Source organism: Crotalus tigris, unplaced genomic scaffold, assembly GCF_016545835.1.
Source record: "Crotalus tigris isolate CLP2741 ecotype Arizona unplaced genomic scaffold, ASM1654583v1 scf7180000024298.760630, whole genome shotgun sequence".
NCBI classification, from domain to species: Eukaryota; Metazoa; Chordata; class Lepidosauria; order Squamata; family Viperidae; genus Crotalus; species Crotalus tigris.
In genome coordinates this window covers 355,321-599,676 of record NW_024100471.1, presented here as the reverse complement: position 1 = coordinate 599,676, position 244,356 = coordinate 355,321, and the positions used below count along the sequence as shown (strand labels likewise).

Sequence of the window (244,356 nt, the reverse complement as noted above, 5' to 3'; positions counted from 1 at the left end):
GGAGGGTCCCCGGCAGATTCTGCCGTGCCTGGAGAGACGGCCTGGGCAGCAGGGAAGGGGCCAGCCGGGATGCAGAGAGGAGGGAGGGAGGGGGGCACAGCTCCTTTCGCCTGGACGCAGCTCAGCCACTGAGGCAACAGCAGAGATTTAAAAGGCAAGCCGCAGATTCCCCCCCCCGTTGGAGAGGCTCTCCCCCCCCCCGTTTGGAAACAGAACCACCAGCGCCGCCTTCATCTTGGGGGGGGGGGCAATCTGGGCTTGTACTTTCGAGCTCCGCCTCGGACTCCCCCGGCAGTAGTCTTTCCCCGCCGCTTTTGAGGGGCCTCGGCTGCGAGGCTTCCACGTGGCCCACGAGCAAGGCAGCTGCTGCCTCCTGTCCCCAGGGCGGCGGCGGGGGGGGGGAGAGCGGGACAGCAGGTGCCGGAGCCCCAGCAGAGCGCTGCGAATTTGGACGCTGCTATTTAAATCGCAGACAGTCCGAAGCGAGACAGGAGGAACCGGCCCGGCGTGCTAAATGCTGCTCGGTCGGTGGGGGGGGGGGCTCGCAATCGGTTAGAGCAGCCCCCTCCCCGCTCTCTTCCAGACCAGGCGGGGAATGCCGGAGTTCCCGCCAGATCGTCCAACCTCCTGCCCCGGCCCCCCACGTCCTGGGCTGGCACATGCGTCCGGCGGGTCAGCATCCATCCTCCCCCAGAACTGCGCAGCGCACCGTCGCAGCAGGGGGAGGAAAGCCCGGGGCGCGGCTGTGAATCGCACCTGCCTGCCTGCCTTCGCCGGACCCGCGGGCGGGGGGTTGGTCCCCGCAGGGCGGGGAGGCGCTGGGCTGGCCCCGGCCCAGACGCCTGGCTAGCCCGAGGCTCAGCCCTTCCTTCGGCTAGAGAGATTCGCGGGGGGGCGAGGGGGGGCGAGGAGACTGCCCTCCCCCCTCGACGGCGCCGCCGCTCTTCAGGCCGGGCCCGCGCCAAGTTGCGCTTCGAGCGCCGCCGATGGAGCCGCGCCTGGCTGTCCCGGGGCTGCCGACGGCCGAGGCCGCGATCTCCTTCGGGCCCCGAAGACCAGACGGGGCGCTGCAGCCCAAACAGAACTTAATCTAGGCCGATGCACCCCGAAAATAAACGACCTGAAATTAGCCCGAGCTAAAATTAGCCCGGCCTCTCGCCCTGCAGCGGCGGCTCCCGGATCCCTCTGCAGGGGCCGGCGGCGGGGAGGAGCAGCCGGTCCCAGCGGAGGCCCGCAGACCCCCTCCGCCCCTCGAAGCAAGCCTTGCATAAAAGGCGCCGGGTGGTGGAAATGGAGCCGTTATATAGGATCGCTGTGAAAACCCCATCCAACAGTATTGCAGCGAAACAGAGGATCTCAGCGTGGATGTTCCCGATCGGCTTCCTTCACACGGGACCCCCATCAGAGCCTGGCTGCTCTCACAATGACAAGTGGCCGCTGGAGGTCACCGGGCTGCAGACTCGTTCCTCTGACCCACGTTTACATGGCCCCCCCCAAAAAATATGCCCAGTGAGCTGCCCCAGGAACGCCCCCAAAACTGACACAGTTGTTGGATGGAATCTGGTACAGCATAGCACAGTTGGAAGGGACCCTGGAGGTCTTCTAGTCCAGTGGTTCTTCACCTTTTTGAACGAATCCCCCCCTTGAGCCAATGAGGAAGTTGTCATCGCCCCCCTCCCCCAACATAACCTCTCAATCACAACAAAGGAAATAATTCTTCCATTTATGCAAACACTTTTTATGTTTTCTTTAAAATTGTCATCAGGACATATCGATGCAAATAATTTATTTCCAGTCTTTTTCCCATATCTCCCCTATTCTGGCCAATGGCGCGCCACTGTATGGGTAGACGCTGCTGCGCAATGCGCATGAAGATAAGCGATGCATATTCACATACGTACGGCGTTCTGTACTGAAGCTAGCTGGAGGAACATTTGAAAACACAATTCAATCCACTAATAGCGAGTGATCTGATGTTTTTGTACGACAGATATACTGTACGAAAAAGTCTCAAAAGTGTCCCCAAAACTTCTCGCTCCATCGCCCCATATCACCTCCTTTTCGTTCCTTCGCCCCCGCATCGCCCCTTTTCATTCCATCGCCCCCCTGAAAAATGAAATCGCCCCCTGGGGGGCAATATTGCCCAGGTTAAGAACCACTGTTCTAGTCCAACCCCCCTCCCCCGGCCAAGCAGAGAACCCCGTATCATTCTGGGCAAATGGTTGTCCAGTCTCTTCTTAAAACGTTCCAGTAATGGAGCACCTACAACTTCTGGAGGGAAGACAAATTATTACTTGTTCTCCCTGGCAGGAAATTTCTCCTTAGTTCCAGGTTGCTTCTCTCCTTGATTAGTTTCCATCCTTGCTTCTTGTCCTGCCCAGGGGGCTTTGGAGAACAGCTTGACCCCCTCTTCTTTGGGGCAGCCCCAGAGATATTGGAACACTGCTGTCATGCCTCCCCCCACCCCTGGCCCTTCTCCATGTGAGACTAGACTAGACGTACCCAGTTCCTGCAATTGTTCCTCATGTATTTTAGCTTCTCAGCATCTTTGTAAAGTCTCAACCTCTTTTCTGTATCACGGTGACCAAAACAACATACAGAATTCCAAGTGTGGACGGATCAGTGCAGTATAAAACAACACAAACACTTCACCTGATCTTGGTACCTTAATTTTCCTCCTTGCTGCTCTGCACGATACTCACAACCTTAGAGGCGCAAAAATACCATAGGCACCAGCAGCATAACTGATTCTGCACATGTGTTACCCGAATCGTGTCCATCTCCGCGGTAGAGATCCACAAAGGTCTGTTGCGTGTGGCTGGCAAAAACGGATCCTGAGGGACGCCGTGCAGCTTTAAAGGCAACGTTTTATATCAGTCCCTGCAACACTGCAGGGTACGCCTGTTGTGTGTTACCACAATACCTTTGTAGTGCAAAATCAGACACAAGGATTGCACATTGAGTCAGAAGGCTCTTTAGAGGCCATCTAGATCTACTCTCTGCATAGTGTAGGGTCTCTAGAGCAACTGTGAGCGAGGCCCAAACAGCGTCCGCTTAAAAACCTTGGCCCAAGAAGAGCTCGCTGCTTCACCCAGCAGCCTACTCTGCAGGCGTATCATTTAACAGAACAACAGAGTGGGAAGGGGCCTCGGAGGTCTTCTAGTCAACCCCCTGCTCAAGTGGGAGACCCTGTACCATCCTAGGCGAGTGGCTGTCCAGCCTCTTCTTAAAAAGACTCCAGGGTTGGAGCACCCACAACTTCTGGTGGCAAGCAGCTCCAATGGTTAATCGCTTGCCCAACCTGGAAGACATTGGGACTCAAAGACCCCAAAACCTGCACCTCAGCCAGGGGTGCAAGGGGGGTCATGGAGCGATCAGACCCTCACGGGTGTTCCCGATGAGGCCACCACAGAAGAGGCCGGGGTGGGGGTCACCTCCTGGCAGACTCCTCACCCGTTCAGGGGTGGGCTCCACAAAAGTCCAGTTCGCTGGGATTAGTGTGGGGACAACACACAGCTACTACGTGTGAACCTGAGAAGCCAGGTTCAAAATAACCATGTTGCCATTTAAGACCTCTGGAGCTGGCAGGACAAAACACTCCAGTGTTGTTGATGCAGTTGGAAATCCGACACTTTGTGAAAGTCATTTGGCTGCCTTACAACCCCATTGGCTGCACATGGCCTTGTGGGGGGGAGGGGCCCACACTCCCCACATAGAATACCCCAGGGGTCACCTGGCGGGACCTGCCACTGCAGCCCCTTCTGAGCACCAGTTAGATTAACCAGAGCCCCCCCCTGCAAGGGGGGAGGCAAGCTCTGCAAAGCCTTAAAGGTCTGGTGGCTGCCTCGGGTGGGGGCCTGGGGGGGGGGTTGAATGGATTTGCTGATCTGTCCACCCTCAGCGGCACTTCCTGTATGTTCTCTGGGGTTGATACTTTTGTTGTGTCAGCCACCCAGAATCACATTCACAAAATGGCAGGCCTTGTGAACTCACTGGATCCCTTGCCAGATGTTTCCCCCCACCCCCAGCCACTGAGAAAGATGCCATCTGGGGCAAGATGTAACTCAGGCAAGCCCTTTGAGCGCCTCTGCCCCATATTCAAGTCCAACGGCTGCTCTGGGGAGGTCACCATCCTGTACTGGACGCAGGGTGGCTGGGGAGACACTGGGTCTTGTGGAAAATCGGGTGGATCCAGTCCTCATGAGGGCGGGTGGGCCGACTGGGCGCAGGCCCCTCATGTGACCTGAGGGAGGCCCAGGGAAAACCAGGCAGAGGGGAAGGGGAAGAGCAAATGAGCTGAGCAGCCCTGGGCTCCCCCCCAGGGTCCCAGCAGCTGGCCCATCCCTCTCCTCACCCTGCCTTCTTCTGGCAGCTGAGCTGCTCCCAGGCAGGGCCGATCCCTTGGGAAGCCCCCACTGCCCAAACGGACCCTCCTGCCCCAGCCCCAAGAGGAGGGGAGGGGAGCGGACAGCCCAGCGACCAGCCAAGCCTTGAATCTGCAGGGCAGGCAGCCCCGCTGGCAACAGGAAGAGGCCGGCTCTGCCCCAGGCAAGAGAGGCCGGGAGGGAGGCAAAGGCAGGCAGGCAGGGCGGGAGGGCAGCGGGCCTGCAGGAGGCCCAGGGCAGGCCTGGCGCTGGGGCCTCTCTAGGCCTCCAGCCTGACCAGACAAGCGTCTCTGCCCGGATCGGGCAACTTGTTGCGGGACAATTCAAGCAACCTATTTAATTATTTAAAGCAATTAAAACATTACTTTTTGTCATTCACATTTCGTTCTGTCCCTCCTTTGGCATCCTTTCTTTAATGATTCTGTTCCACTGCTTCTTTGATATTAGTGTAATTCTTGCAGCCAGTTGTCCTAGACCAGCCTCTGCCGGCCCACACACACACACACACACCCCGGGACCGGCTCCTGCAACAGTCCCCCAAGATGGGCCCCCTTCCCCCCCAGAGCCTGGCTTCACACGGCCCCCAGGGCCCAGCAGGAGGGGGCCCAGCGTGTCCGAGGCAGGAGCCCCGGGGGACCAATCGGTCCTAGTAAGGAAAGCCCAGAAGCTGGACCACGGCCTCATGCCGGGCACCCTGGCCAGGATCTGCCCTGCGGCCAATGGACAGATGGGAACTGCTGGACTCAGCCAGAGGAGCTCCGGGCAGGAGGAAAAGGCCAGCCCTGCGGACCTCCCCTCGCCCCCCCTGCCCACATCGGCTCTTCCCTCCAGCTCCCGGAAGGCCCTCTGCCCCTCGGGAGAGGCTCCCTCCCACCGGTGGACCCACAGAGCCTCCTTGGGAAGCCGCGTCGCAGCTGCGCTGGGGTGGGGGCAGACCCCTGGCTCAGAGGGGCACGATCCCCGGGCACCGCACCTGCGGCCCTCTCCTTCCCCCGCCTCCGGTCTCCCCTGGGCAGAGCAGACGCTCTCCCCGGAAGGGGCTCGTCTGAGATGGGACTCCCTCCGTCCAGGCCTCGCCCATGACATCTCCCCACCGCCCTTCCCAGCACCGCCAGCACAGAGTGAAGGTGAGTAAGCAGTTTAATAATGCCGCCCCCCCACCCTGTAAAAGAGCGGGGGGGGCAGCTTCAATCCAAGCACACCACTAAATCTACCACGGCAGCACCACGGGGGAGGGCCAGGCCCACAACGGTCTGGCGGAGGGGCAGCAGGCGCTCAGCACGCCGAGGGCAGGGAGCTGGGGGCCACGGCCAGCCCCTTGCTCTCCAGGAAGGCGTCCTGGTTGGGGGCCCTTCCCAGGAACCGTAGCAGCATCTCCGCAGCGTCCACCGACCCGCCTGGCCGGAGGATGCAGTTCCGGTAGTCCAGCCCCACCTGCAAAGGGTGAGACAGATTCTTTCTGGGGGGGGTCCTCCTTCTTGGCAAAGGGGGCCCACTGCTGTGGGGGGGAGGGCCCGTACCTTGGAGCTCATGACCCCCTCCTGCTTGAAGCGGGTGTAGAACATGTCCATCGAGTAGACCTCACTCCAGAGGTAGCCATAGTACTGGGCGTCGTAGCCTCCTGCTAAGTGGCCGAAGGTGGCCGGCATGTTGGTGCCTGAGAGAGAGGAGGCATCAGGAGAGGGGGGCATTGGGTCCGGCTGCGGCTTGGGGGAGGGAAGGCGGCCGATCCCGCCACCTGAGGCTGCGCGCTTGGGGGCTCCCTTAAAGGCCTTCCAGGGCCCACTCCGAGCAACTTCCTCCCCCTAGCTCTCCCCCAAGGAACCCAAGGGGTTGGCTTTGGTGGTGGTGGGGCACAGAGTGAGATCCCTCACAAACTGGACCTCCTGGCCGAAAATGCGCCCCCCCATGGATGTGCCTCCGTGAGGAGAGAACGGGACATCCTCAGAAAACTCTGGCCCGGTCCATGAAGGAAGGTGGCTGCTCCCTGCGTGGATTTTGGGGTACCCTGACGAGCGCCCCGTCTTCCATCTCCAGTCCTTAGAGGCCGGCAAGGCCTTGGCTGAAGGCAACCAGGCCTCAAGCAGGCGCTTTGCTTCCCAGGGCCAAATTCCCCTCTTGGGCAGGGCCGATGCTTCGTGCTGGCCATCCACCTGCCACCCGCCCTGCTTCCCAGGCCCCCAAAGCGGGGGTCGAGTGGATGCTCTCGGGAGGCCAGGCTGCCCCCGCAGCCTCCCTGCCCATCACCTGGGGTGGCTGGGATGCCCAGGATCTCCGCGCTGAGCCGGGCGTATTCCTGGGCAGGATCTGCTTGCGTCTGCGTGTGCAGGGCCTGGTCGAGCTTGGCCAACACGACCTGACGCAGGTTGAAGAGCCCTGAGGAGCCCAGGGGAGAGACGGGCGTCGGCCGAGGGCTCCCCTCCGAGGCTCCCCAGCCGGTCCCTGTGCCGCCTTTGGGCCAGCAGGGGGGGTTCACTCCCTGCTGGGGAGGCCGTGCACCGTGGGACAGGCAGACCCCAGAGGGGCCCTGACACCTCGCCTGGCTCCGGGAGAACCATCCCTGCAGGAGGGCTGGGGAGGAGAGGTCTTTGCGGACCCTCTCAGGCAGTGTACTGGCTGGACAGGACACGGGCTCAAGTCGGGGTCTCTCGGCCCGGACTGCCTCCCAGCCTGGGAGGGGTGGGGCCCCATTCAGCCCCCCTGCTGCTATCTGTCCCTCCCTCCAAAGCAGCATTGCCCGTGGCCCCGGGGCCAAGGGGAGAGAGCTGCCCAAGCAGAGAGCAGGCTCCCCGGTGGGAGTGGGCTCCTTCCCCCGGAGACCCACCTCGTCTCCACTCCCTCCGGCTGCCAGGGCGCTGCTCACCTGTGTTGGCCTGGCGGGAGCGGATCAGCTTCTCCAGCAGCTCGGAGGGGATCCGCTCGCCCGTCTTGTAGTGCCTGGACATGCGCTGCAGGGGCCCCTTCTCCCACACCCAGTTCTCCAGCATCTGGGAGGGGGCCTCCACGAAGTCTCGCTCCACGTGGGTCCCGCTGAACATGGCGAAGTCGGCCTGTGGGGGGAGGGGTCAGGACGGGACTGGCAGCCCCTCCGCAAGGGCGCTCCCTGCCTCCCCTCCTTCCTCGTGGCCGGGGGACTCTCCCCTCCGGCTCCCACCTCACCTGGGAGCACAGCTGGTGCATGACGTGGCCGAACTCGTGGAAGTAGGTCTCCACCTCATCGTGCTGCAGCAGGGAAGGGGCCTCCTGCGTCGGCTTGGTGAAGTTGGCCACCATGGCAGCCACGGCCATCTGGCGGCTGCCATCCGGCAACAGGCAGCCAGGCTGCAGCCCGAAGCAGGCCGCGTGCCCGTATTTGCCCTCCCTGGTGCAGAGACAGGAGTCAAAGGGCGAGGTCAGAGTGACCCAAAGCGGGCGATGGGCACTGCCGAAGGCTCGGAGCGGCCCCTTTTGCCCCCCCCCAGACGCTCCAAGGGGCAGGCCTCAATGAGGTCCAGCCTGCTCCCCTTCGGTCAACGACCCAGAGGGAGGAAACCTCGCTGGAGGCTTTCCAGAAGAGGCTGGACAGGTGTAGGGTCTCCTGCCTGAGCAGGGGGTGGACTAGAAGACCTCTGAGGTCCCTTCCAGCTCTGACAGTTTGTTATGAGCCTGGTGGTGCTGTGGTTAAGAGTGCAGTACTGCAGGCTGCTTCTGCTGGCTGCCAGCAGGAGAGAAGAAGAAGGAGGGGATGGGCAACAGCCACGGGGAAGACTTGGCCACGGGGACAACGGAGACCCCATTGGGAGACCTGAAAGATCGAGGCGGGGTCTGGCCCTCCTGACAAAAAATCCATGCGGTTGTTAAGAGAAAGACTGTCAATTCTGTCAATTTCTCTTTCATTTTTCAATTTTTACATTCGAACCCAGGAGCCCTGCAGCAAAGTCACAGAGGCTCTGCAGGATATTTTAAACTCACAAGAGAAACGCAATATTCACTGTCTGCCGGATTCCACGCAAACCACCACCCTAGACGTGCCACAACACAATTGCCGAGATGTTGGGGGTGCCACAAGTCGAGAGAGTCAGGAAATCTCTGCCCCATGTGGCCACCATGCCCCCCCAACCCCCCCCCCCGGCCTCTGTATTTCAAGAAAAGTGCTGCAGGGACCCCCAACGGCCTCTGCACGGAGGGCAGCCCAGCAGCCCGGCCTTCCCAGAGCGGCCCACGTCCCACCGCCCGGCCCCTCCCAGGCTCACCGCGGGTAAAGGTCCAGGTAGAACTGGCCAAGGGTCTCTCCGGAGGCCAGGTCCTGCACGGTGTAGAGCTGGACATCCTCGTGCCAGGCCTGGGCGTCCTCCTCCCGGTGGAAGGCCAGCCCCAGCAGCTCCTGGTAGATGCCCAGCAAGCCGGCCGTCACCACTTGCATGGGGAAGAACTCCTTCAGCAGGTTCTGGTCCACGCTGTACTGGGTCTCCTCCACCTGGTTCATGTAGTAGCGCATGTCCCAGGCGTTGATGCGCCCGTCAAAGGGCAGCGCCCGCTGCTCGCACTCCCTCTGCTTCAGGCTCAGGACCACCGCCCGCTCCGTTTCGCCCAGCGGCTTCAGCTTGGCTGCCAGCTCATCTGCAGGGAGCCCGGGAAGTGAGCAGGGACCGCCCGCGAATGCCCAGGCTTGGCCCCTCCAGCTGGCATAGAAGGGGAGCCCCTGCCATGGCCTCTTGGGGGGGGGCGCTTTCTGGCCACTGCAGCCGAGTCTCCTTTCTGCTCAGATGACCCTCCAACCTGCAGTCACAGCCCCTTCTGAGTTTCAACCTATGAGCCATTTCCCCTTTATCCCCCCCCCCAGCAGACGCGACCCCCAGAGTTGCCGTGAGGTAGGAGCTCAACGCCTCCCTGGAGAAAGGAGTCCTCAACCCCTGAGCAGCCAGAAGATGCCGAGGCAGGCAAGGCGCCTTGTTGCCTCACCCCCCGCGTTCTCTCTGCTGACCGCTCCTCGTTGGCCCCCTGCAGCCCTCATCACACTGTCCCTCGCCTCACCCAGGAAGGCTGCCACTGTCTTGCAGTCCTTGGCCATGTTCATCTCCAGCACGAAGGCCGCGTGGGTCTCGAACCCCAGGAGCGCCGACTTCTGGGCCCGCAGCTCCACCAGCTGCTGGAGGATCCGGCAGTTCTCCTGTGCCGTTGGGGGGGGGAGGGGAAGCGAGCTCAGCCTCCAGGTGGTGGAACTCTGCCCCTTCCCAGCACGTGTGTGTGGGGAAGGGGACCCGCTGCCCCCTCCCCCATACCTCTTTGCAGCGGGAGTTGAAGCGCTCCTCCATCCGCTTCCGGGTCTCGGGCACGTGGCACTTCTTCATCAGGGGAAAGTAATGGGGGTACTTGAGGCTGACCTTCAGCTTGCCGTCCTCCGCCTTCTCCAGGGAGCTTAGGAAATCCTCGGGGAGCCCCCCTGGACGGGAGAAGAGGGAGCCCTGCTAGGCGGGCCAAGCTCTGCGCAGCGCCTCCAGGCCGGGTAAGAGCAGCCGCCTGCCCGGAGAAAGCCGAGAGCCGGGCCCTGGTGCGCCTCCGTGATTCATGACGAGGACCAACTTTTTCTCACCAGGCCCGCTGAAGGCCGTGGGCGCAGTTCTTCTATAAGCTCCCCCTCAGCCCCCCAGCCATGTGACTTTGGGTCCCGACCTTTACAGCTGGGTCAGGAGAAGCGCTCTGAACAGGGGCTGCCAGCACTCCAGGGCTGGAGGAGGGGGAGGAGGACCCCCCACCAAGGCAGCCCAGCTGCACTGCTCCAAGCGTCCCAGGAGGGGCTCCTCACAGGCAGAGGGGATGAGGAGCGCCCGGAGAGCCTCCCGCTACAGCAGAGACGCTACAGCAGAGACGCCAGGCAACCTCCTGGGCCTCCTGGCACCACCTGCCTTTGGCTGCTTGAGCAGGGAAAAGCAGCAGGGGGGGGGGACAGGAGGAAGAGATTCCAGGCCCAACCTCCCATCGGAAGCCAGAGGGGAAAGGAAGGAAGGGAGAGGAATCAGGGGAGGGTCACAGAAGAGAATCTCTGTAGCTCGGGGTTCAACTGGGGGAGGGGGTCCTTGCTGCTCTCTGAGCTTGGCTGTTTTCTTGAAAATGTTTCATTACCAAACCAGGGAACACCATGAGGGCTAGACTGTTGAAATTTAAAAGATGCTCAGCTGACATCGACAGACACGTTATGCTAAACCTGCAAGAAACCTTCCTTGCACTAATCCTTCTCCTTGACAGGGCCGCAATGTGGCTCTCAGCCCTCCTTTGAGGGGAAAACGTGGCACCACAGAGGCCACGGCCGAGGGCCAGATTCCCCCCCACGATGGCTGTCAGGCCTCTCCCGCCGCAGCCTCACCCAGCTCCTCCCTGGTAAAAGCCAGGAAAGTGGCGTCTTCATTGAGGTTTTTGCTGAAGTCAATGCACAGCACGCTCAGCTTCTTCTTAATCTCCTTGATTTTCTGAGAAAGCGAGGAAACGACGTGAACAACCCGGAGACCGCCAGCAGAGATCCAGCCCTCCCCCCTGCCAGACTCCGAAGCAGCCGCCCTTCCTTAAAAGCTGCCTGGGCAGCCTCCCGGCCAGGGATCAAAGCCACAGGCTGTCCCTTGGTCTGCGTGCACAGGGCAGCCTGCTCACCTCCTGCACCTCCCCGGCCAGGTGGAGGCCGCTCCGTTGGCCCAGCTTGACCAGCCTTTCCAAGTAGCGCTTGGCTTCTGGCTTTAGGGAAACACCGTCCAGCTTCTCCTGGGGAAGGAAAGGGGTCTCTGACAGGGCAGGCAGCCTCGCCTGCCGGGGCAACCGGGGGCTCTTCCTAGTGGCTGCCAGTCTCTGGCCCCAAGGTGGCCGGGTCCACAGTGCCCACGGACATGCTGGGCGTGAAAAAGCTGAGTAGGAAGCAGCTGAGGGAGCCATGAGGGCCAGAGACGGGGGGGGCGCGCGCTGGGGGCGGAGTTTGGAGCAGGGGGGCCCTCGGAGGCTCCTGCAGATCTGGGTGCGAGGCGGGCCCTATCGCTAGAGCAGTATTTCTCAACCTTGACATTTTTAAGGCATGTGGACTTCAACTCCCAGAATTCCGCAGCCAGCAATGCTGGCTGTGGAATTCTGGGAGTTGAAGTCCACATGCCTTAAAATTGTCAAGGTTGAGAAACACTGCGCTAGAGCCTTCTCCACTGGCCGAGGGCTCTTGACTCAGCCTTGGGGCCACACAAACCGCCCCGTCCGGTCTCGGCAGGGCAGGTCTGGGCTCCTCCCTGGTTCTGCCAGAAGCCAGGGAGGGCCAAGCGGGGCACGGAACCGGCAGAGCCGGCCAGCTGACCTGCAGCCAGGTGATCCGCTGGTAGACGTCCTGCCGCATGCTGGTCTCCACGTCGAACTCCGAGAGCTGCTTGTCTGCCTCGGTGCTGGCGGTGCGGACCTCCCGGCTGGGGGAGACGTGTTGCGGGAAATCCAGCATATTCCGCTGCACTGTAGGGCGGGAAGCGCTCAGGCTGGGACGGGGGATTCCCCTGCGCCCCCTGCCCACCTGGCTGCGCGCTCCCCGGCGCCCCCTGCCCGCCCCCCCCGCTCCCCTGGGTGCGCGCCCCCGGCTCCTCCCCCCGCCCACCTGTGTACTCGCGCTCGGCGGCGGCCAGGGCGTGCAGCGTGTTCTCGCAAGAGACCTCCCGTCGATCGAGGGCGCCCACGGCGTCGTACACCTGCCGGGTGCGGGCCACCAGCTGGGCGGCGGCGCTGCGGATCTGCTGGGCGCCCAAATCCCATCGCAGGCGGCTGCCGCGGGGCGTCGGGCTCTCCGGGGCGCTTCCTGGGCGGGGGACGAAGAGGGCGGCGCCGTCAGACCCTTCCCCGCGCCCCCTCTCCCCCGGGCGACGGAGAGGGCCCCGCGCCCCACGGAGACCCCGGCCCGCAGTTACCCATCGGGGGAACCATGCCGCGTGTTCGCTCTCGGTCGAGGGGAGCCGGAGAGAGCAGGACCGCCCTCCAGGAGGGTGGAGCTCTCCTCCGCCCCGCCCCGCCCCGCCCCCCAGCCCAGTGGCAGGAAGTTCCGTGGGCCCGGCACTCGGAGGGGAGCGGCGGATGCTCCGCCCGTGTTCTAGACCCCACGCTCGCGGGCGCCGGCCAGGCCACCGGGAGCCCCGGCCCCTCCCCTCCTGCAGGCGAAAGGCGGGTCCCGCGTGTTCGCGGTCCACGAGCGAAGCGGACCTGGGTGGGCCGAGCGCATCGCGCTCCCTGCGCGCGAGACTCGGAAACGGGCTCTGTCAAACAGAGGCGGCCCCTCTGTCCTTTCCTAGCTCTGGCGAAGGGAGAAGGGGACCTGGAGACCGGCGACGGGCGAAACGTCGCCCGCCGCGCAGGCGCGGCGCCCTGACCCGGCGTGCCCCGTTCGCGCCTGCGCAGTCGGCCGGAGGGCGGACAAGGGGCCGATCACGCCCGCTCCTGCGCTGGGGTCGCCGCCGTCGGGGGTGAGCCGGGCCGGGAACGGGGGCGGGAGGGCCTGTCCCGATCGGGGCCGGGAGCCGCGCATGGCCCCGCCGGCGAGGGGGGCGAGGAGAGGGGAGCCCGTGCCCATCGGTGGGGGGAGGAGGGGGGAGGGGCGGGCCCTTCCGGGTGGCCTCCCCCCCAGCTGGACACCTCCCGTGTCCGCCCCCCGCAGGAAGCTCCGCCTCCGCGAGGGACGCCGGGCCAGCATGGCGGAGCCGCAGAAGCGCCTGGCCTTCGCCATCATCGAGTTCCTGCAGGAGCAGCTGCAGCACGGCGGGCTCTCCCCGGACGCCCAGGAGAGCCTGGAAGGTGGGCGGGGGGCGGGGGAGGGCGGGCGCGGCGGCGACACCCCCACCTACGCACCCCCTCCTCTCCCCCTCCCCTGCAGGGGACCCGGGGGTGCTGCTGCTGCGAGCGACGCGCCCCCCTCCACTCTCTCTCTGTCTCCCCCTCCCCTTCCCCCCTCCCGCAGTGGCCATCCAGTGCCTGGAGACGGCCTTCGGGGTGTCCGTGGAGGACCGGGGCCTGGCCATCTCGCAGAAGCTCCCGGACATTTTTGAAGCTGCTGCCGCCAAAGTGAGCGTCCTGGGGAGGCTCTTCGGGGTACGGGAGGGGGAAACCTTTTTCTTCTTCGCTCCCCTCCCCCTCCCCCCACTGAGTGAGGGAAGACCCCGGGTGGGGCCGAGGGTATGCGGGGGGGGGCAGGGCTATCTCTGGGGCCAAACCCTGGAAAGGGCCACTTGGCGAAACACACCAGCGGGGGTGAAGCCGGCATCCCTGAGCAGGAAACTTTCCCTCCGTTCCTTGTTAGTTTCCAAGTTTGGGACTGGCACTCCGATTCCCCATTCCCCTTTTATCCCCTGTCAGCTTTCCCCAAAAGAGTTTATTGGCAATTCTCAAGCAACGACTGTCCATGAGGGTCTGTTTCCGACAGACCTAGGGATTAAGGATTAAGTCCCAGTTTCCTTCTCTGTACAATCCTCATCGATCTTGGGGCTTTAATGCAGGATCAGCAGCTGCTTTGAGTAAAACTGGAACCACCCCCAGCCCTGTGATCCAATGGCAATTATGCTGACTTTCAAGTTGCATCTGGAAAACAAACTCCAGAAAGACAGGTCAAAACTCAAGGCCTGGAAGATCACACACCCAGGCGGCCTTATTGATTAGAGAGCTGTAATTGCTGGGTGTCTCTCCTCATACCAGTCTTTTAAAGTCTCTCGCAGGGATTGGGATGAAGCCACTTCAGAGAGCGTTTACCTGGGCCAAGTTGCTCTTTGCAATGCCTTCCGGGGTCCTGAAGATCCTAGAAAGGCAGCTGAGACCCGGGCTCTGCTCCCACCATCCCGGGAGGAAGAGGGCAGTGCAGGGCTGGGGCCTCTGGAAGGGGCTGGGCAGCCATCAGCTGCTGAGTTAGGCCCACCCTTTCCTAACTCCGTGCCCTCCAGGGCAATAGGCAGCCGTTCCCATAATCCCCGGCCAGCCTTTGCCTTTGAAGGAGACTCGTGCAGTAGGGTGACTACCAGGGGAGGCCATCCCAAGCCCTTCTGGCCAGCCACTCTGACCTTGCAAGTCCTGGGCTATCCAGAGCATCCCTGACGCCCCCCTGCTCCCCCCGCTGGGCCTTCCCTTCTTCCCAACAGGAGCCCTTGCAGAGCTGCCCCATTGCTGAGCCCGCCTCTCCCACCGAAGAGGATGTGGTTGAGGCTGAAAGACTGAAAACTGAAGGTGAGCCTTTGGGTGGGTGGGGGTCTCCTGCTTGTTCTTGGCACCCAGGGAGGGTGGTGTGGGCAGCAGGGCACTCCCTCCAAGCATCCCCAGCATCTGGACAGGGAACATTGGGGGGGGGGCTGGGAGGACGTCTTTGTCGGGCTCCAAAGAACAAGAAAGACACGCTGAGTGGCTTCAGAGCCGTTCCCTGCACTGCTCCTTGCCCAGAGGCAGAAGCCTCGCCCGACTCCAGCGACTGTTTGCAGAGAAGCCACCATCCCTGGGGGAGGCTTGTCATCCGGCCCAGGCTGGGCTCCCTAGCAATGTCCTCTGCCTCCCGCAATGAGGAGGGGGGCTTTCCTGCGGTGTCCCCGACTGCCCAGCCAGGACAAGCAAGGTCGCCAATGGAAAGGGGCCTTCGGAGGAAGAAAGCTGAGGGCTGGCAGCCCTGGCCCAGGTGGGTGGGGAAGGGAGGAGGCCAGGCTTCCCAGCAGTGGCCCTTTGGGCGAGACCCGGGCGAGGGACCCCCAGAGCGACCACCAGGCAATGTTGGAAGTGCGACGGGAGGGGGGGGAGGATTGCCCTCTGGTGAAATTTAAGGCAGCTCCCCCCTCGTTTCTTCTTTCCAGGCAACGAGCAGATGAAAGTGGAGAACTTCCAAAGTGCCGTCTCGTTCTACGGAAGAGCCATCGAACTCAACCCGGCCAACGCTGTGTACTACTGCAACCGGTGAGAGGGCTCCTGTCTCAGTTCTCCAGCTGCACTTGCTCCGGGAGCCCGAAATGGGGGAGGGGGTGAGAGCGCCCAGGGGAAAAAAGAAAAAAAGCCCCACCCTTGCTCATGGGGTCCGAAGTGGAGAGCCTCTCCCAAGGAGCCCCCTCTCCCCCCTCAGGGCTGCTGCTTACAGCAAACTCGGAAACTACGCTGGGGCAGTGAGGGACTGCGAGAGAGCCATCAACATCGACCCCAAGTACAGCAAGGCCTACGGCCGGATGGGGTGCGTGGGTCCCAGCGCTGCCCTCGGGCCTGGTGGGGGAGGGGCTGCTGACCCCAGGGGTGGGGGTGGGGAGAACCTGGGGCTTCAGAGGAAGAAGAAAGGCGCCTGCCCCTCCCGGGAGACCCCCCCCCTTCAGAGGCCGTGGGGAGCCCTTCCCGCCCCCTCCTTTCGTGCTATCCCGTGCGTGGGGGAAGGGTGGGCTATGGCTCCACGGGCGAAAGAGCGAAGACGGCCCCGGATGAATCGGGCGCAGAGAGTTTCTTTCTGGCTTCCCGGAAGAGGCGTCGTGTGGCTCGGTGTCCCTTTCCTCAGGAGTGGCCGCCCCTCCCCTCACTCCCCTCTCCCGTGTCCTCTGCAGGTTGGCCCTGTCCAGCCTCAACAAGCTCTCGGAGGCCGTCTTCTACTACCGGAAGGCGCTGGAGCTGGACCCAGAGAACGAGACCTACAAGTCCAACCTGAAAGTCACCGAGCAGAAGATGAAGGAGGCCCCGAGCCCGGTGAGTGGCCGGTTGGCTGGCTGGCTGGCTGGAGAAGACCCTGGGGGAGCAGGGAGGCCCAGCCTCTCTGCCCTCAGGCGCCTGGCGGGGGCTGTGCTGACGCCACTTTCCCACGTTTCCCCACAGACGGGGGGCGCCGGAGGGTTTGACCTGGCTGGGTTGCTCAACAACCCCGGCTTCATGAGCATGGTGAGTGCGGGGCCGGAGGGGCTCTGCTTTGCTGGGGGAGGGGTGTCCATGCGTGCGCTTGTTGGTCTGCGAGGGTCAGTCCACCGGCCTCTCTGTGACACTGGTTGTCTCCAAGGGCCCCTTCCCCCAGGCGCTTCTTGCCTTGGCAGAGGGTTATGGGAAGGGCAGTTCCCCTCATCTCGGGGGGGGGGGGCAGCCTAGAAAGGCCGGCCAGGCTCCTGGGCTGACCGGCTGGTTCAGCTTCGCCCAGCCAGCCACATCCTTTCTCTCCCTCCACAGGCCTCCAACCTGATGAACAACCCACAGGTGCAGCAGCTGTGAGTGTGCAGGGGGATGGTGGGCCTTCCCGCCCTTCCGGAAGGATCTGCTCTGGGGAGGGGCGGTCTGAGGGCTGCGGTTGAACAGGCGGCCCCAAAGGCTCGGGCGGAGCTGGGGAAAGAGGCCCTGGCTGAAATCCACAAGGACACCTTTTAATGTAGTGCTTTCTCTGTAAAGGAAATGTTTCCTTAAAAAGCCTGGAATCTTGGTTAAGTTGGGGTGTGATTTTGGTTTAGTGTGTCCTATGGACCCCTTTGCTCTGCTGTGCCAACCTTGGTTTCCTGGCAGGCCAGCCAAAACCGAGCTTTCATTAAAATGGCAGCTTTCACTGAAGAAGGAGCACTCCCCAAAATGGAGAGGCCAGGAGCCAATAACTGCGGCCTTGGCAGGGTGGGAGGGAGGGGAGGGTCCGCCCCAGGTGTCCGTGGGGTGGGAGGTAGCCGTTCCTGGGTGAGATTTGGCTTGAGCACTCCAGCCTGGGGCTTCCGGTTGGGAGATGGGTGGGTTCTTGGGAATCTTCTGGTAAAATTGTGTCCCCCCCCCCAGCTTTCCCAGAGGCCCTGTGGCAGATGAAAGCACTTCCCACTCCGGGGTGGGATTGTTTAGCGACCCTTCAGAGCCGTGGCTGGGGCCTTGCTGGGGCGCCTCTCCCTGCCCATGTGACCCGCATGGAGGGTCACGCATCCCCCCTCCCCTTTGCAGGATGTCCGGGATGATCTCCAGCAGCCAGAGCCCCGTGGCCGCCCCAGGAGCCAGCACGGCCCCCCACGATCTCGCCAGTCTCATCCAAGCGTGAGTAGACGGGGCGCTCCCTTCCCCCCAATCCCCCCGTCCACGATCTCGCCAGTCTCATCCAAGCGTGAGTAGACGGGGCGCTCCCTTCCCCCCAATCCCCCCCCCCCGTCTGTTCCTTCAGACGCAGGAAAGCAGCAGCCGGCTCGGCCCCCCCTTGTGACCCCTCCTCACCAAGCCCCGTGGGGGATTTCCCCACAAGCCACTCCTGGCCTGCTGGTCAGTACGGGTCATCCTTTCGAAATGACCCCTCGGCCCATTCCTCTCCTAGCTGGTGTCCTAAAAAGTGGGGGGAGGGGCACAGCAGAGCCCTCCCTCCCTGGCAAGTCCTGAAGAAGCTGGGAAAGCCTCCCGGCCCTCCGGTGGGACACGGGTCCTCTTGTCCTTCGGCTCCGACTCTCATGGGCCTCTCGCCCTTCCCGCAAGCGCAGTCCACATCCAGCTTTCCGGGAGGGGCGGATCTTCTGTTATGCCCCCCCTTCCACACACACACACACACACACACACACGGTCTTTTGATCCCAAAGCTGAACAGCTCTTCTGCTGCTCCTCATAGGACTTCGTTTCCCGTCCCTGGGTCTCGGTTCTTGCCCTTTGCTGAGCCAGCCTCTTGTTGGCTTGACTCCTGAACGCGGCCCGATTCTTGAGGTGGGGTCCGAGCAAGGACCGGTAGAGCAGAACGGTGGCTTCCTGCTATGATGACTTAGCACAGGGGAGGCAACTATGCTGGCTCAGGAATTCTGGGAATTGAAGTCCACGAGTCGTAAAAGAGCCAAGGTTGCCTACCCCTGACTTAGCAGTTATACTCCCACCGCAGCTGCGGCCGGACACCCTGCTTGCCTCATTTACGGCCACGTTGCTCTGCTGGCTCCTGCGCCATTTGTGACTGGAGTAGCTCCCTCTGTCAGAGCCCCCCCCCCAGGCCTCCGAGGCCTCCTGTGCACCCGATCCGTCTCTTAGGCGGAGGCTCTCCCCTTCTCCCCGATCAGTTTCTTTCTCTACCTTTTGCCCGATTTATCTTGTCTCTCGAGGTAGCTTTGCGTTTCATTCCTGCCTTCTGCAGCTGCCCACCGTTTGTGTGTCATCAGCAGATCTATGAAGGACTGGATTTTGTTACTCCTCCTGCCTCCTGCTTGAAGGGAAGAGGAGCGATTGCAAAGTAGCTTCTGAGTAGCTTTTGAGCCGCCTCTGTATCCACCTGGTCACTGTGCTGTCCAGTAGGACTGTCCCCTGGATCACACCCACAATCGATGGTTAACCTGACCGTTTTCTCTCCTGTGGCGGTCCAGGGGCCAGCAGTTCGCTCAGCAGATGCAGCAGCAGAATCCGGAGCTGATAGAGCAGCTGCGCAGCCAGATCCGGAGCCGGACGCCCAGCGCCAGCAACGAAGAGCAGCAGGAATGAGGCAGCTGCCGGTGAGCTGGGGGGGGCATCTGTGTCTCTCTGCCAGGGACCGTCTGGATGACCTTGAGAAAAGGAAGCTTGGCAAACTCAGGAAGGACTCACGCTAATTGATCCCAAGTGGTTAAAAGGTCCAGCAAGAGATTTTACACTTGCTAGATTCAGGTCAGGAACTCCCCACCCCCACCCCCCCGGGTACATCAGACAGGAATCACGACTAGCTGAATCTGCTTGACTTGTGGGCTGCGTTAACAAAATCCTGCGTGTCTGAAGGCACAAACGTCTCCCTGCATCTTTTGACTGCACGACCCACTAGGGCTCGTCTCTCCTGCGTTTCTTCTGACTGATGCTAGATTTTGGGCACTCCTGCTTCTTTTATCAGCTGATTTCTTCCTAGGCAGCATCTCTCCCCCCACCCCCAATATCTAAGGTCATTCCCACGTTATACTTGCTTCCCCCCCCCGTGGCATTTTGTGGGTGATTTGCAGAAGACCCAAAGGGCGGGGGGGGGAGCGCAGGGATCCAGAGAGGGCCAGCAGCTACAGTGCATCCCTCACGGAAGAACTCTGGGGAGAGACCCCCAGTCTGCCCCATGGAGTTGAAGACCGTCCGGAGTGGAGAGGCTGGCAGGAAGGCCCTGATCAGAGGCTCCATAGCTGCAGTGGCCGGTGGTCTTCCTGGGCCCGTTTGCAGAGCTCCTGGCAAGTGAATGGAGGCCAGGAGCAGGGGGGCTGCTAAAGGCCCCGTTGCCAGACTCAGTGCAGGAAGGCAAAGGGAAGCCTCCTTGGCGCATGGCAGTCTGTCCGAGATGGCGGAGCCCACCCTTGTCCTCGGGAGAAGCACCAAGGCAGGGAAGCCATCCGCTCCTGCCCGGGATGTGCTTATGTTCATCTCCTTCTTTCAGGACTCTGCTCCTGGCCAGGAAGACCCCCTTTGCCCCAGGGAAGGACCAGCTGAAGAGCCTCCGAGCTGCTGCTGCTGCCAGCCATTCCTCCCTTGGAAAAGCCCACAAGGAACGGGGCGGGGGGGGGCACCGAGCCTGATCCGATCTGCATGTTAGAGACTGTTTTGCATAGCCTCCCTGCCTGCTTCCTCCCCGCCTCGCCCCTGCGTGGACTTTGCCAGGGGGAGCGGAGAGTTACTGACTGCAGACCAGCATCTCCCGCCATCCCGGACCCTCGAAGGCAAGCTGTGGGCAAGCACTGGGGCCGTCAATGCCACGCCTTTCCTGTTGCTCAGAAGAACACACACATCCCGAGACTGTGCCATCCTCCAGCAGGGAGAGTCTTCTTTTCCAAACTGGGATTTCCTTCTCGTCAGCATTGCTGGATCCTGGCACTCCGAGGCTGGATGGCCCCCGTCTTGGGGAGAGGCCCAGTTGACTGGCTGGGAGGGGCAACTGGTGGAACTGGCACCGGTGCCTGGGGAAGATGGGAGGACGTCTCCGTGCTTTTCAGTAGGACGTTTTTAAGGATCGTGGCTAGTCTGGTGTGAGTTTTCTGGGGGCGGGGGGGACGACAACGTGGCTTTCTTTCTTTCTTTCTTTCTTTCTTTCTTTCTTTCTTTCTTTCTTTCTTTCTTTCTTTCTTTCTTTCTTTCTTTTTCTTTCTTTGGGTCGGGGTCTGGGGAACTTGCCTGGCTGGACTGGCTAATGGCACTCTCTGCCCAGCATGAAGGGTGGCAGGGGGACTCGGCTGCCTACCCGGGACTGGGCCAAACCAGGCAGCTCCTTCCTCAAGTCTCTCCTTTTGGCCGGGGGTCCCCTCGGCCTCTGGTGTCCAGAGCGTGGCTCTCGCCCCTTGAGGTGCCACCCGGAGGGTTAGTTGAACCTGTTGAATCTCCCGGATCCTCTCCAGCCAGTAGGATGGACCGGATGGCAGCCCAAGGACCTTGGGGGAGGAGGGTCACCTGCCAGAAGCCCCCTGGAGACTGGCCTCCCCTGCGTTAGCCAGGGAGGGGGCCCCTTTCCTGGCTGGCCAGGGCACTGGAGAGAAGAGCAAAGTGGTCAGCCTGGGTCTGCCTGCCTCAAGGGCTGAACCTTGCAGGGTGCCTCTGTCTGATTTCTCATCCTGGCCCTTGCCAGGGGCAGCTGGGCAAAAGCCATCTTGGGGGGTGGGGTGGGGGTTGCAGATGCAGATTTTAGGGCAGCAAAGCAGGTAGAGGGGTGGGGTGGAGTCCTATCCATGGCCCCTTCCGGCATGGTGGGTGGGTGCCAGGAGGGGGGAGCTGCCAGGCTAGAATGGTAAGTAATTTGGGGGGGGGACGCTGGGGTGCTTCCAGTAAGCAAGGGTGGGGCTGAGGAATCACCATCTTGTCTCCAACAGTGGCTTTTCTTTGATGTAGGAAATAAACTTATTTGGACACTGGCTGGCTGGTGCCTGGAGGGGAAAAGGGGAGGGCGGGTGGGGCAGGGAGGCCTTCGAAGGAGAGGGCGGGCGTCTCTGCCTGAAAACGGGGGGGGGGCGGAATGGGAGCGGCCCTCGGCGCCCTTCCACGGCGGACGGGCGGTGTGTTGGGGGGGGGGGCGCTTCGTGTCACGTTTTCGGCTTGGCGACCGGAGGGCTCCAACTGGGGCCGGAGGAGCGTTTTCCGCAGGGGGGGCAGTGCGGTCGGTCAGCCGGATCCTCCGTTGCCCGGAGAAGCGATCGCTGAGCGACGGGGACCGGCCAGCCTTCCCTCCCACGCGCACAGCAGGCTCGGCGGCGCCCCGGAACCTCCGCGCGGGGCCTCGTTCCGCCCGGGAGCCTCTTCCGGCGCGCACCGGGGGCGGAGCCTCCTCTCCGGCCAGCGTCACCGGGCAGGGGAGTCGCCGGGAGCGGAAGGCGCGCGCTGGGCCGGGCGGGGGCGTCCCGGGACCCCCTCCCCTTCGGCAGAGCCTCCTCGGGGGGGCTCGCCCCTCCCTCTCCCCTCTTTCCCCCGGGCGGGCGGGGCGGCCATGGAGGCGGCGGCGGCGAAGGCGCTGTGCCTGGTGGGGACGCTGGCGCTGATGCTGGCGGGCGCCCTGTTGCCGGTGAAGGTGCTGGAGGGGGACCCCGAGCGAGCGCAGCGCTCCCGGCGGACCCTCGGCCTCTGCAACGCCCTGGGCGGCGGCGTCTTCCTGGCCACCTGCTTCAACGCGCTGCTCCCCGCCGTGCGCGAGAAGGTAGGCGAGGGGGGAGGGACGGGGGTCATCTGGCCCACCCCGCTCGGCCTTTCCCCTCCCCCCCAACCGGCAGGGAAGGGAGGCGGGGGCGTCTCGGCTGGCCCTCCCTCCTTCCGGTGCGGTGCAGCATCGACGGGCGGTTGGAGGCTGCGGCGGCTTCTCGGGCTTCTCTCCGGTCGCCTTTGCCGGGCTTGGCCCGCGTGTGGCCCAGCTGGCCAGGATCGCCTGGCGCCTCCCTATCACCGTCCCCGGGGGCGCTTCCCCTCCCGGGACGGCCTGGCTCGGGCCCCCTCTTGGCCCCCGCCGCGAGCCTGGGCGCATTGGGCTCCTCGCCCCCCCCACCCTTCGCGGGCTTCCCTCCCCCCCGCGCTCCCCCTTCGGCTCCTTCGTACTTGGGAGACGCCCCCCCCGACCCCTCCCCTCCCGTCCGTGGCGCTTCGTGCCCTGCTGTCTCCGCTCGCATCGCCTCGGCGCCTGTTTTGGGAAACTTCCCAGGCTCCCTTAAAAGGGTTTCTGGCTCCGGGGATCACCAGGAGATCCCTTTTCTCCGCTTGTGCAAATGGGCTCTCCCGGGACGACCCGCTTTGCGTCTCCTTCTGCCTGGTCCTGATCCCCGGGGTCACCTCTCCCCTCCGTGCCTTCAACGGCCTGGCCCGGTCTCTAGGGTCAGAGCCAGGAGACCCCCGCTCGCTTCGCCGCCTCTTCTGGTAACGGTCATAGGGCCTGGGGGGGGGGACTTGGAGGGTCTCTGCCGCCCCAGCTGAGTAGCTTTTCCACCTGGTGCCCCCCCCTCCGCTTCTCCCCTCCATTGTGTTGGCCCTTGGGGGCCTGCAACCCAGCTCCCCCCCCCGCAGAGCTTCCCCCTTCAACCAGGACATCCCAGCAGGTTAAGACCAGACCCAGGGGGACAGAGCCCTTCAGCCTTGTAGAGAATGAATTGGGGCCCCTGAGAAATTCAGGGAACTGTTATGAGTGATCACACCCATCTTCCTCCCCTTTCAGTTCTTTGTGTTCAAAGTTGTTTCTGAGAAGTCCTTGGCCTCCGCCCCCCCCTCCTCCTCAAGGTTTCTGCAGAGCCCAAAATGTGGAGAGGGAGGGGTCAGGAGCAGTTCTGAATGCAGGAACCCCCCCACACCCCTTCCCCCCCAAGAGGGCTGTGGAGGTCTCGGCAGGCAAACAGAGTTCAGATCCTCGGCTCCTTCTGTCTTGCAGCTCCAGGAGGTTTTGAAACTTGGGAACGTGACCACAGACTACCCTCTGGCCGAGACCATCATGATGGTGGGCTTCTTCATGACCGTGTTTGTGGAGCAGGTGGTCTTGACCTTCCGGAAGGAGAAGCCGTCCTTCATTGACCTGGAGACCTTCAACGCCGGCTCGGACGTGGGCAGTGACTCCGAGTACGAGAGCCCCTTCATCGAGCCTTCCTGGGGCCACGGCCACCGGCCCGACCACCGCGGCCGCCACAGCCACGGGCTGGCCGTCTGCGAGCTCTCGCGCTCCAGCCCCCTGCGGCTCTTCAGCCTGGTCTTTGCCTTGTCCGCCCACTCCGTTTTCGAAGGGCTGGCCCTGGGCCTGCAGGAGGAGGGCGACAGGGTCCTGAGCCTCTTCCTGGGCGTGGCCATCCACGAGACGCTTGTGGCCGTGGCCCTGGGGGTCAACATGGCCAAAGCTGGGCTGAGGATCAAGGAGGCGTCCAAGCTGGCTGCCGCCGTCAGCCTGATGATCCCCCTGGGCATCGGCATTGGCATGGGCATCGAGAGCGCCCAAAACGTGGCCAGCAGCGTGGCCTCGGTGATCCTGCAGGGGATGGCCGGGGGCACCTTCCTTTTCGTCACCTTCTTTGAGATCCTGGCCAAGGAGCTGGAGGACAAGAGCGACCGGCTGCTCAAAGTGCTCTTCCTGGTCCTGGGTTACGCGGTCCTGGCAGGGCTGGTGTTCTTCAAGTGGTGAGGGGCTTCCGTTCTGTTGGGGATGGGTCAGGACCCTCCCACGCAGGGCAGGAGGAGAGCCGGACGGCGGTGGCACCCAGAGGCCCTCTGCCCCGAGGGCTGGGCTCTTCCCCAGCCACTTCCTCACACCATCCATGGGCGGGAGGGGGGACGAGGGGGGGCTGGGACAGTTGGGAAGGCGGTGTCCTTTTCAGCCAGGCTAGCCCCCAGGAGACGGAAGACAAGCGGGCACTGCACCTGGCGGACCCACCTTGCCCTCAGGCGCAAGCAGTGGATTGGGGGGAGGCTCCCAGGCTCTGCCCTGTAACTGAAGGATAGGTCAGGTCTCCTGCCCCCACCCCACGTCTCTCCTCTTCTCTCGGGGGAGCCTCTGTCTTGACTGTCCTTTTGGGAGCCTAGGCGCTGCCGGTTCTTTCCTGAAAGTTGCTCTCCTCCCACCAGGAGGTTATTTTACGCCTGGAGATGTCCAGGCTTCGGCCACCTGCTGGGGGTTTTCTTGTGTTTTTGGTCTGGACCAGCCCTGGGAATCCAGAGAGGGGCTGTGCGTCTTGCCGCCCCCCCAGGCCAGGTGTCCAAGCAGAGGCCCTGCCCTTCGGCACCGGCTGCTTCTTGGCTGAACCGCGACGGTCTCGGGTCTTCCAAGGGGGCCCTCAGCTCCGGAACGGCTGTCTGCTAATCCACTCCAGGACTCTTTTCTTTTATGCCCCTTGAAGTTCCTCCTCTGACGCTTGGGTGAATGTGAGATTGAGAGAGTCTTCTCCACTGGGCCGGATCCGAGCAACGTGCTTGAGAAGCAAAGATTTCCAGGTGCATCCGGGCAGCTTTGCGGTCTTCGGGATGTGGCAGGGCTGAAATACCTGCCGGCAGAGTGGTTGCTCCCCGCCCCAGGCCCATCGGCAGCAGAGCCCTCAAGAACCGCCTGCCTCGATGGGTCCATCTCCTCCGCGGGCAGACAGCCAAGGCCAGGCGGGTCCCCTCAGGGTGGCAGCTTCTGCTGGCAGAAAGTTGGCCCTGCTGCCTTCTCTGTCAAGCAAGGCAAGGCAGAACGGGTGCCTGGCCTGCCTCTCCTGCTTCCCCAGCGAAGAGGCACTCCTGACGCCTGCGGGGGCTTCAGCTCAGGGACCTCCTGTCCTGCCCCACCCCAGCCACTGTCACCCCAAGGACGGGCCTCCCTCCCCCCCTCGGGCTCCAGAGAGCGGGTCCCATCCTGATCAAGGCAGAGTTGGGCCTTCTGCCCGGCAGACGGAGGGTCCCTGCACCAGGAGGTTGTATGAGCGTGGGGGGAGGGGGCGATGGAGGACCACCCATCACTCTCCTGCCGATCGTTTGGCTGAGAGGAGGCAGTGGGGGGGGAGGCAGCTGGGACCCAAAATAGCACTGCTGGCCGGCTGGGAACAAGCGGGCATCTTCCTCCCCAATTGTGGCATCAGCCTGGCTGCCGGCAAGGCTTCCTAGGAGAAGCGGTCTGCTTGTGGGCTTGTGTGCGCGCACGCATTATTTATTGCATTCCTGCTCTGGGACAGGATCAGACCCATCTCGGTGGGTTGTTTTGTTACCCTTACGTTAACCTCCCTTGTGCTAAGATAGCCAGCCTTTGCGGGCTGAAATAAACCTCCTTTATTGCCCCTTTTGTGACTCCGTCTATTTGTAGGCAAACCGAGCCACTCGGAGGCAGTGCCCTCCATTCTGTGGGCAAAATGCCATCCAGAGCCTCACCAGCTTCTCGCCTGGGCAGGAAGTGGCGATCGATTGTGAGGGACGGGCAGAGAGAAGCACAGCTTCTTGGAAGAGGCTGCTCTCTCCTGCCTTGTCCCTCACGCTTAAGATGGAGGTCCCACTTCCTGGACGGAGCTGTGGGCTAGCCCTGCCCAGCCTTATGGGGCCTCGGTTCCTGGCCTGGCATTGCCACCCTTTGCAGCTTTGCTCTCTGGGGAGCTGCTTCCTGTGTCCCCCGCCCTCGCCTCTTGCCCCTCTGTCTGCTGCTGGCCCTTTCGAATGGCCTCGTCCAAGCTTCGGAGCCTCTTCCTGGGCTGTGTGATGAAGCGTTGGGAGAGGATTCAGCCCTCTCCCCCTGGCCACTGGCAAGGCTTGGGGTGACGGGGCATTTTGCAGGCAAGAGCCTGGCTGACCTCTCCTCCTTGAAGAGGCCCCGAGGAGTGTGGGGCACTGGTGGAGTTTCCTTGCAGAGGTCCCCCACGTTCCTTCCCTTCCTCTGCCTTAGCTGGGCTGGCCTGATCCGAGTCTCTTCCTGTCTCTGCCAGAGGCCGCCCTGCCCTGGAGCCTTGTGTGGGTCCAAGGGAGCCTCACTAGGGGAGCCTGCAGGAAAAGGGGCCTCAGACAATCCGGGGGGGGGAGTGCAAGCAAGGGGCCCCAGGAGACCCCTGCAAGGGAGAAAGCCAAGTGCCCTCTGGACCGGGCTTCGCACTGGCATCCCAGTTATGGCAGCACCTCCCCATTCGAGGCTGCACCTTGATCTGGGGGTTGCTGGTGGCAGCTGCGGCCAGCGAGGTCTTTGCACAGCTCCAATATATGTGCCAGCTGTGCCGCTTTCTGGGTCGGGGCCCTCCGCACAATCTGACAATAGTCAACTCGCAACTCGACTACTGCAGGGTGCTGTATTTGGGGCTGCCTTGAAGACCACTTGAAAGCTGTAGCAGGTCCGGAATGTGTGGTGCAGGTGGAAATGGGCTCCGGCTGTGACATGCTCAGGAACTGGACCGGTTGCCCTTTGGCCTCTGGGCACAGTTTAAGGTACTGCAGGGAGGAGGGGGTGGAAGGGCACTTCAGTTCTGTGGGCAGGCTTTTGTTCCATCTGAGATGGAGGCAGAAGTGGGTCCTATTAACCAGCCCAGTGGTGGCGAGCCTATGGCACGGGTGCCAGAGCTGGCACTCAGAGCCCTCTCTGTGGGCACACGCGCCATCGCCCCAGTCCTAGGCCTTCAGCTGGGTTTTATTTATTTATTTATGAGACTTATATACCGCTTTAAGTGCAAGCACTCTCTAAGCGGTGTACACCAGTAAGCAATGTATATATATATATATATATTTACATTGCCCCCAACAATCTGGGTCCTCATTTGACCTACCCCGGAAGGATGGAAGGCTGAGTCAACCTTGAGCCGGTGAGATTTGAACCGCTGACCTGCTGAACACAGTCAGCTAAAGTGGCCTGCAGTACTGCACTCTAACTGCTGCGCCACCTTTTCATTTTAGGCCTCCGCTGCCATGTGCAAAAAAAAAAAAAGGTTCAATCAGTCAATTTCAACTTCTGGGAAATGCCCACCCAATGGGCCGCACTCCCCCCAATTGGCCACACCCAGCCAGCACCTGACAATGCATGTGGGTTTGGGGTTGCAGTTTGGGCACTCGGTCTCTAAAAGGTTCGCCATCACTGAACCAGCCCTTTCACCTGGGCTCCTGTTGCCCAGTTTCTCTCCTTCAGCAGTAGGTGAGAGCTGAAGCGAGGCAGCTGGGGCGGGGGTGGGTTGTCGCTACCACTGCCACCGAAGCACAAGGGAGCCGCCCCCCCCCCCAGTTCCTGACAATGCAGCCCTCTTCCCAGTCCCTCCTGCTGCCCCCTGTGCTGGGGCTGGTCAGCAGGCAGCCTGCCTGCCCTGGACCCATCACCCTGCCAGGGTGCCTCCTTATGGCTCCTGTCTGTTCTTAAAAGGGTTCCATAATGGAGCTGTCTGCCCGGCTCTGCTCCTGGGGGGGGGGGGGAGGAATTATTCTCCAGGTTCTGCTCTCCAGGGGCAACTGGGAGAAGCCAGGATCCCCTCCAAGCACAAGATAGTGGATCTCATCCGCAGGTGGGTGGTGGAGCTGCAGGCAAGTCAGTGGGGGGGGAGGCATAAAGTGGGCAACGGAAGGAAGACTTCTGCACTGAGACGCCCCCCCCCCTCTGGCCATCAGTCAAAGAGACAAGGGGGGCAGGGGTGAGAAGAGGAGGAGGGTCAAGATCTGTGCCCACCCTGTGAAGGAAGTGGGTCTCTCTGCTAACTGGGTTGGGGGTGAAAGCAAACATGGAGACATTGGCGTCAAATCTTCTTTCCAGCTCTCCTGGCATCCAGCTTTGCCTGCCCCAGAAGCCCCCTTCCCCCCCCCTGGGAAGAGCCTGCCTGGGTAGAGGCCACTTCCAAGAGGGGAGACTTTTTTATATTGTGGTAGCCAAAACTGGACGCAATAAGTGTGACCTTACCTTACTGCAATAAAGCAGTGTTTCTCAACCTTGACCATTTTAAGGCATGTGGACTTCAACTCCCAGAATTCCACAGCCAGCAATGCTGGCTGTGGAATTCTGGGAGTTGAAGTCCACATGCCTTAAAATGGTCAAGGTTGAGAAACACTGCAATAAAGTGATACTAATACCTAATGTGATCTTGATTCTGTCCCTCTGTTAATGTACCCAAGGATTGAATTGGCTTTTTTGGCTGCTGCCACACACGGCTGGCTTGTATTTAAGGGTTTCCCCCTAGGCTCCAAGATCCCTCCCACAGTTACTACGATTGAGCCAGATACAACCTCTTCTATACCTGTACATTTGGTTTTTCTTGCCTAGGTGTTAAACCTTTTCTTACTATTGATTTCCATTTTTTTAAAATAGGGCCCATTGTTCAGGTCTGTTGAGATCCTTCTGGATCTTGAGCCTATCCTCCAGGGTGTTGGCTATTCCTGCCGGCTTGGTATCGTCTGCAAATGTGATGAGTTTCCCTTCTATTCCCTTATTTAATTGGTTTATGAAGATACTGAAGAGTTCTGGACCTGAAACGGAACCTTGTGGCACCCCCCCCCCCCACTTCCCTCCTTTGAGGACCACACGGATTGAGTGTGGTTGGTCAGCCAGCTACAGATCCATCTAGTGGTGATCCTGTCTACCATTTTGTTAGTTTGGCATGATCTGTTTTTGACAAACCCGTGTTGGCTTCTGGTTGCAACTTTGTTTGCTTCTAGACTAATCAATCTGTTGCTTGATTATCTTTTCCAGGATCTTCCCACGTATTGAGGTCAGGCTGATTGGTATGTAGTTTCCTGGGTCCATTTTTCCCCTTTTTTAAAGATGGGAATCACATCAGCTCTTTTCCAGTCCTCAGGTAGTTCCACCTCTGTAAGCAGACCTCTGGATGTAATCTCTCACGTCCCGGTGATTTGACTCATCTAGGGTGGACAGGTGTTCTCTTACTATTTACCTGCCTATTTTAATTTGCATTCCTATTCTGTCTTTTACGATTCTAGTTTTTGGTAGGTTAGGCTATTTTTTTCCTTTTGCACAAAGACAGATGCAAAGAATAGTGAAGTAGCTCTGGTCATCTCTTCCTTGCCATCTTCTCCCGTTAGTGAACCAATTATTTCCTTGACTTTTTTTCTTGTTTTTTACACATTGAAACTTATTATTTACATTTGTTGCAAGTTTTAGTTCATTCTCAACCTTACTTCGATAAACAAGGGGACCGCATGCACCCCCCCCCCCTTTCCAGTTCCACACCATCCCATTGTGTGACAGAACCATCCTGTTCTCTCCCAGGTGTCACTTCCCGATCACCTTGCAGATTCTTCAACAATCAGAATGGGTGGTCTGGCACACCCCAGATTTTAGAGATCGTTCAGTACTTGTGGGTCAACAGGAAGCTCCCCCTTTCCACCAGATGCCAGCAATGGGATCTCAGATGGCCTCTTCTGCAGGGTTTGGGCGCCTGGCGGATCTGCCCCGCAATACCCGGAGGGGGAGGCCTGGCACGTCGAGTAAGGCAGCGCTTGCCGGCTGGAGCTGCTCTCCGGTGTCTCTGCCCGGCAGTCTGGCGAAAAGGCAGGAGAAGAAGCTTCTCCGGGCTTCGGCGGGGGGAGGTCGCTGTCTCCCGGCCACCGTCTGCTCTCTTCCACCGGCCTTTCTGGCGGGCGCCTGGTTGCTGTCATGGGAAAGTCCCGGCCTTCTCGGGGCAACGCGGGGGGAGGGGCACGCAGGGCAGAGCATCGCCGCAGGGGGTCGCTGCCTTCCTCAAGGGCGGAGTGCCCGGCTGAGCGCCCGACTCTGGCCAGGCTAAGGCGGGAAGGCGCAGCTGGAGTCTTCAGTTGCTGGGTAAAACAGCCCAGGCCAGCGAGGCAGCCACTCCGGCGGTTGGGCGGTCCGGCCCTTTCTGCCCGGGGCTCTCTCTCCGCTGGCCCCGGGGGGGGGGGGCTTTCGGCAAGGGAGGCGCTTCTCCGGGGCTCAACCGCCGCTGCTCCAGACCTCGCCCAAGCCGGGAAGGAGCCCCGCCCGCGCCTCGCTCCCAACCGGCCGCCGCAGCGTGGAGCCGCAAGAGCCGGCGGCAGAGCCCCTCCGAGGAGCGGGGCGGGGGCGGCGGCAGAAGAAAGCGGGGCGCGGGCAGAGGGACCGCCGCGGACTCGCCGGCCGAGGGAGCGCTGCAGAAGCCGCGGCCGCGCCAGCAAGCGCCTCCCCGTTCTGCCGTGTGTCAGAGACGTTCACACGTGACGCGCACCCCTCCTGCCCTCCCCGACGCAGCAGCAGCAGCATCCCTGCCGCCGCCGCCGCCGCCACCGCCGCCGCGACCCTCTTCCCGCGCCCGCCCGGAGCGCGGTCCCCGGATGGCTGCTTGTCGTCCCGGTCGACTCCGCGGTCCCAGGGCAAGCTGAGCTCCTTTCCGCGCCAGGTAAGACCCGGGAAGACGACGGGGGCCGCGGCGGGGAGGGGGCTGCGGTGCGGCGAGGCTGGGCGTCGTGACCCCCGAGGGGCCGCAGATCTTTCGCTGCGGCGGCGGGGGGGAGACTCAGCGCACGGGACCCTCTCCTGCCGGAGCTCCAGCCGGAATCTGCGGCGGCACTTCTGGACCCCCGGACGGCCCCGCTCCCCCCCCTCCCCTCCCCGCGCCCAGCGCAGCGGACGGCCCGACAGACGAGCGAAGCGCTGGGGAGGAAGGGAGGGCAGGGCAGGGGCGGAGGGGCTCGGTGATCCCCGGCGGGAAGCGCGAAAGCCGCCGCCTCCCCTGCTCGGCCTCCCGCTGCTCCGCACTCCGTCCCCGGTTTCCCGCGGAAGGTTGCAAGCGGGCGGCGAGGCGCGGGGCTCCGGGATGCTTTGCCGCGGCGCCCAGCGCCTCGTCAGTCCTTGCGCGCTGCAGTTTGCCGGCCGAGCCGCGACCCTCCGCTCCTTCGCCAGCCCGGGAAGTAGCGCCTTTCCGCCACCGTGTTGCTGCCGTCGTCGCCTCCTCACCGGCAACCAGGTAGGGCCCGGCCTGCGTCAGTGGCCCCGTGGTAGAGTCCGAGCGGAGGGAGGCGGCGCGGCCCTGGCGCGATCTTGCCAGCTCCGGAATCCGGGGTCTTCTGGGGGAGGAGGAAGCCCGGGGGGGGGGGAACCAGTTGAGTTCCACCATTGCGGGGACGTCGCCCTCGGTGACCCGCTGGGCGGCCGAAGAGGGGGAGGCCGTTTTGCCTACTCACTCCCACACTGTATCCCCCCCCCCGCCACTCCGCTGGGCTGGGACTACAACTCCCAGACTTCTCTCCCAAGCAGAAAACTGCCTTGCCACTCCGGTCCCCACCCTGCCTGTTCTGCCCATCCCCAGCCTCTGGGAACACCCCTAGGTCAGCAAAGTTATCTATGCCCCCCCCCTCTTCCCTGCCCCGTTGGTGTCAAGAGAAGGGAAGATGAGGTAGCCTCCCTGTGTCTGGGGGGCCCCTGGGGGTTGCCTCACCAGGGGCTGTGTGCTGGCCCATCCTCCACCCCCTGGTGCTTGGCAGCCATCTCCCTGGCTTGGGGGGGGGGGTGAAAGATGGGGTTTCTTACCTGATCCCCTCTGGGAGGGAGGGAGGGCTTGTTATTGTGGGCTGGATCCCAAAGTTCTTCCTCATTTGTTTATTTGTCACCACTCATCTGGCATCAAGTGACTGGTGTTCAATAAACGTATTGCAAAAACAAGAGCAATTAAAACAATAAACATAGATAAAAACAAGATTGTGAAACCATCCACTTCTTCCTCTTCTCACCCTCCCCACCCCCTTTGTTTAATCCATCCGTTGGAGTTCTCTCCAGCTGCCTTTCGAGAAAGCTGAGAGGGCCCCGCTGTTTGGAAACAGTTTCTGCAGAAAAGAGTTTGAGAGCCCCCCAAACCCTCCATCTGGCTCACTGCCCCCCTCCCTGAGTCCCAAGTTGTGATGATGGGGTGAAGCCTGACTGGATCTAGAAACTGACCGGCAGAAGCCAGTCCCAGGCGTGGCGGGGGGGGGGGGTCCAGCCGAGGCTGCTAGGTGCCAATGCTTGGATGTGGCTGGGGGGTCACAGAGGCTGCCTGGCTCTCTGTGTTCCCCCTCCCCAATTCGGGTCCCAGCACTGAGTCCGGCTGCTTCTGTCTTCCTCCCAGGATTCCAGGGTGCCCATAGCCCCCCTCGGTCCACGCTTTTGGCTGGTGAGAGCTGGTTCTTCTTTGGGGAGTAGCAGCTGAACAGGAGGCCAGCCGGAGGCTTGTATGGGCTGCAGGGTGCTTCTCTCCCCCCCCCCCAGCACACGGCAGCCTCCAGAGATTCTGCTCCCCACTTCCAGGCCCAGCCCTGCTCCAGGGAGGTTGAGCTTTGCTGAGCAGAGCGAAATTCCTAAGGGAGCCGTTAGTTACACAACAGAACCTCTCTGGAAAATGTCAGCTTCTGCCTCCTGCCTTCTTACAAATGCCCCGAATTAGCAGGGGGCTGACCCCCTTGGCTGGCCAGGCCAGCCAACCCACATTGGCTGGAGAGTCACAATGGGCTAACTCGGAAAGGGGGTCCTGGGTTGAGCTTGAGGGCATTGTGGCCTAGTGCCAGGTTGAGGTCTTGGGGGGGGGGGTCCTCTGGGGTTTCTGCCAAGGCAGGAGCAGCTCCCAACATCTCAGAGCCATCTGGCTCCGATAAGGGATAGCCTAGTCCCCCCCCCTCCCTGGGAGGAGGCTGGCTCGATCGTTTGTGTGTGTATAGTGGGGAGGGGGTGTATCCTTTTCTGTTTGGTTGCCACAGCTGAATGCGGACTTTCCCCTCCCTGTTCTGCCATGGTTTCTGGAAGTGGGGCTTCCATTTGCTGGTGAGGAGACTACAACGTCCCTGTCGAGCAGCCGGTCAGGCTGACGTGGGCTTCTCTGGCGCCCTATAGAGCCCGTCTGTGGGAAAGAGGGGCGGTTAAGAAGTTTGATAGGTTAAACAAACAAACAAACCAATCAATAATTTCCCCACCCATTTGTCCTGAAGAAGAAGGCCTCCCCCGAAGGCCCGGGGGGGGGGAGCGCCTGTTAAGCCAGGACGTAGTAACAACGCTCACTCTGTCTGGGACCACTCCACAATTAGCCAATGACCAGTTCAGAGAGCACAAATTGGTCCGGTCCAGCCTTGGTAGCTTCGGTGCTCTCGGCTGGCTTGCGGGGCGGTCACCTCCCACGCTTGGGGGGGGGGCAGCAGGAGGCCCTCTTTTCCCCGTTCCCGGGTGGAAGCCCCCGCGTCGCCTTTCTTTCAGACGCCCCTCCCTCCTACCGGCCGCTTTCGGAGAACAGGCGCGAGTGTGGCGGGGGCCCGCTGGGGAGGCGGCGAGGGCGGGGGGGGGGCGCCACTCACAGGAGGAAGACCCTGGACGGGGGGGGGCTCCGTCGCTCTGGCCCGGGCAACGCTGCTCGGCTTGACTCCCGAGGGCGGGGGTCGTGGGGTTTGCCGCGGACATTTCTGGGCCGGGGGGTGTCGGTGCGGCGGTGACCATCGGGTGACGGTTAGGGGGCCAGCCGCGCCTCGGGCTCCGACTCCCGGGCCAGCTGCTCGCCCCGCAGCCTCTTCCGATCTGGAGCCCCGCCCTGGTCGGCCTGGTCCTCGAGCAGAGCTCGCGAGGGTCTCCGAGGCGGCTTCGTCTCGCCTGCGGCGACCGTGGAAGGCCGCCCTGTCGCACGCCTCGTCCCCCGCAAAGGCCGGCCCTTCTCCGACGCTGCTTCCCGCTGCGCTGCGAGGACCGCCGCGGGCGGGAGGGGGAGGCCGAGCGGGGAAGGGGCTTTGGGGAGAGGCTAGCTCCAAGACTCCCTGCTCTGCGCCGGCTTCCCGAAGCAGCCTCGCTGGGGGACCAGCAGGCCACGGGCCGCCTCACCTGGAGGCAGAAATAGAACTGCTGATCCCATTAAGAAGGGATGTCCCCCCCCCCACGGCAAGGGCAGCCTGCCTCCTGCTTAGCCGTGGCCAGGCTGCCTGTGGGCCGACCCCGACCCCTCTCCAGCTGCCCCACCAGAGGACTTTGGGAGCCAGGGGGGCAAGTGGAGGACAATTGGGCAGGAATGAGGGCTGCCGTTTGGGGGGGGGGGCAGGTGAAACCCTCCCAGGAGGAAATTCTTTTCCCCACAACTTCGTCCCTCCCAGGCGGGAGTTTGGGGTGCTCAAGAAGGATTCCTGCAGAAGTCCCTGAGACAGTTGGATATTTAGCCATGAATGGGAAAATCAAGGATTTGGAAGGGCAGCTTGAGGACATCCAGATCAACCCTCTGCTCAGTGACAGAACTCAGATGAAAGCCGCCTGGCACATTTCCGGTTGCTGGTTCTCTTGCCAAACAGCTCCTCTGGCTGGGAACATTTTTCAGTCCTTCCTTCCGAGTCTGCCTTCTGGTGGCTTGGAGCCCGGATTCTCCCCTCCAGCGGGGGTGGGGGGAAGGGTCTCGGTCTGGGCTGAGGGGTTTGAAGGGAGCTGCTTCTCTCCAGCCCTGAGAACCCCCTGCAGCTCCTCGCTCTCTACTCCCGGGATCTGGCTTCTAGTCCAGGTTGACCTTTGGCATTTTTCTCTGGATTTTGCAGGATGACCCACTGCCTGTAGTTTGGAAATTACTCTTCCATTGATGTAAGCTAAAACTGCCTCTGCGGGTTTTTTGCAGCTCACATCATGCTGCTGGCTCCTTTTAGCTGGCCATCAGCTCCTATTCAGAGATCTGTTTGCCATTATTATTGCCAAGCCAGGAATCCCTTCTGTACTCTATAGCCCAACATACAAAAAAAAAAAAAAAACATAAAAAAACCACTGCAAAATACAAACTAGAAACAAAAATTAAAATAAGCAAGAAAATGGGAAGAGAACACCTATCCGATCTTGACAAATATAAATCACCAGGACCCAATGGATTATATCCCAGAGTTCTGAAGGAGCTGGCAGGTGTTATCTCAGAACCATTGCACCATATCTTTCATAAATGCTGGACCACCAGGGAAGTACCTGAGGATTGGAAAAGGGCTAATGTGGTTCTCATCTTCAAGAAAGGAAAAAAAAGCAGAGCCAGGAAACTACAGACCAATCAGTTTTACCTCAATACCTGGGAATATCCTAGAAAAGATAATCAAAAAACAGAGCTGCGAACAACTAGAAGCAAACAAAGTTATAACCAGTAGCTAGCATGGGTTTGTCAAAAACAGATCATGCCAAACCAATCTTATTTCATTCTTTGATAAAGGGACTAAACTAGTAGACCAGCGAAATGCTGTGGACGTAGTATACTTAGATTTCAGTAAGGCATTTGATAAAGTAGACCAGAATCTATTCCTTGGTAAGCTAGAAAAAGGTGGTATAGACCAGCTGGCAAACCGTACTCAACGAGTAGTCCTCAATGGCTCTACATCCACACGGAGAGAAGTGAGCAGTGGGGGTCCCACAAGGCTCCATCTTAGGCCCAGGACTCTTCAACATCTTCATCAATGACTTAGATGAGGGAATTGGAGGGGAACTCATCAAATTTGCAGATGACACCAAACCGGCAGGAGTAGCCAACACCCCAGAAGACAAACTCAGAATCCAAAAAGATCTTAAGCTTGAACAATGGGCCTTATCCAACAAAATGAGTTTCAATGTGGAGAAAAGCAAAGTTTTACATTTAGGCAGGAAAAGCCAGAGGTACAAGTACAGACTGGGCGAGACTTGCCTTAAAAACAGTAACCATGAAAGGGACCTTGGAGTCCTAGTGGACGATCCCTTGACCAGGAGCCAGCCGTGTGCAGCAGCAGCCAAAAAAGCTAACACAATCCTGGGTTGTATACGCAAGGTATTGGTACCACTTTATAAAACCCTAGTAAGGCCACACCTGAAATACCGCAGCCAACTTTGGTTACCATATCACAAAAAAGATTTTGAAAGTTTGGAAAAAATTCAGAAAAGGCCAACTAAGATGATCCAAGGCCTGGAGACTAAAATATATGAAGAACGGCTGCCGGACTTGGGTTTGGCTAATCTAAAGAAAAAAAGAAATAGGGGAGACACGATAGCAGCGTTCCAGTATTTGCGGGACTGCCCCCAAAAGAGGGGGTCATGTTATTTACCAGAGCACAATGGTTGGAAACTGATCAAAGAGAGAAGCAACCTGGAATCAAGGAGAAACTTCCTGACAGTGAGGACAATTAACCAGTGGAACAGCTTGCCTCCAGAAATCGTGGGCGCTCCATCACTGGAGGTTTTTAAAAAGAGGCTGGACAGTCACTTGTCTGAGATGGTATAGATTCTTTTGCTTGAGCAGGAGGCTGGACTAGAAGACCTCCAAGGTCCCTTCCAGCTATTCTATTCTAATTACTCAGCTATTTGATTTCTTTGTCCCTAATCTAAAATGCTGCATTTGTCTGCTCAGTGTCATTATTTGTAAGCGCTTCCTAACTTGTCCAGATCCGTTTTGGTTGTCGATGGTCTTCCCCGTCTTGTGCCGCCTCAGGGCTGCTCCAAAGCTGTGGCCGGACTGGGAGTGGCCGAGCTTCGCTAGAATTGCACCTGCCTGTGTTATGGGCCCATCTGGGGCTTAATAAACAACAGCCAAGTTCCCCAGTACTTCTCCCTAAAGGAAAGCCAACAACCAGATGGCTGGACTGCTCTGCCAGATTGTTGCCACCTCACTAATTCAGCTGTACCCTCCAACAAATGACAACACCAGGGTTGCCGTGGTGTGGAATGCTGCCATTTGGATCAGCCTCCTGAGGCGTTTCACCTGCAGGCACCAGCAACTCCGAAGACAGAAGGGAAGATACCATCAGATGCTCAGACAGCCCGCAGAAGACCTGGAGGATTTCCTGGCCACTCACAGCTCACCGAGGCTCCGGCTCCCTCCATGGCTTAAGTCACCACCTGGCCACTGGGGTGGCTGTGAGGAAGAAGCCACGGAAACAGCTGATTGCATCTCCCATGAAGCAGCAGCTCCTTCTGTCCCTGAAGTTTCATTCTGCCTCCCCCTGGCCTGCAGACTTTCCATGCTCTGTTCAGCTGTGGAGCTGTGCAATCAACACGCTTGGCCTCTCATAAGCAACTTAGGGTGACACACAATGAAAACGACAAAACGTTAAAAAAGGATCTGTCATAAGCGGTAATAAAAGACTGAACTATATCCTGCTGAAGCAGTCCAAGAGTCAGACCCATAACACTGGCCTGCTTCCGAGGCCTCCTTCTGCCCCATTGCCTGGGGAGCGCCCAGGACTCTGCAGCTTCCAGAAGGGCAGAGGGGCCCGGTCAGAGCTTCCGCAGAGAGGCCGCTCCATGGGGCCGGGCCCGTCTCCTACCTCCCCCAAGAGCCCCTGGTTGCAGGGACAGCCGAGAGAGAGAGAGAGAGAGAGAGAGAGAGAGAGAGAGAGAGAGAGAGAGAGAGAGAGAGAGAGAGAGAGAGAGAGAGAGAGAGAGAGAGAGAGAGCAGCCAGAAGCTGGACTCCCACACGGGGGGGGCTGCTCCACCCGTGGAGCTCATTGGCCAGGACCAGATGCAGAGGGCTTCCAACACACAAAGAGGCTTTAAAGCACACCTCTTACAAGTGCTTGTTGTCCTTTGGGCCAGACTGATCGTTTAGTTTTGTTTCAATGTACATTTTTATTATTCGCATACGAATTGTTATTGGAAAGCTGGCATTTAGTAAATGGGACTTCTATGATGGGTGGTTTAAAAGCCACAGAAGAAGTACCAGATCTTGAGGATGTCTGCTCAAAAGTTCCTGAATCCACCCGAGGATCAAACCTCTTGAGGAACATCTGGATGGATCTCTTCAAGGGAAATTCTGGGAGTTTCTCTGGAGGGCTGAGCATCCTTTCCACGTCTCAAGCAGCTCTATTTCTAAAAGCCTTGGACAGAGACCCTTGGCAGTGGGGGGGGAGTACGTGTTGGCCCCCAGGAGGATGGGGTGGGGGTAGGGCCTGGGACTTGCTCCTGGCTTAAGTGAGCAACTGAGGTGTGTTGGAAAAAAGCTCCCAGTGTCATATGATGGGGTCCAAGATGCCTGAAGCTCAAAGATCTCAGGGTGAAGATGAGAGCCGTAAAAAGGGCCCAGGCTGTGCCAGAACCGTCAGGAAAGGGTCAGGAATGAGGCCGCCAGGACGCCATGATGCCCTTGCAGAAGTTGCCGCCATCTCCCCTACAGGGCAGGAATCAGCAAACTGAGACAGCAATGTCTGATATTGATGGGGGGGGGGGAACTGAGGTGCGAGTCCAGGATGGCTGAACCATCGCAAGGGGCAGCCGGTGGGTCACCAGGTAAATGTGCACCAACAGCACGACTCAGCTGCAGAAAAGGCAAATGCCATCGTCCGGGGAAGGCAGAGCCTGGAAAAAAGATATGGTTGACTTGCCGTCTTCAAGAAACCGGAGGCAGAATCGCTCTGAGAAACCAGGATTGCAGCTGGATCTTTGAAAAGTTGCTCCAGAGCGGAACTGGCTTTCCAGGAAGATGCCCCCACCTTGTTCAAGGCCTTAACCAGAGGCTGGAGGACCTTCTGTCTGAGAGGCAGTAATGGTGGGTTTTTGCCCTGGGCAGAGGGTTGGGCTAGATGGCCTCAAGCTCCCTTCACATGCTTCCCTTTGAGTTTCCTCTCCCTCCCAAGTGCTTTAGGGCATCTCTTGACAAAATGGAGCCCCCTAAAAAGGGGGCACTGATGCAACCCACAGGAATCATTTCAGAGAAATTAACTCTGACTGAGTGACACTACGCTCCACCCCACCCCTGCTTTTCCCTGCTCCCTCTTGCAAAAAAAAAGAAGAAGAAGAAGAAGAAGAAGAAGGAAAAAAAGGAAGAAAGCAAAAAATGTGAGACCTGTGACTTTTCTACATGCTAGAAAGGGGAACCGGTCAGGATGGGCCGGGCCTGGGTGGGCAGTGCCTGTCCAAAGGGCAGGTGTGGGGGAGGGGCATTGTTGCACACTGAAAGATGGAGGCAATTCCCCCCCTCTTTCCTGATGCGGGGCCCCTGGAGCTGATCTTTCTGGACCTTGGACCTGGCCATCTGTTCCTCCCCCAGGGAAGCCCCATCAGTGAATGCACCAGCCCCTCCCCCCAAGCCCAGACTTGATGCTGCAGGGAACCTAGGGGGTGGAGAGGCCCCCCCCCCAGCCCAGCTGCCCTGTCTAGCTTTGCTCATTTTTGATCAGCCTTTCAGCAACTGGGGGGAGGGGAAGGGAAGGGGTGTGTTTTGTTCTTGCTCCCCAAATGCTTTGTCACCAACCCTGCCGGAGGGGGGGGGCTTTTGCGGTCCCAACAATTCCCTGGAAAAGCTCCTATACGGAGCCCTCCGGCTTCACCCCTGGCTGGTGCCCCTCCCCCCCCGGGTTGATGTATTTGCTCTAAGCCTGTTTAAGTCAAGGGGGGGGGGGAAATAATAAGATATCTGAGTCCCAGATTTGCAAGGGGTGATTGAAGCCGGTGGGGTGGGGACGGCCTCTGCCTGCCTGCCTGCCTGCCTGGGTTGATGGTCCTTCTTCTTTCTCCTCCTCCTCCCCCTCCCCAGGTGGGCAGCCGCTGACCCCTCCCCGCCAGCCACCCGCCCAACAAGATGCCGGAGCAGAGCAACGACTACCGGGTGGTGGTCTTCGGGGCCGGGGGCGTGGGCAGAGCTCGCTGGTGGTGCGCTTCGTCAAGGGCACCTTCCGCGACACCTACATCCCCACCATCGAGGACACCTACCGGCAGGTCATCAGCTGCGACAAGAGCGTCTGCACGCTGCAGATCACCGACACCACCGGCAGCCACCAGTTCCCGGCCATGCAGCGCCTGTCCATCTCCAAGGGCCACGCCTTCATCCTGGTCTTCTCGGTCACCAGCCGGCAGTCGCTGGAGGAGCTGCGGCCCATCCACCAGCAGATCGTGCAGCTGAAGGGCGGCGGGGAGGCCTTCCCCATCATGCTGGTGGGCAACAAGTGCGACGAGACCCAGCGGGAGGTGGAGACGCGGGAGGGGGAGGCCGTGGCCAAGGAGTGGCAGTGCGCCTTCATGGAGACCTCGGCCAAGATGAACTACAACGTCAAGGAGCTGTTCCAGGAGCTGCTGAACCTGGAGAAGCGCCGCAACATGACCCTGAGCATCGACGGGAAGCGCACCGGCAAGCAGAAGCGGACAGAGAAAATCAAGGGCAAGTGCAGCCTTATGTGAGCGGCCGGCCAGCAGGCGCCCCCCACCGCCCTTCCCCCCAGCTCACCGTCCATCGCCTGGTCTCCCTCCGGCCCTCCGCCTCCCCTTCGTCCACTGGCGCCCCCTCCCGGCCTGGCTCTCTCGGTGCTCCCCAGATCCTACCGCCTGCCCGCCTGCCGCTCTGGCCCTGCCCTGGACTCCCTCCCCCCAGCAGAAGCCGACCACTTGGACTCGGGGGGGGGGGCTCAGACGGGGGCGGTCAGGCCTCCCTGCCAAATGACATTCTGGCTGGACTGTGGCCAGCCCCCTCCACTCCCACCCCTGAAGCCGACCTCGGTGGGAAGAGAGGAGAGAGGAGCTGCCTCCACTCAAGGCCCACCGTTCCTGGGATGGGATGGGCTGAAGGTGCCCTGACTGACTTTGGCCTGATGACAGAGAGCCAGTGGTCCAGCCTGCCCTTGGCCGGGAGCTACAGAGGACTCTGGATTCATTCAAGTGGGGCCCTTGGGCGACGATGGCCCTGCCAGGACTGCACAAACTCCTGTGGGGGAGTCAGACCCCCCGTCCCCCTTGCCAGACCCCAGCCCACCTTTGCTTCATCACCCAGGCCCTGCTGGATGCCACTGAGGTGGTGCAGGGCCCCAACGGAGGGGACCACGGGGACAGCCCACCCGCCCCACTCCAGAGAAGGCCTCTGTCTGCCCTGGTGCTCCAGAGCCTGCAGGCCAGATGGGGGGCACCCTACAGGACCCCTGGCCCCATGGAAGCAGGAGCTGCCCACCAGAGCAGGCCCCTTAGGCGGCCCTCCTTCCCACCCTCCCCCCTCTCCCTCCCCCCCATTTGCCATGCCATGCCAGGCTGTGAACACGCAAGCTTATTGTGAGACACCCCCCTCATTATTTACTTTTAATTTACGGGTGTGTTTTTTTTCTGGAACAAAGCAACACAAAGAGCCGCAGCAGCCCATGTCCGGATCAGGAAGGCCAGGAAAGGAAAGCCCTGAATGGGCTGGGGAGCCACAGCTGAGCCAGCCAACCGTGGCTGGCAGACAAGGGCAGCGCTCCCTCTAGGCTGAAGAGCACGGGAGGCAGCGTGCTGGGTGACCGCTCAGAAGCAGGTCCTCTCGGGCAAAGGAGCGGGGGGGGGGCTTGTGCATCCCAGCCTCCATCTACTGGAAACCCCCAACACACTGCCCAAGTGGTGGGCTCCTCCAGAAGCGGGGGGGGGGCTCCTCCCAAGAGGTCAGTTCTTTATTTGCAATCTCAGCAGGGGTTTTTGCAAGATCTTTGGGGGTGGGGCAGTTGTGAAAGACCCAGGGCATTTTCCGTATACTTATGCCAGCTGACAAGACCCACTGCAGGAGGGCTCTGCTTCCTCTGCCTGCCCCTCCATGCAGCTGGTGGCACAGGCCCGGCCCAGCGCCCAGGCAGCAAGATTTTTCTCCTGGCTGCGGTTCCCCCACCCACTCAGGAAGGCTCCCAAAGCACAGGGATGTGGGGGGGGGCAAGTGGGCTGTGCAGAGGGGCTGTATGGGAAAGGGGGCCTGGAGGGCTCTGGGGCTGCCTGCTCCTGCCTTTTGCGCCCCTGCATGCTCCCCCCCCCAGCCTGCCTTCCCTCCCTCCCTCCCCGTGGGGGCACAGAAGGAGATGGATGGTAGCTGCTGCACAGCGCCCTCCTGTCCCCCAGGCTCCGCCCGACTGGGCAGGGCAAGTGAGGCCTCCGTTTGGACGGGAAAGGCCTGACGCCCCTTTGCCTGTCTTCGGTGCTTCGAGTCAGGCACCGGAGCCCTTTAGGTGCATCTTAAGTTGTTTCCGAAGGGATTAAGCAGCCCAGGACCGTTACAGAGGACTTCTGCCCTGGGCCACTTTGGCTGCCAGCTGCCCCCCCCTTCTCTGTCGGCGCCCCAGATCCGTCTCTGGGAGGACGGCTGGGGCCGCCCATCCCCACCAGGTCCAGGCTGAGCCTTCCGCCATGCAAGAACCGAGACTGGGCGCCTGCCGGCTACTCAGAACAGCCGCATCTTGGCATACGAAGGGGAGGGGCTGCTTGACCCCCACCCCAGCCTCAGTTCTCCTGAGATCCCCGGGCCGGGCGGGTCCGAGCGGTACTCGCAGAGGGAGGGGGCCTCCGTCCGGGGGCTGCGGGAGACTGGCTCGGAGGGGGCCCGGGATCGCCCCCGCCAAGCTGCCCGGCAGGGCGGCGCTCGCGTCCCAGCCCTCCGGAGGCGCGGTGGGGGCCTGGGACGGTCTGCCGCGGCCCCCCCCCGGGCGCCGATATTCGTCGGGGGGGGGGAGGGCAGGTCCTTCGGATCCGCGGTCTCTAGCACGTCCCCTTAGCGAAGCCGTCGGGCCGGTCTTGTTGGGGGGGGGGGCTTCTCGTGAGAGGGGGGAAGCCGCCGGGGCGCCGCTGGTGGGTCCGGTGGGGGAGCTGCTTTGGCAGGGGGAATCGCCTCCCCTCTAAACCGGCCACTTGCTCCACGGTCCGACCGGCCACGATGGGGCGCCCTCCGCCGCCCGCGTACGGATCAGCTCCTCTCCCCCCCTCCCTCAGTTCTGTACGCGCGCTCCTTGCAACGCGGTCCGAGGCCCGAGGGCGCCCTCCGGGCCGGCGGAGAGGCTCGGCCGTTCCTCCCGCAGTTTCTCCTGAGCTTGCGGGGCACCCGAATTCGCCGCGACCCCCGCGGAAGCCGTTTACGGCGGCTGCTTTGGGCCGCCGTTCCTTCTCCCGCAACCCGCTTCCCTCCGCCGCTCCCGGCCTCCCAGTGCGTGTGAATGTCCACCCCCCGCCAACTGCTGCCGCCGCCGCCGCCCCGGAGGTCGGGCGCGCGCGGAGCCTCTGCAGCCTTGCGAGGCACCGGCCGGCCGGTCAGAGGGCCCGGCAGGGGCTGCAGTCTTTCCCCAGCCCCGGCGGCGACCTCGACTCATCCACGGAGCTCCTGAAATTCCCAGCCGGCGACCCTTCCTCGCCTTCCCTGTAAATACGACCCCAGCCCGACTAGTTTTCCTCTCGGCGGCCCGCATGGCGATTCGAGCTACTGTGCAAAGGATTTTTTTTTTTAAACGGACGAGAAACTCGCACACCGACACATAAGACAAAACGACAATATTATAATGACAATGTAATAATAAAACGGAAACAAACGAACGGTACAATGTAGCCTTTATTTAGAAATAGTCTTCCTTGGATGAATAAAAACGGATTTATCCCATCCGCCTCCCCGTTGCTGCTCTTATTCTTCCGGGCCTTGGGGCGGGGGGGGAGGAATCTGGCTCGGCCAGGCGCTTGCCTGGACTGGAACCGCTCGCCAGACTCGGACAGCCACCCCCAAATTCGGGCCCGGCCCCCCGGGGGCGTCCCGGGGCTGAACCTCGGGCCCCACACGCAGCCCTGGCTGCTGATGCTCTTCGTGGTATAAGGACAGGGGGGGGGAGGCCGCCCCTCTGCCAAGAGGAGAAATGTAGGGGGGGTTGAGGAACACCCGGGGGCTTCTGCCTGACCCGTAAGGCCATTTCGGAGATCATCATTGTTCCCGCCCCCGCCGCCCCCCAGAGATCGGTCCTCGGCTGCTGCGTCGGCGTGGGGGGCGCTCCTTCCTCCCGCACCAGGGAGACCTTGGCAAACCGCTTCCCGCACCTGCTGCATTCTGCCCAAGCTCCGGAGGGTGGGCGGTTGGTTCCCCCCCTTGCAGTTGTGGTTTTCTCTGCCCTGCCAGCCTCTGATGCGCGTCTGGTGGACCCAAAGTGCGTCACGCCCCCCGTCGCCATGGAGACCGGCCGTTCCTCTGCGTTTGAGAGCTGCTCCTTGGGACGCGCAATGAATGGCGAGGAGGAGGAGGAGAAGAGAGCGGCGGCTGGGGGAGGCACTCTTCCCCCATCACGCACGCACGTGGCGCGATGGGTGACGTTGGTTCCCTGGGGGGGCTGGCATCCCTCCAATCTCTCCAGAGGGGGCTCCTGCCAGCCAGATGAGCCCAACCCAAGAGGAATGGGCGGCACCGGGTCCGGCAAAAGGCTGGCAGCTCCCAGGCATTAGCCGGATCAGCCCTCGGACAGGGCACCACCAGGATATCTCGGAGAAGGGGGGCAACACTGAGGCTCCTCCACTTGAAGGCCTCCTTCCCATTTTCCTCCAGGGAGCCAAGTCTGATCCCTTCATTTCTGCAGGGAGGGGAGAGCTAAGCCCCCCGAGCCCCTCACACACCCTCCGGGGCTATGGTGGGCTGGCACCCAAGGCCTTCATTGCAGCAGCTCCCCTCCTTGGCTGGCTGGAAGTAAAACACCGCCACGTGAAGGGGGGGTTGATTCCCCCTCCCCTGATAAAATCACCGCTGCTCTGAATCTAAAGCACCAGTGGGACTCGGCCAGTCCCAGAGCCAGTCAGAGCCCTGCGCTGCTCATCCTGGGCTGTGAGGGGCTGCTCTCCCCCCCCCCCCGCAGAGGCCTCTGTCAGCTCCCCTGCCTGGCAGCCACTTTGGCCTGCCGAAGGTGCAGCCAGCCTGGTGTCCCCTTCCCCCCAACCCTTGCAAGCTGGAGGTAGAGTCCTTGCGTGTCCCTGTGCATCCACACAGCCCTCTGGGCTTGGCGAGGGTGAGGCCTGCTCGAGGCTGAAGGAAGGCCTGAAAATCCACTTTGGCTGGTCCAAAGCAGACCCTCCGTTCTGGTGTGTCCAGGCACGCATGCAGAGTCTCAGCACCAGAGCTGGTGCGGTGCTGGATGAGGCCAGTGGTGTGATGATCCTGGGACTCCACGGGGAACCGGGGCCTCCGGAGGCAGAAGTGAAGTGCCTGGTGCAGCTAGCCTGCTGGAGCACCAAGGGGTCTAGCAGGAATCCCCACCCAGGGCAGGGAGGACCCTCTGCTTGGCTTGCTCTTCACCTCCCCCACTTCCCAGGCTCTGCAGGCCACCTCTGGCCCTCCCTTCTGGCTCCCAGGTGTGGGCTACTAACCTCCAAGGATGCATGAGGTGTCTGTGGATCCCTCCATTATCCTGAACGGCAATCGGAGGGACCCAGACCAGCCCCCTGCTCAGCGTAGGAGCCCTCAGAACATCTCGAGAAGGTGATCTTCAGGACTTCCAGCATCTAAGCACTCATCCCTTCCTGTGGCTACTGGTTCCACTGGCTCATATATCCAATAGGCTCCTCCTTCCTCCCAGCTGAGCAGGGGCCGTTTGGGCGACTGCATCTCCCTGCTGGCTGCTCTTTAGCTTTTGGCCACTGCAGGTGGTCTCCTGGTTGAGTGACCAGCTCTCTCCCATCCCAGATACTGTCCAGGTAAGGATCTTCTCCTCCACTGCATTCCCTCTTATTCATTTCAGCCTCCCCAACGATCTTTAGGAACCCTCTTTCTTTCATTTCAAGTACTAACAGCAAGTGGCTACTCAACCCTCCCAGCCGCCTCCCGCCTCCCTCCGCCAGCCATGCATCTCACCCCGCCCAGCTTCAGAGATGCCCCACAGGGGCTCCCCAAGTTAAACTGCTCTAATCTGAACAGAATAGAGGAGGAAGGGACCTTGGAAATCTTCTAGACCAGCCCTGCTCAAGCAGGAGAACCTATAGTACCATCTCAGATAGGTGAATTTCTGGTCTTAAAAATCTCCAGTGATGGAGCACCAGTGATTTCTGGAGGCAGGTTGTTCCACTGGTTAATTGTCCTCACTGTCAGGAAGTTTCTCCTTAGTTCCAGGTTGCTTCTCTCTTTGGTCAGTTTCTAAACGTTGTTTCTTGTATTTTGCCTTCTGGGGTTTTGGAGAATAACGTGACCCCCCTCCTCTTCTTTGTGGCAGCTCCTCAAATACTGGAACACTGCTATCATGTCACCCCTATTTCTTCTTTTCTTTAGCCAAACCCAAGTCCTGCAGCCGTTCGTTCTTCGTACGTTTTAGTCTCCAGGCCTTGGATCATCTCCCCCACTCTGGCCCTGGTATCAAACCCTCAGGGAACTGGAGGGAACCCCCCCGGACCTCCCAGCCCTGCTGGATGAGATCCCCCACCCCTCTTATCCAGCGATCTATCCTCCCAGTGGCCCCTCAAGGGTCAACCTGGCCTTTCGTGCCTGACAGGGGCATGGTTATTTGGACAGCTGTCAATCGTCCTCCACTGAGATGGCCTGGCACCCATCCCTGAATTCCACACGTACCCAAGGCCTCCTGGTGGTCTCGCTTCTTTGGGACCTGTCCCTTTTCTCCACCCCCAGTGATGGGTGATGGGTGTTCCCATTGCTTCTGTATCCCTATTCCTCTTATTGGGTGGCAAGAAGGCCCAGATCAGGAGGAAGCCTGGGGGGGGGGGTTGTCACTGCGGGGAGGAAGATCAGGGGGGCATCCGGGTGTCACATTTCCATACATTCAGATTTGCAATGACTCTGATAAAAGCCCGCAACTTTTTAAGGACCTATAAAGGGGGTGGAAATCAAGGGGCGGAAGGATGGAGAGACGCGCTTTTATGATGCAAAAAATGAACGCGGCCAGATCGGAAGGAAGGTCAGCGGATCCCGCTTAGTTCGCTCTCTAGCACGGTTCCTTCCCAGGCCTCCATCCAAGGACTTGGGAATTCGCAGGGGAAAACCGATTGTGGGAACGAAGCGCAAGGCCGGTTCGGTTCGCCCGGGAAGCCTCAGCTCCCTTTCGGTCCAGGCGGCCGCAGGTGCGGACAGCGCTCGGCGGGCATCACCTGCTCGCGCCCCTTCCTAACGGGAGGGCAGACAACCTTGAGACGCTGAATTTCGAAGAGGCCCACCTCGCAGGGCTGTTGTAGCGAAAGGGGAGGGGCTCCTCCATTCCCCCTCCGGCCAAGCGCGGTTTCCCGAGGCCCCTCCCCTCCTACGGACCGCCCCCATAGCCCGCCCCGCCTCCCAAGTGGCCAGCAATTGGCCGTTCGCATCCTCGCCCCGCCCCTCCTGCCGAACCGCCCAGGTCCGCGGCGGCCTCCGAAGCCCCCCTTCCTCGGAGGCGCTCGAGCGGATTGGCCCGGCGAGCTGTCGCTCAGGCGCTCAGGGCCGGCGGCCTCGGCAGGGCAACGTCGCGGGCAGAGCGGGAGGCGGCCGAGCGGCGGCGGCGGCGGAGGAGGAGGAGCCGGTGAGGCGGGCTGCGGGAGGGCGGCGGGGCCGGGAGGAGGGGTCCCCGGGCCCCGTGCAATGGGGGTCCTGCTGCCCGGGCGGGGCCGGTCCCTCTGCCCGCCGCCTCTCAGCGCCGCCCGGCCGAAGGGAGTGGGCAGCTCCCGGCCCAGCGCGGCGACCCCGAGGCAGGCGGACCCGCTTAGCGGCTGCGAGTTACCGGCCGTCTGTCTGTGTCCTCCCCGCCCCAGCCTGCGCTCTTTCCCGGGGATGGCCGGCCCCTCCTAGGCGGCCGCTTGTGGGACCCCGGGGCGCCCCCCGAGTCCTCCCTTCCCCCGGCAGAGCGGCCCGGCCCCTCCCTCGGGGATCCCGCCGAGAGCCTCCGGATGGGCCTCCCCGCCGCCCCGAGCGCGCCTCTCCGAAGGGGGCGCGAAGCTCCAGCCCTGCCCTGCCCCGCAATCCCCCCCCCAAATTGAGAGGCGGCCCCGATGCTGCAGCCCAGGACGGCATCGCCTTTTCTGCAGCCTCGTCCCACGCCGGGGCCCCCCTGGAGCTCCCCGAGACCCCCGGTCCCTTCTGCGTGGAAAGGTTTCCCCCCTCCCCATTTTCCCTACGCCGTTCCCGTTTGCCCTATTAAAATCCCCCTCCCCGAATCCTGCCTCTCCAGGCGACCCCTAAGGCATTTGCTCCCCCCCCCGCCCCCCAAGGACAGAATTAATTGCTCAGTGTCACATTCTGCCTCCCTCTTTAGCCTGTTGAACAGTCTGCCCCCCCCTTGGCCTTTCTCTCCCCCCAGGATCCCTCTCTGGGTAGCATCTTCCTTCTCTAGTAGGACCCCCCCCCAGTGCCTGGTGAAGCCGAGGACCCCTCTTTTGACTGGGCTTCCCTGATCACAAAGGAGGTCCAAAAGGATGGGGCTGGGGGGGGGTGACTTCTACTACTCCTTGTAGTATTGGTAGTGAAACGGACCCCCTCTGGGGGGGAGGTGCCCTACTTGCTCCCATCCTCCAGGTCTAGGACTTTGCCTGCCCTGCCTGGTTTCTCACAAAAAAGGGGTTCCCAGGGGACATCCAGCTGTTCCTCCCAGGCTCTCTGGTGTCTCCTGTCTGCCCCCCCCTCTCTCCCCTCCCTCTCCCTCTTCCTGCCCTTCTCTCCTGGGCCTGTGGGAACCCTCCTTCCTCAGCTGCTCTGAGTGGCAGGGATGCTGATGCTGCCAGCCAAAATGGCAACACCTGCGTGATGTTATCCTCACACAAACCCCACAATTAGGTGCCTCCGCTAGAACACACACACACACACACACACACACACACACACACACACACACACACCCTCTCCTGGATCTGTTTGCTCCAAAGAATCCTGCCCCATGGAGCAGAGGATCCTGCCCAGCTTTTCTGCGATTCTGCTCTCCTCTCTCTCCCTTTCTCCACTCTTGAAGGCCCCTCCCTCCCCCCAAGGCTGCTGCTGCTGCTGCTTCTTCTTCGGACCAGATCTCAGAGCCCGAATCCTCCAGTCATCCTCAAGGGCCCTTTGGGACTCCTGCCTCCAGTTGGCTTTCACAGTGGGGGATGGGCTGGCTTGGTGTCTGTGTGTGTGAAGCCGCCCATTTTCGAGGTTGCTTCCCCCCTCCAGGTCTGGTCAAGTATCTAGTCAAGGAGGGCTTTAGCTGTCTTCTGTGAAATGCGAAGTGGGTCCTTGTGAGTTTGAGGCCAAAGTCCTGTTCATTTTGTGCTCATCCCTCCTACCATTAAGTTTGTCCCAGGCACCCTGAGCCTGGCACCCCGGAAGGGAAGGAAATGTTGCATCCCCCAGGAGGGAAAGTCTCAAGAGCGCCATTCGATCCCTCTCCAGAGAGCCAGGCAGGAAGGGGGGATCCGAAGTGGCCTTGGGTGCTGGGGGGGGGCTCTCTGGAAGCACCTCACCCACCCCTCTGCTCTCCCTTCTCAGTGCTTTAGCTTCCTCCTCCTCCTCCTCCTCCTCTCTGCCTGAAGCCAGGGTCCAGGGATGGGACCAGCCTCTCTCTGGCCAGAGTGGGCAGAAACAAAGGCTCTCCCCTTGCCCCCCCCACTCAGGAACAAAGGCCTCAGCTGTGACTGCACAGAGGAGGACATAAATGGCCCCGGGTCCATTTCTGCTCCACTTTGCTTTTGTGGCTCTCCCCCTCCCCCTCCAGTTAGCCCTCCGAAGCCCCCTCCTCTCAGGCACTGGGTTGAGACCCTCCCTCCATCCCCAACTCTTGAGGGGCTGCTCTGAGCCGCAGCCCAGCCTGGCCAGGGCTCCCCCTGGGGGGCAGAGGCCTGGAATCAGGTCCCCTCACTCTTCACTGCCGTGTTGTCCTGTGTGAACTCAGCCGCCCTGGTTTGTCAGCTGTGTAGGTTATGGCTCCCTTTAATGCAGGGTTCTTCCCTGTTGTCCCGGGTGTTGTGTGAATCCAGCCAAGGGGAGTTTATTCAGGTGACCAGAAACAAATCCACAGGACCATAAATTTAAAGTCAAGCTCAGAATAGGTGGGTGGGGGCTTTTTAAAAACAGTTTTATTACATGAGGCATTTTTTAAATTTGTAAATGTTATAGGCTGCCCGCAATCCCCTGTGGGTGAGTTGGGTGGCTGTATGAATTTGTTTAATAAATTTAATAAAATAAAAATGGGGGCTGCTCTGCTTGTCAGAGAGAGAACGGAGTCTTTTGCTCCCGAAGGAGCCTCTGACGCAGCCAGACGCCGGGAGCAAAGGGCGAATCCTGGCCCTTCCAGACGACTCAGAGGACAGTTCCAGATGGCCTGGCAGGCAGGTATTGATGGGGTTCGTAGTCCCATGTAACAAAGGTCCCCATCCTATGGGCTGTGGCCCACTACCGGCCTGTGGTCTCTTGGCCACTGGGCCGCGTGAGTGGCTGGCCAGGGCACACGTACGTGTGCGCACACTCGCCCCCTGCCCATGCGCTGGCACTAGCTGAGCCACGAGCCTCTCGCTGGGGCCGGCTGGTTCGCAAGCAGGCACTGGCCAAGCTGCAAAAAACGTGTGCCAGCGCTAGCAGCCCCGTTTGCAGAGCACGGTGCTCACGGCCCCGTTCACGCACTCACGCACGCACAGCCACATTTGTGTGTGTGCACATGCGTGCATAAAGGTGCCTGTTCCCCCCCCCTTCCCACCAGGCTGCAACCCAGGAAGGTTGCCGACCCCTGCTGTTTAATACCAGGGAGGTGTATTCCGGTAGGTCTTTTCCAGAAAGATTTCCCTGGGGGGGGGGCTTTCCTCCCTGACCTTAGGCTGCCAGGCAGAGTTTGACCTTATGCCCCCCTCCCAGGCCCCCCAGAGATTGGGGGGGGGACTGATTGTGCTCTGTCCCGGTTGAGTTGGGAGGAGGAGGAGGGGGCCTCTCGCAAGGGGCTTCTGGGGCTGCCCCCGGAGCAGCGTTGGGTTCCTTCCCAGGATGGGGCACCTTGGGAGTAGAGGTGATGGCCCTTCTGAGCAGGTGTGTGTGTGTGTGCGCGCGCGCTTGCTCGCTCTGGAGAGGGTGGGGCAAATGGAGACCCTCCTCCCCCTCCTCCCCCCACTGGGCCACTACAAGTAGGCAAGAGGGTCTGTGTTGCCAGCTTTCCACAGTTTCTGAACTCCTGCGCAGGTGAGTGGCATTCGACCCCCTTCTTTTGGCAAAATAGTTATTTCCAAACTGCTCAGTGGGACACAAGAGGTGACACTTCGCATGGTGGGGGGAGGGTCAGTCCAAGGGCGCCTGTGCCGAGTTAGTGCAAGAAAGGAGCCCCAGGAAGGGATTCCGGCTTCTTGGAGATTCGCCGTGTTGGACTTTCAAAATTCCCTTTTCCTCTTTCTCCCCGACACAATTTCCGTTACACACACCGTTCCCTAAGAAGTAACACGGAGCTGTGTATTAGTATTGTGGATTGAGGCTGTATTGTGGCTGACCTGGTTGGGGGGATCCAGGTTTGGCCTCGGCCAAGAGCCCAGGGGGAGGGGAGGAGGAAGGACTGTTGTCCTCCTCCCAGTCTGAGTCTCCTTGAGACCCTCTCTTGGAGTTGGGGCAGCTGTGATGGGGGATGGGTGAGTTGAGAGGGCAGCTGTGATGGCTGCTCTGGGCCGCCCTCCCTCCCTGCTGTCCAGCTGCTCCCCCGTCTGACTTGCTGGACCGAGGGTGGGAAGGCCAAGGCTCAGGGCTTGAGTCTGGGGCAGCTCGACAGTTCCTGCCCCCTCCCCCCCTGGGCAAGACATGGGAACCTTGACGGGCAACAGTGGTGGCCTCCTAGATCTGGCTTTTGGCTCAGGGCAGCAATGAAGCGATCCAGGGGCGTGAAGAGCGTGGCCACCGGTCCCTTGCCGTGGTCAGATGGTCTCCGGTCCCTCTTCGGCTCGCTGGTGTCCTCCCTGCCACCCGGAAGGCCCCTGCTGGGTACCGGAGAGGCAGGGGCTCTTCCTGAGGGTCTGGTGGGCAACCTGTCAGAGGCCTTTGTGGCAGCAGCAGAGTCCCAGTCCCTAGGCTCCCCTCGGCTTCCTGAGGGGCTCCTGGCAGCTGAAGTGCCACTGGAGGCGACCGGAGGACGACAAAGAGCGAACCTGATCCGAAGCCCCGGTTCTGGACAGACGGGCAGTCTCCATGGACCACGAGATCTTTTTCCGCCGTCTTCTGTTTTCTGTGTTCCTAATAAGAGTGGCAGAGTGGACATTTCTTCCCCATTGGCCTCTTAGGGACCTGTTCCTTGCTGGGACAGGATCAGGCCCAGGAACATCTGCTGAGCTCCCGCGAAGAATATTGCCCCTTCCTGGCAGAGGAGCCCCTGAGCTCCACCTGGAGCTGGGCGAGTCCAGCGGACGTGCCTGGAGGACGGTCTGGGATGGGTTTGAGCCCGGTGGTCCTCCAGGCTGGGGACTCGGCCAGGCCCCTCCTGGGTCACTTCCAGCTCCGTTCTGATTCTAAACCTGCCCGGGGAGCAGCCCGTGGTTGGGTCCATGGGTGGCCTTGGCTCCCTTGGCAGTGCCAGGCGGCACTCGCGGTCCAGAGGGCCTTTATCCGGCTCACCTGTTGCACTGCTCCAGGACCAGGGGGACCCCCAGATAATCCCCTCAGCAGGTGGACTGGGGCAGCGCCCTCTGCAGGGACCGGCCTTCAAGGCCCCTTGGAAGCCACTGCTGGTCCAGAATGTGGCAGCCTGGGCCACGTTAAGTGGCACCGCTGATCGCCAGCTGCATTTCCCTGGCTTCCAGTTGGCCTCCGAGTGCTGCTCGCCTCTCTTAAGACCCCTCCTGGGGTGGGGCGGGTTCCCCGAGGGACCCCTTGTCTCCGAGGGCAGTCTCCCCAGACCTCTGGTGGTCAAGCCAGCCAGAGTCTTCTGGGGCAGGTTGGTCTCTAAACTGAACACAAATAAATAAGAACGGGAGATGCTGAAGACTAATTGCTTCAAAGCATCAGAATGGCATGGCCGAGGCCTGCAGAGGAGCTGCCGAAACGGCCTCTTGACCCCCAGCAAAGTCGGATGGAGCCCTTGGCGTGTGGGAGAGGCTTCCATGGGCTGGCCGGAAAGGGCTGCTCTCGTGGCTGTTTCCATTAATTTGGTCCTGCGGGTCAAGGACAGCCCCCTTGGTCCCCATGCTGCTCTTGCACCCCTCAGTGGGACAGGCCACGGGCAGGGCTGGCACCTGGGGCCCCACTCTGGTCTGCAGCCCAGCTGTGTTGGAGGCCCTGGCCCCACTTGCCCGAAGGGACGATCCAGGCCGTGCCAGAGATTGGTGGTTTGTGTCTTGAGTTTTGCCTGGCCCAGGGGTAGGCCACCTTGGCTCTTTTATGACCCGTGAACTTCAATTCCCAGAATTCCTGAGCCAGCATAGCTCATAAAAGAGCCAAGGTTGCCTACCCCTGGCCTGGCCCCTTTCCACGCCCTTCCTGCTCTTTATTTGGCAGACGTGACAACCTGACAGAATGCCAACTTCTCTCCCAAACTGTAAAATATGATTGTGTCAGGTATTTTTATCCTCCGTCTCTGGGGGAGGTGGGGGGAGAGATCTCTCCGCCTGAGGCTCTTGTCCTCAAACGGGCCGTTGGAAGCCTTTCGCTTCACGGCTTCTCCAGAGCCGCTAACTCAGCCTCAGGGTGGCTGTGGAGCACTCAGGACGGCTTCCAATTAGCGGTCAGTTTTTTTCCAAATCCTCTTCCTGCGTGACCAGAAAAGCTTGGGGTATTCTTTTTTAATCCTTCACCCGGCTTCCAGATTGAGTGAGTCTTTCTGGCAGATTAGGAAAAAAACCCACCCTCCTTTCTGCAAAGGAAGAATGGGGGGGGGTTCCTTCCCCTTCAAAGCTGGCTTCGCTTTTGGACCCGTGCCAGAGCCGATGAACCTCGTCGTCTTAATTAAAAGACCCGCGAGAAAAGGCTGGCGGTCTGGGCCTGGCTGCTGCAGTGGGGAAGGAGACTAGGTGAGAGAGATCCACAGCTGGTTCCCTTTCAGAGAAGTGGCTTACTTTGGGTCTCCGATCCGATCCGTTGATCCTGTTCAAAGCAGGCCTGGCTGGGCGTCTGCTGCGGCCCCCTCTGGAAGCCCCCCTGGTCTTGGCGACTCCTCTCCGGGGTTGGAAACCACGTCAGCCGTGTCTGCCTTCCTTCCGGGCTCACCTCCTGAAGCCCCCAGAGCACCTGGTTGCCATGGGAGCGGAAAGGACAGGACTCCCTGACTGGTTCCCGTTGAGAAAGGGCAGAGGCGGGGGTGGGGAGAGGGGGGCTCCAGAGGCTGGCCTGAGATGTGCCCTTGCCTCGTCTCAAAGGCCTCCGGGAGCCCCTGGGGCCGACGCTGAGCGTGGGAGCAGGTGGGAATTCCGTGCCTGGGAATCTGGCTCCCTCCACCCTCAGCCGGTCTCCAAGGCAAGAAAGGAAGGGGCCAAGGGGTTCTGTGGGCCCAGCCAAGGGGAGGGGAGCAGCCATGGGGCCTGACCCCTGTACGGAGCCTGATGGTCCTTTTTCCCAGAGACAGGGAAGGTGTCTCCTGCGCCCACCTGCCCCTCACTTCTGTGCTGCATGGGGGCCTTGGGGGGGGGGCTTTGGCCTTTTTGGTGGGAATGGGGACCGGCTCTTTCTCTGCCAGGGCAGGCGGAGCTCCTGCGGATTGTTTCGGATGTGTTGCCTTTCCCTAGGCCATTTAGGGGGTTCCGGGCACCTTTCCAGGTGCACCTCAGGGGCTGTCGGGCATTTTCCCCTTGGGGGACCTTGCAGCATGTCTGTGGGAAGGCTTCAAGGGGCCACAGAAAGCAGGATGGTTAGCTTGGAAACCCAGGTGGCTACCAGTTATAACTTTATATCCTTCTAGATGTTCACAGATCTGTTTTTTGATTCTTTTTTCCAGTGTCTTCCCAGGTATTGATTGATGCTAGGCTGATTGGTCTGTAGTTTCCTGGGTCTGTTATTTTTCCTTTCTTGAAGATAGGGACCACATCAGCCCTTTTCCAATCCTCAGGTGCTTCCCTGGCGCTCCAGGATTTATGAAAGATGTGGTGCAAGGGTTCTGAGATCTGCCAGCTCCTTCAGAAATCTGGGATGTAATCTGTCGGGTCCTGGTGATTTCTATTTGTCAAGGTCGGATAGGTGTTTTCTTACCATTTCCTTGCTTATTTTAATTTTTGTTTCTGGTCTTTCTTTTGTTGTTGTTGTTAATTGCGAAGTCGTGTCCGACCCATCGCGACCCCATGGACAACGTTCCTCCAGGTCTTCCTGTCCTCTACCATCTTCTGGAGTCCATTTAAGTTCACACCTACTGCTTCAGTGACTCCATCCAGCCATCTCATTCTCTGTCGTCCCCTTCTTCTATTGCCCTCAATCTTTCCCAGCATTAGGCCCTTCTCCAGTGAGTCCTTCTTTCTCATTAGGTGGCCAAAGTACTTGAGTTTCAACTTCAGGATCTGGCCTTCTAAAGAGCAGTCGGGGTTGATCTCTTCTAGGACTGACCGGTTTGAACGCCTTGCAGTCCAAGGGACTCGCAGGAGTCTTCTCCAGCACCATAGTTCAAAGGCCTCAATTCTTTGGCCTCAGCCTTTCTTATGGTCCAACTTTCACAGCCATATATTGCAACTGGGAAAACCATGGCCTGGACTATACACACTTTTGTTGGCAGGGTGATGTCTCTGCTTTTTAGTATGCTGTCTAGATTTGCCATAGCTTTCCTCCCCAAGAGCAAGTGTCTTTTAATTTCTTAGCTGCAGTCCCCATCTGAGGTGATCTTTGAGCCCAGAAAAATAAAATCTGTCACTACCTCCATTTCTTCCCCATCTATTTGCCAGGAATTGAGAGGGCCGGATGCCATGATTTTGGTTTTCTTAATGTTGAGTTTGAAGCCAACTTTAGCACTCTCCTTCTTCACCCGCATCAAGAGGCTCTTTAGTTCCTCTTCACTTTCTGCCTTTAGAGTGGTATCATCTGCATATCTTAGATTGTTGATATTTCTCCTGGCAATCTTAATTCCAACTTTTGTTTCATCTAGCCCTGCCTTTCTCATGATGTGCTCTGCATATAAGTTAAATAGGCAGGGCGACAGTATACAGCCTTGCCGGACTCCTTTTCCAATTTTGAACCAATCAGTGGTTCCGTGTCCAGTTCTCACTGTTGCTTCTTGACCCGCATATAGGTTTCTCAAGAGACAAATGAGATGGTCTGGTACTCCCATCTCTTTAAGAACTTGCCACAATTTGTTGTGATCCACACAATCAAAGGCTTTAGCATAGTCAATGAAGCAGAAGTAGATGTTTTTCTGGAACTCCCTAGCTTTCTCCATGATCCAGCGTATGTTGGCAATTTGATCTCTAGTTCCTCTGCCTCTTCGAAATCCTGCCTGTACTTCTGATAGTTCTCGATCCACATACTGCTGGAGTCTAACTTGTAGGATTTTAAGCATAACTTTACTAGCATATGAAATGAGTGCAATGGTGCAATAGTTTGAACATTCTTTGGCATTGCCTTTCTTTGGAAATATTCTGCCTTAGTTATGTGTCCCTCTTTCCATTTATCCTTTTTGTTTTTCAGTTTATCAGAGAGATCTTTGTGCAGCCATGCTGGTTTCTTGTTAGACTTCTTGATTTTCTTTTTTGGTGGTATTTTGTTGGACTGGGCTTTTATGATCATATTTTTCAGTGTTTCCCACGCTTCTTGAGTTGTTTTCCCCTTTAGAATTTTTATCCATGGAGTTCCTTAGTCTCTCTCTGAGTTTGTTAAAATCATCTCTTTTAAAGTTTAAGACACTGGTTGGATTATATTCTATTGCTTGTGTTTATATTATATTGAATTCCAGTATGACGTGGTCAGTGTGGTCCAAGGTTCTGGCAACTCCCATTCCCTCTATTACTTCTTCTCTATTAGTAAGAATTAGATCCAGTGTGGCTTTACGTCTAGTTCCCTCCTCCATCTTTTGGGTGACAAAGTTGTTGGCTACGTTGGTTAGGAATCTGTTTGATCTCCCGCTGGCTGCAGAGTTTGTCTCCCAGTTGATATCAGGGTAGTTAAAATCTCCCATTACTACTATGGAGTGTTTCCTACATACATTTGTTAACTGGTTGGCAAAGAGTCCATCTATTTCTTCTGCTTGGTTGGGTGGCCTGTAATACACGCCTATGGCGATGTCATTTCTTTTTCTTTTATATTGACCCATATGGATTCTGGGAGGTTTACATCCTCGGTTTTGTGGATTTCTGTAGAGCTGTAGTGATCTTTTGTATACAATGCAACTCCACCTCTTCTTTTATTAGGCCTGTTTCTTTTGAATAGTTTGCATCCTTCCATCAGTGCATTCCAGCCATGAGTTTCATCCCGCCAGGTTTCTGCAATGGCAACTGCATCATCCCTGCCTTCCTGCACTGTTGCTTCAAGTTCACCCTGCTTGCTCCCTAAACTTTCAGCATTTGAGTCCTTTATGGGTCTGGACCCCATTGTGTTTGGTCCTGCCTGGGGGCTTCTGGGAAGATGCGCTATTTAATGTGAAGACTCCGTTTTTTTGCAGTCCCAATGTGACTTTTGTTTGTTTTAATCCTTGAATTCTTTCCAGAGTTGTTGGTGAGTGGGATAAGGGCTCGTGGCTTGTCTCTTTCAGTTCCCTTGAACATTCCCCTCTGGTGGAGTGAGCCTTCCACCCCCTGCTCCTCCCTTGAGGTGGCCCCGGGCAGCCTCGGCTGCTGCTGGGGGACCCCCCTGTGAGCCCCACCTTCCGTCCAGATTCACCTCTGCCTAAGAGGAGCTCTCCAGGCTGCCTGGCCTCTGTTCCCCCCCACCTTTCCTTGGGCAGCTCCTGGGCTTGATGTGGGCCAGCAGGATGCGACCCATGCAGAGGGAGGCATCGTCCAGAGTGTTTGGGTGCTGCCTCCTTGCCCCGGCCAGGACTGCAAGTGACGGAAGTTGCAGTCCAAACATTTGGAGGCTGCTTCTCTCTAAAAGCCCCTTGGCCACAGATGAAGCCAAATCACTAAGTTGTGTGGCATAGGGTATATAAACAGTGCAGACCCCCCCCCCCCAGCCAGGTAGGTGTGCTGATTCTTGGAACAGGAGACACAGCCCCCCCCCCCCCAATTGATTCGTGTCTGTTTTGCTCCGGTTCTTTTAGGAAGGCAACCTCTGCGGTGCCCTCGGAGTCCGAAGGAGGGGCTTCCCTGACAGGTAAGGCTCTGCCACTCCCCCCCATTGCATGCCCCCCCCCCCCGTTCACCCTCTTGATGGCGCAGAGAGGAGACAGCCAGGCCCCACACCCTCCCCCACCCTGGCTGATGGATCCTGATGAGGTCAGCCCGGAGGAGCCTCGATCAGGAGGCTGTGGGGCCAGTCCCAGAGACGGGGGGGGGGGGAGACCCTCTGGTCTGAGCAGGCGCCTGCTGCTTTGCGTAAGGAATGGGGAGGAAGGAGAGGGGCGTGTATCTTAAATCATAGCCTCTTGGTTCAGGGGCAACGACCACCTGCCAAGGACCTCTTCACTCCCAAAGGGTGAACGGCTGCTCGCTCAGAAGCACTTGGGGGGCCCTAACAGGCCGTGAGAAGAACTTTGGGGGGGGCAGGAGGAAGAGACCGAAGTCTGGGTCCAGCAGAGAGGAGGGGGGGACGAAGAAGCATCTCAGAGGGGACCCTTCCTCAACCTCTGGAAAGTAAAGGTGGGGGGGGGAGAGCGCTTTCAGACTTGTCGAATTCTGTTGTTGTGTAGCCTCACAATAAAGGCAGCGTTGCAGCTCACGGTTCTGGTTTCCTCTCTGGACTACCTCGCAGGGCTGTCAGGCTGCTCTTGGCCAAGCAAGCCAGCGAAGCTCCTTCTAAAACTGGGCCAGACTTTCTGCCCTGCAGTCGGGGCTAAGAAAAGAAGCCCCCTTGAGGCGGGGAGTCTGCAGCCGTATCGATCTGCCATATCGATCCCGATACGTCTTTCATCCTGAGGGCAGAGTTTTTGCAAGGGTTTGACCCCCCCCCCCAGGGCCCTCATTACTTCCTTTATTGCTCTGGTTCCACCTTATCCCAGTTTGTATCAGAGTTCTAGATGGCTCCTGAAAAAGAGAGAGAGAAAGAGAGAGAGGGGGGAGAGAGAGAGAGGAGAGAGAGAGAGGAGAGAGAGGGGAGGGGAGAGACAGAGGAGAGAGAGAGAGGAGGAGAGGGGGAGAGAGGAGAGAGGGGAGAGGGGAGGGGAGAGACAGAGAGAGAGAAGAGGAGAGAGGGGGGAGAGAGAGGAGAGAGAGAGAGGAGAGGGGGAGAGAGAGGAGAGAGGAGAGAGGGGAGGGGAGAGACAGAGAGAGAGAAGAGGAGAGAGGGGGGAGAGAGAGGAGAGAGAGAGAGAGGAGAGGGGGAGAGAGAGGAGAGAGGAGAGAGGGGAGGGGAGAGACAGGAGAGAGAGAGAAGAGGAGAGAGGGGGGAGAGAGGAGACAGAGAGGAGAGAGGGGGGGAGAGAGGAGAGAGAGGGGAGGGGAGAGAGAGCGAGCGCCAGTACAGATGGCGGAAAATCTTTTTTTTTTTTTTTTTTTTGTGGGCTGCTTATAATAGGGACAAGGAGCTGTCATTGGGACTTCCCTTGACCAGCCATGGTTCACATTGTTGGCTGGCAATTTGGTGTTTCTAAAAAAATGGTTGCTGGATTTGTTTAGCAAGGTCGTTTTGAGTCTTGCTTCCCTTCGGTGCTCCCCCCCCCGTCTCCTGCTTTTAAAAAAGCCATGGGGGGGGGGGCTTCAGTGCTTGTGAAGTGCTGGGCATCCTTGTAAAAGTCCTCGCTTTCTTCGGCCTGGCCCTGGTTATCCCAGCTGGTCCCCTCGTGTCTGTCTGACACTCTTCCCCGGAAATTAAAGAAGCATCTTTCTGCATGGGTGTGTGTGTGTGTGTGTGTGTGTGTGTGTGTGTTTGTGTGTTAGTGTCATAGAGGAGCCCTCAAACACAGCTAAATGTTTTCGGCCACCTCTGGGCTGCTTTTCAGATAGTGGCGGGAGAAGCTTTGCTGAGACCGGCAGACCCTTTGGGTGACTCTGTGCTTCTCCTTCTCTTTCGGGCCTGTGAACTGGAGGCGGGCAGAGAGTGTCCAGCCGCTGAAGACGGTGGGCCTTTCCACGGGGCAAGTGACCCCCTGGCTGGGGGTGGGCTTCTGCCCCGGGCAATCTCCCCCACTCTCCGGCCTTTGCAGCCTGCCCCACGTGGGGTTTCCGCTTGTACTTATTTGGTTTGTGCCACGTTCTCTTCTGCCTTCTCCCATGAATGCTGCCTTTTGCCTCGGTTTCTTCTCTTGTAAAAGCACCACCTGCTGTAAAGGAGCCAGTTCCCCTTCAGACGGATCCCATCAGAGCGGGGCTGCCGGGGGGCTGGGAGAGGGGCTGCCAGGGTCTCGTTGAAGTTGAGAGCTGTTGGCTTCCTGGGGGGGGCGTTCACTGGGAAGGTGGTTGCGCTCCTTCAGGGGGCATCTCAGCCCCCAGAAGGAGCCAATTCCAGGCTGGGGGCCGTTGCAAGAGAGTTGTGGGTGTCTGTAAAACCTGTGCCAGCAGGGGGCGCTGCGCTCCCGTGCCTCTCCCGCCAGGTGGCTGTTCCTGCCCTCCTGGTGGTTCTGCCGTGTGGCCGGCTGTGCACCATGGGCCTCTGTGCCCCAGGCCAGACCTCCCAGCTTCTCCCACAGAAGCACGTTGGAGTGGCAGAGTGACCCCTGCGCAGAAGTCGCCCCTCTGAGCACCTGTCAGAAGCAGGAAGAAGTACTCCAGTCCCTTTCTAAGCCTGTTTTTCACCCACACAAGAGTGAAACGAGCAACTCTTGAGAGCAGCTGCCTTATTGGAGGGCTTGGCCATCCGGAGGGAAAGTTCAGTTCTGAAGAGCAGCACTCAAAGCTTGAAAAGAAAATGGAAAAGACATAATTGGCTGATTTGGGGGAAACTAAATTTGCTTCTGGAAAGCAGCAGCACAAGAGGAAAATTTCTGTGTCTGCAAGGAGACCGTTGAAGGCGGGCATGAATGTTGGGGCTGAGCCTGTGAGGAGCCCCTGCAGCAGAAGCCCCCCTGCCCTGTTAGGCTTTGGGGGGGGGACGCAAGTATCCGTCTCCTGCCAGGCAGGAAGGCCGCTCAAGGCCACCCTGATGCTGCGTGGCTGACCTCCAGCCCCCCCCCCAAGCACTGCGCAGGCATGAGGGGGTCTCTCGGAGCCTCTGGGCCATCGGCTGGGCCCACTGGTCCAGAAGCACCACTGGGTCCCCCTGCTTGGGGGGGCTAAGAGGGGTTTCACCGGAAGATCCCACCCCTGGGAAGGCAGGGGCTGTCTCTGCTCTTGGCCGCTCACATGCAGCCTGGAGGGGAAGTTCCTCTCCCCCCTTGGTGGTCTTTGGAGGATGATCCGAGGCCCCCCTTGGCTCCTCCTTTGGGGTGAGAGCTTGCAAGGGCCGTGCGGGGGTGGGGGTGGGGAGGGGGCCCTCAGGCGCTCTCTCCCTCTCCTTCTCTCTGGACTCTGGCTGTGGGCTGGACGGGGGGGGGGGGAAGGGCTCCTCTGCTCTATCTGCTTCCCGGTGAGGGGGCCCCAGGGTGGGCAGGGTGGCAGGGGTGGTCCCGGCAATTAAGAGACTCACACAAGCAGGCAGCTTTTTCGTGAACGGGGGTCTCCTGTTGTTTTGGGTTGAGCTGACCCCGTCAAAGAGGGTGGGGATGACAGGCATAGAAGGAAAATGGGTTGCTGAGGAAAGTTTTGTGGAAAATTCCCCCTGGCAGACTCGGCTGGTTGGCAGGCTGCTTTGTGACGAGAGGGCAGTGTGTGTGTGCGGGGTGTTTGTGTTGTGCCTCGCACCAAAGCAGGAAGCGGGCTCTGTAGGGAGAATTTCCTGCAGGCGGCTTGTTGCGCTCAGGGGCACCGTTGCAGCTTCCGGGGAAGGGCCGGGGCTTCATCAGGTGGCTTCCCTGCAGGGGATCCAGTTGGGCCACGTCTCTGGGGAGGGGGCCACCTGCAAGGGCTGGGCCAGCAGAGCCGGCGGCCCTTCGTGGCCCAGGGAGGTGGGCCTCTGTGCCCGTCCATTGGGCTGGCGGACCTCCGGACTGCAAAGGGGGGAAAGCCCCTGCCCCCTCGACCCCCCCTTGGGCTCTGGCAGCCCCCCCCCCGTGCAGAGCTCAGCAGGGTCCCCGCTGGGAGGGCTGGCCTCCTCCCGCCTCCCTCAAGGGCCCTGGTCCCTGTGCAGCCGGGTCTCCACTGGCTCCTCCTCAGGGGACGGCAGAGCTGCCTGGCACGACGGAGGGCGGTGCCCGGGCTGCTTCTTTCTGCCGGTCTCCACCTGACTCCGCCACAGAAGCCGCGCAGGGCCGGTTTTTGGGGAGAGCCTGCGGTGCCCCCTCCCTCTGCATGCCTGCCTGCCTGCCACGTGCCTGAAGGGTGGCCCATTCCCTGTGCCCAGATGAGCTCTGGGCTCCCCTGCCCCCCCCGTCCCACATGCCCCCGGGCAGCTCTCGGGGCACAGAAGTAGCCCTTGGAGCCTCAGCAGGGAGACTCCGTGGCCGGCGGGCCCATCACGACTCCTGCCCCCTTGGAGCCCCAGGCTCGGAAGCCGCTGCTGCTGCCACCTGGGATCCCCCCCCCGAAGAAATACTGTTCTGCCTCCCCCCCCCCAGCCACCAATGGTGACATCTCAGGATGGAAGCGAGGCCCCCGGAGGTACAGCAGGACTGGATCCCTCGCCTGGGCCCAGATGGGAGCACAAGGCTGGTTCCCCAGAAGGTGCTGGGGTGGTTTGGGGTCAGGAAGGCCGAAGGAGGACCACCTGCCCCCTTCCCCCCCCCCGTGTGAATCGCTTGGCCTCTCAGAAGGGGAAACATTCCCCCCCCCCAGGACCCTGGAAGCCAAGCCTGGCACAGGGCATCAGCTGCCAGCCTCTGGGAGGGCCTGCTCTGCCCTTCGGCCTCTGCCCAGGGAGGGGGTGGGTGGGGGAGCCGGTTTGCCTTCTCTGATCAGAAGAACTCGAGCCCTCTAAGCAAGGGGTCGGGGGGGGGGAGTATTCTGCCTGCTTGACCCCCTTGCCCAGCTCCTCTCCGGCCGGGCTGCTTTTCCCATTTGGGGTGGAAACAGTGGCCGGGGCACACGGGAGGGACGGGGCTGGCACGGCTGTGGTTGAGGGCGGGTGGCAGGTCGAGCCCCTGGCGCCTGGCGAGGTCCTGCCAGCAAGAGAGGGTCCCTCCGCTTCGCCATGGCCGAGTCTGACCCGGCCTGGTTGAGCTGGTTGCTTGGGGGGGGCTTGGGGGGCCTTGGAGAGGCCTGGCTTGCCTGATCTGTAGCTCAGGGCCCCCCCAGCCTCGAGCGATGGCCAGGGAGAAGGCTGACTCCCCCTCCCCCCTTCAGGATCAGGAAAAAGTCCGGAGCCCCCTTGGAATTTCTCTCCATGGCTCTGGATGTCAGCCGGAAGTGCCCCCCCCCCTGGCCTCCCTCCTCCCAGTCCCGAGCCGGGGACTTCTGTGGGAACTCCTGGGCCGGGAGTTTTGGGGCCACCGCAGGAGGGAAGCAGGCAAGGGGAAGGACTGGCCCCCTCATTTTGCGCCAGGGGGCAGAGGGGGCCCCGAGGGGCCCAGAAAGAGGGAGCCTGTGGGGACTGGGGTGGTCTCGGGGAGCTGCCTGCCTCCTGAGGCCTTTTGGGGTGCTGGGCGCAGAGAGAGACCCCGGGCCACAGAGAGACTCTGGAGAAACCCCTTTCTCCGCTCCGGAGATGCCACCAGGAGAAGCCTTGCCCCTTTGGCCTGGCATTGGGCAGGGCCTCTCCGCCGGGGGCCTGATGGAGGATGCCGTGCCAGGGGGGCTGCGGGGGGCTGTCAAGTCGTGACTGGATCCTCCTCCTCCTCTTCCTCCCGTGAAGAGTGCCACCTGCCATGCGCCACACCCTCTTTCCCCAGGCAGCAATGAAAGGGTGAGTTCCCAGCTGCGGCCTGCAGCCTTCCTTGCATGAGGGGGGGGCCGGGGGGGCGGTTCTGAGCCAGTTCCCCTCCTCCCTTTCGGCTGGGGGGCAGAGCTGCATAGCAAGGTGCCCCTTCTTCTCCCGAGTCCCAGGGGGTCCTGCAGCTGGAGATGTTCATGGCCGCCCAAGGCAGGACCCTCCTTGGTGGCTCTGGGAATCCCCCTACTCAGAGCCCCCAGAGAGAGCCTGGGATCCCCCCCTCTCTGCCAGCAACAGAGCAGACTCACTTAGGGCCCCCCCCGGGTGAGGAGGGGCTCCTGACCTACTCTGAGCATTGGAGGGGGCAGGAGAAGCCGCTGCCCCCCATCTGCCTCCCTGGCCTTCCGGCCTCCTCCTCATGAAATGGAGATTCAGGCCGGGAGTTCGGGGGGGGGAGAGACCCTTCCCCACTCCCCAGTGTGTCTTGTGGGGCAGCCACGGGGCCCTTTGCTGAGATCCGTGGCCAGAAATCTTTTGCCAAACCTGGTTTGGTCTTGGTCTGTGTTAAGCTAGGCATAAAGCTGCGGGGGGGGAGGATGTCTGAGGGTCTTTAAACGCCCCCCTTTTCTCAGAAGATGCCCCTTCGTGGCACCCTTGTTGGACGGATGCCAGGGCCCGTCTGGGCACAGGCCGTTTCCTCCACCTGGGCAGGGGGGCCCCCAGGCAGAGGAATGGGGCCAGCTTTCCTTCAGCTGGCTGTGCAGGAGGGGCACCCCAGGATTCTCGTGTTAAGCCCCCCCCTTCCCCAGGGTCACATTCATCCAAGGGTTGTTGAGAGCACAGCATTGTGACGCAAACCTTTATACAGGATACCCAGGAAAGCCATTCTTTTCTTTGAATTGGGGGGGGTTGGGGGGGAGAGATGTTTCCATGAGCGCAGCTAGATTTTGAGGAAGCTAGAAAAAGTGACTCAGGCCTCGGAGCTGCTCTTAGTTCTGCTTCCTTGGGAGGGAGGGAGGGACGCGGGGAGGGGGGAGGGAGGGACGCAGGGAGGGGGGAGGGAGGGACGCAGGGAGGGGGGAGGGAGGGGGGAGGGAGAAACATCCTCCGGGGCTTCTGGTGGGAAGGTGCCAAGGCCACAAAGCGTGGAAGAGCCTTGGAAGCTGCGGGCGCCCCTGAGGGTCCCCGATGGGCAAGTGAGAGGGAGGGGGTGTCTGATTTTCTTGGCGCTTCTGGGGAGGGAGGGAGCCAGCCTTTGCCCCTCCCTGCCCCCTGCAGAATGAACATCTACCCATTTTCCCCAGTTCTGAAAACAGGGCAGCCCTTCAAGTGAAACATTCGTGATTGAATACCCTTCTCTCGTTCTCCCCCCCCCCCCGCGTGGGTGCAGAAGCGAGTCAGCAGGGGCAGAGCGGCCACCTGGGGCTCCAACAGAAGGGATGGGAGTGAGCACCACCCTCCGTCCCTGGCTGCCTGCAGAGGAGCCTTTGGGCACTAGGGGGCGGCAGCGCCTGGCGGCCTCTGCTGGGCCCCCAATCTGGACTGCTTGGCAGAGTTGATTCCTCCTGTCGCTGGGGGGGGGGGTGCTGTTCCTTCCCCAGCAGATCCCTGGGAAGGGCCTGGCACTGCCAATGCTCCTTCCTGGCTGGAGGGGCTGGTGCTGGCGTGGCTCTCCTGTTCGCCAGCCCAGGGGACGGCTTCATTCCCCTCTGCCAGTCGGCAGGCGACCCTAACCCTACCCCCTCCCCGTTTCCTCTTGTCCTTGGCCCTTGCAGGATCCCCGATGCTCTCCCACGGTGGGTGAACGAAGACAGTGATTTGCCCAGACGAAGCCCCGAGAGAGGGCTGGCTTCATTTGGGCAAGTCCTCTGGGATGGGCACCGTTATGGGGTGGGGGTCCCCTTGTTTGCATGGCAGCCCAGCCAGGCAGTTCTTCGCTAGGAGGGGGCCTATCCTGGGACTCCCCCTCTGCTCCAGAGGGAAGGGACGGGGAGAGGCCAGGGGAGGGAGGGAGGGAGGGAGGGGATCGGAGGCAGCTCCCTTCTCTGCCTGCCTGACCTGGACAGCCTGGAGTGAAGCAGCGGCTCTTGGGGGCAGCCCAGCTTTGAACTCCAGAAACAGCTGAGAAATCCGGCCTTAGCCCCCCTCCCTCCCTCCCCGCTCTGCCCGTGCCTTGTCCCTCCTAGCTCAGAGGGGAGAGGGGCACATGGTGCCCGCTGGCTGCCGTGGCTGTTTGGACGGGAGCCTCACTCTGGAGCCCAAAATACCCTCTGATTCAGCCTGGTGTTTGGACGGCTGCGGCTGAGTGTTTGCTTCGTGCTTTCAGGTCTGGGGGTGGGGAGGGCGGGGGGGGGGACGGAGGGCCTCCCTGTGGCCTAGGCAGCCTTGCGGCTCTGGGGCTGGCCAAAGGCCCCCTCCCCCTCCAGCCTCTGCAGCGGAGGACGGTCACCCGGGGACAGCAGGGGAGGGGTGATCCCTGCTGCTGCTTCTTTGGGGAGCCCCTTCCTCCCCCTCTGGGCTTGTGGCGGCTGCGTTCCTCCCCTCCCCCGCCTGGTCTGCCTCTGTCGGCTGTGCGCGGGTCAGACGAGGTCAGCAGCCGCAGCTTCTCTGGGTGAGGAGCTATTTCGGCTTGTCCTGTTCTCCAACGGTCTCCCCGCCTGGCCCAGAGGATGGCCGACTAGGGAAAGGGGCAGAGCTGCTGCTGGACGCAGCGGGCACGGGAGGCTCCCTTGTGGCTGGGCACTGCCTAGTCCTGCCCGTCTGCCCAGCGTTCAGAAGGATTTCTTCTTAAGCTGGCAGCCCCAGGCAGCGTTTTAATGATCTATCTGGTTGGAGTCGCCTCAGTTTCCCCGGGGCTCCTTCAGCCTCGGCCTCTGCACCTGTGCCAAAGGAAAGCAGGGAATTTCGGAGAAAAACTCAGGTGTGGAATAGTGGGTTTCCCTCCCCCCCAGCAGAGAGTTTGTCAGAAGGGGGAGACTCCCAACTCCCCGCCCCCCCCCCGAGCAGCCCAGGGAGAGAAAGCTGAAAGGCAGCAATCCCAGGTGGCTGAGCCCCCCAACTGGTGGGGCTGATGATAGGCAGGCACCCTCCGGACTGCCTGGCCCAGCCTGCCGTTCCCTGCCCCTCCCCCGCAGCCTGGCCGGGCAGAGGTGGGTCTTGAGGGCCACTCCTGCCCAAGGGGGCTGATCCTCTGGCTGCTCAGTGTCCCCTCCAAGTCCTGCCCCTCCCAAATGGGCACGGTGGCCTTGAGGAGCCAGCGAGGTCATCTAAACCCTGAGCAAAGAGAACCTCATCTCTTATAACAATAAGTAGAATATCTAGGAAATATGTTGTTACTCTTATTTCTAGTACAGTTACATAAGATGATTAGGGTTGGTAATACGCCGAATAAAGAAATTAACGTGTGACGACGGGCTGTGTAGATTTTTACTCGCATCTGGCAGCTTCTGACGCAGGGAACGGAGGCCCTTCGCGGGGGGGGGGCTCGTCCCGTCTGCCATCGCTTGGCTTCTTTTCTGCAAGGGAGGTTTTGGCATCTGCTGACCGAAGGCTCCTCTGGATTTATGGCCCTGCAGGATTTTCTGCTCCTTTTGGTGTTTTGCTTCCTCCACATGCAAAAATGGAGAGGCTGCACATTCCTAAGAGTTCAGCAGCTCCTAGTTGTATTTACTGCCCAGATTAAAGACGTTGTGAAGTAAACTCTGCTTGTAAATCACTCCCCCCCCTCCAACTGGGGAGGGGGAGGCGCAGGAGCGTGGGGGGGGGAGAAAATGCAGGGAAGGGACAGGATTGCTGGCATGCAGTGGCTGGGCATCCTCTAGAGCAGGGGTCTGCAACCTTGACCACTTTAAGACTTAAAGTGGTCAAGGTTGCAGACCCCTGTTCTAGGGAAAGTGGGGCCCCGTTTTATGGAGCTCTGCCCCCCTACTTCTGAGCCCCCCTCCCCTCACCTGCCTGCTAGAGGGTGGGTGGCATGGAAGTTGCCTTCCCTCCCGGCCACCTGGGGAGCAAGAGCTTCCCCATAGAAGGGGAAGGGGGGGCTGGGGCAGCTGTGTGGCCCCTGCCTGGTGAGTAGCGCAGAACAGGGGCCAAAGAGCCCCAGTGGAGCCGCTTCACAATGACTCAGCGTGGGAACTCCCGAGTGGAAGCCGGGCCCTGCTGGATGGGGCCCCTGGCTCCACCAGCCCACCTGCCTCCTCTGCCTGGGGCCCACTCGCCACCCAAGAAGGCTCCCTGACCTCCCAACAGCCGGCCTATGGGGTGGTCCCAGCCCCCCCCCCAAGGCTGGCAGCCCTCCATCCTGGCTTCTTGCTTGTAAAAAGGTTTCCCATCATCTGTTTGCACAGTGCAGCGAGGGAGCAGGAAAATTGCATCCCAGGACAATGCGGCAAGCGACAACCACCACACTGGTGGCCACACTCATCCCTTTCTCTGCCCCCAGGCCTCCCCCCCAGCAGGATTGGGGCTCCCGGGGGGGGGGTATCTCCCCACAGCTGGGTCTCAGCAGCAGACTGCCCTGGCTCATGTGGCCTTCCTTCCTCTCCTCCCCACTCAGCCTTCTCTTCAGCTGCCCCTCGGACAGGACAGGGTGTGGGGTGGGAGGGCAGCCCCTTCCGGGCACAGCTGTGTTTCCCTGAAAGACCTTCTCCCTCTCAGTGGACGGAGCCCCCCCCCCTGCCTGGGCTGCCAGGATGGCCCTCCACCGGACTTCCAGAGGAGGCTCTGCGGTCACGGGAAATCTTGTGCTCCCCCTCCCTTGATTGACCCCTGTGTCCCGGCAGAAGTGCAGCAGGTGCACCCTCTGCTCTTCCTGGGAAGGGAGGCAGCCTGGCTTTCTCATGCCCGGGAGCTGGGCCAGGCGTCTTCCAGGCAAGTCTCCTCTTCCTGGGAAAACAGCCGCTGGTTTCTCTGCCAGGGCCGTCTCTCCCTTGCAACACCCCCGCCTTGCTACCCCCCCTCTCTGCCTGGAGCAAGGCTGCCACTGGTGCTCCTGCTGGCAGGGGCTAGAGTGTGTGGGGGGAGATGGGGGGGTGAGGGGAGGTCCCAAGTGCTGTTCTGCCAGAGAGGCTGCTGGCTGGGGGAGGGTAGGGGGGGAGCTGAGGCGTCCAGGCTTCCTGGGCCTTCCCAGTCAGGGGGCAGAGCCCCTGTGCCCCACCCTGGCGGTCTGAGCCAGACGCCGGGCACCCCCCAGGATGCCAGCTTGTTCTGGCAAGGGGAGGCGCCTGGTGGCCTCGGAAATAGATCTCGGAGGGGGAGGACAAGGGGCGGGAAGCCCCCTTTGCCCGGCTGTGTTGGATCCAGGGCTTTTGCCTAGCAAAGCTGCATTTGAACACAGGGCTCTTGGCCGCAGGACCGGTCATCGGAGATGCCCTGGCCGGTCCTCTCCTTGAGCCTGGCCACCTGCCGGCTCTTCTCGTTGGCCTGGGAGGGTGTGAGGAAGCCGCAGGGTCTGCAGGGGTTCCGCAGAGGGACTGAGAAGGAACATCGGGAGATACAGGGAGACACAAGGCTGGCATTCCCACTCCCTGGGGTGCCCCACAGGGGGGCTCTTTGTGTGGAAATGCCCGCAAATCCCTGGGAAGCTGCCCTCCGCCTAGCTGGGCAGGTCAGCAGCAACCCGCAGCTTTGCCAGGCGTGAACTGGCACAATCGGTTGTGCAAGGGGGTGGGGGGTAGAAGCAACGTGGCAGCAAAAGCTCATTTCTTTTTAAAAGCCCCCCCCCCCGTGGGGTCTGGGTGCAAAGCCCGAGGACCCTTGGCTTGGCCCCCTCCTCCCAGGTCTTGGAAGAGGAGACCTCCAGGGTCCCTTCCAGTGTTCTGTTATCCCTGGGCTTCCCGGGGGGGGGGCTGTTTGGAAGCCTGGCGCCTGCTGCAAATACCCCCCCCCCGCTCACTGACTGACACAGGTGGGGGCCGCGGCCTGAGGCTGCTGGTGCGAGAGAGATGCAGCCCCAGAGCCAGGCCACGGCCTTCCTGGGTTGGGCCACAAAGGGAGCAGGCTGTGCTCCCCTCTCTTGGGAGCCCCCTCCTCAGCAAAGAGACTGGCCAAGGGGCCCGTTGGGCCTGAGCAGGCCGATAGCTGTGCCTCAGGGGTTGAGAGGCGGCCTCCGGAGGCAGTTGGGGAAGGGGGCTCCTCTCGTGGAAAGTGACATCCGAATGAAGCCCCCTCTGGCAGCCGCCCCCCCCCCTTTGCAGGCCCTCCGTCCAGCGGGAGGGGCCCCTGGCTTCACCTGCTGAGTCTTCCTGGGGGACAAGGAGGAGAAGCCCCTCCCTGATGAAGCCCACTCCCACAGCACCAGGGAGAGCCGGGCAAGGGGGCTTCCTTCCAGTAGCCACAGGTGGGAGCGGGCTGGTCCTCAGCCTGCTGCTGGGGAAGTCTCTCCAGGGGTTGTGGGGGGCCAGAACCAAAAGTGGGGGCCGCTCTGGAAAGAGCACCCCCGTTTCTGCCTCTGCTGGCTTGTGGCACCCACTTTGTTCAGCAATTCTGTACCAAGGCTGTAATTAGATTGGAAAGAGCCGCCACGCGTGCACACACACACACACACACACCCTGTGAGAAGATGCCGGACTGTCTCTCTCGGTCGCCTCCTTTTATGCTTCTATTCAGCATCAGTCAGGGAGATGTTTTCCAGCAGCCGTTAAAAAATAGATTAATTTAAGTATTAAACGAGCTGGCACCAGTAGCTGGGTTAAGCCTTCAAGTTTCGACTTGATTGCCCCCGGGCGGCAAAACTCTGCTGCCGTTTGGCGGGGAAGGTGAAGGTAGACCTTGCTGTGCCCTGGAGGCTCCCCGCCTAGGGAACCTCTCCCAGGAGGCTGTAGCGCCAGGCCGAAGGACGAGCCCTCCGCAAGCCGGGCCAGAGCCAGCCAAAGCGGTTGCGACTGAGCTGGAAGCAGACTTTTTTTGGGGTGGGCGAGGGTCCCCCAAAGTCAAGCCAGAAGGAAGAATCTTCGGGATGTGCAAAGGGGGGTCCGGGCTGCTTCTGCACTTGCTTTGAGTGGGAAGGGCTGGAAGGAGCAGCCAGTTGGCAGCAAAGGCCCCCCCCCGCTGCATTCCCACAAGGTGGTTTCTGTCCGGTTGCCTTTTAAAAAAGCATCTTTGAAGTCCCCATTAAATCGTTTCCCATGTGTGGGTCACATACCAAGCGTGTGGGGGGGGGAGGCAGGCCCTCCATCCTTGGGGCTGGGGTGCTCCCTCCTGGCTTCTCCTTTGGCCCCTGTGCTGCCCTCCTGTTTGCCAGCTTTGGATGAAGCGAGCATGGCAGGAATCTGCCCCCCCATCCCCCTCCAAAGGCCACAGAGACCCCCTTCTCTCTCCCCCCAGGAAGCAGTACCCGGCTTCTCTCAAGGAGCTCCCCCCCCCAGGTAGGTGAGGGATTACATAGAGCAGGGGTCTCCAACCTTGTCACTTTAAGACTTGTGGACTTCAACTCCCAGAATTCCCCAGCCAGCTTTGCTGGGAGTTGAAGTCCACAAGTCTTAAAGTGACAAGGTTGGAGACCTGTGTCATACAGCCTATTCTGGGCTGAGCTTGGCTTAGAGCCAGTGATTCTCAACCTTTCTAATGCCGTGACCCCATAATACAGTTCCCCATGTTGTAGTGACCCCCAAGTGGGTGTGGCCACCAATAAGAGGGAGTAGGACAGCTAGGGAAAAGGGAAAAAAATGGCGGACAGCATGGTTTGGTGACCCCCGTGAAATGGTCATTGGCCCCCAAATGGGGTCCCGACCCACAGGTTGAGAACCATTGGCTTAGACTGAGAGGCACCCTCGGGGTTGGGGTACCTCGCTGGCTCCAGCGCCCTCCCTGCTGGTGGAGATGATCAGTCAGCTCTGCCGTGAGGGGGGCCTAGAGGCTGCAGGTGATTCGGCTGAGGAACGGGGTGGTGCCTTGAGGAAGGCACTGGTCCCACGGGGGGGGGGGGCAGGAACAGGGGGATTCTGCAGCCAGCCAGAAGAGAAGAGTCGGTGGGCAGCTCTGGATTGGGGGCGACCCCCATTCTGCCGGGAGAGTGAAGCTTGCTGGGAGACGGGGGGGGGCTGTCCCCAGTTTGCTGCTTGGAATCTCTGCCCTTTTGCGCCCCCACCCCTTTCCGGGGCAGCCGTGAGTCCTTGGAGAGGCCAAAGCGGAGTCTCTTCCTGGAAGGGCACCCCAGCAGGAAGAGAGGGCGGCGGGGGGGGGGCTGCTTTGCCAAATGGAAGCGGAGCCGGGAAGGCGCCTGGACGCCTCGCCTCTGCCGCAGGGCTGCCCATCTGACTGGCCCCGGGAGCTTTTGCCAGGCCGCCCCTGCGAGTCTGCGGCCTCTGAGTGGGCGGGAGGGTCGGGCAGAACGGGCTCCGTGAGGCCACTCAATGTGCCCGATCGGAGCTGCTGGGGCCCCGGCTCCGGCCGCGCGTCTGAAGCGGCTGCCGGCGCCGTAGCCGTGGGAAAGGCTCCGCGGAGGGAGCAGCTGCCGGCGCTGCGTCTCTGCCCGTCTGCGCGGAGGCCTCGCCAGGCGCGCACGTGCCCGGGGGCCAGGTTGGAAGTCGGCCCGGTGAGAGCAGCCGCTCGACGTGCTCGCTGGCGTCGGCCGGCTTGTGGGAAAGCAGCGTCGGGGGCTGTGGCAGCGTTTTCCGGAAGGGCCTGGGAGGGAGTCCGGAGCTCCGGGGGTTGCAAGGAGCCGCTTCCCCCGCTGCTGAATCCACCCGGCTGCGGCTCCCGGGCGGGGGGCGTGAGGAGCTCCCGGGAGCGGCTCTCCCATTTACGGCCTCTGCGGTGCCAAGTCAGGCCGAAGGAGCGCCGGATCTGCAGCCGAGGCGGAGGTGGAGGGGCAGCGATCACCTGGAGGGCAGCGTGGAAGCTCGGGAGCAGCTGGACAAGCTAGAACAAGGGGCAGAAAGGAGGGGGGGGGAGGAATCTGGGTGAATCACAAGCTGCACCGGAGCCTGGGGTGCCAGGCTACTTCAGAAGTCGGTGCCATCCTGGGCGGCGTCCGCAGATGCCCAGGGTTAGCGTTCCCCTCTGCTCTTCATTGGGCCCCGGGGGGCTTTAACCCCTTCAGAGCACCGTGTGATAGGAAGGACCTTGCAAAACTGGACGAGGGGGGGCGGAGGAGAGCAAGCAAGGCCATCGGAGGCTGGAAGGAAAGGCCTCGGTGGAGGATTTGGCGGCCATCGCTGCGTTCAACTAATTCAAGGGTTGCCAGTACCCCCCCTCCCCGCAACACAACAGGTTTACTTCCAAGTTCCTTCCAATAGTTTTTTTTTTAGCCCTTTTAGGAATTCCAGCCTTTCTTGCAATCACGTTGAATGGGTGTGGCATTTCCCAGCTGCCAATCATTCCAGGCGCCTCCTACCGGATCAGGAGGAGAGTGGGGAGGGGGCGCCTTCTGTGGGGCTGGGCTGCTTCAAGGACAGCCCCCCCACCAGTCCCTGTGACCGTGAGGGGATCTAGAAGCCGCCCCAGATCTCTGCTCAGCAGGACTCTGGACGAAGCCAAGAGATCAATCCAGCCACAAGGGTGCAGAGCAAAGAGTGCCCCTCTGCCCTCCCCCCCCCGTCTCTAGCTGGGGTTCCCAAAGGGGACCTGGGCACTTGGAAGGGGGTCAGTGCTTCAGAGTCCCCCGAATCTGGGCAGCCCTGCCACTCAGTTGCAAGCCTTTTTGGGAAGTGGGGTTGTTTCATTTACACTTTACGAATCTACAGTATGCCTAAAAATAACAAAAAGTTGGAAGGGACCTTGGAGGTCTTCTAGCCCAACCCCCCTGCTTAAGGAGGAGACCCCATACCATTCCAGACAAGTGGCTGTCCAGTCTCTCTGTGAAAGTCTCCAGAGATGGAGCAGCCACAACTTCTGGAGGCAAAGTCCGTTCCACTGATCAGTTGTTCTCAAAGTCAGGAATATTCTTAGTTCCAGGTTGCTTCTCTCCTGCCTTCAGGTGCTTTGGAGAATAGGTTGACCCCTTTTTCTTTGGGGCAGCCCCTCAGATACTGGAAGACTGCTGTCATGACCCCCCAGTCCTTCTTTTCTCTAGACCGGCCATTCCCAAATCCTGCAACTGTTCATCATTTCAGCCTCCAGTCCCCTAATCATCTTTGCCGCTCTTCTCCACACTCTTTCCAAAGTCTCAGTGTCTTTTTTACATTGTGGTGACCAAAACCGGATGCAGACTCTCAGGACTCAAAACTTTTTAAGAACATTCTTGGAACTAAAATTATGTTCAAGAATTCTCTTAGTGAAAAAGTTATGCTAAGGATAATTTAAGACAATGTAACTTGGAAACACAAGTATTGCTCAAAAATGCCTATACTGGAGCAAGGCAGCCAGCTGAGCATTGAAAGATTCAGCTGGGTTCCTAAAACAAACATCTGGAAGCGACTGGTGTGCATGGCCCACCCATGGCCGAGCAGGTTAAGGTCATATGCTGAGCTCTGTGTGTGTGGGGGGGAGTGTCCTCCTCCCTCCAGTCAAGAGCCGGGAATGCCAAGTCTCAGCCCACTTTTTCTATGGGGCATCTCTGCTGCTTTTCAGAATCAGGAACACTCCATTCATTTGCTACCTTGCCAAACATTACCTTTATTGAAAAATATCTCCGATTGTTTAAAATGCTGTTAAAACCACCCGGGACCCCCATCGGCCTCCTTCCGTGACTGGGGCTGCTGGCCTTGGGGAGGGGGGGCATTGCTGGGGTTCCGGGCCAGGTCACACTGCAGGCTGGCAATGGCCACTGTGGGCCTCAGGCATCCTCTGGGCTTGGCCCCCCCTCGGCTTCCTTCTCCTTGCCTTTGGCCGCCGCTGCCACCTTCTTTCCGGCCTTGGGGGCCTTGGCCTTGGGGGCCCTGGCCTTGGGGGCCTCAGCCTGGCTCTTGGCTTGGCCCCCCTTTGCCTCCTTGACTCCCTCACCCTTGGGGGGCTCAGCCTCGCCTTCCGCTCCAGCCTTGGGACGGCCTCTGCCCTTGGTGGCTGTCTTGGCTTCTCCCTTGGGGGGGGCTTTGGAGGGGGGCTTTGCCAGTTTGACCTGGAGGGTCTTGGGGGCCCTCGGCTTCTTGGGAGCCTTTCCCTCGGTGGCCGTCTTCTCCCTCGGCTTCCGCTTCACCGGGTCTGCAGCCAGGGCCTGCGGGGAGACGGACGGCTCAGCCTTGTACAGGGCTGGGGGGCAACCCTGGCCCTCTTGCTCTGGGGCAGCTCACCGAGGGTAGACACGACCCCCCCTCAAAGGGTCTTTGTGATGGGCAAGGGAGATGCCCCGAGTCAGACTGCCACGTGGGCTTTGGCCAGGGGGCAGAGCCCAGAGGGGGCCACTGGCACAGCTGGGAGGGGGCTGCAACCCTCAGACTTCAGGGGAGTTGCCCCCTCCTGCCCAGAGGCAGACCACCCTCCCAAGGGCGATGAGGGAAGGGCTGAGCTCCCCACTCGGCTTGGGGCCCGGGTATGGGGCTGCCCTCCTGAAGGGCCCGGGAGGACCTACCGGGTCAGATTCAGCCTTGGCTTTCTTGCTGGCGGCGTTCTCCTTGCCCTCGGCATCCGCTGGAAGGGTGGGGGAGAACCTGGATGAGGGCCTTCTCCCCTGGGCAGAAGCCGCAGCCGGGCCCTCGCAGGGCGGACAGCTGGCCCCGAGTCTCTCAGCTGCCCCCTTGCCAGACCCATCAGTGCAGCTCCTGGCAGTGGCAACAGGGACCCCCCCCTTTGGCCAGTCCCCTCTCTGAGGCTGCCGGTGGAGGAGAAGGGGACCCCTTACCCTTCCCTTTGGGGTTCTCGGCCCTCGCCTTGCCCTCCGCTGCTGCCTTCTTCTTCTCCGGTTTTGGGGCAGGGTCTTCCCCCTGGGCAGGCTGGACCCTCTTGGGCTTTACCTTCTTGGGCTTTACGGCCGCCAACTGCAAAATCGGGGCAATGGAGAATTTCAAGGGGGGCACTCAGGTGCACCAATGCTGCCCCCCCCGCCTGCCTCTCCAAAGCCTTTGCAGTTGCAGGCTGGACTCTGCCAGGCCCAAGGCAGGAGACGCTGGCGTGCTGCTGCAGGGCGGAGATGCCCTCGGCTGTGGCACTGGGTGGGCCTGGCAAGGCCAGGCATTTCTCGCTGTTCATTAGCCAACCGGGAAGGGAGTGGGAGAAGGCTCCCTCTAGGAGGCCAAGGGGGCATCCAGGCACGGGGGACGAGGGCTACGAGAAGGGCTCGGAGCCCCCTGGGCCTTGGGCAGAGACGCCCCCCCCACCCCCCTGCAGGTGGCAAGCAGCATGTGAGCAGAGCCCTTTGGCTCCGGGTCCAGGGCGCCCCCCCACCTTGAATCTGCCGGTGGCCCCCTGGGCGGAGGAGTTGAGGGGCCGCACCAGGTAGCCCTTCTCCAGCCCCTTGAGCAGCGCCTTCCGCAGGTAGTACTTGAGCCGGATCGGGTCCACGCCGGGGTAGTTGTGGCGGATGTAGCGCTTGATGGCCGCGGTGGAGGAGCCCTTCCGCTCGTTGAGCACCCCGACGGCCTCGGTGACCATGGTCAGCGTGGGCGGGTAGCGGCACTTGGAGGAGCGGGCTGTCCCCGAGGCCTCTGCGGGGGCAGAGAAAGAGAGCCTGCTGGGGGGAGGCGGGGAGCGGACTCCAGCTCCCGTGGGGCTGAGCGGGGGAGGGCGCGCCCCGCTCGTCCGGCAGCCTCTTACCTGCCGGAGCCGCCATCCCGCTCGGCCGACGCTCTCCGCGGGAGGAGCCGCACCTGGGCCCGCTTTATGGGGGGGAGGAGGAGGAGGAAGGCGCCCGCGGCTCCCCTGCCGGCCTGCAGGCGATTGGGCGGCCGGAGGGCTGCAGGTGGCGGCCCGAAAGCCGCTAACAAGCGCCCGGCCTACCTGCCCTCCAACGGGCGAGGCGTTCGGGCCAGATACTTGCAAGGACGGCGCGCGGGGTGGGGTGGGGTGGGGTGCGCAAAGGAGCAAGCAACCGAGGATACCCCCCCCCCACACACACACACCGGCAATGGCGCAGGCAGCGGCGTGCCTGTGGTGGGACCCAGGCCCGGAGGGCGGCGGCAGCGGCCCCTCGATCCCTGCGTTCTTGGGGGGGGGGGCTGGAGGGGGGCTTCTCAGGGGGTCCCTCCTTTCTCTGCCCTTCCCTCCCCAGAGCTTCCGAGCCTGCCTTGCTTTGGAACCCCCCCTTTCCCCTCGCAGCCCCGCCCAGAAGGGACGGAAGACCCTCGCTCGGGCCGCCCCGGGAGGAAGTGGGTGTCAGCCGGGAGCCCGACGGTTCGCCCGTGTTTTTAACTCTGACCCCCGAAGCAGCCCCTCCAGGGCTTTTCCGGGCGAGGAGCCAGCTTCCCCTCCCCCCCCCGCGGGCTCCGATCCTGCAGACAATCACAGATTCTCTTTGGGGGGGGGAGCGCCACCCAGGTGCCTGGGAATACCTCTCAGTCCCATTTACCCTTTGGTTTCTTCAGATAGACTGCCTCTGCCTGAGCAGGTTCCTCATCTCCACCTGGTGAAGATCTGTGGCCCTGATGCAGCTGCACCCACGGAGGCCCAGGAAGGAGATGGTGGGCCCCTAGAAAGCCGGTCTGGGGTCTTTGGGGCTTTCCCCCAGTTATGCAGGCAGGTCAAGGTGCAGGGTGTCTCCCCTGCTCAGCTGAACCCCCCCTCGGGGCACCTTGTAGGCAGCCATCTTGAGCCTTGCCTGTCTCCGAAGAGAGGAGGGGCAACTCTGCCCGGTGCCACCCCCGGAGAGGGGCAGAGCAGGGCCAGGGGGCAACTGTCCCCCCTCTCTGGTGTTTCTCTCCCCACATCCAGGCGCTGGTGGAGCCCCCTCGCTGGCAGACGATGTCGGCCTCTAACAACATCGCCCAGGCCAGGAAGCTGGTGGAGCAGCTGCGGATCGAGGCCGGGATGGAGCGGATCAAGGTGGGCCCTGGTGAGGGGGGGGGGAAGCCCAGGAGGAGGTGCCGGCAGGTGCTCTGGTCATTGGGGAGGGGGGCAGATGGAAGGCGACCTCCAGCCCAGGGTCGAGGAGCTGGGGGCTCCTGGTGCTTGGAAGGTGGGGGCAGCCAGGGAAGGAAGACTCTGCAGGCAAAGCAGCGCCTCAGGGGGCACCCAGGGCCCCACGGTGGGGGAGGGTCTCCGGGGCCCCACCGAAGAAGGAGAGCATCTTTCAGCACAGAGGCCTGCATGCTTCAGTTATTCCTTGGCCCAAGAACGCCTCTGCACGTGATCAGAGGCTATGAATTCCCTGCGGCTGTGGCAGCTTCCGGGCCTTAATGCCCCCGAGAAGCCAGCCAAGTTCTGGCTCGGGACGGTTGCGAGGGAGGGGCAGTCCTCGCAGCCCCCACCCAGAGCCCCAGCCTTTGGGAGAGATTCAGAGTGTGTGGGGTGGGGGGTGGCGGAAGCTGCATTTAGCCAGAAACAGGCACCACCGTTACTCCCTATGGGCTGATCTCCCCCCCCCCAGGGCTGAGTCCGGTCCTGGCCCACTTCTCCTGAGGTGAAGAGGGTCCACCAAGGGGGGGGGGCAGCCAGGATTGAAACTAGGACAGCCCTTCAAGAGAAGAGGGTCGGCCCTCACCCCCCCCATCAGAATGACAGGTCCCTCTTTCCGGGGGTGGAGGGGCTCCAGCTGCAGGTTGGAAAATGAATTAGTGGGAGCCTTGGCCCTGGGGGGGGTCTCCCTTCCCTGGGGGGGTTCAGCTTTTGTCCCTTGGGTCCCACCAAGGAGCAGGACCTGCCCCCCTCCCGTGCCTGAGCCCCACAGCACTCTCTTGGGGTCTCTCCCTTTTCCTCCGTTTGGGCTAAAATTGGCTGTGGCCAAGCGGGCAGGGCTGGAAAGGGCCGGTCAAGGCCGGCCAGCCCCCCCCCCCCGGTCATTTCCTGGCTCCCTCGGCTGACATGATTGCTTCCCTCCCCAGGTCTCCAAAGCCTCCCTGGAGCTGCTGAACTACTGCGAGCAGCAGGCCAGGAACGACCCCTTGCTGGTTGGCGTCCCCACCTCGGAGAACCCCTTCAAGGACAAGAAACCCTGCACCCTCCTATAGCGCCCCCCCCCGGGCCAGGCACCCCCAGCCCTGATCTCCAGCCAGGTCAAGGAAGGGGGAGCAGGCCTCACCCTGCCCTCTCGTCTGGTCAGCAGATGGCCAAATTATTGGTGGAGGGGGGGAAGAAGGACACAAGGCCGGGCTTGAGGGGTCGTCCTGGCAGGGACCCCATAGGAAGCTGGTCTGTCCAGTGCTGAGGATGCCCCCCAGGTGGAGACCTGGACGGGGTCAGGCAGGCAAAGTCCACTGGCAGCTGCCCGTCCCACCCTGTTGGGGAGGGGGCTTCCCAAGCAGAAATGCCTTCTCTTTCTCAGGCCCTCGTCTTCTCCTTTGGGGTGCTCTCCGTCATACCCGTCTCTCAAGCACCACCTCCCCAGTGCCCCCCTCCACTTGGGCTCCCCAGGGACATTTGCAGGCAGACCCTCCTCCAGGCCAGGAGGGGGGAGGGGTTCTTTCTGGAGGGCCAGTGACCCAAAGGCCACATTCCTCTGTCCCAAGCAGCCATTTTGCTCAAGAAAGCCACTTGAGGGGCAGGGACCCCCGAGTGCCCCAGGCCCTACTCGTGCCAAAGCCAAAGAGGGGGGGAGGGCTGTGCCCTGGCTCTCCCCAAGAGAGGAACCCATGGCACAAAAGCAGAAACACGAGGACGGAGTCCCCTGGGGAGTCTTGGGGATGCCAGCAGCCTGGATGTGGGAATAGGTGGTGGGGCGGGGGGGGGGGCTGTGCCAGCTTCTTTAGTGGAGAATCTGCTGTCCAGAAGGAGCTCCTCCCTCCCAGGAGTGAGAACTACTCTTCTCCAGATTGGAAGACAGGCTCAGGTCTTGCTTCTGAGGCTGGGGGTAGGATGGGATTGGCAGCCCCCCCCCCCGCCAGGCCAGGGCTGCCAGCAGTTTGGTGCTCTTTTTCCCTCGCCCGGAAGTGGTCGGGGCGGCTCCAGGGACCCCCAGCCAGCAGGGCCTCCATCGGCTCCCAGAAGCCCCCCTGCTCTCCTGGAAGGCTCAGCCATTGGACCTCTGGTGCCAAAGTTACCCCCCCCCGTGGTGCCAAAGCAGCCCCTGGCAGTCACTGCAAAAGGATGTGGGGCATCTGCTCTCGGATGGTAAAGCTGAGAACATTTGGCCTTAAAGTGTCGCTTATACCTAAAGTGTTTTTAAAATTATACATAAAAGTTTGCTACACAAGATTTTAAAAAGGACAGCACACACAGAAAGCCGTGCAAAACTCTAGGCAACAGCAACAACAAAGAGTGTGAAATTTTGTGTGACTTGTTTGTCTTATGCTTAAATCCAGCACAGGGCAGTTTCCCTCCCCCCCAACACACATATACACACACGCGTGCGCCGGGGGTATTCCTCTTGTGCCAAACTTGAGCAGTTTGTTTTTTAATTCACCAAAGTGACAAGTGCATTGATTTAGTTTTTCCAAAAAAGGCTGCTGAGCCTCGTTCTTGTTTGCCAAACTCTCTTCCTGTTGCCAAAAAGGGGGGTGTCTATAAAAGGGGGGAGGGAGAGGCCCGGCCTGAGTGGGCGTGGCTAATTTCCCTTTTGTAAAATCGGTCTCTCTCCCGTGTGCCCCGGACTGACTTCCTTGCTAGTACTGAACGTGCTGTGGGGTTCCTGTTTTAAAAAAGTGAAGCGATCACACAAAGAATAAAACCTCACTTTTGCTGGAAACTCTGCTTTCTCTGAGCTTGGGGGGGGCAGCTCCCCTTTGGCCCCGCTCTGTAATCTCTCCTTGGGGGAGGGGCGCTGGTGGGCCCTTGCCGGGGCCTTTGGGACACAGCCTCCTTCGTGGGGAGGGGGGCGATTTGCCTCTGCAGTGCTACAAAGGATCAGAGTAAACGGGGCGGGGTTCCTTCCGGCACCCACCTGCCTGGCTCCCGGGTTCCTCTGAAGGGCCGCCAAGGCGCCATTCCTGGGGAGGCCCCTGCTCGCAACAGGGGCTCACCCGAGGCAGGAGGAGACACTGCCCCCCGCCACAAAACGCCTCTGCCTGCAGAATTTGGACTCCGCCCCTTGGGCCCGGGAGCAGGAAAGGACGAGGGGCGCCTGGTCGACCCTCAGGCGAGCTCACGGCGGCCGCGTGTCCTAAAGGCCTTCAGGGCAAGGCAAACGGGACATGAATACCAAGGGGGGGGGGGTTTACAATGTTTGGAATCGGCCAACGGGGGGCGGGGGCTGAAGTGCCAAGGCCGGGGGTGCTCTCACTCAGGGGAGGGCCACGGATCAAGGGGAGCGAGGACGGAGGGTGCATAGGCTCCCCCCCCCGCTCCAAAAAGAGCCCGGAGTATATCCCCGCCGCCGGGCCCGGCGCTCTTGCAGCCTTTGCGGCCGCCCACCGGCGGTGCCCTTCACACCCTGCCTGCGGTCTCCGGCCCTCCTCGGCCCGGCTGGAGGCAGTGGGCCGCCGGCTGCCGTTCCCGGCCCCTCCCTGGGCGAGCGGCGGCAGCGCCAGCCAGCCAGCCGGGGCGGCAGCAGCAGGAGTAATTATAGCTCTCGGGGAGCTAAAAATAGCTGCGGAGGAACAAGGCGGGCTATTTATAGCGGCGTCTCTGAACTTTGTCCCGCGGCTTTGCCCGGGGCGGAGCAGGCAGGAGGAGGGACGCCGCCGCCCCCCCCCCCGGCAGCCTCCGGAGCGAGGGAAGGCGAGCGCAGAGGTGCCCAAATGCCTTCGCTCCTGCCCAAGCCGGTCTCGGGCAGCTTTGCGGGCGGGCGGGTGGGTAGGTAGAGGGTGGCGTCGCCACGGAGGCCTCTTCTGCAGCCTCAGCCACTGAGCAAGATGCTCGCCCAGAGGGACAAGCCCTCACAGTCCTTTCTCAAGGCTCGGGGAAACAGACACGTGTCTTCGGAGGCCTTCTGAAGATCCCTTTGGTCGCTGGGAGACGCCCAGACCTCTGTACCTCCATGCTCCACCAGGGGGATAGTCCGGCTTTCGACCTCTGCGCTCCAGCAGAGCAGCAGGGCGGGGTGTAGAAGAGAGCCCCCCCCCCCGCTCTGCTCCCCCTTTCCTTCCAACCTGGCGCTGAGCCACCGATGCTCACCTGGGCCCCGTTCCTCCAAGTGGCCCCCTCCCCAGGGAAGGGAGCAGAGTTCAGCCCGCATCGCCACGCATGGAGTCTCATGACAGCCTCTGGGCTGAAGTTCGGAGTTGCCCCCCCCCCACACACACACCTCTTGCCATTGCTCGCCTGACCTGATCCCTCGCCAGTGGCTGGCACGGTTTCTTCCTTCTGCTGGCCTTTGGCCAAACCGTGTGTTCTTTTCCAAAGGCCTCACGCATCAGCTGCGTAGTAATTCTCCCCAGAGTGTTCCTGCTGTTTAGAAAATTAGAACTAAAAGATGTTTGCCTGCTGCCTATGAAAGGATAAGAGTAGCTGGCAACATTTTGACAAATCCGCCTGGTTTTCTAGGTGCTTCTGAGTCAGGGTCTCCAGGCTCATGTTCTCCTAGATAGGAGTATCAGAATGGGCGGGCCCTCTTTCCTTCTTTTTGAACACACACACACACACACACACACACACACACACACACACACACTTCCTCCCTTGTATCGACCTTCACCAATTTTCCAGGATTTATTTTTTATGATCTGACATGACGTAAGGGTTTGTTTCAACCATTGACAAATTCGCTGGAAATTTAAATTTATTCAGAAGGAAGAGACTTTCCCGAAGATTATTTTTGTCCATCCTTTTGTCCATCCTTCGCACTTTCCAGGTGGTACAAATGGAGAGTTTGCTGAAAAGGCTGAACACAAATAATAATTCTGCCTTTGATTTAATCCCGGTTAACCACCCTACAGTTCCGTTCCAGCCACACAGCAGCCAGAGAGCGACCCACTGGCTGGGCTCGCACAACGCCTGCAGCCCCACCACTCCCAGGCCAGGTATGGGGTGCAAAGCCACAGCGGTGTCTGTGTGCCTCTGGGGATCTCCCTGCATGCCGGGCACAGAACCAGCCCAACCTCTGGCTTCCCTGCCCAACGCCCAGGGCCCTTGCTCAGGAGGCGGGTGCCGGCAAAAGACTCGCCCGGGGGAGGCCCAGAGGACGTGCTGGGCAGCCCTGGGGCCTGGTGTGAAGGAAGCCTCTTGGACTCAGCTGACCCTGCCTTGCCTGGCTGGTCCAGAGCCAGGGGTCCTGGGCAGGCAGCCGGTCCTGGCTTAAGCAAACCCAACGGAGCCAGAGGCCTAGGAATGCAGCTGCCGCGGGGGGGGCACTGCAGGCTCCCTCCCTCCTCCGGATCCCCTGCTGAGCCAGGATGCAGGCGGCAGACTGTGGCTTCCATGGGTCTCTCCGAGCGGCTGCGGCCTCTTCTCTCTGCCTCCTTCAGCAGCGGAGGGCAGGGCAGGATGGGCTAGGGTGGGGTGCCAGGGGCGGGGTGAGGGGCACCCAGGACTGGGCTATAGGATCCAGGCCAGAGCTTTAAGCACTGCAGCCTGGCAACCCCAGGGATGCCCCTTTGGAGAAACACGTCTTCTGCCCACCCCCAACCCCACAAATCCCTTTTGCGTGGTGGGTGGTACGTACAGAACTGCATGAGCTGTTGGGAGTATTCCCCCCCCCTCTGAGAAAAGTGCTTGTCCCTCACCCCCCCTTTCCGGAGGGCAGGCCCTTCAGAGACAAAAGAGGGCTGCTCTTGCAGTCTGCGTGGGCTTTGTCTGGAATACCTGCGGGTGCAATTTTAGCCCACTCGGCCTCGGAGGTTCTTTGTCGGCCCCTAGGAAGGGCTTGGAGGACCCTGGAGAGCTCCTGCCCTTTCAGAGGGGGCTCAGCTGGGATCCCACAAGGCCAGATGTGCACAGCTGGCCCTTTATATGGCAGAGGTCTTGGTCGCCTGAGGAAACGGCTTTGCCTCTGCAGAATTCTCCTCTCTCTAGAGCAGGGCTCTCCAAACTTGGCCCTTTTATGACTTGTGGACTTCAACTCCCAGAATCCCCCAGCCAGTTCTAGGCTGCTGGGGGAGACTGCTTGGCCCCCAGCTCAAGAGGAAAGCGAACCTTTATTCCATTTGAATGAACTCATTTCTGGGGAGCAGAGAGGAAGCAATTAAAAGCACCCCTGTATTCCAGAAGTTACTGGGGCAAAATAAATCTAAATAAAAATACTCGGAGGTATCTAACCTAGATCAGAAATGCTGTAAGAATTCTTTTGCAGGGAAACTGGATTTGCAGGAACGGAGATGGAACTCACCCACCACTAACGCCTGACTCGCCCACTCACGGCAGCTGAAAGTGGTGACGCGTTTCAGGGCCCCCTGAACAGAAATAATAACTGCCCGGTTTCTTACGACAATCTCTAATTTCTGTTTAGCAGCGCTCAGCCTCGCAGCCCCCCTGCCAGCCCGGGGCTACACCTCACCCTCCCTCCAGCGCCCCGAGCTACCGTGGGCGGCCCGGGGGTGCCTCATGGCTCTGGACGCTGTCAGCTGCCTCTCCCCTCAGCTCCGCCTTTCCCCCCAAGACGCCGAGCGGCCACTGTACGGTAAGTGGGGAGAGGGGGTTCCTCCTTGCTGGTCCCTGGACTCCGGGGCAGGCAGTCCCCGGGGATCTCTAAGGAGAGGCAGCCGGCCAAGGTGGAGGGCCGAGCTGCTCAATGCAATGGGAGAACAGGGGCGCTCCCAGTGCAAGGGCCTTCCTGGGGGGGGGCTTGCTGTGCTGCAGGATGCCAGGCTGCACCCTTGATTCTGCTGCAGGGCGTGGGGCATCTTTCAGAAAGCAGGGTTTCACCTGTGCCACCGCAAGGGTGTGTCACGGGCAGCCTGTGTGTTGTGTGTAAGAAGGAGGCTAACAGTTCCACCTAGAACAAAGGCGCCCCTCGCAGCCAGGGTGAGTCAGAGAGGAAGCTTCTCCAAGGCCTGCATCATCTCAAAGCACAGGAGACGTGTTTTGTGTTGCAAAACTATTAAGTGTGTCGGACGCGAGTAGGACAGTGTGTTGATGGAGCAAACAAGTTCCACCGATGGATCCCAGACTCTGCACGGTTCTCCTTCCCTGCCAGCGGGGTGAGCAGATGGACGGGGCACTCCTTGCTCCAGCTGGCAAGGATCCCACATCATCGGGACCAACTCACCTGCCTCCACCTGCTGGGCCGGCTCAGCAGCTGGTGGGATGGCGGGCACCGTCCCACCCAAGTCAGCCGGAGGCCTCTGCAGAGAGTGGAGGCGGCCTCACCCGTCAGGTTAGCCGGGGACAAGAGCAGGATGCGCGCACCGGGCCAAAGGAATCCAAGGGAGGCACCGGTCGCGTGAGGCTGAGTTGGCAGATGCCCAAGGCTGAGCCGGCTGTGCCTGCGCGCGACCCGGGCACTGCCTCCGAGAGCATCATCCACAGCCAGAGTGGCCAAGGACACGGCGAGGGGGAGGTGCAGGCCAGCCCCAGACGATGCCCCTGGCAACATCGGAAACATTCCCGAACCTTTATGCTTCTGCTCTGGGATTGCAAAAGCTCACCTCCATTTCCTCCTTGCGCAGAGAGTGTGCTTGTGTGTGTGTGTGTGCTTGTGTGTGTGTGCCAGGCTGTGTGGACATAGCTAGGCAGAAAGGGCACAAAGCCTGTCCCTTCACGGGGAGGAGGTGAAAATGCTGCCAATCCAGCTTGGCCGAAACCTGGCAGGCTGCTGAGTCAGCATCAGTGGGCAGAGCGGGCTGTGAGCACCAGAATGAAGCTGCCTCCCACTGCAGCAGCTGCAGCTACACTGACAGGAAGCAGCAGCAGACAGGCAAGTCGCCAGAAGCCAGCCGGGGTGGCAGGCTGGGCCCCCTGAAAGCAGGGGGCTGCTCCGCCAGCCCTTCTGTGACCTGTGGGGGGGGGGAAGAATGTGAGGAGGGGGGAGTGGTTCTGGATGGCTTGCAGGAGATGCAAATGGGGGGGGGGCTCCCTGAGCTTGGTTGTTTTATTGCAGATGGTTTATGACCCAACTAGGTAACAAACTTGAACAATGGGCCCTATCCAACAAAATGAGTTTCAATGTGGAGAAAAGCAAAGTTTTACATTTAGGCAGGAAAAACCAAAGGTACAAGTACAGACTGGGCGAGACCTGCCTTAAAAACGGCCACTGTGAGAGGGACCTTGGAGTCCTAGTGGACAATCCCTTGACCAGGAGCCAGCCGTGTGCAGCAGCAGCCAAAAAAGCTAACACAATCCTGGGTTGTATAAAAGAGGCATAGAATCAAGATTATGCGAGGTATTGGTGCCACTTTATAAAACCCTAGTAAGGCCACACCTGGAATACTGCAGCCAATTTTGGTCACCTTATCACAGACAAGATGTTGAGAGTTTGGAAAAAATCCAGAGAAGAGCAACTAAGATGATCCAAGGCCTGGAAACTAAAACATACGAAGAACAGCTACAGGACTTGGGTTTGGCCAGTCTAAAGAAAAGAAGAAATCGGGGAGATGTGATAGCAGCATTCTAGTATCTGAGGGGCTGCCCCAAAGAAGAGGGGTCAGGTTATTCATCAAAGCACCAGAGGGCAGGACAAGAAACAAAGGTTGGAAACTGATCAAAGAGAGAAGCAATCTGGAATTAAGGAGAAAATTCCTGACAGTGAAGACAATCAACCAGTGGAACAGCTTGCCACCAGAAATCATGGCACTCCATCACTGGAGATTTTTAAGAAGAGGCCAGACAGTCACTTGTCCGAGATGGTATAGAGCAGTGGTTCTCAACGTTTGTGTGACGGCGACCCCCTATCCTATCCTATCCTATCCTATCCTATCCTATCCTATATTCTATTCCGTTCCGTTCCATTCCGTTCCGTTCCATTCCATTCCATTCTATTCTATTCTATTCTATTCTATTCCCATTGCTAGAAGAGAAGGGGGGGACAACAAAGAAGGAGAGGGACAATGGCGACTGTGGGTCCCTGGTGCTCTCTGAGCCTGGCTTTGTTGCGGATGTTCCATGAAGCATTTAAACACAAGCACTGATGACGTTACCAGACTAGGTAGCACCATCTGTGCTAGTCAGCTTAACTGCAACCAAGAGCAGGATTTCTGGCCCTAGTTCCATGGAAAGGGAGCCTTGACCGGCTCCCCTGAGCCGACTGCTAACCTGAACGTGGCTATCCTGGCGCCCCTGGGCCTTCTGGGTTTTTTTTTTTTTTTTTTTTGTATTTTCTTCTTCCTTTTCCCTCTTCACAGAATTTCCCCCCTTGCAGAGGGGAGAGAGTGTTTGAACAACCTATATCACTTCCTAAACTGCTTTTCTTTGTATTTTCACGCTGTGCTTCCCTGAAAGGTACTAATTGCAAGTTAGCTCAGCTCTCCAACCTTGATTAATTAATTAGCACTCAGGGCCAGCTTGCACTGCTATCTTAAACTGCATGATTCTAATTAATTTCACCTCAAAGTCCTCCTTTTGTATCCCAAGCAGCTGAGAGCAGGGGCTAGGGCCTTCCCATCTATTCCCCAACCCCATTGTGTGTTTGCTTGCTCTCTTGTAATCCCTTTCTCCCCAATGAATGTAAATACATTGAATTTCCTTGCTAATTATTCCTACCCTACCCCCCCTTCCTTGTGGGTTGAGTTCTGGAAGCCATTAGGGCTGATTGGGGTCATAACCCCTGATGGTGTAGGTATTTATTAATTTATTAATTTATTTTCAAAGCTATAAACAAAGGCTGGCTGGCTGGTGAATTCTGGCAGTTGAAATCCATAGGCCTTCAAGTTAGGATGAACATTGAGCAGCAGCGTAAGATCCCTTACCCACAACAGCTGCACATGATGCACCATCCACCTGGCGCAATGAAGCGTTTCAGCAAAAAAAACAAAACTTTGAGGGTCCCTTTAAGCAGCTGGGTCTCCCAGATGCCCCAAAGGCCAAAATTGGCGGCTCTGGAGAGCCCCGCCGGCATCGGAGTCAAAGCAAGGGCGCTTAAGGGAGTTCAGAGGCTGAGGCAGCACGCTGGCCTGCCATAAAGCTAGTGAGGGTTTGCCCAGCTCCTGGCTCGGCTTCCCACGGCCACAGGCAGCAGCAGCAGCAGGAGGAGAAGCGGAAGGTCTGCATGGCAGGGTACAAACTGCTCACCCTCCTGCTTTGCCCTGTGCCAGTTGGGAGGAACCGCGAGGGGGGGGCAACTTGCAGGCATAATGGCAGGAACTTCAAAGGCTCCCGGCTTGGGCACGCCTGCCAGGCTGCAGCTCAGCACCACGCAGTGGGGAGGGTGAGAAGGGGAAGATGAGTTTAAAGCAGCTGGCGGGCATCCCCCACTTCTCGGCTGCCCAGGCGTTTCCTTGCTCAACAGCCTTTTCCAGCTCAAGGTGAAAGTCCTGCTCCCTGGCAATGCAGAAGCAGCTTCTCGCCGGGGACTTCCCGTGCTGAGTCAGAGGGAGCCCACGCGGCTGGAGAGGAGAGGGGAGGGGGCAACCCCGCTGAGCCAGGCTTGCAGTCCCTGAGCCAGCAGTGGCCCATCCTTGGCATTCCCCCAAGCCCTTTTATTGCCAGTTTCCTCAGCCAGCCTCTCCCGTATTCCGTAGGTCAGTTAAATAAACAGGGCGACCTCGGCTGACCCCCGGAGAGGAACCCTCTGTGCCCAGGCAGAAGAGCGCCTGACATCACCAGGAAAACCCTGGCAGGCCTGGAAAGGGGCCCTCGGCCTGGCTCCTCACCAGTGGCGGCCTGGCTCTGCTTTCAGGGGTCAGACGGGGGTCAGACTGTGTGTGTGTGTGGGGGGGGTCTAAAATCTCCCAGGCTGAATCCAAGGAAGCTGCTCCCGTCTCTTCAAGCCCTGGGCTGGATCTGACCCAATGCCAGGATGCTGAATGTGGATTCTGCAGAAGAGTCTCTAACCGGGTCACGGAACAGCTTTGAAGCGAAGCCGAGACAGAAGCCTCAGCCCTGGCGGCCTCTTTGCAGCCCTTCGTCCGGCTGGCCAAAAGCAAGAGGCCCAGCTCTGTCACCGGGCAGTTGCAGACCGCAAGGAGGCCCAGATCAAGGGGAAGACCCTGGGCCAAACAGCTGCAGGGAGGAGGGGGAGCAGGAGAACCCCAGCCAGGAGAAAAGAGGAGCTCGGTGTTATTCAGGCCCAAGCTAGCCCCCCCCCCCGCACCCAGTACTGCAAGCTGTGACGCCCTCCCCTTTTGAGGCTGAGAAAGGGCTTTTGCAGGCCCAAGAACCCCCCCTCCCAACTGGGACACAGACTGCCAGCAGGCTCAGGCGGGCAAGTCACCAATGGGCTGCCCTCCCCGGTTCTGCCAGTCAGAGCTGGGCAAGCCCATCATGGTGCTGGCAGAGGGTCTCTTGTCCTGCTTCACCAGCCTGGCTCAGCCAGCCTGCCATGGGCAAGGGGGGGGAGGGAGCTGCAGGGAGGGAGGGGGAGGCTGGGACGAGGGGAATGGAAACGGCTCCAGTGGGACCCGCTGGCCGTTCCAAGGTCCTGGAAGGGATGGGAGACCATCCAGCTTGCCAGGTCAGGGACTGTTACCAAAACGGTTCGTTTGGATGCAATCCGGCAGTTCAACATAACCCGGAGGAAGGCGGGGAGGAGGAAGAAGGGAAGCAGGTGCTTTGGGTGGGAAACTGCAGATCCAGCCTTGCTTCTCTGCAACTACTTGGCTGGAGCAAAAGTGCACTTTCACTAACCACAGATTGGAGAGTCTTCCTTTTCTAACTGACCCAGTTGGGACGACTGACAGTCTCCAGGGAGGGGCTGAGGGGGAGGGGGGAGTGCAGGGCAGGTGGGTGAGGGGATGAACTCTTCCCCCCCCCTACACAACTCCTCCTCTTAAGACCCACCGGCCAGAGTCCGCCCTCCTCCCCCTGCCAGACCTCTCCTTATGCAAGCTTGGACCGAGGCCCCCCTTCCTGGGGGGGTTGTTCATGGTTCTTTGAGTGGCCGCTGCCTTCCTGGGATGGACAGATGGACTCTTGGCTGGAGCCAGGGCACCTGGGCCCTCCCTCCCTGGGGCTGGAGCAGGAGTGGGGCACCCATCTGCCTGTCTGAGCCAGGACAGACAGCACCCCCCGGGAGTTCTGCCCCCCCGCAGGGCCCCCTTCTCCCCCACGTGGGCTCCCCAGAGAAGAAGGACTGGTGAGGAGGTGCCCCACCTGGGCATCCCTTCCGGGTTGCAAGCAGAGCTCAGGGCGAACTCCTGGATCTTCCATCATCACAGCTGGCCATAAATGGATCCTCCATGGTCAGGGGCAGTCACCTTCAGGCTCTCTTCCCCCTCCCCTGGGGAAGCCAGGGCCCGGCCGTTGCCGGAACGCCCTTCTGTGGTGCCCAGCCGGGCCGAGCGGGGGGGGGGGAACTTCCGATGGGGAAGGCCGCTGGCCGGGTGGAGGGGGCCGGGGAGGCTCCGGCCCTGACCCGCAACGCAGGACGAGAGAGGCCGACCGTGACGTTCGGGGGGTCGCGGGGAGACGGGCGGCTTCGGCGGATACGCGGGAGGGGCGCCGGCCGTGGGGGGGGCTGTTTTCCCAACTTGCTCCCCCCCCATTAGCCAATTGGCTCCTGCTGGTGGGGCGGGTGGGAGAGAGGCTGTCTTGGGGAGGGGGCACGCGGGAGGGGCGGGTCCGGATCCCTCCTGGCCGTGAGCAAAGCCCCTCTCGCTGCTTGCAGCCCCCCAGTGGGAGCGCCCAGCGCGCCTGACGGCGTGAGAGCGAAGAGCCGGCTGACTGACGCGGGGGGCAGGGCAGCCAGGATGGGAGGCTGCCCAGGGAGGGACCCCTCCTCCCCGCTGGGGCTCGGCGGCTGCTCCTGCTGGGAAAAAGGTTCTCTGGGGGAGGGGGAGGCCTTTGGCCTTTTGGTCCCGGTGGGATCCGACCGGTCGGTGTTGTTGCTGACGAAGTTTGTGCTGGCTGGGAAGGTTCCCAGGAAGGAGTCGTGAGTTGAGCCCTTTTTTGCCAACCCCTTCCCACTCTCCCCCGCTGGAGAGAGAAAAACACCCCCCAAGGAAAACACGGGGGGGGGAGAGAGATTGAGAACAGGGGAAGCCTTTCTGCAGGCTGAGATCCTCACTGGCTGCCTGGAGGGGCCTCGCTGCTCCCTTTGAACCCCCTGCAAGTAGAAAGTGGGAGGGGGCGGGGGGGGCTGCTAAAGATTCCCTGGCACACATCTCTGCCTGGCAGGCCATCCTGGGGCTCTGCGGTGGTGCTCCAAAAGCCTCTCCCCCCCCCCCGTTTAGCAGGGAGGTGCAAGGGACACCCTGAAGAAATCCTCTCCCCGATGCTGGGACCCCTCCCTCGGGGTCTCCTCAGCAGATGGGAGGAGAGGCAAGGAGGGGGCCTTCTCCGGGGGGGGGAGGGCTTTGCTCCTGGGCCCGTCCCCAGCCTCTTTGGCATTCGGCCCCTTGCTTGGGGGCACCCTTGTCCTTGCTCTGAGCAGGGGCCACAGCAGAGGCGTGCCCGGGAGTCCATGTGATGCCCCCGGGGGGCCCCTGTAGCCCAGAGAGGCAGATCCAGTTCCCGGTGCTGTGCAGGTGTGGCAGTGGCACCTGCCAGAGAATACCCTGCCCTCGGGCCCTTCCCTGTGTTTTTTTTTCTGGAGTTTACCCCACCCAGCTGGAAATCCGGTAAGTTGCCACAGCTGCTGGCACGGTTGCTTTTGCCATCGGCTTTTGCCCCGGAGAAGCAGCTCTGCCAGGGAAGCTGGCGGCTGGCTGCCCACCACCCGGAGGGACCAGCCTTGGCCCCAGCCCCAGGTCTCCAGCAGCTGCTCGCCCCTCCCCCCAGGACCAGCCTCAGTGCCACCTGTGGCCGCCTCTGTTTGTGGCAACCTGGCAGAGCCCCCAAGGTGCCGCATCCCCTCCTGCCACACGGGACAGGGGGGGCGCTGGGGCTTGCTCCCAGGCAGTCAGGAAGATCCCAGGGCTGGCTTATGAAGGAGCGCCTGGAGGGGAAGGGAGGGGTGCCCAGTCAGGATGGCTCAGTGTTCAAAGGAGTAAACACATTTGCATCCAGCTTCTCTTATCCTAATGAGCAAGTTACATGCAAGCCGGAAAAAAGTCACACCCAAAGAAGAAATTAGTTGCAAAATAGAGGTTATTTATAGCTGGCTGCTGGCCTTGGCATCTGATAGCACTAACTCAGTTTATTTCCCCCCCCCCACTTTTCCACGCAACAAATACAATGGTGCCGCCTGGGCATAGCTTCTTTCATTTGGTTAATGAAAAACAGGCATGTGAAAATGTAAAATAATTTGGCAAGCCGTGCCCAGCAAGCAGGTTCAAACAGGCCCCATCCTTTCCGGATAGTTCGCCTTGCCTCTGCCTCACAACAAGGAACTTATTCAGCCCCCCTCCTGGCTTCTGGAGCTTTGTGTGTCTCCTTCTCTGTCACATACACACACACACACACACACACACACACACACACACACACACGTGACATGCTTTCAAGCCACTTTGGTGCCTTTTAAATAAAATACACTCTGCACTTCAGCCATTCTTGTTTCATCTGGAGGGTCAGGAAAACCTGCCCTGAAGGCTGCTCCAAGGCCAGGCCCCCCTCCCTCCTCTCCAGGACCCCCCAAGGCCCCCCTCGGAGCCCTCCTTCCTGGCCAGGCCTCAGGCCCAGAGGTGGCAGAGCCAAGGTGGGGGGGGGATCTCAGGCAGGAAAGTCTCCCCCATCTGGGTGGCTGGATGAGAATGGCAGGCCCTTCCTGGGGGCTGCATCCCAATGGCAGCCCCCCCAATGGAGGAGGGGGACACACAGCCTCTGGGAAGGCAGGGGCCGCTGGGCCTTTAGCCTGTGTTGGTCTGTTGTGTTGCTGCACTGCTTTGAGAGGGAAAATGGCACAGCTGCACAAACAGGGTGCAGCCTGGTGAGGAAAGTTCCTGCCCCTTGGCGGAGTGCGCCCCCCCTTCCTCTTTTCCGCCAGTCCTGCAGGGCGCCAGGGGGCCACCCATGGGCTCTACTTGGGCTTCTCTCTTGCCTGGCTCAGCCTCTGGCCTAGAGCCACCTCCCCCACCCACAACGGGGGCAGGCTGGATTAATCCAGGGGGGGGATCTCCATGAGGAGGGGGCAGCTGGCGTGTGCCCATTGTAGCTGAGGGTGCCAGTCGTTATGCCATGTCTGCGGCATCGGTTCATCGGGAGATGCTGCCAACTGGAAAATGATTTTCTTGCTCACCAAACTCAGAGATAGAGTATGCCAGTATGTGGAAGTTCTACCAACTCTAAGCAGGCATATGCCTGGATGAATGTCTGTGGAGAGCCAAGCCCGCTCTGCTCCATTCCTTTCATCCAAAAAAACCCGGAGCCAACAGCAGGGGTGAACCCTGGGCAGAGACAGGCAGGGTCACCTCCTTCTGACCCCCACCCAGCCCAGCCTCTCCCTGCCCCAAGTCCATCACCTTCCCCTCAAAAGACTCCGGGGCCTCCCTGCCCCCCCTCCCCTGGCTGAGATTTCTTTCCCTCCTGCAAAGGGCCACTTGGGCCTTTGGGGAAACTCTGGTGTGTGTGTGGGTGTTTTTGGTTGGGGGGGGGAAAGAGGCCCTCAGGAGTGGCCAGGAAGGTGGACAAGAGGCTCCACCCATTGGAAGCCTGTGGGAAGCCCACCCCCATGCAAGACAGAGCCCACTTGGGAGAAAGAGAACTCAGCAGTAGGTTTATGTTTAGGTGATGCCACACAAAGAAATTCCCCCTTTAGGCCCACCCTCCCTGCCCCGTTCCCCACTGGGGCAACCTTGAAAACCAGTGTCTGCTTTTTCTCTCCCCTTACACAGAGAGAGAGGGAGAGGGAGGGAGGGAGGGAGAGGGAGGGAGGAGAGAGAGAGAGAGGAGGAGAGAGGAGGGAAAGAGGGAGGAGAGAGAGGGAAGGAGAGAGGGAGGGAGAGGGAGAGAGGGAGGGAGAGGAGAGATAGAGGGGGAGAGGGAGGAGGGGAGGGAGGAGAGAGAGGAGGGAGAGGGAGGGAGAGAGGGAGAGGGGGAGGGAGGGAGAGAGAGAGAGGGAGGGAGAGAGGGAGGGAGAGAGGGAGGGAGAGGGAGAGAGGGAGGGAGAGAGAGAGAGGGAGGGGGAGGAGAGGGAGGGAGAGGGAGAGAGAGAGAGGGACTTGAAGGGAGCCTGGGATGGCAAAGTCATCCTCGGGGCTTCCTGGGGAAGTGATCAACCTGCTTCCCAGGCTTGCCTCCCCCGTGGCTGGCAGGAAAGCGCCTGTCCAGGACAGAGGAAAATTGCCTTGGGAAAACTGCCGCGTGGCTCCTCTCCGCACACCGGAAGTGGGGAAGCAAGGCTGGCAAAGGAAATGCCAGCCAGGCTGAGCTGCCCTGGAGGATTTCTCCAGGATTGGAGAGGTTGGTTGACCTGTCGCTCTCTTCCCAGCTTCCCAGGTCCTGATTTGCCCTCCCGTCTAGAGCCAGGTGCAGATTCCAGACTCCCAGTGCAAACCGGTGTCGTCCTGGAGCTGGGGAGGCGCCCTGAGCCCCCAAAAGACGCCTCTAATGCAGGGAGCTCCCCTTCTCTGGGTCTTGGGCCCCTCTTAAGCTTTAGGAAGTTCCCAAACCCCACTGGAAGGGCTTTCGACAAAGAGGGGGAGCTTCAGAGGAAGGCAGGGAAGGAAGAACTGGGGGGCTGGGGAGGGGAGGGGGGCTTCTTGAGGCCCCTGGAATTATTCCACCCCCCACCCCCCACCCCGCCGTGCCTCTCCTTCCAGGTGCAGACACCAAATGTGGCCTTCAGAGAGCCTTCTGGGCCCCAGGAAGCACGTGCCCAGCCGTGGTCCGGTGGGCGAAGGGGGCCAGGGTTATGGTGAGCCCGCGGGGACCCTCCGGCATCTCCCCGGGGCCTCTCCTTCCCTGGGCTGGGCAGCCTTCCAGTCAGCAGTCCCTTCAGGAGTCAGCTCTGCCTGGAGGGGCGGGGGGGGGTCAGCTGGCCGTCAGACCCCAAGGGAGGCGAGCGAGCCCTTCACATATTTTGCTCAGAGGGGCAAAGAGTCCTGGCGGCCAAACCAGTCGTGACTTCCCCCAACCCCCCCTCCCTTTCTGGGTTTCCTGCGTCGGCCGGCGAGGGACTTTCTGCAGAAGCGCCTCGGGGTCTTGCGCTGCACGGGGGCTCCCCCCGTAGTTCCGGGGAGGGGAGGGGCAGTTCTTTTCCGCTCTCGGCGAGTCTCTCGGCGCCGGCCAAGCCCAGTCTCGTCTGCGCGGCTCCAGTCCACTCCGGCGGGCGGGCGAGCGCAGAAGAGCGGGGTCTGTCCTGGCCGAGCGCCCCGGAGGCCCAGGGGGACGGCGCCGCCTCCGCAAGGGGCAGCCCCGGGACGTGGGACAGTTGCCCTCCACCAAGCGCGGCAGACGCCCCTTTGGGCCGGACTGTTGCGAGGAGCGCCCGACGTTTTGCTAATCCGGTTGTGCAAGCTGGGTTCGAGTCCCGAGCTTCACCCCTGCAGGGGTGGGCGCAAAGGGGCTCCCCCGGCCGAGCCTCCGCGGCCCAAGCTGTGGGCTTCCACCGGCCGGGCAGGGCGACGCAACGCGATTGCGGCCTGCGCCCCTCGCCTTCCCTCGACTGGACGGCGGCCCTTTCCTAGAAGCTGCGCCGGGGGGAGGAGGAGGAGGAGGAGGGGGCAGCCCATTCCATCTTCGCAGCCCTCGAATTGGCCCCGTTCGAGCGAAGCAAAGCTGGCGGTTGTTCCTGGTTTCCGAAGGAATTCAGACGAGCGGGCAACTGTTCGCGCGCTACGAAGGAGGTCCTGGGTGAATCGAGCTTTGCGGCGGCGCTGAAGGCGGCGTCCGAGGAGCGATGTGGGGAAGCGGTGAAGGCTCCGGGCTGGAAACCAGAGACGGTGAATTCTGGCCCTGCCTGAGGCAGGAAGCCAGCAGGGCGACTTCGGGCCAGTCCCTCCCGCTCAGCCCGGGGAAGGAGGCAACGGCAAACTGCTTCTGGAAAACCTGGCCAGAGCTGGCAGGCTGGGAGACCCAAAGAGGCTGGTTTAGGAATCGGTCGTTCCTAGGCAACCACTGCTTGCAAAAAGGTGGGGAAGTATTTTCCGGAGAGGGTCCTTTCACTCCAGCAGAGAGCAGGAACAGCCGGGAAGCCTCAGTCTGGGCAACAGGGAGGGTTGCGCGATTCTCGTGCTCCGAAGGACCCTGGCAGCCCTCCAGAGCGGGCAATGGCAAGTCCCCCAATCCCTGGCGAATCCCCACGAGCCACGCTGGCCGGGCAGCTCAGTCGCTGCAATGCCAACTGGGGGGGGGGAATGCAGGGAGGGGTGGGGGGGAAGTCCCCCTGCACAGTTCCAGGAAAGGCAACAGACACCTTCAGTCCACAGGAACAATTCAGGGTAACAGCAACAACAACACTTAAACTGCTGAGAGGCCCACAGGATGCCGGTCACCCCCTCGGCAAAGGGAGCCGGTGGCACCTGCTGCTTTGGGGGAGCCCGAGGGCTGAGCCAGCCACCAATTACCAGCTTCCTTCAGCAAAACAAGCCAGAGAGCTGGGCAGAGGCCACCGAGGCTCATGCCCAGAGGGGGGAGCCGCGCCCAGCCCTTCATTTGAGGCCATGGGGCCAGTGCCACTCTTGACCAAGTGGCATCCGGGTGAGGGGAGGTCAGGGAGGAGCGAGGGACCGGCCCGGAGGATGAAGGGAAGGGACCAGGAGACCAAAGGGGCACAGCCAGGTCCCAACACTGCAACCCCGGAGGTTGGGGGGTGGGAGGTTGGGGGGGAGAGTTGGCAGCAGGGCCCTAGAATTTGAGAGGGGGAAACAGCCTATGGCTGCTGTGCAAGAGAGGAGCTGCTCCAGGTGTCCAATTGTCCAGCTGAGACACGATTAAAGAGAAAGGATTTGTTGTATCCCACTGCTCCAAGTTGGTCATTTAGGAGAAAATACTTTTTTTTAAAGATTCCACCCCTCCCCCAACCACTGAGAAATGTGAAACCATCGGCCAAGTGAGGCATCTTCTGGTGGAGAATCCTGTGAGTGGGTTCTGGGCCAGAATAGAGATCCCCCTTCCAGCAAGTGGAGATCAGGATAGACTGGACCTGGTTGTGGAGGTACTATTTTGCCCTTTGGTTTAAGGGATAGCCTGCCAAAAAGCGGCCTCTGCCAGACCATTGTGGCTTCCTCAGCCCCTTCTGGGCTTCCGCACTCAGATCCTCTAGCGTCCCCTCCCCCATTCTCTCAGGGAAAGCCGGGTTGTTCCCCACATCTGGAGAAGCCTCAGACAGTAGCGGTCTTTGCGGATGGCCCAGGAGGCTCCCTGCTCCTCCGGGAACAGGCCTGCCGTCTGCCCAGAGAGCATCAGGCTGGGGTGGGGGATGGGGGGGCCTTTCCCAGGAAGTCCCCACAGGAAGGAGGGGGAGGGGCAACAGAGCCTTGCTCTCCAGGACGCTGCTGGGTGTTGGAATAACAGAATCAAAAAGCTGGAAGGGACCTTGGAAGTCATCTAGTCCAACCCCCTGCTAAGGCAGGAAACCCTAGACCATTTCAGACAAATGGATGTCCAGTCTCTTCTTAAAAACTTCCATTGTTGGAGGCAGGTTGTTCCACTGATCAATTGTTCTGTCAGGAAGTTTTTCCTTAGTTCCAGGTTGCTTCGCTCCTTGATGAGTTTCCATCCGTTGCTTCTTGTCCGGCCTTCAGGCGTTTTGGAGAATAGCTTCACTCCCTCTTCTTTGGGGCAGCCCCTGAGATACTGAAAGATTGCCATCATGTCCCCCCTCGTCCTTCTCTTCCTTAAACTACTAGGCATACCCAATTCCAGCAACCTTTCCTTATATGGTTTAGCCTCCAGTCCCCTGATCATCTTTGCTGCTCTTCTTTGCACTCTTTCCAGAGTCTCAACATTTTTTTTTATATTGTGGTGGTGACCAAAACTGGATGCCATATTACCGTATTACCAGGGTATGGAGTCCACTTCGAGACAGTTGTGTGTGTGTGTGTGTGTGTATGTTGCATCTAGGGTCCACTTTGCAAGAGGCCTCCAGAGGAAGAGCTGGCCGCCAGGTCTCCCTCTTCAAACCTCTTTGGCCATTCCCTGATGCAAGGACAGGTGGTGTTACTGTCTTGCCCCCCCAAAAAAGGGACCCTCAGCTTTCCCTCTTTGCTGGCAGGCTCCCCGCTTTCCCCAAAGTCTGAGGGGGCGTTGCACTGGGGCATCCTCTGCTTGCATGCAGCCCCTCCCCCAGACCACTGCTGGGGGGAGTTGGCCACAAAGGAGGGGGGGGGGCAAAATAATTGGAGGTTTTACAGGCAAGTATTAACAAGACTCTCCTGTGACACTGTGGCTTGGCCAAAGTCCCGGCTAGGCAGGGCTCAGCTGGAGAAAGGTCAGCCTGGCCTTCAGAGAGAAGCAGGCACACCCCAGGCCAGCCCATTGCTGTCGCACTGAATGTTTTGCTGCCTGAAAATCTGGTGGGAGGGGGAAGCTCTGACAGATCCTCCGCTGTGAGGAGCCCACGTGTCCCACTGCATCTGGGGAGAACATTCCCTCCACTTTGGGCAAATCCCTTTCCCTCCTGGGGATCTTTCAGGAGAGGCCTGGCCCAGCATCTGGGAATCAGCCCAGCATGCAGCCCATTTTCTGGGAAGTTAAGAAACAGCTTTGTGGTGGAATCACATTCCTGAGCAAGCCAGCCCAGGGATCCCAGCAGGAGAACTGCACACTCAAAGGCCCCCCTGGCTGTTCCGGGAAATGGGAGCTGCCAATTAGCATAGACAGGGCTGGCTGAAGGGGGGGCGAGGGGGAGGAGTGGGAAGGAAGCTCTCCCCAAACCTTGCAGAAGGAAGGCAGTTGCAGCAATGTCCCCCCCCCCCATGGGAAGCCATCCTGCAGGCCTTCGCTCTGGGGCTTGGTAAGGAGAGGTGGGTTGGGGACCATGCCAGTTTCACTCTGTGGCAAGGGCAACTGCCTGGCACTGCTGCACTTGGCTGGGCTTCCTGTTGGCTCCTCCACCTCAGATCCAACTGAAGGAACAAGTTTAGGAACATTTTGAAACACACGTTTTTTTTTTTTACAGGAGGTCTGTTGCAATCCGGAACCTGCTCCAACTATGCAACTCTGCAACATCTCACAGACACACTTTCCACCGAATGAGGCCCTGGACCAAGTGGTAAAAAGGGGAGAGCATGGATGCCTTTTTGGGTCAAGATCCTTCTGAATTAAGGGAGGCATCCCAAGTAGAGAAGGGAAATCCAGCCCCCCCCCATTGGAAATGCCACAAGGCAACCACTAGTATTGGCACAACAGCTGGGCCTGATCCTGTGCAAAAGGCACGCTTGCCCCCCCCCCTTCATGGCCATGCAAGAAACACAAAGAGGCCCTTGAAAAGGAAAGCAGCCCCTAAGACAGACTCAAGATTTGCTGAAGTGTTACTTTCAGACCATAATATATGTTTATTATTCTTTTAATCCAAGAATAAATTTGCATTTGGCTCCTGCAACTTCAGAATTTCATCTTCGGACAAAAGTCGAAAACAAACATGCAGATCTTCTTCCAAGATAAATAAAAGTCAGTAGAAGGAATTTTTTTAAAACTAGAACAATCCTCCACAGCTGAAGGTTGGAGAGCTCCGTCCTCTTCCCACAAGCTCCCAAGCGGAGGTGACTTTGGGCTGCCTCCTCTCTGCTGCTCCTCCTCCTGGGGAAGAGTCCTGGGAGAGGAGCACGCCTGGCCCCCTCCACTCCCCCCCAAGGCCTAACCTCCTCCCAGCAACTCGGCTTTCCAGCTGATCAGGCAGCGTCTCTCCTGGGCAGGCAGCCCCCCTTGGCACTCTGGCAGAGCAGCGTCTCCGCCCTCGGGGAGCCTGGCGCCCACACGGTCCCACAGCCGCCATCCTGCCGCCTCCTCCTTCCAAGCAGTCAGCTGATGGAGCAGCAGCGCAGCCCTCCTCCTCCTCCTCCTCCGGGCCAAGCCAGACCTTCTGTTGGCGCTGTTCCGCTGGATCACCCGCCGATAGTCAGGCGCTATTGTGATTTTTACAGAACCGACATTCTTCCCTTCGGACGCAACTGCTGCACACGTGACGCTCCGCACCAGAGCCCGGCCGGGGCCTCAGCGCGCCTGCAGAGCCACGTAGGGCACCCACTGGTCGTTGCACCGGCTCTCCTGGCAGAATCTGGCCACCTCCGCCAAGCCCTGGCTGCCCCAGGCGTCCGTGTGCGGGCTCTGCGGGGAGGAAGACAGGGCGCCCTTGAGTTCCAGGCCGGCCTCCGCTCCCGCCCGGTGTCCCCCTTAAGAGCCCCCGCCGCCCGGCTCACCGTCACCAGCAGGCAGTGCAAGTCCCGCGGCTCCGCGCCGCCGCCCGGGGGCTCCTCGCCCAGTACGGCCGCCAGGCGCTCCAAGCCGGAGGCGCGCAGGATGTGGATTTCGTTGGCGCAGCAGAAGGCCTGGATGAGCGTGAAGTGGATCTGCAGCGCGATGTCCTCCCCGTCCGCCTCGTCCGCCGCCAGCAGGCAAAGCACCACGCTGTCCGGGTCCCTGCGGGGAAGGGCGGCGGGGTCAGCGGCGGCGGCCCGCCTTCGCTCGGCTTCCGGGCAGCCGGGACCCGGCGAGTCTCGCGGGGCGGGCGGCTGTTGCCGGCTGCACCCGGGCCCGGCGATCCCCGTCCCTCCTCCCTCCCTCCCCGCCCGCCCTCTCGGGGGACGGCGGAGCTCCTCCACTCACGCGTTCATGAGCTTGGCGGCCTCGTAGACGCCCACCGTCAGGCAGCCCTGCCTCTGCGCCGCCGCCAGCAGCCGCTCCAGCGCCTCGCCCACCGAGCCCATCCTGGAAAGAAAGGCCGGGCCGGGGGTCAGAGGCGGCCCCGGTGCCTCGCCCGCGCGACCCCTCCCCATCCCCATCCCCCCCAGGCGGCCGGGGCGTCGGACTCACCCGTGGGCCGCGCTGTCAGAAGGCACCAGCTCCTCCAGCGTCATGTCGAGGGCGAGCTGCGGTCCACCCGCGGGGCAGAGCGGGGACGCGGCTCCGGCCTTCCCGCAAAGCAGGCCGGCGGAGCAAAGCGGAACCGGGCAAATAATCCACAGGCGGGGAAGCGAAAGCAAGCGCGGCTCCAGGCGGGGCTCACGAGACGGATCCTCCCCGGCTGCCGCGACCGAAACTCTGCGGGGTCTCGCGGTCGACGGCGCCTCATATACCTGACCAGAGGGGCGGGCTTACTCCGTCCGTTCCCGCCTGCGATTGGTCCGCCGGCAAACCAGGCCGGCCCGCGAGCTTCGCCATTGGTCCGCTAAGGAATCCCACGGGGAAAGGCGAGCGTTTGCCTTCGGGGCAGAGAAGCTGCTGAGTTTCGGCCGAGTTTCCCAGCAGCGGCATTTCCTGCCCGGGGAGCGCGCGCGGGGGCGGGGGCTGTTTTGCAGAACTCGAGGAGTTCCTGGGAAGGGAGGGCGAGGACGGAGCGCGGCTCACTCTCCCTCCCCCCGCTCCCCCTCTTGGTGGGGCGGCGAGTCAGCCAGGGGGCTTTTACACTAGAAACTCCCGATGCCCACGTTCTTGGCAGGCAGGAAAAGGCTAAGCGGAGCCCGGGGGGGGGTTAAAGGAGATCGCCCATGCAGACTCGGAAAACGCAACAGGCTGGGGGGGGGAGGCTTCTGCTTGCAGGCGCCCTCTTCCTTCGGCCTTTCTCCCCTTTTGCCCAGGCACAGCGCTCCCCCCCCGCGCAGAAATGTCCAGCTGGACGAACCCGCCTCCCGCCCGTAGTGGGCGAGAGGTCGCGGCGGCCGAGCGACCCTGTTGCAGGGCGGCCGGTCACACGACGCGCGTTGCGTCACCGCTTTCTTTGGTCTTGTGGTTCACGCGCAGCCGGAGAGGAAGGAGGCCCGTTTCTTCCCAGCGCTGGGCTCCCGAGGCGCGTGGACGTCCCGGCTCCCCGTCTGAGCCACGCCGGGAGACTCCGGCTCGCGCGCCCTGTGCGAGGACGTCCACTGAGTCACCGTGCTCCGCGTGGACAGCCCGGCCTTTTCCCAGGGGGATCTGGCGTTCCGGAGGGGGAGAAGCTGGAGAGAAACCGATAACACCCACTCGAGCTTCTGCAGAGGGATCGCACGCAGCGTGTCCTGAGAGGCCGGTGCTGCAGCCAAAGTGCCAGGAGACCTCGTAAACTCTACCGGGAAAGCGACTCTTGAATTGGACGAACACCCGCGCTTCCCTCAGCCCCCCTGGAGGCGAAGTGATCCCAGGGCACGAAGGAGGAACCCGGGTATTTGTCTAGAGACTCTCACAGGGAGTGAGAGGACAAGTGAGGGGGACGCAACCAGGGTCTGTTTGCGGGTCTGCCGGTGCCCAAGTGTGCGCAGCCTCAGCCGAGGGGGCTTCAGTCCCAGAAACCCCTTGGAAGGCCAGACCTGAAACCCCTCAGGGCTCCTGGAGTGCTGAGAAAAAGTCACAAGGTCAACAAAAACAGACATGGGTGGTGCCCGCTGTTGTTGTGACTCTTGTGCCTTTCCCAGCATCTGGGCAGGCAAGACCCAGCTCCCCCCCCCCGCCCCGCTGCAAAAATCTCTGCCCCCAAGTTGGCCCCTTTCTTTGGTGACCCCTCTCTCAGGAGAGCAAATCCACCCCCCCCCCGGCAGCTTTTGCCCCCATCTGAGCTCACAGCCCTGGCATTTCAGTGCTCCCCAACACCTCTCCTTTCACACAGACTGGGTCAATCAGGTGGCAGTGCCCACCGAGGCCTCGTCCTGGAGCTCAGCACCCCCCTTTTGCAGTGGCTCTTGCTCCTGAGTTTTGGGGAGCCCCTTGATCTGCTCCCCCCTTCCTATCAGCTGAGAGGAATCAGTGGGGAGGAGTGGGGGGTGAGGCTGTTGTCATTGTCTTCCGGCCACTCCTTGGCACAGCTCACTGCCACCTCTCTTTTGAAACTGCTGCAGTATCTGCTTTGGCCCTTGTTTGTTTGTGTGCGTGTGTGTTTTGGAGGCAGCTGCCCCAATTCCACAGAAATGGGAGGAGGGAGGCCGAGCTGGCTGGGGAGAAAGCAGGCCAGCCAGATTCTGAAAGGTTGTTTACAGTTCACAGCTGGAGAACAACACAAAGAGCAGCTGGCTGCTGCCGCCTGCAGCCCAGATCTGGACTGGCGGCACCAGAGAGCAGGGGATTTCCATGGGAGACCTCTGCAAAATGTCATGTGAGGCTCTTGTGCCACCTCTGGAGTTTTCCCCAAGCCCATTTGATTCCCCCCCCCCCCGTGCTTGGGGCGGAGACCAACACAGGTCTACCACAATAACACAGAACAGAGACTCTAGCATTCTGTTGGAAAACTAAATGACGCAACCCTCCTGGACACATGCCCTACTCCTAGGAATACTGGGTTCTACCCTGCCTGCTGCCAATTTCTCTCCCCCCCGCCTGGTGTTGTGACCCCTCCAGCCTATCCCTTCCCAAGGGGTCCCTCCTCACTTCCAGCCGTCTAGCGCTTGTGACCGCAGCTGCCCTCGGAGAAAGCAATGCAAAAGAAGCGACAGCAGGATTTCTCCACCCCTGTCTGAAGGCTTTGGGGCGGGGGGAGGAGGAGTATCCTCTCCAGCAAAGCAAGCCCACTAGCTCTCCCAACTCTGCTGTAGCCCCTTCCTCTGGGGAGCAAGACACCCGAGGGGGGCACCAGCTGTGGCCTGAGCAGCATATGGCCTTCTTCCCTCCAGACACCTGGCTTCGATCTTGCTCTCCACCGGGACACCAGGCTGAAGAACCCTTGGGGGGGGGAGTGGAGAGCCACCAGGGGGCCCTTCCTCCTCTTCCTCCCCCTTGCCCTTTGGGCTGCCCCGAATAACAGCTCCTGAATGGGGTGGCTGTGGAGGAAGAGGCAAGCTCAGACGCTCCCCCTCCGGATCCGGACTGAAAACAGACCATCCTATCAATGGTTTTTCTGCTGAAATGTCTTTGAAATACACAGGTGTCATAGTTTTAAGTGGAAGGACCAGTTTATCTTTTATTTCTGGTCCTGTGGGAGGACTTTAAAGTCTGCTAGGAGGAGGAGGGGGAGCAAGAGAGGAGCCTTGGCATCGACCACACAGACCTTCCAGGTTTGGTGGCACTTCTCCACGGCTGAGGAGCCCAGGGGGGTGGGGGTGGCAGGAGGCAGGAGAGCCCGGCCGGGCACCCTGCATGCCCCCTTGCTCTGAACTGGCCCCAGGGCCCCTCGGAGCACCTCCGTTTGGCCAGGGGTTGCCAGACAGCAGCCTTTCAAGTGGGGCCCTTCCTCTCCGTGATCCTCCGTTCGGGCAGGACCGTCCAGGGAACAAGGACGCTCTCCAGAATGGGCCTCTTGTGCCTCTGGCTCTGATTCACGTGGCGTTCCCGGTGACCTGAAGCCCCCTCCCCCCAGGTCTCTGCTGGCGGGAGAGCCGTCCCAATGGAGAAAGAGGGTGCCACGGTGCCAAGCTGCATCCGGAGCCAGCCCAGGAGGGCAGCACCATGGCTGTTGGCCATGATGGGGGAGATGGGCACTAGGGCCCAAAGGCCACAGCCAAACCCTCCCCCCAGCCTCATTGGGGACAAACAGGGGCATTCATCTGTCTGTCTGTCTGTCTGTCTGTCTGTCTATCCATCTATCTATCTAATTAATTTATAGCTGCACATCTCACAAGCAGATTACCTTGTGGAACAAAACTAAAATAAATGTCTAAAATCATGATTACGAACAATTATAAACATTTTAAAAACTATAAAAACGGCTGTTCCTCCTTTGAAGAGAATTCCTCAGGAGTAAGTGAAGGTCGGTCAAGGGGGGGCACCCATTGGCAGTCTTTTGCAGGGGGTGGGGCTGGACTTCCTCTTTCAACCCCCCCCCCCCTTTGGCCACAGCCACTGACCGCCCCCTGCAGCTTCCGGGGTCCCTTCCAGGCAAACAGGCGATTCTTTCGCTCCCGCCCAGGTGGCCGCCACAAGGGGAGAGGGGGGCGCAAGGGGGACAGTTGTCACGGCACACCCCCCCCCCCCCGAAAGCTTCTCCAGCGCGGGGAACAAAGCCTGCCAACTGCGAGATCTTCGGAGTCCGGGGCGGTTTTCAGCGGCTGCGCAATGCCCGGTTTTCCCGTTGCTATAACGCCACCCCCTGCCTCTGGGCTGCGGTACCAGCCGGCTGTAGATGATCTGCCTGCTACTCTTATCATTCTGGGTTCGGGGCTGTTGGCTTTCCTAGGCTTGGGGGGCGGGAGAAGGCAAACTACGTTTCCCAGAGTTCCACGGGACAGTCACAAGGGCGCTTCCTTCCCGCCTCGCTCATTTTCCTGGCTGAAGTCGAGCGCATTGTGCGCGTGCGCTTGCGCGTGCAGGCTCCGGGGAGCGGCTTGCGCGTGCAGCCCTGGCTCCTTCTCGTATCTCCCCCTCCCACATATCTCCCCCCTCCCGGCCCGCCTCCCTCCCCCCCTTGCAGGAGCTCGCCCTCGGAGCTGCCTGCGAAAGAGGGAGGCGCGAGTCCGCTCTGCATCCAAGCCCCTTTGGCCTTTTCCGGAAGGTGGCGTCGCAGCCCTCCAGTACGGGTGGGACGGGGGGGGGCTGCTTTCCACTTAGGAGGCTGACTCCAGAGCCCCCCGCCCAAGACGCTCCCTTTCTTCATCCACGCGGGTGCGAGGTTTTGTAAACCTAAAGCTGCAATGGGGGGGGGGTGCCCTGCAAATCGTGGCTGCGGAAGGGTCGTCGAGGGCAGCCTGGTTGCGCGTGGGTCCCGTGGCGCCTCCCCTCCCACTATCGGGCTTCCTCCTTGCAGTCAGTCTAGTGGCTTCCGAGGGGCGGCGATCCCCCTCCTTGGGAAAGTGGGGGGGTCTCGTTTCCCGGGGCCCCCGGAGGCGGCAGGGACGAGTTTTCCACGGAGTCCGAGGGAGGGGGAGGAGCGGCTTCAGCACCACGGGCTCGCGCGCCTCTCCTACGCCGCTGCCGGGCTCCGGAGGGGTCGCACCGGGCGGGGGCCGCACGGCTGCAGGGTCGCGCAAGGAAGGGCCGGAGGGCCGCCCACGGAGCGTGGCTGGCGGGAGTGACTGGCCGCGCCACCGCTCCCCCTCCGAAGATGGAAAGGCTTTTCCATCCGCCTTTAACGGCGAACCCTTCTCGGCAGCCTTGAAGGAACCGAGCGAATCAGCGCAGTTCTGCTCTCGGGGATGGGAGAGGGGCGCAGTCGCTCCCTCAGGACGGCCGCCCCTCGTTGGCTCCGCTCAGCAGGCCCCTCAGAAGGCAGTTGAGCCCCGGTTCCCTTCTCTGGTCTTCCCTGGTGGGCGGGGGCGGCTGAAGAGAGCCCCAAGAGCTGCTTTCTGCCCCATCCATCTTCTCCTTCAAGAGGAGGCTGGCCTTCTTGGGCACAGGGCCAGGGATAGCAAAGCCACCTTCCAGGGAAGTGGCTGGTGCGGGAGAGAAAGGGAGGAACAAGCAGCCTCTGCACGGGGGCAAAGCAGCCTCTCCTGCAGAGGCACCCAGCGGGAGGCATCTGCTTCCCTTGAAGGGAAGGCCCATAGAGACACGGGCCGGAGACCAAGCCCCTCGCCCCTCTCCCAGCCAAAGAACCAGCGTGGCCACTGGGTTTACAAGAGCGAGTTTATTTCTCTTTCAGGCGTAGGGGGGCTCTCGGCCCTGCGGCATCTGCCCCCCATGCCTTCGGAGCAGCAGCAGCAGCACCAGCAATCCCAGGCCCAGCGCCACAACCAGCCCTGCCGCCAGACACAGCCCGTCCTCCCATCGCAGGGAGCCCTCCAGGGCAAGCGCTCCGGAACCTGTCGGGGAAAGAATGTGCCGGGCAGGGGTCTCAGATAGCCCAAGTTGAGTTGGGGGGATCTTCGCTCTGGGCAGTCTCACGCTTGGGGCACAATCTGCACAATCTGTCCTCCAAAAGGGGCTCCCGATAGGAGGAATTGGTGCTGCTGCTGAAGGTCACCGGCCAGCAGCCCACAGGGTCAAGGGTGGGAGGACACATTGTCTGGGGCCCACGGTGTCCCCCTTCATGGTGCTCGTGTGCGGACGTGTGTGGCAGAGATGTCTGGGATTCGAGACCACACGATGCAGCCAAACACGCGAGGTGACCCCCCCAGGCCTCTCCCCTCAATACCTTCCGGGCGGGAGGCCTGCACGGGGAGGCTGAAGAAGTCCACTGGCCCAGCGGAAGCAAGCATCAGCGCCTGTCCTGCCTCTGATGGAGCTCCTTCCTGGGCATCTCTCCGGCCTGGAAGAAAAGGAGGGGCATGAGCACCGCAGTGCGGTCCCCACAGCTTCTTCCCCCCACCCTCGCAGAGGGTCACCCTCCACAGCAACCAACTCACGTCTGCCCTGCAGGCCAGCCTCACAGCGGGTGGCGCAGAGCTCCTGGGCAGAGGGCACGCAGGTGGAAGCGCTGCAGTGGAAGTAGATCTGTGGGGAAGGGCGCAGAGGTCAGGGGCAGCGGGAGGGCCTTGTGCTCTCCGGGAGAGCCTCACCCCACATGCAAGGCCCACAGCTCATCGGCTGGGGGAAAACGGTCCCCCCAAAGTCTGAACTATCTCCCTTCAGGAGGAGGGGATTACGGTTCTGGGAGGGATAGGCTGTTCAGAATTAGAACTCAGGACAGGAGGAGACCTCGTCCTGCTCTGCTCTGATGTGACAACAGGACCGGAACCCTGCCAGGCAGCCCCCACCCGGGGCAGCCGCCCAAGCCTACCGGGCCGCTGAGCATGCGCCGAGAGTCCGCGCCCACAAAGGCGAAGGTCCTGACCATGAAGCGCTGGTGGTGGGAGGGGAAGGGCAGCCCCGCATCCCACTGGAGGGGCACCAGCTGGGCCTGGTAGTTGTCTCCTTGGGCGGGGCACCTGGAGGGCAGACCGGGGAGCCCGGCGTCACTGGCAGCCCCTGCCTTGGGGAGAGAACCGAGCTTCGAGTTGTGACTGCTGCAGAGGGAAACCGGGCAGAGCTGAGGGGCCGGAATTCCCACTTCCGGGCCAGGGAGGGGTTTGGGCTGCTCCCCACCATGAAGCACTTGGCAACCAGCCAATTCTGTGGGCCCCTCAATTTCTGAACCAGGGTAACGGCCACTCCTCCACCAGCAGATGGGGAGGGGGGGGCGGCAGGCTGCCCCTCCCAGACTCTGGGTCGATTCTCCTCCCAGCAAGGTAGGAAATTGGAAGCTCTGCTTCTGCCCCACTTTGGGAGAGAGATGGGCGGCATATAAATTGAAAGAAATGCTGGGCCCCACAGAATCAAGGGGGCTGGGCGGCCCAGCAGTTCTCACCGGAGGAGGCAGCCAAGCCCTCCATGGGGCCAGGCAAACCGGTTGGTCAAGGCCCATTCCCCCCCAGGCCTGCCCCCCTCCCCCCAGATCCAAGTCACAGACCCATTCTGCAGAAGGGGCCACTGAGGTGCCCGGCGGGGGCTGGTGCCCGGAGTGGCCCAACATTCGTGGAGGAGCAGAACCAGCGCCGGGTCCCTAATTCCGAGGAGCCGGACCTCAAGGTGAATGGGGTCACGCAGGAGCTTCGCCACGGGGAAGTCCAGAGTCCCGTAGAAGGAGGAGTAGGTCTCGTCTGCGGAGGAGGGAGGGAGGGAGGAGGCCTCTGAAGTGGGACTGCCCCAGAGGGACACAGCAGGCAGGCTCTCCTCGGGGGGGGGGCGGCTCCCAAGGCACCCACCTCGAGCGACCCGCATGTCCATGGCGAGGCCCCCCCGCTGGGTGATGGCAGCCGGAGGAGGAGGGGTCGCCACCAGGACACTCACAGGGAGGGGCTCCTGGGCAGAGTAGCTGCAGCGGATGGTCAGTCTGCAAGAGAGCCCGGGGGTGTGTGAGGGGGGGCTTTTCTTAGCTCCTCCTCTGGCTGGGGCTTGTGCGGCCGGTGCTGCCGGATCCCCTGGGGGGCACCAGTGAAACCATGGAGGCAGAAGGTACCCCTGAGGTCATCAAGGCCCACCCCCTTCTCTGCCTGGGGGGAGGCAGCAAGCAGAGGCAGGAGGAGGCCCAGGGCTGCCCAGCCTGCTGGCCTGAGGTCCCGTCCACCTTCCTGGGAGGGGGCCAAGCACCAGGGCTCCGAGGGCCAGGCAGGCAGGCAGGCAGGCAGGGGGCCTCCAGAGGCAGTTGCCTCTTCTCCAGAGCTAGTTTTTGGCGACCTTCCGTAAGTGAAAGACTGGGCCCCCCCTCCATCTCAGGGGTGGGGGTCTTGGCCCTGGCCCTCTGGCTCCCCCCCTTCCTTCCCCTCTCCCAGCCTCCTGCTGGCCAGGAGGGACCTTCACCTGAAGAAGCCGCTGTCCCGGGTGACGGAGCCTGAAGAGGTGTGGAGGGTCCATCTCTCTGCCCAGAGCTCATTCTCGTAAATCTGCTGGCCTCCCGCCTCCTGGCAGAGAAAGGGCTGGCTGAGGGGAGGCCTTCCCTCCCTCCCTCCGTTCCCTCCCTCCCTCCCTCCCTTCCTTCCTTCCCTTCTCCCTCCCTCCCTTTCCTCCCTTTCCTTCCTTCCTTCCTTCCTTCCTTCCTTCCTTCCTTCCTTCCTTCCTTCCTTCCTTCCTTCCTTCCCTTCTCCCTCCCTTCCCTTCCCTTCTCTCCTCCCCCTCCCCTTCCTTCCTTCCTTCCTTCCTTCCTTCCTTCCTTCCTTCCTTCCTTCCTTCCTTCCTTCCTTCCTTCCTTCCTTCCTTCTCTTCCCTTCTCCCTTCCTTCCTTCCCTTCCCTTCCCTTCTCCCTCCCTCCCTTCCCTCCCCTTCTTTCCTTCCTTCCCTTCTCCCTCCCTCCCTTCCCTTCTCCATCCCTCCCTCCCTCCCTCCCTTTCCTCCCCTTCCTTCCTTCCTTCCTTCCTTCCTTCCTTCCTTCCTTCCTTCCTTCCTTCCTTCCTTCCTTCTCTTCCCTTCTCCCTTCCTTCCCTTCCCTTCCCTTCCCTTCTCCCTCCCTCCCCTTCCTTCTCTTCCCTTCCCTTCCCTTCCCTTCTGCTCTAGGGCCTGTTTTTATGGGGGGGGGGCCCTTCAGGCAGACATTTGCAGGTGTGGAAAATGGTTAAACATTTTGGAGCAATGTTAATGGGGGGAGGGGAGCTTCCCTGGCCTGCAAGGAAGGCAGACTAACTATTTTAAACTACAGTATAATTCTTCTTCTCTCTTTGACCCGTCCATTTTAACACTCAAAGAGGAACCGGGGCCCAGCCATCATGGAGAAGCCGCGAGACCCCCGGGGTCCAACCTCTCTCAGCCCCGGGAGTAGGCTTGGTGACCCCCAGCCAGCCAGCCTCTGCCAGGCCCCCCACCTCACAGGGCTGTTGTTGTCACACCCTCCCCACTGACCTTGAAGATCGTCCCACACGCGGAAAGCGGAAAGTTGAACACGACAAATGCTTCGTTCCTGAGCAGGGGGCCACAGGGCCGCCCCCGAGGGCCCAGCAGGTGCAATGAGTCCAAGCGCAGGGGCGGCACAACGGCGTCTCTGGAGACGGCCAGGGAGAAGGAGCCCTCCGGGGTGCAGCGAGCCGTCACTGTGCAGGGGGGGAGGGGTCTGCTGGGTCAAAGTTAAGGGTGCCCCCTTTCCTCCCAACCCTGGCCTAGAAGGGCCGTGGGCAGGACAGAGGCACCCCCCCAAAAGACAGAGGGAAGCCAGCCATGGGGTCTCCCCCCCCAATCACCCGGGTGGGTCAGGTCCTCCCTGCTCGCCCACTCTGCTTCTCTTGGGACGGCTTTGCCTCCTCAGAGCCCCTTCCTCATCCTGGGCATGGCAGGGGGTGATCAGAGGGTGCCTTCCCAGGAGGGGAGTGCCCCCCACCCCCAATGCCGAGGGAATAGAAGCCCACTGACCCCTCCCCTACCTTCAGAAGGAGGGCCCATTCAGCTCTGCTTTCCGCTTACCAGCCACCGTTTGGGGACCCTCAGAACAGCTCAATAGAGGGAAAAAACTGGGGCTGCCAAGCCCCCCCAGACAGACTCGCCTTTTCTTGGAGCAGCCATGCAGAGCAGCCAAGCCCTCCCCAGACGGGTCCAAAGGCGCCAGATGGCAGAACCAGCGGCAGCGGCTCCCATGTGACTCAGACCAGAAGGCGGTGACTCACCCCAAGCCCCCCAAAATAGACGTGGGGGTCCGCAAAGGGACTTGGGGGCACAGAGACTCCCAGGAGCCCTTCTCTGGCCAAGCGAGTCCCCCCGCCTCCCTCCCTCCCTCCCTCCCTCTGGCCCCGGGGGTCTGCCGGCTCACCTGCCTTGCCGTAGTAGCAGGGGATCACCCTGTCCTGGGGGTCGAAGCAGCAGCCCAAGTGGGAGCAGCGGCCATGGCTGAGCCGATGGGAGCTGCAGGGAAGGCGGTCCGCCAGCTGCACCGCTGAGCACCGACTGGGGCTGGGGGGGTCCAGGACTGGGGGGGGGAGAGGGCAGCCGTGGGGCACCCACAGCAAACTCACAACTGCTCAGGAGGACCCCAGGCCCTCTCTGCAGAGGCCAGCCTGAGCTCAGGACAGGCCCCTGGGGACCCCCAAGCAGTCTGGCTGGCTGTTGCCCTCCTCCCAGCTTGGCATCCCACATCTGACAGCTGCTGGTGGGCCTTTTGTAGCCTTCCCCAGTAGACTCCTGAGCCCGCCCCAATGGCTGCACCCCTTGGGGAGGCTGTGCTGCTGAGCCCCCCTCCCAACGTCCCTGGGCTGCGTTGGGAAGTGCTCCTTGGGGGACCCTGCCGGGGGCTCGCCCAGGGCCCCCAACCTTCCTTGCTCAAAGCCAAAAAGGGCCCCTAGCTGAAGGGAACACAGAGGCTGGGTCAGTGAGGCCCCAGAGCCCAGCCCCAGGGGCCCCAGGAAAGAGCAGGGAGACCCCAGAGTGGAGACCGGCCGGGCCAGGAGCAACCAGGCTGAGCCTCTCGGGAACCGCCTCGTTTGTGTCCTGGAGGGACCCTGAGCCAGCACCCTGATTTCTCACGGTGGGTTTGAATTTGGGGTTCCTCGGAGGCGGGAGACCCTCCCAGCACCCCTGGCTGCCTCAGCACCCACCTCCAGGCAGCCCCACTGCAGCCTGCGGCTCCCACCCCATCTCAGCGGGGGCTGGCTTGGCACTAGAAGCCATCAGGAGTGCCAGGAGTGTGAGGGAAGCCATGTCAGCCGCATCTGCCTGGCAGGAGGCAGGGAGGGGTCTGGGCCCCTCCAGTTGCCAGGGCCAGGGTGGGCTTCTCCCACGTCAACAGCACCTCTTTGTGACCTCACCTCCCCTCCTGGCCTGCAGCAGCTTTGGGCACAAGGGCAGTGGGGCAGGAAGCTCCTGGGGGCCCCTTCCACTCAAGAGACCAGGAGGGAGCCCCCCTCCCTCACTGGCTGCAGGCGGGCCATCCCTGGCTTGCATCCACGGGAGCCTGGCCTCTCCCCACGGGGGGGGGGTGTCAGCAGCCCTGGCCTCTGAGGAAGCCAGTCTTCCTCACCACTCTCCCCAGGGGTGACCAGGGCAGAAGTGGGGTCTTCCCCCTTTGGTCTGGGCTTTAAGGGAACAACACGCAACCCCATTGTTGAAGCATTATAAGAGGATTCTGCTTAGAACAGGGGTCTTTAAACTTGGCCCTTTGATGATTTGTGGACTTCATCTCCCAGAATTCCTCAGCCAGGCACAAGTCATCAAAGGGCCAAGTTTGAAGACCCCTGGCTTAGAAACTGCACAGCCCCCTCAAGCGGAGGAACATCCCAGGGGCAGCCCCCACCCCCAAATGCTGTCATTTCAGCTGGTGGCTAATGCACTGGAGCAGCACGTGGCCCTGAAGATGGGGAACTACAGGGGCCCCCACCCCGCAGTCCCCACGGAAAAGCCCCCCCCCTCGACTACCTAAACGTGGCTCTGGGCACCTCAGCTCCTCCTTGTAGGTGGTCTTCCGTCCATCCGGCCTGACGCCTTCGATCTGTACAGTGGTCCGATAGTTCCTGTCCTGGTGGAGGGGGAGGAACCTGCAGTCACCTCAGCCCACCTAAAAACTTCTCCTGCCCCCCCCCGCCTTTGGGGTCACAGCGCTGGCTTGGGGGAGCCTTCCTGGGGCCAATGAGGGGGCCTCACTCTGTCCACCAAGGATGTCCTGGAGTTCTTTCAGATCCTGAAATCTCCTTTCTGGGGGGTCCAGAAGGCATCCTGAGCACCCCAGGCAGAGGTTGCGACAAAGGGCAGCCCAGCAGGTAGTTCCACTGGTTAATTGTCCTCACTGTCAGGAAATTTATCCTTAATTCTTCTCTCCTTGATTAGTTTCCATCCGTTGCTTCTTGTCCTGCCTACCGGTGCATTGGAGAATAGCTTTGACTCCCACTTCTTTGGGGCAGCCCCTGAGATACTAGAAGACTGCTATCCTGTCCCCCCTTGTCCTTCTCTTCATTAAACTAGACATCCCCAATTCCAGCAACCGTTCTTTATATGTTTTAGCCTCCAGTCCCCTGATCATCTTTGTTGCTCTTCTCTGCACTCTTTCCAGAGTCTCAACATCTTTTTTACATCGTGGTGACCAAAACTGGATGCAAGATTCCAGGTGTGGCCTTACCTAGGCCTTGTAAAGTGGTAGTAACAGTTCAGGTGATCTTGATTCTGTCCCTCTGCTAATGAAGCCCAGGATGTTTTGGCGACTGCTGCACACGGCTGGCTCCTATTCAAGGGATCCTCTGCTGGGACTCCGAGATCCCTCTTGCAATCAATGCAGCCCACAGCTCCGTCGGTCTTCCCTGCATCCTGCCCAGCGCCCAAGGTGCCACTTCAATCTCCCCTGGTCAGCAGGTCCAATGGCCAGGGGCCAGGGCTGCCTGGATGGACTGTCTGGGATTCTGGGCTGTGGGGAAGAGCCGTCACAGCAGGCCGGAAGAGTTGGGCGTGGCAGCCCTGCCAAGGTTTCTGCCCTCCCTGGGCAGTGCAGGGTGTAGCTGGGTGGGAAGAGGGGGCCAGCGGAGCCCACTCCCCCCTCTCCCCTCGTGCCACGAGCCTGATTCTTACCTGCACCTGGGTGTAGCATCCATCAAAGGCCGTCTCTACTGCCACGGAGCCATCTGGCTGAGAGGTCACTGATATCCCACAGGCGGAGTCATTCCTCAGCAGGCGGGGGGTCCCGGCGGGATCTGGGGGGTGAAGAGGAGGCAGAGTGGCAGAACTGAGAGCCTGGGCCCCTCCCATCAGCCCTGCAAGGCGGGCCAGGTCAGGAGCAGAGGTGGTCTGGGGACCCCGGCGACAGGGGCAGCAGCTGGAAAGCCCGATCCGTTTTATTTATTTATTTATTTAATTTATGAGACTTATATATCGCTTTAAGTGCAAGCACTCTCTAAGCGGTGTACACCAGTAAGCAATGTATATATATATATTTACATTGCCCCCAACAATCTGGGTCCTCATTTGACCTACCCCGGAAGGATGGAAGGCTGAGCCAACCTTGAGCCGGTGAGATTTGAACCGCTGACCTGCTGAACACAGTCAGCTAAAGTGGCCTGCAGTACTGCACGCTAACTGCTGCGCCACCTCGGCTCAGTTTTCCCTGCCAGCCTCTTAAAGTGCTTTCCCCAACCCTGGGAATATTATCCAAAATTAGGTAAAAGTGGATTTTCTTTGGGCAATGACACATGGCTCCATTATGCATCACAACAGGGACGTTTAAACGGGCTGGCCAGGGGTCCTAAAATATATTCTCCCCATTCTAAGAGTACGAATGCTACTCTCCCAAAGTATTCCCAGGGAAGACAAAAATCCATGGAAATTACTGATGGTTTACTTATTTATTTAGCATACGGCATATCATACGTGGACTTGCAATGACTATTTTGTTACTATTAGTAACAAAAATTAATAATGGTAATTTGTTGAGATGACATAAAGATCATTCAGTCAGATTGTTTCTGCAATACAGGTATAGTCCTCCAGTTACAACTGCGTGTTTGGTGACCATTCCAAGTTACGACGGTGCTGAAGGGAAGCACCCAGCCCTCAATAAGACTTTCTGAAGAGCAGCTGGGGAGCCCCGGCTTAAAGGGTTCGGGGGCATCCCTTGAAGCGTCTTGCTGGCGTCTCTTCCCCCCCAGTTGCGTTTGGGCAGCTGCAGCCCCCAGACTCAGGGCCACCTACACCCCCCTTTGTTTATTTCTATCCACAATGGCCTCTTGCGCCCCCCCAACCCCCTTGACTTGGCAGGAGGGGGGAAATCTCCAGAAGCCTTGGCCCCTTCTCAAGGACAGTGTGGTTGTGGCCAATCTCAGCCAGCTGCATCCGCACCACCGCACCATCTGAAATTGGAAGGAAGGCGAAACCTATCCCGCATTTTGATCTGCCTTAATTTGGAAGACCCCCTCCCGCAAGCCGTTATTTCTGCAAACCATAGTCTAGGGCACGAAGGTTAGCGTGATCAGCACACGGCTGGCAAGAAACAAAAACGGCCCCCGGATTGTGAAGGAGTGGGAGAAAACCTGCCCATCTGGTTTGGGGTGGGGAACCTTGGCCCTGTTGTGACATGTGGACTTGAACTCACAGCATCGCTGGCTGAGGAATTCTGGGAATGGAAGTCCACATGTCATCAAAGGGCCAAGTTTGAAGACCCCTGACCCAGATGGGCAGGTTTTCTCTGGCTGCTGCTGCTGTCCTCGCCATCCCCCCTTTGCTTATAAGTGGGGAGCGGACCCCAGGCCTCCTCAGGCTGCCTGCCCTAGGAAAGCCCAGCTGAGCCTGTGCGCGGGGGGGGGGGAAGCTGCCAAGACCCCCAGCCCTGTTTGGCCTGGGGCTTCCTCAAGCAAGAGCCTCTCCCCCGCCTTACGGGAAAACCAGAGAGAGCAGGCGACTTGTGAGAATACACATGTACAAGCCCCTCCCAACGCATAAGAGAGTCAGATCTGCACAAGCAGACTGTGGTTCCAATAAAGGGGAATCTTGGCAGCTCAGGGCTGAACCGAGGGGTCCCTGGTGCTCTCCCAGTCAGTCTGTTTCCTTGCAGACCTCCCATGACCCAAATTAGATAACATCATCAGTGCAGTCAGGAGTGGAGTTTTTCCGTTATGTAACCCCAAGGACGGACACACACACAAAGGACATCCCCCCCCCCGGGACTTTTTGTCTTCCTTCCGCCCTACTGCTCAGGGACAATCTTCCTGCAAAAATCAGACTTTAAAAAATATCAGCAGAAAAGTTTCAGAATATGCAAAAGCTGCCAGTTAAGAACATTTAAATGATAGATGCCAACAATATTTTTAATGTTTAAAACAGTTGCAAAAGGTCGCCTGGCACCTTGGTTGGTCAACTGCCTTAAAGGAGCAAAAGGCCCCAGTGAGGGAGGGGGCAGAAGAGCAGCTTTGCCCCCAGAAGTGCCCAGGGTGAGCACAGCTACTTGGGCAGAGGAAGCCCCCCCCTCCCACCAGCCCCCTCCTCCCCAAGCTGGCGCAAGGCCAACTTCCCTGCCCACAGCTGGGAGGGCTCAGAAGGCTCCCCCCCACTCAGCCCCCCCTTATTCCTTGGGGCTCAGTCCCGTCTCGAGGCTCTGTGCCACTGACCAAGAAGCCGGATGACCGAGGAAGCCACTCTGGCCCTGGGCGTCAGCAGGATCCGCATGCGGCCCCCCTGGCAGCTCTGCAAAGCAGCCCCCCAGAAGCCTGCCTCCTGGCACAGGCCCACCTGCAAGGCCCAGGAGAGGAGGAGGAGGACGAGCACCGCAAGAGCCATCCGGAGTCAAAAGGGAGGGTGTCACTTCCTCCCCAGCTAGGCTTCCAGGTGCTGACAAGTGGCTAGTCCTCAAAGAGGTTTTTATAGCCCTGGGGGAGATTGGAAGTCCCAAGCACCTGGGAGGGAGGGAGGAGGGGGAGGGCTGTGCTGCAGATCAAGGCTGCAGTCCCTTTGCAGGGAGACTGGGAGTCCGGGAACGGCGAGGGGGGGGGTGAGGAGGAGCTAGGAGGGCCAGCCATCCCCTCTCGCAGCCCCCCTCCCGCGGTTCTTCTCTTGATTGCCTGACGTTGGCTTTATAGCTCGCTTAGTGGCGGGGCGGGATTCTTTTATTGACCGAAAAGTACTCTGTACTAGTCCGAGAGAAAAAAAGCTCCCTGCACGAAAGACAGTCTGTGCGTAGCCAGGAGCAACCTTTCTGCAAACGGTGTTTCGAGTGGGCACAACCTTAGTTGTTCTCGGGGAAAACACTCTGTGCATGTTCAGAGGGAAAAGGCTTTGCACAGGGTCTCCCCATCCCGGGCGGAGACCGGGAGGAGAGGTCTCTCCCTGAGGTTACAATCGCCCCAGGGGACCCAAGCCGGGGCAGGGGGATTTACTGCAGGCCCCAGGGGGAAACTCTGCACATGCACAGAGGGAGCCCTCCGATCCAGATCCCTCCTCCAAACGGGAAAAAGGCACCGCAGACGCGCTCCTTCTTTCGGAATCCGCAGAGAGCCCTCGACAGCGACACCAGCAACTCAGTCCTTTTGTGCGCTTCCCCGCTTCCCCGCCGGGACTCCCCAACATCAGCACCGCGCTCTGCCCGCGCTCAGAGGCGCGCTTCGCTCCCCCCCACCGCGACCTTACACCGCCCTGCCAGTGGCGGCCCCGCCCACTTGCCCCTCTCGCCCGCTGATTGGCGGGCGGCAACGCAGGGGGCGTGGCCCGTGCGAGGGCGCTGGCGGTGTCCGGCGGGTGGGCGTGGCCAACGGACGCCTCGGAGGCGCGAACCAAGATGGCGGCGGCGGTGGCGGCCGGAGGAGGCGGCGGCGGCGTCCGGAGCGCCCTCTCCATGGCCTCCGCCGCGGCTGCTGACCCCGTTCCGCCGGCGCCGCCCCCGGGGCGCTTCTCGCTGGTGGTGATCTTCGGCGCCGGCGTCGGCATCCGGCCGGGGCTGCGCAGGGCGGTGCTGACGGCCGTCAGAGCCGGTGAGGGGGCGCCGGATGAGGGGGGAGGGGGGCTTCGGAGTCGAGGTGCCCTTCCGCCGCCCTCCCGCAACAAACCCCGCCAGGGAGGCCGGAGGAGGAGCGGTCCCGGGGGGAGGGGAGCAGCCGGACCCCCCCACGCGGCCTGGGGGGGCGGAGGCGGGGCGGGGCTGCCCCGGGGGGCCCTTGGGGGGGGTTCAGGAGGAGAGCCTGCCTGGGCTGCGAGGGGTGGGGGCTTCCGGGGGGGTCGGCAGACGGACGCTCTCTTCCCTCCCGGCGACGGGGGGGCCCGACGGGGGAGGAGGCGAGCGTGGAGCGGGGGGGGCTGAGGATCCCGGGGGGGCGCCAGTTCAGCGCTGGGGGTGGGGGCAAGGCCAGAGAAGGACCCCCTCCCCGGCTGCCCCCCCCGCCTCGGTCCCAGGGGGCCTTTGCAGCGGCTGGGAAAAGGGGGAGGGGAGGTTCCTTGCGAGAGGATGTCCCCCCGGAGAAGAGGGGGGCGCCTTGGGGGGCCTTCCGGCGGAGCAGCCGGGGTCACCCGAGGGGAGCCGGGCCGGGGGGGGGCTGCGGGGGGCTGCCAGGCCGGAGGGGGCGCCTGGACGCTGGAGAAGCGCCCGACTTTCAGGCTGGGGCCACCCCGAAGGCGGCGTGATTCGTGTGGCTCTGCTGGTGCTTTTGCCCGGGCGGTCCGGGTATCTGGGGGTCTCTGGGGTCGCTCCTTTCGCGGCCTTTGGGGTGTCTATGACCGTCAGAGCCGGGGCAGGGGCTGTGGCCGATCTAAAGGGTCTCCTGAAGGCAGACCCCAGTGCCGAGCGCCCCAGGATGGCTGCTGCGGGGATGTGGGGTCTGCCCGGTTCCCCCCTCCTTTGGCCAGAGGCAGAGGGGCCGCCAGCATCTCTGGGAAGGAGAGGAGAAGCAGCTTAGAAGGGGGCAGGGGCTCTGGGGGGGGGCTGGGACATGGAGGAGGAGGAGGCCCGGCTGGGTTTCCTGCAAGGGAAGCAAGCTGGACGTGGAGCAGAAAGGGCAGCTGATGCCAGAGGAAGTTGAGGTCAGCACTGCCCTGGCCATTCCTGCCTGATCTCATCCCTGCCTGATGTGTGGATGTCCCAAGGCCTGGGCCTGAGCGGGGGGGGGGGGGGAGAGAATGGAAAGCCCAGCCCTGGCCTTCGACTCCCTTCCGGCCTCGGATGTCCCAACATCCCTGTTTCCTGGGGGGAGAAGGCTGCCGGGGTGGCCTTTCTTGGCCATGGGATGTGTGTGTGTGCTGGAAGCGGTTGCTTTCTCTATTTTTTTTAGAAGAAGAGCCACCTGATTTTGGAGCATTTGGGTGGGGGAAGGAGAGGCCGTGCGTTGTGCAGGACTTCTCCAAGGGAAGGCCCACTGGGCATACGGGGCTCCTCGGCGTGTTGGGGGAGGCTGCTTCTGCTCTTGGGGCTGCCCTGGCCGTTTCTCAACTTTCCCCAGTGGTGGCAGCTCCTTGTCCCGACAGGCCACTCCGCTGCTGTAGCAGTTGGGGAAGTCACACGGGGAAGAGGGGAGCACCAAGGCCTCGGTGTTTGTTGGGATGGCTACTTGGAGTCCCAGCCTCAGCACAAAAGCAGCCCCTTCCTCCCGGGGTCCCAGCCCGGCAGCAGAAAGAGGGGGACGGTCCCAGCTAAGCGAAACCAAAATAAGCGGCAGGGCGGTTCCTGGAGGAGAGCCTGGCAACACCTTTGCTCCTGGGATTGTTTTCAGACGGCAAATTGCTCCCAATTGCTGCTTTCCTGGCCCGAGGAGAAGGTGGTTTCCCTGCGCTGGAAGTTGCTTTTGTTTTCCCCGTGCACCTGAGTCACCTTGGCAAGGTGCGAGTCGGCCGGGAGCCAAGGCCGGGTGCGCACCTGTTGGGGTGCACCTCTTCTGCGGAGGGGATGGGAGCCCCGCTGTCGCCTCTCACCAGGGAGATGCCGCCTGTTGTGGCTCCTCTGTGGCTTCCGGTTCTCCTCTGGACTTGGCAGGACCTTGTTTTCCATTTGCCGAAGAAGAAGCGGGAGGATTGCTCAGAGCGGTGGAAAAGCGAACAGAGGGTGGAAGACGTGCGGCCCCTTTGCTTTGCAGGGAGGGCTTTGTGCGAGTCCTGACTGTATTGTCAGAGCCAGAGCTCCTGGGGCAGGCAGTGCGGGGGAAGGAGGGAGGGTGGGTGAGCTGGGGGTGGGCTAGTGGAAGCTCCCCGACGGAGGAGGAGGCGGGCATTCCTCCCCCTGCCAAGGCGTCTGGTTCCCTCTTTCAGGACAGCAGCTGCTCTTTGATCTTGATCTCCGTGCTGGGCAGCTGCTGCAGGGCTGCCTGGTTCTCTGGCCCTGCTCCTAATCCCGAAGCGAAGCGTCTCTGTCCGGCAGCTCTGTGGTCGGTCGGCTTTAGCTAGCAGCCGCCTCTGCAGGAACGGGAAGCGGATAAACGGCCTGACTCCGAGGCCTGGTGGGTGCTTGGTCTTCCTTCAGGGAGGCTGCTGAGGCTGAGCCACAGGGAGCCCTTCCTGCCCTGTCTTCCCTCTAGCTGAGCCGGGTCAGCTTCTGGAAGGGAAGGGAAGGCCCCAAAGCTGGTGGGATCCCTTGCAGCGGGGCGGTTATCGGGCAGGGAGGCCCCCTTGAAGGGCTCCTCTGTGGCAGCTGCCCCAGACAGGTTCACCTGGGGCTGCATTCCCTTCAGGAAAGCAGCTGAGGCGGGTCTCCTTATGAGAGAGGGGCAACCTTGCTTCCAGCCGGAGTCGATGGCCTCGGTCCACACTTGGAGATCGGTGTTGGGTGGGTGGCCTTTGGGCACGTCTAGGGAGGCGAGGCTCTCCCCCCCCCGTCCAGCCCCACTACTGAGCCAGCTGCTGTGGGGCTGGCCCCATAGCCGAGGAGAAGGCCCAAGGCCTCATCATGGGGTGGGATGCATTCTGCCAAAAGGGGGGTAGGAATAAGTCCTCTAGGGAAGAAGCCCTCTTTGGACCGGGATAAGCAAGCCGAGCTCCCATTGTGTGGGAGGAAAGTTGACCCGCCTTCCAGAGACGGAGGGCTGGAGGATTCTGCACTCCCTGTGGAAAGCGGGGGAAAACGACAGCCTCGCAGAGGGAGCGAGCGACGTTGGCTCTGCCGGGGCTTGTCCCGTACTGGAGGACGGAGACTCTGATCGCCCACGAGGACGGCTGTGGCTGGGCCCTGCGCAGGCCGAGCAGATGAGAAGAGATGCGTTCGAGAGAGGCCCTGGTGGCTCGCAGGCGCTCGTGCCCGGGGGGCCAGCAACGGAATTCCTCCGAAATTCAGAAGGAGCGAAAGAGTCCGTGGCAGCAGCAGCACCACAGCCCCGAGGGAAGCGAGCGCCGCAAGGCTGGAATCGTGGACCTCGTCAGCCTCACTGCCTCCTTTACGTCTCACGGGCAAACCTGCCCACGGGAGGCCCCTGGGAGTGCTAGAGCACCCCGTGGCGCATGCCCCAAAGCGTGGGTCTGGTGTGTAGACCACACCTTTGTCATAGCAAGAAGGGCAACTAGGGGAGACCCACGAAACAGCCAGCAACGTCTTCAAAGGAATAAAAGTCACAAAGGAATAACGGCAAATTAGAAAGACAAGTTGATTGAAAGATGGCCCACAGGAACCCAGTGCTCCCTTGTCAAAGAGCACACGTGACCCACAAACACCCAGAACCTCAGAGAAAGGAAACGGGCCGCCCATTTGGCAGCTTTCAACAAGACGGATGCCTGGGCAACTGTATCCAAAAGCGCCAGGCCACTCAACTCACTACAGCGCAACAAACACAAGTTATTTACTCATTTATAAAATGTGTAGGCAGCCCGTCTTGCCTCAGGATAACAAGTTGTGAGTGTGATCACACAGCTGTACATCAAAAACATCTCAGAAACCACCAAGAGGCTATGGCAACCACACAGCATCAGCACAGCACACAAACCAACTAAAGTCACATCCCCCTCTGAATATCCTAAGCAAAACAAAAGACCCAGCAGCCCCAGAAGGAAACACAGGAGCCATCCACAACGTACAGTGTGAGGACTAACAATCCCTGTGTGGGCCGAACGGGCAGAAGGCTGGCCGAACTCGTCCAGGAACCTCAACTGGCAGTCGGCGGGAGACATGATCAAAACTGCTGAAACTCGCAACCCGTGGACAGACGCAGCCGCAGTTTTAGCTGGGAAACGGTGAGCGTCCTCGGCTGGCTAAATCAAAAAGCGCCAGGGAATTCCTGGAAGCTTGGCATCCAGAGGGATTAGCCATCAACAGACACCCAGAGATAAATCATATTTTCAGGCCATTGAAAAGAGAAAACCAAAAAGGCCGGAACCCCACCCCTCTCCCAGTGCCCAGAGAAGCCGGGATTGCAAAGCGGAAAGCAACTCCACAGTCAAGGAGCTGTGATTCCCGACGAGCCAGATTGTTTTCTTAAAGGTGCAAAAACACTGAAACGTTCCTTCACCGCAGCTTGGTAAACAAGTTTTCAGACGGCCCGGTGGTTACACACCAGGCTTGACTTAAGAGGATGATGACTTAAGGGGATGATGACAACAACAGAGCTGTTTTACACACTGCCACTCTTCCAGGCAGTATTTACTTTGGGTTATGTGCAAAGTACTGGAAAAGCTAGGCAATAAATTGGCTTGTTTTGTACAACGTATTCTGACGTCCTTGTTGAGAGGCAAGAGGCTGCGTGGTGTTGCAGCAACATCTTCCTGTTGTGTTGTCAGCCTCCAGCTTTTTAAAAATTCTATGACCTCTATGCAAACGTCATTTCCTTTGCTTTGTGGATTAGGAGTTTGGCTGGGCTTAAGGAGGGTTATATTAGCACTAAAACGGGCAGGTCTTTTTAGGCTGCCAGAGGCCTAGTTTCTAATAATGCAATAAACTGAGCTTAAGCCAAGTTTCCTCTGGATTTTTTTTTTGTTTCGTTTGTTGTGTAGGCAGGTCCCAGGTCCTTTGTAGGCCCTGCTTTCTGGCTAGGCTGCTGTGTGGGGGAGATTGGCACAATTACGGGCCCTCCTCAAACGTCCCATTTCTGGGAAGGAGGGTGCAGAAAGTGCGGCCTTGCACCTCCAGACTCAGCTGAGCGACCGTGATGTTTCTCTGGGCTCCATTCGTTTGGGCTTCGGTTGCGGTACGATCGTGGCAGCCCCCCCCCTCTAAATCAAGATGGCTTTTCCGTTGTCCGGCTTGACTGCGTTTCGCTACCCTAGGCCGGCCCCCTGTCTGGGTTTGGCCCTGACGGTACCACGTTACAGGGCTTTCTTCCTATGTGCAGGAGATCGTGCTTAGGGGGGCTGCATCCTGTCCAGAGGTTCATGCTTGACGTGGCCAAAACTGCTTCCCCTCCTCCCTTCCAGCTTCTACCCGAGGCCACGAGGGAAGGTCCACGAGGGAAGGTCCGGGACTGGGGCCCTGTCGGCCAATGCCAGGAGCTGCCAGGCTGATTTCCTAGGAAGAGCCTTGGGGGCCTGAAGGTTGCGGGGAAGGGCACCGATGAGCAGCATTGCTTTTAAATTCAATCAAGGGAACCCCTGGAATGAATCCCGAACAGACAGAGGAGCTCTTGGTCAGCATGCAGTGAGGGGCTTCCCCCTGTTCCCAGGGGGGCTTCCCTGTCCCTGAAGGAAGTGCAGACTTCCCGTCCGAGGAGGCCGGGATGGGACGGGGCCGGCTCAGGAGCCCCTTCCCACAGTTACCGCTGGTGCCTCGGCTGCCGCTCACGGGTGTGGCACGATTTGGTTTTTAAAAAATCCGTGCTGGCTGCTAATTATACGTTTATTTGTTTCTAGATGTTCACAGATCTGTGTTTTGATTATCTTTTGCAGTATGTTTCCAGGTATCGATTTTAGGCTGATTGGTCTGTAGTTTCCTGGGTCTTGATTTTTTTCCTTTTCTGAAGATGGAAACCACACAAGGTCTTTTTCAGTCCTCTGGTAGTTCCCCTGATGCACCGGGATTTTTTTTAAAGATATGCTATTGGTACAGCTGTTCTGAGATAACATCTGCCAGCTCCTTCAGAACTCTGGGATGTAATCCGTCAGGTCCCAGTGATTTATATTCGTCAAGGTCGGATAGGTGTTTTCTTACCATTTTCTTGCTGTTTTAATTTTTATTTCTAGTCTGTCTTTTACAGTTATGCTTTTGGTAGGTTGGGCTATAGTTTCTTTTTGCCTGAAGACTGATGCAAAGAATGAGTGAAGCAGCTCTGCTCTCTTTCTGCTGCCTGTTACTTCCTTCCCATCTTCTCTCTTTAGTGGACCCACTCTTTCCTTGGCTTTTTTCTTGTGGTTTATATGTGGAAAGAAACTTTTTGAATTATTTTTGATTTTTGCTTCCTTTGTTCCTCTGAGGCAGGGCTGAAGACGCAGGGAGGGGGCAGCCAGCGGTCATCCTGGCAACATCCCCCCAGGCTTGGTTCACCTCTGAGACAGGATTCACCCTTTCGTCCTGTTCCGCTGGAATGACGGGGCTGAAGTAGGGGGCTCCTGCTCCAATGGACACTCTGGGCAGCCCTGTCAGTGTTTCCACCTGCAGGACTGCAGTGCACAAGAGGGTCATGTGTTCTTTCTGCAGCACTAATATTCGTCCCTTCTCTCCCCCCCGCTTAGATCAGGCCACGTGCCCTTCGTGCTCTCGTTCCAGGCCCTCTCAAGTGGGCAGAAGGCAGGCGACTCTGAAGGGGCATCTGCCTGCCTGCTTTTAGCACGCAGGGCTTTGCCTTCAGGCTGGCTCTGGAGGCCGTGCAGCTCAGCTCCCTCGCTGCAGACCGGCCCCAAAGTCCACGGTTGTGTCGTCAGAGGGCAAAGACCTCCGAGAAGGGTGGGAAACCCCCCCCCCTGCATAGACCTTGACTGAGTGGTGGCTCTGCGGTGGCTCCAGAATCGGCTGGGAGGGGGTGGGGGGGCTCCCGGGGGGGGGCTCCCAGGGCCTGTGCGGGAGCTGCTTGGAGAGGATTGGTGCCTTCTCTGCCCGGCTTCAGCTTCAGCTGCCTGAAGGAGATCGGGCAGAGTGGAGAGACCACCCTTGTCCCTGGGCACCGGGAGTCCCTGCGGCACGCAAAACGCCCCGAAGTCTGCACGCCCCTGTCTGACCTCGCCAGAAGTGTTCAAAACCTGACCCAGGGTTGAAGCAGCTCATGTCAAAGAGAGGTCGGATTTCCCCCACTGGAATCAGAAAAAGTAAATCAATCTGGTTTTCCTCAGGAGAGGCGGCCCTTTTTCTGCTGGACTGCAGCCCAGACGGAGGGACTTTCTGGCCCTGGCCCGTCAGCCGCAGCTTCCCACGGAGGCGGCAGCAAAGGCAGATGCAAACCGAAGAGCGGCTGCTGTCCCGGCTCCAGCTGGAAGCCACCCTTGTCGGAAAACAAGTTCCTTTTCTTCAGAGAGCCCCCCCCCCCCCTTCGTTGGGCTTTCCTGTCCCCGGGCGTCTTCTGCAGGCCCAAGAAGGAAGGGAGTTCAGAACCATGTTGCTCCGGCCCCTCCTCCACTGGGGGTGGCCAAAGAAGCCTCCAAAGCTTCTTTAGCCAGAGGGCCCCCCCCCATCTGCCTGGCCAGAGCGATATTCTAGGTCAGGGGTAGGCAACCTTGGCCCTTTTATGACTCATGGACTTCAACTCCCAGAATTCCTGAGCCAGCTATGCCAAGGTTGCCTACCCCTGTTTTAGGTAGTTAACGGCAGTCGGAAGGCCGTAGGCAGCATCCCACCCCTACCCCCCCCCACCCCAGAGCCTCATTCCGGGGTGCCATGAGGGAAGTGCCCCGGGGGGTGCCCTCTGCGGCCCTGGCCCCACCCAGCAGGCGAGGAGGCCCTTGGGTGGGCGGCCGAGAGAGGTCCGCTGGTCCTCTGAGAAATCCTTCGCTTTTCATTGCAAGCGACACGAAACAAAATCAGGGCGGTTTATTTATTTATTTGTTTATTTTATGAGACTTATATACCGCTTTAAGTGCGAGCACTCTCTAAGCGATGTACACCAGTAAGCAATGTATATATATATTTACATTGCCCCCAACGATCTGGGTCCTCATTTGACCTACCTCGGAAGGATGGAAGGCTGAGTCAACCTTGAGCCGGTGAGATTTGAACCGCTGACCTGCTGAACACAGTCAGCTAAAGTGGCCTGCAGTACTTGCACTCTAACTGCTGCGCCACCTTGCAGGTTTCGTCCTTTTCCTAGAGGTTTCCCAGTTTCCCAGTGGAATGGGCACTGTCCTCTGCAGGTTCATAGAACACAGACTCCTAGGGCTGGAAGGAACCTCAGAGGTCTTCTAGTCCAGCCCCCTGCTCCAGGCAGGAGGAGCCTAATGCCACCCCGGTCAAACGGTTGTCTGGTCTGAGGGCTCCTTGGTGCTTTCTGAACTCGCTTGTTTTCTTGTAGATGTTTTGTTACCCAAACCAGGTAGCCTCACTGTCCTCTGGTCTGTTTCTGAGAACCTCCCTTGAGCTCAGCTCCACTCTTGATTTTGGGGGGCTTCGTTCCAGAGCAGACGTCCAAATTTGCTCCAAGGTGCGGCTCTAGTGAGGTCTGTAGGGCGGGGGGAAGCCCCAAGGAAGCCCCTTAGCTGGAATGGCAAAGGCTGTTTGTTAATTCTGGAGATCAGAATTTATTTATTTGGCTGACTTTGGTCTTCCAAGGAGCACTAGAGTTGAAGTAATCGTAGTCGTTGTCTTTGTTTAAAAGAATTGCAAATATCCTATTTTCTAGTTTTGATTTTTTTTTATTTGTGAAACAACAAAAAATACATACCGTGGACCATGCAGCAAACAATCTACATACGTTACAGCAGTTAAATAGAATAAACAGGAAAAAATATAGCTATCTAGTATCAAAATTATTCCAGTCCTTAAACTTGACCATTATATCTGGCCTAAATCAATCCCGTTGCTCCATTTATTTTAGAATCTAAAGCAGCGGTAATAACAAACACATCTAACATCCTTTCCTTGACTCCAAAAGAATAATTTACATAAAATTATTTCATTTGTCCCTAGAATAATTATGTCAATAAAGCCAAAGCCCTTCATAACATTTCAGATTCCTTCTGCCTCTTTAACTGCTCCATCGTTCCCATGGGAACGTGAACCTGCTCGGATGCAAAACCAAAAGGGAGCCCAGGGCGGACCAGGCCAAATCACAAGGGGTTAAAACAACTTTCAGGTTTCTTGCAATGCGGCACACAAAAAAGAACCTAATAAAAAGCATGATTAAAAAAAATGACAATAAAGGTTATCTTATCCGATAGAGGCAGCCCTTGACTTTGCAGCCCTTCGTTTAGTGACTTTTCTCATAAATTGGCTTATTGCTGGTTGTTTTTCACACAACCGCTGCAGCATTTCCCCCCCCCCCGTGTGATCACAATTTGAGTGCTTAGCAACCGGCCTCTGTGTGTTTGTGACAGATGCAGCGTCCCGTTTCTGTTAAGTCGTGAACCGCCTGTATCTTGAGTTCTTCCTTCCGTAGAAAATTGAACGCTCTGTATCTGTTCCAGCGTTGTGACGTCTCTCTTCGGTCCTGGAGTTCCAGGTGCCTCCAGAGCTGCTGAGGCGCCTGGAGTGTTTTGTGTTGTCCGTGCAGGTTTGAGTTGTGCACGCTGCCAGGCGGGAGCTTTCACAGTAAATGTGGTCGGAGCTTAATCATCTCCAAATCCTTGAAGCCATCCTTGTACATCCGCAGCTGCAAGGAGGGTGTCCCTGGTTTGACTCAGGCTTCCCAGCGCCGCAAAACCTTTTCCCCTTTCCTGTCAGACGTGGGTCATTGCTCAGGATCGGTTTCCCAGGGGATCCTTCGTCAAAGTTTAAGCGTGCTGTGAATGCGAGATCTCCGTTCTCCCTTTCCCAAACCGGTGTGGCCTGCGTGTCTTGTCATTCCCTGGGCGTATTTTGGGGTGCAGCTGGGGTGAAGGGAGCTGTGGGGGGCTGGATAGGCTGCTTCTTTTCCAAGGTGGCTTTGCCGGCAGGGCCCTGGAGGGCTGCCTGCCCTCAGCCCCTGCAGCTTGGGATGCGTGAGCAGTCGAGCCCGGCTGCAGTCGAGGGGCCTCTGAGGCCCAGGGCACCTGCGCACGGTAGCCGCCGTCATGGCCTCCAGTCGGTTTGCAGCGCTGTGTGTGGGCCTGGGTCACGCCCGGGTGGGGCAGGGGGCGGAGGTCTTGGGCCCGGACAAAAGCAGACGTCTCCTCCCCTGGTTCTGTGGCAAAGCGAACGCCCCCACGTGGCCTGGTGTTCTTGGGCTCCAGCCTGTCCTTTGTTCTTCCGTGGCAGGAAGTGCCCGGGGCTTCCCTGAGCTCATAGGATGTTGGTGCCCAGACCCTGGGAGAGGAGCAGCTGGGCAGGTGGATGGATGTCCGGAAGGCCCAGGGAGGGAGCAGAGCGGGAGAGCTTTTGGGAAGGGGGAAGGGGCTGAAGGCTGCCATGGCCCAGAAACACGGTTTGCTCTTTGGTCCTGCCGGTCCTTGGGGATTCCTCTGGTCCCTTCAGCTTAAACTGGTTTCACTGGAGTTGGGGATGGGGTGGGGACAAAGCCATCTGCCAGGCAGGGTTACAAAACCCCCGGCCCACCAAAGGCCGCCTCCATCATTTCAGGGTGAGTTTGTGGGGAAGGAGAGGGCAGCCCCAGTCGGAGGGGCCGGGGGGGGGCTCCCATCTGCATCTCCACAGATGCCCTCTTCGTCCCCAGGTCGCAGCTTCCGGCGGGGAAGGCTGTGCGTGCCGCCCCACAGCGATTCTGATGCTTCTCTGCAATCTCCCTCTCCCCCCCTCTCTTCTCTCTCTCTCTCTCTCTCTCTCTCTCTCTCTCTCTCTCTCTCTCTCTCTCTCTCCCTCCTTCCCTCCCTCCCTCTCTGTCTGTTCTCTCTCTCTCTCTCTCTCTCTCTCTGGCAGGGATCCGCTCGTGGGATATCGACCTCACTGCCTGCAACCTGAATCAGCAGCTCAAGCTCTTCGTCTCCCGCCAGTCCGCGACTTTTTCGGACATCGTGAAAGGTAAGGAAATGGCTGGGCAGCTGCTCCTCGGGCCATCTTGCCAAGCAGCCTCCAGGGGTCCGGCAGAGGTCGCCCTGACCCGGGAATTCAGAATAGCGGAGCTGGAAGGGACCTGGGAGGTCCTCTAGTCCAACCCCCTGCTCAAGGCAGGAGACCTTCCACCACCCCAGACAAACGGCTGCTCACCAGTCTTTTCTCAAAAGCCTCCGGTGATGGAGCCCCCAGGGCTCCCGGAGGGAAGCCAGGAAGTTCCTCCTTAGTTCCAGGTTGCTTCCCTGTTTGGCTAGTTCCCCCCCCCCCCCGGGCGCTTCTTGTCCTGCCCTCTCCTGCCCTGGCACTGGCACGGGGGGGGGGCGGAGGGGGGAGGGTGGCAGTGGTGCAAGCCGGTTATGGGGCAGGGCTTGAAAACCTTCGCTTGGACTAAGTCTGGGGCCTTCTCCTTTCCGCCCTGGCATGGCCCCCGTGGCCCTCTCAGTCCTAGGTTCAGAAAACGGGGGCCTTAGAGTTTGGGGGTGTCCAAGCCAGCTGTCCCGCAGGGTGTCGGTCTGGGGCAGGCAGAAATAGAAGTTGATTTGCTGTCGCTCTTTCTCTAGAGCAGCGGTTCTCAACCTGTGGGTCGGGACTCCATTTGGGGTCGAACGACCATTTCACGGGGGTCGCCAAACAACGCAGTCCGCCATTTTTTTCTCCCTTTTCCTTAGCTGTGCTACTCCCTTTTATTCTATTGGCTTTTGAAAGCCAATAGAATAGACTCTCTTGAATAGAGTCTAATTCTATTGGCTTTCCAAAGCCCATAGGAATTGTCCAGGCTGTCTCTGCCCTGCTGAGCCCGCCAAAAGTCCCATTCTGCAAACGGTGCTGCACCAGTTGAGTAGTCCTCGACTTACGACCGGTTGAGTAGTCCTCGACTTATGACCGGTTGGGGGTCGCGGCATTAAAAAGGTTGAGAACCACTGCTCTAGAGTGCCTACATTTTCATCTCTTTTTTTAAAAAAAAATACATTGAAAAATAATAAAAGATAATAAGCTTCAGAAGAGAGAGAAAAAACTGAAAAAAGGATAGAAAGAGCAAAAGAAGAAAGATTAAAGAAAAGAAATAATAGCTAAGGAGGTGACTTCCTGTTTTCAGCACAGCAAAAAACCTAACACAATCCTGGATTGTATAAACAGAATCAGGATCACGCAAAGTCTTAGTCCTGCTTTATAAAGCCCTAGTCAGGCCACACCTGGAATTCTGCAGCCAGTTTTGGTCACCAGATCACAAAAAAGATGTTGAGAGTTTGGAAAAAATTCAGACAAGATGATCCAAGGAGACTGGAGGCTAAAACATACGAAGAACGGCTGCGGGACTTGGGTCTGGCCAGTCTAAAGAAAAGAAAAAATAGGGGAGACACGATAGCAGTATTCCAGTATCTGGGGGGCTGCCCCAAAGAAGAAGAGGGGGTCATGTTGTTCGCCAAAGCACCAGCTGGAAGGACGAGAAACAACAGTTGGAAACTGACCAAAGGGAGAAGCAACCTGGAATTAAGGAGAAACTTCCTGGCAGTGAGGACAGTTAACCAGTGGAACAGCTTGCCACCAGAAATCACGGGCGCTCTGTCACTGGAGGTTTTTAAGAAGACGCCAGACAGTCACTTGCCTGAGATGGTATAGTTCTCCTGCTTGAGCAGGGAGCTGGACTAGGCCTCCAAGGTCCCTTCCAGCTCTATTCTATTTATCACAGGCAAAGTTAATATTTCTTCCCCCCTTATAAAGTTCCCTGCATATATTTCTTTTCTTTATAGCCCACCCCTGATCCGTTTGCAAAGCTACATATCAAGTAATATTTCAGTCCACTTGCCAGCAAAAATCCTGGAAAGGCCAGAACTGTCACGTTGTGCCTTGTTTTAACCCCGGCTCAGCCAATCGGCTTGAACTTCCCAGCTTTTGCTTCTGTCAGTCTGAGCCTCCGACCCCTCCCCCTGCTGCCTTGGTCTGCCTTCCTTTTGTCTCGCCCATCTCTGAAGTTGCAGCTGTCTGGGGAGGGGTGTTTTGTTCCTGGGGGGGGGGCAGCTGGTCAGCAGAAAAGGCCCGGGAGTGGATCCCCATTTGTTCTCTGGACAGGCCCCGGGGACGGTGGAAGCGCCCATCGTCTCTTCTGCCCTGTCTTACCTTGGCCTTGGCCTTGCCCAGCGGTCAGGGAGGGCTGGAGGTTGTCCAGGGCAGGGTCACTTCCCCCTGGGCACCTGGAGGCAGGGCACATCTTCCCAGAGACAGGTTGGGCGGTGGGTTGGCGTCGTCGGCTGTCCACCCAGTGCGGCTCTCCCGTCTCCCTGGCTTTTTGTCCCTCTCCCTGGCACGTGGATGAGTAACCCGACTTCGCCCTTCCTCACGTTCACAGGTTGGGTCACGTCTGGCCCCAACTGGGGCGGGCATCTGGAAGGTCTCCCTTGAGACAGTACCTCCTCTCCTGGCCTCAGGCCAGCTGCCCATCTGGAAGGGAGAAAATCCTGGCATCGCTTCCAGGGATGGGCACCAGTAGGAGGCCGAGCCCCCCCCCCCGTAGCCTTCGTGTGAATAGGGTGGCCCTTTCCTTGGCTGGAGGGCCTGCAGCTTCTGCTCTGTCTGGGTGGCCCCCGAGGGTAAGAGCCGTTTCCCCCGTCCAGTGCCAGCAGCAGCAGCAGCCGCCACCCCGCCACCCTCTTCTGCCGGACTACCTGGCCCATGTGCCCCAAACTAGGCTGGACAGAGCAGGCAGAGGATGGACCGCATCTGCCAGGCGAGCTCTCGGCTCCAGTGCAAGCCGACTCTGGACGCTCTTGTGGATGGCCGCCTTGTTGTTCGTGGCCTTGAAATCGGGTCCTTGTCTGGCTTTGGCCTGGCAGTGGCCACGTGCCCCAAAGAGCAACTGAATAATAGCTTCCTTCACCCACAGCCCCCCCCCACTCCCCCACCCCCTCAGGGCATGGCGGTGTCTTGCCCCAGAAAGCAAACTTTTCTTTAATGGAGAAACAGAACTGCTCTTTGAGAGCTTTCGGCCACTCCTGGGTCAGCTGCTTTCATTGACACCAGCCAGCTGTTCTTTCTGGGAGAGAGGCCCAAAGCCCTCCCCTGCCCTGCCCTGCCCTGCCCTCCCCTCCCTCCTTTTGATAATACTCTGTTCTGAGTCTCTTGCTGGTCAACTTCCCTGGATAAGCTTGAATTCAAGAAATGGAATAAGGCTTATTTTTCTTTCATACATTTTTAGCACGTTCTTCTAGCGTTTCCCAACTTCGTGTCCCAGGGATAGCTCTGAGAGATCAGCCAGGGACGAAGCGTCCGGTCTGGGTCTGAAGCAGCCGAGCTGGGCCCTTCCGGAAGGGTTTTGAAAGGGCTGCTTTGAGCCCAACAGGCCGAGCGGTGACTGAGACGGTGGGACCCCCCACTCTCAGCATTCGCACCAGGGATCAGTGTAGAACACTTTGCCCCCCCTCCCTCCCACTTGGGGCTTCCTGGGGGGGGGGGCAGCGTTCCCGTCCTGTCTGAGCTGAAGTGCCAAGGCGGGCCCGGCTGCAGAGACGCCTCCTCAGGCTGCACTCGGGGCCATTTGGCCAAAATCGGGACTGGGGGAAACAGCCTGGAGTGGGAGCAGCGGCTGTGTCTCTGGCACACAGCCGTGGGCCTCGGCCAGTCCTGGGGCTCTCAGGGGGAAAGGAAGGGCCGGCTGTGGGGCCAGCCTGCCTGGTGGAGACGGCCTCATTGCCTCGCCAGTCACCTGGTGGGGGGTCCTCTGGGTTATGGGGTCCTTTCAGCTGGCCATCTGCCCCCCCTGAGGAGCCAGGCTCTCGGCTGTCGGGGCTCAGCGCTCTGGGGTGACTCGAGCCAGGAGGGGTCTCGTGTGGAGAAGCCGCTGGCGTTCTGGGGCCTCTGCCCTTCGTTTCAGCCTCCGGGAAGGGATGTGCCAGTTGGGGGGGCTGGAATCGGTCTCCCTCCCCCCCCAGACTGTTGAGTACCAATAGTCCTTGCTTACTGGCCATATTTGGGACCAGGTACTCAATGGCTGCTCTGGTTCCCTTTGCTGGCGGACCCCCGGGGCGCCCCAGACTGGCTGCTGCTGGGGTAGGGGGGCTCTTTGAGCAGAAGGGGAGAACACGTCCCCACGAAAGAAGCCCAGCTGCCCTGGAACTGAGCAGGGGCTCCGTGCCCTGAGCTTTTCTCGGCCTTCCCAGGGCTCCCTCTCACCCGAGTGGCCTCTCCCTCTTAGGACAGCTCCTCCGGCCAAGAATAAATCCATCTGGTGGATGCCTGGCTGCCACCCTTCTGGCTTTCGGAAGGGGCTGGGGGGGGTGGGGCTTTGTGCCGTGGGGCGACTCTCCTGGGCCCAGGGAAGGCTGGTCCCACCTCGCCTCCTCCCCACCTTTCAACCCCACCTCCTGCCCTCCGTAGGTCAGCGTGCCCTCCACCATCGTGGCAATGTGCTGGAAACCTTAGTTCTGCTGAACCCTTCAGACAAATCCATCTGTGACGAGGTGAGCAGCAGGCCGAAGTTCTCCTGGGGCAGAGCACAGGGTGGGATGTGGAAGGAGGCCTGAGCAATTCAGGGGGGCTCTGTGGCTGCCCAAGGGGAAGCAGGCAACCTCCCCAGGAGGGGCTTTGGGAGGACCACCGGCACGGCCTCCCTGGAGCCATTTCCCCCCCTCTCCCTTTCTCCACCCAGACACCTGGTGCCCCTAGCCTGGCAGAATGAGGACGAGAAGGCTGGGTGGCCCCCCCATCCTTCAGCCTGGCCCCTCTAGGCGTCAGGAGGAGCCTGACAGCTCCCCTCCCCACAAGGCCAGCATCCCCCACCACTGTGGACCAAGTGCTTGCTCAAGGCACAGAAACACATACACACCTGTCCAGATGTCCTGGAGTCATTGACCAGCCCAGCCCATGCAATTGGGCCAGTTAATTAAGTGGCCAAATCCAAACTCTGCCTGGGTTCCTCTGGGGCCTCTTGGTTGAGGGGCTGCCAAGGAGAGCCAGGCTGCCCTGGTTCACGTGGGGGAGGGCCCTGCAGCGCTGGGGTCCCCCATTTCCCCTTCCTTTCTCTCCCTCTGCAGCTCCGCAACCTGATCACCGACCCTTCACGCCACAAGCTGCTGGTCTTTGCCGGGCCCTGCATCGAGGAGACGGGGGAGCTGGTGCTGCAGACGGGCGCCTTCTCCTTGCGGGACTTCATCCAGGTCTTTGCGGACAAAGAGGTGCGGCTCCCGCCTCTCCCGGGTGCTGGACGGGGGAGCCGGTTGACCCTGGGGGGAGAGAGCTGGGGGGGGGCAGGGAGCAGGGCTGGCTGGTTCCGGAGCAGAAAGTGGGGCTGGCAAGGAAGGCCTGCTGGGCCAGGGAAGCCAGCGGGGGAGGGGGAACGGGCCCCTCCTAGCCTCCGCATTTACCTCTTGGATGAGACCGCCAAGCATGTCTGCAGAACGGCTGCGAGGGCCTGGGGCAGGCTAGCCCCCCAGGAGAGAAAAAGTAGAGATTAGAACGAGGCTGGTGCTTGGCGAATGGGCCAAAACAGAAATATTAAATGTTAGCAAAAGAAATGGGCAGCTCTTCGTTTAGAGAAAGAAAAATCTGATTCAGAAGCGCAGGGTGGGGCCTCGGTGCCTGGCCTGGTCACAGGACTGGTGGAAAGGCTGGGGGATGCCAGTTGATTGCAGGCGCTCTCTCTCTCTCTCTCTCTCTCTCTCTCTCCCCGTTTTGGTGGCAAAGACACACGCAGTGTCATGGTTCCGACAGACAGAGCTGAATAACGCAGAACTCCGAGGCTTGAAAATCCCTCAAAGAACATGTTTATTAGTTAGAGAGTATCGGCAGGGTCAAAAGGAAACCAAGTCTGAGTACACAAGTAACAATTGCCCAATTACAAAGTTAAATGTGCCACCCACAAAACTAGGCAAGCATCCATGTTCTCCAATTTACTCATTTGGCGGGCTTTTTATGCAACGCCCAGTCCCTAGTCGTGGGAGCAGCCGATGACCTTGGTTCCCACAGGACAGAAGATTATTTTAACTAACGAAGCACCTGGGCAAACCCCCCTCCCTCCGTTCTAGGTGGCAACCTAGAACGAGAAGAGAAAATGGCTGCAGCCAGGCTCATTGTAGAGTTGGCAGTCGGCCCCTCTTAAAAGGAAAGAGCCTCCTGTAGGGGAAACAAGAAGCATGTTAAGTATTTCCTCAAGGCTTGTAAAAAAAAATTATTAACCTTTCTGCTTTCACATTTGTGCATTGCACCCACGTAGCTTCTGAAAGGGGGTAGCCTTTCCACTGAAGGAGGTATTGTAACTTCCCCTTGTACAGCCTAGAACAGTGGTTCTCAACCTTTTTTATACGGCGACCCCCGGTCACACGGACGCAGCGCGCATGCGCGGCGGCGCCCCATGTGCGGCGGCGCCCCTGAGGGGGAAAAATGGCAGATCGCATTGTTTGGTGACCCCCGTAAAATGGTCATTCGACCCCAAATGGGGTTGCGACCCATAGGTTGAGAACCGCTGGCCTAGAATCAAGAATTCGTTTTATCGCATATTCTGTCTCCCCCTTCCACCACTATTGGACCCAGCGGCTTCTTTGGAATGGGTCTTGGAGAGGATTCAGACACAGGTTTCAACAGACTACAGTGGAACACAGGGTGGACTTTCCCCAAAAGCCGTGGAAGCTTTAACTCCCCGGTAACAGGATTTATGATTCTGGTGATAGGAAAAGGACCCAGAAACTTTGGCCCCAATTTTTTGCTGGGTAACCTCAATCTCAAATACTTAGTTGAAAGATAAACCTTTTCCCCAACATAAAATGGTCTTTGAGGGGAGCGTTTCTTATCAGCCTGCTCCTGGTAAACCTTATCGGCTTGGGTTAAGGCTTTTTTCACCTTCGCCCAAACACTTTGGAAGGAGGTCACCCACTGATCCAGAGTTTGGGAGGCAGGTGGCTCCTGGGGGTACTTAGGCATAGGCACAAAACCCCTCCCAGTAACTACCTTAAACGGCGTAAGACCAGTGCTGCTGTGCACAGTATTATTATAGGCTACTTCAGCGAAAGGCAGAAGATCGGCCCAGTTAGTCGTCTGGTAATTAACATAGCATCTGAGGTACTGCTTCACCATTGAGTTCGCACGTTCAGCCGCCCCATTGGTACTCAGATGAAAAGTTAATGAGAGCCCCTGAGTAGACCCAATAAGCTTAGCGAACTCCCTCCAGAACTTTACGGTGAATTGAACCCCCCTGTCCAAAATAATCTGCTTAGGAGCTCCGTGGAGCCGATAGATGTGCTTCAAAAACATCTTGGGCAGTTTCTGTGCAGAGGGGAGCCCTGAACAAGCGATGAAATGAGCTTGTTTGGAAAATAGATCAACCGGAGTCCATATGACAGCACTTCCCTTTCTCTCGGGCAGGTCCACTGTGAAATCCATAGCTATTTCCTCCCAAGGCTGGGAAGGGTCAGCTACTTGCTGCAGGAGCGTTGGAAGCTTCCCAGGGCATTTCTTCATAGCAGCGCAGGTGGCACAGCTTTTCACATAACTCTTAATGTCTTTTTTCATGCCTGGCCACCAGAACTGCCTTCCCACCCAATGTAACGTTTTCAGGAACCCAAAGTGACCGGCTTGCTTTGCATCATGACTGCGCTGAAGGGCTTCGATCCTGAGGGCACTCGGGAGGTTCAGCTTACAACCCTTCCAGGCTGTCTTGTCTGTCGGAACCATGACATTAAACCAAGTCTGAATACACAAGCAATAATTGCCCAATTCTGAAGTTAAATGTCCCACCCACAAAACTAGGCAAGCAACCACGTCCCCCAATATACTCATTTGGTGAGCTTTTTATGCAATGCCCAGTCCCTAGTTGCCGATGACCTTGGTTCCCACAGGACAGAAGGTTATTTTAACTAACAAAGCACCTGGGCCACCCCCCTCCCTCCATTCTGTGTGGCAACCTAGAATGAGAAGGAAAAAATGGCTGCAGCCATGCTCGTTGCAGAGTTGACACGCACAACATTTGACTGGCAGCAAAAATGCAGCTTCTGAATAAAGGGGGGGGGAGTGAGGCTTCCAGCTGACAACACTAAATATTGCACAGTCCCACATTTTAAGGAAGTTTTGGGCAAGCTGGGAAGCATTTAGAAACGGGCAACTAGGAAGATCAGGGCCATAGAGACGAGGCCCCCTGAAGACCGATGGACTGTTTAGCCTTGAGGGGAGAAAATGGGGGGGGACTCCTGGCTGACCCGGGTTGCAGGAGGGTTTGGGCTGAATGTCAGAAGGGGCTTCTTGAGAGAAAGAGCTCTGGGAGCACAACCCCAGGGCGGGAGGGGCTCCCTTCCACCCTTTCTCCGGGAGGCCTGCAGGTGGATCCCCGCCACTGGCCAGGAGCCAGGCACGGTGGCCCCAGGGCTCCTGCCCAGCTCCAGGGTTGGGTGCTGCTCCCGAACTCTTTCCTCAACTCCCCCTGCCCCCCCCGCCCAGCCAGGTGCAGCTGTGAGAACTCAGGGCCGTCTACCCCTTTTGCTTCCGGGGCCACGAGGACTTCCAGTGCCTGCCCTGGAGAATTGCCCTGCTATCCCAAAACAGAACAGCGCACCCCAAAGTGAATGTGGGGTGAAGTGTATGGGGGGGGAGGAGAAGGAGAACCAGGCTCCATTGGCCTCTGAGCTGTAAATGCGACCTTTGGTTTCCCTTCCTCCGTGCATTGCGGGAGGAAGAGGCACCCCACGGATGGGGTGCTGCTCGGGGCTTCCAACTCCCTTCTCTCCTGATGCCACCTCCTCCTCCTAGGTTGGGGAGCTGCTCAGCTCGGCCGACCCCTCGGCCAAAGCCAGCTTGACCGTGGTTTGCCCAGACTTCGGGGAATGGAAGGACTCCAGGCTGAGCCAGCACAACCTGTTGGATTTCATAGACCTGCACTTCAACCCCGGCTGCGTGCTACCACCCATGGAGGGCTTGCAGGAGTTCATGGAGTACCTGTCGGAGTCCCTGGAGCCCCCGTCCCCCTTCGACCTCCTGGAGCCCCCCAGCACAGTCGGCTTCCTGAAGCTTTCCAGGCCCTGCTGCTACGTCTTCCCTGGGGGGCGGGGCGACTCAGCCTTCTTTGCCGTCAACGGCTTCAACATCCTGGTGAACGGGGGTTCCAACCCTCGCTCCTCCTTCTGGAAACTGGTGCGCCACCTGGACCGTATCGACTCCATCCTGGTGACCCACGTGGGGACCGACAGCCTGCCCGGAGTGAACAGCCTGCTCCAGCGGAAGCTGGCCGAAATGGAGGAGGACCCTTCCTCCCAGGGACCCCAGGTGGACGACTGGGTGAAGAACCTCATCTCGCCAGAACTGGGGGTGGTCTTCCTCAACGCCTCAGAGAAGCTGAGGGACATAGAAGGGGATTCCGGCATCTTAAAGAGCTGCGACGAGGCCAGCCTGACTCTGCGGTACCTACGCAAACTGGGCATTAAGCCCAACCCGCTTTCCAGGGAGGCCGGTCCCAAGGCGGAGCCCACCATCCTCTTTCAGAAAATGGGCGTCGGGCGCCTGGAGATGTACGTGCTCCACCCGGCGAAGGGTAGCCGGGAGCTGGAATTCCTGATGCAGCAGTGGTGTGGGAACGGCCACCCCAAAGGGCTGGAGCTGCCCCTGCAGTGCGCAACCTCCATCTGCGCCCTGCTCATCTGGCATCCAGTGAGCCCCACCGAAAAGATCGTCCGGGTCCTGTTCCCCGGCTGCACTCCCCAGGCCAGGATCCTGGAAGGGCTGGAGAAGGTCAAGCATCTGGAGTTCCTCAAGTACCCTGTGGTCACTCGGAAGGACGTGGACTCTTTCTCCGTCCCCCAAGCCAAGCACAAGAGGGCTGAGAGCCAGGAGAGCCTCAAGTCCGGCTCCAGGCTCAGTCTGGTGGAATCCGGCCTGCCCGTCTCCAAGGAGAAGAAGGAGCTGAAGCTGGCTGGTGCCAGGGACCGGCCCAAGGCGCCCAGCGAGGCCTCCAAGGGCAGCGTGGAGGAGGAGGAGCGGGCCAGAGTGGCCCAGCCTAAGGTGGAGCCTTCAGTGGAGAAGACCAAGCAGGACGCCAGGCCGAAGCAGCTGAAGCCGTTGGCCAAGAAGGAGGGGAAGCTGCCCAGAAGGGAGTCGGCAAAGAGAGAGGAGGCCAAGAAGCTGGAGGACAGGGCAGCCAAAGCGCCCACGAGGGAGCTGCGGAGAATGCCAAGCGCCGAGGCCAAAAGGGCTCCCACCAAAATGGGAAGCCTCAAGAAGGCGGTCCCTGCTCCTCTGAAGAAGGAGGGGGAGAGGCCGAAGAGCAGGCTGCTGAAGGAGGCCCCCGGGAGGCCGCCCAGTGGTGCCAAAGGCGGCCCCTCTGAAGGATCCAAGCATCCCTCCTCATCCTCGGAGAACGACACGCAGGAGAAGCTGCACGGGGCCCCCCGCCAGGCAGGGAGGGCAGGGCAGGGGCCAGGGCATGGCATCGCCCTGGCCGAGAGCCAACAGAGGCTGTCCCCGTTGGGCAGCGTGGACTGCCTAGGAAACGGCCTGGAGCCCCCCCAGAATGGCCTGGGCCCAGAGGTGGGGGGCCCAGAGAGCCCTCAGCCTTTCCGGCATCTGGAAGCTGGCTCGCCTTTGAAGTGGATCGGGCCCCCCTCCCCTTTGGTCAAGACTCCCAAGAGCGATCAGAGCATCAACTTGGAACTGTCCCCGACTGACCTGCAGGCCCGGCTCAACCACTGCCCGGACACCGAGGACGGCGGGGGCAGCTCCGAAGAGAAGACCCTGGAGATGATGTCCCCTGCCAGTGCGGGGCGCACCCCCTCCCACCAGTCCCCCCGGGAGGACGTGGCCATGGTGGAGGAGCCCATGGCCCTCGCCAATCCCTGGAGGCCCGATGGCGCCTTCCCCAGCCCCCGGACTTCGCACGACAACTCCAGCTCTTCCCAGGAGAAGCCCTCCGGCTGCCTCTCCCCGAGCCTCTTCCGGGACGACCTCCACGACGTCTCCCCCACGCTCACCACCCCCTCGTTGCCGGCCGAAGTGGGCTCCCCCCACTCCACCGAGGTGGACGAGTCACTCTCCATCTCCTTTGAGCAGCTCCTGCCCCCCGTGAGCGAGTTCCCCCAGGAGGAAGGTGAGGCCATGCAGGCCGGGGGGCTCAGCCCAGACCCCGAGTCCGCGCTGGGGAAGAGTGGGATGTCCCTGCCCATCCTCTCCTGCCACCCCCAGCGCCTGGATGGCCGGGCCCTGCCCAGGTGCGGCCGGCAGTCGGATTCCCCCCACGATGTGGACCTCTGCCTGGTGTCCCCTTGCGAGTTTGAGCACCCCAAGTCGGACAGGTCCCCATTGACCAACTTCAGCCCCCGGGACATGTCCAACAGCAGCGACTTCTCCCAGGAGCTGGCCAAGCCCCCGTCGCACAGGAAGGGCCCCCGCGGCCGCCGGTCCCACCCTCTCTTGGATGAAACCCCGCCGACGTCCTTCAGCGAATCGCTGCCCACCCTCTCTGACTCGGACCCCCCGCCCGCCATGGAAGAATGCCCTTCTCTCACGGCCGACGGTGGGCTGGACTCGGAAGATGACGACGACGACCCGGAGAGCCTAGCCCAGGCCCGCGACCCACTCCCGGCGGTCCTGAAAGACCCCTGCCCTCTCCCTGCCCAGCCGGGCATCTGCATGGTGGACCCCGAGAGAGAAGGGGCCGCCAAGGCCAAGCGAGCCCCATCCCGGGGGGCTTCTGCCCCTCCCAAAACAGACGCCCCCAAGGCCGCCGCTCCCAGTGCCCGGGCGAAGCCTTCCTCGGCCAGCGTGGGCGAGAGACCCCGGCTGCCGGCCCCCGGCAGAAGCGACCCCCCGACCTCTCGTGCCAGCGGGGACAACCGGCTGGCCTTCGCCCAGCGGAACGCAAATGTCCGGCCTCTCACGGCGGGAGGAAGAACTGCCACGGCAGGTAAGGGGGCAGTGTTGCCCTTCCCCATTTGGAGGAGGTGCCCCATGTCAGGAATCGGCCAGGAGCCCCTCTGAGAACCGAATTCGGCAAGTCGGCTTGTGCCGGGCAGCCCCCCACTTTCTTAGGACCAAGTGAATTAAGTGCCTGACCTGTTTCTCCCAGTTCCCGCTGGTTCTGGCCTTTGGCTCCCGTCCCCCTCCTCGCTTTGGCGACAGGCCTGGTCAGCAGCCTCTGCTGGGGTCATTTGCTAGACGTGTTTTCTTTTGGTCTCAATGACCGGTCAGCCAAGGCCAGGGATTGCTTGATTGCCCTCTGAGAAGGCCATTTTTGGGGTTCTCCCCCAAGTTTATCCCTACAGATGCCCAGTGGGGAAGGTGGGCTGAAGAAATCAACGGCCCAAAGTGGGGGGGGGCTCCCTGTGTTGGTTGGGGGTGGGTGGGCTCTGTCCTGAGCCTCAGCTGGGACCGTTTTTTGGCAGCCCCGTCCTTGAGTCTTAGCTGCTGCCCCCCCCCCGTTCCCCTGCTGAAGGTGGCCCCCTCTGCTCTTCTCCCTCCGCAGGGTCCCGGCCCGCCCCACCCCGCTGCCCCGTCTACCTGGAGCTGGCCTACATCCCGGGCTCAGCCAGCGCCCAGAAGGTGGATGAAGACTTCTTCCGCTGCATCCGCTCCCAGTGCTATGTCATCAGCGGGCAGGACCACCTGAAGGAGGGCGCCATGCGGGGCATCCTGGACGCCCTGCTCTCCGGGAAGCAGCACTGGGCCCACGACACCCAGGTAGGGCCCCCCGGGGGAGGGCAGGGGAGGCCCCCCGAGGTGGCCTGGGTGGCCACATGGGCCTCCCGGTGCCAGGCCGGACGGGGCCTCGGGCAGCACTCCTGCTGCCAGGGGGTTGTGGGGGGCGCTGGCGTTCCCGGCCCCCTGCCTCGACTGAGGGAAGCTATTCAGGGATTCCTGCCGAGAACGGGATCCAGTAGGTCACCTCTGAAGGATTCCCATCCTGCCTGTCGGAAACAGCTGCCTCCCCCCCCCCCCCCGTGAAGGAGAGCCCCCTGGTTTCCACAGCCCGGAGGGGGCTCCTGAACCGTTTCCTCCTACCTTTCCCCCCTCTGGCGCATGAGGAAGGAGCCCGCTCTCTCTCTGTGGGGCAGCCCCCCAGATATCGGAAGGGGCCGTGGCCTTTCCCCTCTCCTGCAGACTGCAAGGCCCCAAGTCTTTCTCCCTCCCGGAGTGGGGGGTTAAGTCCCCAGGCTCTCCACCCCCTCCACGGTTGTCCTTGGCCCTTGCTCGTCTTCCCTCTGAGCTGGGCTCTCGGGAGGGAGGGAGGAGGCCAAGAGGGCTGGGCTGGGGTCTCCTCTTAATGTACCTTTGAGGTCCAGCTGGTGGTCACTCAGAGACCCAGGCCCCTTCCCCATCCGCCACGCCTTACAGATTCCCTACCCGAAGGCAGAGCTGCTTGTTTCCCCTGTTGAATTCCTGCCCTGATCATTGGGATTTAGAAACCCCAGAAGACTCTGATCTCCTAGACCCTGGCACACTGGGTCTCCTGCCCAGCGGGAAACCGGAGAGAGACGGGCCGGGCGCCAGAGAGGGGAGCTGGGCTGGGGGTGGGGGTGAAGTGACCATCCGGTCCCTGCCTGCCTGCCGTCCCGTCCCGGAAGGGGGTTGATTCCAAGGCTTTCAAGCCACCTGGAGTCAAAGGATGAGGCTGCTGACCGCTGAGCCGCATTCCTCCATTTCTGACCAAGCTGTGCGCTGTTAAAGGGAGCCTCCGTGGAGAGGGGGGCGCCCTGCCTTTCCTGCTGGGGCTCCCAGGGAAGGCTTCCTTCCTGTCCGAGCCCTCCAGAGGGAGGGGGGTGGAGGGCGACCGCTACTGCCGGCAAAGCCCTCCTTTCCTCGTCTCTGCCCTGCCCAGGTGACCCTCATCCCGACCTTCGACTCGCTGGCCATGCACGAGTGGTACGCGGAGACGCTGGAGCGGCAGCAGGAGCTGGGCGTGACCGTCCTGGGCAGCAACAGCACGGTGGCCATGCAGGACGAGACCTTCCCGGCCTGCAAAGTGGAGTTCTGAACTGAGGCTGAAGGGGGGGTCCCGCTCCCTCCCCCCCTCCCCGATGGGCCAGCCGTCGTGGGAAGGGGCACCTCCCCCCCATGGCTGTGCTTCACGCCAAAAGAGGACAGAGGGGGGGGACACCAGAGGCGCTGGGTGTGTCCCTTTGGGAATTGCAGCCCTTTTGTCTGGTTGGTTTGCATGTTCACTGCCACAGCTTCTCCCCAGCACAGCCCAGGGAGGGAGGGAGGCGGGGGGGGGCGGGAGAGACCCGGCTGTAGCTCCCCCAGGGCACCTTGGGGCAGCTGCTTCTCTCGCCCCCCCCCCCTTTGTGTGGGACTAGGTGGCTTCCCGCCTGCAGAAGCCCTTCCTTTGCCTCTGGGAAGAGCCCAGCGGGTGGGCACAGGGTCCAGCCAGGGCCTCTCGTACTGGCCCATCCTGCCCCCCCCCCGCCAGCCCTGCCATCACACACACACACACACACACACACACACGCGCGCGCGCGCACACACACATGCCTGCTGAGGGATGGCAGACAGCTGTGGGGCCATCGTGGCGCCTTCCAGGCCGATGGTCCTTTTGGGGGCCCTCCCCAGGCGAGAGGCGAGAGCCATTTTGGGGGGCCCTGGCCTTCGTAAAGCTTGCAGGGGAGCGGATTTCCTGGGGAGGCTGGGGGTGTGTGTCAAACATTCCCAGCTGCCCCCCCTTCCCTTCAGCCTGACACTCCAGACTTCTTCTACCTCTTTATGTTCAAAACCTTGGAGGGGGGCTGGGCAGTTTTTCTGGAGGCTCCAGCCACCAAGACCCAAATCCAGCCGATGGATGGATGGCCTCTCCGGGGCCTTTGGGCAGCCCTGCAAAGCCCCCCTCCCCTCTTTTTAACGTTTGAAGGAAAGTTGGGGGGGGAAAGCCCCTTGCAATGTGACACTAACTCTTTTCGTTTTCTAAGGAAGGAAATGAGGTGTTTTTTTTTAATGTGTTTTATATTTTTTTTTCTAAAAAAAACCCCCACCAAAACTGTTACTATAAGGAAGGTTTATAATTTATAGGATTGCCTCCTGCGTGAAGGGAGGTCAGGGGAGGGCCTGCCCCTTTGCTTGTCCTCCCCGCCCCCATTTCCTCCTGTCTTTTGTATCAGCATGATGTGTGTCTAGAAGTATTTTGGGGAGGGGGGGACGCTTTCACCGCCTAGCAGAGGAGGGCGGGGGAAGGGGAGGGCCGGCTGGCCCCCCACCTTGGGGGGGGGGCATCCTCCTCTTCCTGGCCTGAGGTGACCTCCCCCTCCCCTCCCAGCCACAGGGGAAAAGAAGGATGTGGTTGTTGTAGCCATTACAGTTAACCCCGTGATACACAATGTTATGTGTGTACACACACAAATGCACACCTGTGTTGAACTCTATTAAACCATTAAAGAACTACGTAGCTCAGCACGTCTCTTGTGCCATGTGGGAAGTTCTCTCGCCATCCCGGGCGCCCCTTTAGCTGCTGCCAAGCCCCCCAGACCCTTCCCCCCCAGCTGCTCTGGAGGGAAGTCTGGGGGAAGTCTCTGGCCCCCAAGCACCCCCCCGTGAGCTGGGCAGAACGGCTGCCTGTGTAAAAGGGCTTTGACTGTGGCCCCCTCAGCAAAGGCAGCAGGGGTGGGGGAGGAGTGCCCTTCCCACCCTGCCAGGGTGCAAGTGGGGTCACCAATGGGGTCACCGGTCACCGTGGGGAGGGGGCATTTGGAGTATGTGGATGGCCCTGCGGAGGTCAAGCTGTGCTGTGGGGCACCGAGCAATGGAGGCTATGGCCCCGGGCTGGGGCCCCCTTTCCCTGGACAGCCAGAGGGTGTGAAGCAGCCAGCAAGGGGGGTCCAACAGAGATATGTCTAGCCTAAGGAAGAGGGGAGATATGATAGTCTTCCAATATTTGAGGGGCTGCCCCAAAGAAGAGGGAGTCAAGCTCTTGTCCAAAGCCTGAAGGCAGCACAAGAAGCAACTGATGGAAACTCATCAAGGAGAGAAGCAACCTGGGCACTATCTAACAAAATGAAATTCAACGGTGAAAAAAGCAATTTAGGCAAAAAACACCAAACGCACAGGTATAGTATAGGGGGTACCTTGCTCAATAGTAGCAACTGTGAGAGGGACCTCAAGAGTCCTCGTAGACAATCACCTAAATAGGAGCCAGCGTGTGCTGCAGCTGCCAAAAAGACCAACACAGTGCTGGGCTGCATTAACGGATAGAATCAAGATCACGTGGAGTGTTAATACCACTTTACAAGGCCTTGGTAAGGCCACACTTGGAATACGGCATCCAGTTTTGGTCACCACGATGTAAAAAAGATGTTGAGACTCTAGAAAGAGTACAGAGAAGAGCAACAAAGATGATGAGGGTACTGGAGGCTAAAACATACAAGGAACGGTTGCTAGAATTTGGTATGTCTAGTTTAACGAAGAGAAGGACGAGGGGGGACATGATATCTCAGGGGCTGCCCCAAAGAAGAGGGAGTCAAGCTGTTCTCCAAAGCGCCTGAAGCCAGGACAAGAAGCAACGGATGGAAACTCATCAAGGAGAGAAGCAACCTAGAACTAAGGAGAAACTTCCTGACAGAACAATTCACCAGTGGAACAGCCTGCCTCCAGAAGCTGTGAACACTCTAAAGTCTTTAAGAAGAGACTGGACAGCCATTTATCCGAAATGGGTATAGGATTTCCTGCCTGAGCAGGGGGGGGCTGGACTAGAGGACCTCTGAGGTTCCTGTCCAACTCTATTGTTGTTAGGGATGGCCAAAGAGACCTGAGATGGCAAAGGGTGAGGCCAGCCAATGAAGCCAGTTGGGGGGAGGCACCAAGGGTCCTGCATGTGCTGAGGGGGGCAGTGGAGGGAGGCCAGACAGGAGGGATGTCATGGGGGGGGAGCAGGCCCCCTTGTCTTCTTTAACCAGGAAGCCCAGCGGCCCTCCTGAGGGGTGGCCCAGCAAGGTCTGCCTGGAGCCGGCCGGAGATGAGCGTTCCTGCCGGAGTAGCAGGCACTGTCAGGCAGTGGAGACCACCCGGAAGAGTGGGGGAGGGGCTCCCGTTGAGGAGGAACTCTGCTGTGGGACTCCCAGCTGAGGCTGGCACCGTTGCTCCGGGCAGGAGGGCAAATCCCTGATAGATCCCATCTGCACCCCCCCCCCCGGAATCGGCTGGCTCCGTTGTCATTGGTTGCACAACGGGGAAGATCGAAGGACGGAGTAGTGTTGTCATAGCAACTGCCTAGAAAAGATACTGTTTGGGAAGCATCGCTGGTGCACTAAGCCGAAGCCTAGGGGACCCCCTGGGGGAGGGGCGCATCGAAATGAGGATTGGGGGGGGACTCGGACGTTCTGTAAGGGAGCAATGGGAACGGGGCCCCAGGTGAGGGGGGGCTAGGGTGCCGGGTGGGTGAGACTACCCCCTCCCTACGAAGCCCGGCCTGCTTTTCTCCTGGGACCCGTCGCAAATCGATGCCGGGTGGGGCGCCTGGAGAGACTCCCGGCATCCGCGGGTGAGGCTAGCCAGGACAATCGCTCGGGACAGGCTGTCCTTTCCCTGCGGGGACCCCACGGAGGAGCACCCCAGGCAGGGGCGGGCCGCGGCGGGAAGGGCCACTGAGGGCGTCCGGGGAGCCGGCCCCCCTTCCGCAGCCAGCGCTGCTCCCCCGCCCCATCCTGACCCCGGCGAGGGCAGCCGCAGCCCCATCGCGGGACAACGGGGGCCGGGGAGCGGCCGGGCGCGATGCCCCCAAGAGACGGCGCGGATCTCGCGGGGGTCGCAGCAGCCCCTGGAGGGGAGGCTTGCGCGGGGCGATCCGGAGCCCCGTTGCGCGGCTGACCCGGCCGGATCCGCCTGAGAGCCGCTCCGTCCGGCCGGACCTCGGCCGCGCTGCAGGGAAAGTCCCGGGCCGGCTCTCTTGGGGTTGCGCCCCTTCCCGTGCCCGCCCAGCGGCCGCGAGGATCGCGCTGCGCCGCGGCTGCCCGGAGAAAGGCAAGCTCTGCCGCTTTAAAGATGCAAATGAGCCCCGGGGGGGGGGAGAGGAGCCGGAGCTCCGCGGCCCGCGCGCCAACCAATCCGGGCCGAGCCTCTCTTCCTTCTGCCCCCGCCTAGGCCGCGCAAGCCCCGCCCCGCGCCCTCCCCTCCTCCGCGGGGGGGTCTTCGGGCGGCGGAGGCGGGCGAGGCAGGTGCGCGATGCGGAGGAGCGCGGAAGGTCAGTGCGCCCCCCGGCCCCGCCCGCCCCGGCCTCTCCCGGGCAGAGGGGGAGGGGGGATCCTGCGCCCCCCCAAAGCGGGGGGGGGAGGACGGAGGGGGAAGCGCGCGCGGCCGCTCCTGGCCGCCTGTTTATTGCAGCGCCCAGTGCGGGGAGCGCCGGGAGGGGCCGCTCATTCTGGGGAGGCTGGTCCGAGCGGCGGGGGGGCGGCTGTTGCCTCCGGGCGGAGGGCTCCGCTCCTTGACCCCCCCGCAGAGGCTTCCCTACCTGCGCCGCCTGGGGGGGGGGCTGGATCTCGCGCCATCGGGGCTCGGAGCCTTTCCGAGGGGGCTGTTTCTGCCCCCCCCGTGGGCGCCGCTTTTATGCCGATGGCGCTGCAAAGCCTCCTTTGCGGACCTGCTGCCAGCCCGCCTCGCCTTGCGGGGGGGGGGAGGGTTCGGCATCGCGGCCCCGATTCCGGGAGTGGGCTCGGGCGGGAGGGAGCGGTAGGCCCGAGCGGGTGTGGTGGTGCTGCCCGGGGCTGGTTGGTACTGCCGGGAAGCCCGGCTCGGCTCGGCTGGGCTGCCCCTCGGCGGGCGGGGAGGCCTCCGCTGCAGGTGCCTGGGCAGGACTGGGGCGGGGGTCCTGCGCAGAGCTTGGCCCTCCCCCGCCCCTGAGGGAGAAGCCGCCTGGGCGGGGGGGCCGTGCCGAGGGACGGGGGGCTGCCGCGTGTCCAGCCAAAGGTCCGGCCGGGGAGATAAGAGGGGACTTTAGACGCCGGATCGGCCTGCAGAGGAGGCTCGGGGCCGGGCGGTGGGGGGCATCCGGCCCCTCGTTGGCTCCCTCGGAGGGGCCGGGGCCGCAGTCGGCACCGCCAGCTTTGGGGCGCTTGCCGGGGGGGGGGCGGCTGCTGGCCGCCGGGTCGGGCAAGGGAGGGGCCCTTCCCGGTTCTTTCATCTGGAAAGTCCTTCTGCTGCCTTGGAGATGCTTAGTTTAGGAGAGTGGGGGCTTTTTGTGCTGGAAACGGAGTTGTGTGTTGTGGATGCGTAACATGCCACATGTTGGAAACAGGCCCAGAGGGAGGGAGGGAGGGAGGGAAGGAGCTGCCAGACAGGCCAGGCCAGAAAGTGCCCTTTGCACCCTGAAGGACACTTAGGGCTTAGCGAGAGGGGCTGATTAGCAGAGCCTCCATGTGCAGGGACAGTCTGCTCTGGAGGTCTGGCAGGAGGGAGTAGCTGCCCTCAAAAAGCCCCTCTGGGCCTGACTGCTTCTCCTGGAGCCCCCCCCCCTCCTCCTCCGGGGAGCTTGTGAGTTCTCCTCCATCGGAAACTTTGAGCAGCACTGGAGCAGCCCCCCCCCAACTGTCTCTGAGTCAGGTTTTGTGTGTGTGTGTGGGGGGGTGAAACTCCTGCTTGGCCCCATGGATGGAGGTGAAGGGGGGGTGGAGAAGGAGGGCCACCATTGCTTCTGCATTGGAGCATTGCTTAGCTTCTGGGCTCTTCTGGCTGGGTGGAGACGGTGCCCCTCCCATTGCTGCGTCTCCATTGGGGGGGGGTGCTGTGCGGCTGCAAGTGCTGGGCCAGGCTTTTGCCCTCTGCCCCCCCCCACAGCTCTGCCCACCCAGCAATGAGTCCAGTGCATCCCTGGGAGGAAGTGTTGCTTAGAGAGCCTTTGGCCACGGCTGCCTGTCTGGGCGGGGGGGGAAGGCCCAGCTGCACCCAGAGCCACCCTTCAGCCGTCCTCGCCCCCCCCCCACCCGTCCCAGCCTCTGCCTGGTGACAGGAAGAGGTACCCACCGAGAGGGAGCCGGTCGGCAGGACAGAGAGACTGTGGCCCCTGAGCCACGGTTTGTGGCAGCCTCCAGTGGACAAAACCCAGAGGAGCCGTGGCATCAACCCGCTGACCTTCCAGGTTTGGTGGCACTTCTCCTCCACGGCTGAGGAGCCTGGGGGGGTGGGGGTGGCAGGAGGCCCCGGCCAGACACCCTGCATGCCCCCTTGCTCTGAATCGGCCCCGGGGCCCCTCGGAGCGCCTCCGTTTGGCCAGGGGTTGCCAGACAGCAGCCTTTCAAGGGGGCCCTTCCTCTCCGTGGTCCTCCCTTCGGGCAGGACCGTCCAGGGAACAAGGACGCTCTCCAGAATGGGCCTCTTGTGCCGCCGGCCCTGATTCACGTGGCGTTCTCGGTGGCCTGGCCTGACGCCCCCTCCCCTGGCCTCTGCTGCTGGCGGGAGAGCCGTGCCCATGGAGAGCGAGGGGGCTGCGGTGCCAGGCTGCGTCCGGAGGCAGCCCAGGAGGGTGGCATCGTGGCTGTTGGCTGCAGCGTTGCCCCAATGGGCACCGTGGCACAAAGGGCACAACCAGACCCTCCCCCCCCAATTGGGGCGCCTGGTTCCTGCTTGCATGAAGTGGAAAACCCATCCAATCTGGTGAGGGGACTTAAAATCAATCCACGCAAGCTTTAGCCCATTAACACTTTTCTGGCTGAAGGCTGCACAACCTCCCCCTGAAGACCTCCCCCCCACCAGGGAAGGGGGCTGCACCCCTCTGCCCGAGAGCTCTTCTCCTGGCCCCTCCCCCTCCATCCCCGTTTCCCTCTTCTGGGCCTTTGACAAGCGATGGGATGAAGGCCTGGAGGGTATCCTGGAGATCATCTAGTCCAGCCCTCCCCCCCTCAGTGCCCGTCTCTCTGAATTCCTCTTTTCCCAGAATGTAAACACGGGCCTGGTGGCTTGGCAGAGGCATCCCTGGCACCCTCTCTGCCCCCTCCACCCCCTCCTGAGGGCAAGACGAGAAGCCACGGGTGGGTGGGAACTAACCTGACAGGGAGGACAACTAGCCAGTGGAACAGAAGCTGCCTTCAGGGCTTGTGGGTGTTGCAACAGTGGAGGCGTTTAAGCAGAGGCTGGACAGTCGCTTCTCCGCAACGGCATAGGGTCTCCTGCTTGGGGGGGGGTCAGACTAGAAGACCTCCGAGGTCCCTTCCTGCTCTGTTATTCTGTTTTCATGCTCCAGATGTTGGGCGGAGTGGCCTCAGGTGGCCGGCCCTTTGGGGGCCCAGCAAGGGGGCCCGGCTGTCCCTCGGCTTGGCCTCCATTGTCCCTACAGGGCACTTCCGTGGGGCTGCTCCCAGAGTGATGTGGGTGCAGAAAGCCGCCACCTACTGGCTTGGGGGGGGAGAGGGGGTGTTTAAGAGCTGCTACAGCCCCCAGACTCTCCCCCCCCGCAAGTACTGCTTGTCCCCAGGAGGCTTCCGGGCACAATGTGTAGGTCTGCTTGGGGCAGCCTTGCAGGGAGGACGGCTACGTGGACCTACCTACAGGCAGCGCTTTACCTGCTTTGCCAGGGCAGGTGCCCCCCCCGAAGGCAGCCCCCCCTGAGTGGCCTGGTGAAGCTGCCCCCCCCCTCGTGGCTCAGGAAGGCTCCGGACACACCCTTTGGGCTCCCTCGTGCTGTTGTGCTGCTCTTTTAGCGACTTGGATGTGCTGTGGCGTGGCCTTAAGGCAGATCTCTGGGAGTCGGCATAAACAAAGGGGGAGCCACAGAACCCAGTGTGGGCACGCTTTGTGGGGAGGGGACTACGTTTCCAAGAGCAGGGGCTGCCCCCCCAGGGCCTGTGCCCTAGGCAGCCAATGGGAGCGCTGGCTTGGCCCTTTCGGTGGGGGGGAACGGAGGGGCAGAATCCATCTGCAGCTCTGCCTTTGGGGGCCCATGTGCCACGACTCGGGAGCAAGGGGGCAGCTGCCGGTCCGCCCCCCTTTGGGGAACTTGTGGCTGGGAGGATCCCCCGCAGGGCGAAGGGCGACCTCTCCTCCTCTCTGGCCACGGGGGTCCGGCCCCGGAGTGCCCACCGGCAGCCGCCATGGAAAGACCCCCAGCCCCCCTGGATGGACCCAGCTGCCCTCCGTCCATCTGTCTCTCCACATTGATGGGGGTGTATCCAACAGCAGGCATTCTCAGAAGGGCCTCTGAGCCGCCTTCCGCCCCCACCCCCAGGATCCAATGGGGGGCAGTGAAGCTCAGAGGGGGAAGAGAGATTTTTTAAAAAATTAAGGAATGTAAAAATCACAAAACGGGTGGAAAGAGTGGTGGAGTAAATGCAGAGGACGGATCGTTGCCAGGGACCATCTGCCCCTCCCCCACAGGCTTCTGACCTCTTCCCGTAAAATGCCCCTTCCTCGGTCCTGGAATTGCTCTGCTGCTGTGCCCCCCCCCTGCCCTTTGGGGGAAGCAGCAAAGTGACCAGCCCTCATTGTGACAGGGTTCCCCCCCTCAGCTGGGCCACTTGAACCGGAGAAGGAGCCCCCTCCCCATGGGAGACGTGGCGAGACAGGGAGGCCTCCGACCCAACGGAAAGGCATCGCCCTCCCAGAGAGGCCAAAAGAGGCTGGCCACAACTACCCATGTGCCACAGCCTCCAGGGCAGCCCCTCTGCGGAGCCCGTCCAGTCTAGTGGGGAAGGCACCAGGCTAGAAAGTGGGTGGCTGGGAGTTCTAGTCCTGCTTTAGGCATGAAAGCCGGGTCTCTCACTGTTCCTCAGCCCGTCCCACCTGACAGGGTTGTTGTGGTGAGGAAAATAGGAAGGTGCATTCGATGCATTTGCTGCCTTGAGTTGTTTATAAAAATAATAAAGACGGGATAAAAAAACCAAAATAATGAAAAAGAGCTTCTGACAGAGTGCCACCCCAGGCCAGCCTCAGCCCCTCCCAGGGTTGAGCAAAGCCCCCCCCTTCCCCATCCAGGGGCTGGGGGGCTGAGGGGGGGAGCCCACGGGGAGGGGAGCCCACGGGGCAGCTGCAAAGCGGAAGGAGGAAACACCACTCTCAGGAAGTGGCTTTTCAGCCCCCACCTGGCTGCCCCCCCTTTCCTCTCTGCCCCCCCAGGGAGACGGTCCGGTCGGTTTCTGCCAGCTGCCGGCGAGAGCATGACCCAGCCGCAGGCGAGTAGTCAAAGCCCCCTCCCTCGAGGCCGGGGGGGGGCGGAGGGGGCCAAACCAGGATGGCACTGCCAGCCACGCTTGGAAGACACGGGGTGGGGGAGGGGCGGCTGGGGGACACAAAGATGCCACCCCCCATTTAAAGTGGAAAAAAACAAGATGGCGTCTTCCGAGTACTTCCTGTTTTTGCTCCCGCCTGCATTGCCAGGTGGGGGTGCAACCCCAGTAACGGCCCCCCCGACTGTAGGTGGTGGCCCGCTAGGGTGCCCAGGGGGAGCCGGGGGAGGGGTGAGGGAAGGATCGGGCGCTGAGGCCCAACGGGCTGCCTCTGCGCCCTTTCCTGTGGCAGGAGGTGGAACCATGGAAGCGGGGATGCTAGGCCAGCCCCCCCCCCCCGCCCTGCTTCTCCCTGGCCACCGATTGCAGCCATAAGGGCCCTCGGAGGCCTTGAGATGCCCCGGGAGAAGGGGGCCCCAGAGGAGCAAGGACGGGTGCAGGGGGGTGGGTGAGAAGGGGGAGGGGCAGAGTATGGGGGTGGGATGTTGCAGCCCCCTGGACGTAGATGGGTGGGCCTCCTCTGAACCCTCCACCAGCAGCGGTCCCCCTTCAGCGGGTGGGCTCTGGGGAGGGGGCTCTGCCTGGGCGGGGGGGGGGGCAGGAGGCCTGGGGTGATCCTGCAACATCCTAGCAGCAGCCCACTGGGTCTCCCTGCCCTGGCTGCTTTGCCTTGGGGGCCCCGGGGGGGGGCTGGTGCACTTCTGGGCTCCCTCCTTGCAGACCCCCGGCCTCACCCAAGTCTTCCTCCCCCAGGTTCCCAGGAGCTGAGAGAGGCCAGACCGCCCCACCCCCACCATGTCTTACTTTGCGGAGCACTTCTGGGTAAGGAGCCCCCCTCGTCTTTGTGCCCCCCCTGCTTTTCTGCCCTCCCACAGCAGCTGGTGCCCCCGGCTGGCAGTGCCAAGGCCAGTGAAGGGGGGGCAAACTGAGCTGGGGAGGCCATGGGGAGGAAGTTGGGCCCCGGCAGACCCCAAAGCCCTGGCGAGGCTGGCCTGCTGCACTTCAGCAAGTGGGGTTTGGCGTGTCGTGACTGGCACAGACCCCGATTGCTGGCTGGAGGGACTGGGCTGTGCCCCCCCTCCAGCCCTATGCAGGGCTGCGGATCCTCTCGGGGGGCCTGCTCGTGGCTGCCTGGAAAGCTCCCTCTCCTCCCGAGGGGAAAAGGGGGCCCTCGTGGGGGTCTCGTGGAGCCACAGCAGGGCGGCCCCACCCGCCTAGGGCAGCCTCCAGGCCCAGGAAGGCAGCTGTGGGCAGCCCCCGCCCTGAGGGAGGGAGGGCCCTCCATCGCCACGTGGGGTGCCACGCCACGCCCGGAGGCCGCCTGGGCTCCGAAACTCTCCCCACATCCTGTGCCCCACAGAGCCTCGTGCAGGGGCCTCAAGCAAGTTTCTAGTTCTCACTGATGGGAAGAAAACCCTTTTCTGATAATCACGGTGGCCAGTCTGGGACTTTTCAGAAAAAGGAAATAGAAAGAGGCCCCAGAGGAAGGCGAGGGAGGGCGGAGGGGGAGGGGGAAGGTTTTCACTCTCCCTTTGGGAAGGGAGAAGCAAAGGCAGGCAGGGGGGGGAGGGAGGGGGCAGTTGGAACGGCAAAAGTGCCAGGTTGGTCAGCAGCCGAGCCAGTCCTGGGCTGTGTCCGGGGAATCGGGTAGGGGGCTCACCCTCCTGCTCTGCTCTGCCTGGTTGGGGCCCCCCTGTGAGAAAGGACGCCGATCAACTGGAAAGCAAATTGAGTCCACATGGGCTGATTTGCACCCGGAGCCTCATCCTTGGAGCCCCCGTCACCAAAAGTGGCTGGCAGGAAAATGGGAGAGAGGGAGCGGGGCAGGCAGGGCCTGGGAGGGGAGGGCACCTGACTTGGGGCAGGAAGTGAGCCATGTTGGGAGGGGGGGGCATTGCTTGCATGACTTCAGTGGCCCCAGCCCTGAACCCCCCACGTTGGGGGGGTGACCTGGCCTCAACTGAGAGAGTGGGGGGCTCCCTTGCTCTGCCTGCCCCCAGGCTGGGTGGGGGCTTGGATCGGCTGGTGTGCGAGCACCCCCCCACCTGCCAACCTGGGGTGGCTGAGGCCCCTTCCCTCCCGTGGGCGGGGGAGGTCCAGGCTGCGCTGGGAAGCTTTTTTCCATATTCCAAGACGGCATTTTGGCTCCAATTTTCCTTGGGAATTGGGGAATTTGGTGCTCATCTCCGGACTGGGAGTTCTGCTCCTCTTCCTCAGGGAAGCACCCCAAGAACAGCCCTGATGCCCAGCGGGCAGGAGCTGCTCTCGCCCTCCCCCCCCCCGTTGCATGCCTTTCACCTTTAACTGGCCAAAACAGCCCCGATTCGGCCCTTGGCCCCGGAGTCTCCAGGAACCTGGCTGTGCCCACCGCCTGTGCCCGCCCTGCCCACTTCCGGGGCACCCAGCAGGTGCTGCCTGGGCTCCCTGCCCTGTGGTGCCACAGCAGTGACCTTTGCCGAGTGGCTGGAGCTGGCTGGCATGGAGGCCCCAGTCTGGCTGCTCTGGGGAGGGGAAGGCAGGGCTGGGGCCGTGGGGTAGGCCTCTGTGGGGGCTTGGGGGAAGTCACCCCATGCCAGCTCTCTGAATGTGCAGAAGACCCTCCCAGCCCCTCAGCCCCCCCCACCCAGCCTCTTTCTGTTAGGGTGTCCTTGGGAAGTGGCTGATAACAGTGGGGTACCTATTGCGGTGGTCCTGGGCCCCCCCAAATTCTTAAAGAGGAGCAGAAACCCCACGCTCAAGCTCCCTCTTGAAATCTCTGGGGAGGGAGATCCCCCCCTTACTGTTTGGCAGCCCACCCCCAAATCACGCCTTCCCTCTTGGCTAATAGCTGGGGAAGGGGGCACTTGTAGTCACACAGAGCTTGGGGGGTGGGCAGCCCGACCTCTGCATGGGGTCCCTCAGCCTTGGCAGCTGGAAGGTGCACGGACTCTGACTCCCAGAATTCCCCAGCCAGCCGTGCTCCATCAGTGGTCTGGGGGGGGGTTTTCTTCCTGTCCCCCCCCCCGCAGCCCCTGGGCCTGGGCAGCTGCCCCTGTTGCTTGCCTGCAGATTGGTGGAGAGCTCAGCCTTGGGAGGGGCCTGGTGGTGGTGGGGCCACCGGGGCAAGCTGGGAAGACCCCCGATCCCAGTGTGCCCCCCCTCACTTTCTTTTCTGGGTTCCCCCACAGGGAGAGAAGAACCAGGGTTTCGATGTCCTCTATCACAACATGAAACATGGGCAAATCTCGGCCAAGGAGCTGGCGGACTTTGTGCGGGAGAGGTAGGGCAGGCTGCGCCCCTTCGCCCTCTCCCCCTCCCCTTTGCCCCGCCCCCTTCCAGCCCCCGGGAGGGGTGGAGCGTGTCCATCCCACAGCCCTCTGGGTTTTGTACTACATCCCCCAGAATGCTGGCTGCACATTCAGGAGTTGTTCTCCCGCGGACCTGGAGGCTTCTTGGTTTTCCCTGTGCAATTTAGTGGCGGGGTGGGGGCTGACTGCCAAAGGGTCGGGGGGGGGGCACTAATACCAAGAGAGCATCCCTTGTCTGGGTTCCACCCCCTCCCCGACCACAACAACCCCGCCCCCTCCTCTGGATTTCTGTGCAGTGTTTATTTTTTAGAGCCGCTCCAGAATATCTGGGTCTCCCCCCCCTCTCTCCTTTTCATTCTTTTTTTTTAATAATAATGATTTGTCAAAATATAAAACACAAAGAAATATTTAAAAAGTAGTAGAAAAGTAAAAAAAAGAGGGAGGGAAAAGAAAAGAAACAGGCACCAACTCTCTTTAGCACAGTAGAAAACAGCAACGTCCCAATCAGAACTTTTATGCAGCCGTCTGTCGAAGCCGCTTTTGTGAAGCAATAAGCCCAAAGGTGTTTTTCCAAAAGGCAGCTGGGTTTTTCTTCCTTTCTTGAGGAAAACCACAGAGCCCCGTCCATTGTCGGGACGGCCCTGAGCCAAGGGCTGGGAACTCCCTGACAGACATGGGGGTTTTTGAGACCCAAACGGCAGAGGGGGGAAAGGGCTAAATCTGCCCTTGAGCTGTGGGGGGCCCCGGGGACAGAGTGGCCCCACCTCAAATCCCTGAGTCCCGGGAGCTGAGTTCAAGGCTTGCCAGCAGCAGCCCCCGAGTGAGTTCCTGGCAACTGAGAAAACCCCAGGGGGATGGGAGGAGAGCGGCTGGATGAATCCGGAAGAAAAGGGGAGCTGAGCTGCTGAGAGATTTTTTAGGGAGGGGGTGTGTGAACCCCGGCCCTGCTTTCTTGGGGGGGCAGCTTTGCCTGCGTGGGGCTGCCTGTTTTTCCAGCCTCTGGGCCTGCAGGGCTGGGCAGGCTGGGAGGGCAACCGCAGGCGGCAGGGAGGGAAGTGTTTTTAGCCCCGGCTTCCTTCCTCCCTCCTTTGGGGAAGTTTCTTTTCTGCAAAGGGAAGTTGGGTTTTTTCCTAACCTGGTCAGGTGGATGACTGGCGTTTCTCGCTTTGAATGTATTTGGGATCAAAATTTCTGTGGCTAAACAAGGAAGGCGGTTGCCTGATTTCACCATCTTGGTTATTGAAACCTTGCAGTTGTTAAGTGAATCACACAGTCATTAAGCGAATCCAACTTCCCCCGTTGACTTTGCTTGCCTGAAGCCAGTTGGGGAGGCTTCTGGGGGTCACCAGGTGGCCTCGAGGTGCTGCAGCCGCCCGCAAATGCCTGCTGGTTGCCAGGCAGCCCCCTTCGGACCGCCCGATCCCTGGGAGAGCCGCTGCCAGGACCAGCTGCAGATCACTTTTTCCAGTGGCATCGGTGATCATTAAACCAACGGTTTTAAGTCAAGAATTAGCTGTACCCCTTTTTGGCTTATTTCTGGAGAGAGAGCAAAAAATGAGTAGCAGAATCCAGTTGCAAAACCGGAGTCGGGGGCCATAGGCAGCCCCCGACTCATGTGCTTCTGCCCCCTTTGCAAGAGTCTGTAGCTGCAGGTGCAAAAGGAAAGAAAAACCACCTGGCAGCCCAGGAAAGCAGCAGAATTCGCTTCCGGGTGCTGGAGGAAGGCATTGGGCACTGGAGTGTGTGTTTCTCTCTCCCCCCCCCTCTCTCTCTGTGTGTGTGTGTGTGTGTGTGTGTGTGTGTGTGTGTGTCTGGTGGACTTAGGGGCAGCCCAGTTACCTTGTAAACCAGAAGCTCTTCAGAGCGTAACTCACAGAGACACATTGCCAGGCCTCTCTGGATGCCTCCAGCAACTCCTGGATCTGGTGGTCCATGGGGCTGAGGGCCTGGGGGGGAGGGCTGGCTAGGAAGACCACCCCCCAACTCCACCTGGCTGGTTTCCCTCCCCTCCTGAGAGCCAGACCTTACTGGCCGAGGAGTTCCTCTTCTTGCCCACCAGAGGGAGCTGTGGCTCTTTGCTGACCCCATCAGGCCTGGCCGCTCTGCTTGAATCAGTGGCACAGGCTGGGAACTGGGGGACCCGGGTTCAAGTCTCCTCCTGGGAATTCCTGCCGAGTGTCACCCCCCCACCCCACCCCCTGGAGGCTTCTCTGCTGAAATCAGAATGGAGTAACTTTACTTCAGGATGTGGGAGCTGACCGGAGCGTGTGCAAAGTGCAAATCTGCTTGTATAGTGGTTCAAAACAGCAGGGGCCTCTAAGATGTGTGGCTTTAACACATGTGGACCTCACTCCCAGAATTCCCCTGCCAGCGCATGTGGGCTGGGGAATTCTCGGAGTTGTAGTCCACACGTCATAAAGTTCCCAAGGTTGGAGACCCCTGCGAGAGAGGATTTGGGGCTTCCCTGCAGGGCTGCTCTGCACAGGGAGGTCTGGCCTGTTTTTTCCTTCCAAAGTGGAGGAATAACAATATTTTAACTTGCCTTTCCTTCATCCGTGCCAGAGTTCAAACTGCCCCGATGCCCAGGGAAAGGGGGCCCAGCCTCCAATGCCAAGTCATTTGAGCAGAAACCTGCGGAGACGGGGAGGGTAACGGAGCCCATGGGGCTGGTCGATTGGGCAGGAAGGAGAGACGGAGGCGGTTTCAAGTCCTAGGTCCATAGATTGCTTGTGACCAGCCACTCACCCAGCAGGGATATGCTCTAAAATGCGGGTGCCAGGCAGGGGATGCCCGACAGGCTGGTCCAAGGAAGGCCCTGCCCCGTCTGCCAGTGGGAGCGGGGAAGCATGGGCTCTGGGGTGCCTGGAAGATGGGCCAGTCCTTCGGAGAGCCTCTCCTGGGACAGGGGTGACGGTGGGGCCTTTCTGTCTCTCTCCTGGCCAGGGCGGCTGTCGAGGAGGCCTACGCCAAGTCCATGGTCAAGATGTCCAAGATGGCCGGCAACAGCACCCAGCTGGGGTGAGGGCCTGCCGCTTTTGGGGGGAGGGGGCTGCCTGGAGAACAGGTGGGTGGGGAGGCCGTGGGGCTGCGGTGGCCTGTGGGGAGGGAGCCTCTGGCCCCGGGCCCTTTGGGCCCCCCCATGGGCACCGTTGCCCTCCTGGGCAGCCCGCAGGGCGAGGGCCCTGGCGTTTGAGCAGGTGGGTTCTATGGGGGAGTGGGGTGGGGGGCTGAAGACCCCTCTGGAGGATGTCGGGGCTCAGGCGCTGCCCGTGTGCCCCCCAGGACCTTTGCCCCCCTCTGGGAGGTCTTCCGCATCTCCTCGGACAAGCTGGCGCTGTGCCACGCTGAGCTGGTGAAGAAGCTGCAAGATCTCATCAAGGAGATCGGCCGCTATGGGGAAGAGCAGCTGCGAGCCCACAGAAAGGTGACACACAGACCCCCTGGCTGAGTTCCCCAGAGACCGGGGTGGGGGGTGACATATCCCCTTCTGGGCCTCCCCCCCAGGGAATGAGCCCTGGGCTCTCTGGGGTCCCAGCGGGGGCTGGGCGGGGTCCCAAGCCAGAAGTCTGGGGAAGGGCCGTGAGTTCTGCTTCTCTCCTCCGGTCAGTCAAAGGACGAAGTGGCCGGGACGCTGGAGGCCGTCCAGCAGCTCCAGGGGGCCGCCCAGCACCTGCCCAAGGCCAGGGAGGCCTTCCAGAGCCGATGCCAGGAGCTGGAGAGGCTCCGCAGGGAGGGGGCCAGCCAGAAGGAGATGGACAAGGTCAGTGGGAGGGGGGGTCCTGCCCTGCAGCCCTCCTCCTCCTGGGACCCCCGGGGGAACGGTTGCGGACAGCCACGGTGCCTTTGGATCGGCTTCTCTGGCTCCCTGGACGGAGGGAAAGGAGGGCAGGGTGTTGGGGGGGCTCAGAGGGCGGGGCCTTGCCGTGACTATGCCCCCCGTGTGCCCCCCACCAAGGCGGAACTGAAGTCCCGAAAGGCCGTGGACGCCCTGCGACGCACCGTGGAGAAGTACAACGCGGCCCGTGCGGAATTTGAGCAGAAGATGCTGGACTCGGCCGTGGTGAGGGAGGGTGCCGGGCCGGGGGATGCAGGATGCCCCCAGCTGGGTGGGCTTCGCACCAAGTCCAGTCCACTCTTGGCAGAGGTGGTTGACCAGTGCCATCTCCATTCAGAGGGGCTTCTGGGAGACCTGGCACTTACTTGCCCCCTCCCCCAAGTCTGTTCTGTTTATGCTGTTCAGGAAAGGCCCTGGGGGGGGGTTCCTGGTTGCTCCCCGCCCCCCATCGTTGGGGGTTGGGAGAGATGGGGAGGCTGGGCCCACCTGGCCGGGGCCTGGGGAAAGCTCCAGGTGCAGGGAAGGGCCCCCCCGAGGAGTTTGGGGGTGCAACCGCGCCCCAGAGCAGGGGTAGGCAACCTTGGCTCTTTTATGACTCGTGGGCTTCAACTCCCAGAATTCCTGAGCCAGCCATGCTGAGGGGAAAGGGAGGTTTCCAAGCTGAGCCATGCTGGCTGAGGAATTCTGGGAGTTGAAGTCCATGAGCCATGAGGGGGGCCATAGTTCCCCCATGCTGGCTGAGGAATTCTGGGAGTTGAAGTCCACAAGTCATAAAGCGGCCTAGGCCTAGGCCAGAGATAGGCCACCTTGGCTCTTTTATGACTGGTGGACTTCAACTCCCAGAATTCCTGAGGCAGCCACGCTGAGGGGAAAGGGAGACGTTTCCAAGCTGAGCCAGGCTGGCTGAGGAATTCTGGGAGTTGAAGTCCACGAGTCCTAAAAGAGCCAAGGTTGCCTACCCCTGCCCCAGAGCAACCCAGCGTAGACTCGGCCTGGAGGGGGCCTAGCTTGCCCCCCCCCCAGCGCAGACATGGCCGCCTCCTCTCGGCCTGAGGTCTGCCCAACCAATAGCAGGGCGGCTCTGCCCCCCTGCCGGCCCCACACCTCTCCTTCTCCCCCCCAGCGGTTCCAGGAGGTGGAGGAGTCTCACCTGCGGCACATGAAGGGCCTGGTGGGCTCCTACGTCCACTCGGTGGAGGACACCCACGTCCAGATCGGGCAGGTGAGGCCCAGGGCCTGGCTGGGCACATGGATGGGCTCCGAGGGGCTCGCAGGGCAGGGCGGTTCTGGGCAAAGCTTCTCGGTGTGGCCCCTCAGTGCTCAGCAGACCCCCGTCAGGTGGGGGAGGATGCCGTTGCAGTCCACGCCTGCAGAGGGGCCCCTGCCCCCGCTGTGCCAGTCTCCTTTCTTGCCCACCCCTCCGAGCGGTGGCAGGAGGCAGGCAGAGGGACCCCCTCCTCATTGGGGGTCTTCCCAGAATGAGGGAACCGGCGGGGGCAGCTGGAGATGGGCTGGTGGGGGAGGGAGGGGGTTGCTGCCTCCTCCCAAGGGCTCTCTGGAGCCAGCAGAGCAGGGGCCGGACAGGTGAGGGGGGTCCGCGGAATCCTTTTGGGGGCCTCAGGAGGGTCCCCCTGCCTCCCCCCTCCAGGTGCAGGAGGAATTCAAGCAGAACATGGAGAACATCGGGGTGGAGACGCTGCTGCGCAACTTTGCGGAGAGCAAGGGCACCGGCTGCGACCCCCCAGGTGAGGGGCCCTGGCACCCCTTGGCGCCTCTGCGGGTGCTGTGGAGCTGCCCTGCGGGGGAGAGGGGGGGAAAGGAAGGGGGCGGGTGACGATGGGTGGACGGGTAGGTGTGGCCCCCCCCACGGAGGTCCTGCGGGGAGACCAAGGGCCCCCAGGCACCCCGTCTCTCAGAGTGAGGGAGATGAAGCATTTGTGATGATGGGGGGGCTGGAGCCATTTCTCGGGGGTGGGGGTAGGGTGCCTTGGGGGGGTCTGGGCCCCAACCTCACTCCGGGCTTCTCTCTGCCTCCCCCACCCCCGCAGGGCCCCTGGACCTGGAGGAGCTGAGCCTGATGTCCTCCCAGGAAGGCAAGTACGTCTGGCTCGGCTTGGGGGGGGGGCTTCTGCCTTTGGCAGAGTGAGCAGGCTGGCTTGGGGTACCTGTGGGGGGGGCAGCCTGTGGTGCAAGAGACAGATGCGGAGATGGACCCTGAAGACCAACACCCCCCCCCCACGCACTCTGCCAGCCCTGTGAGGTGGGCCAGGGGGGACCGAACCCAAGTTTCTCGGCCTTAGTTGCCCCCCCCCCCGCAATGCACGATGCTGTTACTCCAGGCATCTGGGGGTGTGTGTCAGACTGCTCCTTATTCAGGGATGGTCCTGAGGCAAAGGGAAGCTGGACTGGGGGGGGGCTGCAGCCCACACACTACCTTCCAGCACCCTCTTTGTGCCCCCCCTTGTGGGAAGGGCAAATGCACCATCCTTCCCTCTTTCTCTTGGGGTGGGCATGGCAAAGGCAGGTATGCCCCCCCCATTCCTTCTGCCCACCTCCCACTGAATTTCAACCACCTAATCCTTGGGCTGCCAGGTGCCCCTTCCCTCCCCCTCCCCAAATGGAGACATGGGGCCCAGATGCGGGTTCTGGGGGACCCCCTGGATTGCTCCTCAGGTGTCCCCCCCGGCCAAGGGCCCCATTGTGCCCCTGAAAAGCCCCCCTTTTCTCCCCACAGGGCCCAAACGCAGCCGCAGCAAAGCCTTCCGCATTCCCGGACTCGGGCGCAAGGAACGCGGGAAGGACTCGGGGTGAGTATGGCTGGGGCCCCCCTCCGCCATCGGTCCTGGCTGGCGGCTCCCCCACCCCACTCACTCTTTCTCCCTCTTTCTCCCCAGGGAGTCTCCGGAGGCGGATGTAGGGGTGAGGACGCGCCCCCCCCCCGAGGCAGTGCAGCTGAGCGGTGGACTTTGCCCGGACCCCCGTTCCCAGGGGTGCCCTGCCTCCCCTTGTCTCATGCTGCCCACCCCTCCCTGGGACGTTTGGGGGATGGTCTGTCCCACATCCCCCCCAGCCCTGTTGTCTCTCCGCAGCCTCCCGAGGTGGACGAGGAAGGCTTCACCGTCCGGCCTGAAGTGAACCAGAACGATATCTTTGTGGGGGGCGTGGAGGGGGCTGGGGTGGACCTGGGGAGGGGGGGCTGAGGGCCCGGACACGGGGCCTGGCCTCAGAGCCAACGGAGGGGAGAACCCCAGGAGATGAAGGGGTCACTGCGCAAAAGGCAGAGGGACTCCCATTTCCCTCCTGTCGGGGGGGGGGGCACCAAAGCAACCTTGGAAGCCCCTTGGGGAAGGAAGCCCCCCCAGTGGTTTCCCAAAAAGGCGGCTTGGGCTAGGCAAGGGGCCCGGGGACCCCAGCCTTCCTCCCCCCGGGCCCCACTGCTGGGGGCCTTTCCTTGACTCGGTTCCACGTGAACACAGCAGCCGCTTCTGCTCGTCCAGCGACTCGGATTACGACGATGAAGACCCCCCCAAGTTCTACATCCGGATCAAGCCCATCCAGGCCCCCGAGCGGGTGGGCAGCGCGGCCACCTCGGCCGCCACGGAGCAGCTGAAGGCCTCTGTGGGCAGCCTCATCCTGCCACCCAGCGTGGGGGTGAGCGGGGGGAGCACTGAGGGAGACGAGGATGGCACCCCATTCCTTCCCCCTTCCCTGCTTCTGGAGCAGGGCCCAGAGGGACCCCTGCCCATCTTCCCTGTGCCATGGGGGCAGGGGGGGCGAGGGGCAGTGGCGGCCTTGCGCTCTTGACCCCCCCTTCTCTTCTGCAGGGCACCATGAAGAGGCACTCCTCCCGTAAGTGACCCTCTCCGGGCCCCTGCCGTAGGGTGCCAGTGGGGCCCCTGCCGTGGGGTGGGCTGGGTCCATCTGGTCAAGACCGAGGCCTGACCCTCGTTGCCCGAGGCACACAAAACGCTGGATTTGTGGGGCACCTGCTGTGTTTCCTTGAAAACAAGACGGGGTCTTATAGTTTTTGCTCCCGAAGACGCATCTGGGCTTAATTTGGGGGGAAACTTGGTAGAACCAAGGCACACAGCCAGGGAGGGTCAGCCGGGTGTCGGTGCCTCCCCCAGGTGAGGAGCTGGGACCCTCAGCCAGTCAGGACTTTCCTGCACTGCAGACGGGCCTGGGGGGTGGGCTTGATGCTAGTGCTGGAGGCCACCCCCCCCCCGCATTGTTCTCTCTGTGGCTGCTACCTCTTGGCCCAGTTCCAGCCTCCCCAAAGAGGGGGCTCCTTCTGTGGCCGGGGGAGGTGCTGCCCCTCTCCGCACCCGCTGACCTGCAGCCCAGACTCGGGGTGCCTCTCCAGTTGCCCCCCTTTCCTTCCAGGGCACTTGAAAACCTTCCCTTCGGCTGCTGCGGTGCCCACCCACGCGGGGCCGTCCCCGGGCGCAGGAGAGAGAGGTGAGGCCACAAGAGCAGGGGATGGGGGGGAGGACGGGGGGGCACTTCCGCCTGCTGACCTTTGTCTTTCTGCCCCTTCCTCCCCCTCCCTTGGCAGGTGGAAAGCCGGGAAGCGCTGCGACCCCCAACCTGGTGCCCCGGTTGAGCAGGTATGCCCGGGTCTCGGGTTGCTGCCTCTGGCACGGAGCGTCTGGGGCAGGTGGGGCAGCTTTGTGCCAGCTTCCTTGTTTGCTCTGGGGATTAGGGAGTTGTCATTGTGGGCGGGGGGGAACAGGAGGCTTACATGGAGCAGCTGCCCCCCAGGAAGAAGCTTTGGGCTCACCTGGGGGTTGTTGGGAGAATGATGGGGGGGGGTTGTCAGTGCTAAGTAAGTAGATCCAAAATATTAGGAGCAAAGACCCCCCCCAGCCCTTTAGGGCTCTTCTCCTGCCGGCTGCCTTGAACTCTGCCGGCCAGACCTAGCCCCCTCCCCCACCATCACGGGAAGGGGCTCTCTGGGAATAACGGGGGTCTTTTCTCTGCGGCCCCCTCCCTCCCTCCCGCCCACCCCATCTTCTCTTTCTCCAGCTGCGAGAGCAAAAGCAAGCCAGAGGCCCTTCCCGCCAGCGCCTTGTTTGGGCCTCCCCTGGAGTCGGCCTTTGAGAACGAAGCCTTCACAGGTGACCAAGCCCCCCCTGCCCCCCCCGTTTTCCCCAGAGAGTTTTGGGGGCAGCGGGGGTCTTTGCAAAGTGGGGGAGGGGGCTGGGTCAGGCAGCTGCAGCTTCCCCAAAGCCCAGGAGCATCCCACCCTCCACCCAGCAGGGGCTTAGGGAGGAAATCAGAGAGAGGGGGGGATGCTGGGCGGGCTTAGCCAAAGGCAGGTGGGAGACCCTCCCCCAACACAGGTGGCTCAGGTGGGGCTGCTGTGCTGAGGGCAAAGAGGCAAAAGAGAGGAGAAAGGAGAAAAACTGCAGGAGGTCAGCAGAGGGAAGGGGGGGAAGGACGCGGGGGGGGGGGGTTCCTCAAAATCCGGCTGGACCCTCAGTGACCTGACAGGGCTGGGCTTTGGCCTGAGGCGGCCGGAGGACACCTGGTGCCCCCGGGGAGAGCTCCGGGCAGCTGGTGCAGAGACCCTTCGGCTTCCTGGGCTCTCCCTGGGATTCTCGGGGTCTCCTCGGGCCCCTTCCTCCCCTGCAGGGTCCCACCTTCGCCCCCTTGGAGGGTCAGAGGACAGCCCCCCGGCCTCTCCCACCCGGACCCTCTTCGTAGGGAGAGCGGCCTCCAGGCCTCTTTCCAAGGCCTCCGTGGCTGCTTTGCCTTCAGCCTTTGGCCTGTTTCTTGACCGCTGATTCCAGGGCAGGCAGGCTGAAGGTCAGCAGCTGGGCCTGGATAATCTCCTGGTGCTCCTTCTGCCCGCTGACCCCGCCTCGGTCCTTCACCTGCCTCCCATCTCTCTGGCCCTTCAGCCCCTCTGTCAGAGCCGGCAGGCCCTGGGCATCTTCGGCTGCGAGAGGCCCCAGCCCAGCCCAGGCTCCCGAGGGTCCTCCCTCCGCCTTTCTAGCCCCGCCCCTCTTCTGCCAGTCCAGCGTCCTTCATCTCTATTCCCCGTAGAGGTGGATTCAGATTCAGAACAGCTGGAAGGGACCTTGGAGGTCTTCTAGTCCAGCCCCTTGTTCAAACAGGAGACCCTAGGCCATTCCGGACAAGTGACTGTCCAGTCTCTTCTTAAAAGCCTCCAGTGATGGAGCGCCCACAATGTCTAGTGGCAAGCTGTTCCACTGGTTAATTGTCCTCCCTGTCAGGAACTTCCTCCTTAATTGCAGGTTGCTTCTCTGTTTGGTCAGTTTCCATCCATTGTTTCTTGTCCTGCCTTCTGGTGCTTTGGAGAATAATTTGACCCCCTCTTCTTCTTTGGGGCAGCCCCTCATGCTGCTACCATGCCCCCTCCATCCTTTTTTTCTCTAGACTGGCCATTCCCAATTCCTGCAGCCATTCTTCATATGTTTCAGCCGCCGGGCCTTTAAGCATCTTAGTTGCTCTTTTTGCACTTTTTCCAAAGTCTCATCATCATCATAATGAAGTTGGAAGGGACCTTGGAGGTCATCAGGTCCAACCCCCTGCTCAGGCAGGTAACCTTATATCATCTCAAACAAACAAAGACAAATAGTTGTCCAGTTTCTTCTTAAAAACTTCCAGTATTGGAGCATTCACAGCTTCCGGAAGCAGGTTGTTCCACTGGTTAATTGTTCGAACAGTCAGGAAACATCTTTTTTTGCAACGTGGTGACCAAAACTGGATGCAGGTATTCTAGGTGTGAGCTTACTAAGGCTTTGCAAAGCGGTACTAATACTTCGCGTGATCTTGATTCTATGCCTCTGTTTATACAACCCAGGATTGTGTTAGCTTTTTTGGCTGCTGCTGCTGCACACAGCTGGCTCACGGTCATGTGAACGCCCACCAGGACGCCAAGGTCCCTCTCACAGTGGCTGTTTTTAAGCCGGGTCTCACCCAGTTTGTACTTGTACCTTTGATTTTTCTTGCCCAGGTGTAAAACCTGGCTTTTCTCCACATTGTAATAGTAATAGTAATAGTAGTAAAGTTGGAAGGGACCTTGGAGGTCATCTAGTCCAACCTCCTGCTCAGGCAGGAAACCCTACACCATTTCAGACAAATGGCTGTCCAGTCTCTTCTTAAGAACTTCCAGTGTTGGAGCATTTACTGCTTCTGGAGGCAGGCTGTTCCACTGGTTAATTGTTTTCCCTGTCAGGAAGTTTCTCCGTAGTTCTAGGTTGCTTCTCTCCTTAATTAGTTTCCACCCGTTGCTTCTTGTCCTGCCTTCAGGTGCTTTGGAAAATAGCTTGACTCCCTCTTCTTTATGGCAGCCCCTGAGATACTGGAACACGGCTATCATGTCTCCCCTTGTCCTTCTCTTCGTTAAACTAGACATCCCCAATTCTAGCAACTGTTCCTTACATTGAAACTCATTTTGTTGGATAAGGCCCACTGTTCAAGTTTGTCAAGATCTTTCTGAATGAGTAAGGGGAATGAATGAAAAAAGTTGAGTGGCCTTGTCCCCCCCCCCTGCCCCATTTGCCAGATGCTTCCCCCCTGAGGCTGCCTGGCTGCAGATCAGGTCCTTTATTATGGGTGAAGAACAGATCTCTTTCCTCCTAGTGTTTTTTGGCCTTCCAGTGGGGGGGGGGAGAAGGGGGGAGATGTAACAGGACCTGCCGTGATGCGTTTTGAGAAGGCCTTCCTGACGGCAGGAAGTGTGGCTTTTATGCAGGCAAAAGGGGGGGGGTGTTCCCCCGCATGTGTCTTGCGTGTCTCTTGCGTGGGGAGAGAGACGGGTTGCCTCTGCCAGGTATGTGGAAGAGGTTTTGAAAGCTGGGGGGGGCAGGGAGTGCCCAAGAGGGAGGAGCCCCTCCCTTTGGCCACCCTTCCAGGGGACCCAACCTTGCTGCATGTCATCAGGAAGAGGAAACTGCTGCTGTCCATGGAGGTTCTCCGCCCAGCAATGACGGTGAAAGCAGCATCTGGGCCTGACCCACACGAGGCCCAGATCCGAGAGGCCGGGGGGTGGGCTCTGCCACCAAGGGGAGAAAGCCCACCTCTGGAAGCCTCTCTTGTCTCCGGAGGTCTGGACGCCCCACAGCCTGGGAGTGAATGGCCGGCAGTGCCTCATGGGAGCAGAGTCCTTCCCCAAGCAGAGCCCCGGGGGTCTCCCTCCCCCTTGGCTGAAGAGAGCAGTGATGGGACCAGGGGCAGAAGGCGCTGGCTGGGCACGGGGCCTGCTATGCCGCTTGGTGCCAGCGGCCGGCTCTGCCCTTGAGCCCAGCTGCTCCCGGCCCAGCTGAGCTGCAGAAGGAATCGGCCCCGATGGCCGGAGCTGCTGCTCCTGGCCGCTGACCTGGAGCCCCCTGCTCGCCTGGGACGGGTGCAGGTGCTCAGCTGGCACCCGCCGCAAGCCCACCCCCCTTGATGCCACCCTCCCTTAGCCAAAGGCCGGGGGGGGGGCTGTGAGCTGCCCAGATCTGGCCTGGGAAAGGCTGTGGCTCCTGAGGGACCCCAGCGAGCGAGTCCCGATGACTCCGAGGCTCTTTGGGGAAGGGGCTCGGCTGGGCCCGGCGTGGGTGGCCAAGCCTTTGTGCCCCTCCCTGCTTCCTGCCCCACCGGCCTCACTTATCCCCCAGCTCTTTTTCACAGCGGCCAGTGGGCCAGAGAGAGTCGGCCGAGGGGCAGACCCTCCTGGGGGGGGGGGCATCCCAGCGCTCAGACTGCCCGGCTGGGGAAGGGTCTGTGGGAGAGGCAGGGGGGACCGGCTGCTTTGTCCTGGCTGGGCCTCACTCCGGAGCCGGCCCTGGGGGGGTGCCCATGCCTGATGCCCACTGCAGAGACACCCTGGGTGGGGGGAGCTTTAGGACCGCAAGTGAGGCAGATCAGTGGATTTGAGGGGTAGGTCCAATCTAGGGCTGCCCCCTCAGCCTTTGCGCCCCAGTATCACTGTTCTCTCGACAGCTGGGTGGGCTCTGCAGCCCCCGACTCCGCCTTAACCCTCTGCCCTCTCTCTCCTTCTGTCTCCCCACAGCCCCCCGAGCCTACTTGCTGGCCTCCAGCCCCTCCCCCTTCTCCTCCTCCTCCCCCGAGAACGTGGAAGACTCTGGCCTGGACTCTCCCCCCCACCTGGCCACGGGACCCTCCCCGGATTCCCGCCTGTGGACTTCCCGGCCGGCCACCCCCCTGAGCCCCCCGGGCCAAAGGACCCCCAAAGGCGCCCTCGTCTTCCGGGGCAGCCGCGGGGCGCTTCTTCCCGAGGACAGGCCCAACCCCTGGCTGCCCCAGCCCTCCGCCCCCCAGGACGCCCGCTGCGGAGCAGAACCGGGCTGGGCGGTCTCCGGCGCCTCCTGGCCCCCCGCAGGGGCCCGGGCCTTCTCCGCCTGCTCCCCCGACCTCTTCTCCTCGGAGGCCGGGTTGGGGGGTCGGCGGCTCTGGGTGGCCCGACCTCGGAGCCCAGCGGCCTCGGACGGGGCCCCTCGGACCGGGGAGCGGGACAGCTGCCTGTCCTCCAACTCGGCCTCCTCCTCCTCCTCCTCGCCAGCCCCCCTCAGCAGCGGGGACTCCACCAGCCCCTCCCCCTGGGCCCCCCGGGGCCGCGACCTGGACAGCAGGGGCCCCTCTGCCTCGGATGCCTCCTCTGAGCACGGTGAGTGGTGGGGGGGTGAAGTGGGCTGGGGCTCCTGGTGGCTGAGGAGGGGGTGTGGGTGGCAGCGAGAGAGACAGGAGAGAGTTAACCTTTGGCTCCCCCCCCCTAAGTACCTGCTGGGAAGTGCAGCCAAAGGCCCATTTGCCCCCCCTGAGCCCCCCCTCTGCAGCCCCTGGAATTCTGCCTGGGGTTGCTGGGGGCCACAAGGGAGGCTTGGCAGCTCCGTCTTGGGGGGGGGCTCTTTCCCCTGGAGGGGGCTTTCCCCACCACCTGGATTCAGGCTCCATGCAGAGGGGCAAAGGGAAACAGCAACAGCTCTCTCCCCTCCCCTCGTGCCCTGAGTGCAAATCCTGGCATTTGGGGAAAGAGGAACAGCGCTCAGAAACGGGATTGGTCGGTGGAACTGCCTGCCACCAGGGGAAGCCCGGTGGATGTTGGCCCCACTACTTCTGGGAGGGGCCGTGGGTGGCTCTGCCAGGCTGGGAGGAAGCGGCTTCCACTTTGGGGGGAAAGGGGCACCCCGTTTACTGTGCCCCTCCGGTCACCCCCCTTCTCTTGCCTTTCAGTCCCCTTCCCTCCTTCGGCCCCACATGCCCCCTGGCCCCCCACGACGGCTCCTGTTCGGCGGACCCTCTGCAAGAGGCCCTCGGCCACGTCGGCCACCAGCCTTGGGGCCGAGACGGTGAGTGCTGTGGCCGGCAGGTGGTGGGCCGGGTCCTCGGACGGCCCTGCCCAACCCAGACACGGGTGCCTGACCCAGAAGGGGCAGCCCTGGAAGGGGCAGCCTTACCCCCCCCCGCACCCCAAGCCCAAACGCCCAGCCCTGCGCCCTCCTCAGACCCTCCCGGTGCCCCTTTGCTCCCCGGCCCCCGAGGGCGGCATCTTGGCTGGGGGGGGGGTCCAGCGGCAGAGCCCCAGCGGTTATGGGGCCGGGCACTGGGACCCCGCTGCTAAGCCCCCAACGCTGAGGTTTCCCCACCAGCTGGATGGCCTCCTGCCCTGGCAGAGGAGGGGGGCAGGGGGCTCCTGGTGCCCTGTGGCTGACCTCTCTTTCCCTCCAGCCCCGCTCCTTCAGCCCTGCCCCACTGTCCGCTCTGACCTCCTCCCAAAGCACCTCCGCCCTGACCGAGCGCAGCCTCTTCACCGCCCCCCAGCAGCAGCAGCAGCAGCATCCACCGGCCCTGGGTAGGTGCTCTCCGGCCGGGGGGGGGGGGGGAGAGTGGCCTGGGCTGGGGCCCTCGGAGGTGGCCGGGAGCAGCTGAGGGACCCCGCTCTCCTTCCTTCCCTGCCAGGCGTCTCCCGTGGCCCCTCCCCCGTGGTCCTGGGCTCCCAGGGCGCCCTGCCCGTGGCCATGGCCTTCACGGAATACATCCACGCTTACTTCAAGGGCCAGAAGGCAGACAGGTATGGGGGGGGCATGGGGGCTGTGACCCTGGAGCCCTTCTGCTGGGCGGGGGGCTGCGGGCGCCCGTTCCTGGCCTTGCACAGGTTGCACCTGCTGGACCAGCCAGCCCTTCAGCCAACCGGGCCTCCCACTGGGCCCCCGAAGGCCAGCCCTCCCCACGGCCCCCACCTCTTCCTGCATGTGTGGGCTGAGCACCTCCCCTGGGGTCCTTGGGCAGAGGGGGCCCCTCTCCCGCCCCACTTGCGGGCTGCTGCACTGGTTGGGGCCTCTGCCCGCTTCAGGGCTGTGGGGGGGAGCGACCAGGCCCGGCCCCCGACCGGCCCTCCCTGTCTCCACAGCTGCCTCGTCAAGGTCACCGGGGAGCTGACCATGTCCTTCCCGGCGGGCATCATCCGGGTCTTCAGCAGCGCCCCGGCCCCCCCGGTCCTCAGCTTCCGCCTGCTGCACACAGCGCCCATTGAGCAGTTCCTGCCTAACGCCAGCCTGCTCTTCAGGTGCCAGTGGGGGGGGGCGCTGGGGGGCTGAGGACGGGCGGAGGGCAGCAATGGGGGTAGCAGGGCTCTGGAAGCCCCTGGCAGGTATAGAGGTCGGGTGGGGGCTGGGGAGATGGGAGGGGGGCCTGGCTGCAATCAAAAACTGGCTGGTCCAACCGACCCCTCCCCGTCTCTCCTGCCCCCCCCCCAGTGACTCCTCGCAGAGCGACCCCAGCAGCAGGGATTTCTGGCTCAACATGGCCGCCCTGACCGGGCACCTCCAGAAACAGGCCGAGCAGGCGGGGGGCGCCCCATATTACAACGTGACTCTGCTCAGATACCAGGTGAGGCTGCCTGGGGGGGAGTCAGCCGGTCAGCAGGGCGTCCAAAGCCTTTGACCCTCAGAGCCGCAAGGGCCAGTGTGGCTCTCTGCCCACTGACCTTCCCGAGGGAGGGAGGCCGGAGCAACCGGGAAGATGCTTGAATCCCAGTTGAGGGGTGGGCAGGACCCCCTCCCCAAACCCTGGTGCGTGCAAAGGGGAGGCCTTGGTGGGGCTGGTGTTTCTGGGAGGGGGGCTTTGCCACTTCCTCCTCCTGGGGTGTTTCTCAGCTTCCCAGTCTCCCAGCCCTGGGGTCTCTTGGTGGTCCCCCATCCACAGACTAACCCTGCCTTGCTTAGCTTCAGTGCATCATCCCCAGGGTCCGTTCCAACCTCAGAAAACAATTAACCTTAGTCTAGTTAAGTGTAGTCTGTGTGAGGGTGGGTGGTGTTCTTAATAACGTTCCCTGGTGAAGATTATAGGGGTGGCCATTCTTGGGGGGTTGGCATCTGGGGCATCCAGGCTGGGGGTGACCCGTGGCCCCTTCACTCCTGGTGGCTATCTCAGGTTCTCACAGGGCCTCCTGCATTTGGGACTACGGTTCCAAGAACTCCCAGCTGGTTCCGCTGCTTGCTGGGCAAATGGGGGTTGCAGTCCCTGCTCTCCTGGGGGCTGGCAAGTGGGCTGGGGGGGCAGCCCTCTTTGGTTCCTCTTGGCTGATGTGGGAAACAGACCTGGGTGGGAGGGGGCAGGTGCGTGACGCACAAACACACACACACACATGTAGACCCACACCCTTGCCCGCCCTGCCGCCCCCAGTACTCCAGGCAGGGGCCGGAATGGGCCCCGCTGCAGCTGTCGGTCAGCTGGGAGTGCGCCGCGGAGGCCACCCGGGTGAGCGTGGACTATCGCTACAACGCTGCCGCGTTGGCCTCGGCCGTGGCCCTCACCAACGTGCAAGTGCTGCTGCCCATTGAGGAGCCCGTGGCCAACGTCCAGCCCCAGCCCAAGGCCTGCTGGTAAGTGGGGAGGGGGACGAGGGAAGGGCGTGAAGGGCCCCAGGGGAGGCGGCACCTGGCACCGGAAGGGCCCCCAGAGGCCCCCAGGGGCTCATGACGAACTCAGCTGGAGGAGGCAGGCTGGCATGGTGGGCACGGCTGGCAGCTGGCGGCTGCATCAGATGGCCCACAGTGGGCAAAGGGGTGCCCTTCCCCCTTAGCCAGGCTCCCCTCGCTCCATGGGGCTGGCACTGCAGGCCTGGCCCCCCGCAGGGCTCTCCCCCCAGATCTGCCCTTGGGGCAGGGGCAAAGGCCAGGCCAGAGCCAGCTTTTCATGAAGATGGCTGGGGGGGAGGGGACACCTTCAGGGCAACCCTACCCTGGCTTTCCCTGTGGGCACCTGCCAAAGGGGGGGGAGCTGGGCTTCTGTGGCTGTCTGGGGGTCCCTTGCCCGATGGCCAACCTCCCCCCCCCCGGCTCCCCTTTTGGCAGCAGAAAAAGCCCAATTTTGTTTTATTTCACTCGTTTTATTTTCCTGCTGTGCCCCGAGTGACCCTGAGCGGCATTTGGTCCCTCTTGCCCCATTTGGGCCCCTTCGTCTCCAGAGTGGAGATTTTGGGAGACTTGGAGCCCCGGCATCAAACAGGAACAAAACTGGAATTGGGGGGGGGGCTGTTGCCTCAGTGCCCCGTGTTGCCCCCTCCCCTAACTGAGAGATGGCCAAAGACCTCGCCCAGTCAGGGGGCTGTTCCCAGATGACCGGGACTGGAGTACACGGGCGGGTGTCACAGCCTTGGCGGCTGCACCCAAGAGCGCCCCCTCTGTCGCCCCCTGCAGGAACCTGGAGGAGAAGCGCCTGCTCTGGCGGCTCCTGGACGTGCCCAGCACCCAGGGCCAGGGAGGTGAGCCGGGCGGGGGGCAGGCCAGGCTGCCCTTCCTCAGCCGTGGGAGGGGGGAGCAGCACCCCCTTCACCTTCCTCTCTCTCTCCCCACCCTCAGGCTCCGGCCGCCTCCTGGCCAGTTGGGAGCCCTTGGACGGCCCCAGCAGACCCACCCCGGTGGCCGCCCAGTTCACCAGCGAGGGCAGCACCGTCTCGGGGGCCGACGTGGAGCTGGTGGGCAGCGGCTACCGGATGTCGCTGGTGAAGAAGAGATTTGCCACCGGTGAGGAGGGGGCCGGGCTGCCCCGGGGGGTCCCTCTTGCCCCAGGCAGGCTCCTGCCGTGCTCTCTCTCAGCTGGCAGGCGGGCGTCCTGGGCCTGGCACAGGGTCACCCTTGGGCGCTGGCCACAGTGGGATGTGCTGGTGTGGCAGCAGAATAACCGAGTCCGAAGGGACCTTGGAGGTCATCTAGGCCAACCCCCAGCTCAAGCAGGAGACCCAATACTCTGGGCTGGATCCGGCCATTAGGGATGACGACTCTTTTCTCTGCCCCTGCCAGGGTCATCCGCAAAGATCCCTCCAGCGTGCCCACTGGGATTCCAGACGCGTCACTGTCCCTCCCCTCCCTCAGGCTCATAAACCCTAACAAGCCCCCTCCCACCAATTCCTGGCTGCTCTTAGGACCTCCCCCGCAGCCCCTCCTCCAGCAGGGTGCCCTTGTGCTCCGTGCCAGCCCCTCCCTCCCAGGATCCCAGACCGGGCACGGATTTGCTCTTTTCCCAGCAACCCCCATTTGGACCCCCCAAATCCTCTCAGCCCCGCCTTTTAGGCTGCTTAGGCACTTCACTGACTTCTTGGTCTTGTTGAATTTTGGGGCGGGGAGAGTCTTGGTTCTGAAGGGTTTTTACGCAGTGGTGGAGTGGAAGAAATCTTAAAATTTGGACTTCTCGCCCTTAATTGGAAGAAATAAACGTAGAAAGCCAAGACTTGTGGACTTCAACTCCCAGAATTCCCCAGCCACCCTCTCTGCAGGCACCCGGGCGGGGGGAGGAGGGCACGCCATCCGCTCGCTCCCCAGGACGCCCTGCCGGCTGGGGAATTCTGGGAGTTGCAGTCCAGGAGCCTTAAAGTCACCGAGGTGGGCCAGCCCTGCTTTGAAAGAAGCGAAACCAATAAGAACGGGAGATTGGATTGGTTTGGTTTTATTTTTTCCTTTGACACAAGTCTCTGCAGGTTTCCTGGCAAAATGTCAGGATTGTCCTCCTTCCTGGGGCTGAGAGCAGCCCTCAGACTCCCCGTCTCTCGCCTGGAGCCTCAGGCGGGCGGCCGAGTGGCTCCCTTGGGTGGCGACAGTATCCACAACAGCCTCCTCCGTGCCGGGTGTCTGGGGCATCGTCTCCCCACCCGGCCCGCTTGGAGCTCTCCCCACCCCCCAGGGGAAAACCAACCAGGCCACCAGATGAAACCGAGAACTGGGGGGGGGGCTGTAGCTGCAGTCCCGCCCAAACAAAACTTTCCCCCTCCCACCGATGGACACCCCGCCCCCCCCCCAGATTCTCCATCAGGCCAGGCGTGCCAGGTCCTTCCTTCTCTTGAGTGAGCTGTTCCCAGACACCCCCCCCACTTGGGTGGCCCTCCTGACCTTGGGCTGGCTTGATCGTCCTGTGCAAGGTGGGGCCCAGAGCTGGACCCCCAAGCAGGGCCGAGTGGACAGACCCGCTGGCCTGCCCCCCCCAGGATGGCGAGGGCCTCCGTGGCCGCTGCCTGCTGCTGCGGTCAAGGCGGACCCCCAATCTTCTGGGGGGGGCTGTGACAAGCCTGGCCTCCTTGCTGGGCAGCAGCCTTGGCTGGAGGGGAGAGGGGGGACTCTCCTGCAGAGCCCCCACCGCTGAGTACTGTGTTGGCTGTGACACCCCCCCCTCTTTTTTCCTTCTCCCCCCACCAGGAATTTATCTCGCCGGCTCCTGAACATCAGCGGCCCTGGGAAGTTTCCTCCTGAAGTCTTCTGGGAGACAGAAATAATATATTTGTGTGTTTTAAATTATTCTCCGACTGGATTTTAAACGTTGGGGGGGGGGATATGAAAGCTCGGCTGGAGGCCTGGGAGGCCAGAAGAGGATGTGACTCCTTGAACCCGGACCCCCACACCTGGCCGTGACTTTCCCTCCCTCCCTCCCTCCGCTTTCGTCCGCATTGCCCCCCCCCCGCCTCTTCTAAAGTGGGGCCCGTTGGTCCTGCCCCGTTCTGGAAGCAGCCGAAGGGAATGTCGGCGTTTTAATAAACATGTTTGTTTTTCTAATGAAAACGGATCCCCTGAACTGATTCGCAAAGTTTCGGTGGCCCTCAGCTTGCAGCCATTTGTTTAGCAACCGCTGAAAGTTACAAGGGCACTGAAAAAGGTGACTTGTGACCAGTCCTCGCACTTACGACCATCGCAGCATCCCCACAGCCACGTGATCCTAAGTCTGGGCACTTGGCAACCGGCCTGTATTTTACCAGAGCTGCTGATTCCCAGGGTCACCTGCTCGCCCCTCTGGACCTTCCCAGCCCGCTTCCAACAGGCAAAGTCCATGGGGATTCGCTTAACGACTGCATGATTCACTTAACCACCACCTTGCTTAGCCATGGAAATTCTGTTTCCAGTTGTCATAAGCCGAGGAGTACCTGTGCTTTTATTGGAGGTGGCGTTCATTTAGAAAACAAAGAGAGGTTTAATGTGATGCAGGTGTACTTCGTGGGTGGGGGGTGGGTGGGCAGTTTTTAAGAAGACCCCCCTGAGCCTTCAGTGTTTTGAGGGCGACTCCGTGAATCGGAGCAGCACAACGTGGCTGTTGGTCTTTCGTGTTTCAGCAGTGACCGTCCCGCATCCTACTTGGCTTGACGAGAAAATTTTACAGCAGACTCAGGCTGGAGAAAGCACAAGGCCCTCTGGCTTCCTTTCTGCACACTTTACTTTTGGCATGCCTCGTAAAATACACACCCTGATAAAAGGGCGAGCCATAAAGTCAACAAGCCGTGAAGATAAAGAGGAAATTGCCCAATCGTGGAGGGGGGGGGAAAGGAAGAGGTTAGGGCCCAGACAGCAACTGAGGCCAGTGCCAGGCACCCACCCCAGGCGGGCACGGAGACCTCGGAGCTGGAAGTAGGAAGAAATTCAAACAATGCAGGTATGGATCTCCTTCAACCGCAGCTCTTCTCTCCTTAATCGCATCCGTAAAAAGACGGGGTCCTTTTTTAGGCCGAGAATTTGTTTTTCGTGGAAAGGGAAGGAGGCTCTGCAGAGCTCTGATAAGGAAGCCCCACGTCAGTCCTGAGCCAAGTGGCAGCACCAGCTACGCTTAGATCCAGCCCAGCACCCAGCAGAGATCACCTGAAGTCCTAGTACCGCTTTACAAAGCTGTGGGTGAGGCCACACGTGGAATTACTTCATCCAGTTTTGGTCGCTGTGATGTACGAAAGAAGTTGAAACTCTGGAAAGTGCAGAGAAGAGCGACAAGGATGATCACGGGGCTGGGGGCTAAAACATACGAAGAACGGTTGCTGGAATTGGGTGTCTAAGGAAAGGAAGGACTGGGCGGGGGAAGACATGATAGCAACCTTCCAATATTGGAGGGGCTGCCCCAAAGAAGAGGGGGTCAAACTATGTTCCCAAGTTGCAGGCAGGTCAAGGAAACAACAGATGGAAACCGAGAGAGAGAAGCAGCCTGGAACTAAGGAGAAACTTCCTGACAGGGAGGACAATTAACCAATGGAACAGCTTGCCACTAGAAGTTGTGGGTGCTCCATTACTGGAGGCTTTTTTTTAAGAGACAGGACAACCATTTGCCTGAAATGGTATAGGGCAGGGGTCCCCAACCCCCGGTCCGTGGACTGGTACCGGTCCGCACAAACAATCAAAAGCCCCATCCATGGGATGCAGGCAGCACATAAGCCCACACACTCTCCAGTCTACGGAAAAACTTTTCTCCACGGAACCAGTCCCTGGTGCCCAAAAGGCTGGGGAACCACTGTTATGGGCTCTCCTGCTTGAACAGGGGGTTGGACTAGAAGACCTCTAAGGCCCCTTCCAACTCTTATTCTGTTTGAAGAGGCCCCTGGCCCTTCCAGGAAGCCCTTGGAAGTGATCTCCTGGGTGGGGGAAGAGAAGCGGGATGGGGGTGGGGTCCAAAGAAAAGGAAGGATAGCCTCACTCCCCTGGCGTGCTCTAGTGTGTGTGTGTGTGTGTGTTACACTTGTTCCTTTTTTGGGGTTGAATTAACTTGGAGAAACTTGGAATCAGTTAGGATGGGGGAATCATGGCTTGTTGAGGGCTGCAATGTATTTTATTTATTACATTTATATGTCCCCCATCGCACCAATAAGGCAACTCTAAGTGGCCTATTGATGTCAGAAAATAAATGTGAAGCAACTAAAATGGAGAAGATTTGCTACGTATGGCTAATTCAGGGTGGAGTTTAAGAAATAAGAACGGCTCCTCTCAGCTGCCCCTTCGCTCAGAGAGGCGGGTGGGGCCCCCTCCTCACAGAAACATATCGTTTCTTGGAGCGACTTCTCTCAGGGCACCCTGTTTCTGAAGCCCCCTCCCACCAAGGATGGTGGTTAAGGAAAGGAGCGTGGTCAGTCCTCTTAATCTGCTCTGGAATCTGAACTGCGTGCATTTCCTTTTTTTCTGAATTGCTCTTTTTCTGAATTAAGGACGGCAGATGCTAACAACTTCAAAAAACCATGCCCCAAGGTGTCTAAATAAAGGCAAAAAGTCAGCGAAAGTCTTCAGAAACGAAGCTAATCAAAATAGCTAATCCTACCTAGGCAGATTCACTTCCCCAAAGCCTTAGAAGGGCGCAGTTCTGCAAAACAGGAAGAGGAATTCACTCTTGTGCACGCGCCTGTAAGAAAACCCCTCTTGCACAAGTGAAGAGACACACTCCCCAGGCCAGAAAGCAACCAGCCAGAGCCACGAAGAGGGGCAGACAGGTGGAAGACGGACAGGCCACCCCCAGCCAGGAGACGGGAAACGTGGCAGCGGAAACACCTTAAAGGAAATTGAATCCACCTGTCCCAGGATAATGTTGCAGGATCCAATCTGGGACCAGAAGCTTAGTTCTCCGAGCTTTTGGACTCCTACCAGAACCCAGTGGCTCGGAAGAATCAACCTCTGGTCCTGGTGACCAAACCAGGTGGGATCTTGCAACACTTGAAGTGGTATTTAACCACTAAACGCAACTGCCCTCAGCCTCAGTTCCAGCTGGGAAGGTACTACTCTTTTGATCCAGGAATTCCAGAATTGGTAGTGAATTCCCGGAAGTTTGGCGTCCAGCTGTCAACAGATAACCGGAGAGCCAAAGGGACAAACAGCCAAGGACAGGTCCCGGAGTGATCGGCCGACACCCAGATCAGCAGGAAACAGCCCCAGCCCCTGGGGAGGAAGCTAGACCCTCATGAAGGGGATGCCGGGGGAGGCTGCCCGCCCCCAAAGCAAGGCTGGCAGTATCAACTGCACGCTTCACCCTCCTCGCCCCAGAGAGTCTGGCTGTGCGGTTGCGAAAACGAGTCTTCTGTTCTTCCCTTTGGGTTCTGTCACAGTGTAAGAGAGTTGGAAGGGACCTTGGAGGTCATCTAGTCCAATTCCCTGCTCGAGCAGGAGAGTCTATGCTCATTTTAGACAGAGGGCTGTCCGGTCTCCAGGGATGGAGCACCCACAACTTCCAGAGACAATTTGTTCCACTGGTTCATTTTCCTGGCTGTTAGGAAGTTTCTCCTTAGTTCCAGGTTGCTTCTCTCCTCTACAAAGCCCGCCCAGGGGGTTGAGCCCCCTGTCAAGATGGGGTGAGGCGCAGGGTCTGGGCCACGGCTGAGAGCTGCATTCCTGCCCCGGATAAAACGGGCTGCCAGCAGTGTTAGCATTTCCTACTCGGTTGCAGCCCCCTGGTTAATAGAGTTGGAGGGAATCTTAGAGGTCATCTAGTTTAGCCCATGCTTAGTGCAAGCTCCACTCGGGCCCCTCCGATGGATGGCCCTCCGACCTCTGGGGACAGAGGCCACATCATGTGGCAGCCTGTTCCCCAGGCTGGCAGCTGACACATTATTACTTCCCCTTCCTTGTGCTTTTCACCTCCAGGTTCTGGCCCTGCCTTCTGGAGTGACAAAGGCTGAGCCTCTTCAGCTATTGGCACAGGTGTGACCCTCCCCCTCCCCCTCCTTTCAAGGTCCCTCAGCGTTCCACCTGGGGCCTGGCCCCACTTCCTTCCTTCCACTCCACCTTCAGGCTGGACTGCTGTGTCCACACTGGAGCGACGGGTGCTGTCGGTGCCAAGCAGGCAGTTCTCCACTTTCCTCTTGCTTTCTGAAAGGGGGCAGCCCCTCCCTCTCGCGCTTCCCTTCTGCCTTCACCTTCCTGCCACCCACCCACCTCACCCACCCCCCACCCGTTAACCTTCGCGGCAGCCTCTCCTTTCACAGAATCTCCCGTCCTTCCTGGATTTCCAGGATCTGGATTGGTCCGACGTCCCTTCCTGGCACCCATGCAGGTGAGTTTGGGGGTCAGCGCAAAGGCCAAAAGCTAAGTCCAGAGCAGGGGGGGGACTCTTGTCAGTATCCCAAGGCCAAGACCCATTTCCTGACCTTTCAGAGTGACCAGACAGAGAGTGGAGGATCCTGTCTGCCTTAGAATAGAATAGAGCCGGAAGGGACCTTGGAGATCTTCTAGTCCAGCCCCCTGCTCAAGCAGGAGAACCGATGCCTGTCGAGGGAGGCCGTTAGCTGACCCGTTGCTGAGGTCAAGGGGAACCTCCGGCAGGCAGGGGGTGGACTAGAAGACCTCCTTCTAAACCTAGGATGCTACGATTCTTGCTGGAGGCAATCTAGCCAGCCTTTTATCCAAAGTCCAGGAACAGCCACATCCTTTGCTAACTTTATTTTTCCCGGTCACAGAGCACCACACTCCAAATTCATGCCGGCTTACTCGGTTTAATAGTCCCCCATGATCTGCGGGTACCCCCCCCCCTAGCGCTTGCGAAGTCCAGCCCGCAGGCTGCTTACCGTCTTCTAGACCAGGTGAGGTTTCAGCGGCCACTTCCGTCTCCTCAAATATTCGGGGGACCCCGAACCCGCCAGCTTTAAAGACTCTCCTGCCCCTCGGGAGGCAGCCCGGCTCTTCTTTTCCTGGCCCTCGGCCGCTCCGCCCCCCCCCCGTCCAGGCTCCCGCCCGGCGCCCTCGCTCCAGCCCCGGAGGACGCAGAACGCGGGTGAGGTTCACCGCCGTCGGGTGTTGCCTCACACTAAGGCAACCCGGAGCCCCTCTTCGGCGGGAAGAGCAGCAGGGCAGGCTGGCCGGGCGGCGGCTCGGAGCGACTCAGGGCCGCGGGGGCCACCCGAGTTCTCCGACCGGGGCCCCGAGCGGGCCTGCCGGGGCCAAAGCCCGCCGGCGCCGTCCAAACTGCCGCCCCCCGCCCGGTCCGAGGCCCGCGGGAGAGCCGAGCGCCGGGCGGGGCCGAGCGGGGCCCTTCAGGGGCCCACCAAGAAGGGCCGCCCGCGGCTCCCCCTCGGCCCGCCTGGCCCGCCCGGACGGCTCCCCGCCTCGCCCTGCGCCGCGCTGGGGGCGGGGCCTGGGGCGGGGGGCGGGGCCGCGGGAGGGAACCTGCGAGCGCCTGAGCCCCGCCCCGCCCGCCCGCCCGCCCGCCTGCTTGCCTGCTGCCAGGTGCGAGCTGGGCGGGCGCGGAGCAGCTGCGGCGCCGGCGGGTAAGGCGGCCGCTCCGGCCCCATCATCCCCGGCCGCGAGACGCAAGAGGCGCGCGCCTTCCGAGGGGCTCCGGGCCGGGCGCTCTTCCCCGGGCGGCTGGGCGGGCTTCTGGCCGGGCGGCGGCAGCGCAGCGGAGCCTCCCGGCGGGCGGGCGGAGCGCGGGGGTCTCTCTGGGCGGCCCTCGTCTCGCGCTCGGAGCAGCCGCGGAAGCCCCCTCGGGCCGGCCGCTCTCCCGGCCGCTTGAGCCACCCGGGGCTGGTTGCGGGCGCGGAGTCCCCGGGCGGAACGGCGGACCCGGGGCTCGTCGGAGCTTTGCATCCCCCCCGCCGTCCTTGGTGGCCGGGGGGGGGGGCTGTGGCCGGCCAAACCGCGCTTCCCCGGGGGGGGGGAGGAGGAGGAGGAGGAGGAGGAGGGAGGGGGCGGGGCGCGATGCCCCCCAAGGCGCTCAGCCCAGCGGGACGAGATGGTGGCGGTCGCGACTTCTGCGCGCCCAGCGTTTGTTTGCTTGTATCCCGGCTTTATTGTTGTTGCGCAGAACTCCAGGGGAGCAGACCTATGCGCCGCTTTCGCCCTCCCGTTTTCCCCGAAACAACCGCCCTGTGAGGTGGGACGGTCTGAGAGGGGGACTGACCCCGAGTTACCCAGCTGGCGTGTGGACTGAGAAACTGGTCAGCCTCTCTCTCGTTAGGGAGACCGATTTCATTGGCGTGGACAGTTGTCCCCGCTTCCCCAGGGCTCCTTCCTCTCCCCCCCCCGTTCTTGGCCCCGCTGTTTTATTTCAAGTCCAGCGTTTGGGAGGGCCGGGCTCCCCCCAGATGGGAAGGGAGACGGGTCGCCTTGCCAGGCAGGACCCCCACCCCGGCGCTGGGGCCAGGCAGGAATCGCCAGGGCCACCTCCTGCCTGCTAAAATGTGGAATCGGGGAGTAGATAATCTTGCTGGTCAGTTTTTCTGTCAATTGGAGGGGAGGCAGCCTGGATTAGCTTGTTTCGAGTGCCCAGGAAGGAATAATGGGAAGCTGAAATTACTTTTGATTGTGTTCTTTAGGAAAATAGAACAATTGAAAGGCTCAGATGGGTGGGGCGGTTGTGTTGCAGAGGAAAAAGTTGTTGTGCCTATTATCAGTCATAACAAGTGGTTCTTACTAAGAAGAGCTGGGTGGATTTTGGCCATTTGCACCACTTCCTGTGGCAGTAAGGCTTCCGCTCTTTTGCACCGGTTCATATTTATTCTGCTGAGAAAAGAGCGTGTGTGTGTGGGGGGGGGGATGCCCCACTCTCTGTGTTCTGCAACCTCCCCAGTTTCTGAGTCCCCACTGCGAGGCACGGCCCCCTCCTCTCTGCTGCCATAAGGCGGGGTCTCCTCTCAGCCCCAAGCATGAGGGTCCCTGCAGCCATTGGCACTTGCCCAGGGGGCCCTGCCCACTTCTGGCAGCACAAAGGGGGGGGGCAGCCTAGCCAAATGGCCAAGGAGAACTCCCCAAAGCCCAGTCCCATGGGTGCCCCTGACCAGCTTCCCCTTTGGCTTCTTTCTTTAAATACAGTAGGTTTTGTTTTTTTCCAAAGTAAATGTGCAAATTTCTGCAGCTGGGAAGTGTCTTTGTTTGCTGGCTTTCCATTTGAATCTTTTCATTCAAAAGCTAATTTGAAAACAAAGGTTGACAATAGAGGTTGTATGGGTGGAGTGGTGCGCAAGCTTTGGCTTCCTTCCGCAGCATATACAATAAATAGCTTTAAGCCAGGCTCTGTTTGTTTTGTGGCCAGTGAGTGCAACCAGATGGGCAAGCTGCCTGCATTAATGCTCCCCCACTCCAGATTCAGCCCCCCCCATTCCAACAAGGGGGGGACAGAGAGATGCAAAAGACAGGAAGGAAGGGGTGTTTCTGTGCTTTAGAATGGGGTGTGTGTGTGTGTGTGTGTGTCCAACTTTGGCAACTTGAAGACTTTTGGACTTCAGCTCCCAGAATTGCCATAGTTGGACACCCCTGCTTTAGAAGTTGCTTCCTTTGGGAGAGAGGTCCCATCCCCCCCCCCTTGCAAAGGAGACCTGAGTTCCTCAGCAGCCCCCCCCCCCTGCAGAGTGACTCCGGCTCCCTTGAAGGAGTTGAGAAGTGGCTGCAAAGTTGTTTATTTTGGAGAAGTGAGACAAGGCCCGTCTTTCATCTCCAGAGGAAACACAAATCCGAGAGGGACCTGTGCAGAACAGGTTCTCTCCCTGCTGCCACAGGAACGGGGGCTGCTTTGCACCTGCCCCCCCCCCACTTCAGCAGGAAGCAGATCTTTGCAATTCCAAGATATTCCCCCCCCCTCCTGGATCTGGCTGCAGGGCCCCTGACCTTCAGAGACCCCAAGGATCTTGGAGATCAGCTGCAAAGGGTCTGAGAGCTTTGGTGGGGGTCAGAGAGGGGGGCTTCCTCCCCCCCTCTTCCTTGGGTCTCTCCCGGCTGCAGAGGGGCTGTTGCTTTTTAAGGGGGGGGGCAGCAGGGTTGAGTGGCAGCTGGGGAGTTGGAGGGAGTGAAGGAGGCAGGAAAGCAGCAGAGAAGCAGGGAACCCCCCAGAGGCCCCGGCTGGGCTGGCAGTTGCTACAACAGTGAGGCTTGGAGACGGGGAGGAGGATAACCCATCAGAATGCTGGAGGCATAGGGCCCTCCTGAGGTCAGGGAGCCCACCCTCTGCGAAGGCTCGGCTTCAGCACATCGGGCCGAAGGGAGCCCATTGTAGCCTTCGCTTTTATTTTTGAAAAATATCCAGGTGGAATCTGCAATCTGGATGGCTCTGTTTTTTTGTGTGCGTATGTGTGTGTGTGTACAGAATCCCAAAGAGGTTAACACCTTGCCCCCCTTTCTTTCTCCTCTTTCTTGCTCCCCCCCCCAAGAATTTGGCAGTTTGGCTTTAAAATATGAAGAAAACATTGGAGGAGAAGCCGGGCCCTGCCAGGTGGGGCCCCTGGACCACGTAGTCCATCAGCCTCTCCTCACTTCACCACCAGGTTACTAATTTAATGATTCACTTAATAACTGTGGCAAGAAAGGTCGTAAAATGGAGCAAGACTCACTTAGCAAATGTCTCACTTAGCAACAGAAAGTTGTTGTTAGCAGAGGACTGGCGGCGTCTGTCTCTCATGCCCCCGGGCCAGGCAGCGAGTGAGTGAGGGGTGTATTTGTGTGTGTGCTTGCTTTGTGCACGGCTGCCCTTGGATCAGGCCGGAAACTCATGGGGGGGCATTGGAGGGGGGGAGAAAGATTCACAGCCAGCAGGTGAAAAGTTTCCTGGGCTGCTGCCTCCGGCACCCATCGGCCTCCCTGGCCAGACCGGCTCGGCCACTGCAATTATGGAAACTCAGGGTGGGGCTTTCAGCCATGTGTGTGTGTGTGTGTGCGTGTGTGTGTGTGTGTGCCCACATCTAACTGGTGACACATAGACCCACCGTGACATCTGCCCAGATGACCTCAGGGTACCATGCCTGAGACAGGAGCGCTCTTGAAGCCACCTCGCCTGGCGATGCCACTGGCCCTGAGATGCCCTGCAGGGGGGGGGGAATGTGCATGCACACACACACACACACACACACACACACACACACACGTGGGTTGCATCTGCTCTCCAACTCCCAGGACTTCCCCCTTGCTGCCGCCCAGGAGGCTGGGGGGGGGGGTTGTTCTCTTCCTTCTCTTCAGAGCCCCAGCCACCCAGAGCCCTCCCTGGTGCCCCCCTGCCCCCTCCAGCTGCCCCCCCACCCAGGATTCTGGCCTCCCACACCACTGTGGGGTCCCTGTCTCATTGTGGGTGGGAGGAGAGAGAATCTGGGGAGGGGGGAGCACCCCTGCCTCCTCTGGATCACTGGCCAGCCTCCTCCCTTTAGCCGGGGTCCCTGGCCTTCTACTCTGGCCAGCCCCCCCCCAAAAAAAGCCCCGCTTGACCCCTGCCGCATTGTTTAGCACCGAGACTGCTGCCCTTCTGCAGGGAGCTCCACCTTCGCCCCCACTGCGAGGACGGCCGCTTCGTCCCCAGAACCTCTTTCCTCCCCGGTTCGGCCTCTGGATTAACCCCCCCCCCCCCCGCATGGGCTCTGCTCTGGGCTTCAGGGCATCTTCGCTTCTGGGCCAGTTTTTTTTTTAATTCACAACTTATATTCTATAGAACCATACTACGTGCGTGTGTGTATGCACATTTATTTAGGGATGCACATACATGTTTACACGTGGCATTCTTAGATGTATTGGTCAGCCGCCAAACCAACAGCACCCTCCAAACGTCCGTTTATCGCAAAATGACACACATGGACAGGATTCTGCACTATGGGAGAAACCACCGGATGTCCCATGAAATCAGCTGCATCCAAACACTATTTAGGAGGATAAACACCCATTGCAGCACAAGGGAAGCAAAAACCAGAGAACGGACCCACCTCTATCGCATATGCAAATACAACGACTATCCGGCAGATTTCATCCGGCAACACAGCAGGCATCTAGAGCCCCGTGAAACACAAAACAGACCAACAACAGCTTGGACAACGCTCCCCTACATCAGCGGGGTATCCGAAGCAGCAGCACGGATATTAGCAACCTACAACAGTGTAGCGCCTAAGCGGAGCCAGACGTTGCGTGCTAAAATAATACACCCAAGGAACCGTTGCCAAAGGACGAAAGATCATCGGTGGTGTGTAAGGTCAGGTGCAAAGACTGTTGCTGCAACTACATCGGAGAAACTGCAAAGTGACTCAAGACCAGGGTCCATGAACACAGGTTGGCGGCCAGATGACAGGATCAGCACCCACAGCTGTGGATGCACATGGCTGACAGCAACCATTCATTCGACTTTGCGGGAGCGGAGGCTATTGCCCAAGACCAGTGTGGCGAACCTATGGCACACGCGCCAAAGGTGGCACGCAGAGCCCTCTCTGTGGGCACCCACGCATGCCGTTGCCCCAGACCCACCTGCCTCCTGTGGCCCCGTCCTCACCAGCAACCCTCCTGGAGTAGAGTCACCCTGGGAGCTGCCCATGTGGAGCAGCGCAGCCAAGGGCATGGCAGCTGGGCAGCAGGGACAAGACTCCGCCCTTGTGCCCATTGCATGCAGATGATGCTGCGGGCCGCGGGCGGAGGGCGTGGCCACCATGGTAGTTCAGGGCCTCCTGGGCAATCTGCTGCAGCGGGCTGTGGAGGCGGTAGGTGACCCTGTGGGCGGGAGGGGGGGTGGACAGGGCACAGAGCGGAGCAGGGGGTGGGGCAGTTTTTTGGCACTCAGTGTCTAAAAGGTTCACCATCACTGCCCAAGACCCTATGAAGAGTGTCCACTTGCTCAAAGAAGCCTGGCTATCAGATGACTATTCAATCAACCAAAATATAGATCTTCTGCTGGCGTATCAAACGCTAAGGAAATATGAGCAACGGCATAAAAACTTACAGCGGATGCAACAAATACCACCCAGATATAGGAGGAGGGAGGATAGGAAAGACCCAGGACACCCACCCATGGAGCAGCACGAAACCACAGCGAGCGGAGGGGGGGGGACACCAACACGATCCACCCGGGTGGCAGAAAAGGAGCGACAGACCAGCGAGGGCAAAACAGGATATACGACGGAAGGAACACCACCGGACACAATTGGGCAACAACTTACCGCGACTACAAGATGGGGAAGCCCGGAGGATGATTCGGCAATGACGTTGGGCAGCCACACACGGGCGGGAAGGACGAAGAGAAGGAGGGGGGGGGAAGCGCCAGGACTCAAACACACCCAGGCAGACGCAACGCGATTAGGAGCAATATGGCTGACTGGGGGGGGTGACGACGTCGGCAGAGGACCCACGAAAGCTTAATAATAAAACAGTTTTTTTATATTTATCCTGGAGTTCAGTAACATTCTTTATTGCTAGTTTACACATGTATGCAGACAGTCCGTGACTTAGGACCCCAGTCGAGCCCAACATTTCTGTTACGTGAGACGTTAAGTGAGTTTTGCTCCATTTTATGACCTTGGTCACCACAGTTGTTAAGCGAATTGCTGCAGTTGTTAAGCTAACCACGTGGTTGTTAAGTGAATTCAGCCTCCCCATTGACTCTGCTTGTGAGGCATCGCAAAAGGGGATTATGTGACCCCGGGATGTGGTGACCGTCATAAGTGTGAGTCAGTTGCCAAAGGCCTGGATTTTGATTGCCTGGCTGTGGGGGGGGGTTTTGCTGCTGCAGTGGTCGTAAGTGTGGAAAATGGCCCTGCCTAAGTCACTATTTTCAGGTGCCTTGTCATTTCAAACGGTCACTATACAAGCTGTTGTAATTTGAAGACTACATAAACAGGTGCCAAGGAGCAGACCAGCTGGACCTTCCTTGGCAACAGGTCTCCGAGGAGAGAGGTCGTTCTGGGGGGGCTGTGGTGTGCTTTCCCGACTTTTGGCACCTGCTCCGACTCTTCCCCCAAAAGTCGCTCAAGTCCAGAAGGGGATTATGGGCTCCCCGTTTGCGATTTGGAAACAGCGCAGTCTAATTACCTGAGCTAATTGGCAACAGAGTTCCAGTTATTTGAGTTATTGCAAAATGACTCCGGCAGGATTGCAGTGTCTCCAGTTCAAATCTCTTTCGGTCTTTACGATTTGGCCCCGGGGGGGGGGGCTTAGTAGCGTCTGATTGGGTCTCTGCTTGTGAAGGGGGTTAGTCTAGAAGATCTCCAAGGTCCCTTCCAGCCCTATGCTAACTGGCAGCCTTTTCCTTTTAAGAATAGAATAGAATAGAAATACAGAATAGAAATAAAGAATAAAATAGAAATAGATAGAATAAAAAAACAGAATAGAATAGAAATACAGAATAGAATAGAAATACAGAATAGAATAGAAATAGAATAGAAATACAGAATAGAATTACAGAATAGAGTAGAACAGAAATAGAATAGATATAGAATAGAAATACAGAATAGAATAGAAATAGCAGAAATACAGAATAGAATTACAGAATAGAGTAGAATAGAAATACAGAATAGAATAGAAATAGAACAGAAATACAGAATAGAATAGAAATAGAAATACAACAGAAATAGAATAAAAATACAGAATATAGGAATAGAATACAATAGAATAGAAATACAGAATAGAATAGAAATAGAAATAGAATAGAAATACAGAATAGAGTAGAACAGAAATAAAATAGAAATAAAGAATAAAATAGAAATAGACAGAATAGAAAAACAATAGAATAGAAATAGAATAGAATAGAAATAGAATAGAAATACAGAATAGAATAGAACAGAATAGAATTACAGAATAGAGTAGAATAGAAATACAGAATACAAATAGAATAGAAATACAGAATAGAAATACAGAATAGAAAGAAAGAATAAAATAGAAATAGAATAGAAAAACAGAATAGAATAGAAATAGAATAGAAATACAGAATAGAATATAAATAGAAATAGAATAGAAATACAGAATAGAAATAGAATAGAAATACAGAATAAAATAGAAATAGAATAGAAATATAGAATAGAATAGAATTACAGAACAGAGTAGAATAGAAATACAGAATAGAATAGAAATAGAATAGAAATACAGAATAGAATAGAAATACAGAATAGAATAGAAATAGAATAGAAATACAGAATAGAATAGAATAGAATTACAGAAAAGAACAGAAATACAGAACAGAACAGCTGGAGGGGACCTTGGAGGTCTTGAGGTTGGGATGGTGCTGAATCTGCAGAATTTTTTTACAGACCCCTTCCCCCCCCCCCAAAAAAAACCCATGAGTTAGAAAGAGCCGGAGGGCTCCTGGTAACAAACCAGCCATCCAGATTCCTTCATAATATCATATAACAGGTAACCCTCAACTTACATCCAAAACTGGAACCAGAATCTCCCTTGCTAAGCAAGGCGGTGAGGTGAGTTGCGAGTGACTGTGATTTTTTTTGTCGTTGTTGCCATGATTGTTAAGCAAATCACTGCAGTTGTTAAGTAAATCTTGTGGTCCTTAGGAGCTGGCTGGGAAGGTCGCAAATTACGGGACCCCGGGACGGACGCTAAAGCATTGGCTGGTGCCAAATGCCCAAATTTTGATTGTGTGATTGAGGGTGGTGGTGGTGAGTGCTTTGATGGTCATAAATACGAGGACCAGTCGCAAGTCACTTTTTCCAATGCTGTTGTAACGTTAAACCGTTGCTAAACGAGGACTACCTGTATGGTTTTTTGTTCTCTCAGCCTGAGATGGATGTGACATTTTTTCCAGGGGATTGAGTGCCTTAAAATGACTTCCACCAGCATAGAGCATTGGAAGGGGACCTTGGAGGTCTTCTAGTCCAACCCAAAGTCTTACTTTTTAAGGACTGGCTGCCCTGTTACTCTTCCCTCTTCCCTTCTCCCCATCTCCTCTCCCCCCTCTGCGCCCCTCGAGCTCCCCAAAATTTGCTCCCGTCCCCTGGAGACAGGGGAGCCCCAGCCGGCCAATCCCAGCCAGCCCCTCTGCAGCCCCATGACCGGTTCTGCCCTGGCTCCTTGCCGCAAAATCTGGGAAGGACAAAAGGCGGGACGGCTGCGGGGAGCCCCAGCCTGGGCTGAGGGTTGTGACGCCCAACAGGAACCCCTGGAAGGAGGAGGAAGTGTGGGTGGCTCTCCTGCCCCCTCCTCTCTGGGGCTGCTGCGGACATTTCCCTTCCGGGATGGCGAGGGAGGGACCCCCCCCTGGGCGAGGGAGAGGCGCTCCTGGGAGCTGCCTCGGGTGTGGCTGCATTTCTTTCTCCACACAATAAAAATCTCTCTCTGGGTGGGGAAAACCTGTCAGCTTCCCTAAGCTTTTGTGTTGTCTCCTGTTTGTTAAGGCAATGATAATTCAGTGCGTTAGCAGCTTAATGACACCTTAATTGCATATTTGTGAACTTTTCCGGATACTTTTCCTCACCCAACCGTGCCCTGCGATCTGCGACTCACAGCCGGGCGACGTGAGGCGCCTGGCGGTGAGTTCAACCTCCTTTCTCCTTTCCAAGGTCATGATGCCCCGGCGTTGGAGCTACAAGGTGGAAACCGTCCTCCTCAGCGTAGTCGGCTTCACCTGCCTGCTGTTCCTCCTCCACTCGCACAGGAGAAGCCCCGTCCTCGAGGTGGGAGAGACCCCGCTGCCCCCCACGGCTGCCCCCAGCCCCAGAGCGACAGAGCCCCTGCCCGAGTGCCGGGAGAATGCCTCCGTCACCAACATCTCCGGCTTTGGCGGCCTGCCGGACCACATCAAGGACTTCCTGCGCTTCCGCCACTGCAGGGCCTTCCCGCTGCTGCTCGACCTGCCCGGGAAGTGTGGCCCCCCGGAGGCTTCCCACCAGGTCTTCCTCCTGCTGGCCATCAAGTCCTCCCCGGCCAACTACGAGCGCCGCGAGATCATCCGCAAGACCTGGGGGCAGGAGCGGACCTTTGCCGGCGTCCAGATCCGGCGCGTCTTCCTCTCTGGGGTGGCGGCCAACGCCCGGGAGGCGCGCAAGCTCAACCGGCTGCTGCAGCTGGAGCAGGCCGAGCACGGCGACATCCTGCAGTGGCACTTTGTGGACAGCTTCTTCAACCTGACCCTCAAGCAGGTCCTCTTCTACGCCTGGCTGGAGAGCCGCTGCCCGGCCGTCCGCTTCGTCTTGAACGGGGACGACGACGTCTTCACCAACACCGACAACATGGTCCACTACCTGCTGGGAGTGCCCGGCGCGGGCGACCAGCACCTTTTTGTGGGGCAACTCATCACCAACGTGGGCCCCGTCCGGGAGAAGTGGAGCAAGTACTACGTGCCGGAGCAGGTCACCGCCTCCAACTCCTACCCGTCCTACTGCGGGGGAGGGGGCCTGCTGATGTCCGGCTACACCTGCCACGCCATCTACCGGGAGTCCCTGGGCATCCAGCTCTTCCCCATCGACGACGTCTACCTGGGCATGTGTCTGAAGCGGGCGGGGCTGGCACCCGCCTCCCACATGGGCATCCGGACGGTGGGCGTGAGGGTGCCTTCCTCCAAACTGGAGTCCTTCGACCCCTGCTATTACAAGGAGCTGCTCCTGGTGCACCGGTTTGTGCCCTACGAGATGCTGGTGATGTGGGACGCCATTCACCAGCCGGACCTGGTCTGCGGGAAAAAGGTGGAGATGTACCAGAGTTTGTGACGAAAGGCAGCTCTGCCCGCTGGGGACGGGGGCTGCCCTGGCCTGGGAGAGCCAAAACCACGGCCGGCTGTCACTCTTGCTGCAGGGGGCCTTCGGAAGAACCCCCCCCTCTGGGTATTTTGACAAGGGGTCTGGCTTGAACAGTCTGTCCCACATGCCCCCCCCCTGCAAAATGCAACAGAGGCTTTGCAAGCGCTGGCATCAAGCTGGCACGAAACCTGGGGCTGGGGATGTCTTGGAAATTGGGCAGCCTGGCTTGGTACTCGCTGGGCACGGGATCCGCAGAGGCTGGCTGGTTCCTGTTGCCCAACTCTATTTTGCACAAGGTGTACCCCCCCCAGGGGCAGTTTCTGGAGCGATGGAAGGGCTCCCTTGCTGGATGCTGGACTGGACTGGACTGGCTGGGGGGGTCATGAATCAAGGCCGATGTTTTGGGGGGGCATGAATGTCTGCTAGTTTCCAGGAAGGGGGCATCTGCTGCTGCCCCTCTCATAGCATCCAAACTGCAAGTGGGTGGGAGCATCATGGCCCCCCAAGTTTGACGTGCAATGATTGTGGCACGTAGTTCGCCCCTGTCCCTGAAGGGAATTATAGCCCGGCTCAGCTTCTTCCTGAGGGAGGCTGAGGTGCTGTCCCAGCTGGTTCTGCTCGGGTGTAAGGCAAGCCCTACCCCCTTCACAATCAGATAGCAAAGGGGGCAGCCCACAATGCCCCTCTGGGTGGGTGACCAGACCCAGCTGGGGTCTTTCTCCTCAGCTGCCCTCTCCAATCTCTCGGGTTCCAGAATGTGCCTTCCCTGCTTTCCTTTCTGCCTGGGGGGCAGCTCAGGTGAGCACCCCCCCGCCCTTTGGAGAACAGGCAAAGGCACTTGAGCTGTCAGGAAAGGCCAAGAGGAGCTGTGGGGAGGGGGGCTGCAATACCTGGGGATCAAAGTGCCTCTGGCAGGCTCAGCTACAGGGACACTTCCTCTGCCCCACAGAGCCTCCCCCCCCATATTTCCCTCTACTCTCCCCCCTGGCTCTCTCGCCTTCTGCTGTGAGGTGTGGGGCAGTCCTTCTGGACCCCTACCCCCTTTTGACCCAGAAAGGCTGACCCACCACTGCAGGGTCTTTGCTGATTCCTGCCCCCCCCAGTGGAAAGGGATCTCCACAGCCTTTGCCTTCCTGGCCAGTGGGGGGAGGCGCAGGCCATCCCGGGCAGGGCTCCTCCTGGGCGGTGCTGTGTGTGGCCCCCACCCCAGAGCCAACCTGGCTGGACTTCTGCCCCAGTGCAGGGAGCCTCTTGACCCTCAAGCAGGGAGCCCCTTCCCTGGAGGGGCGACCTTGAGGGGGGAGGTGCCCTCCGCTCTTTTGGGGACTGATGAAAGAATAAAAATGCCTAGAAAGTTATTGAAATCGTGTCTTGTGTGCAAAGGGAGGTTGAAAGCAGATGCCACACTTTTCGGCCTCTGGCCGGATGCAAAACCTTCGGACTGAGGTCAGGGTCCAGGGGAACCGGCCGGGCGGCTGCCTGCCTTGGGGTCAACACCCTCTGCAAGACACACCTGTGCCGCTTGCCCAGCAGGCCTGCCTGTTATCGGTGCTACTGGACTGGGCTGGCTCTGGAAGCCATTGGGACATCTGGGTGTTTCCCAGGTTTGCAGAGTGTCCCTGCCGCCCTTTGCCCAGTTCCTGGGGCTGTGAGAAAGTTGAGCAACTGAACCGGCCAGTTCCTGGTTGCCCTTTACGATGCTGGGCGAAGCGAGGGGCCCTGGGCGGGAGCAGCAGCAAGTGGGCCCTGTGGACCACGGCTCCCTGGACCCAGAGGCCACCTGTGACCTTGGGGTCCCCCAGCTCCCCAATGCCCTCCCTGGCACAGAAGCCGGGCCCAGCTGGGCTGGGGAGTCTCCCTTCAGAGAGCCAGAGATCAACGTGGCAGATTTTTTAATCTGCTTTTATTGACTCTTTTATGACTTTATTCTTATGTACTCTTCCATTGCACGGTATTTATTTTACGAGCTTTCCAGCTTTGGAGGCGGCACTGAAATTTAACAAGCGGGCCAATGACCGGAGAAGCGTCACCCTGGGTTTCTGGGGGAGCAGCAGTGATGCAAATGACCCACTGACCCTGGAGGGTGGCATCCTGCATCCTGGAAGGAGGGCAGAGGGGGCAGCTGTCTCCCTTGGGCAGACGGGCAAGGCGCAGCCCAGGGCCCGGATCCCACTGTTTACTTTCCGGGGCTCCCTCCAGCCTCCATCCGTCCGGGAAAGGGCTGGGCATCCTGGAAGCTGACCTCTGAGAGCGGGTGGGGAGGTGAGCCTGGCGGGCTCAATCTGAAGAAACTCTCCAGACGGTCCCTTTGCCCCCCCCCCCCAGTGACATGGAAATGGCAGAGCAAGGAGGAAGGAAACTTGAAAAGAGACGGAGAGGCTTCTGTGCTCGGCCAGAGCAGCCGTGGGCAACTATGGCAAATTTACGACTTAACAACTTCCACGCCTAGAATTCCTGAGCCAGCAGAGGTCAGGAGTCTAAGTCTGCAGTTTAGCTCCCAGGCCCTTAGGAAAGAGGCTGACAAAAGGAAGGAGAAAAATATTTTTATTTTGTCTGTTTTTTATCCAAGTTGCAAGGCTGCTCTTCTCAAAACAAGCAGGCTGTCGTGACATCAATTAAAAGCAAAATTACTGGGAGATTGCAAGAGAAAGTTAAATAGCAGCCCAGAGAGAATACAACCCATAAATGTGGAGATAACCAGGAAATGGGATCCTTAACACCTCAAGGTCCTGGGTACCTAGCCAGGTGTTCTCCTAGGCCTTATGAAAAAACAGGACCAGGATTGTGTCATCTCCAGATGACAAGTGAGGCCCTTAGCGGACCTGGAATTGCACTGGGAAGGAAACAGAGCTGGTGCAGCTAGCACAGCAGAGGGTCTACGTGGGCGAACTCAGGGGCATTTAAAGCCCCACCTGGCCCAGGGCCAGGCTACCCACGGGAGCCTCTTTCCCCAAGGAGATCCACCCATCCCACCAGATCAGAGAAGGTGGACGTGCTCTCCCCCAAGAATTGCCATCGGATGGGAGCTGGGAAGGGGCCTTTTCTGGGGCAGCCCCTCTGCCCCCCTGATGTTTGGCAGGCCCCCACTTGCGCAGCCTTCCCTTAGGCCAGGGGTAGGCAGCCTTTGCTCTTTTATGACTCGTGGACATCAGCTCCCAGAAGTCCTGAGCCAGCTTTTCTGGGAGCGGAAGTCCACGAGTCATAAAAGAGCCACGGTTGCCTACCCCTGCGTTAGGCCCTAAAGACCTGCTTTTCATGGGGAGACACACAGCGTTGTCTGAAGATGGGCGTCTATATAAATGTTTCAAATAATTAAATAAATAGATCTCGCCAAAAGGTGACTCTGGATGGTGCACAGCAATAGTATAAAAGACAACAAATACGAAAAACATAATAAATATCCTATCCCAGTGGTGGGATTCAGCCCGTTCGCACCACTTCGGCAGAACCTGGAGCTAATTTTTTGTTGCCCAGACCCAGAATGGACTTCCGGAAGGGGCATCCACACAGAGAACCGGTTGTTCACCTATCTGAATCCCACCACTGTCCTATCCCCACCCCAAATGGCTATAAATACAACCATAAACGAACAGTATTAGATGTTCCACATAATAATAAATTCAGTCAGATCTCCTGGAAAGCAGCTACTGGGCTGCACGGGTCTTGCAAATGACAATAGCGCCACCTGCTGGGCGCGTCCAGCACTAACGCAGCTGAGCCAGGCCAAAGTTAGGCATCTTGCCGTGATGTTGGTTCAATTTAAGATGGGCAATCTGTGTCTTCATTAAGATATGCAATTCAATTAAGATATGCACATAGCTGAAATAATCCCCTCTGCATCCAGTTCTATTTCTATTCTACTCCTGTCTGCGATGCACAAATTAATATCTGGTAGCAATTCCTGGGGGAGGGGGTCCCGGGCGGGGGGTGCCCTGGTTCCGAGGGAGGACAAAAGTCGATGTCCGGCAGAGGCTGGTGGGAAAGGGATGCCAAGCTGGCGCTGAGCCAGGCTGGAAGCCCCAGGGTCAGGCCAGCATCAATAAGCAAACCTGTGCTTCAAGGGTAGGGTAGCCCCTCCCCACGGAGAGAGCCCCCTCCTTTGCCTGCAGTCAGTCCCTCCCTCCCAGGGTTCTGAGGAGTGGGGGGGGGGCTGAGTGCAGGAAGCAGTCCTTCATTCAGACCTCGCTTGGCTGGTGCAAGTTGGGGGGGGGAGTTTCCGGAGTCCCGCAGTGAAGCTGGACGCTAGAGCCCCCTGTCGGTGCCCCTTGGTACCTCCTGAACTCTGACGTGATAGCAGCCTTCCAACATTTGAGGGGCTGCCCCAGAGAAGAGAGGGCTGGGTCAACCCATTCTCCAAAGCCCGTGAAGGCAGGACCAGAAGCAACGGAGGGAAACGGATCAAGGAGAGAAGCAACCTGGAACTAAGGAGAAACTTCCTGGCAGTGAGAACAATTAACCAGCGGAACAACCTGCCTCCAGAAGTTGTGGGTGCTCCAACACTGGAGGTTTTTAAGAAGAGCCTGGACAGCCATTTGTCTGGAATGGCTTAGCCTGGGTCTCCTGTTGGAGTAGAGGGTTGTACTAGATGATCTCCAAGGTCTCTTCTGTTATTCTGACATCAGTGAATGGACTGGCTCATCCCAATGCCTTTCAGGCCCGGCTGTAGAACTGGACTGGACATGTCCACCTTCCTCAGGATCTGGATGGGCAATACCAGCCCTGCTGCTCTCCTGATCCTTCACCACCAGATCTATCTGGATCTCCTGCTAGAATGAGGGGTGGGAGGGACCCTTTTAAGGGGGGCTCTGCCGCTTCTTGGATATTGGGGGGGGGGAGAGAGCTGGCTGGGGAACTCTGGGAGTTGAAGTAAGAAAAGAGAAGAGAAGATAACCTTTATTGTCATTTTGATTACTGTGGGCACAACGGCAGACATCAACAATGAAATTTAGTTGCCCGCTCTCAAAGTGAAACACTTACATGACACACACCTAAAACATACTATGTACTACATATGTACAGACCCACACCTCTGCATATACATAACAAATAAATATTAAACATTGTCCATCTTGAGTATATAACAGAAGGAGGAAGCTGGAGAGTTCGCAAGGTTAATAATTCTGCATGGAAGTCCACTCACCTTAAAGTGAGCCAGGTTGAGAAGTACTAGCAGGTAACCCTGGTTAAACGTACCCCTGTTCCTGAAGCCACGGGATTCTCTCCAGGGATACGGAGCCCCCGCCTGCTCTCCTGTCCTGCCTGTTATCTCCCAGCAGTTTCGAGGTAGACTGCTCCTGAACATGGGAGACCCATTCTTGGCCCACAGTCCTGCCCCCTCTCAGCCATTCATTGTGACCCCAGAGAACTGGGACGGCCATCTGCCTCCGTGGCCTTTGCTCTCTCGGGTGGGGTAGACTGCCTTTGACTCTGCAGCTTTTCCACACCTCCTGCAAGACTCACCTGGACTAGAAGGAACTAAACTCAGGATGGCACACGGAGGTTCTTGATTCCCAGCCATGGATGGGCGTCTTTCAGCAAAGGGGGTGTGTGCGTTTGTGTTTGTGCAGCACTGTCATTACTTTAGGGCCTGACTTCCCTCTGTTTTGTTCTTACCTTTTTTTTTCCCCCAACCTGAAGTTCATTTGCATATTCTTGGTGACTGTTTGGAAAATTCCTCCAAGGTTTTCTCAACAGGCTTTTGGGAAGTGGTTGGCCATTTCCTTCTCCTGAGGTCACCCAGCAGGCTCCGTGCCCGAGGCGGAACTGGAACTCCCCACCTCCAGGTTTCTGATCCGGGGCCTGTAACCACAACACCAAACTAGTTCTGTAGTACAGCTTGCATATTAATTAATATTCTGTCCTTTAACTCTAATAATAATAATAATAATAATAATAATAATAATAATAATAATAATAAAGTTGGAAGGGACCTTGGAGGTCATCTAGTCCAACCCCCTGCTCAGGCAGGAAACCCTATACCATTTCGGACAAATGGCTGTCCAGTCTCTTCTTAAAAACTTCCAGTGTTGGAGCATTTACTGCTTCTGGAGGCAGGTTGTTCCACTGGTTAATTGTTCTGTCAGAAAGTTTCTCCTTAGTTCCAGGTTGCTTCTCTCCTTGATTAGTTTCTACCTGTTTTAGAATATGGAATGCTAAGGCTGGAAGGGACCTTGGGGGTCTTTTAGTCCAACCCCCTCTCCAAGGTCAAACAGTTGCCCAGTCTATTTTTTATTTGAAAACCTCCTCTGGTGGAGCCCCCACAATTCCTGGAGACAAGCTGTTGCATTGATCAATTGCTCACTGTCAGGAAATTCCTATTTATTTCTAAGTTGGATCTCTCTTTAACGTTCCTCTATCCGTTACCTCATGACCTGCCTTTTGGTGCTTTGGACAATAAATCAGAATAACAGAATAGAAGGCATGGAAGGGACCTTGGAGGTCTTCTAGTCCAGCCCCTGTTCAAGCAGGAGAGCCTATAACATTACATACAAGTGGCTGACCACTTTTCTTGATGGAGCACCCACAACTTCTGGTGGCAAGTCATTCCACTGGTGAATTGTTCTCACTGTCAGGAAGTTTCTCCTTAGTTTCAGGTTGCTTCTCCCCTTGACCACTTTCCATCCATGTGGCTTCGGAGTATGGAAAGCTGATCAGGTGGGGCAGGCAGCAGGTAATAAATAAACAAAATATGGCCCAGATCCTGGGACGGATACAAATCGACCCTCTGGCACCCCTCCCAGCCCCCCAAAGGCTCCTGGCAGAAAGCCAATTTATAATCCCCACGTATACCCAGAGGACACCCAGAAACCTTTCGGATGGTGGGGGGTGGGGGGGTTTCTTAAATTGTAGAATGCATCTTAAACCCTAAAGCACGGGTGCCCAACCCTGGCAACTTTAAAACTTGTGGACTTGCTAAGACAGTCAAGAACGCCAGTCAGGACGGTCATGTTGAGGCTGTTGTGCATCCTGTCCTCAACAGCCTGTCCGAGAAAGAGGCGATCTCCGTACAGGAGGGTTTGCAGCGCTTGGGACTGGACAGCCATTTGTCCGGAATGGCGTAGGGTTTCCTGCCTGAGCAGGGGGTTGGACTAGATGACCTCCAAGGTCCCTTCCAACTTTACTACTATTATTATTATTATTAACTCAGCTGGACAGGCTGCAGGCTCCCCTGCCCGGAGGTTTTACTCCTGTCACGCTGCCGATCGACGATCCCAACAAAGTAAGCAGCGCTGAGACATTCCAATCTCCAATGCAAAACTTTATTGAGCACAACATACGGGCACTGGTGAGTAGAAAAGCCGCTCTGGTTAAATTGGTGCCAGAGCAGTAAATGGAAAGTATAGCACCTGCCTTCCCCCTTGACAACGCAGGCCACGTTCCCCAATTAAGAGCCAGACTTTTGTTATGAGAAAAGTCTTCAGTTCCCAGACAACGCTCCTCCGATGACCTGGGTTCCCGGGCTGGACCGTTCCACACCTAAAGTGAGCACCCCAAGCATCCCCCCTCCCCCCTGGGTCTGCAGGCAAGCTAAGAAACCACAGTGGCTGAAGCAGAATGGCGTTTCTTTGAAGCTCGGCATTTACCTGGGTGTGAGGAGCCCAAAGGAACAGGCCGATGGGTGGCTAAAAGAGTGGCGTCAAGCGGAAGGTCAGGGTTATGTCAGTCCTGATGTTTGCAGCTGGCCTGATGAAAAGCTGCGTGAAAGAGATGGTTTGCGTCCGTCACAGAAAAGGACCAAGTTTCTTGGCATTAAATTCAGGGGCTTCCCGGAGAAGCATTTAAATGGAATAACAGGGACCGAGAGTTAATTGATACAGAACATTTCTGAAGCCAGCAATCAAAAACTTATAAGAGTTATCAGCACTTCTAACTGAGATGTTTGTGGGGCTGAGAATGTCAAGGAAAATCAGCTTTTGATAATGTGTGCACTAATCAAACAGGAGGTAAGGAAGTAGGCAAACTTGGGCACAATTTGTAGAAAACAAACACAGGGTCAGTCACGAAGGACTCCGATGCCTATACACCAATGCACAAAGTATGAGGAACAAACATAATTGAACCTGAAATCCAAGTATGTGAGGACAGATATGATATCACAGCCAAAAGGGAAAGTGGGTGAGACAAAACCCTGAATGAAACGTCAGCCAGAGGGATTGAAATGGTTTAAAAGAAACAGACATAATAAAAGGAGAGGTGGAGTTGTGCTATATATAAGAAATAACTGTACCTCTTCAGAAACAGAGCAAACAATAATGAAAACCGTTTTGAATGCATTTGGGTCAATATAAACGGGGGGGGGGGGAAGAATGATGTTGCCATAGGAGGTGTATACTACAGGCCGCCCAACCAAACACAGGAAATAGTTGAACTTTTTGCTAGTCAGCTAACTAAGGTACGTAGGAAGCACATCACAATAGTAACGGGGGACTTTTAACTACCCTGACATCAACTGGGAGACAAACTCTGCACCAAGTGGAAGATCAAACAGGTTCCTGGCAAACCTAGCAGACAACTTTGTCTCCCAAAAAGTAGAGAAGGGAACTAGGGGATCAGCCATATTGGATCTAATCCTCACTAACAGAGATGAAATGATAGAAGGCGTTGAAGTCACAGGAACTTTGGGGAGGGGAAAAGATTGATCAGGCAATATTGATTCAACATTATACAAGGACAAGGAATAGAGGGAAAAATCAAACTAGAGCAATGATGGCGAATCTTTTAGAGACCGAGTGCCCAAACTGCAACCCAAAACCCACTTATTTATTGCCGGGTGCCTAGTGGGCATGGCCCACTGGGTGGGTGTGGCTGTGGTGGTCATGGCAGACTGGGTGGGTGTGGCCAAGGTGGGCATAGTCACCTTGATGTTGATCATGGGGAGGGACCCCTGTGGGGACCAGGCAGGGTTGGGGGAGATCCAGGGGGTCTCTGGCAGATAGGGCAGTGGGCAGGAGGCTCGTCCTGTGGGGTGAGACGAGGTAAGGCAAGGCAGGGGCTGGGGCGGCTGCTGTCTGACACCATCAGCCCCCACATACAGAGGCCAGCGAGCACATGGGGGCTGACAGTATCTGTCAGCAGCTCCACAGCCTGCTGACAGCAGTTCAGAGAAGCTGCCTCCGAACTGGCCGGCCGGCCAGCTGACAGCGGGTTGTGCCGGGGGGGAGGGGGAAAGGAGAGCATGCAAGGCCAGGAGGGATGGAACAGGGGGAAGGGGAACCAATCGTGCTGGGATGCATCCGGCCACGTGAAACCTCGGTGAGTTAGCGGGCGGCTGGTTGAAGAGAGACGGTTGCCATCTCCGGGGCATGGCGTGCGTGCCCACAGAGAGGGCTCTGAGTGTCGCCTCTGGCACACGTGCCATAGGTTCACCACTACTGAACTAGAGTCTTGGACTTTAAGACAGAAGACGTAGACCTCGGGGGGGAAACAACCCAAGAAGCTTGAGAAACTTTGAAAAGTGAGATTATAAAAGCCCAATCTAGCACAATTCCAATGAAGAAGAAGAACAACAGCTCTCAAAAGAAACCAACATGGCTGCACAAAGAACTCTCTGATAAACCAAAAGACAAAAAGGACAAGTATAAAAAGTGGAAAGAGGGGCATATAACTAAAGCAGAATATGAGCAAATAGCCTGAACCTACAAAGATGAACACAAGAAAGCTAAGGCTCAAAATGAACTAAGGTTTGCAAAAAAAAGTCAAAAAATAACCAAAAAAAGAGAGCTTCTTTCAACATGTAAAAAACAAGGGGAAAAAAATCAAGGAAATGTTTGGTCCATTAATGGGAAAAAATGACAAGAAAACAGAAAGTGAAACTGCTTAACTCATTATTTTCATGTCTTTACACAAAAGAAAAAAAATAAAGAGTCTAGCTTATTAAAAGAACACATAAAATGTAGATTAGGAATGCAAGTCAAAATGTATAAGAAAATGGTAAGACAACACCCAAGGACACCTGAGAACACCTGAGTTCAAATCACCAGCTGGACTACACCCAAAGCCTCTGAAGGGACTGGCAGACGTGGTCTCAGAACCATTGAACTATATTTTTCAAAGATCCTGGAGCACTGGGAAACTATCAGAGGACTGGAAAAGAGCTGATGTGGTTCCCATCTTCAAAAAAGGGAAAAAAATGGATCCGGGAGACTACAGACCTATCAGCCTGACCTCAATACCTGGGAAGATTCTGGGAAAGATAATCAAGCAACAAATCAGCAAACACCCTAGAGGCAATCACATTTATCACTAGAAGCCAACATGTTTTTTGTCAAAAACAGATCATGTCACACAAATCTTATTGCATTGTTTGACAATGTGACAAAATTAGTGGACCAGCAAAATGCTTGGACTTCAGTAAGTACACTACGTCCTACTACTTGATAAGCTAGAAAAGTGTGGGTTAGACATCACCAAAGTATGGATTTTTAAGTATAGTGAAAAGGAGGACTAGGGGGGATATGAGAGCAGTTTTCCAATATAAAGAAGAGGGGGTCAACCTATTCTCCAAAGCACTTGAGGGGGCAGGACAAGAAGCAACGGATGGAAAGTGATCAAGGAGAGAAGCAACCTGGAACTAAGGAGGAATTTCCTAACAGTGAGAACAATTCACCAGTGGAATGACTTGCCACCAGAAGTTGTGGGTGCTCCATCCAGAAACGTCTGGTCAGCCACTTGTATGTAATGTATGTATAGGCTCTCCTGCTTGAACAGGGGGTTGGACTAGAAGACCTCCAAGGTCCCTTCCATGCCTTCTATTCTGTTATTCTGATTTATTATCCAAAGCACCAAAAGACAGTTCAAGAGGTAATGGATAGAGGAATGTTAAAGAGAGATCCAACGTAGAAATAAATAGGAATTTCCTGACAGTGAGCAACTAATCAATGGAATAGCTTGTCTCCAGGAATTGTGGGGGCTCCACCAGAGGAGGTTTTTTTTTTAAAAAAAGAAGACTGGGCAACCATTTGACCTTGGAGAGGGGGTTGGACTAGAAGACCACCAAGGTCCCTTCCAGCCTTAGGATTCCATATTCTAAAATGGGGCATATTAAAGGACAGAATATTAATTAATATGCAAGCTGTACTACAGAACTAGTTTGGTGTTGTGGTTACAGGCCCCGGATCAGAAACCTGGAGGTGGGGAGTTCCAGTTCTGCCTTGGGCACGGAGCCCGCTGGGCGACCTCAGGAGAAGGAAATGGCCAACCACTTCCCAAAAGCCTGTTGAGAAAACCTTGGAGGAATTTTCCAAACAGTCACCAAGAATATGCAAATGAACTTCAGGTTGGGGGAAAAAAAAAGGTAAGAACAAAACAGAGGGAAGTCAGGCCCTAAAGTAATGACAGTGCTGCACAAACACAAACGCACACACCCCCTTTGCTGAAAGACGCCCATCCATGGCTGGGAATCAAGAACCTCCGTGTGCCATCCTGAGTTTAGTTCCTTCTAGTCCAGGTGAGTCTTGCAGGAGGTGTGGAAAAACTGCAGAGTCAAAGGCAGTCTACCCCACCCGGGAGAGCAAAGGCCACGGAGGCAGATGGCCCTCCCAGCTCTCTCGGGTCACAACGAAAGTGGGCCAAGAATGGGCCTCCCATGTTCAGGAGCAGTCTACCTCTGAACTGCTGGGAGATAACAGGCAGGACAGGAGAGCGGGGGGGGGGCTCCGTGTCCCTGGAGAGAATCCCGTGGCTTCAGGAACAGGGGTACGTTTAACCAGGGTTACCTGCTAGTACTTCTCAACCTGGCCCACTTTAAGGTGGGTGGACTTCCATGCAGCATTATTAACCTTGTGAACTCTCCAGCTTCCTCCTTCCATTATATACTCAAGATGGACAGTGTTTAATATTTGTTTGTTATGTATATGCCGAGGTGTGGGTCTATACATATGTAGTACATAGTATGTTTTAGGTGTTTGTCATGTATGTGTTTCACTTTGAGAGCGGGCAACTAAATTTCATTGTTGATGTCTGCCGTTGTGCCCAGAGTAATAAAAATGACAATAAAGGTTACCTTATCTTCTCTTGTCTTAGTTCAACTCCCAGAATTCCCCAGCCAGCGTTCCAGGAGTTGAAGTCCACGCATCTTAAAGTGACCCAGGTGGAATAACTGGCTGGGAGAGCCACCAGGTAGACAGCACCCTCTCTCATAGATGGGAGCCCACCCGTCCTCTCTCTCCCCCCTTCCTTGAGAAAGAGTCTTAGGGGTCCAGGAGCTGGGCACCCTTCATTCGCATCTGTAGCCTTGGGGCTCCAGATCAGAACTCCCCACTGAAGACCGCAGGAGTCCTGCATCCCCCCCATCACTCCTGGCTCACAGTCGGGAGTTGGAGACCCAGAAACAGGGCATTAATTATGTCTGCCAGTCCCTCCAGAACCTGGGGGTGTAATTTCACTTTGGGGTGTAATCCATCTGGTCCTGGTGATCTGAATCCATCTAGAGCAAGCGTCTTCAAACCTGGCCCTTTTAGGACTTGTGGACTTCAACTCTCAGAATTCCTCATCCAGGCACGTGTGCCTGGCTGAGGAATTCTGGGAGTTGAAGTCCACAAGTCATAAAAGGGCCAAGTTTGAAGACGCCTGCTCTAGAGTGGATAAGTGCTCTCTTACCGTTTTGCAATAGTGGTCAACATCTGTAGCTCGGGTGGAGGATGAGGGTGAAGGTTGCTTCTCCAAGCTTGTGGGGTTGTTTCTGAACGTTTCATTACCAGGCTAGCTAACATCCTCAGCTAAATTTAGGGGGATGTCAACGTCATCGTTTTTCTGTTTAGAAGGGCTTCAGGTGTGGGTGTGTTAAGTGAGGGTCTTGTGACAGTTAACACCACTAGAGAGAAAGCACATGCAACCTGAAGATTCCTCCATACCCAGGTTCTATGGATTCCTCAGAATACACAAGAATGCCTAATTGTGTCTCTACCTGGAACACCGACGTACAAACTAGCAAAAACCCTGCAGAGGAAACTTGACACCTGGTCAACAACTCAACTAAACTCCCCAGAACTATTTCTCCTATGCATCAAACACACCAGGTGTCATGGTTCCGATAGATGAAACTCTTCAAAAGAACTTTGAGGCATTGTTTTCCTTAAAGAATCTTTTATTCGAGAAACAAAGTATCAGCACTACATAGTTGAAACTAGAAACTGAATTCCCCTCCCCTGGATACAAAGTAACAAAGTGCAATTCCCTCTTCCAATGAACAGTCATAAATCACATTCTCCAATTAGCTTGAAGCTCCAGGCTTTCTGCCCAGCTCTCCAGTCCACCAAAACTCTATCAACTCTGGACCCAATGACCTTGGGTTTCCACGGCTGAGTTATTATTGTTATGACTAGCTGGACTCTCATCCACATTCTCCCTCCCAGCATCAACGAACTCTAAAAGCAATGGAGAAAAGATGGCTACATTTCCATCTGTTGTCAAAGCAAGAACGTTCGATGTTAACAGCGTTCACACCAAGGAAGAAATCATAGTCTTCTTCAACGTCACCGCCCTCTTCACCTGACTTCGACCTGGTTGAACAAACCATACACCACCTACTCATGAAACACCATACCCACAAAACGGATGCCACCATGCCCACAGAAACCATGAAACTCTTGGATCTCTGCCTCAACCAACACACTTCAGCTTCAATGGAAAAACGTACAAGCAAGTGCAAGGCACCCCGCTGGGATCCCCCATATCAGGTTTCGTAGCAGCAGTTAATGACTCACACCTGACCCACCACAAGGCCCTCACTTGACACACCCACACCTGAAATAAACAGAAGAACACCAAGACTGACATCTCCTAAACTCCGCTGAAGGCTACCCTTGAAAAGTATTCGGAGACTACAGTTGGTCCAGAATGCAGCCGCACGAGTGATAATGGGTGCTCCTCGGTACACCCACGTTACACCTATCCTCCGTGAGCTGCACTGGTTGCCTATTGGTCTCCGGGTCCAATTCAAGGTGTTGGTCATTACCTTTAAAGCCCTATATGGCTCAGGGCCAGGCTATTTGCGAGACCGCCTACTACCTCATAGTTCCCTACGTCCGGTTAGATCCCACAGGCTGGGCCTCCTTCAGGCCCCGTCGGCCAAGCAGTGCCATTTGGCGGGGCCGCAGAGGAGGGCCTTCTCTGTGATGGCGCCCACGTCTTGGAACCAGCTCCCCCCGGAGATTAGGACTGCTCCCACCCTGTTGGTCTTCCGTAAGCTACTTAAGACCTGGCTTTTCCGGCAGGCCTGGGGTTTATAAAATCTGACCCCGGGATGACTGTTATTGTATTGTTTGTTTTGTTATGTTTTATGTGTTTTTTATTGTTAGCCGCCCAGAGTCCTTCGGGAGTGGGGCGGCTTATAAATTTTAAAAATAAAATAAAATAAAATAAAGGTATTTATCTAGTCTGGTAAGGAAACGTTCCGAAACATGCCCATAGCTCAGAGAACGAACCTTCGCCCTCACCTTACTTTTTTTTTTTGTTGTTTATTTTGTTTTGCATCCTAATCCATTTATTTATGGGGGGGGTTGATTGGTTGGACTTTTTTTGTTAAGCAGTTTCCTGCTTGTCAGCTGCCTCCTTACGCTTGCTTGTGTGCTTCACTGCTATGTGGTGAGAGTCTGCCATGAACTCTGGGGTGGGGGTGGGGATACTTGGGGGAAAGCGAAAGTAGCGCTGTATCTCCCTGAGATGCTGCTTCAAGGTCACCCGGCTGGGAGAAGAAGGCAGCTGCTCGCCAACCTACGCTTGAAGGGACCATCCTGAACACCCCTTGCTTCAACCTGATTGGACACGGGTGGGTGGGGTGGGGGGGTCAGTGATGGGAGGTAATTAAGGGAAGGAAAAGTAGAACTTAGAGATTTTGGCTCAGGATTCTCAGTTCTGGCTACAATACTGTAATATACTTGATCTTTAATCAAACTATACTTTCTCAACAAATGGAGCCAAGAAGTTTAAGTTTGTGACAGGTCCGACAATGCTGCTCGTTACCTTCTTGCCGTTTTCAATAGTTTGATTTTTTTTCTTTTATGGTGTCCATAAGCAGATGCCCCTTCGAAGCAGGAGAAAAGAAAAGCCACTTGGCTGGAACTGGAGACTCTTTCTGGAGCCCCCCCCCGGTGGAAACAGCACCGTATCAGCCTCTCCTTCGGTCACCAGCCGGCCGAAGCATGCCCTGCAGCCCTGGCCTGGCACTGTGGGCACAGGCTCCCTCGGTGCCCAGGTAGCCTCCTTCAAGGAGGGCTTTGATGTACGCAAGAAGGCTTTCTGCTGGGCTGGCCGGTGTGCAGCACACAACAGCAGCAGTGTGTTCTTTCTTTATCCCCTGATGTTTCCCGCAGAGTTCTCACCCCCGGGTCACCAATTTCCACAGAGGTGTAGACATTGTGTACGTGCACTGCAATTCCCCCTCTTGCTTTTCTTCTGGAACAAGCCACAACCTTTTTGTTCCGATCAACAGTTTGGTCCCAGCAGTCTCCAGGAGTGTCCGCCACGTCCTGCATCCCCTGGGGGGGGGCAGGCGTGGGACTGCTCCCCCTTCATTCTGCTTGCTGCCTCCCCTGCTTCTTCCTGGGCACCCCTTCCTTCTCAAAATCCCCAAGGGAGGGGGTCCCCGTTGTGCCTTCCCCCCCCCCAATCCAAAACGCCTTAAGAAAGCCGGTCTTTGGGCAGGCAGCCTCCTCGCCCCAGATGCCCTTCCCACAGGTGGCATAGACGCCAAAGTCCCCAGCTTTCCCCCCAGGTGCCATCTCTCCAGCCGGCAGCTGATCTCAGGATCCTTCCCTTCTCCCCTTCGCCCCCCTGCCTGCTGTTCTGCAGCCCCCTTTTGGGCTTCCCAGCCCCCTCTGGCACTCCTGTTTCTTCCAGGGGGAAGCAGATGAAAGGGGTTGCAGTCCGTGGGGGTCTCTGCCTTTCCACCATGCCCTGAAACTCGGCCATCAGCAGCGTCCCTTGAAAGCCCATCTGATCTGCAGACGGCTGGTTTTGTTCCACTCAGAAGGGAGTCACCCGTCCCCCCTTCTCTTCCGGGCACTGTTCCCCTTCGGGACACCCAAGGGCAGGGGTAGGCAACCTCGGCTCTTTTATGACTCATGGACTTCAACTCCCAGAATTCCTGAGTCAGCTCTGCTGACTCAGGAATTCTGGGAGTTGAAGTCCATGAGTCATAAAAGAGCCGAGGTTGCCTACCCCTGCCCAAGGGACTCCCGGGACATCCAAGCGTCCCCACCCCAGGAAGGCTGCACCCCACCAGCAGAGGCCCCTGGAACGGATCGCGAAGGGAGTGACTCCTGCTCCTCCTTCTTCTTCCTCTCCGCAGCTCTTTCTTGCTGCTCCTTCATTCCCATGTTCCTTCTGGATGGAATGGGACAACTCGCCACGGGACATTGCTGCCAGACAAGTCAACAATCAATTTAATTATGTAAAATAGTTAAAAAAGTTATTTTGGTTTTTGCCATTCCCATTTAATTTAGTCCCTCCTTTGGCGTCCTTCCTTTAACGATGCTGTTCCGCTATTTCTTTGATTTTAGTGTAACTCTCGTCCTGCAGCAGGCTGACTGCGGCAAGTTGTCATAGACGCCCATCTGCCTTGTCCAAGTATCTCTCTCCTTCCCTGGGGAGCCTCAGGGTGGACGGATCCTCTGCGCTGCCTCCAGCGCTGTAGCACCAGCAACAGCACTTAAGACTTATATACCGCTTCACAGTGCTTTACGACCCTCTCAAAGCGATTTACAGAGTCAGCCTATTTGCCCCCGCCAACCATCTGGGTCCTCATTTTACCCACCTCGGAAGGATGGAAGGCTGAGTCAAGCCTGAGCCGGTGAGAATCGAACTGCTGACAGTGGGCAGAGCTTGCCTGCAATGCTGCATTCTAACCACTGGGCCACCATGGCTCCATGCCATCCCAGGGCGCAGAAGTCTGAATGGGACTCTGCCTTCGAAGGCCACCTCCCGCCCGGGTGTTACCTGGTGAGCCTCTCACCCTGTGTGTAGGCCACAGGTCGGCAACCTGCGGCTCCGGAGCCGCATGCGGCTCTTTGAGCCTTGCCCTGTGGCTCCCAGCCTCCTCTGCCTTTGCAGAGAGAGAGAGACAGAGAGAGGCAATTGTGCTTCCCTGCTTCAATCTCTCTCTCTCTCTCTGTGTGTGTGTGTGTTGTGTGTGTGTGTGTGTAAAAGAGAGTGTACTCACATGTTCTCCGAGGAGCTGAAAAGCTTACTGGGCGGAGCCCCTCCCTTTGCTGCATCTCTGCAGGAAGCAGGAAGCAGGAAGGGCAGGAGAGAGCTAGCTAGCCCAGCTAGGCTGACTCAGGAATTCTGGGAGTTGAAGTCCATGAGTCATAAAAGAGACGAGGTTGCCTACCCCTGATTTTGTTGGACAACAGCTTGAAGCTTGCCAGGTGAGCAGCAGATAGGAGACGGGGGGGGGGGAGAAAGAGAGAGAGAGAAAGAGAGGGAGAGAGAGAGAGAGAGAGAGAGAGGAGAGAGAGAGAGAGAGAGAAAGAAAGAGAGTGGGGGAAGAGGAGTGGTAGACCAAGGGCAGATAGAGAGGGAGGGAGAGAGACAGAGAGAGAGACCCTTTTGACATCTAAAATGAAGATAACATTGCATATATCCTTTTTTTTAACCTGTGTGTGTGTGTGTGTGTGTGTGTGTATACACATACATACATACATACATATACATACACACACACACACACACACAAATACCCCCCACACACAAACACACACACCTATAATAAAGGTAAAAAAGGATATATGCAGTGTTATCTTCATTTTAGATATCAAAAGGGTTTTGCGGCTCCCAGTGTTTTGTTTTTGGTGGGAAACAGGTCCAAGTGGCTCTTTAAGTGTTTTGGGTTGCCTACCCCTGGTGTAGGCCAAGCACGGTGGAGGATCCTTTCCCCTCGTGCTGGTGGATTCCAAGGAGCAGGATCAGAGCCCCCAAAAGGTTTTGCTTCCTCAACGGAGATGCTGCATGACTCAGGACGCAAACCTTCCAAGTGAACTAAGAAGGCGACCAGCCCCCCCCCATGACACATTGCCCCTCATTGCTCCTCCCACTTCACAGGAATCCTGACCCACTCCCAAATTAAAAGGAAGCTGTGGCAGGCTGGGGAATCCCCTTCCCCAAGTGCACAAGTGGCCTTGAGCAAGAGGGTGAGGCGCCACGTGTGAAAGAGAAAGGGGAGAGGCAGGGGGGACTCAGGGAAAAGACGGCCCTGGGGTGAATTTTAATGTTGGAAATAGTATTAGAGTAAAAACAGTATATGCACTAAATAATATGAGAATATTTGTATGATCACCATGCTTAGATGGAATTCCGGTCGAGTCTTATAAAAAATATGAGTGTTACTACAATGAATAATGTTGGATTCCTAGTAAGTAGTAGAATATGAAAGAAGGAAAACGTAAATAAGAAACAATGGGGCAATAAGGACAAATATTTCAAAGAAGAAAGAGGAGGGAAATGTAAAGAGTAAAAGAGTACTGTTACAAATTGCTGTTAACAAAAAAGGATGTATTACGTGTGTATGTGTGTAATGTTTGTTGTGTTTTGTTTTGTTTTGTTGGTCTAAAATAAAAAATAATAATAATAAAAAGAAAAAAAAAAAGAAAAGACAGCCCTGGGTCAGGAAATCCACAGGCTTTCCAGAAAGGACTGAGACCCCCCCCCCGCCCACTGCTCTCTCTCACCAAGTTGAGGGTCCTAGGCAAAGAACTACGAAGAGGCCCAAAGCTGGCCCAGTTGATGGCTCACCACCTCCTGGGCCCCACAGCAGCCTCCAAGCAGGGAATAACAAATGGGAAGGGGCCCTGGAGGTCTTCTAGTCTAACCCCCGGCTCAAGCAGGGGACCCTGTACCATCCCAGACAAATGGCTGCCCTGACTCTTCGTAAAAACCTCCAGTGACGGAGCATCCAGCAAAGGGAGGTGCAGGACTGTCATTATTTTAGAGCAGTGTTTCTCAACCTTGACCATTTTAAGGCATGTGGACTTCAACTCCAGAATTCCACAGCCAGCAACGCTGGCTGTGGAATTCTGGGAGTTGAAGTCCACATGCCTTAAAATGGTCAAGGTTGAGAAACACTGTTTAGAGCCTCACTCCCCCCCCTTCCCCGTTTTGCTCTTAGCCTCTTTTTCTCCCAACCTGAAGATTATTTGCACACTTCTGGAGACTTTCTGGAGAACTTTCTGAACACGTTCTTTGGAAGTGGTTTGCCATTTCCGTCTCCTGAGAAGGCCCAGCCTGAGGTCACCCAGTGGGCTTGGTGCCCAAGGCAGAAGTGGAACTCACTGCCTCCCAGTTCCTAATCCAGGACTCTTAATCCCAACACCCAGCTGGTTCTCTGCAGCTCGCATACTAAAGAAAGTTCTGTCAAACTCCGATAAGCCCCATTTTAGAACATAGAATAACAGGGTTAGAAGGGCCCTTGGAATAGGAATAGGATCAAGATCACCTGAAGTCTTAATATGGCTTTATAATGCCTTGGTAAGACCACACTTCGAATACTGTATTCAGTTTTGGTCACCACAATATAAAAAAAGATGCAGAGACTCTGGAAAGAGTACAGAGAAGAGCAACAAAGAGGATTAGGGGACTGGAGGCTAAAGCATATAAGGAAGGGCTGCTGGAATTGGGGATGTTTGGTTTAATGAAGAGAAGGTCGAGGGGGGACATGATAGCAGTGTTCCAGTATCTCAGGGGCTGCCCCAAAGAAGAGGGAGTCAAGCTATTCTCCAAAGCGCCTGAAGGCAGAACAAGAAGCAACGGGTGGAAACCAATCAAGGAGAGAAGCAACCTGAAATTAAGGAGAAATTTCCTCACAGTGAGAACAATTAATCAGTGGAACAACCTGCCTCCAGATGTTGTGGGCGGGTTTTTAAGAAAAGCTTGGACAGTCACTTGCTTGGAATGGTGTAGGGCTCTGCTCTAGGCCAGCGGCATTTAAGTACCCACCCATCCCCTGCCCAGTATGCCGGCTCAGGCATGGAAATCATTGCAAGCTGGGCCTGTGTTTCAGGGGGCTTTCCAGTGGGTCCCAAGACCCCTCCTGTGATTGGTCCACCCCCCAAGCCAGGACAGGCCAGGAGACCAATGAGTGAACAAAGCTGAGCTGAGTCTTAAAGAAGACTCATAAAGAAGAGGGAATGAAGCTATTCTCCAAAGCCCCTGAAGGCAGGACAAGAAGCAATGGGTGGAAACTAATCAAGGAGAGAAGCAACCTGGAACTAAGAAGAAACTTCCTGACAGTGAGAACAATTAACCAGTGGAACAGCCTGCCTCCAGAAGCGGTGAATGCTCCAACACTGGAAGTTTTAAAGAAGAGACTGGACAGCCAATTGTCCAAAATGGTGTAGGGTTTCCTGCCTGAGCAGGGGGTTGGACTAGATGATCTCCAAGGTCCCTTCCAACTTTACTACTATTACTATTACTATTAATCTGCTAATAATTATTTTCTTAGAAGGGAATCACCGGCCAAACCTGGGCTCCTGGCCAGGCCCTCCTTACATTTCCTTGTGGCCTATTTTATCATCTTGACTCATCACAGAGCAGGAAGGGACTCTCCAAAAGGAGGCAAACGACCAGCTGTCTGCAAGGAGTATAAATCTTTCCCTTTCCCACCATCCAGTCAGAGCTGAAGAAACTTCTTGGACGAGGACGAGAAGCAAAACGTCTTCAAAGAAAAGGAAAAGGAAAGAAAGTCCAGTTGCCTCATGGGAAAAAAGCACCTTTGGGTCACGTATGACTGATAACTGAGAATCTCCATAGACGAGGGATCTCAGAGATCATCTAATCCACCCGACTGAGTGCAGGATCCAGTGAAGCCCTTTGCACCAATGGCCATCCAGCCTCTCTTGGAAGACCCCTGAGAGGGGGAACCAAGCCCCTTCGTGGGGGGGAGACAGCCCAGGAGTTTGAGCAGGGGGGAGGGGGGTCCGTCCTTCTGCAGCCTGTAACCTTCTGGAATAGTCCTGCTGTCACGGATGGAGAGCCAAGGGCACCCCACTTCTTGCAGTTCCTCCCCCCCCCCGTGCAGGTTCCTTGGGTGCTCCCCCTGAATCTGGGGGTGGGGTGGGGGCTGTTGTTCAGCCGTCAGAACAAATAAAGCCAGTGGGAAGCATTTATTCAATTTGGGACACTAGTCCTCAAGATTCCATCTTTCCCTGCTTCCTTTCCAACACCAAGAACTCCAGGCCTGAGCTACAAATATTCTCTTCCACGATGCAAAAATTAAAATAATAATAAAAAAGCTGTCAAATCTTCTCCAAATGCTCCCCCCTCCTTTTTTCTTTGCCTCTCCTTTCTGCCCCCCCCTCCCCCACTGCACTCTCTCCCCATTTCCCTCTGCTGTCTCGCCCCCCCCCCCCCGTACCTGAACAGGAGCAGCCCCTGAACAAGGCCCCTCTCAAACACCGCTGTGGTTCCCCCCTGGACCTCCCCCCACTTAAAAAAATTCACCTAGGCGGCCCCAAAGGAGAAACCGCAGATGCGCTTTTAACAACGGAATCCTTAGCAGCATCCCTGCTTTACAGGTAAGTCCTCGAATTACGACCAAAATCGGGCTCCAAATTTATGTTGCTAAGTGAGTCATTTGTTAAGTGAATTTTCTCCCCATTTTATGACCTTTCTTGCCCCAACTGTTAAGTGAATCGCTGCACTTAAGTTGCTCACATGGCTTCCCCGTGGAGTTGGCTTATCAGAAGGTCACAAAAGTGACCCCTTTGGGATGCTGCGACCGTCATAAACGTGGGCCAAGTGGCCGAGCGTCTGAATTTTGATCCCAAAAATGATTCAAAGGTCGTAAGTGTGAAAAATGGTCGTAAGCCACTTTTTTCAGTGCCCTAGTAACTTTGAACGGTCACTAAACGAACCGTTGTAAGTCGGGGACAGCCTGTACTACAAAAATCACATTTTCCTTTGTTGGAACACCGCCTCACTTGCTCAAGCAGCCGCTTCAGATTCCTGCACCCCCCCCGCCCCGAAACCTCCCAGGGTCCCTGCCCGTCCGTTGTCCGGGCTCCCCCTTCCTTGCCAAGCGGCCCCCGAAGACCCCCGTCCGACGTCTGGCCGCTTAACCTCCGCGCCGCGCCCCTCCTCCTTCGGCGACCCCCCCCCATTTCCCTTCGAGCCAGTCCTCGCGAGGCAGCTCCGGGGCTCCGCTTCGCGGGAGGCTCCTCCACCCGGGCGGCCGTCACTGAGCGGGACTCCCCGCGAAGCTCACCTGGCGGGGGGGCTGCGGTCCATCCGCGGGGCGGGGGCGGGACCCGAGTGGCCCCCGGGGGCAGCTGGAGCCGGGCGCGGAGCCCGACGCTGCCCTCGGGCGGGCTGAGCCTGGTGGGGCGGGCCCCTCCCCGCCAGCAGCGCCCGCCTCCCGGCCCCCGCCCGGCCGGCGCCTCCCGCCCTCCCCCCCTCCCTCCGGCCGGCAGCCCGGCTGTTCTTAAGGCGCCGCCGCGCACGGGACGTCCTCAGCCTCCCGTCCGGCGCCCGGCTCGCAGCTCCCGGCTTCTGCCCTCGGGGGGCTCAGAGGGCTCTTGCCTGCTCGCCCGGCCGGCCTCCCCCCCCTCGCCCCTCCGTCGGTTCAGGTGATCAAAAGACGCCCGCCTTTCCTTGAAGGGATCCGGTCAAAAGAGGGCAGGTGCTCCGGGCAGGTCAGCGGGGCAGCCGTGGGAAGCCCCCCCCCGGTTCCTGCCACTCTTTTATCCCCGCCCGGATCAGCCGCTGTCTGTCTGTCTGTCTGTCTGTCTGTCTGTCTATCTATCTATCTATCTATCTATCTATCTATCTATCTATCTATCTATCTATCTATCTATCATCTCTTTCTGTTAACTCTCTCTCTCTCTCTCTCTCTCTCTCTCTCTCTCTCTCTCTCATCTAAATGTCCAGTTCGTTCTGCTGATTGGTCCATCGCTCTTCCTTGTCCTTCCCCAATTCTGGACTTTCTCCCCTCTGCGAGGGGTACCGAGCTGCCCCCTCCTTCCCCCCTGCCCGGAGGTCAGCTGGATTCTTTGCTCCTTTGAGAAGTTTAGCCGTTCGGAAGGGGAAACTTCCGCGGCGCTTCTGTCCATCTTCTGCCCGGGAGCTTCTCTCCCTCTGCCTGACGGAGGAGCAGGAGGAGCAGGAGGAGGAGGAGGAGGGGATCTTCCGAACACCAACATCCCCCCCAAGAGCCGGCCTGAATTCTGACACACACACACACCCCAACCCTCCTCCTCCCGCTTTTTCCCTCCAGGCGAGGCTGCCCTCTGCTCCAGCCGGTCCCGTCCCGCTGTCCCGCCGCTGCCCACCGCCCGCCGCCCGCCGTCCCTCGGGGAGAGGCAGAGGATGGGCGCCGCAGGCGAGCTGGCCGCTTTCCAGCAGGCGCCGCGGGGCTTCGGCCTCTGGGACTACGGCGTCTTCAGCCTGATGCTGCTGGTCTCCACGGGCATCGGCCTCTTCCAGGCGCTGTGCCGGGGCGGCCAGAAGACCCCCGAGGACTTCTTCACGGGCAGCCGGAAAATGTCGGCGCTGCCGGTGGGCCTGTCGCTCTCGGCCAGCTTCATGTCGGCCATCCAGGTGCTGGGCGTCCCGGCCGAGGCCTACCGCTACGGCATGAAGTTCCTCTGGATGTGCCTGGGCCAGCTGCTCAACTCGCTGCTCACCGCCGGCCTCTTCCTGCCCGTCTTCTACCGCCTGGGGGTCACCAGCACCTACGAGGTAGGGGGGGGGCGGGGGGCTCGCCTGGGGGTCCCGCCCCACCTCTGTGGGGACCCCTGGCCCTGGGGAACAGCGGTGTGGGCGTGGTTTCCTTCAAAGAGCAAGGGGGGGGCTTGTGTTTCAAATCTGAGTCCCCTCTCTGAATATTTATTTATTAAATTTATTTGCCCCCCTCTCACTGTCACATTCTGGGGCGCTGACGATATTGTAAAAAAGATGAAAACAGCAAGACATTAAAATTAACAGATAAATGGCGGAGGTAGCGTGGGGCAGCGTGCAGTAGCGTGGAGGTGGGGGGGGGTCTTCTAATTCAGTATCCATATCTCTGGTTAGGACCCCAGGCCAATTTCTCTTACACTTGGGGAGGGAGATTGCTCTGAAGTCAGCTGGATGCTGCCCCCTCCTGTAAATTGAACCCCTACGTCCTCCCCCTTCCCTTTGGACTTCGGCCTCCCTTTCTTTGGGGTGACCCCTGCCTCCTGGGTCCTGGAAACAGCCCCCCCTCTCTTCTGGAGGCTCGGCTCCTTCTCGCTCTGCTTCCTTCCCTCTTCTCCACCCCCCCCACTTCCCCCCCCCACAGACCCGGGTAGGCTGCCTCCGGGCAGTGTCCCCTTAAGCCCTTTTAGGGCCCCTCCCTGGGCCCCCAGGCTGCCAAAGCCACTTCCAGCAGGGCCTGAACGGAGGGAGGCTTCCAGCATCACTGATTTATTCAGCTGGTGCTTAATCCTCTCATCTTTCGAGAGATCGCAGCAAAGAAGCCAAGGTGCCAATTAACACACACACACACACATACACTCTCTCTCTCTCTCTCTCTCTCTCTCTCTCTCTCTCTCTCTCTCTCTCTCTCTCTCTCTCTCTCTCTCTCTCTCTCTCTCTCGCCAAAGCTTCCAAGCAGGTAAATTCTCTGAGTCAACAGGGCCGCTCTGACTGCCCTCCGAAGAGGAGCCTTCAAGGCCAGCTCACCTCTGACCCCAGGAAAAGGGGCTGGGCTCACTGGGGGTGGGCTTCTCCACACTGGAAGAGAACCACCATCAGAACGTGGTTTGATTCCAGGGCCAGTCTGTCAGCTGAGGAGGGCATTCCCAGGAACTGGGCCAGCCCGCTGGGCTCTGCAGAGAGCAGCTGCTGAGGATACCAGATTTCCCGGAGAAGGGGAGGGTGGTGGGCTAGGAGGAGCTGCTTCTTGGGGGGGGGGGCACGAACGCCCTGGAATGGCCTTCCTGCCCTACCAGGCGGGCCCCTCCCTCCCTGCTGGAGTTCAGGAAAATGCTGAAGCGAGTTATTTCTCCTGGCTTCCCTGGGGCATCTCCCCCCCCCTCTTATTTTGTTGTTCCTGCTTGTTGGGTTTGCTGTTTTTCTCAGGGTGTGTGAGTGTGTGATGTTATTGTTCATCAACCATCACACTGTGGATGTTTTCACTTTTTTGTATTGTTTGTCAGCCAGTTTAATGAATAAATTAATAACAAGGAACAAAATGCATCCAGCCAACCCTTTTATTCCAGACATTCAGGAAAGCCTTGGCAAGTCAGAGACCCCCCAGCAGAAAAGTTCTGGAACCAGGGAGGGGGCTTCGGAGGATGGGGGGGGTTGTGCCATCTTCAGCCACAGGGCTCTGAGAGCGGCTGTCTGGAGTAGCTCAATTGGGCTCAGAACTCTGCCTGTTAGCAGGATAGAACCCCCAAACCCCCAGAGATGCAGTGTGGGGCTTCCCCTACCAGGAGCTGTGCCAGCTGTGCCGAGTTTTCGGCAAAGGAACTGATGCAGCCTTTGTGAGAGGGCCACCAGGTCACCCCTTGGACCCCGTCTCTCCTGCAGGTCCCGATTCCTCCGTGGGGACCTCCAGGGGAGGGGCCAAGGGGCAGGAGAAAGGGGAGGGGGGAGAGGCAGGAAAAAGCTGGCCTTGAGCTGATCTCTGCAGGAAAGGTGCCACTTTGAGGTTGACCACTATGACGATTGTCCCGTTGGGCGAGTTCTCTTTCCAAGCGCCCCCCCGGGAGATTCTCCGGGCAAAACCACTTTGCTTCTGCAGAAAGAGCATCACAGAGGGAATTGCATCGTTCCCAAGGGGGCAATTATGGGTGCAGTCAAAGCCCCACATCTCTAAATGCAGCTTCTGTTCAGAGGGGCGTATTTCACATCCAGGTGTGCGCAGGTGTCACTCACAACCGAGAAGGGGAGAAGTCGGAGTAAGGATTAGGAGAGGAAGGTGGGGAGCAGAGCGAGGGGAGGAAAGTGGAGCCGGCTTTATTTATCTTTATTTTCTTTCCTTCTTTCTATCCCGCCTTTGTTACCTTGACAAAATAACTCAAGGCAGTTCAATATATCCAACCCGCCTTTTCCTCACAATAAGAACCCTGTGAGGTGGGCAGAGCTGAGAGGAGGACTGGCCCAAGGTCACCCAGCTGGCTTTCACCCTGAAGGCAGGACTAGAACTCACCGCCTCCTTGTGATTGGTCCAAGGTCACCCAGTCGGCTTTTGTGCCCAAGATATGACACTAGAATTCACGTCTCCTGGTGTTTGGCCAACTTACCCGCCTGGCTGTCATGCCTAAAGCAGAACTTGAACTCATAGCCTCTTGCTTTGTAGCCAGGTGCCTTAACCAGTACACCAAACTGGCTGGACTGTGACCCGTTTTCAGCTGGATGACTTTGGGGTTCTCCGCCCCAGACACGGGCATCCCTGGCTAGCAGGCTGAACTCCGGGGAAACTGGGGGGCCAGGAGCCCCATCCAACTTGCACAACCTCCAGGCTGGCTAACTGGGGGGGGGGCTTCCCTTTGCTGGTGGTGCCAGACAAATACGGAGGTGTGGAGGGTCACGTCTGGCCTTTTGGGGCTCCCCTTGGGGTGGGCTGGCCCAGGGTGGCGTGAACGGAGGAGGGGCTGGAATAGATCGAAGTATTTATTAACTTTTATTGATCTGTAAAACTGATCACTTGCCCATCTTACCACAAGATTTCTCTGGGAGTAATGCTTACAATGCTCCCTTCACCCTCCCAAGTTGCACACTTTGGCTTCGTGCTGACAAAGCAAGACACGCAAATTGTTTTCGGAAACTTGAAAGATCAACACGAGGGTAAATATTGAGCTGGGGAGCAGGAAATGCATGATGGGATCCAGGGGTAAGCTGGGCTATTGGCCTGGCTGCGTAAACAGGTTGCTCGTAGAGTCTGTGCTGGCAAGGCTGGCCTGTTGGTGCCCCGCCCTTCTTAAATCCTGGGGGGTCAGAGTTCATCATTGGGGAGTTCAGAGGAGCCTGGCCTGGGGAGGGGGCTACTGCCCAGCCCCCAAGGACTGGCTGCCTTTCACCCACTGGGGATCCCCCGTCTTGGGCTGAGCCGCTGACAGATAACCCTGGAAGAGCAGAGATGTTTTCCCAGCTTATCTCCCCTCCGAGAGCATTGAAGGCTGCCGGGAGCCTGGAGCCTTTGTGGGTGTGCGATTGTGGGTCTGGAGCAAGGCACACAAAGCACACCAGGAGGTTGGGTGGCTGGCAGCTTTCGCCTTCCCCTGGCAGCCCTGGGCATCTCCCCCCTGCTCAGGCCTTTGTGCCCCCTGGCATCGCCCCTTCGGGCGGCTGGGCTGGAAGCAAGCCAGAGAAGGGGGGGGCTCCTTCTGGCCCTGCTGCCACACACACCACACTTGCACACTCACAACAGCAGAGAGGCCCTGGAAATGAGCTCTTTGAAGGAACCGGCTCCAGACTTCCTTGCAGGAGGGCAATTCTCCCCCCCCCCCGGCTGCAGCCTGGCCCTGGGCACCCCAAGGGGTCTTCTGCCAGGCTGGCACTTTCTCCCCTCCCTCACCCACATTTCGGCTTCTGTGCAAGTAAGGGAGGGTGGGAGAGCTGACCAAGAAGCCTGGAGGTATTTTGCCCAGGTTGGGGGTTTTTTGGGGGGGCGGGAGGAAGAGGCCACCTGTCTGACCCTCCCTGACTCTCCTCCGTTTTAGCCAAGTGGCCCCTCCTGTGCCTCTTTTGGGGTTCACCCAAAAGCAACATCAGCAGTGGGGGAGACCATTCATAATAAGGCACCTCAAAGGATAGCTAGAGGTTGGGGGAATCTTTGAAAGCCCCCCCTGCAATTTCTGGAGCCCCAGCAGGAGACTCTGCAGAGGAGACTTTCCGTAACTTCCAGGGCACCGTTCTCCCCCTCCCCCCCTCCAAGCAATCAGCCCTTTTCCTCCCATCCCCCTTCAGGTTTCAGCCTTGGCCAGCCAAGGTTCTCCCCCCCCATAACCTTTCACCAGCTAGTTTGCTGCCTCCTCTCAGCCCCATCAGGGGGGGGGCTGTTTAAGTGAAGCACTAGAACAGGGGGGGGGCAACCTTGGCTCTTTTATGACTGGTGGACTTGCTGGCTCAGGAATTCTGGGAGTTGAAGTCCACAAGTCATAAAAGAGCCAAGGTTGCCCACCCCTGCACTAGAACAAGGTCTGCAACTGGCACCTTCAGCCACCCCACCCCCTGGTCATCTGGCTCCATTGTGGCTCTGCTGCTCCCCCCAGCACTTGGGCAGCCCCCCCCAGAGGTTGGGCGATGCACTCCCAATTCCAGCCCCAGAGATTTCTGACTGCAGAGACAGGCGGGAGGCAGCCTGTGGGCCCAGCAGCCCAGGGTCCTGGGGGTGGGCGGTGGGCAAAGGGCTCAGGTGTGGTGGGGAGGAGATCTGAAAAAGACCTCCAAGAGCCCCCCAAGACAGCAACCTAGAAAGGGTTCCATCTTGCACCCCCCTGGGCTGCAAAGCTTCTGTCCCTCTGGCTCTGGCTGGCCTCTCACTCCCATGGTGCACAACAGATGGATTGAGGATGATGGGAGCAGAGACCCAGCTCAGGGTGTGTGTGTGTGGGGGGGGGTTGCCATTCGGCTGAACAGGTTTCCTCCCTTCTGCCTGCATTTGGCCTGTCCATTCAGAAGTGCGGCAGACACCTAAGCGAAGGGAGGAAGGGTCTTGACTGCCGTATCCCCATGGGGGGCCCCTGTGCGAGGAAGCCCTGCCAGGGGGCTGGGAAGGGGTGCCCTCCGCCTGCTTTGGGGCTTGGCGTGGTCTGTCCCCTGCCCTTGCCTGGGGCCGCTTCCCCAAACGTGGCTGGAGGCCGGGAAGAGGCTTCCTCAAGGTGGCCAGCAGGGATGCAGAAGGCCTCCAGCCACCTCCCAGGGCTCTCCCCTGCCCCCCTCCCATTGAGGATGGGGCAAGGTGCCCAGAGGGTCCTCAGCTGGGCGCTGGACCTTGTCACGAAGGCCGTCTGCAGAACTTCTCTGCCCGCTGGAGCAGCACTGAGGGGTTTCCTGAAGCAGAGGGCCAGAAGTGGGGGGCTGCGGGGGGGGGAAGAGAGAGCAACCCTGGAGACAAATTGGCCTGCTACTCCTGCCCCCCCCCCAGCCCGAGGGTTTCTGCCCAATTGATTGTTGCCTCCCCGCAAGCCCACTGTCTTCTCTCTGGCCTGCAGCTGCCCTTCCCAGGCCTGGCAGAGAAGCCCCCAAGGCCGCCTGGGGAGGGGGGCATCTTTAAATGAGGAAAGGGGGGGCTCCAAATGCAAATGCAGGCAGGTCCAGGTTTCCTTCTCTGCAGCCCCTCCTGGGCTTTAGGCAGAGCCCCCCCCATCTGCAGCTCAGGGTGCCCTCCTGGGTGGGGCAGAACCCCAGCCCCCCCCCCCCCGTCAGCTGAAGCAATCTGTCTCCACTGACTGAGGGTGACTGGGGCGTGGGGGCTGCCTTCTGCCCTGGGTGGAGGGAGGGGGGCTGGTCTGCAACCACCTTTGAGCCTCTGGGATCAAGTGGGATCAGCTGGGCCAGAGGTGATCAGCGGGGTCCGATTGCCAGAGGCTTATCAGGGAACAAACGTCCAGGGGCAGAGAGAGTCTCTGGGGAAGGGTGGGAAGGGGGCTGCGGGGGGGGGGTGAGGTGCGCGCAGCCTCCTGGCTGCCTTGCAGGCGCGCCCCTTGGCAGATCTCCCCTCCCCTCCCTTCCCTGCAGGGATCCAGCTTGCCCGGCAAACGGGCTCTACTTCCGATGCCTCTGCATGGGGGGGCCGGCACTTCCCGAGGGCGGAGGGAACCGCGGCGAGGGGGCTTCTGGAAACGCAAGTCCGCCGGGAAGCCCGCGAGGTCCGCGCGCGGAGTCCGCGCCTGGGAGGAGAGGCGGCGGCGGGACGGGGCGGCCGCTGGGAGCGAGGCCGCCGCCGAGGCCAGACGAGCGCTCAGCCGGCCGCCGGGGGGCTCGGGCGGCCCCGGCCCAGCGGCAGCCCGCGCGGCGTGGGCGGGGTGTCGGGGGTCCAGCCGGCCCAGCCCCGCATCGCCGGAGCCCCGCGCGCCCCGCCAGCGCTGCGCCCCGGACTCCAGCGCTGCGCCCCGGGGGAGGGAAGGGGCGAATCCTGTTCTGCCCTGCGCGGCTCGGCTGGGCGGGGAGGGGGGCGTCCCGCAAATGCAGGCGTGTGTGTGTGGGGGGGACGTCTTGGCCTTCGCTTCGCCGCCCTTCCCGTCTCGGGCTCTCCGGCCTCCCGGAGCTGCTTCCCTCCGATCGTCGCTTTGTACCTCCTTCGTCCTCTTGCCCTCGGGAGCCTTCCCGCCCCTCCTTCTCCCTCCGCCCAACAACCGCCCTGACAGGTAGGCCTGGCTGAGAGGGAAGCTCAAACACCCCCCACCCCATTGCAGTGATCCGCTTAACGACTGGGATAGGGAAGCTGCTTTAGGACAGCTCCCTTCACGGCTTCCTTAACGGTGGAGATTTTGTGCTCCGTTGCCGTCCAATTTTCTGTTTTAAAAAACGAGGGTTGAAACAATTGCTTTGAAACACATTTGTCCCCCCCCCCAAAAGGGCTGCGGCTTTAACTCTATTTGCCCCCCCCCAATGTAACCATTCATTCCCGCCCCTCGATGAGAGGCCTTAGGGAGCCTTGGGTCTTCTGGACCAGGGCTGCCCCAAAGGTGCTTTTTCCAAGAGGCCCCTGGACTCTTTCCTGTTTTTCCTTGAAGACCTTTCGCCTCTCGTCCAAGAAGCTTCTTCAGCTCCGAGAAGAACTGAAGAAGCTTCTTGGATGAGAAGCGAAACGTCTTCAAGCGAAAAGCAAAAACGCCCAGTTGTCTTTTGAAAAAGCCCCTTTGGGTCTCGGTGGGATGGGTGCCCTGTCCCTGGCAAAGGGGGAGAGGGCAGCGATTCCAGGCCCCAATCTGCACGTGTGCGTGTGTGTATGCGTGTGTGTGTGTGTGTGTCCCTTTTTTCCATGGACATTTATTGGCCGGGGGGGGGGTAATTGTGGACCACCTGCCCTCTATGCCAGTGACTCCACTCCCGGATCCTGAAGCCCCTGGCCGCAAGTTAAGATCTGTCCCATGTTTGGGGCAGCCCAAATGCTTGATCCCAGTTTGGCCAGGATGCCCGGCACCCCCCTGCCCCCCCTCCCCATGGGACCCTCCCTGGAAGGTTTGGCCTTTCTGAAGGTCTCAGCTGCAGGTGTTCTTTCTCCGTCTCGCCCTGGCAGTACCTGGAGCTGCGGTTTTCCAGGAAAGTCCGGCTGTGTGGCACAGTCCAGTACATCATTGCCACGGTAAGTGCCCAGGATTGGGGCTGGCCTGCGGTGGGCGTTCTCCCCTCCCCTCCCTTCCCCAAATCCCTCCCCCCCTTGAGAGGATGGTCTCCCATGCTGCACAGCCTGAAAGATGCGAGGATCATTGCTGGCTGAGGCCGAAGAGAAGAAACTGCCCCTCACCCAGCACGGTCTCCACACTGACCGTGGGTGGCTCCCTTTGGGGTCCCCCCACCCCCACAAGAAAGAAAGATTCGGGGGCAGAAAGAGGAACTTGCTTAGAAAGAGTCCAGCAGGCCAAAAGCCTTGCCTAGCTCGCTGGGTTGAGGTGCTGCCTTCATGGACAAGGCAGTGGGAGGACAGGGGGGGGGAGCAAGGATCACCTCCCCCCTGCCCCTCCCTCTGCAGCTTTGCAGGTTTTAAAAGCCCTGCGCTGTGCATCCCTCCCTCCCTCCCTCCCTCAGGTGCTGTACACGGGAATCGTCATCTACGCCCCGGCCTTGATCCTCAACCAAGGTAGGTCCCACCTGCTCTCCTCTCCTGCAGCCTGAACTAGGCCGGGATTCACACAGCCCCCCCCCCTCCCCGTCCCCCCAGTCAGTCAGCCGAAGACCCAGGGGCTGTCCTGGCCCAGGGCCAGACTCCCCCCCCCCACGCTGATGGGGGTGACAATGTGTGCATGCTGGTCCAGGCCCTGGTGCTTCGGCTTCTCTCTCCATGGATTGTGGGCTGATTGAAGCGGTTGTGTGAAGGCAGTTCCCAGGGTCAGAGAGTGGATTGGGAGGGGAGCTCAACTTCACTAGATCTGACCCACTTTGGAGGAGCTGTGCCCACCCCGGCCCCTCCCTGGGAAGAGGCATCCTCTTTCCTCTGCCTCTCTGCTTCCAGGTGAAGCCAGCGGACTCGCTGGGGGGAAAAGGGAGAATCTCAATAAAGATTCTTTTTCTCTCTTTTTCAGTGACTGGTCTGGACATCTGGGCTTCGCTTCTCTCCACGGGCACCATCTGCACTTTCTACACCACCATTGTGAGTCGAAGGGGAGTCCGGGCCTTGCACCCCCCTCCCTCCAATCCCCCCCAGGAGGCTTGTGGGGAGGGGGTCTGGGCATCTGTGCTCCCTCCCTCACTGTTGCTGGGATCCTTTCGCTCTCCCCCAAAGCCCCAGGGGGTGCCCCAGAGGAGCCGGCTGACCCCCCAGGACCCCCTTCTTTTCCAGGGGGGCATGAAAGCGGTCATCTGGACGGACGTCTTCCAGGTCTTGGTGATGCTGTCCGGCTTTGTGGCCATCTTGATCCAGGGGACGCTGCTGGTCGGGGGGCCGGGGCAGGTCCTCTCCACCGCCCACAACCACTCCAGGGTCAACCTGGGAGAGTAGGTGGAGCTGCAGCGGGGGGGGGTAATTTGGGGCCCCCTCGGTCCCCCCACTCTCTAGTCCTCCGTCTGGGTTAGGGTTAGAGTGAGGGTACCCCGTCTGCCATAATGGCAGCTAAGCAGATGGGGGTGAGTTAGTCTGACATTGTGCTGAAAGGGGGAGAAAATGGACCCCCAAATGCTGAATGGGGCCATTTTCAGTGGAGTCATTTAGGTGAGAAATGGATGAAGGACTGACTGACTGAATGAATGAATGGAACGAACGAACGAATGAATGAATGAATGGACGAAGTAACTAACGAATGAATGCAAGACTGTTGCCTTGTTCCTGTCTGAATCTCCCAGCATTAAGGAGATTTGAGAGTGACATTTCAAGGTGGACCCCTTAGATCAGGGGTTCTCAACCTTGGCAACTTTAAGACTTGTGGACTTCAACTCCCAGAATTCCTTAGCCAGCTTTGCTGGCTGAGGAATTCTGGGAATTGAAGTCCACTAGTCTTAAAGTTGCCAAGGTTGAGAACCCCTGCCTTAGATCTTTTTTTTCCAATGGCGGAAAAAAAACCATCCCTGAAAGTCAGACAAATAAGTTTGAATTCCTTTTTAAGAAATCCCTGGCTGCAGCCACTTCCCCCAGGAGCCCCCATTTCCTTTGTGTTGGTCTGCATGTCTGTGCGTGCGTGTGCGTGTGCATCCAGAACTTCATGAGGTCTAGCCACATGTCGCTTGGTAAATGCCCCTGGAGACATGCCTTCCTTCTGGCTCTCTCTCTCTGTCCCCCTCCAGTTTCAGCATGGACCCCCGCAGCCGCTACACCTTTTGGACCTTCCTCTTCGGGGGCACGCTGGTCTGGCTCTCCATGTACGGGGTCAACCAGGCCCAGGTCCAGCGTTACGTGGCCTGCAAGACGGAGAAGGAGGCCAAACTGTGAGTTGCCCGGAGGAGTTCTGCTTCCGCCCACGTCTCGAGAATTTGTCGGATCAGAGGCTGGGGGGGGGGCTCTCCCGAAACCTCCCTGCACGTAGGGCATCTTTTGAGGGTCACCATCCCCCTGCCAGACCCGACGGCTCCGGAAGCAGCGAGGGTGGGGGCAAAGCCGAGCGTGGTCCCCCCCCCCCGCTTGCCGTCGCTTTGGGCTGTGGCAGGGCCCGGGTGGCTTGGCTGGGGGCCAGCCAGGTCTGCCCAGAGAGGAGTGAGCACAGCCCTCCTTATCGCCACCGGCCGCCCCCCCTTTTTTAATCTATTCTGCTGCGGGTGTCAGCAGAGGGTGTCAGCACCGGCCCCACCCAGTGCCCCCCGTTCTGCCTCCTCCACCTGGGTGTACAAACACAGGCCGGTAGCTGTGCCTTCCTTGCAGGAGGCCCTCCGCCACCCACCTCCCGGGGGTCACGGGGCTATCGGCCTCTACCCACAAAGGCATGTTTTCCTTCCAGCCAGGCTCTCTGGGCGTGGGTCACCAGGTGGGAGGGAGGGGGAGGGGCAGGGGAGCAGCCTCCCTTGAACCTTCAAGAGCCTCTCTCTTCCCAGCTGCCCCCCCCCCACCCAGTCTGGCTGGAGCCTTTGGCCATGTTCTGGGCCACTGCAGAATTTTATTTATTTTGTCCATTTATGCTGCCCATCTTGGGTCTGACGAGCCTTGTAATTTTAAGATTGTAGTCCTCATGGTTCTGAAGGTTCTTGTGGGTCCCTTCTGGGCAGGTGGGCAGGTGCTGCTGCTGGGAGGAGGGGAACGGCCCAGAACCTGCCATGTCTGGGCTGATGGGAGCAGGGGGCACATCCTAGGGCTGGGTCAGGGTGGGCAGGGGTGTGTGATGCCCCCCTCCTCTCCCTGGTACCCCGAGACTGAGTGAGGACAGGTGCCCAGAGGGCCCATGGCAGACTTTCCGGCCCCTTGACCCCCGGGGTCCCCCCAGGTGCTTGGTGTTGTGTGTGTGTGTAGGGGGGGGGGGAAAGCAGTGCTCTCTCCCTGCGGCCAGCTCTGTCCACTGACCGAGGGCCGTCTTCCTCCCGCCTGGGCCTAATTTTTCTTCTTGCCCCCCCTGTCTCCCCAGGGCCCTCCTCATCAACCAAGTGGGGCTCTTCGTCATTGTCTCCAGCGCAGTGGGCTGTGGCATTGTGATGTTTGCGCTCTACAAGGACTGCGACCCACTCTTGGCCGGATACATCTCGGCGCCTGACCAGGTACGCCCCTTTCGCCGGGGGGGGGCAGCGGAGCGGGGCAGGGAAGTCAGGGGGGACTTGGGCAGGCTGAGGAAAGGCAAGGAGAGTCACATGAACCCCCCCAAAGGGCAGAGCCTGGCAGCCAGGGGCCGGGGGGGGGGAACTGGGCAGAAGATTCGAGAGAGGATCCTGGGGGCTGAAGGGGGAAAGCCCCTGTTTCCCTCTGCCGGGGGGGGGGGCTTTGCTGCACCCCTAAACGAAACAGAGGCCAACCAAGTTAGAACGGATGTGAGACCACAAGTGACGCCAGGGCAGAAGGCCAGGTGGGGAGGGCGACACCTTCACCCCGGCTACCAACCGGCCATTCACAGACCCCATCAGGCTCCAGACCTCGCCCAGCCCCCTCCTCCTCCTGCTGCCCCTTTGCAGAGACCCCTCTCTGAGACGCCCTCCCTGCCTCAAAACTGCACCCCGAAGCCAGGAGGGATCCCGGGCAGGGCAGGATAGCCAAGGGTTCGGCTGGTCCCTCCTCCCTTTTCCGCCCTGTGACCAAGGGGGGGGTGTCCCTTCTTCAGCAGGTGCCTCCCTTTTCTGCCCTGCGACCGAGGGGGGTCTTTGGGGGTCTCGGACTCACAGCTGCTGTTTCTTCTCCCTCCCCAGTACATGCCCTACATGGTGCTGCACATCTTTGAGAGCTGCCCGGGGGTGCCCGGCCTCTTCCTGGCCTGCGCATACAGTGGCACTTTGAGGTTGGTCTCCGGCGTGGAGGGCAGGGGCTTTGCCAAGCCACAGGCTGCCCCTCCCCCTCCTGATGCCCTCTCGCCCTTCTCCCCCCCCCCGCAGCACGGCCTCCACCAGCATCAATGCCATGGCGGCCGTCACCGTGGAGGACCTGATCAAACCAAACATGCCCAGCCTGACGCCACGGAAACTCGCCCTGGTCTCCAAGGGGCTCTGTGAGTGGCAAGCAGGGACCCCCACTGAAAGGGGGAGCCCCAACCTTTCCTTTCTCTGGGGGAAAAACCAGGAGAGGGAGGGGTGCAAGCATTAAGGCCCAGGGGATTAAGAGACCCCCCCTCTATTCTGGAGTGAGGGCCAGGGGAGCTCATCTGGAAACACCCTAATTTGGAGATGGAGCGGAGAGCTGGAATAACAAGGCTGGAAGGGACCTTGAAGGTCATCTAGTCCAACCCCCTGCTCAGGCAGGAGACCATACACCATTTCAGTCTAATGGCTGTCCAGTCTCTCTGGAGGCAGGTTGTTCCACTGGTTAATTGTTCCCACTGTCAGGAAGTTTCTCCTTAGTTCCAGGTTGCTTCTCTCCTTGATGAGTTTCCATCTGTTGCTTCTTCTCCTGCTTTCAGGTGCTTTAGAGAATAGCTTGACTCCCTCTTCTTTGGGGCAGCCCCTGAGATATTCGAATACTGCTATCATGTCCCCCCTTGTCCTTCTCTTCGTTAAAGTAGACATACCCAATTCTAGCAACGGTTTCTTGTATGTTTTAGTCTCCAGGCCTTTAATCATCCTAGTTGCTCTTCTCTGCACTTTTTGCAGAGTCTCGGCATCTTTTTTACATCGTGGTGACCAGAACTGGACGCAGGTATTCCAGGTGTGGCCTTGCCAGGGCCTTGCAGAGTGGTGCCAACACTTCATCTTGATATCGTGATTCTATCCCGTGCCAGGGAAAAAGAGCTGGTGGCACCTTTTGCCTGCAGACAAGGGGTTGTCAGAGGGAGATAAGATAACAGCCTCCATATCTGAAGGGAGGAGAGGCAGGACCAGGGCACTGGGTTAAAAGTAGAGGCGCCTGGGTGTGGGAGCCGTCAGCCAGGGGAACTGCTTGCCACATGAAGTGGTGAGCTCTCCTTCCTTGGAGGTCTTCAAACAGAGATGGTGGTGTGTGTGTGTGTGTGTGTGTGTGTGAGAGAGAGAGAGATGCTTTGTTGTATCCCACATTAAATGGGTGACTAGATGATCTCTAAGGTGCCTTCCACTCTGGGATTTGAACATCTCCAGTGTTCCTGGCTCCTGGGAAGCTCACAAACTGCCTGGAAGTGGCCTTGTTCCTAAATGGGCCACCACACACACATATATGTAAACTTCCCCCCCCACACACACACAGAGAGTTTTCCTTTGCTTTCGGTTGAGAAGAGTGTGTGTCTCCTCTTGGCCTCTAGCATTGATCTACGGCACAGCCTGCATCACAGTGGCGGCTCTTTCATCCTTGCTCGGAGGGGGCGTGCTGCAGGTAACGCAACTCTTCCTAGAAAGCAAGCCCCCTCCCCAAGAAAGAGCCCCCTCCCTCCCTTGGGGCGTGACCCCCCCACCCATGACGGCTGTACCTTTTGCCCCCCCATAACCTTTGGGTGAATGGACGGGGCCAGGGGCTGAAGGGGTGCAGCCCCTCTCTTTCCCCCACAAGACCCCCTCCTCCCCATCACCATCCCAGGCCCCAGCCTGTGTGTCCTGGGGGTGGGGGAGGGTCTCGGATGGACAGTGAGGTGTCTGCTGATTCAGCCCTCCGCCCCCCCCCTGCTTCCCGTGCTTCTCCGACAGGGCTCCTTCACGGTCATGGGGGTGATCAGTGGGCCCCTTCTGGGCGCCTTCGTCCTGGGCATGTTCTTTCCAACCTGCAACACTCTGGTGAGCCCCCCCCCCAGGGCGAGGAGAGGGGGAGAGGGAGGGGGGCTGGGGTGGCCAGCAGAGGGCAGCTGCAACGGGGGACTCGAAGGCCAGATCGGGGGAGGGGTAGTGCTCCGGAGTCTTCCAGGTGGGGCTCTTGGGCTTGCAGGGCGGAGCCAAGAGAGGGTCCATTCGGGCCCCTGGGGGGCTGGAGGGGGGGATGGGGGGCGGTAGGCCAACCGGGCAACCTGCCTCTCTTTTCCTGGGCCTGGGTGAAGCAGCTTTGGGGGAGCCCGTTCCTGTCCTCGCTGCAGAAATGGTTGCGGGAATGGCCAGGTTCCCCCCCCCCGTCCCAGGCTTTGCCCGCAGGCTGCTTCCCCAGGGAGCCGGGGCTTGGCCAGGGTTGACCACGGGCTCCTCTTCTCTTCCAGGGGGTTTTCTCCGGCCTTGGCGTCGGCTTCCTCCTCTCCTTCTGGGTCGCGGTGGGGGGCACCCTCTACCCGCCCAGCGCCAGCACCATGGGCGTCCTGCCCTCCTACGCAGACTTCTGCCCGCTTTACAACGTCTCCCAGGGCACCAACAGCACCCTGCTCTACGGGCCGCTGCCCCCCCGCCCCCCCTTGGAGCAGCCAGAGAGGTGAGCAGAAGGGGTGAGCGGGCTTCTTCGGGGAGCCCCTTCGGAGCCCCCCCTCAACCCCCCTCCAGGGATCTCCTTTTGGCCCCTCCTCACGCTTTCCTGTTTTGAAGCTGGACTGGCACAGTCTGTGGGAGACCCCCTCTGCCCCTCCCTTCCAGTTTCTCCACCCACTTTCCAGTCCGTGGGGTCTGCAATCCCTGGGACCCCCAACCTTGGCGACTTTAAGTCTCATGGACTTCAACTCCCAGAATTCCCCATCCAGCCTCTGCAGGGCCCGGCTGGGTGGGAGGGGGGGCAGCGCTGAGGTTCACGGGGGGGTGGTGTCTGTTGGCTCCCAAGACAGCTGACCAAGTTGCCCCCTTGCAGGCCGGGCATTGCGGACGAATTCTATGCCATCTCCTACCTCTACTACGGCGCCGTGGGGACCCTCAGCACGGTGGCTGTGGGGCTGCTGGCCAGTGGCCTGAGAGGTGAGCAGGCGGGCAGAGCGGCTAGCGAGGGCCCCTCCACAGAGGTGGGCTTAGGTGGACCTCACGCCTGCCTCAAGCCCGGATAGAGCCCCTGGGGGGGCCTTTTACAAGAGGGCCCCTGCCTCTCTCCGGGGCACTTGAGGCCCCCCACCCACTTCCTGGTCAAGAACCTTCCGAGGAGCAGAAGAGCCAGAGAGAGAGGCTGCTGCAGTGGTGTTTCCAGGCGGGGGGTGGGAGTAGATGATCTCTCAGGCCCCTTCCAGCCTTTAGGTTTTATGAAATAAGGACATGGCGTGGTTCTGTGGCAGGGCCGCAGAGATTTGTCGGTCCAGTTCTCCTCAGATTTGGTAAAAAGAGGTAAAAAGACCCTCCTGGGCATCGGGGGGGGGGTCACCAGAGTGGCTCAAGTGGGAGGCACAAAGGGACCCCGACACTTAGAAACCCCCTCTGGCAGCCCTTGCCTGCTCAAAGGACCCCAAGGATCTGAGGGCCAAGAGGGGGCTTCCCGGGTCCCGGAAGCAGCTGGGTGGGACTGTGGGGGCAGACGTGGCTGGTGCTGGTGGGCAAGTCCTGGGTGGGGCAGGGGCTGAGCGTGGGGGGTCACCCTTGGCCTGGACTCGCTCCCTCACTTCTCCGGGATTTTTTTCAGGCTCCCCTGTCGAGGACAGCAAACGGCCATCCGTGTTGTGGTGGGATGTCATGAAGAGGCCATTGGATACGGTAGGGAGGAGGAGCAGCGTGGGCTGGGGGCTGAGCAGCAGGGGAGGGGGCTCTGGAGAGTGGCGGATGAAGCCCATCTCTGCTCTGGAGGTCGGAGAATCCACAATTCCTCCAAGAAGGTCACTGAGAGCGCTCCTTCTCCAAGCACCCTTGGCGGCTTCTAGCCCGTGCAGTGCCCCCACCCCACCTCCTCCCCCCCAGCCCCAGGTGACTGGGCAGCTGTGGCAGACGCAGCCTTTATGTGGCTCTTTGGGGTTCCCCAAATAAGATCAGGTTTTGTGCGTTCACAATGCTCCAGGCAGAGTTGGCTTCTCTTGGGCTGCTCCTTCTGTATTTCTGGGGGGGGGGGGGCTGGGAAATCAATAAAGGAGAATATTTACAACGGAGGGCTGAACTAGGGGTCCTTGGTGCTCTCTGAGCTGGGTGGGGTTTCTTGCACAGACAGTGCTAAAAGGAAGGGGGTGTGTGTAGAGAGGAGGAGGAGGACTGTGTGGTCCTTGGCACTGAGTAACAACTAAGTAACATCATCAGTGCCAGAAGAGAGGGGGGGTCTTGCTCCCAGTTGATGTTCTAGAGCAGGGGTAGGCAACTTTGGCCCTTTAATGACTTGTGGACTTCAACTCCCAGAATTCCTGGGCCAGCCATGCTGAGGGGAAAGAGAGGTTTCCAAGCTGAGCCAGGCTGGCTCAGGAATTCTGGGAGTTGAAGTCCACGAGTCATGAGGGGGCCATAGTTTCCCCCATGCTGGCTCAGGGATTCTGGGAATTGAAGTCCACCAGTCATAAAAGAGCCAAGGTTGCCTACCCCTGTTCTAGAGCCTCGCCTTGCCGGTGTCGGTGGGGGTGGTCTCAGAGGTGCTCTGGTTGAGCTGTTTAATGTTGGCTGGTTTGGCAGTTTCTCATTGTTCCCCGTTTTTGATCTGATGTTAAATCTTGGAGTTGCCCTATGCCAGTGGTTCTCAACCTGTGGCTCGGGACCCCATTTGGGGTCGAACGACCATTTCACAGGGGTCGCCAAACAACACAGTCCGCCATTTCCCCCCCCCCTTTTCCTTAGCTGTGCTACTCCCTTTTATTCTATTGGCTTTTGAAAGCCAATAGAATAGACTCTCTTGAATAGAGTTTAATTCTATTGGCTTTCAAAAGCCAATAGGAATTGCCCAGGCTGTCTCTGCCCTGCTGAGCCCGTGAAAAGTCCCATTCTGCAAACAGTGCTGCACCAGTTGAGTAGTCCTTGACTTACGACTGGTTGGGGGTCGCGGCATTAAAAAGGTTGAGAACCACTGCCGTATGCTCATCTGAGCCTTGATTGCTGGTGGGGAAGTTGTTCCCTTTGTGGCTTTGTTGAGTGTCTCCTTTGCACAATAGGTAGATCTGGTTTATGTAGATCACAGGTCTGCAACCGTGACAACTTTAAGACTGGTGGACTTCAGCTCCCAGAATTCCTCAGCCAGCTGCTGAGGAATTCTGGGAGCTGAAGTCCACCAGTCTTAAAGTTGTCACGGTCGCAGACCCAATGTAGATCTATTGATGGCCTGTCACTCAGAATGCCGGGCTTCTGGAAATTCCCCACCGTTTTTGGGCTTGGCTTGGCCTAGGATGGTCAGTTTCCCAGCTGAAGCTACAGTTAAGCCTGTCCACGTGTTGTGACATTAAGGAGCTTTCACCCCGTCTTCTGAGGGCAGGGGACGTGGCCCAGTGTCTTGGCTGATTCCTTCGCCCAGGGTGCCCAGAGGCCGGGAATTCTGGCTGATTTCCTTGACTCCCCCAGATCAGAGCTGGCAAAGGTCTTCCAGAACTGCTCGTGGCTCCCGGGCAAGTGGAAGGACGGGGCTTACTCCCTCTCTTACCCCGGGGCTTACTCCCTCTCTTCTCCCGTCCCCTGCACAGACCCCCGAGGACGCTGCTGATCCCCAGAAGAAGGCGCCAGACTCGGCCTCCCTGGATCTCGGCTTCGAGGCGGAAAAGAAGACCCTGCTGGCCAAGAAGGAGCTGAGCCTGGCCACAGGCTCTGCGGAGTCCATCTGTGCCTGCCACACTCTTGACCACGGCTGCTTTCACCTCCTCCGAGAGACCTGCGTCTAGGGCCAGAGGGTGGGGTGGGGGGGCAGAGCAAAGACTGCCTCAAACATCAGGCTGGCTCTGTCTGACCACGCCTGCAGGGGTCCTCAACCTTGGCCACTTTAAGATTTGTGGACTTCAACTCCCAGAATTCCTCAGCTCACCTCTGCTCCATGGGATGAATGCAGAGACCCCCTCCCCAAGCAGGCGGACATCTTCCTCAGCCAGGGCTGTTTCTCACCCAAATCTGCCTTACGCCAGCAATTCCTGAAAGGCCATTTCCAAATGGACATAGGTGTGAGTGTGTTTGCATGCAAAACACACCTGCAGCGAAGAAGGAGAAAGCCCCTCTTCAACCCAGCCATGCCCTCTGCAGAAGATGTGGGGACGCCAGTTGGAAACACCCCCTCCCCAAAGGGGGGAGCTGGGGCTGAAAGGGCTTTTAGAGGAAACCACCTGCTTCATGGAAGGGGCACTTGTGATGTTTACAGAAATGTTTGGCAAATGTGTCCAGGTGATGGCTATAAAGACCAAACTTGGCAAGCTCCATCAGCCAGGTTTCCTCCTTCCAATCACACATACAACACAACACGCACACACACAGCTTTGTGTGTGTGTGGGGGGAGCCAGTAGAAAGTGCAATAAATTATAGACATCATTTTTAAACAAACTCGATCGTTCTGTGCTTTTTCTGCAGCCTCTGTGCCATTGCACAGCTGTATCTTCAAGGCAGTTGTTTCTTGCAAATGGTCCTTGGGGGTCTTGGATATTTGGTGCCCCTCCAGGCCAGGTGGAGCAGATCTGCGCCCTGTTTCTCACCGCTCCTTGAGCCAGGCAGAATATCCACAGGTGAATTCTTGGGGACATCTGGATCCCTAAAAGCAGGGTCCTCCAGCTGGCTTGTCTCTTTCTGTCTCAGACAAGCAGGAAAGTGGGAGGTCTTGGTTTTTTCTTCTCCAACCTGCAAAAGCAGGAAAGGGAAAATGGTGACCTATTGGATCTCCTAGTTGCCTCCCATCCTGTTCAAGCTGGCCCATTTATGCCGGCTCCTTGGGTTCCGCACGTCTTGCGGGCTTCGAAGCCAAGGACGCCATCTTTGTAGAGGTTGTTGCCCTTAAAACTACTGGTGGGGCAGCCCAGCGGGCCACAAAGCCGTTACCAGGACAACGGGTCCTCATACGATAACGCGGATTGGCGGCCAGGTGGGAGAGAATACGTCATCCCCTTGGGCTCGCCCATCGATAGGGACAGCACTAGGAAGACTTCGCAGCGAGAGATGCACATGCGCAAAGGAAGCAGCAGCGTCCAAATCCAATTGAAGACCGCGCGGGCGGCCATCTTCGTTATGGGCAGCCCTTTTGTTCCTCTCACTCCCGGTCCCTCTTTACAGGGGGCAACGCTGAAAAGGCCTCCCAGGCGGGGCGCGGGTGTCTTGTTTGGTCCTTCCTTATTGCGGGCGGAGAGTCAGAATAGTGTGAGACAGGCGGGGAAGGAGAGGGGAGCGCGGGCCTGAACGCAGACACGAATTGCCCTTAACAAACATGGCGGTGGGCCGTCTCGGAGGGGCGGAAGCCACCCGCCGTTTCCGCCCCGAGGGGCGAGGTACACCGTGACGCCCAAAGGCTGCGACCCCCGGCGGCGGCGGCGGCGGTAGGTAGGGGCTGCGGTGGGTCGAGGCTGCCCGAGGCCGAGAGGAGGGAAGGCGCGGCTCTCCCGCCGGCGCGGTCGGCCTCCGCTCCGCCGGTGACGCGGGCCCGGAAACGAGGGACAGCGCGAGGCTGGGAGGGGCACCGCCGACCCTCGTTCTTTCCTGGGGAGGGGCAGATCAGGGGCTGGGCCGGGGTCTCGAGGCCCTGGGGGAGGCTGGAGGTCAGGGAAGGCCTCGGGGTGTGGCCCCTCCGAACACCCGGAACCGTCTTTCTCCGCCTCTTGGCCTTAAGAGCGGTGGACTACAACTTCCAGGATGCCCCAGCCGTTAAAGAAAGACTGGCTGCCTGGGGAATCCTGGGAGTTGTAGTCCAGCCCTCTTAAAGCCGCAGAGCGTTGTGATGGGGTTGCCTTTGGGGTGTTTTTCCCACCTCTGGGGAGAATGATTGGGGGGCGGAATGTATGGTTGACCCCACAAATCATCTCCTCCAACCTTCTTCCTCATACAGGAAAAGCGGTTTGCCCCCCACTCCACGCCCGGCCTCTTCTAAGCCCCCTTGGGAGACACAGACCCCCTGCCCCTTTGTGGGGGGGGACTGGCCCGCTCTTACCTGGACCCTCCCTGTACAGGGCAGCTCCAGATTTCTGTTGTTAAGCAAGACAATTGCTAGGTGAGTTTTGGCCCATTTTACGACCCTTGCCACAGTTGTTAAGTGAATTGCTGTTGTAGCTGTTAACGTAGTCACATGGTCGTTAAGTGGATCTGGCTCCCCCCATTGACGTTTGCTTGTCAGAAGGTCGCAAAAGGGATCAGGTGAGCCCGAGACGCTTCGACCGTCATAATTACGAGTCAGTTTCTGAGCGTCAGGATTTTGATCGCGTGAGCAGGGGATGCTGCAACGGTTGTTAAACGGGAAGGAGGGACATAAGTCTCTTTTTTCAGTGCCGTTGTAATTTCAAACGGTCACTAAGCAAACGGCTGAAAGTCGAGGACCTGCGGGAGATTTTTCCTTGGGGCTGAGGGACGCGCTGGGGGATGCCACCTGCCACTCCGGTTCCCGGCTCCTCTGCCGACCTGGCCCAGAGCGGGTGGGCCCCGGGGGGGAGGCCCTCCTGCCTCTCCTGCTGCCTCTGTTCCTCCAGGCCGGACCTCCCAGGTGACGCATTGAGCATTTGGGAAAGTTCACAGGAGCCAAGAAGGGTCTCTTCCTCAGGAGAGTTATAGCTGGGGAGGGGTCCCGGGGCTTCTCTGGCCCAGCCCACTGGACAGGCGGTCCTCCACTTATATTCACAGAGTGACCATTCCAAGTTACAACGACACAGAAAGAAGTGACTCGTGATTGTTTTTCACACTTACAACCATGTCAGCATAAAATAGAACTGGAAGGGACCTTGGAGGTCTTCTAGTCCAGCCCCCTGCTCGAGCAGGAGAACCTATACTGTCTCAGACAAGTGACTAGTCTCTTTTTAAACACCTCCAGTGATGGAACACTCATGATTTCTGGTGGCAAGCTGTTCCACTGGTTAATTGTCCTTACTGTTAGGAACTTCCTCCTTAATTCCAAGTTGCTTCTCTCTCTGGTCAGTTTCCAACCGTTGTTTCTTCTCTTCCCCTCTGGTGCTTTGGAGAATAACATGACCCCCCCCTCTTTATGGCAGCCCCTCAGATACTGGAATGCTGCTATCATGTCACCCCTGTGTCTTCTTTTCTTTAGACTGGCCAAACCCAAGTCCTGCAGCTGTTCTTCATACGTTTTAGTCTCCAGGCCTTTAGAATAAATAGAATAGAGCTGGAAGGGACCTTGGAGGTCTTCTATTCCAGCCCCCCACTCAAGCAGGAGAACCTATACCATCTCAGACAAGTGACTGTCCAGTCTTTGATCATCTTAGCTGCTCTTCTCTGAACTTTTTCCAAGGTCTCAACATCTTTTTTGTGATATGGTGACCAAAGTTGGCTGCAGTATTCCAGGTGTGGTCTTACTAGGGCAGTGATGGCAAACCTTTTAGAGACCGAGTGCCCAAACTGCAACCCAAAACCCACTTATGTATCATCGGGTGCTGGGTGGGTGTGGCCCATTGGGTGGGTGTGGCCCATTGGGTGGGCGTGGCTGCAGTGGTAATGGCAGACTGGGTGGGACTAAAAAGTTCAATCAATTCCAACTTTGTGAGATCTTTTTTTTCCCCGCGAGGTTGAAATTGATTGATTGATTGATTCTTTTTTTTTTTTTACATGGCGGTGGAGGCCTAAAGCGAAAAGGTTTTATGAAACCCAGCTGTCGGACTGGGGCGACGGCGCTCGTGCCCACAGAGAGGGCTCTGAGTGCCGCCTCTGGCACCCGTGCCATAGGTTCGCCACCACGGTACTAGGGTTTTATAAAGTGGCACTAATACCTCGCGTGATTTTGATTCTTGATGCCTCTGTTTATACAACTCAGGATTGTATTAGCTTTTGTGGCTGCTGCTGCACACGGCTGGCTCCTGGTCAAGGGATCGTCCACTAGGACTCCAAGGTCCCTTTCATGGTTACTGCTATTAAGCCCGGTTTCACCCAATCTATATTTGTACCTGTGGTTTTTCTTGCTTAAGTGTAAGACTTTGCCTTTCTCCACATTAAATTTCATTTTGTTGGATAGAGCCCATTGTTCAAGTCTGTTAAGATCTTTTTGGATTCTGAGTTTGTCTTCTAGGGCAGTGATGGTGAACCTTTTGGAGACCGAGTGCCCAAACTGCAACCCAAAACCCACTTATGCATCAAGTGCCGGATGGGCGTGGCCCATTGGGTGGGCGTGGCTATGGTGGTAACGGCAGACTGGGTGGGACTAAAAAATTCAATCAATTCCAACTTTGCAAGATCTTTTTTTTCCTCTGAGAAGTTGGAATTGACTGATTGGTTGAACCTTTTTTTTTCTACACCAGTGTTTCCCAAACTTGACAATTTTAAGGCATGTGGACTTCAACTCCCAGAATTCCACAGCCAGCATTGCTGGCTGTGGAATTCTGGGAGTTGAAGTCCACATGCCTTAAAATTGTCAAGTTTGGGAAACACTGTTCTACACGGCGATGGAGGCCTAAAGCAAAAAGCTTTTATAAAAACCCAGCTGAAGGCCTAGGCCTGGGGTGATGGCGCACGTGCCCCCAGAGAGGGCTCTGAGTGCCGCCTCTGGCACCCGTGCCACAGGTTCGCCATCACTGTTCTAGGATGTTGGCTACTTCTGCCGGTTTGGTGTCATGTGCAAATTTGATGAGTTCCCCTCCAATTCCCTCGTCTAAGTCATTGATGAAGATGTTGAAGAGTTTACTGGGCCTAAGATGGAGCCTTGTGGTCCACCACTGCTTACTTCTCTCCGTGTGAATGTGGTGCCCTTGAGGACTAGTCGCTGAGTACAGTTTGCCAGCCAGCATCCTCACAGTCACGTGATAACAACCCAGGCACTTGGCAATCAGGGTGTATTTGTGATGATTGCAGTGTCCGCAGATCCCAGGGCCGCCGCACGCACAACCATTCCAGCTTCTGACAAAGTCAGTGGGGGAAGCAGGAGTCACTGAACAGCCACCCGACAACTGCAGCAGTTCGCACTTCCAACTGTGGTCGCCCCAAAGTGTGTAGCTAAATGTCCACGGAGACTCGCGGTCATCCAGGTCAGGGTCGTCCCAAAAGTGCTTTTTTGAGAGTTTTTTTTCCCCTTAGACGTTTCGCTTCTCATCCAAGAAGCTTCTTCAGGTTCTGACCAAAGGGTGGAGGAGGATGGAAGGACTAACATTCAGTTCCACGAAGGCTCCACACACCCGTTTGCACTCCGATTCAGGGACCCTGGAGGCCCAGATGGACCCCCAAGTGGCCTCAGAGACCCTCGGAGGGAGCGCTAACAACCAGATGACTGCTAAGGAATGTAAATCCTCCTGCACCATTCAGTCAGAACTGAAGAAGCTTCTTGGATGAGAAGCAAAACGCCCTCAGGGGGAAAAACCCAAGACACTCCAGTTGCCCCTCAGGAAAAAAAAAAGCACCTTCAGTTTAACAACTGTTAGCAAAAAAGGTTGTACAATTTGGCACCACTTGCACAGCGGCAGAAATTCTGGTCCTCACTCCAGTTGTAAATCCAGGTGCCTCGCGTTTGTACTTACGTATATTTACGCCACATAGTTTAAGTTAAAATACACCGGGATTGCCACTTATTTATTTTTCAAGTTAAATAAAGGGGAGAAAATCCAAGGTGCCCCAGGACAGGGGTGGGCAACCTCGGCTCTTTTATGACTCGTGGACTTCAACTCCCAGCTATGCTGACCCAGGAATTCTGGGAGTTGAAGTCCATGAGTCATAAAAGAGCCGAGGTTGCCTAACCCCTGCCTCAGGATGATGGGGGCTGTCACCCCTCCCTCCCAAGGCAGCCGGCCAGACCTGACCCACCCAGCTTGGTCCTTTGGGAAGGAAACTCAACTCCATTTGCAGCTAAAAGGTTCCTTGTACTAAAAGCCGAGTGGCTGCAGAGACAGAACCAGGAGTCCGAGTGCGGAAAATCCCCCGCTGACTCCCTCCCTTCCCTGGTCCACCCTGCCGTCGTCTCCCCATTGTCCAGTCACGCTCGGAGATGCTCCGGTCCCCGTCCCTCTGGAGGCCGGCTGGGGCTGCGCCTCCCAGGACCGCAGTCTTGGGACGCCTCTGGCCGTGGGGGGTTTCCTTTCGGCTTCCCCCTTCTCCCCACAGCCCAGGGCAGATGGGCACCCGGCGAAGCCCCGGCGTGAGAGCGAAGGGACGGCAGCTCCGTCGTAACCTGGTTTTCTTCCTCCCGGCCCTGCAGGCGGGATGCCCAAGAAGTTCCAAGGAGAGAACACCAAGTCGGCCGCCGCCCGGGCAAGGAAGGCCGAGGCCAAGGCGGCGGCAGACGCCAAGCGGCAGAAGGAGCTGGAGGATGCCTTCTGGAGGGACGAAGACAAGCACGTCATGCGCAAGGAGCACCGGAAGGTACCGGAAGGAGGGAGGGAGGAATTCATAGAGAGGAATCCTTGGGGTCTCCTGCCCCCAAATCCTCGGGGCCTGCCTGGGTTGAATCGGGGGCTCCGGAGTTCAGGAGCCGGGGGGGCAGACTGGGTCCCTGAGCGCAGGGCCGGGGGCTCTGGCGTGGCAGCCTGGGTTTCGGGCAGTTCGGCATCCCCGGGGGGGGGGCTGGAAAAGGGGGCGGGGGTCCCTTGGCGGGACCACAGGCGGGCAGAGGAAAAAGGGAAGAAGCACCAGAGCCACTTGCAGGACCAGCCTCGGTTGCACCAGCTGCACCACACACACACACACACACACACACACACACACACACACACGCATGCCACAGATTCACAGCACAAAGCCCCCCCGCCCCCCAAATTGGATTTTCTTGTTTCTCCTTGAAGACGTTTTTTGTTTCTCATCCAAGAAGCTTCCTCAGTTCTAAGAGAGGCTTCTTCCTTCAGCACTGAAGAAGCTTCCTGGATGAGAAGCGAAACGTCTTCATGGGAAAACACGGAAGGCCCGCTGCCTCTGGAAAAGCAGCTCTGGGACGGCCCTGGACATCCCTCCGAGGGTTTTTCCCTCAGGCCCCGGCCCTGGCTGGCTGGCTGGCTGCAGCCCCCTTCTGATTTTATTTCGTTTGTATCCCACCTCCATTATTTTGAGAAACACTTCAAAGCGGCAGATGCATCCAACTCACCGTATTCCTCCTGTTTTCCCACCACAACAACCCTGTGAAGTAGGCTGGGGTGAGGGAGAACGACTGGCCCAAGGCCTCCCAGCTGGCTTTCCTAAGGCAGGACTAGAACTCATCACCTTCTGCTTTCCAGACAGACAGACAGACGTAGGTAGGTAGGTAGGTAGGTAGGTAGGTAGGTAGATAGATAGATAGATAGATAGATAGATAGATAGATAGATAGATAGATAGATAGATAGATAGATAGATAGATAGATAGTAGATTAGAAGATAGAGATAGATAGATATAGATTAGAAGAGATAGATAGTAGACTAGAAGATAGAGATAGATATAGATTAGAAGATAGATATAGATAGAGATAGACAGATAGATAGACAGATAGCGATAGATAGATAGATAGATAGATAGATAGATAGATAGATAGATAGATAGATAGATAGATAGATTAGAGGAGAGAGACAGACAGATAACATTGTCATTTTTTTTACTCTGGGCACGTTGGCACACATTACAAACGAGTGTTTTTATGATACCTTTTAATTGTTGCTGTTAATTGTATGCTGTTGTAAGTGACCTTTCTTGGGATGGGCAGCCTCCCGGTCAGAGAGCGCCAGGGCTGCAGGAGGGGGGGGGGAAGGAGGCCGCACTGGCCTGTTGACCGCACCAGACCTTGGACAGGTGGAGGAGCCTGGGTGGGAGATGAGGGAGGAGAGACCCTGGCCCAGCTCAAGAGTATTGCCCAAGGGACCAAGGCAGGCCCTCCCCTCTGCTGGAGCCCCCAAAGTGGGCCAGGCACCCTTGGGAAAGAAAACCCAAACCCAGAACCGCCTCTCCGAAGGAGCTGGGAAAGAGATTGGGGAGGGGCTGAGTTCTTGGAGAAGAGAAGGGAGGGCGGGGGGGGGAAGCCAGCCCCCTTCAGCCGGTGGGGCCCGGATCTTTCAAGGCCTTCTGGGCCGCGCCAGGAGCTGCGGGCGGAGGGGCTGCGTGCTGCCCGTGTTGGGCCAGCCACAACCACAGACTCCCCTCCACGACGGCCTGGCCCCATCCTGGCCCTTAGGGGAGGAAGGTCCCCCTTTTGGCACTCGGGGCCCGGAGAAAAAACATTCGGGAGCCTGAACCGCCTTCTCCACGAAGGCCACGGGAAGCGTTCAGGCCGCTCCGTAAGACTCTGGAAGGAGGAGGAGGAGGAGGCCAGCCCCACCAGGCCAGGAAGCTGGACTCCCCAGAGGAAGTCTGAAGCAACTTGGATCGGGGTTCTGGTCTGTAACCTCTGGGGGGCCTCCAGGGCCTCTGGGGTCCCTCGCAGCCAGGAGCAATTTTTGACAGAGCGAGCCTGGGTGTGTGTGTGTGTGTGTGGTTTTGCCGTGCCTGTCTTAGGTGGATTGTTCTGCCTTGTGACAGAGACAGGACAGCCCCCCCCTCACCTCCAGAGCTGTCGGACTCTGGACCCCCCCATCTCCCCCCCCTTGAGGGGCCCAAGAGGTTCATTGCGCATCTGCTGGGGTTTTTCTTCTGACCGCCTTGCACGTCAGCTGTTCTTTTGGGGGGGCTCCCCCCATCTCTGCCCCCCCCAGGAGGAGCGGGAGAAGCGCCGCCTGGAGCAGCTGGAGCGCAAGAAGGAGCTGCAGCGGATGCTGGAGGAGGAGGACGCCCAGCTGAAGGGCAAGGCGCCCAAGACGCCCGGCCCCGCCAGGGTCACCCGGGCCCAGATTGACGAGGCTCTCCAGAAGGACCTGAAGGAGGGCGGGGACACCGCCGGCGGCGGTGAGTGCGGCTGCCCCCTCGGCTGTGGCAGGGGGCGGCCGGGCCCCGGTGGGGCAGGGGCGGCAGGACAAGGGCGGGAGACCATCAGGAGATCCCGAAGTCTGCTCGGATGCAGCGGCCTCAGGGGAGGGGACGGGCCACGGGAGGCCAGCCCCGCCCAGAGACGGCCTCCCTCCCTCCCTCCCTCCGGCCCTTCTTGGGCAGGTGCCGGTGCCAGGCCCCCCCGGCTGAAGCCTGCCCGTTCCTTCCTGGCAGAGAAGCCGAAGAGCCACCTGGAGCTGCCCTTGGAGGAGAACCTGAACCGGCGGGTGCTGGAGGAGGGCGCGGTGGAAGCCCGCACCATTGAGGAGGCCATCGCAGTGCTCAGGTGGGGCTGCAGGGCGGGAGCAGCGCCTCTTTCGCGGAGGGTCACGGGGAGCCCCCAGCCGATCAGGGAGACAGCGGACGGGGCCCCCGCCAGTGGAGAGCCTGGCCGAGCAGGGCGCCCTCCTCTGCCCCTTGGCCCTCTTGGCATGTGGGGCGCCTGGGGGCCTTTGCGGGGGTCACCGTGGGGGGGCCCTGGCCCCAGCAGAACGAGCAGCTCCCTTTGCCACCAGCCCAGGGGAGGGGCTGCAGCTCCCCTCCCCTCTTTTGGCCCCGGCTGGGGGTCAGCCCTGCTCCTGGGAGCGTGGGGAGGGACCTTCAGCAGAGCTGGAGGCTAGGAGCCCCCCCTGCAGTTTGGGAGTCCAGAGGTGCTGGGAACCGGCATGCAGGGCAAAGGGGCCCTGGGGCAGGGGGAGCCCCGGCTGGGGCCCTGGGGCAGGCCAGGTGGGGAGGGGTCCGGGCACAGCCGCCCCCTCACCCTGCTGCTGCCCCGCCCTTCCCCGCAGCGTGGCTGAGGACCTGGACCGGCACCCGGAGCGCCGGATGAAGGCGGCCTTCTCGGCCTTCGAAGAGGGGACCCTCCCCCGCCTGAAGCAGGAGAACCCCAACATGCGGCTGTCCCAGCTGAAGCAGCTGCTGAAGAAGGAGTGGATGAGGGCGCCCGAGAACCCCATGAACCAGCGCCACTCGGCCTACAACAGCCAGAAATGAGACCCCTGGGGGGCTGCTTCCCCCCCTCTGGCCCCCCACAGGCCCTCGCTGGACTGGGGAAACCCCCTCCCCTTTTCCCTTCGGCCCCCCTTTGCTCTGGAGGGCAATGAACGGCGGGGCAGGAACGGCTCTGGCAGACCGGAGCCCCCCCACCCCCTGCACCCCCCACCCCAATTCCTGGTGGGGAGGGGAGGCCGTCTTCATCCCGGGAGGGTCTCCCCATTCTTTCTTGTACTTCCCCCCCCCCTGAAATGGAAGGGAAGTTTTGCTTTGCCCCCCCCTCTCCCCCAGTCCAGATAGATAGCCCAGCCTGGGAAGGGGTGGGGGGCACTCCGCCTCCTTTGTTCTGCCCTGTCCTGAAGACCCCCAACTCAGGAGGCCCCCTTGACTCCACCAGCAGCCTCCAGCCCCCCACCTGATGGGGAGGAAATTGGGGTGCAGGCATGACCCCCCTCCCCCTGCAAACGGGGTCAGGATTCTTGGCCAGGACCCTCTTGCCTTTCCCTCGCCCTGCCCCCCCTCCCCGGTCCTCCTCTGAGGCTGGAGACCCCCGTTTGCTTCGGTTGTCTTTGAGGGCTCAGAGGGCCTCTCACTCATTGGCACAAGGAGGCAGGAGACCCCTGCCTCCTCTGCTGGCCTGTGGACCCCAAGTAGCCCCCAGACCCATCGGGGTTCGGCCTGTCCCTTCCTGACCCCTGGAACGGAGACCCTTGACAGCTTCCCAGGGATGGGCCAGCCGTGTCGCTGGGACCTGCCCGCCCTGAGGGGCAAAACCTGCCCCAAAGAGGGTGGGGGGGGATTTCCCTGGGCCCCTCCTCCTGGGGCGGTGCCAGAGTTGGCCTCTGGCTGTGGGCTTCCAGGGGCCCCTCCCCCAGCCCTTCTCCCGCCTCTGCCAGCCCCACTCGCAGGGCGCTCCCGGCCCCCTCCCTGGCTCCCCCCCACAACTGTGTGGGGACCTTTGCCCTGGGGGGCCCCCAGTGCCATTCGCCAGGCTCAAACCGGCTGGAGCCTTTGGGGGCAGGGCTGGGAGGAGCAGGTGGGGTGGAGGGCAGCCCTCACTCCCGGCCAGGCAGCCCCCCCCCACTCCAAGCGCTTGCAGGCCTGCCTTTCCCTTGCCACCCTCCTGCCCATTCACACACACACACACACACAGACACACAGACACACACACATCCTCCTCCTCCTCTGCTTGGGCCTTCAAAACACCTGCAGGGAAGGGGGGGCTATGCCAGCTGGCCCCTCCCACTTTGCCGCTTCCTCCGTGTTCAGGGAAAGTTCTGGACTTTTAAAACATGGACAGATACCTCAACCCCACAACAAAGACGAAATAAAGAGGATTGTGCCCACCTCTGTCCTCCGTCGCTCTCTCGCCCAGCGGCTCTTTGCCCTCAGCGGCCTTGGTGGCTCTGCTGCCCCTTCCGGGCCTGACCCCTGTTTCCTCAGCCCCCCCTCAACAAGACCCCTGGGGTGCTAGAAGGGGGGGCTCAAGGGGGGGGGAACCCAGAAGCGGCTGGCCTCACTGCAGAAGGGTTAAAAGGCTGGTGCCTAGAGGCGGTTCTGAGGGGATTCCCCCCTTTCCCAGCAGCATCTTTCTGCAGGGGGTTGGGCTTCTAGTGACACCCCACCCCGCAGCTCCCTGGTGGTTGGCCCCTCCCTCCCCTGTGGAGGGGCTGGGGGCCGTGGCAGTAGTGTCCCCCAGGGCAGCTCCTACGTCGGAGGGGGGAGGTGGAAGTGAAAGGCTGCCACCCTCCTGGGCTGCCTGTGAGTGAGATACAGTCTAGCTTGAAGGCCCCCCACCCTGGGTCCAAAAGGGGCACGGGGACCCCAAGAGCCTTAGCCCTTCCGCCCCCGCCCCCCCTCCCGGCCCCAACCGTGGCTGTTGGGAGGATTCCCTCCTCCCTCTGCTGTTGGGGGGGGATGATTGGCAGCCTGGCTCCAGCCTTCCCGGAGGAAGACGGGAGTGGTCCGGCCTTGTTGTCATGGCAACGGGGCATCTCCCTCTCCGGGGGGGGTGGGGAATCCGGGCGGGGGGGGAGAGTCACGCGGCAGCGGGCGGGATTCCTACGGAGAGCCGGGCTTCCCCGGGTGGGTCGGGGGCGGCGCGTCCCTGGAATGCAGACGGGCGGGGGCGCGGGAACCTCCCGCTTCGCGGCTGTTGTCGGCTCCTTCGAGGGAAAGGGAGCGCTTTCTCCGCGGGGACCCCCAACCGTCTCCCCCTCCCCTCTTGACGGCTGCGGTGGGGGGGAGGGTCTCCCTCCGCAGTCTCCTCCCAAGCGTAAAAGATGGGCGGCGGGGGGGGGAGGGATGCAGTGCGAGGAGGGATCGCCCCCTTCGGCTTTGCGGCCCAGAAATCGCGTCAGCCGAAAGCAGAGTTCGGGGGGGGGGTACCCCAGCAAGCGGGGTCTCGGAGGGGAGGGGCGGCTTGGCCTTCAGCGGGACCGGGAGGAGGGAGGTCGGGGTGAGGGGGGTCCTTGCCTGGCCGGGGCAGATCCCGCGTCGGGCACCGACGACCCTGGAGAAAACAGAGGCAGCTGCGAGCGGAAAGGGCTTTGGTTGGGCGGCGCGCGGGGGTGGGGAGGGGAGGGAAGCCCCGGAGAGGGTCGCGGCGTCCGGGGTTGCAGTTCCAGCACGCGGTGCCCCCCCCCCACCTCGCTCGGCTTCTCTGCCCCGGACCCGCGGCTGCTCTGCAGGGGAGACTGGCCGGCTTAGGGGAGGGTGACCTCAAACCGGCTCCCCCCGTCTTAATCTCACGAACATCCGCGGGATTCCTCCTGCAGATCCGCGCCGCCCGCCTTGGCTCCCTTCCAGCGGGAGCGCTGGGGGGGCAGGTGGGGCGGCGGCCTCTGCCCAGGAAGGACCGGACCGCAGGCTGAGCCTCGGGGACCGCGGGAGACCCCCAGCCGCGTCCCCCAAGCCCGAGCCGGCAGGCAGCAGGCGCCCCGCCAGCCGCGGTTCTCTCGGGCGGCCCGGGCCGGCCCTTCTCCTCGCCCGCCGCTGCCTGCAGGGTCCCGCCTGCGCTGGGAGCCCCCCGCGGCCTCCCCTGCGGCTCCAAGGGGCGCTT

General features: G+C 59.4%; 14 protein-coding genes and 2 long non-coding RNA genes across 30 annotated transcripts; 10 read left to right on the top strand and 6 right to left on the bottom strand.

Annotated features, from left to right (window-relative positions):
* Nucleotides 1-5,507: 5,507 nt before the first annotated feature.
* THOP1 (thimet oligopeptidase 1) lies at nucleotides 5,508-12,708 on the bottom strand. Of its 2 annotated transcripts, none has more exons than XM_039324385.1 (13): nucleotides 12,573-12,708; nucleotides 11,977-12,174; nucleotides 11,689-11,837; nucleotides 11,010-11,117; nucleotides 10,729-10,831; nucleotides 9,647-9,807; nucleotides 9,399-9,534; nucleotides 8,618-8,984; nucleotides 7,545-7,746; nucleotides 7,249-7,435; nucleotides 6,633-6,761; nucleotides 5,906-6,042; nucleotides 5,508-5,819 (listed from the first exon to the last, which is right to left on the bottom strand). In XM_039324385.1, exons 1-13 carry the CDS (start codon nucleotides 12,589-12,591, stop codon nucleotides 5,661-5,663), a joined length of 2,055 nt encoding a protein of 684 aa, XP_039180319.1. In that variant the 5' UTR covers nucleotides 12,592-12,708; the 3' UTR covers nucleotides 5,508-5,660. The 2 variants fall into 2 exon arrangements, with proteins under 2 accessions (XP_039180319.1, XP_039180320.1); XM_039324386.1 differs by lacking the exon at nucleotides 12,573-12,708 and adding an exon at nucleotides 12,284-12,364.
* On the top strand, nucleotides 12,699-20,669 carry SGTA (small glutamine rich tetratricopeptide repeat containing alpha). 2 transcript variants are annotated; one of them, XM_039324387.1, is made up of 12 exons: nucleotides 12,699-12,832; nucleotides 13,024-13,160; nucleotides 13,324-13,427; nucleotides 14,492-14,576; nucleotides 15,188-15,287; nucleotides 15,451-15,555; nucleotides 15,914-16,052; nucleotides 16,179-16,241; nucleotides 16,521-16,558; nucleotides 17,262-17,351; nucleotides 18,641-18,766; nucleotides 19,657-20,669. In XM_039324387.1, the coding sequence occupies exons 2-11, from the start codon at nucleotides 13,058-13,060 to the stop codon at nucleotides 18,753-18,755; spliced, it is 942 nt and encodes a 313-aa protein (XP_039180321.1). In that variant the 5' UTR covers nucleotides 12,699-12,832; nucleotides 13,024-13,057; the 3' UTR covers nucleotides 18,756-18,766; nucleotides 19,657-20,669. The 2 variants fall into 2 exon arrangements, 1 of the variants encoding a protein (XP_039180321.1); XR_005554428.1 differs by lacking the exon at nucleotides 19,657-20,669 and having other exon boundaries at nucleotides 17,262-17,418; nucleotides 18,641-18,770.
* Nucleotides 20,670-21,513: 844 nt separating this feature from the next.
* On the top strand, nucleotides 21,514-25,473 carry SLC39A3 (solute carrier family 39 member 3). The gene is made up of 2 exons (XM_039324363.1): nucleotides 21,514-21,894; nucleotides 23,107-25,473. The coding sequence occupies exons 1-2, from the start codon at nucleotides 21,688-21,690 to the stop codon at nucleotides 23,842-23,844; spliced, it is 945 nt and encodes a 314-aa protein (XP_039180297.1). The 5' UTR covers nucleotides 21,514-21,687; the 3' UTR covers nucleotides 23,845-25,473.
* Nucleotides 25,474-39,587: 14,114 nt separating this feature from the next.
* DIRAS1 (DIRAS family GTPase 1) lies at nucleotides 39,588-40,768 on the top strand. Its single transcript, XM_039324365.1, is given in 2 exon segments — nucleotides 39,588-39,642; nucleotides 39,645-40,768. Coding segments are annotated over 2 exon segments (594 nt in total). The 3' UTR covers nucleotides 40,184-40,768.
* A 6,336-nt stretch (nucleotides 40,769-47,104) lies between these two features.
* GNG7 (G protein subunit gamma 7) lies at nucleotides 47,105-80,181 on the top strand. 7 transcript variants are annotated; one of them, XM_039324366.1, is made up of 6 exons: nucleotides 47,117-47,235; nucleotides 49,914-50,006; nucleotides 57,799-57,851; nucleotides 76,928-77,023; nucleotides 77,274-77,384; nucleotides 78,383-80,181. In XM_039324366.1, the coding sequence occupies exons 4-6, from the start codon at nucleotides 76,988-76,990 to the stop codon at nucleotides 78,506-78,508; spliced, it is 273 nt and encodes a 90-aa protein (XP_039180300.1). In that variant the 5' UTR covers nucleotides 47,117-47,235; nucleotides 49,914-50,006; nucleotides 57,799-57,851; nucleotides 76,928-76,987; the 3' UTR covers nucleotides 78,509-80,181. The 7 variants fall into 7 exon arrangements, with proteins under 7 accessions (XP_039180301.1, XP_039180303.1, XP_039180300.1 ...); XM_039324367.1 differs by lacking the exon at nucleotides 49,914-50,006 and having other exon boundaries at nucleotides 47,105-47,235; XM_039324371.1 differs by lacking the exon at nucleotides 76,928-77,023 and having other exon boundaries at nucleotides 47,127-47,235; nucleotides 49,914-50,002.
* LOC120299536 (protein B4-like) lies at nucleotides 73,681-76,907 on the bottom strand. The gene is made up of 6 exons (XM_039324434.1): nucleotides 76,895-76,907; nucleotides 76,161-76,299; nucleotides 75,792-76,074; nucleotides 75,250-75,385; nucleotides 74,980-75,038; nucleotides 73,681-74,625 (listed from the first exon to the last, which is right to left on the bottom strand). Exons 1-6 carry the CDS (start codon nucleotides 76,905-76,907, stop codon nucleotides 74,248-74,250), a joined length of 1,008 nt encoding a protein of 335 aa, XP_039180368.1. The 3' UTR covers nucleotides 73,681-74,247.
* A 14,304-nt stretch (nucleotides 80,182-94,485) lies between the features above and the next one.
* On the top strand, nucleotides 94,486-99,069 carry LOC120299525. The gene is made up of 2 exons (XR_005554430.1): nucleotides 94,486-95,410; nucleotides 98,401-99,069. It is a non-coding gene; the product is annotated as an uncharacterized LOC120299525 (long non-coding RNA).
* On the bottom strand, nucleotides 98,772-100,496 carry GADD45B (growth arrest and DNA damage inducible beta). Its single transcript, XM_039324414.1, has 4 exons — nucleotides 100,254-100,496; nucleotides 100,047-100,148; nucleotides 99,641-99,860; nucleotides 98,772-99,548 (listed from the first exon to the last, which is right to left on the bottom strand). Exons 1-4 carry the CDS (start codon nucleotides 100,295-100,297, stop codon nucleotides 99,435-99,437), a joined length of 480 nt encoding a protein of 159 aa, XP_039180348.1. The 5' UTR covers nucleotides 100,298-100,496; the 3' UTR covers nucleotides 98,772-99,434.
* Nucleotides 100,497-105,707: 5,211 nt separating this feature from the next.
* On the bottom strand, nucleotides 105,708-111,388 carry LOC120299514 (zona pellucida sperm-binding protein 4-like). 2 transcript variants are annotated; one of them, XM_039324398.1, is made up of 10 exons: nucleotides 111,263-111,388; nucleotides 110,482-110,637; nucleotides 109,584-109,771; nucleotides 108,552-108,652; nucleotides 107,957-108,084; nucleotides 107,662-107,851; nucleotides 106,993-107,140; nucleotides 106,619-106,706; nucleotides 106,408-106,521; nucleotides 105,708-106,075 (listed from the first exon to the last, which is right to left on the bottom strand). In XM_039324398.1, the coding sequence occupies exons 1-10, from the start codon at nucleotides 111,363-111,365 to the stop codon at nucleotides 105,912-105,914; spliced, it is 1,380 nt and encodes a 459-aa protein (XP_039180332.1). In that variant the 5' UTR covers nucleotides 111,366-111,388; the 3' UTR covers nucleotides 105,708-105,911. The 2 variants fall into 2 exon arrangements, with proteins under 2 accessions (XP_039180332.1, XP_039180331.1); XM_039324397.1 differs by having other exon boundaries at nucleotides 106,408-106,706.
* A 581-nt stretch (nucleotides 111,389-111,969) lies between these two features.
* Nucleotides 111,970-115,836, bottom strand: LOC120299535 (zona pellucida sperm-binding protein 4-like). The gene is made up of 4 exons (XM_039324433.1): nucleotides 115,748-115,836; nucleotides 113,220-113,341; nucleotides 112,966-113,058; nucleotides 111,970-112,179 (listed from the first exon to the last, which is right to left on the bottom strand). The coding sequence occupies exons 1-4, from the start codon at nucleotides 115,803-115,805 to the stop codon at nucleotides 111,970-111,972; spliced, it is 483 nt and encodes a 160-aa protein (XP_039180367.1). The 5' UTR covers nucleotides 115,806-115,836.
* Nucleotides 115,837-116,884: 1,048 nt separating this feature from the next.
* On the top strand, nucleotides 116,885-143,439 carry MAP1S (microtubule associated protein 1S). Its single transcript, XM_039324388.1, has 7 exons — nucleotides 116,885-117,103; nucleotides 127,963-128,064; nucleotides 132,469-132,551; nucleotides 133,125-133,265; nucleotides 136,825-139,966; nucleotides 140,525-140,739; nucleotides 141,878-143,439. The coding sequence occupies exons 1-7, from the start codon at nucleotides 116,911-116,913 to the stop codon at nucleotides 142,031-142,033; spliced, it is 4,032 nt and encodes a 1,343-aa protein (XP_039180322.1). The 5' UTR covers nucleotides 116,885-116,910; the 3' UTR covers nucleotides 142,034-143,439.
* Nucleotides 143,440-146,139: 2,700 nt separating this feature from the next.
* FCHO1 (FCH and mu domain containing endocytic adaptor 1) lies at nucleotides 146,140-174,334 on the top strand. 2 transcript variants are annotated; one of them, XM_039324427.1, is made up of 29 exons: nucleotides 146,140-146,221; nucleotides 151,081-151,136; nucleotides 151,944-152,012; nucleotides 154,358-154,449; nucleotides 157,421-157,495; nucleotides 157,760-157,901; nucleotides 158,085-158,237; nucleotides 158,433-158,537; nucleotides 159,436-159,534; nucleotides 159,961-160,057; nucleotides 160,361-160,405; nucleotides 161,047-161,119; nucleotides 161,207-161,231; nucleotides 161,402-161,456; nucleotides 161,779-161,963; nucleotides 162,137-162,161; nucleotides 162,696-162,770; nucleotides 162,868-162,919; nucleotides 163,338-163,429; nucleotides 167,338-167,952; nucleotides 168,519-168,634; nucleotides 169,014-169,137; nucleotides 169,245-169,356; nucleotides 169,696-169,851; nucleotides 170,042-170,174; nucleotides 170,970-171,169; nucleotides 171,986-172,050; nucleotides 172,148-172,312; nucleotides 173,975-174,334. In XM_039324427.1, the coding sequence occupies exons 3-29, from the start codon at nucleotides 151,986-151,988 to the stop codon at nucleotides 173,995-173,997; spliced, it is 3,126 nt and encodes a 1,041-aa protein (XP_039180361.1). In that variant the 5' UTR covers nucleotides 146,140-146,221; nucleotides 151,081-151,136; nucleotides 151,944-151,985; the 3' UTR covers nucleotides 173,998-174,334. The 2 variants fall into 2 exon arrangements, with proteins under 2 accessions (XP_039180361.1, XP_039180360.1); XM_039324426.1 differs by lacking the exon at nucleotides 171,986-172,050.
* Nucleotides 174,335-174,483: 149 nt separating this feature from the next.
* B3GNT3 (UDP-GlcNAc:betaGal beta-1,3-N-acetylglucosaminyltransferase 3) lies at nucleotides 174,484-191,270 on the top strand. 2 transcript variants are annotated; one of them, XM_039324428.1, is made up of 2 exons: nucleotides 174,484-175,196; nucleotides 188,737-191,270. In XM_039324428.1, the coding sequence occupies exons 1-2, from the start codon at nucleotides 175,191-175,193 to the stop codon at nucleotides 189,880-189,882; spliced, it is 1,152 nt and encodes a 383-aa protein (XP_039180362.1). In that variant the 5' UTR covers nucleotides 174,484-175,190; the 3' UTR covers nucleotides 189,883-191,270. The 2 variants fall into 2 exon arrangements, with proteins under 2 accessions (XP_039180362.1, XP_039180363.1); XM_039324429.1 differs by lacking the exon at nucleotides 174,484-175,196 and adding an exon at nucleotides 177,302-178,556.
* Nucleotides 174,967-179,626, bottom strand: LOC120299532. Its single transcript, XR_005554431.1, has 2 exons — nucleotides 179,068-179,626; nucleotides 174,967-175,499 (listed from the first exon to the last, which is right to left on the bottom strand). It is a non-coding gene; the product is annotated as an uncharacterized LOC120299532 (long non-coding RNA).
* A 21,076-nt stretch (nucleotides 191,271-212,346) lies between the features above and the next one.
* SLC5A5 (solute carrier family 5 member 5) lies at nucleotides 212,347-231,804 on the top strand. Its single transcript, XM_039324416.1, has 16 exons — nucleotides 212,347-212,468; nucleotides 213,116-213,579; nucleotides 221,054-221,119; nucleotides 221,563-221,614; nucleotides 222,057-222,124; nucleotides 222,314-222,468; nucleotides 223,252-223,392; nucleotides 224,517-224,646; nucleotides 225,286-225,374; nucleotides 225,469-225,581; nucleotides 226,803-226,873; nucleotides 227,182-227,268; nucleotides 227,679-227,884; nucleotides 228,251-228,354; nucleotides 229,004-229,074; nucleotides 230,964-231,804. Exons 2-16 carry the CDS (start codon nucleotides 213,208-213,210, stop codon nucleotides 231,156-231,158), a joined length of 1,920 nt encoding a protein of 639 aa, XP_039180350.1. The 5' UTR covers nucleotides 212,347-212,468; nucleotides 213,116-213,207; the 3' UTR covers nucleotides 231,159-231,804.
* Nucleotides 231,805-232,637: 833 nt separating this feature from the next.
* On the top strand, nucleotides 232,638-242,641 carry CCDC124 (coiled-coil domain containing 124). Of its 4 annotated transcripts, none has more exons than XM_039324351.1 (5): nucleotides 232,638-232,784; nucleotides 237,581-237,744; nucleotides 240,032-240,221; nucleotides 240,477-240,588; nucleotides 241,091-242,641. In XM_039324351.1, exons 2-5 carry the CDS (start codon nucleotides 237,586-237,588, stop codon nucleotides 241,293-241,295), a joined length of 666 nt encoding a protein of 221 aa, XP_039180285.1. In that variant the 5' UTR covers nucleotides 232,638-232,784; nucleotides 237,581-237,585; the 3' UTR covers nucleotides 241,296-242,641. The 4 variants fall into 4 exon arrangements, with proteins under 4 accessions (XP_039180285.1, XP_039180287.1, XP_039180286.1 ...); XM_039324353.1 differs by having other exon boundaries at nucleotides 232,661-232,788; XM_039324352.1 differs by lacking the exon at nucleotides 232,638-232,784 and adding an exon at nucleotides 232,788-232,877.
* Nucleotides 242,642-244,356: the final 1,715 nt, after the last annotated feature.

Bases quoted from the DNA above. Each gene is read 5' to 3' on its own strand.
- LOC120299535 (XM_039324433.1), bottom strand. From the start codon at position 115,805: ATGCGGATCCTGCTGACGCCCAGGGCCAGAGTGGCTTCCTCGGTCATC. The intron at 113,059-113,219 runs GTAAGAATCAGG...TCTTCCCCACAG, and splicing joins GATGCTACACCCAGGTGCAG to CCCAGAATCCCAGACAGTCC. The intron at 112,180-112,965 runs GCAGGATGCAGG...CCCCTCCACCAG, and splicing joins AGTGGCACCTTGGGCGCTGG to GACAGGAACTATCGGACCAC.
- LOC120299536 (XM_039324434.1), bottom strand. The intron at 75,386-75,791 runs GTGGGGGGGCGC...CCGATTTTGCAG, and splicing joins GGGCCACCGGCAGATTCAAG to TTGGCGGCCGTAAAGCCCAA. The intron at 74,626-74,979 runs GTAGGTCCTCCC...GTCTCCCCGCAG, and splicing joins CCAAGGCTGAATCTGACCCG to GCCCTGGCTGCAGACCCGGT.
- SLC39A3 (XM_039324363.1), top strand. From the start codon at position 21,688: ATGGAGGCGGCGGCGGCGAAGGCGCTGTGCCTGGTGGGGACGCTGGCG. The intron at 21,895-23,106 runs GTAGGCGAGGGG...TCTGTCTTGCAG, and splicing joins TCCCCGCCGTGCGCGAGAAG to CTCCAGGAGGTTTTGAAACT.
- THOP1 (XM_039324385.1), bottom strand. The intron at 9,535-9,646 runs GTATGGGGGAGG...CCAACGGCACAG, and splicing joins TCAACTCCCGCTGCAAAGAG to GAGAACTGCCGGATCCTCCA. The intron at 7,436-7,544 runs GTGAGGTGGGAG...CTCCCCCCACAG, and splicing joins TGCACCAGCTGTGCTCCCAG to GCCGACTTCGCCATGTTCAG.
- GADD45B (XM_039324414.1), bottom strand. From the start codon at position 100,297: ATGACGCTGGAGGAGCTGGTGCCTTCTGACAGCGCGGCCCACGG. The intron at 100,149-100,253 runs GTGAGTCCGACG...CTTTCTTTCCAG, and splicing joins TCTGACAGCGCGGCCCACGG to GATGGGCTCGGTGGGCGAGG. The intron at 99,861-100,046 runs GTGAGTGGAGGA...CCTTCCCCGCAG, and splicing joins GCCGCCAAGCTCATGAACGC to GGACCCGGACAGCGTGGTGC.
- SLC5A5 (XM_039324416.1), top strand. From the start codon at position 213,208: ATGGGCGCCGCAGGCGAGCTGGCCGCTTTCCAGCAGGCGCCGCGGGGC. The intron at 223,393-224,516 runs GTGAGTTGCCCG...CTGTCTCCCCAG, and splicing joins ACGGAGAAGGAGGCCAAACT to GGCCCTCCTCATCAACCAAG. The intron at 225,582-226,802 runs GTGAGTGGCAAG...CTTGGCCTCTAG, and splicing joins CCTGGTCTCCAAGGGGCTCT to CATTGATCTACGGCACAGCC.
- GNG7 (XM_039324367.1), top strand. From the start codon at position 76,988: ATGCAGCTGCACCCACGGAGGCCCAGGAAGGAGATG. The intron at 77,024-77,273 runs GTGGGCCCCTAG...CCCCACATCCAG, and splicing joins GGAGGCCCAGGAAGGAGATG to GCGCTGGTGGAGCCCCCTCG. The intron at 77,385-78,382 runs GTGGGCCCTGGT...TTCCCTCCCCAG, and splicing joins CCGGGATGGAGCGGATCAAG to GTCTCCAAAGCCTCCCTGGA.
- MAP1S (XM_039324388.1), top strand. From the start codon at position 116,911: ATGGCGGCGGCGGTGGCGGCCGGAGGAGGCGGCGGCGGCGTCCGGAGC. The intron at 117,104-127,962 runs GTGAGGGGGCGC...TCTCTCTGGCAG, and splicing joins GCTGACGGCCGTCAGAGCCG to GGATCCGCTCGTGGGATATC. The intron at 133,266-136,824 runs GTGCGGCTCCCG...TCCTCCTCCTAG, and splicing joins AGGTCTTTGCGGACAAAGAG to GTTGGGGAGCTGCTCAGCTC.
- CCDC124 (XM_039324351.1), top strand. From the start codon at position 237,586: ATGCCCAAGAAGTTCCAAGGAGAGAACACCAAGTCGGCCGCCGCCCGG. The intron at 237,745-240,031 runs GTACCGGAAGGA...TGCCCCCCCCAG, and splicing joins TGCGCAAGGAGCACCGGAAG to GAGGAGCGGGAGAAGCGCCG. The intron at 240,222-240,476 runs GTGAGTGCGGCT...CCTTCCTGGCAG, and splicing joins CGGGGACACCGCCGGCGGCG to AGAAGCCGAAGAGCCACCTG.
- FCHO1 (XM_039324426.1), top strand. From the start codon at position 151,986: ATGTCTTACTTTGCGGAGCACTTCTGG. The intron at 154,450-157,420 runs GTAGGGCAGGCT...TCTCCTGGCCAG, and splicing joins GCGGACTTTGTGCGGGAGAG to GGCGGCTGTCGAGGAGGCCT. The intron at 157,496-157,759 runs GTGAGGGCCTGC...TGTGCCCCCCAG, and splicing joins GGCAACAGCACCCAGCTGGG to GACCTTTGCCCCCCTCTGGG.
- LOC120299514 (XM_039324397.1), bottom strand. From the start codon at position 111,365: ATGGCTTCCCTCACACTCCTGGCACTCCTGATGGCTTCTAGTGCCAAG. The intron at 109,772-110,481 runs GTGAGCCGGCAG...CCCCCTGCACAG, and splicing joins CTGCTACTACGGCAAGGCAG to TGACGGCTCGCTGCACCCCG. The intron at 108,085-108,551 runs GTGAAGGTCCCT...GCTCTCTTGCAG, and splicing joins CGGGACAGCGGCTTCTTCAG to ACTGACCATCCGCTGCAGCT.
- SGTA (XM_039324387.1), top strand. From the start codon at position 13,058: ATGGCGGAGCCGCAGAAGCGCCTGGCCTTCGCCATCATCGAGTTCCTG. The intron at 16,559-17,261 runs GTGAGTGTGCAG...TCCCCTTTGCAG, and splicing joins AACCCACAGGTGCAGCAGCT to GATGTCCGGGATGATCTCCA. The intron at 17,352-18,640 runs GTGAGTAGACGG...GTGGCGGTCCAG, and splicing joins CTCGCCAGTCTCATCCAAGC to GGGCCAGCAGTTCGCTCAGC.